Genomic DNA, 240130 nt, shown 5'->3' with positions numbered 1-240130 from the left:
AAGCTGTTCAACAGTCTGATGGTAATAGAAGCTGTTCAACAGTCTGATGGTCTGTAATAGAAGCTGTTCAACAGTCTGATGGTAATAGAAGCTGTTCAACAGTCTGATGTCTGGTAATAGAAGCTGTTCAACAGTCTGATGGTAATAGAAGCTGTTCAACAGTCTGGATGGTTCTGGTAATAGAAGCTGTTCAACAGTCTGATGGTAATAGAAGCTGTTCAACGTCTGATGGTAATAGAAGCTGTTCAACAGTATGATGGACTAGTATTAGAAGCTGTTCAACAGTTCTGATGTCTGGTAATAGTTTCTGTTCAACAGTCTGATGGGAATAGAGCTGTTCACACAGTCTGATGGTAATAGAAGCTGTTTCAACAGTCTGATGGTATAGAAGCTGTTCAACAGTCTGTTGTAATAGAAGCTGTTCAACAGTCTGATGTAATAGAAGCTTTTCAACAGTCTGCTGTGTAATATAAGCTGTTCAACAGTCTGATGGCCTGGTAATAGAAGCTGTTCAACAGTCTGATGGTCTGGGTAATAGAAGCTGTTCAACAGTCCTGATGGTCTGGTAATAGAAGCTGTTCAAACAGTCTTGATGGGCCCTTGGTAATAGAAGCTGTTCCAACAGTCTGATGGCCTGGTAATAGAAGATTTAACAGTCTGATTGCCTGGTAATAGAAGCTGTGCAACGTCTGATGGCGTTGTAATAGAAGCTGTTCAACAGTCTGATGGTCTGGTAATAGAAGCTGCTCAACAGTCTGATGGTAATAGAAGCTGTTGAACAGTCTGATGGCCTGGTAATAGAAGCTGTTCAACAGTCTGATGGTAATAGAAGCTGTTCAACAGTCTGATGGTTAATAGAAGCTGTTCCAACAGTCTGATGGTCTGGTAATAGAAGCTGTTCAACAGTCTGATTGTAATAGAAGCTGTTCAACAGTCTGGATTGTAATAGAAGTTGTTTCAAACAGTCTGATGGTCTGGCAATATAAGCTGTTCAACAGTCTGATGGTAATAGAAAGCTGTTCAACAGTCTGATGGTCTGTATAGAAGCTGTTCAACAGTCTGATGGTAATAGAAGCTGTTCAACAGTCTGATGTTGATAGAGCTGTTCAACAGTCTGATGGTAATAGAAGCTGTTCAACAGTCTGATTGTAATAGAAGCTGTTCAACAGTCTGATGGTAATAGAAGCTGTTCAACAGTCTGATGGTAATAGAAGGTTCAACAGTCTGATGGCCTGGTGATAGAAGCGTTCAACAGTCTGAATTGTAATAGAAGCGGTTCAAACAGTCTGATTGTAATAGAAGTTGTTCAACAGTCTGGATGGTCTGGCAATATAAACTGTTCAACGTCTGATGGTAATAGAAGCTGTTCAACAGTCTGATGGTAATAGAAGCTGTTCAACAGTCTGATGGTCTGGTAATAGAAGCTGTTCAACAGTTGATGGTAATAGAAGCTGTTCAACAGTCTGATGGTCTGGTAATAGAAGCTGTTCACAGTCTGATGGTAATAGAAGCTGTTCAACAGTCTGATGGTCTGGTAATAGAAGCTGTTCAACAGTCTGATGGTAATAGAAGCTGTTCAACAGTCTGATGTAATAGAAGCTGTCAACAGTATGATGACTAGATAGGATAGTGTTCAACAGTCTGATGGTCTGGTAATAGTTTCTGTTCAACAGTCTGATGGGAATAGAAGCTGTTCAACAGTCTGATGGTAATAGAAGCTGTTCAACAGTCTGATGGTAATAGAAGCTGTTCAACAGTCTGATTGTAATAGAAGCTGTCAACCAGTCTGATGGTAATAGAAGCTTTTCAACAGTCTGATGGTAATATAAGCAGTTCAACAGTCTGATGGCCTGGTAATAGACGCTGTTCAACAGTCTGATGGTCTGGTAATAGAAGCTGTTCAACAGTCTGATGGTCTGGTAATAGAAGCTGTTCAACAGTCTGATGGTCTGGTAATAGAAGCTGTCCAACAGTCTGATGGCCTGGTAATAGAAGATGTTCAACAGTCTGATGGCCTGGTAATAGAAGCTGTGCAACAGTCTGATGGCGTTGTAATAGAAGCTGTTCAACAGTCTGATGGTCTGGTAATAGAAGCTGCTCAACAGTCTGATGGTAATAGAAGCTGTTTAACAGTCTGATGGCCTGGTAATAGAAGCTGGTTCAACAGTCTGATGGTAATAGAAGCTGTTCAACAGTCTGATGGTAATAGAAGCTGTTCAACAGTCTGATGGTCTGGTAATAGAAGCTGTTCAACAGTCTGATTGTAATAGAAGCTGTTTCAACAGTCTGATTGTAATAGAAGTTGTTCAACAGTCTGATGGTCTGGCAATATAAGCTGTTCAACAGTCTGATGGTAATAGAAGCTGTTCAACAGTCTGATGGTCTGTTAATAGAAGCTGTTCAACAGTCTGATGGTAATAGAAGCTGTTCAACAGTCTGATGTTGATAGAAGCTGTTCAACAGTCTGATGGTAATAGAAGCTGTTCAACAGTCTGATTGTAATAGAAGCTGTTCAACAGTCTGATGGTAATAGAAGCTGTTCAACAGTCTGATGGTAATAGAAGCTGTTCAACAGTCTGATGGCCTGGTGATAGAAGCTGTTCAACAGTCTGATGGCCTGGTAATAGAAGCTGTTCAACAGTCTGATGGTAATAGAAGCTGTTCAACAGTCTGATGGTTCTGGTAATAGAAGCTGTTCAACAGTCTGATTGTAATAGAAGCTGTTCAACAGTCTGATTGTAATAGAAGTGTTCAACAGTCTGATGGTCTGGCAATATAAACTGTTCAACAGTCTGATGGTAATAGAAGCTGTTCAACAGTCTGATGGTAATAGAAGTGTTCAACAGTCTGATGGTCTGGTAATAGAAGCTGTTCAACAGTCTGATGGTAATAGAAGCTGTTCAATAGTCTGATGGTCTGGTAATAGAAGCTGTTCCAACAGTCTGATGGTCTGGTAATAGAAGCTGTTCAACAGTCTGATGGTAATAGAAGCTGTTCAACAGTCTGATGGTCTGGTAATAGAAGCTGTTCAACAGTCTGATGGTAATAGAAGCTGTTCAAACAGTCTGATGGTAATAGAAGCTGTTCAACAGTCTGATGGACTAGTATTAGAAGCTGTTCAACAGTCTGATGGTCTGGTAATAGTTTCTGTTCAACAGTCTGATGGAATAGAAGCTGTTCAACAGTCTGATGGTAATAGAAGCTGTTCAACAGTCTGATGGTAATAGAAGCTGTTCAACAGTCTGATTGTAATAGAAGCTGTCAACAGTCTGATGGTAATAGAAGCTTTTCAACAGTCTGATGGTAATATAAGCTGTTCAACAGTCTGATGGCCTGGTAATAGAAGCTGTTCAACAGTCTGATGGTCTGGTAATAGAAGCTGTTCAACAGTCTGATGGTCTGGTAATAGAAGCTGTTCAACAGTCTGATGGTTCTGGTAATAGAAGCTGTCCAACAGTCTGATGGCCCTGGTAATAGAAGATGTTCAACAGTCTGATGGCCTGGTAATAGAAGCTGTGCAACAGTCTGATGGCGTTGTAATAGAAGCTGTTCAACCAGTCTGATGGTCTGGTAATAGAAGCTGCTCAACAGTCTGATGGTAATAGAAGCTGTTTAACAGTCTGATGGCCTGGTAATAGAAGCTGTTCAACAGTCTGATGGTAATAGAAGCTGTTCAACAGTCTGATTGTAATAGAAGCTGTTCAACAGTCTGATGGTAATAGAAGCTGTTCAACAGTCTGATGGTAATAGAAGCTGTTCAACAGTCTGATGGCCTGGTGATAGAAGCTGTTCAACAGTCTGATGGCCTGGTAATAGAAGCTGTTCAACAGTCTGATGGTAATAGAAGCTGTTCAACAGTCTGATGGTCTGGTAATAGAAGCTGTTCAACAGTCTGATTGTAATAGAAGCTGTTCAACAGTCTGATTGTAATAGAAGTTGTTCAACAGTCTGATGGTCTGGCAATATAAACTGTTCAACAGTCTGATGGTAATAGAAGCTGTTCAACAGTCTGATGGTAATAGAAGCTGTTCACCAGTCTGATGGTCTGGTAATAGAAGCTGTTCAACAGTCTGATGGTAATAGAAGCTGTTCAATAGTCTGATGGTCTGGTAATAGAAGCTGTTCAACAGTCTGATGGTCTGGTAATAGAAGCTGTTCAACAGTCTGATGGTAATAGAAGCTGTTCAACAGTCTGATGGTCTGGTAATAGAAGCTGTTCAACAGTCTGATGGTAATAGAAGCTGTTCAACAGTCTGATGGACTAGTATTAGAAGCTGTTCAACAGTCTGATGGTCTGGTAATAGTTTCTGTTCAACAGTCTGATGGGAATAGAAGCTGTTCAACAGTCTGATGGTAATAGAAGCTGTTCAACAGTCTGATGGTAATAGAAGCTGTTCAACAGTCTGATTGTAATAGAAGCTGTTCAACAGTCTGATGGTAATAGAAGCTTTTCAACAGTCTGATGGTAATATAAGCTGTTCAACAGTCTGATGGCCTGGTAATAGAAGCTGTTCAACAGTCTGATGGTTCTGGTAATAGAAGCTGTTCAACAGTCTGATGGTCTGGTAATAGAAGCTGTTCAACAGTCTGATGGTCTGGTAATAGAAGCTGTCCAACAGTCTGATGGCCTGGTAATAGAAGATGTTCAACAGTCTGATGGCCTGGTAATAGAAGCTGTGCAACAGTCTGATGGCGTTGTAATAGAAGCTGTTCAACAGTCTGATGGTCTGGTAATAGAAGCTGCTCAACAGTCTGATGGTAATAGAAGCTGTTTAACAGTCTGATGGCCTGGTAATAGAAGCTGTTCAACAGTCTGATGGTAATAGAAGCTGTTCAACAGTCTGATTGTAATAGAAGCTGTTCAACAGTCTGATGGTAATAGAAGCTGTTCAACAGTCTGATGGTAATAGAAGCTGTCAACAGTCTGATGGCCTGGTGATAGAAGCTGTTCAACAGTCTGATGGCCTGGTAATAGAAGCTGTTCAACAGTCTGATGGTAATAGAAGCTGTTCAACAGTCTGATGGTCTGGTAATAGAAGCTGTTCAACAGTCTGATTGTAATAGAAGCTGTTCAACAGTCTGATTGTAATAGAAGTTGTTCAACAGTCTGATGGTCTGGCAATATAAACTGTTCAACAGTCTGATGGTAATAGAAGCTGTTCAACAGTCTGATGGTAATAGAAGCTGTTCAACAGTCTGATGGTCTGGTAATAGAAGCTGTTCAACAGTCTGATGGTAATAGAAGCTGTTCAATAGTCTGATGGTCTGGTAATAGAAGCTGTTCAACAGTCTGATGGTCTGGTAATAGAAGCTGTTCAACAGTCTGATGGTAATAGAAGCTGTTCAACAGTCTGATGGTCTGGTAATAGAAGCTGTTCAACAGTCTGATGGTAATAGAAGCTGTTCAACAGTCTGATGGACTAGTATTAGAAGCTGTTCAACAGTCTGATGGTCTGGTAATAGTTTCTGTTCAACAGTCTGATGGGAATAGAAGCTGTTCAACAGTCTGATGGTAATAGAAGCTGTTCAACAGTCTGATGGTAATAGAAGCTGTTCAACAGTCTGATTGTAATAGAAGCTGTTCAACAGTCTGATGGTAATAGAAGCTTTTCAACAGTCTGATGGTAATATAAGCTGTTCAACAGTCTGATGGCCTGGTAATAGAAGCTGTTCAACAGTCTGATGGTCTGGTAATAGAAGCTGTTCAACAGTCTGATGGTCTGGTAATAGAAGCTGTTCAACAGTCTGATGGTCTGGTAATAGAAGCTGTCCAACAGTCTGATGGCCTGGTAATAGAAGATGTTCAACAGTCTGATGGCCTGGTAATAGAAGCTGTGCAACAGTCTGATGGCGTTGTAATAGAAGCTGTTCAACAGTCTGATGGTCTGGTAATAGAAGCTGCTCAACAGTCTGATGGCGTTGTAATAGAAGCTGTTCAACAGTCTGATGGTCTGGTAATAGAAATTGTTCAACAGTCTGATGGTAATAGAAGCTGTTCAACAGTCTGATTGTAATAGAAGTTGTTCAACAGTCTGATGGTCTGGCAATATAAGCTGTTCAACAGTCTGATGGTAATAGAAGCAGTTCAACAGTCTGATTGTAATAGAAGCTGTTCAACAGTATGATGGTAATAGAAGCTGTTCAACAGTCTGATGGTAATAGAAGCTGTTCAACAGTCTGATGGCCTGGTGATAGAAGCTGTTCAACAGTCTGCTGGCCTGGTAATAGAAGCTGTTCAACAGTCTGATGGTAATAGAAGCTGTTCAACAGTCTGATGGTCTGGTAATAGAAGCTGTTCAACAGTCTGATTGTAATAGAAGCTGTTCAACAGTCTGATTGTAATAGAAGTTGTTCAACAGTCTGATGGTCTGGCAATATAAGCTGTTCAACAGTCTGATGGTAATAGAAGCTGTTCAACAGTCTGATGGTCTGGTAATAGAAGCTGTTCAACAGTCTGATGGTAATAGAAGCTGTTCAACAGTCTGATGGTCTGGTAATAGAAGCTGTTCAACAGTCTGATGGTAATAGAAGCTGTTCAACAGTCTGATGGGAATAGAAGCTGTTCAACAGTCTGATGGTAATAGAAGCTGTTCAACAGTCTGATGGTAATAGAAGCTGTTCAACAGTCTGATTGTAATAGAAGCTGTTCAACAGTCTGATGGTAATAGAAGCTTTTCAACAGTCTGATGGTAATATAAGCTGTTCAACAGTCTGATGGCCTGGTAATAGAAGCTGTTCAACAGTCTGATGGTCTGGTAATAGAAGCTGTTCAACAGTCTGATGGTCTGGTAATAGAAGCTGTTCAACAGTCTGATGGTCTGGTAATAGAAGCTGTCCAACAGTCTGATGGCCTGGTAATAGAAGATGTTCAACAGTCTGATGGCCTGGTAATAGAAGCTGTGCAACAGTCTGATGGCGATGTAATAGAAGCTGTTCAACAGTCTGATGGTCTGGTAATAGAAGCTGCTCAACAGTCTGATGGCGTTGTAATAGAAGCTGTTCAACAGTCTGATGGTCTGGTAATAGAAATTGTTCAACAGTCTGATGGTAATAGAAGCTGTTCAACAGTCTGATTGTAATAGAAGTTGTTCAACAGTCTGATGGTCCTGGGCAATATAAGCTGTTCAACAGTCTGATGGTAATAGAAGCAGTTCAACAGTCTGATTGTAATAGAAGCTGTTCAACAGTATGATGGTAATAGAAGCTGTTCAACAGTCTGATGGTAATAGAAGCTGTTCAACAGTCTGATGGCCTGGTGATAGAAGCTGTTCAACAGTCTGCTGGCCTGGTAATAGAAGCTGTTCAACAGTCTGATGGTAATAGAAGGTGTTCAACAGTCTGATGGTCTGGTAATAGAAGCTGTTCAACAGTCTGATTGTAATAGAAGCTGTTCAACAGTCTGATTGTAATAGAAGTTGTTCAACAGTCTGATGGTCTGGCAATATAAGCTGTTCAACAGTCTGATGGTAATAGAAGCTGTTCAACAGTCTGATGGTCTGGTAATAGAAGCTGTTCAACAGTCTGATGGTAATAGAAGCTGTTCAACAGTCTGATGGTCTGGTAATAGAAGCTGTTCAACAGTCTGATGGTAATAGAAGCTGTTCAACAGTCTGATGGTCTGGTAATAGAAGCTGTTCAACAGTCTGATGGTCTGGTAATAGAAGCTGTTCAACAGTCTGATGGTAATAGAAGCTGTTCAACAGTCTGATGGTAATAGAAGCTGTTCAACAGTCTGATGGTCTGGTAATAGAAGCTGTTCAACCGTCTGATGGTAATAGAAGCTGTTCAACAGTCTGATGGTCTGGTAATAGAAGCTGTTCAACAGTCTGATGGTCTGGTAATAGAAGCTGTTCAACAGTCTGATGGTCTGGTAATAGAAGCTTTTTAACAGTCTGATGCTCTGGTAATAGAAGCTGTTCAACAGTCTGATGGTAATAGAAGTTGTTCAACAGTCTGATGGTCTGGTAATAGAAGCTTTTTAACAGTCTGATGGTCTGGTAATAGAAGCTGTTCAATAGTCTTATGGTAATAGAAGCTGTTCAACAGTCTGATGGTAATAGAAGTTGTTCAACAGTCTGATAGTCTGGTAATAGAAGCTGTTCAACAGTCTGATGGTAATAGAAGCTGTTCAACAGTCTGATGGTAATAGAAGCTGTTCAACAGTCTGATGGTCTGGTAATAGAAGCTGTTCAACAGTCTGATTGTAATAGAAGCTGTTCAACAGTCTGATGGTAATAGAAGCTGTTCAACAGTCTGATTGTCTGGTAATAGAAGCTGTTCAACAGTCTGATGGTAATAGAAGCTGTTCAACAGTCTGGTGGTAATATAAGCTGTTCACAGTCTGAAAGTGTGGTAATAGAAGCTGTTCAACAGTCTGATGGTCTGGTAATAGAAGCTGTTCAACAGTCTGATGGTCTGGTAATAGAAGCTGTTCAACAGTCTGATGGTAATAGAAGCTGTTCAACAGTCTGATGGTAATAGAAGCTGTTCAACAGTCTGATGGTCTGGTAATAGAAGCTGTTCAACAGTCTGATTGTAATAGAAGCTGTTCAACAGTCTGATGGGAAATAGAAGCTGTTTAACAGTCTGATTGTCTGGTAATAGAAGCTGTTCAACAGCCTGATGGTAATAGAAGCTGTTCAACAGTCTGATGGTCTGGTAATAGTTTCTGTTCAACAGTCTGATGGTAATAGAAGCTGTTTAACAGTCTGATGGTCTAGTAATAGAAGCTGTTCAACAGTCTGATGGTAACAGAAGCTGTTCAACAGTCTGATGGTCTGGTAATAGCAGCTGTTTAACAGTCTGATTGCCTGGTAATAGAAGCTTTCCAACAGTCTGATGGTAATAGAAGCTGTCCAACAGTCTGATGGACTGGTAATAGAAGCTGTTCAACTGTCTGATGGTCTGGTAATAGAAGCTGTTCAACAGTCTGATGGTCTGGTAATAGAAGCTGTTCAACAGTCTGATGGTCTGGTAATAGAAGCTGTTCAACAGTCTGATGGTCTGGTAATAGAAGCTGTTCAACAGTCTGATGGTCTGGTAATAGAAGCTGTTCAACAGTCTGATGGTCTGGTAATAGAAGCTGTTAAGCAGTCTGATGGTCTGGTAATAGAAGCTGTTCAACAGTCTGATGGTAATAGAAGCTGTTCCACAGTCTGATGGTCTGGTAATAGAAGCTTTTTAACAGTCTGATGCTCTGGTAATAGAAGCTGTTCAACAGTCTGATGGTAATAGAAGTTGTTCAACAGTCTGATGGTCTGGTAATAGAAGCTTTTTAACAGTCTGATGGTCTGGTAATAGAAGCTGTTCAATAGTCTGATGGTAATAGAAGCTGTTCAACAGTCTGATGGTAATAGAAGTTGTTCAACAGTCTGATAGTCTGGTAATAGAAGCTGTTCAACAGTCTGATGGTAATAGAAGCTGTTCAACAGTCTGATGGTAATAGAAGCTGTTCAACAGTCTGATGGTCTGGTAATAGAAGCTGTTCAACAGTCTGATTGTAATAGAAGCTGTTCAACAGTCTGATGGTAATAGAAGCTGTTCAACAGTCTGATTGTCTGGTAATAGAAGCTGTTCAACAGTCTGATGGTAATAGAAGCTGTTCAACAGTCTGGTGGTAATATAAGCTGTTCAACAGTCTGAAAGTGTGGTAATAGAAGCTGTTCAACAGTCTGATGGTCTGGTAATAGAAGCTGTTCAACAGTCTGATGGTCTGGTAATAGAAGCTGTTCAACAGTCTGATGGTAATAGAAGCTGTTCAACAGTCTGATGGTAATAGAAGCTGTTCAACAGTCTGATGGTCTGGTAATAGAAGCTGTTCAACAGTCTGATTGTAATAGAAGCTGTTCAACAGTCTGATGGGAATAGAAGCTGTTTAACAGTCTGATTGTCTGGTAATAGAAGCTGTTCAACAGCCTGATGGTAATAGAAGCTGTTCAACAGTCTGATGGTCTGGTAATAGTTTCTGTTCAACAGTCTGATGGTAATAGAAGCTGTTTAACAGTCTGATGGTCTAGTAATAGAAGCTGTTCAACAGTCTGATGGTAACAGAAGCTGTTCAACAGTCTGATGGTCTGGTAATAGCAGCTGTTTAACAGTCTGATTGCCTGGTAATAGAAGCTTTCCAACAGTCTGATGGTAATAGAAGCTGTCCAACAGTCTGATGGACTGGTAATAGAAGCTGTTCAACTGTCTGATGGTCTGGTAATAGAAGCTGTTCAACAGTCTGATGGTCTGGTAATAGAAGCTGTTCAACAGTCTGATGGTCTGGTAATAGAAGCTGTTCAACAGTCTGATGGTCTGGTAATAGAAGCTGTTCAACAGTCTGATGGTCTGGTAATAGAAGCTGTTCAACAGTCTGATGGTCTGGTAATAGAAGCTGTTAAGCAGTCTGATGGTCTGGTAATAGAAGCTGTTCAACAGTCTGATGGTAATAGAAGCTGTTCCACAGTCTGATGGTCTGGTAATAGAAGCTTTTTAACAGTCTGATGCTCTGGTAATAGAAGCTGTTCAACAGTCTGATGGTAATAGAAGTTGTTCAACAGTCTGATGGTCTGGTAATAGAAGCTTTTTAACAGTCTGATGGTCTGGTAATAGAAGCTGTTCAATAGTCTGATGGTAATAGAAGCTGTTCAACAGTCTGATGGTAATAGAAGTTGTTCAACAGTCTGATAGTCTGGTAATAGAAGCTGTTCAACAGTCTGATGGTAATAGAAGCTGTTCAACAGTCTGATGGTAATAGAAGCTGTTCAACAGTCTGATGGTCTGGTAATAGAAGCTGTTCAACAGTCTGATTGTAATAGAAGCTGTTCAACAGTCTGATGGTAATAGAAGCTGTTCAACAGTCTGATTGTCTGGTAATAGAAGCTGTTCAACAGTCTGATGGTAATAGAAGCTGTTCAACAGTCTGGTGGTAATATAAGCTGTTCAACAGTCTGAAAGTGTGGTAATAGAAGCTGTTCAACAGTCTGATGGTCTGGTAATAGAAGCTGTTCAACAGTCTGATGGTCTGGTAATAGAAGCTGTTCAACAGTCTGATGGTAATAGAAGCTGTTCAACAGTCTGATGGTAATAGAAGCTGTTCAACAGTCTGATGGTCTGGTAATAGAAGCTGTTCAACAGTCTGATTGTAATAGAAGCTGTTCAACAGTCTGATGGGAATAGAAGCTGTTTAACAGTCTGATTGTCTGGTAATAGAAGCTGTTCAACAGCCTGATGGTAATAGAAGCTGTTCAACAGTCTGATGGTCTGGTAATAGTTTCTGTTCAACAGTCTGATGGTAATAGAAGCTGTTTAACAGTCTGATGGTCTAGTAATAGAAGCTGTTCAACAGTCTGATGGTAACAGAAGCTGTTCAACAGTCTGATGGTCTGGTAATAGCAGCTGTTTAACAGTCTGATTGCCTGGTAATAGAAGCTTTCCAACAGTCTGATGGTAATAGAAGCTGTCCAACAGTCTGATGGACTGGTAATAGAAGCTGTTCAACTGTCTGATGGTCTGGTAATAGAAGCTGTTCAACAGTCTGATGGTCTGGTAATAGAAGCTGTTCAACAGTCTGATGGTCTGGTAATAGAAGCTGTTCAACAGTCTGATGGTCTGGTAATAGAAGCTGTTCAACAGTCTGATGGTCTGGTAATAGAAGCTGTTCAACAGTCTGATGGTCTGGTAATAGAAGCTGTTAAGCAGTCTGATGGTCTGGTAATAGAAGCTGTTCAACAGTCTGATGGTAATAGAAGCTGTTCCACAGTCTGATGGTCTGGTAATAGAAGCTTTTTAACAGTCTGATGCTCTGGTAATAGAAGCTGTTCAACAGTCTGATGGTAATAGAAGTTGTTCAACAGTCTGATGGTCTGGTAATAGAAGCTTTTTAACAGTCTGATGGTCTGGTAATAGAAGCTGTTCAATAGTCTGATGGTAATAGAAGCTGTTCAACAGTCTGATGGTAATAGAAGTTGTTCAACAGTCTGATAGTCTGGTAATAGAAGCTGTTCAACAGTCTGATGGTAATAGAAGCTGTTCAACAGTCTGATGGTAATAGAAGCTCTTCAACAGTCTGATGGTCTGGTAATAGAAGCTGTTCAACAGTCTGATTGTAATAGAAGCTGTTCAACAGTCTGATGGTAATAGAAGCTGTTCAACAGTCTGATTGTCTGGTAATAGAAGCTGTTCAACAGTCTGATGGCCTGGTATTAGAAGCTGTTCAACAGTCTGATGGGAATAGACGCTGTTCAACAGTCTGATGGGAATAGAAGCTGTTCAACAGTCTGATGGTCTGGTAATAGAAGCTGTTCAACACTCTGATGGTCTGGTAATAGTTTCTGTTCAACAGTCTGATGGTGATAGAAGCTGTTCAACAGTCTGATGGTAATAGAAGCTGTTCAACAGTCTGATGGTAATAGAAGCTGTTTAACAGTCTGATGGTCTGGTAATAGAAGCTGTTCAACAGTCTGATGGTAATAGAAGCTGTTCAACAATCTGATGGTCTGGTAATAGTTGCTGTTCAACAGTCTGATGGGAATTGAAGCTGTTCAACAGTCTGATGGGAATAGAAGCTGTTCAACAGTCTGATGGTCTGTTAATAGAAGCTGTTCAACAGTCTGATGGTAATAGAAGCTGTTCAACATTCTGATGGCCTGGTGATAGAAGCTGTTCAACAGTCTGATGGTAATAGAAGGTGTTCAACAGTCTGATGGTAATAGAAGCTCTTCAACAGTCTGATGGTCTGGTAATAGAAGCTGTTCAACAGTCTGATTGTAATAGAAGCTGTTCAACAGTCTGATGGTAATAGAAGCTGTTCAACAGTCTGATTGTCTGGTAATAGAAGCTGTTCAACAGTCTGATGGCCTGGTATTAGAAGCTGTTCAACAGTCTGATGGGAATAGACGCTGTTCAACAGTCTGATGGGAATAGAAGCTGTTCAACAGTCTGATGGTCTGGTAATAGAAGCTGTTCAACACTCTGATGGTCTGGTAATAGAAGCTGTTCAACAGTCTGATGGTGATAGAAGCTGTTCAACAGTCTGATGGTAATAGAAGCTGTTCAACAGTCTGATGGTAATAGAAGCTGTTTAACAGTCTGATGGTCTGGTAATAGAAGCTGTTCAACAGTCTGATGGTAATAGAAGCTGTTCAACAATCTGATGGTCTGGTAATAGTTGCTGTTCAACAGTCTGATGGGAATTGAAGCTGTTCAACAGTCTGATGGGAATAGAAGCTGTTCAACAGTCTGATGGTCTGTTAATAGAAGCTGTTCAACAGTCTGATGGTAATAGAAGCTGTTCAACATTCTGATGGCCTGGTGATAGAAGCTGTTCAACAGTCTGATGGTAATAGAAGGTGTTCAACAGTCTGATGGTAATAGAAGCTGTTCAACGGTCTGATGGCCTGGTGATAGAAGCTGTTCAACAGTCTGATGGTAATAGAAGCTGTTTAACAGTCTGATTGTCTGGTAATAGAAGCTGTTCAACGGTCTGATGGCCTGGTGATAGAAGCTGTTCTACAGTCTGATGGTCTGGTAATCGAAGCTGTTCAACAGTCTGATGGTCTGGTAATAGAAGCTGTTCAACAGTCTGATGGTAATAGAAGCTGTTCAACAGTGTCAGGAATCCCGCTTCCTGAGTCTGTTTTCTGCCTGAGCTGACTGTTTTTTTTGTTTTGGAGTCTGTTTCCTGAGGTTCCTGAACGCACCCTGTCTGGTTGCCAGGCGACGAAGCTAGGCGGGAGAACTCTCGATTACCCGCACCTGCATCTCATCATCCATCTGCACACCTGGTCCTGATCATCATCTCTTCTCTTCTTAAGCCCTGACCTGACATCCATTCCCTGCCGGATAATTAGCAATGAACAGTATGTTGTGTCAGCGTATCAGACTCATGTTTCCAGAGTTAGTTTTGTTGTTCTGTACTTTTTGCCGGTTACTCACCCCCGTTTACTCTATCTACAGTCATCCTCCCGGAACATTCAACTCCCTTGCCTGGCCGTCGGTGGATTCAGTGACATCATTGGATCTGCCTATTCACTCTCATCAACTCACCTCCGCTGCCGCTCCGTCTCCTGGATTATTCTATTTTCACATCAAGACTGTAAATAAATACTCACCTTCATTTTACTCACCTTGTCCTGGTCTGCTTCTGGGTTCAGCTTTAGAGAATCGTGACAGAACGATCCGGCCAGAAATGAACCCAGCGGACCTGGACTCCGTTCGCCATGCCATTTCCCATCAGGAGATTATGTTGGGACAACACAGCACGGCGCTACAGGAGATCGCACTTTCGGTTCGGAACTTTTCTGCTAGTCTGACGAGTATCCAGGCTCAGCTCAGTTTGCCGGTGGATCATCCACCACCTACTTCACCTCTCTCACCTGTCGTTTCTGGAGATGTTCCCTTCCGTGAGCCCAAGTTTCCGACGCCAGATAAGTACGAAGGGGATTTGGGAAGATGCCGTTTGTTTCTTATGCAGTGTGGGTTAGTGTTTGATCTGCAGCCCCACTCTTATGCCACAGACAAGGCTAGGATAGCTTTTGTTATTGCACTGCTGCGTGGAAGAGCTCTGGAGTGGGCTTCAGCCATATGGGAACGACAGGACACCTGCATGGTGTCATACCAGGAGTTCTCGGCAGAGCTGAGGAAGCTTTTTGACCATCCTGTCCGAGGTAAGAACGCAGCTAAGCATTTGTTCTCTCTTCGCCAAGGAGCACACAGTGTGGCAGAATTTGTTATTGAATTCAGGACATTGGCTATGGAGAGTGGGTGGAATGAGGAATCACTGCAAGCGTTTTTTTACCAGGGGTTGTCGGAGCAACTCAAGGACGAGTTGATCTCCTATCCTGAGCCTAGTGACCTGGACAGTCTGGTAGCATTAGCGATTCGGGTGGATAACATAATCCGAGAGAGAAGGAAGGAGAAGCAATGGGGCATGTCCCATCAATCAGCTACTCGGTTACCATTCGGGTCAGGAAGTGGACTGGAACGAGTCGCTCATTATTCACCTCACGGGATGAGTGGAGGGGTCCTGCTTCCAGATCCTGAACCTATGCAAGTGGGGCGGCACGGGTTAACCAAGGAGGAGCGCCAACGTAGACGTGAGACCAACAGCTGCCTCTACTGTGGTAGCTCGGGACATTACAGCTCCGCTTGTTCCCAGCGCCCGTTAAACTGCTCGGCTCGCTAAGTTTGGGAGGTCTTTTAGCGAGTCAGTTTCAACCTCTCAATAGTCCTGTTAGACACCTTTTTCCTGCTACACTCATGAACAAGACTCAGAGTTTAGCAATTAATGCATTTATCGACTCAGGTGCAGATGGCAGCTTTATAGATGCCGACTTGGTGGAACAGCTGGGGCTTTCCAAGGAGAAGTTACTGGAAGCCATTGAAGCAACCACTCTGGACGGCAGTAGGCTGGTGAACCGGTTAAGATGTTGTTGTCAGGGAATCATTCAGAGGTTATCTCCTTCTTCATTCTGCTTTCTCCCCGTGTTCCTCTGGTTCATGGATACCCCTGGCTGAGAGAACACAATTCCACATTCGATTGGGTGACTGGCAAGGTAACTAGTTGGAGCACTGTATGTCATGCTAACTGCCTGAAGACGGCCTGTTCTCATTCTGTTCCCAGTCAGGTCAGTTATTCTAACCCCCCAGATTTGTCGCTGGTTCCTGAAACATATCACGAATTGGGTGAAGTGTTCAGTAAGCAGAAGGCTCTGTCACTTCCTCCCCACTGACCTTATGATTGTGCCATTAACCTGTTCCCTGGAGCTGCCTATCCCAAGGGACAGTTATACAGCATCTCTCGACCTGAACGGGCAGCTTTGGAGACCTACATAAAGGAGTCTCTAGCTGCTGGTCTCATTCGTCCCTCGTCATCACCCCTGGGGGCAGGATTCTTTTTTGTGAGTAAGAAGGATGGCTCTCTTCGACCTTGTATTGATTATCGGGGGTTGAATGATATTACGGTCAAGAACAAGTACCCCCTGCCATTGATGAGCTCAGCTTTCGATTCCTTACAGGGTGCTACGGTGTTCACTAAGCTAGATCTACGCAATGCGTATCATCTGGTCCGGATCAGAGAGGGGGACGAGTGGTTGACTGGCTTCAATACACCGATGGGTCATTTCGAGTATCTGGTGATGCCGTTTGGATTGACCAATGCTCCAGCAGTGTTCCAGAGCATGGTTAATGACGTCTTGAGAGATATGATCGGTCTGTTTGTGTTCGTTTACCTGGATGACATTTTGATCTTCTCTAAGGAGCCTTCCAGCCACGTCCAGCATGTCAAGCAGGTTCTGCAGCGGTTGTTGGAGAACCGCCTGTTTGTGAAGGCCGAAAAGTGTGACTTTCACGCCCACACTACATCCTTCCTCGGGTACATAATCTCCCGGGGAGAGATTAAGATGGACCAAGAGAAGGTTAGGGCAGTTCTGGATTGGGCCCAGCCTGATACGAGATTGCAGCTCCAGAGGTTTCTGGGGTTTGCGAATTTCTATTGTAGATTTATCCGTGACTACAGCCGTGTGGCCGCTCCATTAACTGCTCTGACTTCTAGCACCAGGACCTTCAGTTGGAATCCTGAGGCAGACCGAGCATTTCTGGAATTGAAGAGTCGATTCACCAACGCCCCGATTCTCTCTCAACCTGACGCTGCCCGGCAGTTTGTCGTGGAAGTGGACGCGTCTGATGTGGGGGTTGGCGCCATCCTGTCTCAGCGAAGCTCCACTGACGGTAAACTCCATCCCTGCGCTTTCTACTCTCGTCGTCTTTCGGCTGCGGAGAGGAATTACGATGTGGGTAACTGGGAACTTCTCGCTGTGAAACTGGCCTTGGAGGACTGGCGCCACTGGTTGGAGGGAGCGGAGCAACCGTTTGTTGTCTGGACTGACCACAAGAATCTTGCTTACGTGCAATCGGCTAGACGTCTCAACTCGCGTCAGGCCAGGTGGGCTTTGTTTTTTGGACGCTTTAATTTTTCCCTGACGTTCCGACCTGGGTCTAAGAACGGCAAGGCGGACGCCTTGTCCCGGATGTTTTCCAAGACGGAGGAGAGTGGGGCCAAGACCGAGACGATTCTTCCCAAGAACTTCGTCGTGGGAGCAGTCACATGGAGGATTGAGGAGGAGGTTCTGGCGGCCCTTCGGACGCAGCCTGGCCCCGGTAACGGTCCACCCGGTCAGTTGTTTGTGCCTGAGTCGGTCCGGTCTGCTGTCCTCCAATGGTCCCACGCCAGCAAGATGGCTTGTCACCCGGGGGTGGCTCGAACGATGGCGTTACTACGCAGACGATTTTGGTGGCCTGCCATGGGAGAAGATACCCGGAGGTTTGTTGCTGCATGCCCAGTATGTGCACAGAATAAAAGTGCCAATCGGGCCAGCTCTGGACTTCTTCACCCCCTACCTATTCCCCGGCGACCATGGTCGCATCTGGCCCTGGACTTTGTCACTGGGTTGCCCTCTTCTGATGGGAACACGGTCATTCTGACTATTGTGGACAGATTCAGCAAGTTCGCCCACTTTGTACCCATCTCCAAGCTTCCCTCTGCCTCTGAGACGTCCGAGATCCTGGTTAGGGAGGTTTTCAGGGTCCACGGGTTGCCCAGTGACATAGTTTCCGACCGTGGTCCTCAGTTTACCTCTGCTGTCTGGAAATCTTTCTGTTTGGCCATTGGAGCAACTGTCAGTCTCACATCTGGATTTCACCCCCAATCTAATGGTCATGCGGAGAGAGCCAACCAGAAGATGGAATCCACACTGCGCTACCTTGTCTCCTCCAACCCCTTCTCTTGGGCCTCTCAGTTGCCATGGGTCGAGTATGCCCACAATACTCTCCCTACATCTGCTACTGGGATGTCTCCCTTCCAGTGCCTGTACGGTTACCAACCCCCCTTGTTTCCTTCTCAGGAGAAGGATCTCTCGGTACCCTCGGTCCAGGCCCACATTCGTCGTTGCCACCGGACCTGGCATCGGGCCAGAAAGGCTCTCCTTAGAGTTTCTGACCGTTATCAGCTCCAGGCGAATCGTCGCCGGATTCCAGCTCCCGCTTATGCCATCGGAGATAAGGTATGGTTGGCTACACGGGATCTTCCTCTGCGGACTGAGTCAAAGAAACTGTCACTGAAGTTCATTGTTCCGTTTGTGGTGGAGAGAGTGATCAATCCTGTTGTGGTTCGACTCAAGTTGCCTAGAACGCTCAGAGTCCACCCCACCTTTCATGTCTCCTGCCTCAAGCCGTGCACCTCAGTCCTCTGCTACCCCCACCGCCTCCTCCTCCTCGGATGATGGGAGGTGGTCCAGTCTACACAGTGCGCCGCATCATGGATTCCAGACGGCGGGGTCGGGGTTTCCAGTATCTCGTGGACTGGGAGGGGTATGGTCCTGAGGAGAGGAGTTGGATTCCTCGGCGTCAGATCCTTGATGATGCCCTCCTTCGTGACTTCTACCGCCTCCATCCTGGCGCTCCGGGTTGTCCGCCCGGTGGCGTTCGTCGGAGGGGGGGGTACTGTCAGGAATCCCGCTTCCTGAGTCTGTTTTCTGCCTGAGCTGACTGTTTTTTGTTTTGGAGACTGTTTTCTGAGGTTCCTGAACGCACCCTGTCTGGTTGCCAGGCGACGAAGCTAGGCGGGAGAACTCTTGATTACCCACACCTGCATCTCATCAGCCATCTACACACCTGGTCCTGATCATCATCTCTTCTCTTCTTAAGCCCTGACCTGACATCCATTCCCTGCCGGATCATTAGCAATGAACAGTATGTTGTGTCAGCGTATCAGACTCATGTTTCCAGAGTTAGTTTTGTTGTTCTGTACTTTTTGCCGGTTACTCACCCCCGTTTACTCTATCTACAGTCATCCTCCCGGAACATTCAACTCCCTTGCCTGGCCGTCGGTGGATTCAGTGACATCATTGGATCTGCCTATTCACTCTCATCAACTCACCTCCGCTCCGTCTCCTGGATTATTCTATTTTCACATCAAGACTGTAAATACTCACCTTCATTTTACTCACCTTGTCCTGGTCTGCTTCTGGGTTCAGCTTTAGAGAATCGTGACAAACAGTCTGATTGTCTGGTAATAGAAGCTGTTCAACGGTCTGATGGCCTGGTGATAGAAGCTGTTCTACAGTCTGATGGTCTTGTAATAGAAGCTGTTAAACAGTCTGATGGTGTGGTAATAGAAGCTGTTAAACAGTCTGATGGTCTGGTGATAGAAGCTTTTTAACAGTCTGATGGTAATAGAAGCTGTTCAACAGTCTGGTGGCTTGGTGATTGAAGCTGTTCAACAGTCTGGTGGCTTGGTGATTGAAGCTGTTCAACAGTCTGATGGTAATAGAAGCTGTTCAACAGTCTGATGGTCTGGTAATAGAAGCTGTTCAATAGTCTGATGGTCTGGTAATAGAAGCTTTTTAACAGTCTGATGGTCTGGTAATAGAAGCTGTTCAACAATCTGATGGTAATAGAAGCTGTTCAACAGTCTGATGGTAATAGAACTGTTCAACAGTCTGATGGTAATAGAAGCTGTTCAACAGTCTGATGGTCTGGTAATAGAAGCTACTCAACAGTCTGATGGCAATAGAAGCTGTTCAACAGTCTGATGGTCTGGTAATAGAAGCTGTTCAACAGTCTAATGGGCTGGTGATAGAAGCTGTTGAACAGTCTGATGGTCTGGTAATAGAAGCTGTTCAACAGTCTGATGGCCTGGTAATAGAAGCTGTTCAACAGTCTGATGGCCTGGTAATAGAGGCTGTTCAACAGTCTGATGGTAATAGAAGCTGTTCAACAGTCTGATGGTAATAGAAGCTTTTCAACAGTCTGATGGTCTGGTAATAGAGGCTGTTCAACAGTCTGATGGTAATAGAAGCTGTTCAACAGTCTGATGGTCTGGTAATAGAAACTGGTTATAGAAGCTGTTCAGCAGTCTGATGGTAGTAGAAACTGTTCAACAGTCTGATGGTCTGGTAATAGAAGCTGTTCAACAGTCTGATGGTCTGGTAATAGAAGCTGTTCAACAGTCTGATGGTCTGGTAATAGAAGCTGTCCAACTGTCTGATGGTCTGGTAATAGAAGCTGTTCAACAGTCTGATGGCCTGGTAATAGAGGCTGTTCAACAGTCTGATGGTCTGGTAGTAGAAACTGGTTATAGAAGCTGTTCAACAGTCTGATGGTAATAGATACTGTTCAACAGTCTGATGGTCTGGTAATAGAAGCTGTTCAATAGTCTGATGGTAATAGAAGCTGTTCAACAGTCTGATGGTAATAGATACTGTTCAACAGTCTGATATTAATAGATACTGTTCAACAGTCTGATGGTAATAGAAGCTGTTCAACAGTCTGATGGTCTGGTAATAGAAGCTGTTCAACAGTCTGATGGTCTGGTAATAGAAGCTGTCCAACTGTCTGATGGTCTGGTAATAGAAGCTGTTCAACAGTCTGATGGCCTGGTAATAGAGGCTGTTCAACAGTCTGATGGTCTGGTAGTAGAAACTGGTTATAGAAGCTGTTCAACAGTCTGATGGTCTGGTAATAGAAGCTGTTCAATAGTCTGAAGGTAATAGAAGCTGTTCAACAGTCTGATGGTAATAGATACTGTTCAACAGTCTGATTTTAATAGATACTGTTCAACAGTCTGATGGTAATAGAAGCTGTTCAACAGTCTGATGGTCTGGTAATAGAGGCTGTTCAACAGTCTGATGGTAATAGAAGCTGTCCAACAGTCTGATGGTAATAGAAGCTGTTCAACAGTCTGATGGTCTGGTAATAGAGGCTGTTCAACAGTCTGCTGGTCTGGTAATAGAAGCTGTTCAACAGTCTGATGGTCTGGTAATAGAAGCTGTTCAACAGTCTGATGGTAATAGAAGCTGTTCAACAGTCTGATGGTAATAGAAGCTGTCCAACAGTCTGATGGTAATAGAAGCTGTTCAACAGTCTGATGGCCTGGTAATAGAGGCTGTTCAACAGTCTGCTGGTCTGGTAATAGAAACTGTTCAACAGTCTGATGGCCTGGTAATAGAAGCTGTTCAACAGTCTGATGGTAATAGAAGCTGTTCAACAGTCTGATGGTCTGGTAATAGAAACTGTTTATAGAAGCTGTTCAACAGTCTGATGGTCTGGTAATAGAAGCTGTTCAACAGTCTGATGGTCTGGTAATAGAAGCTGTTCAACAGTCTGATGGTCTGGTAATAGAAGCTGTTCAACAGTCTGATGGTCTGGTAATAGAAACTGGTTATAGAAACTGTTCAACAGTCTGATGGTAATAGATACTGTTCAACAGTCTGATGGTAATAGATACTGTTCAACAGTCTGATGGTAATAGATACTGTTCAACAGTCTGATGGTAATAGATACTGTTCAACAGTCTGATGGTAATAGAAGCTGTTCAACAGTCTGATGGTAATAGAAGCTGTTCAACAGTCTGATGGTAATAGATACTGTTCAACAGTCTGATGGTAATAGATACTGTTCAACAGTCTGATGGTAATAGATAGTGTTCAACAGTCTGATGGTAATAGAAGCTGTTCAACAGTCTGATGGTAATAGAAGCTGTTCAACAGTCTGATGGTAATAGAAGCTGTTCAACAGTCTGATGTTAATAGAAGCTGATCAACAGTCTGATGGTAATAGAAGCTGTTCAACAGTCTGATGGTAATAGAAGCTGTCCAACAGTCTGATGGTAGTAGAAGCTGATCAACAGTCTGATGGTCTGGTGATGTTTTCTCGTCTCTCAATCCCAGCTCGGATGCAGCTGTACTGTCTCTGTCTGTCAGACCGTAGCCGATTGAACAGTCCATGGCTCGGGTGACTGAGGTCCTTAATGATCTTCTTGGCCATCCACCGAGTGCTGTAGATGTCCTGGAGGGCAGGCAGCGTGCTGCCGGTGATGCGTTGGGCTGACCTGGCTACACTTCGGAGAGCCATGCGTTTGATTGCGGTGCAGTTGCCTTGCCAGGCAGTGATGGAGCCTGACAGAATGCTCTCAGTGGTGCATCTGTAGGAGTTCGTGAGGGAATTTCTTCATCCGCCTGAGGTTCTGGAGGCACTGTTGCGCCCTCTTCACCGCAATGTTGGTGCGGTGAGACCATTTCAGTTCCTCCGTGATGTGCACACCGAGGAACTTTAAGCTTTCGACCATATCCACTGTGGCCCCGTCGAGGAGGATGGGGGTGTGCTCCCTCTCCTGTCGTCCATGATCAGCTCCTTAGTTTTGTTGACGTTGAGGAAGAGTTTATTTTCCACGCACCACTCTACCAGGGCTCTAACCTCCTCCCTGTAGGCTTTCTCATTTTTTTTGTTACATACATACGCTCGCTCACTCTCGCACACAGAGAGAAACACAGATACTTACACACACTTGCTTCTTGTGCCAGCATTTTAATGGACAACACCGTTGAGACTTAGTGTTGTGGTCGTGTTTTGTGCGTTAATGGACATACTGTAACTGGGCCATTGGAAGCAGAATTTAACTTTATCTTAGACAAATGTCACTATCAAATCATTTTTTTTTATCCATAGTGGAAACAAAAATCGATATGAGATGTCATGCCCTTTTTGGTCACCTCACGGGTTTTCGCTTCAATCAAGATACTGTAGGCATTTTATCCCAGAAACTCTCAGATACTTTGCTAGTCTTTTCCATTCATGTAAAATGTATTGTTGTCTGACCCTCCTGCAGGTTTGCACTTTAACCAAAGAGGACAACCGTGCGGTGCGTAACATCCCTGAGGACGAACAGCTCCACGTCCTGCCCCTCTATAAGATCTCACAGAGGGATGAGTTTGGCCGTGCCGATGGCCAGTGGGACAAGATCCAGACTGGGGCCCTGCAGGTGCTGTCAGCCTTCCCCAGAGAGGTAGGTTCCTACGCTTTCCTAAGTTTCCCCTAGGTGCAGATCTAGGAGCAGCTTCCTCTCCTCTAATCCTAACAGTAACCATTAGTGGGGAAAATACGAAACTGACCCAAGAGATCAGCGTCTACTTCACCCTAAATCGGTTCTTACCCCCTGTAGAGAACCAGGAGGCAGGGGCTGTTACACGGGGTGGCCAATCCTCCTCCTGTGCTTACTGGGTATGCAGGCTTTTGTTCCAGCCTTGCTCTAACACACTTGATTCTACTAATCAACCTCCAGTTGCTCACCCGGATGAGAGTTGGTTAGCCTTGCACTCTTCGGGATTGAAATGAGTTGGCGTCAAGGCCATGTCAATGGGAGAGTTTTGGGTTTGATCTTGCACGAGTCACATCCCACTGGGCAAAATCAACATTGTTTCCATGTCATTTCAACAACAAAACATCGATGTGATGGTGTTGAATTCTCGTGGAAAACTGATTGGATTTGCAAAAAGTCATCAACGTAAAGGAATTTCGTATTTTTTTCAACCAAATTTTAACCTAAATCCATTGACATGGTGAAATTCAACCAAATGTAAATCCAAACCAGACATTGAAATTATGTCTGTGCCCAGTGGGATGTGCTGTATTTGCGTGTTTACATCAAACCACTTGATAAAAGCTTTTACTAAATGACTGTGTTTATATCATCATCAGGTGCGTCTGCTGGCTGAGCCGGTGAAATCAGCCCGTAAGAGGAAGCAGGAGGCCAAGCTGAAGGCCCAGGCTGACAAACAGGCTGCAGCTCAGGACAGGAAGCCTGGACAGAGTCCACTAACCCCGGGAAAGGTCAAGACAGAGAGCACCAACAAAGGTAGAGACCGGTTGGTTGGTTGGTTGGTTGGTTGGTTGGTTGATTGATTGATTGATTGATTGATTGATTGATTGATTGGTTGAATGAATGATTAATCAGTTGGTTGGTAGATGTATTTATTTATTAATGATTTGCTAATTGATTCATTGATAAATTGGTTGATTGATTTTCTGCATTTTTCTTACAATAAAAAGCTTGATCCTGGTTTGTATATTTCACCTTACAGGTTCTAAAAGCACTTCATCAGTGGATCAGTCCTCCTCGTTCAAAGCAGAGCCTCAGTCCTTCTACAGCTCTTTCACACCAGGAAGTGTGGGTGCCTATGCACCAGAGTCTAACTCCTCTAGCCCTTACCACCACAGCACTCCCACCTACCCCACTCCTCCAGGAAGATCCACCCCAGGGATGGAGGCTCTTTCCCCCCATCGTCCCGGCATGCCTTCCACCCAGTACGGATACAGAGGGCCACCAGGGGTCCAGTGCAATGGTTCCCCCCTCCATTACAAGACAATGGGAGAGGCTGTAAATGGTTACTCCCCAGGACTCATCAGAAAGCAGCTGGCGAACACTGAGGGATGTGGGACCCCTGGCGACTACCCCCCCAGGACGTTTAAAATGGAGCCCAACGAGGTGCACTGCTCCCCTCTCGTCAGACCCCCCCACGGCCATAGTACTCCTCCTCCATCCTCCTCATCCTTCTCCGCCCCCCTCCCCCACCCAGAGGGCCTCCACAGCAGACTCAATGGGCTCCCCAGGGCGGCGGAGGAGATCGGGGACGGGGTTAAAGGTCATGGAGGTCATGACCTCCCCCACTGTTCCCCCCATCCCCCTCATCTCCCCCACTGTGCCCCCCATTCCCCTCATCTCCCCCCTCAGGCCCCTCCCCATCTCTTCCCCAACCCGGAAGAGGTCAAACAGGAACAGGAAGAGGTGTGGTCAGACAGCGAGCACAACTTCCTGGACAGTGATATTGGCGGGGTGGCAGTGGCTCCCTCCCACGGTTCAATCCTGATCGAGTGCGCACGCAGAGAGCTCCACGCCACCACCCCCATCCTCCGACCCGACCGCAGCCACCCCACCCGCATCTCCCTGGTCTTCTACCAGCACAAGTCTCTCAACGAGCCTGACCACGGCCTGCACATGTGGGAGGCAAAGATGGCCCGGAGGGAGCGGGAGAGGGAGGAGGAGGCTGAGAGGCTAGGGATGGGCCTAGACCTGGAAGAGGTTAGCCCGGTGAAGGGGAAGGGGAAGAGGGGGAAGGGGGCCGGGGCTGAGAGTGTGGAGCCTGAGGAGGAGGTAGAAGAGGAGGGCCCGGAGGAGAAGAAAGGGGTGTTGAAGGTTCCTACCCGGCAGGCGGTGACTGTAGTGCGGGATGGGGTGGTCACTGTGTCCCCTTATGCTCTGACACAGGTCACGGGCCCCTACAACCGCTGGACATGATACTGTTATGTACACACACGTACACAAGCACACACTCACTCACAGACACATACAGCGATTACATTTTAACACACACACACACCACCCTGTGCTACTGCCTTACCTCAATCAACTTTACACTTGTAATCTCCTTTTCTGTGTTATTTCATTGTGTTACTTTTTCCAAACGTCTGTCTGTTTATTTTTGTTTCTCTTCATCTCTGCTTTCAAAGTGATGAGGAAGAATATCGTTTGTGGGTTTTTAACTGTGACTTTTAGTGTTTGGTGATGATTTTTGGGGTCTGGTTTTTTCGTGTAAAGAGATGGTGCTCAGAACCAATTTTAAATATGTTTTTAAACTGGTTTTAAATACAACTTGATTAATAAGAACAAACAAGATGTGATTATTTATTCTGATAATTTTTCAAAAACTATTTTTTTATTTTATTTCTTGATGCAAGCCTGTTTACTGCAATTTTGCTGTCATCCAGCATTTTACACTAGTAAACACTCATGTCAAGTCTCTATGGTCATTGTTTCAGCCAAGAGTGCTCTTTTCACAAAAGGAGTTTTATCAATGATTGATCATGTAATGGTGCCATCTGTAGCAGCAACTTTCGATAAACACACCACATATTACACAGTATGTAAGACTAGACTACACACATTTACTCTAGTTTTATGTGAAAATAATGTACCCATGTAGCATGGTGCTTTTCCTTCTCTTCCCGTTCCTCTATTGGTGGTCATGAAGGAACTTTACTACCTTGTTTTGGGCTGGATCGTTTTTGTCTTTTTGTTAAACGTACAGATATATGATGACATATTGAAAAAGCACTTTTTTATTTTTCATAACTTGAAAAAGGTCCCGTTCCAATATGTACAGATAGAGAGATATATCCGACAGCTTGTTTGAAACCTGTTCGTTTTTTTGTTGTAGAATGATTTAATTCAACTATGAATTTGTAACATTATAAATTACATATCAGTCTCACAAAAAAAACTGGCTTACTAAGCAATTATGAAATGCTGCATATAAAGATTGTGTCAGATTATGGTGCTTGTTGTCAACGACACTTAATTTATATGAATCTGGATAACCATGTACAGTATGTTCACTGAAGACCTGGGTTCAAATGCATGTGTATTTGAGTATCTGGTATTTCAAATGCTTTTTTCTGTGTATTTGAGTATTTTCAAAATACACAGCCCAAAATAAGTACTTTTATTTGAGAATTTTAATGGTTGATTGTAAAAACCAAATAGTCTACCAAATTGTATTTGATAGTGTTTTCAAATACCTGGGTTAAATGCATGGGAATGTATTTGCATCAGTGTATTTGAGTATTTTCAAATACTTTCCAAATTTCCAGATGCAACTACTTGTCTTTTCAAATAATTACTTTGAATGTATGGGAAAGTAATTGAGATATTTGAAATAGTATTTTAACCCAGGTCTGGTTCCCTGTCTGAACTTCCAGGGTGTTTTAAATAGGACATGTCTGTTTTTGATACAGACACAGCTAAAAAGACCACATAAAACCTGTTCAGAAATGGTGACTATATTCCTGTATGTTTCTTACAGGCGCTGACAGCATCTCTATCCTCTCTTTTTAACTGACTAGGGCATTGATTGACAGTTATGTTTGTCCATATACTGGGTATAAATACATTATACAAGTGGAGAGAAAACCAAACAAACCCTTTGTTGTTTCTCATTGCCTCGTCTTTACTCTTTGGGTGAAGCTGCTCTGACAGAATAAAATACTCCTCAGATCATTTCAGCTGCTGTAACAGTGTTGAAATGTTGTTAAAACGTTGTTTACATACCATTTACATAACTTTCACATGGGATCTGAATGTGGCATACAGGGTTGGGGTTAATTTGTGTCATTTCAGAAAATAACGGTAATATTCAGAGAGAATTTTCCAATTCAACCTTATTCATTCAAATTAATTTGAAAATCCTGGATAGAAGGCTATTGAAATAGAATCAACCTCAATGCTGGTGGCATACTGTTTCAGGGTCAAAATGTAGTCACTTTCTGATGGTGCTAACTCGTCAAAATGTGATGCTGCACTGATAAACGCCTGTGTTTATTCTAAGGGTGATGTTATGATGCTTTTTGCATGACTAGCATTTGCTGTTTCCCTTCTGGATGGGCATGCCATACCTTTGTGCTCTACCGTCTCTGTCCTGAATGCATTTTGTACTACAGTACTTCAATCTTGTCACTGGTCAACTTGAACAGAGTTACAGAGTAGCATCAATTCTCTGCATCTTTTCATCTTAAGTTCTAGGTCTATCATGTATTGAGTCAGACAGTAGACCTCTGCAGTATACAGTATAAACATGCTTTGATAGGGGGAACCACGTAGGGTATTCATCAATGCTCACATTAGTCCATCATAACCATGTAAATATGGGCCCATTCACTAATACTGCAATTGATTAGGCATCTGTTGTATTGATCTGTCTCAGTATATGCTGGATCTAATGCAGCTCAATGCAGATAAAGCACATTTCACTGGTGCTTTCATTTGAGTAATACACAGATCTGGATATATGTTTTTTGTATGTCTGTTGTTTTTCTCTTTGTTTCTCAGGTGTGAGGTTGTTCATTTACCCAGGCTTCAACCCAACTAGGGCACACACAGTCTCCTAACACAACTCTCTTTCTTCCAATAATGTTGTCAACAGATTGACAAAGTCAAACCATATACTTAGATTTTTCCTCTGAGATAAATGTTGACACATAGATTGAATGCATTTTATACAAAGTAGCTGCAGTACATATATAGTCTATTACATTATATTGAATGTAGGCCGTTGCAAGTTAATTATGTGGTAGAAAACAGTCACTTTAAAACGTTTCCAGCTTTACATAAGACAGTTTGTAAGAGAATAAACTTTTGTAATTGTTTCACTTGAAGATTTCTTGGTTCTACCATTATGTGTGACTTGAAAACTGTGTTAACCTACATGTACATCAAGGAGGAAAAACTAGCACCAGCATTTTAAAACTCAAAGGTTTTTATTGGAATAAAACTGTATAAAATAAATATTTCATGTGGAACTGACAGTTTTACTGTACTATTCATGGTTTGTAGATAACAGTCTTGTTATTTTGCAACTGATTGACAAAATGACTGTACATAACTAAGGTGTATATCAGTTTGACAGTTTTGAGAAAATACTAAATTCAGCATTCCTGTCAATGGCTACCCCCTGGTGAAATAAAGATGTATTTATATTTTGGACTTGTTGTGTGTCTTTTTGCTTTATTGACAATAAGTGACTTCAAAGTATACAAACTATAATACTTGTGTATGTGTGTGTGTGTGTGTGTGTGTGTGTAGTCTCAGGTGAACATAACATATGGCAATACCCCTGATTAGATATGTGTGAGTAGACCCTCAATAATGTACTTTTGGGAATAGATGGTAACCAGTAGAACAAAAAATATAGCTTACCTCCATTCCTTTGTCACAGTGTAGTGGAGACTTAAATATTTGTAGTATTATAATTGGAGTAAATAGTGATAATATACCTGCGTGCGAAATGTCTACTGTCAGAGAGCGGGCTTTCTGCCATTCACATACTCTTGAACTAAAAAGGCTTCCGTATATTTTGAGTGATTCGTGACGCACCAGCTCCGAACGGACAGGATCATTTTTACAGGCAAGATGGCGACTTCGGAGCCGGTAAGCGAGATCGAGGTATGTGGACATTTCACGAATAAAAACGGAATTTAGAACCCATCCTTTTTTTATTTCGTTAAGTTTCATCTTATAGGGTTCAAATCTACCAGGTTTTAATGGACTATTTTGCTCCAGGATCTGTGAAAGTGCGGGTGTCTGGTTCCAACATGCTCAGCAATGCTAGCGATGGATTTAGGGGGTGGCATTGGCGACTGTTGGCAGGGAGTGACTGGACATAGCTAGGTAGTTCCTACTTGGTTCATTGAGTCAATACAATTCAATATATTACACTGTTACTGTGTCCTCTCAAAACTATTGATCGTATTTGTGATTGGTTTTATTTACACGATAAAAAATTGTGACATCTGGACACGTGTGTCTGTGCTGTGTTAGCTAGATTTTAGTTAATGTTACCTTGCTACTATAGCTAGCTAGCCTGATAGCTAATGTTAACTAACTTGCTGCCACGGGGCTTGCTCATTTGAATCTGCACATTTTTGCACAAATGTACCTGTTTTGGGGCCAAAATGAATGCATTACTAGTTGTAACTAGTTAGCTAGCTAAATTGTTCCCAGTTAGCTATACGACAATCTGACATTATTGAATTAGCTAACTAGCAACTGTAGTTAACGTCAAAAGTGGTTTAGTTGGCTAGTTAACGTACTGGTGAGTGGCATCAGCCCCATCCAGCAGGCGCATGACTTGCGGCGAATCAGAGATGAGGCATATGGACGGTCTAGCTAACTACTTAGGAGCTAGCTACCGAGGAGTAGCTAGAGTTTCAATCACATGTGGCTCTCTAGTAGTAGTAGTAGTAGTAGTAGCTATTAGTAATGGCGTTTGGCTTAGTCTCAGGTGAACAGAACGTAGCTAGCTAGCTAACCACATTGACACAACAGAGCCGGATAGCCGTTGTCACCTCACATCACCTTGTTCTAGATCTTTCAATAGTGGAAGTCAAGCTCTTCAGCATCTCCTACACAGATGTTGGTAGATATTCAATAGACATGTAGAGGCATTGTATGTATCATTCAGTAGTAGAAATGGCAGAAATCCTAGTTTTGTCTTTATACAAAACGTTAAAATGTAGTCCGACATGGATAGAATACCTGCACATGTGGTATTGTTTTAGTGTCAGTAGTAGTTTTATTAAATGTAACCTTTGTTTACCTAGGCAAGTCAGTTAAGACTTGTTCAGGGGCAGAATGACCGATTTTTATCTTGTCAGCTCGTGGATTCGATCTAGCAACCTTTCAGTTACTGGCCCAAACGCTCTAACCACTAGGCTACCTGTAGCCCCAGTTAGTATCCAGGATTATTTTGATATGATTGTGTATGTTAGGAGCTATTGGCAGGATGGGTCTAAGGATGTCAGATTTCCTGCAAACAGCTAATATTGTACTGATGAATGTTTTTGCTGTGTCATCCCATCCAGAATGCACCTGAAACAGAAGAGCCCCAACCTGAAGTAATCCCCACTGCACCACCTGTGGTCACTGGTTCTGAGCAGTACATCAAACACCCCCTGCAAAACAAGTATGGGTACTGTGTGTCTGTCTGCTTTTGTGCATTACAATTAGTAAATGAGACAACATTTTGTGTGGTAGTCAGCACATGCAACAATCAGTAACACAGGTAGCCTGAAACATAGGCTATTACTTTGCAGAATACCAGCTTTATATAGCATAACAGATGGGATTAGAAGAGATGTCTCATTGAATCTACTCTGCCTGTGATTGCCATATTATTCACCATAGGTAAATACAGAGAGGGGCTCCTTACACTGCCACTGTAGCCCATGACTCACTACAGTGGAATCTCCACCAAATAGCTGAGACTTTCTCTCAGACCCGGGTGCTGTGTAAGACTTGTATATGACTTATATGTCTGTCCTGTAGATGTTTGGGCTGGAAGCAGTGCTTGTTTGGTACAATATTTCCACTTTGCTGGCAACTGGCTGCTGATTACAACACATCTGCTGCTCAGCATTGACACCAGGAGTATATTCACTAGGGGGAAACGGGGAGGGACCTACCTGAATTTGTCCAATAGAAACTCGTTTTTGTTGCAAAACGCAACTGTTTGGACTAACGATTACATCCCTGGGGTACTGCAACAAAAACAAGAGTTTCTATTGGACAATTTCAGGTAGGTCCCTCCCTCTTTCCTTCTGTTGGCTTCCGTTTTGTTCCTAGTGAATAAACCCCAGGGTCATGTTCATTCATTAGATACCAAATGGAAGGGAAATGACAATCAGAACTGGACTTGTCCAATAAGAAATGAAGTAGTTTTTTTTAGTTGCAAAACCTTTTAAAACGTGTTATTATTGTGTGCCCAAATGAACACAACCCAAATGGGGATACTAGGGTCATGCTCACTAAGCCAAAACGCTTTGGTGCTTCCTAAAATATTTCCATTCACATGCTCACAGCTAGCTTTAACCCTAAACCTAGATGAAGAACAAAGCTGATCAAACTTGCTCTCTACAGATTTGACATTGTGATGTCATCACTTTTGTCTGTTCTAGCACATCCCATCGAGTGGCTGTCTTTTCAATAGGGAGCCAGGCCATAGACTACTGTAGGCAGTACATCGGACCGGGTAGAACTGCTGACATAAAACACTGCCTCAGTAGACCCACTCTAGACCTTTCTGTCTGTCCTGTCCCTGCCTCAGGTGGATGCTGTTCCTCCCTAACCACAGATTCTGGGCCATTCTGATGTGTTAAAACTCTATAGTTCTGGTCTTTTTTCCTGTTTGAAAAACTTGATCCTAGACCAGTGGATTTCAGATTCTATTCGATTCTATTCGGATTTTTCTGCCATTGACATCCTTGGGCAGGCCGCCTAAGCGTTATTTAGGGCCACCTATGTCCACAGTGTTTTATATGTGTATATGAATGAATGAATGAATGTGTGTGTGTGTGTGTGTGTGTATAGAAAGATAATATACACTACCGGTCAAAAGTTTTAGAACACCTACTCATTCATTGGTTTTTCTTTATTTTTACTATTTGTAGAATCATAGTGAAGACATCAGAACTATGAAAACACATATGGAATCATGTAGTAACCAAAAAGTGTTTAAAAAAATAAAAAATCTAAATATATTTGAGATTCTTCAAAGGAGCCACCCTTTGTCTTGATGACAGCTTTGCACACTCTTGGCATTCTCTCAACCAGCTTCACCTGGAATGCTTTTCCAGCAGTCTTGAAGGAGTTTCCACGTATGCTGAGCACTTGTTGGCTGCTTTTCCTTCACTCTGCAGTCCGACTCATCCCAAACCATCTCAATTTGGTTGATGTCGGGGGATTGTGGAGGCCAGGTCATCTGATGCAGCACTCCATCACTCTTCCTTGGTAAAATAGCCCTTACAGAGCCTGGAGGTGTGGTGGGTCATTGTGCTGTTGAAAAACAAATGATAGTCCCACAAAGTGCAAACCAGATGGGATGGCGTATCGCTGCAGAATGCTGTGGTATCCATGCTGGTTAAGTGTGCCTTGAATTCTAAATAAATCACAGACGGTGTCACCAGCAAAGCACCCCCACACCATAACACCACCTCCTCCATGCTTCACGGTGGGAAATATACATGCGGAGATCATCCGATCACCCACACAGCATCTCACAAAGACAAGCAGTTGGAACCAAAAATCTCAAATTTTGACTCCAGACCAAAGGACAAATTTCCAAATTGTCCATTGCTTGTGTTTCTTGGCAGTTTCTTTGCAGCAATTTGACCATGAAGGCCTCATTCACACCGTCTCCTCTGAACAGTTGATGTTGAGATGTGTCTGTTACTTGAACTCTGAAGCATTTATTTGGCCTGAAATTTCTGAGGCTGGTAACTCTAATGAACTTATCCTCTGCAGCAGAGGTATCTCTGGGTCTTACATTCCTGTGGCGGTCCTCATGAGAGCCAGTTTCATCATAGCGCTTGATGTTTTTTGCGACTGCACTTGAATTAACTTCTTTACATTTTCCATATTGACTGACTTTCATGCCTTAAAGTCAGCCCCTCCAGGATTCTGCGATCGCATAATTCAATGCAAAATCAACCAATCAGCGCATATTATGTGAGAGCTTGCAATTTTGACCAATTTCCACATTTTTTGCGCATTAAAGGGTCCAATCAAAAGCGGGTTTGTAATTTTCACCAATTACTGCACTGTTACCAATCCCCCTTGCTGTCTGTCTATTCGCGTGCGAAGATGATGGCTGATTGTTGATGGCTGACAGGCAGTGCAATGAACAGAAGTCAGTCTCATTTGCCAACAAAAATAACAGCTAAAAACCATGCACAACAATTTCCAAATGTTTTTTGGAAACGAGAAAGTGAACAGTCACTTCAAATCAGCAAAGCATATGAGAATGTCAACAGTTCCCGCAGCGGCAGTTCACCATGACTGAAGTAGTAGCAGGGAAGACTGGCAAGCGCTGAAAGAATCAAGGTGTGGCGTTTTACTCAGACTTTTTTACTCCGCTAACCTTGGCTTTAGTAGGGTGGTCGGCACTCTACTCTCCCCAGTCTGTCTATGGAGAGCGCTGCTCAAAGCACTGAGTGCAATTTGTCAGCATTGCCGTTTTAAACTCTGTGATTCCGTGATCCGTATTAAGTTTTACAATCTTTCAGTATTTTTTAGAAATGGTAATACTGTTTTAAAAGTACATATTAACCACAATACTTTATTTTTGTGTTTTCTGTTCTTCATCTCCCTTACAACCCTTTCAGAAAAAAATCACTAATGTATTTTGAATACAAATCGATCCTCAAATTGAAAGCGATTAATCAGCTTTTAATCTATTTGGCCTTTTTTGTTGGAGTGGGAATGGGAGGTGCATCTCGTGTTGATAGCAAGCCCCAAGCCTGATGGAGAGGTGTGTGTGAATGGATTTGACAGCGCATTCCACAAATGAACTTTTTAGAAGGCACACCTGTTAATTGAAATGCATTCCAGGTGACTACCTCATGAAGCTGGTTGAGAGAATGCCAAGAGTGTGCCAAACTGTCATCAAGGCAAAGGGTGGCTATTTGAAGAATATAAAATATTTTGATTTGTTTAATACTTCTTTGGTTGCTAAACCCAGCAAATAAAGTAAAATTCAGCCATGCCTACGCCACCAGCCATGCACACCACATAAGCCTCTTTTTGATCTACAGTGAGGGAAAAAATATTTGATCCCCTGCTGATTTTGTACGTTTGCCTACTGACAAAGAAATGATCAGTCTATAATTTTAATGGTAGGTTTATTTGAACAGTGAGACATAATAACAACAAAAAAATCCAGAAAAATGCATGTCAAAAATGTTATAAATTGATTTGCATTTTAATGAGGGAAATAAGTATTTGACCCCCTCTCAATCAGAAAGATTTCTGGCTCCCAGGTGTCTTTTATACAGGTAATGAGCTGAGATTAGGAGCACACTCTTAAAGGGAGTGCTCCTAATCTCAGTTTGTTACCTGTATAAAAGACACCTGTCCATAGAAGCAATCAATCAATCAGATTCCAAACTCTCCACCATGGCCAAGATGAAAGAGCTCTCCAAGGATGTCAGGGACAAGATTGTAGACCTACACAAGGCTGGAATGGGCTACAAGACCATTGACAAGCAGATTGGTGAGAAGGTGACAACAGTTGGTGCGATTATTCGCAAATGGAAGAAACACAAAAGAACTGTCAATCTCCCTCGGCCTGGGGCTCCACGCAAGATCTCACCTCGTGGAGATGCAATGATCATGAGAACGGTGAGGAATCAGCCCAGAACTACACAGGAGGATCTTGTCAATGATCTCAAGGCAGCTGGGACCATAGTCACCAAGAAAACAATTAGTAACACACTACGCCGTGAAGGACTGAAATCCTGCAGCGCCCGCAAGGTCCCCCTGCTCAAGAAAGCACATATACATGCCCGTCTGAAGTTTGCCAATGAACATCAATGATTCAGAGGACAACTGGTGAAAGTGTTGTGGTCAGATGAGACCAAAATGGAACTCTTTATCATCAACTCAACTCGCCGTGTTTGGAGGAGGAGGAATGCTGCCTATGACCCCAAGAACACCATCCCCACCGTCAAACATGGAGGTGGAAACATTATGCTTTGGGGGTGTTTTTCTGCTAAGGGGACAGGACAACTTCACCGCATCAAAGGGACGATGGACGGGGCCATGTACCGTCAAATCTTGGGTGAGAACCATCCTTTCCCCAGCCAGTGCATTGAAAATGAGTCGTATATGGGTTTTCCAGCATGACAATGACCCAAAACACACGGCCAAGGCAACAAAGAAGCAGCACATTAAGGTCCTGGAGTGGCCTAGCCAGTCTCCAGACCTTAATCCCATAGAAAATCTGTGGAGGGAGCTGAAGGTTCGAGTTGCCAAACGTCAGCCTCGAAACCTTAATGACTTGGAGAAGATCTGCAAAGAGGAGTGGGACAAAATCCCTCCTGAGATGTGTGCAAACCTGGTGGCCAACTACAAGAAACGTCTGACCTCTGTGATAGCCAACAAGGGTTTTGCCACCAAGTACTAAGTCATGTTTTGCAGAAGGGTCAAATACTACTTTCCCTCATTAAAATGCAAATCATTTTATAACATTTTTGACGTGTTTTTCTGGATTTTTTTGTTGTTATTCTGTCTCTCACTGTTCAAATAAACCTACCATTAAAATGATAGCCTGATCATTTCTTTGTAAGTGGGCAAACGTACAAAATCAGCAGGGGATCAAATACTTTTTTCCCTCACTGTACATTGGTTTTGGAGTTGGTACTTTGCAGCTCTCTCAATGTAACTTTAGGGTGGCATTACGCCGCCGCCAGAGAAAAAACAAGCCTTGTGCAACCTCTTCCTCCTCATGACGTTTTTTCTGGGTGATGCTGGGGACGAGGACGTCTGGAGTCACTCAATATACACACACTGTGACTGTTGTAGCGAGTTCTGGACTTCTACACACTGTGTTTATGGGTCCGTGGCTCAACATGCCTTTAGTTTTGTCTTTTCTTCAGGACCCCAACAGCGGTAGTGTAGACCATTCCATAATCCACAGGCTTTACCTTAACTGACACATTAGTGTTTTTGTTTACACATGTCTATGACCTCAACCTGGTTCACCAGACGAGTCACGCCACGTCTTTTCTCGTCTCAACACTGGTGTTGTGTAAAAGTAACATATATTTCAGTGGGGCAACACTAGAGTGCTTCCTCTCTAGCCTACTGCTCTACTGACAGTCAGGGTAATAATTAACCACGGAGGTCTTTTCAGGAAGGGACCAGGTGGGGCGTGGGTATAAGTTTAGAATGGCGGGGGGCACAGGGTTCAGGCCATGCCCTATCCACCCCTCCCTCTTAATTCGTCCCTCCCCTACAACACTATGCCCTTCCTGGGAAAGGGATGATAGAATAATGGCAGGACTGGTGAACAATGGAAGACTGCCTGGTTCTGTTATTCAACATATGCATGTTACTTACACTTGCTGTTTTACACCATGGGGAAATGAATGCATAGGCAATAACATACAGTGCATTCGGAAAGTATTCAGACCCCTTGACTTTTTCCATGTTTTGTTACGTTACAGAATTATTATAAAATGGATGAAATTGTTTTCCCCCCCTCAATCTATGCACAATACCCCATAATGACAAAGCAAAAGTTTTTTATAAATGTTTGCAAATTTATAAATAATAAATGTATAAAAAACTGATATTACATTTACATAAGTATTCAGACCCTGTTGAAGCAACTTTGGCAGCGATTACAGCCTCGAGTCTTCTTGTATATGACACTACAAGCTTGGCACACCTGTATTTGGGGAGTTTCTCCCATTCTTTTCTGCAGATCCTCTCAAGCTCTGTCAGGTTGGATGGGGAGCGTCGCTGCACAGCTATTTTCAGGTCTCTCCAGAGATGTTGGATCGGGTTCAAGTCCGGGCTCTGGCTGGGCCACTCAAGGACATTCAGAGACTTGTCCTGAAGCCACTCCTGCGTTGTCTTGGCTGTGTGCTTAGGGTCATTGTCCTGTTGGAAGGTGAACCTTCGCCCCAGTCTAAGATCCTGAGCGCTCTTGAGCAGGTGTTTTTATCAAGGATCTCTCTGTACTTTGCTCCCTTCATCTTTCCCTCAATCTTGTCTAGTTTCCTAGTCCCTGCTGCTAAAAAACATCAACACAGCATGATACTGCCGCCACCATGCTTCACCGTAGGGATGGTGCCAGGTTTCCTCCAGACATGCCGCTTGGCGTTCAGGCGAAAGAGTTCGATCTTGGTTTCATTAGACCAGAAAATCTTGTTTGTCATGGTCTGAGGGGCTTTAGGTGCCTTTTGGCAAACTCCAAGTGGGCTGTTATGTGCCTTTTACTGAGGAGTGGCTTCTGTCTGGCCACTACCATAAAGGCCTGATTGTTGGAGTGCTGCAGAGATGGTTGTCCTTCTGGAAAGTTCTCCCATCTCCACAGAGGAACTCTTGAGCTCTGTGGACGCGTCATTAAATGTAGGTCTACTATTGGAAGCTTCATTGACTGTAGGTCTGCTGTTGGAAGCTTCATTGACTGTAGGTCTGCTGTTGGAAGCTTCATTGATTATAGGTCTGCTGTTGGAAGCTTCATTGATTGTAGGTCTGCTGTTGGACGCTTCATTGATTGTAGGTCTGCTGTTGGAAGCTTCATTGACTGTAGGTCTGCTGTTGGACGCTTCATTGACTGTAGGTCTGCTGTTGGACGCTTCATTGACTGTAGGTCTGCTGTTGGACGCTTTATTACATTTGCTGTTATGTTAGAAATCATCCTGGTTTGGATGATGTATATCAATTCATACATTTCCATAACTGTTACGGCTGTTGATATGCAGACCGACACATTGGCTGGTCACTCTGATAGTTGCAGATGGTAAGATTAGCGCACTAAAGACAATTAGAAGCCTCTGTCTCTGCGGACCGGGGAGTGCGATGGGGAATCTCTGACTGTGTCCTTTCACTTCAGATGGGCCCTGTGGTATTTCAAAAATGACAAGAGCAAAAGCTGGACAGAGAACCTCCGTCTCATCGCAAAGTTTGACACAGTGGAAGACTTCTGGGCGTGAGTACTCTTCTCCCTCTTTCTCTCTGCTCCTCCCTCCTAATCCACATCACCACCCCTTATTCTACCTCTCCATCCTATGGCGTCATCATGACAATCAGTGTTGAAAAAAGGGACCATTTCCTGTTCAGCAGAATGTTCATTTGCAGCTAGAAATTAATTCTCCAGAATGGACATTTTAACTGCGGCAGTTCTATGCCATGTATTGCTATCTGTGCCCTGAATGTTGTGCCTCATGACTAGTGCCTCCATCAAAATGGAGAATGGCATGGAACTATCAATTGTCTCACTATCATTTTATAATCATAGTGTGTAATATTATTTCTGTCTGTAGGCCTGTGTTTAAGTGTGCCTCTTGGTTGTGTGTTGTAGATTATATAACCACATACAGCAGCCCAGTAAGTTAGGCTTCGGCTGTGACTACTGCTTATTTAAGGTAAGTGGACTTCTGAAACAAACAGTATCCTATCAGAGGACATGTCGCTCTTCTGTACGTTGTCAAGTTAATAATGATGTTGAATGAAAACATAAAGCCCCTCTGAGTAGGACTGATGATCTAGGACAGCGTTTCCCAAACTCGGCCCTCGGGATTTTGTTTATGCCCTAACACTGGACAGCTGATTTAAATGATGAAAGCTTGATGATTAGTTGATTGTTTGAATCAGTTGTTTTTTGCTTTCGCAAAAACCCAAACATGCACCCGGGGGGGACCAGAACAGAGTTTGGGAAACCCTGATCTAGGATCAGGTCCCCCTTATCCTTATTCATTATGGCCTAAAAGGCTAAACTGATCCTAGATACTGTAATATGCTTCATGAATACGGGCCCAGGATGTACGTTGGGGTCAAGTTGTGAGCTAACGTTCCTCCACTGTGTGTGTCAGGATGGAGTGAAGCCTATGTGGGAAGATGACAAGAACAAGCTGGGTGGGAGGTGGCTGATGACCCTCAGCAAACAGCAGAGACAAATCGACCTTGACCGCTACTGGATGGAGACGGTAAGTATCATTATCCCTGAACCTGGGTCCTGTTCATTAGGCAGCAAACGGGACCGAAGGAAAGGCTCATTTTTGTTTTCCATTGCAAAATGTTTTCGAATGTTTGCAGTTGTGTACCCTAATAAATTTGACCCTGGGCTTTGTAGTATTCATTAGGGCACAACAAAAAACATTGCAATGGTCCAGGTAGAGCCTCCATCTTTCAGTCAGTTTCCTCGCTTTGATGAACACATCCCTCCTGCAGCTCTTCATGGCTATACTACCAGAGTATCGAATAATCTTCTGTTAAGGACGGGTTGCTACACAGTGAATTAACGGGTAAATACATGTTATTTATTCTTGAGTATTGAGTACTTGAATTGTGTGTGTTGCAGCTGTTGTGTTTAATCGGCGAGTCGTTTGACGAGGCCAGTGAAGACGTGTGTGGAGCGGTGGTCAATGTCAGACCCAAGGGAGATAAAATATCCATCTGGACTGGGAACTGTCAGAACAAGGAAGCCATCGTGGCGATAGGGTAGGTCATATCTCTTTCCTTTTGTCCATTGGGTAAAAGTCTGTCCTCCACTCCTCCGTCACCAAATGTAGGCGTGTGTCAGTTTGGAAATTCTTCCTATCCTCAATTGCCTCCTCTGGTTGAGGATTCTCAAGTGTATCCTACGCAGAGGAGGGTTCTTTAATTCAGCCACACCCCCTTTGAAACAGATGTTGATATAACATTTACTTTTCAGTCATTTAGCAGACACTCTTATCCAGAGTGACCTACAGTGCATTCATCTTAAGATAACAAACCAGGTGAGAGAGCCAAGAGACCAGAGGTGGCAGAACGGAGTGCTTGGGTTGGGGTGTAGGGTTTGAGCATAGCCTGAAGGTAGGGAGGGGCAGTGCCCCTTGCTATTCCATAGGCAAGCACCAGTCTTGTAGTGGATGCGAGCTTCAACTGGAAGCCAGTGGAGTGTACGGAGGAGAGGGGTGACATGGGAGAACTTGGGAAGGTTGAACACCAGGTGGGCTGGAGGAGAAAAGCACACATTTAAAAATAACGACACACTACTTATTGTTTTATTGTTTAAAAAAAATAGCGTGTCTTCAGGCAAATTACATTTACAGGGGTGGAATCCCAAAATACATGTAAAATAAATGTAGCTAGTTATGTGTGTGTATGTATGTATTGTGTGTGTACATATGTGTGTATGTATATTATATATCCTGTGCAACCACAGGAGGCAGATATATATAGGTATGTATGTATATGTGTGTATATATAATTTTTTTTGTGTGTGTGTATAACTAACTACATTTCTTTTTGCATGTATTTTGCGATTCCACCCCGGTAAATGTAATTTGCTTGAAGACACGCTAGTGTCATCATTTCATATAATTGCATTTGTTTCCATGCTTTTTTTTTTTTTTTTACTTCCTCCTGCTTACGTTTGACTGGTTTTAAAAGGAGGCGATGTGAGGAGTTGAGAAAATCCAATTGAGAATCTTGCGCGTGCACAATGTCATTTGGGCACATTGAGAGAATTCTGAAGGTTTTCTGTATATTATGTTTATTGAAGTTGAACGAATTCAAATGAAAAACATTTATGGTCACAAGGTTATCCTTCAAGTTACCCTGGGAGTACAGAAAGGGTTTAGTTGGCAGAAATGACATCCATTTTGAGACTGCAGCTCTGCAATGTTTCTAGTTCACCACTAAGTGGCGACAATGCATGTAAGACTGTACTGAGAACCTATTCATCATTCCCTCTTTCTCATCTCTCTCTCTCTCTCTCCAGACAACAGTATAAAGAGCGCCTGAGTATCCCCATCAAGCTCCTGATTGGCTACCAGTCACATGACGACACGTCTAGCAAGAGTGGTTCCACCACAAAGAACATGTACTCAGTCTGATCAACAACACCCACCACCAACTCAACTACAAACCCACTAGAGCTGGGCGATATGGACCAAAATCCATATCACGATAAATTGACTGAATTATCACGATAAATTGAATGATAAGTTTATAACATTAATGTGCACCACAGTTATTTTTTATATTACCCCTACAACAACTACTACTACTACTACTTTGAATGTTGTAGCTATCAATGGTCCCATTAACAGTAAATATTAGCTAATTTATTTCATTTCAAACTTCACGTTTCTCTAGTAGAGTCCTATAGGTTATCGTAATGAACAATATCAGCCAAATGTCCACGGTAAGTGGTCGGTGTCGATACTTTTCAGTTTATCGTCCCAGCTCACTGCATCACCAACACATTCATACTTTTCAGTTGTCATCTACTGTTGGTGTCCTTCCTCTTTACAGACGAGATAATTGTTCAAACGTGTACAAAGTTAGGGCCGCCTCCCTGACACCTGATTGGCCGGCTGGTTAACTGACGGATCTTGTCCGGAAGAAAAGGAGAACAGCTGAAGCTGTTGGGATTTGAGCTAGAAGATCGTTAAATAAATGACGTAATTTTAGATTTGGTGAGTATATGTGAATAATAATGCCAGTGGCTTCCCCCCTACTAGTGTAGCTGAGGAGAAGATGTCGTTTAAGGCTTGGTTAAAAACACCTTCCTTCGCTGTAAACCCAATTCCTTTTCTCATGCAGAGTTTACTATCACTTTCTGTTATGAAAAGCCTTTCTCACCAACCACCCAGGATAGGAAAAAGTAGACAAGATTAATTTAGTCAGATTTTAAAGGGCAGCCAGCATTTTAACCTGCTTTACTTGGAGGTGTTTAGCATGATAAGGGATTGCAGATGCACCTGCTACAGAAAAGACAACAGTAGTGGTCACACGGTCTTAAGTGTGGATATTTTGGAAGAAAGACCCCGAAGTTCCAGCCATGCTGGGATTGAAGATTCTTCTCCCCCCTTTCCCTATTTATTTATATCCATTTGAGGTTAAACTACTTAGTTGGAGGGCAACTGTTAAAAAAAAAAAAAAACTATTTCCTTACAATATTTTTTTCTGTTTTGTTTTTGTTATTGAGGATGTTAATGACATGGACTACTGCTTAATATAGAACCTTTTTTACAGTGTATCATAGCAAGTAAAGATGCCTGGACAAGTTTTAGGTCTGCTTCTCACCGTTTTCTTTCTAAGAAAAACTGTAACATTTCGCACTACTCTCTGGGTCTGGTGCGAGTGGAGAAGAAAGGATATCTTCCTCTCTATCCATCGTTAAATGATTTTGCTCATATTGTATCTTAATGTATATTACCTTCTTTCAAGTAAAGGTTAAGTGCTTTGCATTAAAACCAGAACCACGCCGTCTCCTTTCCTGTGTTGTCAGTTTTGCGTCACTTTCTATAGTGTTACGGCGGTGTGCTCAATACGTAGATAATGCACCGGTCAGCTCTGAATAGGTAATCAGATCTTGACAAAGCCTGGAGAAGTGTTTATTAACATCTTAGGAACCCTATTGTATGAATGTCATATCTTCCTATAAAATGCACAGAATCTGTGTATCTGAAACACCCAGTATCAACACTTTCTCTGTGTTGAAATCCTTAGCCCCTCCTACTTGTAGCTCTCAAAGGATTGGATATAGTATGATTGGCTGGGTGGGTTTTTTTGTTGCCATATTGCTTACACACCTATCCAAACATGTAGCACCTAAACAAGTCTGTGGGTACTAGGGGTGAGTTAAAGGTTATTTTCAGATTGTCAAATTCTTAGTTGCCTGTAGGAGACTCGTGAACCAGATCAACATGATACTGCATAACCATCATAATCAGTGCTAAAATATGTTTCTAGAATACACCCTTTGTACATAGGAGGCAAAATAACATCAAGTAATCCTGGGTCAGTGCACACACCCAACAGTCCTTATTCCTTCCAAGCCCCCTACATTCATACAGCTATCAGTCCAAGGCTAGAGTCAACAACACTATGACGAGGTTTCCCAAACATCTCTGGTTCAAACCCCCTGAGTTACCTGTTGATCTACAGTACACACTCGTCCTTACGCAAATACCGCCTGGGAGCCAACACCTAGCAACACCCCACAATGCCATGGTAATGGTGGGACAATTACTACTGTCTGAACTTAACACCACTGATATGAGTCACACCCGTCTTCTAAGAACACTTGATAACTGTGTTCCAGAGGTATGCATTTGTTTTTTACATTGTGTTTGCACATTTCCTCAAGACAGTTGAGCAAGTGTGAAGAGACATCGGTGCTTGTTTCCACATCTTGCCACTTATGAGTGAGGCAAGGGGGGTGTTTTTGTGAACGGAACAAACTCCCCTGCCTTGCAATATTCCTCATACAGTATCAGGGTTGACCCCAACCCACAGTATATCTCAGGAACAACTAGAATTCAGACGCCCTTGAGATATGTTGACATCCTGTTTTACTGACTTTGGCAGAGCTCTGTCTTTGAAGTTGTGTACATTAGGTAACAAGTACACAGGAGAAACTTTGCAGCGTTCCTACACACTATAGCACCATTTATATCTGCTGCTAACATGCGTCCATCCTGATTTTGTCTGTTTACACATGATCTGATCAAAATCGGTTCACAATGCAGATTTTAATCAACACATCTGAAAATGTAGTCATGATCAGGATGCATGTTAGCACCAGGTATTAACAGGGTACTGTCTCCTAGCACCGGGTATTAACAGGGTACTGTCACCTAGCACCGGGTATTAACAGGGTACTGTCACCTAGTACCGGGTATTAACAGGGTACTGTCTCAGTACCGGGTATTAACAGGGTACTGTCTCCTAGCACTGGGTATTAACAGGGTACTGTCTCCTAGCACCGGGTATTAACAGGGTATTGTCTCCTAGCACCGGGTATTAACAGGGTATTGTCTCCTAGCACCGGGTATTAACAGGGTACTGTCTCCTAGCACCGGGTATTAACAGGGTACTGTCTCCTAGCACCGGGTATTAACAGGGTACTGTCTCCTAGCACCGGGTATTAACAGGGTACTGTCTCCTAGCACTAGGTATTAACAGGGTACTGTCTCCTAGCACTAGGTATTAACAGGGTACTGTCTCCTAGCACCGGGTATTAACAGGGTATTGTCTCCTAGCACCGGGTATTAACAGGGTATTGTCTCCTAGCACCGGGTATTAACAGGGTACTGTCTCCTAGCACCGGGTATTAACAGGGTACTGTGTCCTAGCACCGGGTATTAACAGGTTACTGTCTCCTAGCACCGAGTATTAACAGGGTATTGTCTCCTAGCACCAGGTATTAACAGGGTACTGTCTCCTAGCACCGGGTATTAACAGGGTACTGTCTCCTAGCACCGGGTATTAACAGGGTACTGTCTCCTAGCATCAGGTATCAACAGGGTACATTTACGGGAGAGGGTGGAGAGTTATAATTTCCTCGGCGTACACATCACGGACAAACTGAAATGGTCCACCCACACAGACAGCGTGGTGAAGAGGCGCTACCTCAGGAGGCTGAAGAAATTTGGCTTGTCACCAAAAACACTCTCAAACTTTTACAGATGCACAATCGAGAGCATCCTGTCAGGTTGTATCAACGCCTGGGACGGCAGCTGCTCCGCCCACAACCGCAAGGCTCCCCAGAGGGTAGTGAGGTCTGCACAACGCATCACCGGGGGCAAACTACCTGCCCTCCAGGACACCTACACCACCCGATGTCACAGGAAGGCCAAAAAGATCATCAAGGACAACAATCACCCGAGCCACTGCCTGTTCACCCCGCTATCATCCAGAAGGCGAGGTCAGTACAGGTGCATCAAAGCTGGGACCGAGAGACTGAAAAACAGCTTCTATCTCAAGGCCATCAGACTGTTAAACAGCCATCACTAACATTGAGTGGCTGCTGCCAACATACTGACTGAACAACAGCCACTTTAATAATGGAAAAATGTATGTAATCAATTTATCACTAGCCACTTTATATATATATATATATATATATAAATATAATGTTTACTTACCCTACATTACTCATCTCTTATGTATATACTGTACGCCATACCATCTACTGAATCTTGCCATCTTGATGTAATGTTTCACTAGCCACTTTAAACAATGGCACTTTATATAATGTTTACATACCCTACATTACTCATCTCATATGTATATACTGTACTCCATACCATCTACTGCATCCTGCCTATGCCGTTCGGCCATCACTCATTTATAGATTTTTATGTACGTATTCATTCCTTTACACTTGTGTGTATAAGGTAGTTGTTGTGAAATTGTTAGGTTATATTACTTGTTAGATATTACTGCATGGTCGGAACTAGAAGCACAAGCATTTCGCTACACTTGCATTAACACCTGCTAACCACGTGTATGTAACAAATACATTTGATTTGATTTGATACTGTCTCCTAGCACCAGGTATTAACAGGGTACTGTCTCCTAGCACCGGGTATTAACAGGGTACTGTCTCCTAGCACCGGGTATTAACAGGGTACTGTCTCCTAGCAACAGATATTAACAGGGTACTGTCTCCTAGCAACAGGTATTAACAGGGTACTGTCATCCATCCGGACGATGTCATATTGAATCAACATGCCAGGCTTGTGTCAGCAAGCCGCTAGACGCATCTTCCTCACTGGCCTTCATCATTGTTCACATTTGTTCACTCTATTTTTCCACTACAGAGCTGCTGTCTCCTAGCACAAGCATTTCACTACACCTGCAATAACATCTGCTGAACAAATGTGACCAATAAAATGTGATTTGATTAGATTAACAGGGTACTTGGTCTTTTGAAGCATGACATAAATAGGTAAGACCCTGGATGAGGTGTGTTGATGTGGAAACCAACAGTATTATATATTTTTACATTTGTTTTTATTTCTATTCGTTTTTTTGATTTGTTTAGTTTGTTCGTTTTCGAATCCACTTCACTCAATTTTATTTTGTTTAAGTTTGATTTTAAAAAATCAATACATTTTTTATATTATTTAGTTTCAGTTTTAGTGTTGGGGACAGAAAGTAGAACTGGGATGCTAGGAGCCATTTATGTGTTTTTGAGATGTCACCTCTTGCCACTGTGGGGAAGTAATGCATAAGGAGATGGGTCATGTTATAGGTTAGGTTTAAAGGTAGACAGCGAGATGACGTAGATGCACAACGTAAACAGTAGTAGTAGTGGGTCAGTTTCCTCAACAACCAGGAGCATTGAAGCATGAGGCTAAACTTCTCCTCTGTTTTGGTCCTGCAGCTACCACGTTGTAGCAGCGTGAAGCACACCTGTGCAAATGATCCAATACTCTTTGTGACTGTGTGAAAGTAAAGCCTTGCATCATACTCATCTCAGTGGGTGAGTTTGAGCGGGTCACTTTTGTCAAGTTGGTCACCACCTTTCAAAGTCTGGTGCATTCTGGGGATAAAAATAGTCAGACGGGTGCCTACAGTTGAAGTCGGACATTTACATACACCTTAGCCAAATACATTTAAACTCAGTTTTTCACAATTCCTGACATTTAATCCTAGTAAAAATTCCCTGTCTTAGGTCAGTTAGGATCACCACTTTATTTTAAGAATGTGAAATGTCAGAATAATAGTAGAGAGAATGATTTATTTAAGCTTGTACTTCTTTCATCACATTCCACGTGGATCGGAAGTTTACATACACTCAATTAGTATTTGGTAGCATTGCCTTTAAATTGTTTAACTTGGGTCAAATGTTTTGGGTAGCCTTCCACAAGCTTCCCACAGTAAGTTAGGTGAATTTTGGCCCATTCCTCCTGACAGAGCTGGTGTAACTGAGTCAGGTTTGTAGGCCTCCTTGCTCGCACACGCCTTTTCAGTTCTGCCCACAAATGTTTTATAGGATTGAGGTCAGGGCTTTGTGATGGCCACTCCAATACCTTGACTTTGTTGTCCTTAAGCAATTTTGCCTCTACTTTGGAAGTATGCTTGGGGTCATTGTCCATTTGGAAGTTAATTTGGTCAGTCATGGTGTGGGGTGGCATTTCTTTGGGGGGCCGCACAGCCCTCCATGTGCTCGCCAGAGGTAGCCTGACTGCCATTAGGTACCGAGATGAGATCCTCAGACCCCTTGTGAGACCATATGCTGGTGCGGTTGGCCCTGGGTTCCTCCTAATGCAAGACAATGCTAGACCTCATGTGGCTGGAGTGTGTCAGCAGTTCCTGCAAGAGGAAGGCATTGATGCTATGGACTGGCCCGCCCGTTCCCCAGACCTGAATCCAATTGAGCACATCTGGGACATCATGTCTCGCTCCATCCACCAACGCCACGTTGCACCACAGATTGTCCAGGAGTTGGCGGATGCTTTAGTCCAGGTCTGGGAGGAGATCCCTCAGGAGACCATCCGCCACCTCATCAGGAGCATGCCCAGGCGTTGTAGGGAGGTCATACAGGCATGTGGAGGCCACACACACTACTGAGCCTCATTTTGACTTGTTTTAAGGACATTACATCAAAGTTGGATCAGCCTGTAGTGTGGTTTTCCACTTTAATTTTGAGTGTGACTCCAAATCCAGACCTCCATGGGTTGATAAATTGGATTTCCATTGATTATTTTTGTGTGATTTTGTTGTCAGCACATTCAACTATGTAAAGAAAAAAGTATTTAATAAGATTATTTCTTTCATTCAGATCTAGGATGTGTTGTTTAAGTGTTCCCTTTATTTTTTGGAGCAGTATATATCCACAGGTACACCTCCAATTGACTCAAATAATGTCAATTAGCCTATCAGAAGCGTCTAAAGCCATGACATCATTTTCTGGAATTTTCCAAGCTGTTTAAAGGCACAGTCAACTTAGTGTATGTAAACTTCTGACCCACTGGAATTGTGATACAGTGAAATACAGTCTGTAAACTATTGTTGGAAAAATGACTTGTGTCATGCACAAAGTAGATGTCCTAACCGACTTGCCAAAACAATAGTTTGTTAACAAGAAATTTGTGGAGTGGTTGAAAAACGAGTTTTAATGACTCCAACCTAAGTATGTAAACTTCCGACTTCAACTGTATGTATCACATAGGAGAAGCAAGCAGCTTTACGTCCTTTACACCTGCATGAACTTTTCAAAGGTCATGATGCTTTGACTGCAGTCGACTGCAAGTTTCTGCAGTTGCTTTTCACCAACTTCATCTCGCAGCCATCGCCTGATCTATTGTCAACCAATAGGGTGTTTTGTTTACAGTGGACATATGCACGTTTACAGTGGATGTATACAAATAAATGTGATATTTGAGTCTCTCACTGATTGATGTACAATGTTTACACAGATAATATAAATATATTATGATTTCAGTTTGTGAGAATGTGATATGGGGGTTAGATACATGAACAGTATATTATCAAGAAAACCTTTTTATAAACAATGGCAACACTGCCATGTTGATCTGAGCCTTGCTGTTTGAAAACCACTTTGGTGTCTGACTTTTGGCTGTCGCATATGCACCTACCCAAACTTCACTCTTCGACTTTCACCTACAGTTGGTTGCTTGAGCCTTACCACTCAAACACGCCCAATATCTGCAGTGCTACCTTTAAAATGATAAAGTCAATCTCCCGCCAGATTCATAAGCTTCAAAACCCAATTAGAACCCCCCAAAAAAACTAAAACTGAACATAATTAATAGTGTTTTTGTTTTTGTTTTGTTCGTTTTGGAGTCAAAGTTAATAGTATCATTATAGTTTTAGTTTTTCAAACAGATTTGTTAATTATTTTATTTAAGTTTACTGAAGTGTTTTTTCCTGATTAGTTTTAGTTTGTTTCAGTTTTTGTTGACCATAATAACCTTGGTAGAAACCATGGGTTGAACTTGTCAAATCATTCATATCACTAATATGCAGCCTGGTCTCAGACTAGACGTAACATAGTAAATATAAATCCGGGACACTCATATTTGTATGATATGGTTACATAAGACAGATAGTTACTTAAAGCAAAAACTAAAGTTGGGTCATTGGTCGGGGCTGGGGGGGGTGTAGGCATGTTATGCGAATGCCTAGCAATCCAAATGTTGCGAGTTGGCATCTCCTCACGGACAACTTTAGTATTTTAGGAACTTTTCAACTACTTAGCTTGTTAGCTAACCCTTCCCCTAACCCTTTTTGCTATTGTAATTCATAACATATCATACAAATTGGGTGATGGACATCCACATAGTAATACATACCATACGAAATGTAACATATCGTACTAAATTTAGTATCTCGTACAGAATAATACGAAATGCTCTGAGACCAGGTTGTGATATGTCAGCTGAAAGGGATACTTTGGTATTTGGCAATGATGCCCTAGATCTACTTCCCCAGAGTCAGATGAACTCGTGGATACCATTTTTATGTCTCTGTATCCAGTATGAAAGTAGAGGTAGTTGTGCTAACGCTGGATGTCTATGATACCCATAGACTTTCGGCCATTGCTCTAACGCTAGTTAGCGTTGGCTCGCAAAACTACTTCTGACTTCCTTCATACTGGATACAGAGACATAAAAATGGTATCCACGAGTTCATCTGACTCTGGGGAAGTAGAGAAAGTGCCTCATTGGCAAAATCCCGAAGTATCCCTTGAAAATATTTTATTTATTTATTTAACCTTTATTTAACTAGGCAAGTCAGTTTAGAACAAAAACGTATTTACAATGACAGACTACTCCGGCCAAACCCAGACGACACTGGGCCAATTGTGCGCCGCCCTATGGGACTCCAATCACGGGCCGGATGTGATACACCCTGGATTCGAACCAGTTACTATAGTGACACCTCTTGCACTGAGATACAGTGGCTTGGGACGACTAGATCTTGTCATAAGGTGCATAATGTCACGGGACAGTACCGCAGAGGAATCGCAAATACAAATTTGATCTTACACACGTTTTATTATTTAATTATGCTTGGCAAATGAAATGTCCCAAGAAATGTAAAGCCTTATTTTCATACTGAATTAACCCATACTGAATTAACCCACTGGGCACAGACATCAATTCAACGTCTATTCCACGTTGGTTCAACCAGTGTGTGCCCAGTGGGAAATGCTTTTGTCTATTTTTAATCTTGGTGAAAGTCAGTTTGTCACTTTTTCTTTATCTTAAAAAAATAAAGCTGTACCATGTTGTTAAAATGTAATCATGTAGTCCTTGATATGTTGTTGTTATAAAAGTCAATCATCATTGCACAAAAGCCCTGATGAGGAACACTGTAGAAAAGGAGACCGATACATAAGTAAGAAGAAGGGAACAAAGTAAGGCACCTTGCTAAGAAATTTGTTCTGTTCATAAAATGTTCAGTTACATTGTTTCTGGATAAATTATTGCTAATGTTCTGGTTCTTCTCTCATCTGACAGGAATGCAGTAGTACAACCAACTGCTCTGCCATCAGAAAGCTTTTCAGAATGATCTATCACAAATACAAAGATGGCTGTTCATTAATCAACTGCCACACCTAAAGGCCTGTCTCCTTCGCAGGTTTACAATCATCACTGGCTTCTCTTCTCGCCACCCAGAAACAAATCAGCTACTTGATCATCTTTTTAATGTTAAGGCTGTCAGAAGAGATTACTGGGCTTAGATTCCGTCGCAACATTACCTTTCAATACTTTACTTTGCAGACAATTACATTTTTATACAACAAGTAATTATGTTGTTGTTAACTGGTATACTTCAATAGCACAGTAATGCCACCAAGATGTCATGTTTTACACATATAGACAACATATTGAAAAAAAGAGCTAACAAACGTCATTGAACATTCTCCATGGCCCATCAAATGGTAAATCTTACTTTGATCAATTCAGGACCTAGGAACAGAAATAGTGACTTTAGTGCTTACAGTGACTACTACTCAAATGCTGAGGTATTCTGGTATTGGTTCATCAGTGGCTATGAAGATTGTAGGATCAAGTTTTCCCTTTTGAAAGCATCCAGAAATACTCCCCAGTACAAAGTACATTGATTTGGTGTGACAGGAAGAACTCCTCTTTCTGTTTGTCTTTAGGGGCTGCATGAGAACAATGTCAGCCCTGATTAAAAAAAATAATAAATAATCCTCAAAAATGAGAGTTGGTCCTGGAGCAAAGTCAAAGGTCAGATATATAATCCTCATGACGCCCCTACGTCAGTGTTTCCCCAAACGGTGGAACGTGGCCAATTCAGCTGAGTTATTTTTTGATCGCAGCCAGATTGGGTCCTGGTTACAAACAATTGTTCCCTTTACTTGGTTGGTCCAATTCCACAAGTTTTAGATCTGTCACAGCAAAGAAAAGTTTGCAAACTACTGGGTCGTGTCATTAAGGCACACTGTAACAAAATGTTTTAAAATGACAATGAAGTCCAGCTAATCTCTCTCTGTTTCGGACTGGTTTCTTCCATTTCATGCCTAATGAACTAGACCCCAGTGTCTCTTACAGTAGCCAGCAGAGCATCTTCTCTCCTCAGGCTAGAAGGATAGGCTTCTCCTCGTCTCTTTTCACCAGCAGCGTGGACAACATGGAGGAGGAGAAAAAACAGAACTCCACAGCGAAGCTGAGCTCAAACAATTCCAGGTTGACACTCATTATCCACTCAAACACGGCAGCTGAGTGCTTGTACAGGTATTCCTCCTGTACAAACAAGATGGTGTCTAGAAGGGTCAGAGGTTAAGGAGGGGGGAACAGCAGTTGATGGGTGACAGGTCATGGCATACCCTCATCGAGTTTATGCTTATAGGAACCTACCCATATGTTCCAAGGAAATACAATCTCTACAAGGCAAAAGACGTCTAAGTAATTAAAACTTTACACATCAGTAAACAGATAAACATACAGATAGGCATCCTCAATGTCAAGGTTCTGGCCAGTATCTTGTTGTTATCCCCTACAACTTAGAACTGTGCCTTTCAGGGCCTGTGAGTGTTTGCAAAGTTGAAGACGTATGGAAGTGGACACTCCTATTCTTGCATTGTGTTGTCCATATTATTTTCCTGAGTGTATGCACACCCAGCAATTTGACAGGTTCAGGGGTTATAAGCAGTTATGTAGTGAAGGGTTTACACATAAAACTTCTTTTACCCACTTTTTCCCGAAAAATGGATCCAAAGTATAGGGAGAGTTACTTTACTTTAGTGCTTAACCACCTTTTTGCTTTTACCACATTGCTGGTTATAAGAGTCTGGGTTCAGGGCTTTGGTTATAGTATAAGTGCAGGTGAAAGGATACAGCCAATGGTGACAATGATCTGGACCCCAGTAGAGGTAACTCGTGCTGGGTAGAGGAACCACTCCATCTGGGTCAGAACACACTTCCTTGTGAGCACCGTGAGGAGCAGACTATAGAAACAGATACACAGGAAGCTCACCGCAGCCCCCAGGTAATGGCCCAGCTTCAGGTACTCGGGCTGGAGGAGAGAGGACAGACAGGTTACTCTTACTATCAGGATAATCAGTTACCCTGGCTGGAGGAGAGGCTTAAGACAAGTTAACGTTTAGCTATTCTAGTTAACTTGTTCCAGTCGAGCTGCAATACACAAAGCCAAAGCACTTGTCACACAAAACTCAAATTCTACAACGGTGGATATGTTTGGGTGACAGAACATTCTAGGAACTTCTGGTAAAGGGGAAGAGTACAGTTCCCTGGAATTATGTGCCTGAGCCGGACATGTTTGAATGACGGCGAACTTTCTGGAAACGTCTGTTAGAGGAAAAGAGTACAGTTCACTGTAAATCTGAGCCAGAGAAAATACCTTCCAGCTAGCACATAACGTTCTGAGAACCATATGTTTCTTAGAGCTTGGTGAGAGTGTGGTTGTCCTATGATTATTTTGCATACAACCTTCCCACAACTTTCTGAGAATGGTGCAGGATGTTTCCTTGGCTTTGGAACATTCTCAACACATTTAAGGAACTTGACAAAAAAAATACATTATTGGTTTGGTATTTTATTACTCTAACAGAAGGTTTCCTAAAAGTTCACACACAGTTCCATTTAATTTCAATAATATTCTAGGAACGTTACCCAACTGGTTTGACATTGGGAATGTTCTCAAATAGTTCAGACAACGTTAAGAAGCAAGGTTATTCTGTTGGAATTTCAAAACAGTAGGTTTGAATCTCACTGATGCCGTGTCACAATACAAATGTGTTTGCATGATTCATTCCTGAGGAAATGAATTTCCATGTGTCCTATCTGTGCTTGGAGTTCAACAAAGTTAACCCCCAAATAAGCTAGTAGTGTTATTAAAACATTTTGTGAATGGTTTAAGGATTTTTTTTTTTTAAACTCCAAATCACCTATAATTTCAGTTCTCAGAGCGTTAACAAAACCTCCTAGGAACACTTAAGGAACCAGAGTAAAACGTTCTCAGAACCTCCCTGCAACCTAAAAATAATTGTTCCCAGAACAGGCAACATTTTTACTTCTGTTCTCAGAACATTTAAAAAGCGTTCCATTTTACAGGTCAGGAAACGTATAGCTTCGTTCACACAACCAATGTGAAACCAAAAGCATACATTCCCACAACTTCCAAGGAACCAAATGTGCTAGCTGGGCTGTTACCAGTACCTTTGCTAAATAAGAGACAAAAGACTCTCTGCATGATCTTCTTCTGAAGAAAACATCTGACAAACTTTGATTTTGAGGTGAATTATCTGTCTACGTCTATGAAATAATGTCAAAAAGGTACACATTGACATGTCTATTTTTCTATTGTACTTTTCCGCTGATGTTCTGCCATCCGTAGCTATGTCTGCACACATTAACAAACCTACCAATCGTGTCATGGATGTTTGTTTGCTTTGTTGCCACTCCTCTCTTTGTTCACAATTCAAGATTTAATTGAACCGCAACTCAGGAGATATTTTTAACGCACTTTGTCAGTGTCAGTAGAGAGTGTCAGTTCAAAGTACACTTTAAACTTGATAGACCTTTGTGTCTTTCTCTAACCTAGATATTAAGTATAAGGTATTTTTTAATACATGTGAAGTTCGGTCTAACCTTGCGTGCCAGACTACTACGTTTGTCCTTACACGTCACCCACTCTCTCCGTGTCGACAATGACGACAAACATCCTGAGGGGCCTCTGTGTCAGAGACTTTACTTGCTCGATGTCTACGCACAGAATTCATTTTTGCAGTATCGTGTACTATACACCCTTGTTTGCTCTTTAAACATATACTTATAGTGTATTGCATGACAACCTGAGTAAGGATGAAACTACACTATACTGTATGTGCAGGAAGTACTTACGTTGCAGTTCCCAGCCACAAAGGCCCCGACAGCCGCCACTCCACCAAACACCAGGGCGATTCTACTGAGCATGGAGTGGACACTGTTCCTCTCCAAGATGTGAGCATGGTGGAAGATACAGAACACCATAACTAAAAAATTGTTATTATAATGCATCTATAACATAGGGTAATTGATCAAATTTTCATAAGATGATTATTACATGTATATACATTAGGTGCAATATCACATCTGATCTAAAACAATGTGACTATATGATTATAATTAAATGACACAACAATCAACTCGTTAAAACTTTGGTTTTGGTAGATGTTTCCTCAGCAGGACAAACACGTTCGATAAGAAATCTGACATACCAAACCGTTTTAAGGGTGACCTTGAGGTAAAATAACATCTAAGTACATTATGAGCACATACTCTAATACTATCATCTTTGTATCAGTATAGACATCTGCAGAGTGCATTGAGATCCAGTATGACCTGTGGATGTATACTGTAGGGTGAGCAAACTGTACAGCTACAAACTTACACATAAATGAACCAGCATTAATGGTGGCTGTGAACAATGAGCTTTCTGGTAAGCTTGTTCCACTCGAGCTGCAGAACACAAGGCCAAAGCATGTGTAAAAAAACATTATTTCACATCATACTGAAATTACCCAGTGACAATAATATTATGATAACAGACATTCCTAGAATGTTCTCTGTCAAAAGCTGACTACGTGTTCTGACGTGAATTTAACAAATTATAATTCCATTTAAAATTCCATGTGAACTTAGTAAATTCACAAACTTCAAAATGGAGGTCCACTTTTAATTTCATTTTCTGAACTGAATAAGATGAAAGTGTTAGTTGACCCTAACCTTGATATAGTGGTCTATGGTTACCTTATGGTTGGGACTTGACAACATGCTATTGATGTATTGCCTCTGCAGTGGTTCCCAGGGGCCCTGAAAACAGAAAAGGGAAAATAATCATGTTTACAGACCTTCTCTTTATCTATGGTGGTCTTCATCCCTGGTCCTGGAGGGTACAGGGTGTGGCGTGTAGGCTTTTGTTACAGCCCAATAGCAGCAACACACCTGATTCAACTAATTAAGTTGATGATTAGTGGATTAGTTTTAATCAGGTGTGTTGGTGCTAGGCTTAAACAAATAGACTGCATACCTTGTGGATCTCCAGGACTAGAGTTGAACAACGCTGCTTTAGAAATACAGATGTAGGATCTTAATTTGAGCCAGTTTGCTACAGCAGGAAAATAGTCCTGCAGCAACAGTAAATGTGAAATATTATGTGAATTATAATTAATGGACATTTAAGTAGGGATTTATATATTTTACGTAAGGGAAAATCAAGTCGGAAATGTAAAAATGGAAATGACAAACTTCAGAAGCCTATTTATACCTCAAATACACTACAAGTTAAACATTTCCTGCACTGCAGGAAAGTTCTCCTGCAACAAGGTGATCAAATTAAGATCCTACATCTGTATGCTTGTGTTCCATTAAAACAATGTATTTCATTGACATTTAATTGGCTGAAAGAACCAATCACAATGGTCTGTAGAAAATCTCACAAACAGAACACAACGCACCAGTTGTTGAGGGAACACACATGGTCATAGCTGTACGCCAGGCCATACCTGAAACAAAAAAACAAACACACTCATTTGATATGATTAAAGTGCCTAATTCTCTTAACATGTATGGTTTTTCAATGTATAATATGATATACAATACACTCCCATGAATGAACACTGATAACCTTGAGGTTCAATAAGTAACCAGGAACTGATGTGGGTGACTAAGCAAAAGTACACAGATGGACGTGGTTAGAATATTATTAGCAGCCCTGTTACAAAGCCACTCATATCCATATATGTGTATGCCTTTACAGGCAGTCAACCAGAGTCAATAAGAAAGTACCAGACTGTACTGTGCTCTCTGAGGACAAACAAAGGTTGAATCAAATGTCTCTACATGAACGCATAGAACCTTTTCCTTCATGCTTCACATCTAGTAACAATAGACAGAACTGTGCCGTGTCCTCTGACTATTAAGCAATAAGACATCTACATTTACATTTTAGTCATTTAGCAGACGCTCTTATCCAGAGCAACTTACAGTAGTGAATGCATACATTTCATACCTTTTTTTTTCTTCTTTTTTTCCCCGTAAGACCCGAGGAGGTGTGGTATATGACCAATATACCACGGCTAAGAGCTGCTCTTAAGCACAACGCAACACGGAGTGCCTGGACACAGCCCTTAGCCGTGGTATATTGGCCATATACCACGAACCACCGAGGTGTCTTATTGCTATAATAAATTGGTTACCAACGTAATTAGAGCAGTAAAAATAAATGCTTTGTCATACACGTGGTATATGGAATGATATACCACGGGTGTCAGCCAATCAGCATTCATGCCTCGAATGAACCACCCAGTTTATAATGAAGGTTAAATCCTGTCTCACAATGTAGGAAGTGAAACAATTGGTTTATGTTTTGCATGTTGTGAGGTGGGCTCTAAGGTGGTGGCTCTGACTCTACAGGTATCCTCAATGTTCTTTCTGGAAAGTTCTGTTTGTCACATGCAGGTGGTCTAAGGGTATTTTCACAACACTTTCAACAAATCTTAATGAGGTTATGACATTTCTATTGGAATCACAAAAACAACAATCACTTCCTGGTTTTGATAATCACGTATCTGTCACACCCTAATCTGTTTCACCTGTCCTTGTGATTGTCTCCACCCCCTCCAGGTGTCGCTTATTTTCCCCAGTATCCCTGTGTTTCCTGTCTCTCTGTGCCAGTTTACTTGTATGTTTGTCAAGTCAACCAGTGTGTTTTTCCTGTTCTCCTTTTGCTAGTCTTCCCGGTTTTGACCCCTGCCTGACTCTGGACTACGTTCCCGCCTGACTGATTTTCCTGCCTGCCCTGACCTTTGGTACCTTTTGAACTCTGAACTGGTTTTGACCTTTTGCCTGTCCACAACCATTCTCTTGCCTTACCCTATTGGATTATTAAATATTGTAAGACTCCAACCATCTGCCTCCTGTGTCTGCATCTGGGTCTCGCCTTGTGTCATGATAGTATCTGTGTGCTTAGAAGGTGGCAGTATCACCATGAAGGTGATTATATAACAAAACTCATTTAAAACACAGTTTTCCCACACTAGCTAGGTTTTCATCCAACCTTCACGTTTTAATGTCACATGCACAAGTGCAGTGAAATGCCTTTCTTGCGAAATCAAAACCTAACAATGCAATAATCAATACATGTCATACTAAAAAAAACACGAGAAATAAGTAGAAATATGAAGAACACTGAGTAAGCAAGCTAGCATACTATACAGGGTCAGTTCCAATACCATATTTACAATGCGCAGCGATACTGGACTGATGGAGGTAGATATGTATAGGGAGAGGTGACTAGGCAACATGATATAAATAGAGTAGCAGCAGCTTGTATGTGAGTGTGTATAGAGTCAGTATAAATGTGAGTTAAGTATAAATATATGCGAAGAAAGTACATGTCGGAATAAAACATGACAGGCCTGATGGAAACAGAACACAAATATTGTTATAATAACCATCATATCGAAGTAAATCACCTATCGACTCCTCAGGAAAGCACACAGATTAAAGAACAATTAACTTCACAGGGTGGTGAAAGTGCAAAGTAATGAGCTTGATGATCCTTTCCAATAAGTAGCGAGGTGTATTATTCTGGTGACATGATCATCGAGGCTTGGCTGCCGTTTGACAAATAAAAATAATCTTGCTCTTCAATCCATAATAATCTAATAATGTAGGCTATATGTTTGCTGTTGGTTAGAGAACAGGTGCCAATACCAGAGTGGGCACACTCGCTATATGACGCAACAATTTTTGTGAGAATACAATCAGCAGAGTTGAAAATGCGACGGAAACCCATTTAACTTGGATTTTTTATTTGGTAGGCCCTACATGGGAATTGAATCGCAAAAGTTGTTTTTATGTGCACCACATCATCACACACAGATTTTTATCTGCAACAAGTCAATTTGATGGAAACATACAGTTGAAGTCGGAAGTTTACATACACTTAGGTTGGAGTCATTAAAACTCGTTTTTCAACCACTCCACAAATTTCTTGTTAACAAACTATAGTTTTGGCAAGTCGGTTAGGATATCTACTTTGTGCATGACACAAGTCATTTTTCCAACAATTGTTTACAGACAGATTATTTCAATGTATCACAATTCCAGTGGGTCAGAAGTTTACATACAGTAAGTTGACTGTGCCTTTAAACAGCTTGTAAAATTCCAGAAAATGATGTCATGGCTTTAGAAGCTTCTGATAGGCTAACTGACATCATTTGAGTCAATTGGAGGTGTACCTGTGGATGTATTTCAAGGCCTACCTTCAAACTCAGTGCCGCTTTGCTTGACATCATGGGAATATCAAAAGAAATCAGCCAAGACCTCAGAAAAAAAGTCTGGTTCATATTTGGGAGCAATTTGCAAACGCCTGAAGGTACCACGTTCATCTGTACAAAAAATAGTACGCAAGTATAAACACCACAACACACAACGCAGCCATCATACTGCTCAGGAAGGAGAAGTGTTCTGTCTCCTAGAGATGAACGTACTTTGTTCCGAAAAGTGCAAATCAATCCCAGAACAACAGCAAAGGACCTTGTGAAGAAGCTGGAGGAAACAGGTACAAAAGTATCTATATCCACAGTAAAACAAATCCGACATCGACATAATCTGAAAGGCCGCTCAGCAAGGAAGAAGCCACTGCTCCAAAACCGCCATAAGAAAGCCAGACCACGGTTTGCAACTGCACATGGGGAGAAAGATCGTACTTTTTGGAGATATGTCCTCTTGTCTGATGAAACAAAAAGAGAACTGTTTGGCCATAATGACCTTTGTGTTTGAAGGAAAAAGGGGGAGGCTTGCAAGCCGAAGAACACCATCCCAACCGTGAAGCACCGGGGTGGCAGCATCATGTTGTGTGGTTGCTTTGCTGCAGGAGGGGCTTGTGCACTTCACAAAATAGATGGCATCATGTGAAAGGAAAATGATGTGGATATATTCAAGCAACATCTCAAGACATCAGTCAGGAAGTTAAAGCTTGGTCGCAAACGGGTCTTCCAAATGGGCAATGACCCCAAGCATACTTCCAAAGTTGTGGCAAAATGTCTTAAGGACAACAAAGTTAAGGTATTGGAGTGGCCATCACAAAGCCATGACCTCAATCCTCTAAAAAAATGTGTGGGAAGAACTGAAAAACTGTGTGCGAGCAAGGAGGCCTACAAACCTGACTCCGTTACACCAGCTCTGTCAGGAGGAATGGGCCAAAATAAACCAAAATTATTGTGGGAAGCTTGTGGAAGGCTACCCGAAACATTTGACCCGAGTTAAACAATTTAAAGGCAATGCTACCAAATACTAATTGAGTGTATGTAAACTTCTGACCCACTGGGAATGTGATGAAAGAAATAAAAGCTGAAATAAATAATTCTTTACTATTCTGACATTTCACATTCTTAAAGTAAAGTGGTGATCCTAACTGACCTAAGACAGGGAATTTTTACTAGGATAAAATGTCATGAATTGTGAAAAACTGAGTTTAAATGTATTTGGCTAAGGTGTATGTAAACTTCCGACTTCAACTGTATCTAGTGGGAAAATGTGCAGATTGTTTTTATGCAAATCTTTGAATATTCGCATGAAAATCTGTCACCAAATCTTTGAATATTCGCATGAAAATCTGTCACCAATTGGATGGAATCCTAGCTATAGTAATCACGAGACCATGTGAATTATGAGATTAATGGAAAAACAATATACTGGCATATACATTGCACTTTATACTTTTTTTTACACAGTATTTACATGTGACAAATCTAAGTGAAGTAGCTCAAGTACATGTTATCTAAGGTCTTATTAGAAATAAAATATAGATATATTCTTGTTTAACTTACGTCACCCAGGTTCCAATGAGAGACACTAAGGAGAGGGAGATGGGGAGTAGACTCCAGAAGACCATGTCTTGGTAGTTCGGTGAGAGAGACCAGCAGCAGTAGAAGTACAGTGGGGACGCTCTGGGTCCAGACACTGTCGGTCTCAGTTTGGCACTGAGAGGGTCTCTACCTCTAGATTCCTCCTTCAGCAGAGTCAGTCATCCACACAAATGGCACCACCTTGTCCTGTCAGAGGGCATATGTGAGGAAACACAGGGAGGGCCCGTTTGACGCCATCTCACTGTTTGTTTTAAGTTACATAGCACACCCTGCACAGGCTGCATAACTGTCAAACTCATGTTCCCCCAGTGGCAGTTCAGAGCTCTCCTGTACATTTCTTAGATTCCTTTACTGAACTGGAAAATGTAACTTTAACTTTCAGAACCCATTGTCCTTTATGGTTGTGAGGTCTGGGGTCTGCTTACCAACCAAGAATTCACAAAATGGGACAAACACCAAATTGAGACTCGGCATGCAAAATTCTGCAAAAATATGCATGTATAATGTAAAACACCAAATAATGCATGCAGAGCAGAATTAGGCCGATAACCGCTAATGATCAAAATCCAGAAAATAACTTAAATTCTACAACCACCTAAAGGGAAGCAATTCCCAAACTTTCCATAACAAAGAGAGATGAACCTGGAGAAGCGGGACCTGGGGCTCTGTTCACGAACACAAACAGATCCCACAGTGCCCCAATCAAATCATGAGAAATATATGATATTACTTGACACATTAGAAAGAATTAACAAAAAAACAGAGCAAACTAGAATGCTATTTGGCCCTAAACAGAGAGTACATGGTGGCAAAATACCTGACCACTGTGACTGACCCAAAATTAAGGAAAGCTTTGACAATGTACAGACTTAGTGAGCATAGCCTTGCTACTGAGAGAGGCTGCTGTAGGCAGACCTGGCTCTCAAGAGAAGACAGGCTATGTGCACACTGCCCACAAAAGGAGGTGGAAACTGAGCTGCACTTCCTATGTATGACCATACTAGAGACACCTATTTCCCTCAGATCACACAGACCCACAAAGAATTTGAAAACAAATCAATTTTTGAAGAACTCCCATATCTATTGGGATAAATACCCCTATGTCATCACAGCAGCAATATTTGTGACATGTTGCCACAAGAAAAGGGCAACCAGTGAGGGCAACCAGTGAAGAACAAACACCATTGTCAATACATCTCATATTTATGTTTATTTATTTTCCCCTTTTACTATCTGCACATCATTACAACACTGTTTCTAGACAATATGACAGGTGAAATGCCTCTATTCCTTTGGAACTTTTGTGAGTGTAATGTTTACTGTTTATTTAACTTTTGTTTATTATCTATTTCACTTGCTTTGGCAATGTAAACATATGTTTCCCATCCCAATAAAGCCCTTTGAATTGAGAGAGAGAGACAGAGAGAGAACTGCAGCTTTGCAGGACATGGATGTGTAAGTCATGCCTTTAATGCATGTCTTGTCACCGCTGTGTGTGTTTAACATCTTAGTGCAAATTCCCAGAACTGTAGTGGCAAATTTGAATGATCCAAAATACAGCACCAAATACTATTTACCCAATTTAGAAATTCTTATTTCTATGACCTATCACAAATGATAATTTACATGAAATACTTACAAAATAATGAGATGGGCTATGTTTTGCTCTAGTAGCAGCAACAAAATCCCAAAACATTTTCATGCAAGAATTCTGATTTACTTTTATCATTGCATACAGCACAAACAGATCATTGATTCGTTCTCAGTAGTGGCTGGCCATTTAGATGTTTTATTTAACCTTTATAAAACTAGGCAAGTCAGTTAAGAACAAATTCTTATTTACAATGCTGGCCTACCCATAACCTGGACGAAGCTGGGCCAATTGTGCGCCACCCAATCATGGATGTTGTGATACAGCCTGGAATCAAACCAGGGTCTGTAGTGACACCTCTAGCACTGAGAGGCAGTGCCTTAGACCGCTGCGCCACTCGGGAGCCAATATTTGTACTTCGAGAGTATCTATAAGCTATATAGTTTGAATTGATGTTTGTTTATTGTGATAAATAAGAACATTTACTTATCAAACTAACGATTAATAAGCAAATTGTGGCGCAATTGGAATCTATTTCAAACAGGATATGTGAAGCCAGCTGTGTCTTGGGTCCTCACTTTCAAAACAAATGAAATGGCTGCCCGCATAAGATGGAGTCTTCAACGGTTGATTCAGTCACGAAATACATCACATTTTAGGTTTGAGCTTCTACTAATATAACATTCCTACTTGTGTATATAAACGTAATGAAGGTATTGCTGTGAATTCAGCACGAGTGGCTGCCAATTTCCGTTAGGAATCTATGCTTGACCTAGCTAGTTAGCCAAGCTAACTGCGACATCGTTGTCAAACCTAATCGCCATCATGTTGCGCAGCCGATATTTCCCAAATTGTATACATATTAAAGTATAGGCTACAATCACGGTGGGCCATGAAGTAACGCATTTAACAACTCTGTTTGCCTGGCTATTGTTCCGTTAGCTTGCTAAACCTGTTATCAACTCGATTGCTTAAAGTTTGAAGTAGCTAGCTAACTTTGAGAACCTAGCTAAAACCTTTCTCAGTTACCAGTTTTGCAGTCTGGTCATTGCGGCATAGCCAAGCCTAATCAGTGACATTAGAAAACCATAGGTAGCTAGCTAACGTTAGATGCTTTATCGTTTTTTATTTGCTTGTTGACAAGGTCGCAAATTCATGACGCTTCAAGGCCATCCCGAAGTGGGATTAATTCAATTGAGTGGGTTTATCTCCGACCATCTAACTACATGACCTGGACATGCACTGTCTGTTATAGGTTTCCAATCAAGACGAGAAACCAGTTCCACACGCAATGCATTGGCCTGAACTACAGAAAAGTTCAACTTCTGCCTCTGACTGGACCCATACAGTTCGTAGGTGAGAAACTGGCCTTTACATTTAAAAAACAAAAACAATTCTACATAACCATTTAACAACCACATTCAAAGAATACAATTGTCATGTAGTATATTCAGAGTAGGCCTATAAGCTTACTAGTGGAACAATACGCTCAAAGGATGACCATACCATTATGTTTCAGTGCGACACTTGTCCATTCAGACACAGGACACGCCAAACCCACGGAGCTTGAAGTTCATCCCTGGTAAGCCTGTGTTGGGGGTGGGGACCCTGGATTTCCCCTCTCCAAGCTCTGCAGAGTGCTCCTCCTTAGCCAGGTTAGTACTGTTGGATAACGGGAATTGTATTTTTTATGAGCTATTGAAATATGATAGTAGCAAGTATCTAAACAATGAGCTGTAAACATGATGAAATCAGACAGTGTGAATAAACTTTTCAGAGCGTGAGAACCAGTGACGCTTGTACACTGAGCAAGAGGACAAGTACATTAGTGTCTAGTTTGAGAAACAGACGCCTCACAAGTCCTCAACTGGCAGCTTCATTAAATAGTACCAGCAAAACACCCGTCTCAACGTCAACAGTGAAGAGGCGACTCCGGGATGCTCTAACTAGACACTCCAATGTACTTGTCCTCTTGCTCAGTTGTGCACCGGGGCCTCCCACTTCTCTTTCTATTCTGGTTAGAGCCAGTTTGCGCTGTTCAGTGAAGGGAGTAGTACACAGCGTTGTACGAGATATTCCATTTCATGGCAATTTCTTGCATGGAATAGCCTTCATTCCTCAGAACAAGAATAGACTGACAAGTTTCAGAAGAAAGTTATTTGTTTCTGGCCATTTTGGGCCTGTAATCGAACTCACAAATGCTGATGTTCCAGATACTCAACTAGTCTAAAGAAGCCCAGTTTTATTGCATCTTTAAATCAGCACAACAGTTTTCAGCTGTGCTAACAATTGTAAAAGGGTTTTCTAATGATCAATTATCCTTTTAAAATTATGAACTTGGATTAACTAACACAATGTGCCATTGGAACACAGGAGTGATGGTTGCTGATAATGAGCCTTTGTACGCCTATGTTAAAAATCTGCCATTTCCAGCTACAATAGTCATTTACAACATTAACAATGTTTACACTGCGTATTCCTGATCAATTTGATGTTATTTTAATGGACAAAAAGTTCGAAATATCTTTGTTTTTGAAAGAAAAGCTAAGTTACCCCAAACTTTTGAATGGTAGTGTGTGTCTGGAATTGAAATTCAATTGTACATTTCCCAGTTAATGTAATTAATTTACTTCATATAAAAAATCTAAATTCTCCAGGATTTGTTTTAAATCATTGTATTTCTACATTTCCAGTATAACTAGGCTGTCTGAACAGTGACATGGTCAGCCTGAAAGCCCAAAGGAATTTCATTTGAATAGGAATTTGGGGAATTGTTGCGTATTGAATTGTGAATAAAAAAAATAAATCAAATTTACCTAATATTGGAATTGAATTATCTCTGAATTCAAAGACTGACTGGGAATTTGAATGGAAATAAATGTAATTTACAAGGGAGAGGGAATAAAAGGAAATTTGAGAACTTAACCCCATTTCTGAATGTATTTCTTAGTTGTATTGGTTTACTGTACTGATTAGCCTAAGTTAGTTCTTTGCATGCCTCAAGTCAAAATAAATTAAAGTGCAATGAGCGTCTCCACTTTGTTCTGTTCTGAGCACACCATGTGGATTATAGATCATAGATATTACTGTACATACTAACATGAAATGTTTTTGACATGGACCACTCTTGGTTGCCGCTCCTTGGTCGCACAGGGACCTGTTTGGAATCGAAGGAGTGAAAAGTGTGTTCTATGGTCCTGACTTCATCACAGTGACCAAGGTAGAGAATAAATAAACCTCATCTACCTTTCCTTTTTACCAACCCTATTAATTTACTCTGGGATATGGTGTGCCATTATAAGACCATAATAACTGAATGTATCATGTCACAAATAAAAGTTTAACTTTATGATTCAATACATGTGCTATGTCCCACTTCTCCACCCTTCTCCCGAAGTCTGCACTTGCACACTCCTTGTTGTGGATTTAAAAGCATAGGATTAGTATAAGCATTGGCAGGAGGGAGTTTTCACTATTGCTAAATCCATGCAAGAAAGTGTGCAAGGGCACAGTTTGAGAGAGGGGTGGTGAATCGGGGCCCAGCCATGTTAATTTACCAGGCCTTGGCCTGTTTTGTGTTGCCCTTGCCAGGCAGATGATGATGTGGAGTGGACGGACATCAAGCACCATGCCATGGATGCTATCACTAAGTTCTTTGACAGTGGAGACCCCATAACCACTGGGGTGACCCACCATGAGAGCAGTGAGTATGACAGGAACAAAACTCTTCTTCATATGAATGTTTGAGTGTGGAGTGTTACACTGGTCAGCTTTTTGGAGTCGCACCCGCTCCAGCCACATCAATTCCAAGTCCTACCCAATATCTGACATCAGGACAGATTTTTTTCTCCGCCACCAGCATAGAATTGTTCCGAGAGCCGATCCGTGACCCCCAAAAAACAATAACTGCCTTCGGGAAGTGTTCAGACCCGTTGACTTTTTCCACATTTTGTTACGTTAGACTTATTCTAAAATGTATTACATAGTTTTTTCCCTCATCAGTCTACACACAATACCCAATAATGACAAAGCAAAAACAGATTTTTAGAAATTTTTGTAAATGTATAAAATTAAAAGGAAATATCACATTTACATAAGTATTCAGACCCTTTACTCTGTACTTTGTTGAAGCACCTTTGGCAGCGATTACAGAATTGGGTCTTCTTGGGTATGAGGATACAAGCTTGGCATACCTGTATTTTGGGAGTTTCTCCCATTCTTCTCTGCAGATCCGCTCAATCTGTCAGGTTGGATGGGGAGCGTTGCTGCACAGCAATTTCCAGGTCTCTCCAGATATGTTCGATCGGGTTCAAGTCCGGGCTTTGGCTTGGCCACTCAAGGACATTCAGAGACTTGTCCTGAAGCCACTCCTGCGTTGTCTTGCCTGTGTGCTTAGGGTCGTTGTCCTGTTGGAAGGTCAACCTTTGCCCCAGTCTGAGGTCCTGAATGCTCTTGAGCTGGTTTTCATCAAGGATTTCTCTGTACTTTGCCTCAATCCTGACTAGTCTCCCAGTCTCTGCCGCTGAAAAACATCCCCACAGCATGATGCTGCCACCACCATGCTTCACCGTAGGGATGGTTCCAGGTTTCCTCCAGATGTGACACTTTGCATTCTGGCCAAAGAGTTCAGTCTTGGTTTCATCAGGCCAGAGAATCTTGTTTCTCATGGTTTGAGAGTCTTTAGGTTCCTTTTGGCAAACTCCAAGTGGGCTGTCATGTGCCTTTTACTGAGGTGTGGCTTCTGTCTGGCCACTCTACCATAAAGGCCTGATTGGTGGAGTGCTGCAGAGATGGTTGTCCTTCTGGAAGGTTCTCCCATCTCCAGAGGAACTCTAGAGCTCTGTCATAGTGACCATCGGGTTCTTGGTCACCTACCTGACCAAGGCCCTTCTTCCCTGATTGCTCAATTTGGCTGGGCGGCCAGCTCTAGGAAGAGTCTTGGTGGTTCCAAACTTCTTCCATTTAAGAATGATGGAGGCCACTGTGTTCTTGGGGACCCTCAATGCTTCAGAAATTTTTTGGTACCCTTCCCCAGATCTGTTACGGACAATTCCTTCGACCTCATTGCTTGGTTTTTGCTCTGACATGCACTGTCAACTGGGACCTTATATAGACCGGTGTGCCTTTCCAAATCATGTCCAATCAATTACATTTATCACAGGTGGACTCCTCCAATCACGTTGTAGAAACATCTCAAGGATGATCAATGGAAACAAGATGCACCTGAGCTCCATTTCGAGTCTCATAGCAAAGGGTCTGAATACTTATGTAAATAAGGTATTCCTAAAAACTTGTTTTTGCTTTGTCATATGGGGTATTGTGTGTAGATTGTTTAAATAATCCAAAAGTTTAATTGAAACTTAAACAATTCCCAGAATTGAATAGGCTATAGGCTGCAAAAATAGCCTACGTATATTATTAGGTAGGCTATTGGCTACTCAAACTTTTAAAAGCCGCACTGGATTAAACTTGATATGGCCTGCGTTTGGTCTAAACGGATGCCTGAATGAATGTAATGATTAACAGAATTATCGTAAACAAATGTCTGCTTGCACTTTTGTAGACTGTGTCCATCTACCGTGTTGTCCTACTTGTCCACAATGACTACAAAATCCTTCCAAACTGGATTTCACTCGCGCAGCACCTGTTTCCACGATGGTGTATTTATCATAAACGTTCTTATTATTTCTACTGTTAGGTTTGCCATTTTCACGTGAGCTAGGAGTCAGGGAAAATAAACTTGACAACGTATTGTTGTGTGGCAGAAGGGAATATAAACTCTGCACGTGGACAAATTATGTTTTAACACCACACAAATAGGTTACTAATGGGGAGAGTTCCCTGCTCCACTGTCTCGCTGCGTGGCTGGTAGCCTTCGCTATGTCTGCCTCACTGTGCACATAGCCTAATGAAATTCACAATTCAACACAACAAGCTCGTGGATTGGTAAAAAAAAGATAGTATCTTGATTTAAAACGTTTCCGACCACAATATAATTGTGCTCAGCCGACCCATGGGTTGATAGAATGTTTTCACAATGTAATTGCAGAAAACATGTTTGTTTTCTGGAATTATTAACTTTTCAACATGCTGTTCCTGTCTTAGGTCACTCTGAAGATGATGATGAAATTGTTTCAATGATAAAGGAGCTTCTAGATACACGGATCAGGTAAAATCTCCACATACTATTAGTATGATCAGTCTGTCACTCTCATGATGTTTCGCTGTAGATACATGGATCAGGTAAAATCTCCACATACTATTAGTATGATCAGTCTCACTCTCATGATGTTTTGCTGTAGATACACGGATCAGGTAAAATCCACACATTCTCTCAGTGTGATGAATGTGTTTTACTGACAATATTTTGTTAATCTAGTACAGTGTTTTCAAACTCCGGTCCTCCAGTACCTCCAACAGCAGACATTTTTGTTGTATCCCCTGACACTCAGCTGATTCAACTCACTGAGGGGATTCTATTAATCTGGCCCGGGCGACCGGGTAGGCGTGTTTTGCACCGGGCGACCGGGTAGGCGTGTTTTGGCCTGGGTGAAAGTTGATTGCATTTATTTTGGAACCGGGCTGCCTCCCAGCGTGAGCCAGGTGCAGCGTTCAAAGCCCTTGGCGAAGTCGGCTCAAAACAAAAGTTACAGTGCATTCGGAAGGTATTCAGACCCCTTGACGTTTTCAACATGTTGTTACGTTAGTCTTAGAAATTAATTTAAGAATAAGGCTAACGTAACAAAATGTGGAAATTATTCAGACCCCTTGACTTTTTCCACATTTTGTTACATTAGTCTTAAAAATGTATTTAATTAATTTTAGAATAAGGCTGTAACATAACAAAATGTGGAAAAGTCAAGGGGTCTGAATACTTTCCGAATGCACTGAGAGTAATTAAGCATGTTGAGTAATGCAAAAGTGATTGCTTTTGATAAAAACACTATCTGTCTTCCCAATGAAAACTAGAAAATTCAAACATATATACAGTGGGGGAAAAAAGTATTTGATCCCCTGCTGATTTTGTACGTTTGCCCACTGACAAAGAAAGGATCAGTCTATAATTTTAATGGTAGGTTTATTTGAACAGTGAGAGACAGAATAACAACAAAAATGTCCAGAAAAACGCATGTCAGAAATGTTATAAATTGATTTGCATTTTAATGAGGGAAATAAGTATTTGACCCCCTCTCAATCAGAAAGATTTCTGGCTCCCAGGTGTCTTTTATACAGGTAACGAGCTGAGATTAGGAGCACACTCTTAAAGGGAGTGCTTCTAACCGCAGCTTGTTACCTGTAAAAAAGACACCTGTCCACAGAAGCAATCAATCAATCAATCAGATTCCAAACTCTCCACCATGGCCAAGACCAAAGAGCTCTCCAAGGATGTCAGGGACAAGATTGTAGACCTACACAAGGCTGGAATGGGCTACAATACCATCGCCAAGCAGCTTGGTGAGAAGGTGACAACAGTTGGTGCGATTATTCGCAAATGGAAGAAACACAAAAGAACTGTCAATCTCCCTCGGCCTGGGGCTCCATGCAAGATCTCACCTCGTGGTTTTACAATGATCATGAGAACGGTGAGGAATCAGCCCAGAACTACACGGGAGGATCTTGTCAATGATCTCAAGGCAGCTGGGACCATAGTCACCAAGAAAACAATTAGTAACACACTACGCCGTGAAGGACTGAAATCCTGCAGCGCCCGCAAGATCCCCCTGCTCAAGAATACATATACATGCCCGTCTGAAGTTTGCCAATGAACATCTGAATGATTCAGAGGACAACTGGGTGAAAGTGTTGTGGTCAGATGAGACCAAAATGGAGCTCTTTGGCATCAACTCAACTCGCCGTGTTTGGAGGAGGAGGAATGCTGCCTATGACCCCAAGAACACTATCCCCACCGTCAAACATGGAGGTGGAAACATTATGCTTTGAGGGTGTTTTTCTGCTAAGGGGACAGGACAACTTCACCGCATCAAAGGGACGATGGACGGGGCCATGTAACGTCAAATCTTGGGTGAGAACCTCCTTCCCTCAGCCAGGGCATTGAAAATGGGTCGTGGATGGGTATTCCAGCATGACAATGACCCAAAACACACGGCCAAGGCAACAAAGGAGTGGCTCAAGAAGAAGCACATTAAGGTCCTGGAGTGGCCTAGCCAGTCTCCAGACCTTAATCCCATAGAAAATCTGTGGAGGGAGCTGAAGGTTCGAGTTGCCAAACGTCAGCCTCGAAACCTTAATGACTTGGAGAAGATCTGCAAAGATTGGGACAAAATCCCTCCTGAGATGTGTGCAAACCTGGTGGCCAACTACAAGAAACGTCTGACCTCTGTGATTGCCAACAAGGGTTTTGCCACCAAGTACTAAGTCATGTTTTGTAGAGGGGTCAAATACTTATTTCCCTCATTAAAATGCAAATCATTTTATAACATTTTTGACATGCGTTTTTCTGTATTTTTTTGTTGTTATTCTGTCTCTCACTGTTCAAATAAACCTACTATTAAAATTATGGACTGATCATTTCTTTGTAAGTGGGCAAACGTACAAAATCAGCAGGGGATCAAATACTTTTTCCCCCCACTGTACATATTAAAGAGATGTATGTTTCTGGACGATGCACCATGCTGCCTTGTTGACAACATGACCGAGCGGTGCAGATTACTGTTCCATTTGAGCAGGGCGCCCCTCCCTCACCTCTTTTCCTCACATCATGGGCCATAGACCGGTGCCCCGCAGCTCAGTATAATCAAACCCGCCAGTTCAGGGCCTGATGATTAGTTGACAAGTAGAATCCAGTGTGCTTGTCCAGGGCTACAACAAAAATGTGTACTGAAGGACTGGAGTTGGAAAACGCTGATCTAGTACAATATGACCCATTTGTGGAATCTGAGCCCTAGAGGCATCCTAGGAATGTTTCGTTCACAGTCTTGATAAAGATGTTTTGGCTCAGAAGCTCTTCAAGCAAAATGCAATCTGGCAGATTGTTTGGGCACTGAAGTTGTTCCACAAACAAATGATAGAAGTGATGTTGATATGAAATATAGACTATAATGATATTATTGTCAAGGATTTCTCCTATCCCATTTACATTACATTTACATTTACATTTTCCCCTCTCTTAAACTCCTCATCTTCCTCTCCATTCTTCTGTCCCTCCTAGTTTTTAATTACAATTGTAATAATACCGGTTATGTTGTTGAATGATAAACTAACCTGATAAGCCCTCCCGTCACACACAGGCCCACGGTGATGGAGGATGGCGGTGATGTCATCTTTAAGGGCTTTGAGAATGGCACTGTGAAGCTGAAGCTGGTTGGCTCATGCACCGGCTGCCCCAGCTCTACTGTCACCCTGAAGAATGGCATCCAGAACATGCTGCAGTTCTACATCCCTGAGGTGGATGATGTGGAACAGGTGAGAGGGTGAATAGAAAGAGGGAGGGACAGGGAGTAGGAGAAGAGGAGGAGGAGAGAGAAACGCACAAAGAGGCAGAAATAGGATGGCGGGAGTAGGGAGAAGGAGTTGGAGGGTAATGGAGAGAGAGAGGAGTAGGGAGTAGGAGTTTGGGGAATGGGGAGAGAGAGAGGAGAAGGGAGTATGAGTTAGAGTGGAATGGAGAGAGAGGAGTAGGAGTTAGAGGGGAATGGAGAGAGAGGAGTAGGAGTTAGAGGGGAATGGAGAGAACAGGAGTAGGGAGTAGAGGGGAATGGAGAGAGAGGAGTAGGGAGTAGGAGTTAGAGAGGAGTAGGAGTTAGAGAGGAGTAGGAGTTAGAGAGGAGTAGGAGTTAGAGAGGAGTAGGAGTTAGAGAGGAGTAGGAGTTAGAGAGGAGTAGGAGTTAGAGTGGAATGGAGAGAGAGGAGTAGGAGTTAGAGGGGAATGGAAAGAGAGGAGTAGGAGTTAGAGGGGAATGGAGAGAGAGGAGTAGGGAGTAGGAGTTAGAGGGGAATGGAGAGAGAGGAGTAGGGAGTATGAGTTAGAGGGGAATGGAGAAAGAGGAGTAGGGAGTAGGAGTTAGAGGGGAATGGAGAGAGAGGGGAATGGAGAGAGAGGAGTAGGGAGTAGGAGTTAGAGGGGAATGGAGAGAGAGGAGTAGGGAGTAGGAGTTAGAGGGGAACGGAGAGAGAGGAGTAGGGAGTAGGAGTTAGAGGGGAATGGAGAGAGAGGAGTAGGGAGTAGGAGTTAGAGGGGAATGGAGAGAGAGGGGAATGGAGAGAGAGGAGTAGGAGTTAGAGAGGAGTAGGAGTTAGAGAGGAGTAGGAATTAGAGAGGAGTAGGAGTTAGAGTGGAATGGAGAGAGAGGAGTAGGAGTTAGAGGGGAATGGAGAGAGAGGAGTAGGAGTTAGAGGGGAATGGAGAGAGAGGAGTAGGAGTTAGAGGGGAATGGAGAGAGGGGAGTAGGAGTTAGAGGGGAATGGAGAGAGAGGAGTAGGGAGTAGGAGTTAGAGTGGAATGGAGAGAGAGGAGTAGGAGTTAGAGAGGAGTAGGAGTTAGAGAGGAGTAGGAGTTAAGAGAGGAGTAGGAGTTAGAGAGGAGTAGGAATTAGAGTGGAATGGAGAGAGAGGAGTAGGGAGTAGGAATTAGAGAGGAGTAGGAGTTAGAGTGGAATGGAGAGAGAGGAGTAGGAGTTGGAGTGGAATGGAGAGAGAGGAGTAGGGAGTATGAGTTAGAGGGGAATGGAGAGAGAGGAGTAGGGAGTAGGAGTTAGAGTGGAATGGAGAGAGAGGAGTAGGGAGTATGAGTTAGAGGGGAATGGAGAGAGAGGAGTAGGAGTTAGAGAGGAGTAGGAGTTAGAGAGGAGTAGGAGTTAGAGAGGAGTAGGAGTTAGAGAGGAGTAGGAATTAGAGTGGAATGGAGAGAGAGGAGTAGGGAGTAGGAATTAGAGAGGAGTAGGAGTTAGAGTGGAATGGAGAGAGTACTAAATCATGAAGTTGGAACAGCATCTGCTTTGTGATGTCAAATCAAAGTGTATTGGTCACGTACACAGATTAGCAGATGTTATATCGGGTGCAGCGAAATGCTTATGTTACTAACTCCTAACAATGCAGTAAAATGTCAAACAGTACAAAAATTACAATAAATATAAAAATAAATCAAGTAATGTCAGAAGAATCCAATGAACAACCCAAATAACACTAACAGTAATCCAAATGCAATCTATACGTATATACACCGGATTCATTTATACAATATATACTACAAATATGTACAGCAGTAGAGTGAGCTATGTCAAGACTATAAATAAATATGCAGTGTGTATAAAGTGTCAGTTATAGCTGTTCTTTTTGTTTGGTTTCTGTAGGTGGAAGATGAAGTGGATCATGTGAATGCAAAGGTTTTCACCGAGTTGGAACGCAAGTTAGGAGACATATAAAACTTCTGTCATCCCCCATGCCTATAGAAAAACAGCCTGTTGTATAGATGCCTTGCAAACCAGGTAGATACTGCTTCCACTACCTTAGTGCAATGTTCATGTTTTAAAATAATATTCAGCATTGCCCTTTCAAAATACCAACTGTAGTGTGCTGTAGGCTGTTTTTGTCTTTCATTTACTCAAATACTGTATATTACTGTTACAATGAAGCAAGGCCACACACTGACACATTTATACTGTTTGTCTTTTCCATTGGAAAGGCCTAAAACTCTGAAAAACGGCAGTATGTTATATATTTGATATTTATTTCTCTGCAGGTTTATTTACAAATTGATTTACTTCATATGTTTTCCAAAAAAATAGTATTTTCTGATGAAAGGACATTCTGTGATGGTTTGAGTTAAGGGATATGGTTTTTATCTATCCCTAGGCCAAACATGACCAATTGTTTATATGAAATGATCACAAGATATTGCACAGTTAAAACGACTAAATGATTTAGCTGTATATGTTTCTTTGTGAATGCATTGTCTAGGAGTCTACACATAGTAATCACATGAACACATTTACATTTATGGCATGGGCACATGCTCATTTATATTTAATCTCTCGTGGAGAGACTACGTAAACAAATGGTATCGTAGATATGTCAATGGGATGCGTGACATAACGAGCAGCATTAGTTCCGTTGCTTGGGTTTTTCTTCACTGGCTATTTAGATACATCACGATTTCGCAGGTGTTGGCATCTTTCGAATTTCGGAAGGAGAGGGGACATTCGGCCCATTTTGACTTGCCCGTAAATTACAAAGAGAGAGAGAGTGGAGCTCTTCGTTCCGATTCTCGTTCTGTATCTTCTCCTAATACGTATAGACCCAGAACTTAATCAAGCATCTGACCAATTCCACAATATTTTAGTTCTGGGTTAACCAAGATTAATTTATATTCATCATATAGATTGCAGTACATCTACTCGTAAAGAAAGCTTTATGTGAAATACTGTGATAAATGTTGTGCAATGATTGAAGTTCTTTGAATGGATACTATCACCCATTCACTTGTATATGCATTGCAATTGTTAGTTACAGCTGCAATCTCATATTGCTGATACAGAAGTCCAAATCATACTAGTATCACAAAGGAAAATGTAATGGTTATTTTGTCCCATTCGTGGAATCATCTTGTTGTATTATTGTATTGCTCTTGTTTTCAGAAACCAACACTTGTGGTGGGAATACCCTATTGATATTACTTTGCCGTCTTTATTGAGTTGATGTTGGAAACAGTCAGATTTATCAAATAAAATTTGATTGATCACATACACATATTTAGCAGATGTTATTGCGGGTGTAGCAAAATGCTTGCGTTCCTAGATCCAACAGTGCAGTAGTATCTAACAATTCACGACAGTACACACGAATTCAAAAGTAAAAGAATGGAGTTAAGAAATATATCAATATTAGGACGAGCAATGTCGGAGTGGCATTGACTAAAATAAAGTATATACATATGAAATGAGTAAAGCAGTATTAAAGTGACTAGTGTTCCATCATTAAAGTGACCAGTGAGTGATTCTATGTATATAGGGCAGCAGCCTCTTGCAGGGTTGAGTAACTGGGTGGTAGCGGGCTAGGGATGGACACAGGCAGTGTATGTTATGCTATATTTTCCATATATTATTTCTCACGTGGTATATTATCACACACCATCTTTAATATTTTCTCAAAGTTACAGCAGTGATATTTCAAGTTTTTCATGGTTTCATGTTTAGCCATGATGAACCTTGTTACCGTGACGGCAAATGACCCCTACACCAGCACATATGACCAGAGAGGAAGAAGCAAAGCGAGACAGTCCACTCCCGTCAAAGTCTGTCCACGCGGAAATAGTGATAAGCAGACTGCATGGCTTCCCGCCTTTGGGACAACGACTCAAATGTTTAGGGGGGAGACAAGAACATATCATTATATACAGTTTCTTTGATATTTTAAAAAAAAAGTACCCGTATGTAATACGCGTGCGCGCCACTGACTCACGTATGCGCGTTGACAGTTTTGGATCTATCTCCGCCGGTGCCTGAACAGAGCAGGACAGAGGTAAAGCAGTGAGGACAATTTATTTCTGTAACGTTAATGTAATTAAAACTTTACAGGTACAGTTCTGATGGTTTTGATACTGCAGAATGCAATTATTGGCGAAAAAAAGTGAATTTCCATCAGCATGCTGTTTGCTACCATTCAGACAGCATTATGTGTGTTTTGCCTTGATTAGGCCTCAAGCTAGCGACGTTGGTCAACGTTGCTTTGAAAACAAAACGCACGAGTCATCATTATAGCTAGCTAAGTTAGCTATTTATCTCCGTTAACAAGCCAACAACATGTTGTTAGCTAAATAGCCTGTGGCTATTTATAGCTAAAGGCTAACCAGGTAGCTAACGTTAGCTAATATCGGCAAGTGTCTAGCAAATGCATTAACATAGCTAGCTTAGCAACACGTACGTTTACTCAACTCTACAGGGATCTAAACTCGCTAGTAACCCAATAAATAGTACGCAAAATTCATGAATGTGAATTATAATTATAATACTTCTAGTAATTGTTTTAAAATTAATATCATGAATTTGGCGTACTATTTATAGGGTTAAGTTAGTTACGGTTAGTTAACCAACTAACAGTAGCTAGCTACAGTTGCCAACAGCTACTGTAACGTTTTGCTTGCAACGAATTGCTTGTTTGCCCATTCCGTTGTTGCTTGTCCCACTACTATCCCACTGAGTAGAGGCAGCTGTCAAGAGGCCTAACGTTGTTGTCGTCGGCTACGTGGTTATGTGTTGCTAGTTGAGTATTTTATTAGCTGCAAGTAAATCTGTAACAATCTTCTCCTGGTATAGTTTTTGTTGCTAGCTGTCAATGTTTGTGTTCAAAGCAAAGGTACATGTCAAATGAAGAATCCTTATCTAAACAGGCCCATTTTCTGTTGTATTGACAGGATATTAACATAAATTGGTTCGGTCAATACACCTAAGCTCGAGCCTTGACTCATGGCACAGTTTGGGGGACAGAAGAACCCTCCGTGGGCGGCCCAGTTTGCTGCCACAGTGGTGTCCCAGCCCGGCCACTCAGGACAGTCCCTGGACCTCAATAGCCTACACTGTGAGTTTGACACCTTGCTGAATACTATACTCTGTGCTCATTGGTGGGATAAAATTAAAGTGGGGTTGAGGGTACAGCGCTTGATGGAAACTGCATCTCAGACTTGGATCTGTTTGGCAAAGTTTGTGATGGAGGAGACTCAGTAGTCAACTGGACATTCAACGATGTTAAAAGTACTCTTGTTTCTCGTTCAACCCGTCTTTCTATCACTCCATTCCTCTCGCTCCATCCTCTTTCTGAATTACTATATTCCGCACCCCACTCTCTCCTGCAGCTCTAGGTGTGCAGCAGCCATCTCTCTTGGGTGCGTCTCCCTCTATGTACTCCCAGCAGTCAGCCCTGGCTGCAGCCTCCCTCAACTCCCAATCAGCTGCCGCTAACTACCAGTTGTCCCAGCAGACTTCAGCCCTGCAGCAGCAAGCCGCAGCTGCCGCCGCTGCAGCGCTGCAACAGGTGAACTACACTAGGATCAGCAGGGCAGTGTTCAGTTAGGCACAACGTAGCTAAACATTCTCAAACAGAATATGATAACATTTGTTGTTATTGAATAAGCTCAGGTAGTAACTCTGGTTTCGTGCCAAGTAAACACAACCCAAGAGATACCCCATTGGTTGGTCACAGCTAATTTCACTTAAACTTTTTTGATTTTGTTTACTGAAGAAACATTCTCAATGATCAACATAACTTGGGTCAGACAAATGGGTTTGGGACACAGAGTTACAGAGCTTGGTGAGAGGCCATACCTCTCTAGACTTGAAGATGTGTTGTTGGAAAGCCTGTTCTGATTTGTGAGTGAAGTGATGAACTGATTCAACTTATAAAATCCCCCACCATCAGACAGACCTGTGTGAACACTTTAGATGCTGAGTGAAAGTCTGACCAAAATACCATTTTTTTTTTCTTCACTTGTCTCTTGTTTTTATTATTTTTTCCCCTCCACCTTTATTTAACCAGGTAGGCAAGCTGAGAACAAGTTCTCATTTACAACTGTGACCTGGTCAAGATAAAGCAAAGCGGTGTGACACAAACAACAACAGAGTTACACATGGAATAAACAAATGTATAGTCAATAACACAATAGAAAAAGTCTATACAGTGTATGTCAATGAGGTAAAATAAGGAAGGTAAAGGCAATAAATAGGCCATTGTGGCGAAATAATTAGAATTTAGCAATTAAGCACTGGAGTGATAGATGTGCAGAAGATGAACGTGCAAGTAGAGATACTGGGGTGCAAAGGAGCAACAACAACGAAAATAACAGTATAGGGATGAGGTAGTTGGATGGGCTATTTACAGATGGGCTATGTACAGGTGCAGTGATCTGTGAGCTGCTCTGACAGCTGGTGCTTAAAGTTAGTGAGGGAGATACGAGTCTCCAGCTTCAGTGATTTTTGCAGTTCGTTCCAGTCATTTGCAGCAGAGAACTGGATGGAAAGGCGGCCAAAGGAGGAATTGGCTTTGGGGGTGACCAGTGAAATATACCTGCTGGGGCGCGTGCTACGGGTGGGTGCTGCTATGGTGACCAGTGAGCTGAGGTAAGGCGGGGCTTTACCTAGCAAAGACTTGTAGATGACGTGGAGCCAGTGGGTTTGGCGACGAATATGAAGCGAGGGCCAGCCAACGAGAGCATACAGGTCGCAGTGGTGGGTAGCATATGGGGCTTTGGTGACAAAACGGATGGCACTGTGATAGACTGCATCCAATTTGCTGAGTAGAGTGTTGGAGGCTATTTTGTAAATGACATCGCCGAAGTCAAGGATCGGTGGGCAGTCAGTTTTACAAGGGTATGTTTGGCAGCATGAGTGAAGGATGCTTTGTTGCGAAATAGGACGCCGATTCTAGATTTAATTTTGGATTGGAGTTGCTTAATGTGAGTCTGGAAGGAGAGTTTACAATCTAGCCAGACACATAGGTATTTGTAGTTGTCCACATTCTAAGTCAGAACTGTCCAGAGTAGTGATGCTGGACGGGCGGGCAGGTGCGGGCAGCGATTGGTTGAAGAGCATGCATTTAGTTTTACTATCGTTTAAGAGCAGTTGGAGGCCACGGAAGGAGAGTTGTATGGCATGGAAGCTCGTCTGGAGGTTCGTTAACTTCTATGGGCTACGTGGGACGCTACGTGGGACACACTATTCAACAGCCAGTGAAATAGCATGGCGCGAAATACAAAACAGCAAAAATCTCAACATTTCATTTTCTCAAACAATCAACTATTTTACACCATTTTAAAGATAAACTTCTCGTTAATCTAACCACATTATCCGATTTCAAAAAGGCTTTACGGCGAAAGCATACAATTAGATTATGTTAGAACATAAACTTCACAAGAAAAACCACACAGCCATTTTCCAAGCAAGGACATGCATCACAAAAAACAAAAATACAGCTAACATATTCACTAACCTTTGATGATCTTCATCAGATGGCACTCATAGGACTTCATGTTACACAATACATGTATGTTTTGCTCGATAAAGTTCATATTTATATCCCAAAACCCCATTTTACATTGGCACGTGATGTTCAGAAAATGTATTCCCACCAAAACATCCGGTGAATGAGCACATCAATTTACAAAAATACTCATAAAATTTACAACCGTTATTGAAAGAATTATAGATATACTTCTCCTTAATGCAACCGCTGTGTCAGATTTTAAAATAGCTTTACGGAGAAAGCACATTTTTCAAGTTCTGGGGTCAACTAAACTCAGAATTAGTATTACAAATATTCATACCTTTGCTGATCTTCGTCAGAATGCACTCCCAGGACTCCTACTTCCACAACAAATGTTATTTTTGTTCGAAATACTCCATATTTATGTCCAAATACCTCTGTTTTGTTTGCGTTCAGATCACTATCCAAAGGCATAACGCGCAAGCGTAAATCCAGACACAAAAAGTAAAATAGTCCCAGCGCGGGCGATTAAATACTTTTTCCCCCCACTGTAGCTAAGGCATACTGAGCAGGGCTGGAGGCTCTACAGTGAAATAAGACAATAATCACTAACCAAAACAGCAGTGGACAAGGCATATTGACATTACGGAGAGGCATTCATAGCCAAGTGATCATAAGGTCCAGTGAGTAACTAGGCGGGCTGGAGACACGGCGATTCAGACAGCTAGTGAGCCGGGGCTAGCAGAAGGGCCTTAGAGGGACGTTGTGACGGAAGAAGTCTGTTGTAGCCCCTCGTGCGGTTACATCGGCAGACCAGTCGTGATGGATAAGCAGGGGTTTAGTGAAATCCATGTAGTATAAGTGTCCACGCCAATTGGAAAAATTGGTTAGTAGCCCAAGAAATTGGCTGATGGACCTCTTCAGCTAACAGTCTGGTATGCTCTAGACAGCTAGCGGGCCGCGGCTAGCAGATGGGCATTCGAGGGACGTCGCAACGGAGGAGCCTGTTGAAAAAAAACCTCGGGCGGATTACGTCTGTAGTCCAGTCGTGGTGGATCGGCGGGGCTCCGTATCGGCAATAAAAGGGGTCCAGGCCAATTGGCAAAATCGGTATTGTAGCCCAGGGGACTGGCTGATGGATCTCTTCAGCTAGCCGGGAGATGGGCTTAGCATAGGCTTGCTCCAGGCTAATTGGTGCTTGCTTCGGGACAGAGACGTTAGCCCGGAGTAGCAACTCGGATAGTAGCTAGCTAGCTGCGATGATCCAGGTGTAAAGGTTCAGAGCTTGCGGTAGGAATCCGGAGATATGGAGAGAAAGAAGTCAGATATGTTCTGGGTGGAATCTCGTTGTGTAGACTGGCAGGAGTTGTCCAGGCTAAAGGTTATCTGATGACCGCTAGCTGATTACTAGCTAGTTTGCTGGCTAGCTTCTGTTGGGGGTTCCGGTTCTAAAGTAAAGAAAATAGCAGATCCATACCACATTGGGTGAGGCGGGTTGCAGGAGAGTATGTTGGAAGTTGATGTTAAGAAAAATATACAAAAAATTTGCGAAGAAAAAAGATATGAAAAGATATATACACGGGACAAGACAAAGACGCCTGACTGCTACGCCGTCTTGGAATCACATATAGTTGAGCATGGAGTCACTTAACTGTTCAGTAAATAGTCTTCCCTTTAAATTGACATCACTCATATTAACTGCAACATAACTCAAGGGCCATTTCCTGAAATTTAATTCAAAAGAAAAAGCTGACACATTTAGACTAGCTAGTGTCTTTGTCGATGTATCACCTGTCACATCAGAGTCGTACCTTACGCTCTTGAGTCTGTCTATCCAGACAGAGCATCAACATTTTACATGTACATTTTAGTCATTTAGCAGATGCTCTTATCCATAGCGACTTACAGGAGCAATTCGGGTTAAGTGCTTTGCTCAAGGGCACAGACACTGAAATTCAAACCAGCGACCTTTCGGTTGCTGGCCCAACGCTCTTAACCGCTAGGCTGCCTGCCGCCCCTGTATTTCAGTTTTTCTCTGTCTCTCCTATTGTTTCAGTCTCAAATGAACTCTGCCCTGCAGCAGTATCAGCAGCAGCAGCAGCAGCAACAACAACAACAGCAGCAGCAGCAGCAGCAGCAGCAACAGCCTCCTCCACAGCAGCCTCCTCAACAGCTCTATAATGTACCCCATCAGGTGAGACATAGCCAATACCCCAAGTGAAATACTGTTGCTTGGATTGTAAATGAATTAGAGTGTCAGAACTTTAAGAACACTGAATGTTCTAACCCAGAGCAGCCAGTAGATATCACGTCAGGTAGACCACTCACTCACTCAATGGGTTTCACTTAAGTAAAATAAATTTGCCTCAGTTTTTGTTAAATCAGATTTGTTATATGCTAGACACTGGAGCACAGTTTTCTCTCTTATTCTCTTTGACCTCGTCCAATGTAGTATTTGTTTTATATATTTTTGTAGGTGCAAATTATTGATGTACAACTCTGAATCACCAACTTATCTTGAAAAAGACCTTGCTAATGCTGGTCGCTTGATATGTATCAATCAAAAAATGTATTGTTTACTCAATGAAATACACTACGTGACCAAAAGTATGTGGACACCTGCTCGTCAAACATCTCATTCCAAAATCATGGGCAATAATATGGAGTTGCTCCCCCGTTGCTGCTATAACAGCCTCCACTCTTCTGGGAAGGCTTTCCACTAGGGGTTGGAACATTGCTGCCGGGCCTTGCTTCCATACAGCCACGAGCATTAGTGAGGTCAGGCACTGATGGGCGATTAGGCCAGGCTTGCAGTCAGCGTTCCAATTCATCCCAAAGGTGTTCGATGGGGTGGAGGTCAGAGCTCTGTGCAGGCCAGTAAAGTTCTTCCACACCAATCGACAAACCATTTCTGTATGGACCTCGCTTTGTGCACGGGGGCATTGTCATGCTGAAACAGGAAAGGGCCAGCCACAAAGTTGGAAGCCCAGAATTGTCTAGAATATCAATGTATGCTGTAGCGTTAAGATTTCCCTTCACTGGAACTAAGGGGCCTAGTCCGAACCATGAAAAACAGCCCCAGACCATTATTCCTCCTCCACCAAACTTTACAGTTGGCTCTATGCATTGGGGCAGGTAGCGTTCTCCTGGCATCTGGTGAAGCGTGATTCATCACTCCAGAGAACGTGTTTCCATTGCTCCAGAGTCAAATGGTGGCTAGCTTTACACCACTCCAGCCGACGCTTGGCATTGCGCTTGGTGATCTTAGGTTTGTGTGCGGCTGCTCGGCCATGGAAACCCGTTTAATGATGCTCCCGACAAACAGTTATTGTGCGAACGTTGTTTCCAAAGGCAGTTTGGAGCTCGGTAGTGAGTGTTGCAACCGAGGACAGACCCTTTTTACCTGGCCATCCCGTTAGCTTGTGTGGCCTACCACTTCGCAGCTCAGCCGTTGTTGCTCCTAGACGTTTCCACTTCGCAATAACAGGACTTGCAGTTAACCGGGGCAGCTCTAGCAGGGCAGATATTTGATGAACTGACTTTTTGGAAAGGTGGCATCTTATGACGATGCCATGTTTAACTTCTTATGGGCAGATGGGACACTATCGTCCCACCTGACCAACATCCGGTGAAATTGCAGAGCGCCAAATTCAAAATACAGAAATAGTCAAATTAAACATTCATTAAAATTGAAGTGTTATACATCGGCTTAAAGATTAACTTCTTGTTAATCCAGCCGCTGTGTCAGATTTAAAAAAGGCTGTACGGCGAAAGCATACCATGCGATTATCTGAGGACAGCGCCCCGCTTACAAAAGCATACAAACATTTTACAACCACAAGTAAAGGAATTACAAAAGTCAGAAATAGCAATAAAATTAATCACTTACCTTTGATCTTCATATGGTTACTGTCACGAGTCCCTGTTACACAAATGTTTGTTTTGTTCGATGAAGTCAAATCAAATCAAATTTATTTATATAGCCCTTCGTACATCAGCTGAAATCTCAAAGTGCTGTACAGAAACCCAGCCTAAAACCCCAAACAGCAAGCAATGCATGTGAAAGAAGCACGGTGGCTGGGAAAAACTCCCTAGGAAAAACTCCTGAGAAAGGCCAAAAACCTAGGAAGAAACCTAGAGAGGAACCAGGCTATGAGGGGTGGCCAGTCCTCTTCTGGCTGTGCCGGGTGGATATTATAACAGAACATGGTCAAGATGTTAAAATGTTCGTAAATGACCAGCATGGTCAAATAATAATAATCATAGTAATTGTCGAGGGTGCAACAAGCACGTCCGGTGAACAGGTCAGGGTTCCGTAGCCGCAGGCAGAACAGTTGAAACTGGAGCAGCAGCATGGCCAGGTGGACTGGGGACAGCAAGGAGTCATCATGCCAGGTAGTCCTGAGGCATGGTCCTAGGGCTCAGGTCCTCCGAGAGAGAGAAAGAAAGAAAGAGAGAAAGAGAGAATTAGAGAGAGCTTATTTACATTCACACAGGACACCGGATAAGACAAGAGAATACTCCGGATGTAACAGACTGACCCTAGCCCCCCGACACATAAACTACTGCAGCATAAATACTGGAGGCTGAGACAGGAGGGATCAGAAGACACTGTGGCCCCATCCGATGATACCCCCGGACAGGGCCAAACAGGCAGGATATAACCCCACCCACTCTGCCAAAGCACAGCCCCCACACCACTAGAGGGATATCTACAACCACCAACTTACCGTCCGAAGACAAGGCCGAGTATAGCCCACAAAGATCTCCGCCACGGCACAACCCAAGGGGGGGGGCGCCAACCCAGACAGGAAGACCACGTCAGTGGCTCAACCTACTCAAGTGACGCACCCCTCCCATGGACGGCATGGAAGAACACCAGTAAGTCAGTGACTCAGCCCCTGTAAAAGGGTTAGAGGCAGAGAATCCCAGTGGGAAGAGGGGAACCGACAAGGCAGAGACAGCAAGGGCGGTTCGTTGCTCCAGCCTTTCCGTTCACCTTCACACTCCTGGGCCAGACTATACTTAATCATAGTCCCTCTTTATGTCCCAAAAACTCAGTTTTGTTGCTGCGTTTTGTTCAGTTATCCACTGGCTCAAAGGCGGTCACGACATGCAGACGAATACATCCTAATAGTACCAGTAAAGTTCGTCGAAACATGTCAAACGATGTTTATAATTAATCCTCAGGTTGTCTATTGTCTAAATAATCGCTAATATTTCAACTGGACAATAGCGTCTTCAATAGAAAGGAAAAACAACGAACGGCGAGCAATCGGTCACCCGCGCAAAACAGCTCTGGTTCATTCCGCATGCCACTTACAAAATGGTCTCATTCTTCCTTGTTTTTCAGAATACAAGCCTGAAACAATGTCTAAAGACTGTTGACATCTAGTGGAAGCCATAGGAACTGCAATCTGGGCCCTAGCCATTTAGATACTGTATAGGCATTCAATAGAAAAGTACCCACATAAAAAATATCCCACTTCCTGGATGGATTTTCCTCAGGTTTTTTGCGTGCCATATCAGTTCTGTTATACTCACAGACATTATTTTAACAGTTTTGGAAACTGTGGAGTGTTTTCTATCCAATACTACCATGCATATGCATATCCTGAGTAACAGGCAGTTCACATTGGGAACCTCATTCATCCAAAATTCAAAGTACTGCCCCCTATCCAAGAGAGGTTAAAGTCACTGAGCTCTTCAGTAAGGCCATTCTACTGCCACTGTTTGTCCATGGAGATTGCATGGCTGTGTGGTCGATTTTATCAGCCTGTCAGCTACGGGTGTGGCTGAAATAGCCAAATCCACCAATTTGAAGGGGTGTCCACATACTTTTATATATATAGTGTACTTATTGCAATTTCTCTCTCTGTGTGTGTGTGTGTGTGTGTACCCCATCTCTTCAGCAACAGCAACAACATACAGACTTATACGGGGTCAATTATTGATATGCAGCTCTGAATTGCATTGATTTAAGAACGGTCATACTCATGTAGGGCTGGTCGACAAACCGCAAAAAAAGATATACCGGTATTATTATAATAAATGTAATCTTTAACTGGGTAAGTCAGTTAAGAACAAATTATTATGTACAATGACGACCTACCCCGGCCAAACCTGGACGACGTTGGGCCAATTGTGCGCAGCCCTATGGGACTCCCAATCACGGCCGGATGTGATTACAGCCCTGATTTGAACCAAGGACTGTACTGAGATGCCTTAGACCGCTGCGCCACTTTATTCACGGACCTTTTTGGATTTTTACTTTACATAATCACTACATTTTTTTGGCCAATCTGTTTTAAGCACCAGTAACACACTTCTGACAGCTGAGAACTGCTGTCTAACTTTCTAGCATAACAAGTCAACAACTTCGGGAGGGCAACCGTGCCAAATATACCCTCAGAAATTGTCCGGCTACCCCTAGTGGTGAAAGTAACAACTGCAGTTGAAGCTGATAATAGTCTAACACGGAACCCAAACCGGCTGCGCGCGTGCGCCATCGTGCATACATTTATTTTTTCCCCCTACACCAAATGCGATCACGACACGCAGGTTAAAATATCAAACAAAATCTGAACCAATTACATTAATTTGGGGACAGGTCGAAAGCATTAAACATTTATGGCAGTTTAGCTTGCTATCTTGCACTTGATAGCTAATTTGTCCTGTTTAGCTAGCTTGCTGTTGCTAGCTAATTTGTCCTGGGATATAAACATTGAGTTGTTATTTTACCTGAAATGCACAAGGTCCTCTACTCCGCCAATTAATCCACACATAAAACGGTCAACCGAATTGTTTCTAGTCATCTCTCCTTCCAGGCTTTTTCATCTTTGAACTTATATGGGGATTGGCATCTAAACTTTCATAGTATTACCACGACGACCGGCAACACAGTTCGTCTTTCAATCACCCACGTGGGTATAACCAATGAGGAGATGGCTTGTGGGTACCTGCTTCTATAAACCAATGAGGAGATGGGAGAGGCAGGACTTGCAGCCCGATCTGCGTCAGAAATAGAAAGGACTTCTATTTTAGCCCTTTGCAACGCAGATGCTCGTTGACGCGCGTGAGCAGTGTGGGTGCAATAATAGAATAACATGGATTTCAAAATATATTTTGCAACGCACGCGAGCGATGTAGTCAGGGTATAAGAGTGACAATAATTAAAGGAGCATTTAAAAAAAAAACTAAATATAGACATGCTAAGACAAAGGAAATGTGTGACGGTGTGTAAATGAAAACAAATTAGTGCAAGAAAATAAGAAATGTATGAAAATGCTGGAATTGATCAAATGTACTATGCAAATAGAAACCGTTGGTTGTGTACCAGAGTTTGAGGCTACAAAAGATCATTTAGATTCCTATGCAATGTTCTACAAATAGGACTACTTCACTGTCAACTTTGTCTTATTATTTTTGGTATAATCATTTTTACAAAAAAAATTATTGAAATTTGAAAGAAACAGAAGTGGAGCTGCTCCTACTAGCCACAATCCCTTGGTTGTCCCCTGAGCCCTCCCACCCCCCCATCTTAATCTCCACCCCTGGCCAACTGCTTCCCTGGCTTAACCTACTCAAACCTATTATGCGAGTTCAGTAAAAAACAGAAAAACAAAACAATAACCTGCAAAATAAGACATATAGACGTACAAGACATTCAACTGGTATGGACAGTTAGACAGGAAAAGACAGGACTGGACAGTTACAGGAGAACCTATAATAAAACAAATTGGTTGCATTTTGGTTAAACAGTATAAAGCAATCAGAATGGAGGAAAGATCATTAAAACCACTTAGAATTAAGAAACATCATCTATGTCAAATACCATCAAAGCGTCAAAAATAAGAAAAATATAGTGACGTTATATTTTGGCCATATCGCCCAACCCTACCTGTAGGCACCTGCAGTTTACCACAGGTGAGATAAATTTACCGGTAGACCGAAACGAGAATATCTAGCCTCTAACCAAATTAATTAATGGTCCTGTGCAGTTAGTGTTATTTATTTTAGAAGAAATTGTGAATGGTGCCAATATTTTGTCTCGCATCTGTGTATATTACCCTCTTGTCAGGTCTGTGTTATTCATAATGCATATTTATAACTTTTATTATTCAGAAACATCAAATACAGTCAAAAATAAGAAATTCAGTGATATGATATTGTGGCCATATCACCCAGCCCTATACTCATATGTATCAATCAACTGTACTGTTTACTCGATGAAATACTTATTGAAATTTCTACGTGTTTGTGTACCCCGTCTCTTCAGCAACATCAACAACATACAGACTCATACGGGGTAAATTGATGTTTGCAACTCACACAGACAACTCTGAATTGCCTTGATTTGAGAAAGTCCATACTCATGATGTGTATCAATCAACACTACTGTTGACTGATTGAAAGACTTGTTTGTGTACCCCGTCTCTTCAGCAACATCAACAACATACAGACTCATACGGGGTAAATTGATGTTTGCAACTCACACAGACAACTCTGAATCTCCTTGATTTGAGAAAGTCCATACTCATGATGTGTATCAATCAACACTGTACTGTTGACTCATTGAAAGACTTGTTTGTGTACCCCGTCTCTTTAGCAACATCAACAACACACAGACTTATACGGGGTAAGCAGCAGCAGTTTGCAGCCACAGCACAGTCAAATCACAAGGCCCTTTATGCTTGGTGCTAGGGTGTGGAATGTACTCTGTTCTACAGACACTGTCAGTATTAACTTCTCTACTTCTCTCAACCTCTGTCTTTCTCTCCTCTTTCCTCTTTCTCACTCTCCTTTGCGTCTCTGTCTCTCTCTCCCTCCCTCCTGTCTCTCTCCCTCTCTCCTGTTTCTCTCTACCTCTCTCCTGTTTCTCTCTCCCTGTCACTATCCACAGCTCCCCCAGCCCCAGCAAGCGCTGATTTCACAGGTAGGATAATTAGGAACAAACTACTCTCTGGTACATTTATTGCACCTTTTAGCTACAGTAATGCCACTGAAGTCAGCTTGTCTTGAGGATAATTATTTAGTCCAACATAATAGGTCTAAGAAGACGGCATTTTGTCATGAAAATTCCAAGAGCTGTCTTGTTATACGTAGGGGGGGATTTTGGAATAATGCAGTACAATACAACCCAAAGCTATTGGGGAAAGAATTGTGACAACATCCTAACGCCACCTTCTCTCCTTGCCTCCTTTTCTGACACCTCCGCTGATGTTGAAAGAACTGGAGTGGTGAAAACAAATTCCCGGTAGGCATCCCCGCCTTATCACTTTACCTATGCAAGTTTCAGTTTTTGACCTTCTTCATAGCATACAGCCAAATACAATGGGATGTGTATGGCCACAATAATAATTAACACCTCTGGTAAATGAGAAGACCCGCTATGGGACATTTGATTAGAATAAATCCCAAATAACATGATCGGCTCCATATAGACACTTCCAGCAGTTCCATTGTTAGACACACGTTTTGAATTTAGTGGGCTTGATTAGGGTTGCAAAATTCTGGTTACGCAAAATTCCAGTTTTATGAGAAATCCTGGCTGGAAGATTCCAGCTTTTCTGCTTAATTCCTCCTGATTCCACAAATCTTCCAACCAGGTTTTCTGGAAAACCTTTAATGTTGGAAAGTTAGCCAGAGTTTTGCAACCCTAGGCTTGATACAATCTACACATTTAGGACTAATAGGTAGCGGTCCAAACACCCTATCCCCTCAGCCCTCAAATTTAGTGGACACCTCTGATGACGTATCATGACGTCTGATGAGTATACACTTGCAGGGCAAGGGGCGAGGGAGTAAGGAATTCTTTTTAAATGGACCACCCTTGGCAGGAAATTCGTCACTCTTTAATCCCGCAATGATTGTGTTTTCAGCCACCGGTAGCTTGTGGGTGCTTTATATGCGCTACAGTCAATTATGATTCCATGTCTACTTATATTAAATATATAATTATTAATATACGCCTACTGTATGACAGCTAGCTAATTACTTAACTAACGTTAGCCTGCCTAGCTGGAACTTCTGAAGAAGGGAAATGTTTTATTTCTACGATTTCCAAAAGATAACCAAACAAAAAACATATTTACTTTTTACGAGACGTGTTTGTGCTGTTATGTGCATTAGTAGCACAATTTCTAACTTATTTACATTCGTTTTTACTTCTTTTGACTTCTCCTTTGATGTTGTTTTGAAATTTTCGCGGACTTTTCTATGCGGTTGTACAATCGGCGCAAATTGAATTATGGGGAGTTTCAGGCCCCGGCGTGAACACAATTGTACACTCGTAAATGCCGACTAAAAAAGAGGGCTGAGGGGTTTACGTTACAAACTTCCCTTGCTTGGCTAATCATTTGGACCACCTTCCAAGATGGCGACGGGGATTCCCCCAAGGGCATAAGGCGAGGGTAAGTGGACGAGAGTGTCTTTTAAGTGTTTGAACCGCAGCCATAGAGAAAGTATGAGTAGGGTGAAGTTGATTCTGACCTATAATGTTCCTCCTCCCTAGCCCCCTGTGGCTCTCCCCACCAGCCTGTCTCTGTCCAACCCCCAGCAGACAGCCCAGATCACCGTCTCCTATCCCACGCCTCGCTCTAGCCACCAGCAGCAGAGCCAGCAGCAGAGCCAGCAGCAAAGCCAGCCCCAGAAGCAGCGCGTCTTCACCGGCGTGGTCAACAAGCTGCATGACACCTTTGGCTTTGTGGACGAGGATGTCTTCTTCCAGCTCAGGTAAGTGCCCAGTCTCTGCCTCTAGCCCAAGTCCTCTCAGATCTCCACAAGTCCACAGTGTCTAGAAGTCCATTTGGGATTGGGCCACAAAAAATGTAGCTAGATGTTTCACATCAAGTGTCTCATTAATCGGACCAGTTGCCTTTTTTCCGTAGGTTTCCTATATTTTGCTGGTTGTATCCCTAATTTGTGTACCATTATTCTAAAGCAGAAATGTCTTGTTTCAAGCCTCCATATATTGCAGTTTCTAAAGCATTTCCAAGTGGATGAATAATGGGTATTGTCTCCACAGTGCGGTGAAGGGGAAGACCCCCCAGGTGGGCGACAGGGTCCTAGTGGAGGCCGTTTATAACCCCAACATGCCCTTCAAATGGAATGCCCAGCGCATTCAGACCTTACCTCAGCTGGCCAACCAATCGGTGAGCCTCACCTAGCCTCCACAGCCACCTTGGTCACATTCAGTAGACTTGAAGTGAAACTGAAGAAAACATTTGTCACCCCACTGAACGGGATGCTGGTGGCCGTTAGCCGGTGACATCTTACACCTCAATTTGAGTACTTACAGGGTTTGGTTCCAATTCGATCATTAGCTCTCTCAGGGATGCAAACTCGTCACTTTTTGGCGATATTCACCGTTTTTGATTTCAAAATTTCAATCCTAAGAAAATAGAATGTGGGTGGGGATTGTATGTTTCTCATATTGAAATCATTGACTAAGCACAGAATGCTTCCCTACACTTCCTACAATGAGAATATCAGAGTTCAGATATTCTTTCCCTCTGTCCGCATCCATCAGTTTTAATATGTAATTTAGCCGTAATGACTATCTGGAGTATGCAGACATTGATTTAAATACTTCTGTTACATTTAATTATTGGAGTGGCTCACAGTGCGAGGGAAGTAGATACACTATCTTATAATTCCACCTGTAAGAGCACAGTCCAGTCTGACTAGACTTCGCTGTCACCTTGCCTCTGACTTCCACCGCCATAAAGGAAGAACGGAGCGCAGTGACAGTCATGCTTGCACCTTTGCACCTTTACATGTTCCATGTCAACTTTTTGGGCCCTCGCCAGTTTGCATCCCTGTCTGTCTTCCCGTCTGCCCTGGTTGACTCACTCTCTCAAATGTAAATGTAATCCTACAGTATAGATGGCGCTATTGCTGTATTCACCCTCCGATCTTAGAGGGGGGCCTCAATTAGTGCAGAAGTGAAGTTTTAGAGTGATCAGATTGGAACCCAGCCCTATGGTTGTGTATCTGTTATTAACCACTTTGTTCTCCTCCCTAGCTTCAGCAGCAGCACCAGTCCTTACCTCCAGTTCCCCCACAGCTAAGCAGCTTCTATGCTGACCCGGGGATGCATCAGCGCTACTCAGACATGCACTCCGTCGGCATGGACAGCAGACAAAATGTAACCCTCGTCCCGCCTCACACACCTCTATGGGCTGCCCCCCTATTCTCTCTTCTCTCTCTTTTCTGTCCTTTCTGATGCCTGTTCTCCATCTTCTTCTTTCTCTTCCGTCTTCACTTTGAGTATTCATTTGTTGTTTTGGACCAGGATGGCTTCCTGATCTATTAAAGCGCATATGACATATCGTTGAATAGTATTAGAAATACATTTTCTTTTTATCTTCGGCCTATGGTCTTTCGGAAAAATTTTCAGAAACACAAATGAATCCCAATCTACATTTCTCTTTACACTCTAACGGTGATGTCCGTCAATCTCTCAATGGGAGAAAGTGCTTTTTTAAAGGTGCTATCCATAAGATGTCCTGTCATTGTTAATTTAGGCTAATGAGAGAGTCCCATTGAGATAGTAATGCTTTTTGTGTGTTTCTCTTACATTTTGAGACTTTACAGTAGTTAAAGGAACAAATACTAAGATTTCTTACAGAATGCACGTTGACACTTTTTCTTCACTTCTAACCCTTTCCTTTTCAATGTTATGATCAATATATGATTTTCATACATGATATGCACTTTTTTACCATACGAACAGGGTAGGAACGACCTATCAAAATTGGAAAGGTTCTCCATACATCTCACAGATGTTTATAACTTGACCTTTTTGTAGTTGTCCCCAACCATGAAATTGGGGAGGGGACAGTGGATCTGTCTCCGTCCATACATTCGTTTGTATGTTAGTCACACGCAAGATCTCAGTCAGCACTGGCCAGATTTTGATGAAACTTGAGTCTTGCGATAGAGATCCGGCATATAAAAAAAGTATACTGACTGGCCAGATGGTGCCACTATGACAAGAGATTGAAAATGCTAACTTTGAAAGGTAACACCCCATCACACCGTTTGACCTAAAGTAATGAAATTCGTTACATTCAGTGAGGGGAAAAAAGTTTCTGATCCTCTGCTGGTTTTGTACGTTTGCCCACTGACAAAACGAAATGATCAGTCTATAATTTTAATGGTAGGTTTATTTGAACAGTGAGAGACAGAATAACAACAAAAAAATCCTGAAAAAGGCATGTCAAAAATTTTATAAATTGATTTGCATTTTTATGAGGGAAATAAGTATTTGACCCCCTCTCAATCAGAAAGAGTTCTGGCTCCCAGGTGTCTTTTATACAGGTAACGAGCTGAGACTAGGAGCACACTCTTAAAGGGAGTGCTCCTAATCTCAGTTTGTTACCTGTATAAAAGACACCTGTCCACAGAAGCAATCAATCAATCAGATTCCAAACTCTCCACCATGGCCAAGACCAAAGAGCTCTCCAAGGATGTCAGGGACAAGATTGTAGACCTACACAAGGCTGGAATGGGCTACAAGACCATCGCCAAGCAGCTTGGTGAGAAGGTGACAACAGTTGGTGCGATTATTCACAAATGGAAGAAACACAAAAGAACTGTCAATCTCCCTCAGCCTGGGGCTCCACGCAAGATCTCACCTCGTGGAGTTGCAATGATCATGAGAACGGTGAGGAATCAGCCCAGAACTACACGGGAGGATCTTGTCAATGATCTCAAGGCAGCTGGGACCATAGTCACCAAGAAAACAATTGGTAACACACTACGCCGTGAAGGACTGAAATCCTGCAGCGCCCGCAAGGTCCCCCTGCTTAAGAAAGCACATATACATGCCCGTCTGAAGTTTGCCAAAGAACATCTGAATGATTGAGGAGAACTGGGTGAAAGTGTTGTGGTCAGATGAGACCAAACTGAAGCTCTTTGGCATCAACTCAACTCGCCGTGTTTGGAGGAGGAGGAATGCTGCCTATGACCCCAAGAACGCCATCCCCACTGTCAAACATGGAGGTGGAAACATTATGCTTTGGGGGTGTTTTTCTGCTAAGGGGACAGGACAACTTCACCGCATCAAAGGGACGATGGACGGGGCCATGTACCGTCAAATCTTGGGTGAGAACCTCCTTCCCTCAGCCAGGGCATTGAAAATGGGTCGTGGATGGGTATTCCAGCATGACAATGACCCAAAACACACGGCCAAGGCAACAAAGGAGTGGCTCAAGAAGAAGCACATTAAGGTCCTGGGGTGGCCTAGCCAGTCTCCAGACCTTAATCCCATAGAAAATCTGTGGAGGGAGCTGAAGGTTCGAGTTGCCAAACGTCAGCCTCGAAACCTTAATGACTTGGAGAAGATCTGCAAAGATTGGGACAAAATCCCTCCTGAGATGTGTGCAAACCTGGTGGCCAACTACAAGAAACGTCTGACCTCTGTGATTGCCAACAAGGGTTTTGCCACCAAGTACTAAGTCATGTTTTGTAGAGGGGTCAAATACTTATTTCCCTCATTAAAATGCAAATCATTTTATAACATTTTCGACATGTTTCTGTCTCTCACTGTTCAAATAAACCTACCATTAAAATTATAGACTGATCATTTCTTTGTCAGTGGGCAAATGTACAAAATCAGCAGGGGATCAAATACTTTTTCCCCCTCACTGTAGGTCCCTTTCCTCACAAGAAACAAATTTGCCTCAGGATTTTCCACCATTTAGTATTTTGCGAAATACACTTAAAACGCTACGCTTTTGACACTGAATGACCGATCTACTCACAACTTGATATGTAGCGTCTATGGACAAAGGTCTCTGAACTCAATATTTTCCAGACTTGTACCTAAAACAAGAAGGCCGCTATTAACCAATAAACATTCACGTGGGTGTGGTCTGGCATATAAATCAGTCAAGGGTATTGGTATTGTAACACAATTTGGTATACATGTTGTCAAGACTCAACATATGCAAGAATATTCATATCAACCACCTGGTGGCACTATAAAGGGCACATGATTATATCTCTTAATCTGTTTGACTCGGAGTGCTAAAATTTGGCACACATGCTCAGGGAGATGAGTGTTGCTAACCCACGCTATATCTGACACCACTGCCCCGATTTTTACAAAACGTAAATGATGAGTCTTGCCGTAGATATCCGCCATTTAGAAAATAACATTAATTTGCCCAAGGGAGGGTAGGGCGCTGCGTCATTTGTGGGGGCCACATGTTTACTGTTGTCTTGTTTCTTCATGGAACTTGTCCTTGTCGATAATGCTGACCGAATATATGCTACTTTGGCAGAAGTTCTTGTTTGTTGACAGAATTGTACCTTACTGACGTCTAACCAAACCTCACTCCTCTAGTTCTGTTTTGCTTTAGCACCCGGTTACCTGTTGGGAGCGGCACAAATCTCTGGTTCATTTGGTGCATGTCCTCTATGCATAATGAAGCACATTTCTTAAACTAAAAGCTCTTATATGGGACAAGAAATCAAAACAAAAAAACCTTACTCTGATAACAGCATACTTCATGGAACAGCCCTGGGATAATGCTAACCTCTCCCCCCCCCCCCCTCTCCAGAGTCAGCCTGGAGCCCCCAACATGATGAAGCCGGGCCCCAACATGCTCCAGTCTCTGCCTCCCCCCAACACTTTCAGTGTACAGGCCCAGGGCCCCCCTCCCCTGCTCCAGGCCCAGCTCTCTGCTGCCTCCCTGGCCCCGCTCCTCCAGAACCCCCCTCCGCCCCTGCTGTCACAGCCACCACCCAAAGGTAGGGGGCTCTATGATGGTGATTAGTGTTTCTCTGAGGAGTTTGCTTTGAGTTGATACCTTGCTACTTCTGCAGAAAATAAAGAAATTAGGATTTTGAATGTGTGTTTGCCCCTCCCTCTAGATGTGTTCTCAGGAGGTCTGCTCCAGCCCCCAAGGAGGATGATGCCTCAGCCAGTCAGGCGTCTGGACCCCTCCCCCCGCTTCCCCAACCGCAACGACCGCCCTGAACTCATCCTCAGGACCAAGGATGAACGCAGTCGTGAAAGAGACCGTGAGCGCAGGAGGTCCAGAGAGCGCTCTCCCACACGTAAACGCTCCAGGGATCGTTCTCCGAGACGTGACCGCTCCCCCCGCCGCCCTCGCAGGGTAGTGCCTCGCTATACTGTCCAGTTCTCCAAGTTCAGCCTGGACGGGTGGGTCAGCCATTCATTATGATGATTGATCACTTTCAGCTTTTGATTTGATACTATCTCTGAGTCAGGGGTCAGTTTACTTCAGAACTTTGTGTCTAGTGAACTGTATATATTCATGGGGTATTGGAACCCTCTCTGGGCCTTTCTTACAGTTTTCATACAGATTTCATTCTGTCCCTGTTTCTGATAGTTATAAAGAAAGTGCATATGAGGTCAATTGAGTTTGTGTAAAATATGTTTGGTAATTGAACAAAAAAACTGTGTGTTGTAGCTGCATGGAAGCGGATCCCAGGTGCTCTTCGTCCATTCTAGAACCATTTGCAGTGACTGTACATTAGGGAGAAAGGTACTATTTTCTCTCCCTGTTCTGACAGAACTTTTTCTCTCCCCTCCAGTTCTAACTGTGACATGATGGAGCTGAGGAGACGCTACCAGAGCCTGTACATCCCCAGTGACTTCTTTAATGCTGTGTTCACCTGGGTGGATGGCTTCCCCCTGCAACGACCCTTCCAGTTTGGCAACTACTGTAACTTCCACATCATGCACAAGGAGGTGGACTCTCTGGTCAAGAACACTGCTGTCCTGGACCCACCCGATGCCAACCACACATACAGCGCTAAGGTGGGGTATACACACAGACGGGCTGCATGCAAGTGTACACACACCAGGGTTTCCGTTAGGAAAATGTGGCACCAGACATTTGACCGGCACAATTTAACGGACACACATGCATCACTAGCCTATGTCAATCTACTATAGTAGAAATGTTTAGTCTACCTATTCTATTTGTCAGCTTGTCGAGGAAGAAATAGCCTATTCCAAACAGACTCTGGGACAGTTATGGGATGATAGATCCCAAATTCATCCAACCAGGACGCCTAGGCTACATTAAAAAAGTAAACATTAAAAAGCAATGAGTCTGATGCAACAGATCACAACATTTAGCTCAAACTATTATTTCTACACATAAGCGTGAATGTTCGTTCAATAATGCAATTAGCGGGAAAACGTCAATGTCAAAAGGGCACTGCACATGCGAGCGGTTTCGTGACGAATTTCAAAATATACCAGTTAGAAAGGCAGGAAAAAAATGAACAACAGCTTCTATCTCAAGGCCATCAGACTATTAAACAGCCATCATTAACATTGAGTGGCTGCTGCCAACATAGACTCAAATCTCTAGCCACTTTAATAATTAAAAATTGGATGTAATAAATGTATCACTACTCACTTTAAACAATGCCACTTTATATAATGTTTACATACCCTACATTACTCATCTCACATGTACAGTTGAAGTCGGAAGTTTACATACACATTAGCCAAATACATTACAATTCCTGACATTTAATCCCAGTAAAAATTCCCTGTCAGGTCAGTTAGGATCACCACTTTATTTTAAGAATGTGAAATGTTAGAATAATAGTAGAGAGTGATTTATTTATTTCAGCTTTTATTTCTTTCATCACATTCCCAGTGGGTCAGAAGTTTACATACACTCGATTCATATTTGGTAGCATTGCCTTTAAATTGTTTAACTTGGGTCAAACATTTCGGGTAGCCTTCCACAAGCTTCTCACAATAAGTTGGGTGAATTTTGGCCCGTTCCTCCTGACAGAGCTGGTGTAACTGAGTCAGGTTTGTAGACCTCCTTGCTCGCACATGCTTTTTCAGTTCTGCCCACACATTTTCTATGGGATTGAGGTCAGGGCTTTGTGATGGCCACTCCAATACCTTGACTTTGTTGTCCCTAAGCCATTTTGCCACAACTTTGGAACTATGCTTGGGGTCATTGTCCATTTGGAAGACCCATTTGCGACCAAGCTTTAACTTCCTGACTGATGTCTTGAGATGTTGCTTCAATATAACCACATAATTTTCTTTCCTCATGATGCCATCTATTTTGTGAAGTGCACCAATCCCTCGTGCAGCAAAGCACCCCCACAACATGACGCTGCCACCCCCGTGCTTCACGGTTGGGATGGTGTTCTTCGGCTTGCAAGCCTCCCCCTTTTTCCTCCAGACATAACGATGGTCATTATGGCCAAACAGTTCTATTTTTGTTTCATCAGACGAGGACATATCTCCTAAAAGTACGATCTTTGTCCCCATGTGCAGTTGCAAACCGTAGTCTGGTTTTTTTATGGCGGTTTTGGAGCAGTGGTGTGCTGAGTGGCCTTTCGGGTTATGTCGATATAGGACTTGTTTTAATGTGGATATAGATACTTTTGTACCTGTTGCCTCCAGCATCTTCACAAGGTCCTTTGCTGTGGTCCTGGGATTGATTTGCACTTTTCGCACCAGAGTACATTAATCTCTAGGAGACAGAATGCTTCTCCTTCCTGAGCGGTTTGACCGCGTAGTCCCATGGTGGTTATACTTGCTTATTATTGTTTGTACAGATGAACGTGATACATTCAGGCACTAGGAAATTGCTCCCAAGGATGAACCAGACTTTTTCTGAGGTCTTGGATGATTTCTTTAGATTTTCCCATGATGACAAGCAAAGAGTCACTGAGTTTGAAGGTAGGCCTTGAAATACATCCACAGGTACACCTCCAATTGACTCAAATTATGTCAATTAACCTATCAGAAGCTTCTAAAGCCATGACATAATTTTCTGGAATTTAAGCTGTTTAAAGGCACAGTCAACTTAGTGCATGTTAACTTCTGACCCACTAGAATTGTGATACAGTGAATTATAAGTGAAACAATCTGTAAACAATTGTTGGAAAAAGGACTTAGTATTTGTCCTGACTGACTTGCCAAAACTATAGTTTGTTAACAAGAAATTTGTGGAGTGGTTGAAAATCGAGTTTTAATGACTCCAGCCTAAGTGTATGTTAACTTCCGACTTCAAATGTAAGTATCGAATATATGGATGAGCAGTGACAGAGCGGCTAAGATGCAATAGATAGTAAAGAATAGATAGTGAAGGATACAGTATACATTATATACATATGAGATGAGTAATGCGAGTTATGTAAACATTCTTAAAGTGGCATTATTAAAGTGACTAGTGTTCCATTTGTTAAAGTGGCCAATGATATCAAGTCTGTAGGTAGGCAGCCACCTCTCTGTGCTGGTGGTGGCTGTTTAACATTCTGATAGCCTTGAGATAGAAGCTGTTTTTCAATCTCTCTGTGTATGTAAACTTCCGACTTCAACTGTGTATACTGTACTCTATACCATCTACTGCATCTTGCCTATGCCGCACGGCCATCGGTCATCCATATATTTATATGTACATATTCTCATTCATTCCTTTTCACACGTGTGTAAGGTAGTTGTTGTGAAATTGTTAGATTGCTTGTTAGATATTACTGCACGGTCAGAACTAGAAGCACAAGAATTTCGCTACACTTGCATTAACATCCGCTCACCATGTGTATGTGACCAATAAAATTTGATTTGAGAGGAGCTCTAATAGGCTACTTTGAAGCAAGGTAAGACATGCCTCATAATATGTATTAAAGGTTTTCTAAATGCATACTGCCTCCAGCTCATTGCAAAGTGGTGTGTGACCCGCTGAAGCTTGCCTTCCGTTGCTATTTGATGCCACGTTCAAAACAACTGGCTAACAGAAACCCCGACACACACACCTCTTCAGCGCTATGTTGTGATACACACACACACCTAATACCACTTACAGCAATAAGGTAGTACACACACACACAAACGTTCACACCTTGACTTGTCCTGTCTGTTGTCTTGTGTTGAATAGGTGATGTTGCTGGCCAACCCCAGTCTAGAGGAGCTCTACCATAAGTCCTGTGCTCTGGCTGAGGATCCCCAAGAACTTAGAGACTCTTTCCAGCACCCCGCCCGCCTCATCAAGGTCAGTTAGGTGTCAACCACTGGTTCGTACAGTACGTAGTAGTTATGAGTTAGTTGCATGGCTTAGGCTTGTTTTTTGACTTCTCTTGTTTCTCTTTTCAATTTCTCTGTCCTTCTGTTTTTCTCTCTCAGTTCCTCGTGGGGATGCGGGGTAAGGACGAGGCTATGGCCATTGGGGGCCACTGGTCCCCCTCCCTGGATGGAGTGGACCCTGAGAAGGACCCGGCTGTGCTCATAAAGACAGCCATACGCTGTTGTAAGGCCCTCACAGGCATAGACCTGAGTCTCTGCACTCAGTGGTAAGTCCTGCTCTTCTCCTCAACCTCCCTTCTCTCTTTTCTGTCTCTGTGGTTTTTCTCTATATAACTAGACCTGTGGTAATATTATTACCATAAAAATACAAATGGTGACGGTCCGTGATGGTTATCTTACCTTCCAACGCTTAATATCGATATCTGACACTTTGGATGGGTGTTTTTTTTTGTTGGTTTGTTTTCTGGACGTTAATGACTATGATTCTGTCATTTGATTTGCCTCTTAATAATTTTTTGTTTCGCAATATGTCCCGTTTGCTACCGTATGATGACGTCCTGCTTTTCTCCATCTCTGTATATCTATGTGGGCGGATGAATGAGTGATTGATTCTGTGGCTCAAAGAGCAGTCTCCCGGACGAGAAGACACCACAATAACCTTTTTGTGTTGATTTCCCCCCCCCCCTCATTCTGTTAAATATCTTACATATTTAACTTCTTGCTTTCACTGTCCTGTCCTATGATTCTGTGTCTTCTCTCAAAAACTCTCCCCTCCGCGAAGTCATAACAGAGAAATACTGAGCTTTAATTGGCTGAAGGCGAGGGTTGGGGCGGTTTTGGGGGTGTTACCAGGGGTGATGTTTTTCTGTCAAATTTACCAAAATGGCCACCGTTACCCCTGACAACCAATGGAGAGCTGCGGACTGGGTTCTGTTATGCTAATTGTGTGTTCTGTGTGTTGGGGGGATATTGTAACAAGTTCAAAAGTCATTTGGGGGAATGTAGCCTAGGCTAGCCCTAGCCCTGTTTTTAAGAGATGTGTGTCCCTGACTGGAATGTTTCTTTCCAATGCGCCTTCTTCCTTTGCGACAGGTATCGTTTTGCAGAGATTCGCTATCATCGCCCTGAGGAGACTCACAAGGGGCGGACAGTGCCCGCACATGTGGAGACAGTGGTTTTGTTTCTCCCGGATGTTTGGCATTGTCTTCCTACCCGCTCAGAGTGGGAGGGGCTGTCGCGGGGACTCCGGGAGCAGCTGGCTGAGAAGCTGTCCGCCGAGAGGAAGGAGGCTGATGGAGAACAGGCACTGAACCGCTAATCCCTTTCTTCTCATTTCCCCTGCTTCTCACAGGACCAACACAGGCACAGGATATTCACTAGACACAACAACCCCAGATACACACACTACATATGTTATACACACCTAAATACACACAATGCAGGCAGAATCCTGAACTACCAGACCCCCTTTAGGTTCAGTTCCTCTCCTACCGTCCTGCTACCTGCTCCTACCCCCACCCTCCCCGCCCTACACCCCCACCTGCCCTCACACTCGGCAGACGCACAGTGGAAGGAGACTAGGTCGTGCCGCCGCAACTGGCCAATCAGCTTCCAGCTCTAGAAATGACTCATAATTGGGTACCAAACTGGATATAGCTTAAGTTTTAATTTACTTAATTTGCTTGTGTTATTATCACATTTAATCAAAAATTACCCTGCTTGGAATTGTCTACTTGCAAGTGGGGTGGATAAAATGACATTTGATTCTTTGCTTGGAACCACTGAGGATTCTACTGGAACCTGCAGAGCCAGTTGCGTTGACGTGTGTGTGTTCTAGATTTTGTTTCCTTTTTATAATAATTTGTTTACTTCAATATCTGCTGAATTCGAAAGGAGAGAAAAGCCCCTCCCCTAAGTTCTGTCTCTTGTCTGTCCCTGTTTTTGATTGGACTGTATCTAGAGCTTGGTTTGTTCCAGGGCAGTTGGTTTGACATAAGGTTTTCTATGATGTTCTAGAACCTAAACTGAACCAAAAGAATGCCGAATCCAGAACTATCCCTAATCAGAATCCATGTTAGATTAGGATGGCTAGCTAGGGAACCCCATACAGACAGTTAAGCTACACACTGAGTTTGGGGGCACCAGCTTTGAGTTGAACCTGATGAAGCTTCCACTACAGAGACCACACCCCCTTTGGAACCCACTGTTATTGATTTACCTTTTTGTGTTCCACAGAACGTGATTGATTGGCCGCTGGGGGGCGGGGGCATTGGTTTTCCGTGGGTTTGATAAAGGTTTTATTATATAGAACTAGCGGGTGGTATCCCTGTGTTAACTACCTACCCACCCTGCAGTAGCAGAGGACTACTTTATCATCCCAGAGCTACTCACTAGGACCAGAGAAACTATCAGAGACACAGGATGTGAACCTTGCTTCTTGCACGGATCAACTTTTTTTTTTCTTACTAGTTAAAACGACAGAAGAAGTGGGGATTTAATGGTTTGCTGTCCCTCTCTTTCTTTCTTTCTTTCTTTCTGTCTCGGTTGGATGGTTCTTTCTCAAAGGAGGAAGAGGAGAAGGATGAAGAAGATTCGAAGGAGGTGACCACTCCGACACACTGGGCTAAGCTTGATCCGAAATCAATGAAGGTAGGGTTCTCAAGTATTTGATTGTTGAATAGCCTATACTTGAGAAATGACTGAATATTACTCAGTCAGTACAAAGTGAATTACTTTGACTTTCAAAGACACCTAGCAGATATTTTTATTCAAAGAGATTTACAGTACAGTGAGTACATAGTCTACATGTTTTTTATATGTATATGGGGATGATCACTGCAGGAAATAACCTTGGCACTGCTAGCGAGTCAGAGGCAGGACCAACAACCATCTTAACAATAGACTAATCACAAGTCATGACAGTGCATTCCTGTCTATAATTAGCTTCTCCACAAGGAGTTTCCTGGTGTGCATATTTTTTTGTTATGTATTGTGTGGCTCATTTCTGTGTTGATGTAGTAATGTGTTGACTGACGTGTTGATTGACGTGTTGCTGCGTCGTAAAGTGATACAAAAGAAGCAGCTTCCGCAATCTGCATACTGCTCACTTGCAACGTTTGTTCAGCACAAAATAGTTTGTATCACATTGTATATCCAATCCATATGCAAGAGACATTGTAAATGAGCAAGTTCGTAACTTTTCAAAATGTGTCATAATGCTTAATGTTGAACTGACCAACCACCTCTCTCCTCTGTAGGTGAATGACCTTCGTAAGGAGTTAGAGTCCCGCTCCCTGAGCTCTAAGGGGTTAAAGTCCCAGCTGATTGCCCGTCTCACCAAGCAGTTGAAGGTGGAGGAGCAGGTGGAGGAGGCCAAGGAGCCCGAGTTACCGGAGAGCCAGGCCCCGGAGGAGGAGGCGCCTCAACTCATGGAGGAGGACAGAGAGGTACAGGAGGTTGGGGCACTTAACCTCTCTGGGGTATGTGGGACGATTTCGTCCCACCTACGTAACAGCTACTGGAATTCCAGTGGCGCGATTTTTGAATCGTTAGAAATACTATAACTTCAATTTCTCAAACATATGACTATTTCACAGCTATTTAAAGACAAGAATCTCGTTAATCTAACCCCACTGTCCGATTTCAAAAAGGCTTTACAACGAAAGCAAAACATTAGATTATGTCAGTAGAGTGCCCAGCCAGAAAAAATCTGACACCCATTTTTCAAGCTAGCATATCATGTCACATAAACCCAAACCACAGCTAAATGCAGCACTAACCTTTGATGATCTTCATCAGATGACACACCTAGGACATTGTGTTATACAATACATGCATGTCTGTTCAATCAAGTTCATATTTATATCAAAAACCAGCTTTTTACATTAGCATGTGACGTTCAGAAAAAGCATAACCACCGCAAACTTCCGTTGAATTTACTAACAGTTTGCTAAATTACTCACGATAAACGTTCACAAAAAGCATAACAATTATTTTAAGAATTATAGATACATTACCCCTCTATGCACTCGATATGTCCGATTTTAAAATAGCTTTTCGGATGAAGCACATTTTGCAATAATCTAAGTACATAGCCCGGCATTACAGGGCTAGCTATTTAGACACCCGGCAAGATTAGCCTTCATCAAAATCACATTTCCTATAAGAAAAATGTTCTTACCTTGCTTGTTCTTCATCAGAATACACTGCCAGGACTTCTACTTCAATAACAAATGTTGGTTTGGTCCCAAATAATCCATCGTTATATCCAAACAGCGACGTTTTGTTCGTGAGTTCTAGAATGCTTCTTCGCGGTGTCGCGCATGGCGCATTGGCGTGTCAAAAATGTCTAAATATTCCATTACCGTACTTCGAAGCATGTCAACCGCTGTTTAAAACCAATTTTTATGCCATTTATGTCGTAGAGAAGTGATAATATTCCGACCGGGAGTATGCATTGAGCCTAAACAGCCGAATAAAATTTCTCCTCAGAAGCGACTCATGCACGCGCATCATTGAAAGGTCCTCCGAGCAGCCACTTACAAAAGGCGATAATATGTTTCAACCTGAGGCTCCCTCGTAAACCTTCAGTTATTTCGCGGGCTCTGAGAGCCTATTGGAGCCCTGGGAATTGTCACGTTACAGCTAAGATCCTTACTTTTCAATAAAAAGATGCAAGACGCACGACTCCTTGTCAGACAGGGTACTTCCTGCTTGAAACCTTGTCAGGTTTTTGCCTGCCATAGGAGTTCTGTTATACTCACAGACACCATTCAAACAGTTTTAGAAAATTCAGAGTGTTTTCTATCCAAACCTGAACAATAATATGCATATTCTAGCTTCTGAGTTGGTGTAGGAGGCAGTTAAAAATGGGAACATATTTTTCCAAAATTCTCAATACTGCCCCCTAGCCCAGACAGGTTAAGACTAAGAAACTTACAGCTAGTGTATGTATTTATAGACAGAAGCACCAAAGCTGGACAGAGGTATGCTTTTAATGCACTTATCTACAGTTAACACACTTACCAACAGCATCACTATGGATGGTTTACTAGAATGGATCCACTGATTACTTGTTTCAGATTCTCCATCCCTTCCCTCTGTCTGTCCATCAGGAGGAGGAGAGGAAGAAGCAGGAGGAGTTGGAGCGCCAGCGCAGAGAGAAGCGGTACGTCCTGCCAGACGAGCCCACCATCATCGTTCACCCCAACTGGGCGGCCAAGAGCGGGAAGTTTGACTGCAGCGTCATGTCTCTGAGCGTGCTGCTGGACTACAGACTGGAGGACAACAAGGAACACTCCTTCGAGGTGAGACAACACACACATTCAGAACATACACACTTGAATACTCATTTAGATGCCTAGAAGTACAGATTTGCATCAAATATCGCTGTCTTCTCTTCTCTCCAGGTGTCTCTGTTTGCGGAGCTGTTTAATGAGATGCTACAGAGAGACTTTGGCTACAGGATTTTTAAGGCCCTGGCCTCTGTGCCCTGCAAGGATGACAAGAAAGACAAGAAGGTGAAAGCCAAGAAAGAGGCGGGTCAGAAAGAGGCGGGTCAGAAAGAGGCGGGTCAGAAAGAGGCGGGTCAGAAAGAGGCGGGTCAGAAAGAGGCGGGTCAGAAAGAGGCGGGGGAGGTGAAGAAAGGCGAGGAGGAGAATGGAGAGCCGGCGATGAAGAAGGCAAAGGAAGAGGAACAGGAGAGGAAGGTGGGTGGCTCATGGCTCTTGAAGGTGAATTGTATTCATATTGACAGTTTTACTAGATCATGAAGCAGTTTACATTGTAGCTTACTTAAAATACAAGCTTACGCCATGATTCAAATGCTTGGATTTTCAAACGGCCTGCTAGTTCTAACTTGTGCCTGTCATGTCTTTTCCTAACCCAGGAGGAGGGCGAGGAGGGGGGTGTGAAGGAGGGCGAGGAGGGGGGTGTGAAGGAGGGCGAGGAGGGGGGTGAGAAGGAGGGCGAGGAGGGGGGTGAGAAGGAGAAGGTGCTGAAAAAGGAGGAGTCTATAGAGGAGAAGGAGGAGGATGAGAGCAACAACACAAATGCTGAGGAGTACGACCCTCTGGAGGCCGAAGACGACGACGATGAAGATGGTACACGTGATAATCCTGTCCTCTCATTCTGCACTGACACGCTCCTCTCCTGTCCTCTCATTCTGCACTGACACTTTCCTTTCCTGTCCTCTCATTCTGCACTGATGCGCTCCTCTCCTGCCCTCTCTCAGATAAAGACGATGAGGACTCTAACGGCAGGGACAGGAGAGACGACAGGAAGTCCAAAGAGGGGTCCTCTAAAGACAAGGAGAAGAAGCAGATGGTGACCTACAACAGGGACCTGCTCATGGCCTTTGTCTACTTTGACCAGAGCCACTGTGGCTACCTGCTGGAGAAAGACCTGGAGGACATCATGTACACACTGGGGTTACATCTGTCCAGAGCCCAGGTATATACACACACTGGGGTTACATCTGTCCAGAGCCCAGGTATATACACACACTGGGGTTACATCTGTCCAGAGCCCAGGTATATACACACACTGGGGTTACATCTGTCCAGAGCCCAGGTATATACACACACTGGGGTTACATCTGTCCAGAGCCCAGGTATATACACACACTGGGGTTACATCTGTCCAGAGCCCAGGTATATACACACACTGGGGTTACATCTGTCCAGAGCCCAGGTATATACACACACTGGGGTTACATCTGTCCAGAGCCCAGGTATATACACACACTGGGGTTACATCTGTCCAGAGCCCAGGTATATACACACACACACACTAGGGTTACATCTGTTCAGAGCCCATGTATACACACACACACACACACACACACACACTGGGGTTACATCTGTCCAGAGCCCAGGTATATACACACACACAGGGGCTTATACCTGTCTAGAGCTGAAGGTTACACATGCCAGTCTTACCCTTTAAAAAAAAATATTTGTCACAATATATGTGAGTGATAATTAGTTAGCCCTTCTTATAATGTTAATTAATTTTCAGGTAAAGAAGTTGTTGAACAAGCCGGTGGTAAGAGAGTCGTGTTACTACCGTAAACTGACGGACGCAGCTAAAGACGAGGCTGCTCCTTCCTTCAGTGAAGGCCTGCTGGACAACCTGCTAGGTGAGTGAAGGAGACTCTGGAGTGGGTTAATAGTTCTCTTTATGACTCATCTCAAAGCATTTTAAAGCTTCACTAATGTTGAACAGAATCTATTCCTTCACCAGTGATTTAGGTGAATATCTAACATAGTAAGAACTGACGTAGTGTGGTTTATTTTGAGTCCTACACTTTCGACTCTTTCCCCCCACCTCTCTCTCTTCCTTTCTACCTCTCCCCTTGTTTTCCCTATTTCCCCCCCCCTCAGGTAACCGTGCGTTGCTGCCCATGTTTGTGTCTCGTGGCCAGACAGCGCTAGCGGAGGCTAGTGACTCAGGAGGAGGCAGCAGTCTGATAGTGTATAATGGAGCCATGGTGGATGTCGGCAGCATGATGCAGAAACTGGACAAGAGTGAGAAGGCCAGGGAGGAGATTGAGCAGAAACTAATGGTGCAGGACTCCAAAATGGGTAGGACAATCCACTTATCTCCAACACAATCCTAACTTAAAAACACCAAATTCAAACTTTAATCAACTCCCCTATTGACGTCAATAGTGTGTCTCAAGTTAGGATTCAGACCTGATATTTGTAGTAGTTCAACTAGAAGTACAGCATTTTGTTCCTTTATTCAAGGTGGTGGCAATACTACTCCTTTCTCTCGCTTGCTCACTCTCTCTCTCGGAAAAAAACTTATTGTAGAAATGTCTTGAAATTTAAATCAACATTGACAATGCATAAGGTTCTTGAATTTGAAGTAAGCCTAGACGTTGAGATTTTAAATACATTTTCTCATTAATTTGTGTGTGTGTGTGTTCCAGTCGAGGACACCAAGCAGATCCTCCAACTGGTATCTGCTAATAGAGTCCTGTCTAAAGATCTGGAGGAGGTGAAGGGAACCCTGGGCCAGACAGAGAACAACCTCAGGAACACAGAGGAACAGAACACGGTCTACCACAACCAGCTTAGCAAGACACTTAACAACCTGGGCAATGCCATGAATGAACTTCAGGGAGTCCTCAAGAAGGTACGATTGATTGACTGGTTTACTGATTTATTCGTAGACATGAGCGGCGCTTCTAGTGGCCAGGGACTTTAATGGAGGCAAACTTAAATCAGTTTTAGCACATTTTTACCAGCAACCTGGGAAAAATAAATCCTAGACCACCTTTACTCCACACACAGAGATGCATACAAAGCTCTCCCTCGCCCTTCATTTGGCAAATCTGACCACAATTCTTACAAGTTAAAACTAAAGCAGGAAGTACCAGTGACTTGCTCAATACGGAAGTGGTCAGATGACGCGGATGCTACACTACAGGACTGTTTTGCTTCATTAATAAGTGCATCGATGACGCCCCCCCCCCCCCCCAGTGACTGTACGTACATATCCAAACCAGAAGCCATGGATTACAGGCAACATCCGCATCGAGCTAAAGGCTAGAGCTGCCGCTTTCAAGGAGCGGGAGACTAATCCGGACGCTTATAAGAAATCCCTCTATGCCCTCAGACGAACCATCAAACAAGCAAAGCGTCAATACAGGATTAAGATTGTATCCTACTACACCGGCTCTGACGCTCGTCGGATGTGACAGGGCTTGAAAACTATTACTGACAACAAAGGGAAACCCAGATGCGAGCTGCCCAGTGACGCGGGCCTACCAGACGAGTGAAATGCCTTTTTATGCTCGCTTCGAGGCAAGCAACACTGAAACATGCACGAGAGCACAAGCTGTTCTGGATAACTGTGTGATAACGCTCTCGATAGCCGATGTGAACAAAACCTTTAAACAGGTCAACATTCACAAAGCCGCTGGTCCAGACGGATTACCAGGACGTGTACTCATTTACATTTACATTTAAGTCATTTAGCAGACGCTCTTATCCAGAGCGACTTACAAATTGGTGCATTCACCTTAAGATATCCAGTGGAAAAACCACTTTACAATAGTGCATCTAAATCTTTTTTTGGGGGGGGGGGTAGAAGGATACTTTATCCTATCCCAGGTATTCCTTAAAGAGGTGGGGTTTCAGGTGTCTCCGGAAGGTGGTGATTGACTCCGCTGTCCTGGCGTCGTGAGGGAGCTTGTTCCACCATTGGGGTGCCAGAGCAGCGAACAGTTTTGACTGGGCTGAGCGGGAACTGTGCTTCCTCAGAGGTAGGGAGGCGAGCAGGCCAGAGGTGGATGAACGCAGTGCCCTTGTTTGGGTGTAGGGCCTGATCAGAGCCTGAAGGTACGGAGGTGCCGTTCTCCTCACAGCTCCGTAGGCAAGCACCATGGACTTGTAGCGGATGCGAGCTTCAACTGGAAGCCAGTGGAGAGAGCGGGGTGACGTGAGAGAACTTGGGAAGGTTGAACACCAGACGGGCTGCGGCGTTCTGGATGAGTTGTAGGGGTTTAATGGCACAGGCAGGGAGCCCAGCCAACAGCGAGTTGCAGTAATCCAGGCGGGAGATGACAAGTGCCTGGACTAGGACCTGCGCCGCTTCCTGTGTGAGGCAGGGTCGTACTCTGCGAATGTTGTAGAGCATGAACCTACAGGATCGGGTCACCGCCTTGATGTTAGTGGAGAACGACAGGGTGTTGTCCAGGGTCACGCCAAGGTTCTTAGCACTCTGGGAGGAGGACACAAGGGAGTTGTCAACCGTGATGGCGAGATCATGGAACGGGCAGTCCTTCCCTGGGAGGAGGAGCAGCTCCGTCTTGCCGAGGTTCAGCTTGAGGTGGTGAGCCGTCATCCACACTGATATGTCTGCCAGACATGCAGAGATGCGATTCGCCACCTGGTTATCAGAAGGGGGAAAGGAGAAGATTAATTGTGTGTCGTCTGCGTAGCAATGATAGGAGAGACCATGTGAGGATATGACCGAGCCAAGTGACTTGGTGTATAGTGAGAATAGGAGAGGGCCTAGAACAGAGCCCTGGGGGACACCAGTGGTGAGAGCACGTGGTGCGGAGACAGATTCTCGCCACGCCACCTGGTAGGAGCGACCTGTCAGGTAGGACGCAATCCAAGCGTGGGCCGCGCCGGAGATGCCCAGCTCGGAGAGGGTGGAGAGGAGGATCTGATGGTTCACGGTATCAAAGGCAGCAGATAGGTCTAGAAGGATGAGCGCAGAGGAGAGAGAGTTAGCTTTAGCAGTGCGGAGAGCCTCCGTGACACAGAGAAGAGCAGTCTCAGTTGAATGCCCAGTCTTGAAACCTGACTGATTAGGATCAAGAAGGTCATTCTGAGAGAGATAGCAGGAGAGCTGGCCAAGGACGGCACGTTCAAGAGTTTTGGAGAGAAAAGAAAGAAGGGATACTGGCCTGTAGTTGTTGATGTCGGAGGGATCGAGTGTAGGTTTTTTCAAAGCATGCGCTGACCAACTGTCAAGTGTCTAGACTGATATTTTCAACCTCTCCCTGACTGAATCTGTAATACTTACATGTTTCAAGCAGACCACCATAGTCCCTGTGCCCAAAGGTAACCTGCCTAAATGATTACCGCCCTGTGGCACTCACGTCGGTAGCCATGAAGTGCTTTGAAAGGCTGGTGATGGCTCACAACAGCATTCTCCCGGACACCCTAGACCCACTCCAATTCGCATACTGCCCCAACAGATCCAAATATGACACAATCTCAATCGCACTCCACCCCACCCTTTCTCACCTGGACAAAAGGAACACCTATGTGAGAATGCTGTTCATCGACTACAGCTCAGCGTTCAACACCATATTGCCCATGAAGCTCATCACTAAGCTAAGGACTATGGGACTAAACACCTCCCTCTGCAACTGGATCCAGCCATCAGGTGGTAAGAGTAGGCAACAACACGTCTGCCACGCTGATCCTTAACACTGGGGTGTGTGCTTAGTCCCCTCCTGTATTCCCTGTTCAGCCACGACTGGGTGACAAATAGACTCCAACGCCATCAAGTTTGCTGACGACAACAGTGTTAGGCCTGATCACTGACAACGATGATATGGCCTATAGGGAGGAGGTCAGAGAACTGGCAGGGTGGTGCCAGGACAACAACCTCTCCCTCAATGTGAGCAAGACAAAGGAGCTGATTGTGGACTACAGGAAAATGCAGGCCGAACAGGCCCCCATTAACATCGACGGGGCTGTATTGGAGCAGGGTCGAGAGTTTCAAGTTCCTTGGAGTCCGCATCACCAACTATCATGGTCCAAACATACCAAGACAGTCGTGAAGAGGGCACGACAAAACCTTTTCCCCATCAGGAGACTGAAAAGATTTGGCATGGGTCCCCAGATCCTCAAAAGGTTCTACAGCTGCACCATTGAGAGCATCCTGACCAGTTGCATCACCGCCTGGTATGGCAACTGCTCGGCATCTGACCGTAAGGTGTTACAGATAGTTGTGCGAACGACCCAGTACATCACTGGGGCCAAGCTTCCTGCCATCCAGGACCAATATAATAGGTGGTGTCAGAGGAAAGCCCATAAAATTGGCTGAGACTCCAGTCACCCAACTTATATTTAGGACCAAAAGGCTCCTCAACAGCTTCTACCCCCAAGCTATTAGACTGCTGAACAATTCATAAAAATCGCCACCGGACAATTTACACTGACCCCCCCTCTTGTACACTGCTGCTACTCGCTGTTATTCTGTATTGCCTGTTCAAACTCGCTGTTTGTTACCTATGCATAGTCACTTTGCCCCCACCTACATGTACAGATTACCTCAACTAGCCTGTACCCCTGTACACTTACTCGGTACCGGTGCCCCCTGTATATAGCCTTGTTATTCTTATTTCTGACTTTTTATTATTTCTTTTCATTTTAGCTTACTTGCTAAATATTTTCTTCTTCTTGAACTGCGCTGTTGGTTAAGGGTTTGTAAGTAAGCATTTCACAGTAAAGTCTACACTCGGCACATGTGGCAAATAAAGTTTGATTTGGTTTTAAATGGTAATTATTCGTTACATAAAAGAAAGAAAGAACCTTACAGTTGCTGCATTTGGTTAGTTGTTAATGGGAGATTTGCATTACATTTCGAGTTAAGTTTGCGGATCTTGAATTACATTTATTTGGGTAAAAACATATACAGCAAGATGTATACTGAACAAAAATATAAACGCAACATACAAAAATTTACATTTACGTCATTTAGCAGACGCTCTTATCCAGAGGAAAGATTTTACAGAGTTACAGTTCATATAAGGAAATCAGTCAATTGAAATGAATTCATAAGGACCTAATCTATGGATTTCACGTGACTGGGAATACAGATATACATCTGTTGGTAACAGAAACCTTAAAAAAAATTGGCCTCAGGATCTCATCACGGTATCTCTGTGCATTCAAATTGCCATCAATAAAATGCATTTGTGTTCGTTGTTCTGTAGCTTATGCCTGCCCATTCCATAACCCCACCGCTACCATGGGGCACTCTGTTCACAACATTGACATCAGCAAACCGCTTGCCCACACGACACCATACATGTGGTCTACGGTTGTGAGACCTGAACATTTTGCCAAATACTCTAAAACAATGTTGGAGGTGGCTTATAGTAGAGAAATGGACATTCAATTCTCTGGCAACAGCTCTGGTGGACATTCCTGCAGTCAGAATTCTAATTGCACGTTTCATCAACTTGAGACATCTGTGGCATTGTGTTGTGACAAAATAGCACATTTTAGTGGCCATTTATTGTCCCTAGCACAAGGTGCAGCTGTGTAATGATCATGCTGTTTAATCAGCTTCTTGATATGCCACACCTGTCAGGTGGATGGATAATTTTGGCAAAGGAGAAATGCTTACTAACAGGGATGTAAACAAATTTGTACACAGAATTTGAGCGAAATAAGCCTTTTTATGTGTGGAAAATGTCTGGGATCTTTTATTCCAGCTCATGAAACATGGGACCAGCACTACATATTGCATTAATATTTTTGTTCAGTGTAGTTTGTATATCCAGAGAATGGCACTTAATCATTAATTAAAACACTCGTTTCCAAAGTGGTCCTCTATGGTAAAGTTTTTGTGATAAAGGATTTGCGATATAATCAGCTGTGTGATGAGACAAAAGTACTCGTCGTACAAGTTCGAAGCTTCACTGTTACATAATGCATTGATAAGCAGTACAGCTATAATGTGGACTTTTCATAAAGAAATCATTAGCTTGTCCAATACTGCCAAAGGTTGTTCTGTTTTGAAATGAACTGAGGAATTCTTGTTTCTCTCATTCCAGGAGGTTCCCACAGCAGCCACCCCTGACCAAATATCCCAAACAACCAATGGTTCAGACGAATTAATGAAGGAGTTGGACAGTGAGTGAGTCATCTAATCGGACACGTTTCTTACCAACCTTGTAAATATGCGCTAAATACAAGCATCATTTGAGTTTCATTTGGACCCATGGTTGTTGTTTTCCTCCACCAGGACCATGTATAGATTCTCATTGTTTGAATTCTAAATGGCACTCTATTCCCTATGTATTTCATTGCTTTTGATTGGAACCTATAGGGTTCTAGTCAAAGTAGTGTACTATATAGGGAATATAGTTCCATTTGGGACAGGCATTCACTTAATTGGTTCTAATGTTTTCATGTAACCTCACTGCTTTCACCTGAAAAGAAGAAATATGTTTAATTGGTTTGATATCAATTACAGTTTGATTCTCTGTAATTATAATGCATTCTAAAAGTGATATTTAAAAAATGATTTTTGTTAGGAATTGTGTGCATGGCATTGTGAAGTGCTTCTTTGTTTACGGTATTAGTTTTAGATTTCAGTAGCTTCCTCAATTGATGATGATCATTTGAATGTTTTGTTTTATTCTGTATTGCCCATTCATTGCCTTGCCCAAATAGTACCACAACGTTGATCCCAGTATGTGTGACTTGTACAGGGTTCTCTCCAGGATTTTTTAAACAGGGTTGTACTGCTGAGTATGGCGGCGAGGGGCAGATTGTTGCTTTTTCTTAACACCTTCAAACTGCCATTTTCTGTAATCAAGAGAGAAAAAATTGGCTTAAATTATAACAAATAAAGATAATTTACATAATGGCGCAACCAGTCCACAAGGTGGCACAGCACCCCTCTTACAGTCTTAGGGGAGAACCCTGGTTGTACGTACTTCTAATTAGCAATAATGGTGTTATTTATGTTCAAGTGGATTCAGAAAAATAAATAAACAATGATATTTGAAGGGGAGGAATCAGGGATTATGACCTTGAAGAAACTGTTTTTGATGAGTCAACAGAATTGCTTTATCACATGTTCCTCTTCTCTCTTAACTCTGTTCTACTGACGGCTGATCATAAAACTCATTAGTTATTCTGTATTTTCAACTGTTATTCTTTGTAACTGACTGGCTGCCATTGTTCTAAGACATGAGTCGTATTCATTGGGGAACAACGTAGCTAAGCGTTTTGAAACGGAACACGAGAATGAGTTTCTTATTGTACATGTTCAGATAGTATCTCTCCGTTTCGGCCCGGTTGCTTCCGTTTGATGCCCAGTAAATACGACCATAGTTTTGCATGCAGCTCTTTATGTGAAACCTCAGTCTCTGAGGCCTATTCCAGTAACAAGCTTGTTTTATCCCAGGAGTTGTGAGACCATGGTAGTAAGTGTTATGTCTATGTTGGGATTGTTTATTGTAAAGGGAAGTAAATGCATAGCCAAATCATAAACTGACTGTCTCCACTAACATAAAGAAATGCAGCCTCAGGTCTGGTCCTGCCCTTTGACCACAGATATAATGGTTGTGATTCTAGACTAAATCCATATGAGAATACTGCTGGAGTTCTATTGTAAAATTCTGGATGTTCTAGAAGTGCTGTTTTCTGTTATTGGGTTGTTGTAGAACTGTGAGGAGCTATGATTCTGTCCCTCTTCTCAGATGAAGGTTGTGCAACAGGGATGATGATGATGATGGTGATGAATTCCTAGATGAGAGCAAAACTTGAGAAATGAGCCCAAAGCAGCCTAGTGCATTTCATTTTTCTATTGAAAATTGACTGGTTGTCCTGTGCAGAATTAAACTGGTCGATTTTATTGCCTTTTTGTCCTGTATCTTTAGAGCCTTTTTGTGTGTAAAAACAAATGTGTACTAGATATTTTGATTAACATTGGGCCAGGTTGCGTTTACAAATGCTTATATTGCAATGAAAGGTAGAAACGTATGGAAAATGCTAATTGGCTAGAAGTGTATTTAAACTATTATATACGTGTATAATTCTGCATGCGATGTCTGTGTTAGAGATTTAGAAAGATGTAATAGACTGAATAAACCACCAGGAGGCAACAGTAGATAATCATAGATGTTTTCCCCTTTTGATCCCTGTGAGCAAGTTTGCAGTGGCTCACCCTGACCCATCCTATAGCACTGCTTTAGAAAGGAAAGACTACAAGGACACAGCTGACGTTTAAACCAACCGTTACCTTAACCTCATTTTAATACATTCTGAAATGAAATATCGGTTTGCGTGTCAGGCATGTCCTTAGACGAATCAATCAGAAATGGTGTCCTGGAGGTTCGAGGTCAGGACTCCAGGTGTAACCGAGAACACATAACAAGACATTGGTTTCAGCGTCATTGTTTATGGCAGAGTAACCCCAAACTTCAGGGGTGCACTTTCTTAGTTTTTGCCCAGGCACTACACTGTTGCCTAGTTAAATAAATAAAAATACACTGTTGATTCAAATAATAAGGTTGATTATTTGAATCAGCTGTGTAGTGCTAGGGCAAAAACCAGAATGGGCACCCAGGGGGAGGGGCTCCAGGGCCAAGTTTGGGAAACCCTGGTCTATGGTAACGTCTACCGCTGGGAATAGACAATACAGTGGCACGTGTAGGATTGTTTCCTGTCTTCCTGTTGTTGTGGCCGGCGGTCAGCTCTCTGGGAAGCCAGTGAGACGTTTCTGAACTTCTCTCTGTCCGCCATTCACGAAGGTCACCTCAAACCTCTCAGGTATTTAACATTTCAGGGGTCCACTGTTAACTGAAACTATGACCTTTTGTTTCGTCTCGCAGATATTTACGCATAGAAAACTTTTCAGATGCTCAGGATTTCAGAAAATTCTCTACTGCATAAGCTCATATTGTATGAAGGATTTCACCCAAATGGTGGGAAGAGACCACTGGTGGTGGGTGGCAGCTGACTCCTTTTTAGTCTGACTGGATCCTGGCTAGAACAGTTGTATTTCTTACATGGTGGGTCACAAGAAGATATACATTTTTATTTATTTTAACAAGAAGATAGACCTGTTTGTGTGAACTTATGACTTAGCAGGAAATGTCTCTACATTTTGTTGCCATTTATTCGACAGCTCTATGTAATTTCCTAGGGAACAGTCAGAGGAACAATGACTATCCTAAATCCATCAGTATATTATGTGACTGCCTGTCAGGGCTTTTGTCCCTTCTGTCCTGGTCTGAATGGGTAGCACACAAACCCCATTCCCCCTAGGGACACCCCCATCACATCCAGCTTCTGTGCGTGCATGTATGCGTGCGTGTTGTGAAATCAGACCCCTGCCACAGAGTGATGCAGGTAACCATACTCCTGGACTCAGACAGAGTACCTTTTGTGGCCTCTGCCCCTCTCCCCTCTTTAACCCCCTGTATCAAAGGGCCACACACACAAGCTAGTCTGTGGACAATCAGTCCATTTCAATGCGGGGTTGGTGTTTTTTTCGGGTGGAGCCAGGTTGCGTTTATAAAGGGAGAGTTTATAGCTACAACATGCGACAGTTACAGTGGTTGGCAATCCAGTAATTAGGAGATGACATGTCTGAACTTAACAGGTCAACAAGGCTACAAGCTAATGGCATTACCAATAAGTTACAAATGTAGCAAAATAGCAACCAGTAGCAATGTAATTAGTCCACTTAGCAGCATAATAAATCCCCAACAATTCAAAGCCTAACTTACATTGCGGTAGGGTAGGGTTCTCTTCCCTGCCTGCAGGGTCAGAGTTCCCTTCCTTCCGGTAGGGTCAGAGTTCCCCTCCTTTCTGGTAGGGTCAAGTTTAGAATTCTCTGCCTCCCCCGTAGGCTTTACCTGTGGAGGAACTAAGTGGACTGTGAGGGTAAATTGGGAGAGGAGGGGAGCAGGCCTTTTTTACAGATCAAGTTGTGAGGGTAAATTGGGAGAGGGGAGCAGGCCTTTTTTACAGATCAAGTTGTGAGGGTAAATTGGGAGAGGGGAGCAGGCCTTTTTTACAGATCAAGTTGTGAGGGTAAATTGGGAGAGGGGAGCAGGCCTTTTTTACAGATCAAGTTGTGAGGGTAAATTGGGAGAGGGGAGCAGGCCTTTTTTACAGATCAAGTTGTGAGGGTAAATTGGGAGAGGAGGGGAGCAGGCCTTTTTTACAGATCAAGTTGTGAAGGTAAATTGGGAGAGGGGAGCAGGCCTTTTTTACAGATCAAGTTGCATTTTCTTCTCCCTTGATGTTTGTTGTGAATATGGAGGACTTTAGAGTTCTAGGGGATAAACATGTTGATCTCGGTATGGTGCTACACTGGTTCCTATGATGGTTGGATATAGTCAGAACATGCGTTTATAAAGTTTGACATCTCACTTTGCTGGTATTGACATCTGATCTGCCTATCATTACCCTTTCTTTTGTCTCCTGTGTTCAGCTCAGTCAGAGTTCTTATTGATGTGTATGGTAACTAGCTGGTTGTCTATTGGGCTTGATGGCCGTCCTCCAGCTATGCTGTGTAGAGTTGTATGGCCTGATGGGGGTCCAGTGTCCCCTCTTTGTCAGTCTGGGAGTCAAACACATCCCCCATCTACCATCAACACCTCCCCCATCTCAGGGAGAGTATTGATGCGCGCGCGTACACACACACACACACACACATAATGCAACAGTTGTAGGAGGTTTCCCTCTCAACTCTTGATTTCTCCCACTGACTGCCAAAGCATCCCATTCTCTGTCTGTCAAAAGTTCAGTGTGGTGATTATCATGACAAAGTCTGCCCCCCCATAGCCCTCAGCTTCGCTCACAGCTGTTAATGGCCTGATGTCTGCTTTTCATAACTCGCCCCAACTTCCTGTCTGTTTACTTTGGGTTGTCATCTTGATTTCTTGCCAGTAGTTATGGCATGACAGTGTTGGGGAAGTCATCTTGCTGAACCAAACGAGTGTGTGAATATTTCATGTTAAAGCTGGCATGCAAGATTAGGAGGGATGTTTGGTGTTCCTCAGAACACTTGTAACAGCCCTGTATAGTTCAAATTCGCACCTTAAATTGCCTGCTTTAGGAAATCGAAACCATATTCGCACAGAATTTTGTTGGAGCATATTTCCTATGGTGGAACTGGAGGGATTCTCTTGGTTCTGGGTTCTCTCTCTTGCTCTCTATCTCTCCGTCTACCCCGCTCTCTCCCTCTCTCACTCACTCACTCACTCTCACGCACACACACACACACACACCTGAATAACGCCTGTCAAACAGGTGAACCGTCCACTTCAGTGCTGTTTGATACTTTAGGTAATTGATACATGAGTGGTCCCATTGATTTAGTCCTCCCTGGCCTCTCCCTGTCCTATCGACACCCACGGCCCCCTGCACACATGCACGCACCCTTATGTATAAGGGCTTTATGTTCAGGGCCTCCGTAGCCGATCTGGCACCCCTGGTTTCTCCTGAGCGGGGTAGAGTGGTGTGGTTGTTGAGGAAATGATGCTCTTTCCTGGCCTGGAGGACCTGGCAATACTGGGTTACAGTGTGAGAACGTTTCACGGCTGCTTTTGACAACATTCCCTCTGGGGGCGTAGAATCCCACTGGGAATGTCGGAACACCCCTGAGTTGTCGTCTGGGCGACCTCTCCATAAATAACAAGCAGTCTACACAGGAGTGACTTCATTCTCTGTGTGCCTGCATTGCTATAGATATTGACCATTTACTAAACAGACAGTGAGGTGGCAAAACATTTCTTATCCACAATTCAAATGTTATAATCTTCAAAAAGAACTCCAAGTCAAACCTGACATAAAGCACTAGTAGTGGATTTAATAGTGTGTTTCAGATTTCACAGACAATATGCACATAAAGCTTAGCATTCATCTGTGTTTGACACTTTGGGGCAAAAGCAGATGTTGGTTTAATTGCGCTGCAGTAAGCTGGCCTGAAGGAAAGCATTTCAGTCAATAACATAATCATACAGTGAGCCAGTACTAGCCTGCAATGTGAAACTACATAGCTGGCTTTGTCTTAGTTGTGGTTTGCATGCAAACGGGTCAAAACATACAGCAAGCAACATTTTACGAGAACGCAGGAAAACACATTTCTGCCAGTTGTTAGTCATTCACAAATCTTAAAACCGCATCATCTTGCCACTAGCCTCTACAGATTAAAAACAACCTGCAGCTCAGTCATCTTTTCAGATTTCACTTGTCTTCTATCATTCTATCAGCTGGTATAATAATGCAAATACAGCTCTCTCTCTCTCCTCTGTCTCTCTCCTTTTTCCCTGTTCCTCCCTGTCTCCGACATTGAAGTGTAAGGCTCTAAACCCGAGCCAGAAAGTCGCAGTGAGGTATTTCCTGTATGCTTCAGTTCACCTTGGTGCAGGGGTCACTGGGAAAAGTGGGAAGGTTCTCTTCTCTGCCGATCATGGTGTGTGTGTGTGTGTGTCCCTTAATGAACCTCATGTGGCTGATGTTTGATGTCGCTCTGCCACAGCAGTTTTCAGGCTCCGGTTGTACAAAGCCTTGGTCATTGTTACGTTCCCCAGCAAGAAAAATGTCGCTCAAACAGAAAGGGGAACTAAAAAAGTGTCACTGACAACAACTAAAGCGAAACAGGTGGGGTTTTAGGAGGGGTTCTGAAAGACACTCATGTGGGTGTCTACTGAAAGTTGACTAACAACAATAACTGTACCCTGAAAGACACCCGCCACGAGCGCAGACAAAAGAAAAACCCACACCAAACTTAGACAGGAAGCAAACCAAAAAGGCAGAGCAAAACGGGAAGATGAGATGGACGTTTTTCTAGAAATCAAATAGGAAGAGCCAACTAAATCTGTTGGCCCTCCACATCTCTCAAGACAACTGAAGCACTGGGCCAGCCACTCTTAAATATCACCTGGGCCAGCACAGGTAAAACACCTTCCCACTAACGAGATGGACAAGCCAGCAGAGGTGTAACACATACTGACTAATGAGGTGACACCAGTCGGTGTGCCCTACTCTGCTAACGTGCTAAAAGTCCAACCTTGAAATATGAATGGAAAAACCAAAAGCCTGTAACAGTCATTTAGACCTGGGCTGTAATGTAGTTAAGGCTCTGCAGTCAGCCCTGTGTTAACATGGTGACAGGTGATGCAGATGGCAGGTAATGGAGAACAGATCTACTCAGGGCTGATTCCCAGCTCATGTTTGTGTAGTTAGCCAATCACTCAGATGTCTTCAGGTTTCAGTCATACTGAGACGGATGTATATTTATAAAACAATGTATAAAACGTTTTCTTTCCCAGTACACATTGTCAGAAGGACCAAATGTGAATGTTGCCATATCACTGTGATTCCACATATTGAATCCTCCTGTTCTGCTTTATGTCACTAATCCAAAGAATCAGTGTATCGTTCAAACCCAGGCTCCTCGGAGCCTGGTTCCTCTCTAGGTTTCTTCCTAGGTTCCTGCCTTTCTAGGGAGTTTTTCCAACCCCCTGTGCTTCTTTATCTGCATTGCTTGCTGTTTGGGGTTTTAGGCTGGGTTTTTGTATAAGCAGCTTGTAAAAAGTGTGTTATGAAATAAATTTGAGTACTGTAGCACAGTACTGACTACCAGAGGACAACTTGATAACGCTGAGTAACTAGACATTGTGAAATCACATTTTATTGTCTGCACTGCACCACCTGACAGTGGACCTGTGCTGTGAGCTCCACAGTGGTGGTTTCTGTCCACGTTGATGGTTTCAGTGCACACTGCTGCCCATGGCAAGGAGAGAAAGGAGACCCACTCACCTGTGGACACCTCGCACTAGGCTCTGAGATGTGGACACCTCGCACTAGGCTCTGAGCTGTGGACACCTCGCACTAGGCTCTGAGCTGTGGACACCTCGCACTAGGCTCTGAGCTGTGGACACCTCGCACTAGGCTCTGAGCTGTGGACACCTCGCACTAGGCTCTGAGCTGTGGACACCTCGCACTAGGCTCTGAGCTGTGGACACCTCGCACTAGGCTCTGAGCTGTGGATACCTCGCACTAGGCTCTGAGCTGTGGACACCTCGCACTAGGCTCTGAGCTGTGTGTGAGCTGTGTGTATAGGAGTCGGAGATGGTATGGCCCTTCAGGTGAGTGAAAGTACAGATCGTTGGGAATACTGACGGGAATCTGATGGGAATACTGACGGGAATCTGACTGGAAGTTTGTAGCTTTCCTCAGGGAACGTTGGCAACTCAACAGTTCTAAGAGAATTCCTGGCTTCTTGCCTTCTGCTCAGTATGGACCTTCCTGAATCTTCCTTTCTCACGCACACACATACACACACACAAATCCCTCAACACACATCATAGATCTATGCATCGACGCGACCATCACATTCCTTTTCTTAATGAGTCTTGACTGAAATAGATTTTTCAGTGGGATTGATTTCCTCAATGGGCCATATATCCCCATGTATTTTCTTTGATGTGTAAAACCACCCTGGAGAATCTAAAAGCAGGGAGAACATAATGCTCTGAAAGTTAAGTGCTGTTTTGGAAACCTATCCACAAGTTATTAAAACAAGACCCAATTTAGGATCTGACTTCAGCAATCAAGTTTTCCGACCTGTCTGTGGCTGTCTGCACCTTGTGTGTGTGTGATAAAATGAAACAAAGCCTCATCCAGACTTGATATATTGAATTTGGAAGTGCATAGATTTTTTCCCTGCTAAATCACTCTGGCATGCTCTTGTTTCTGTCTTATGAACATCAATACACACCGTTAGGATTGAATAGGAACCAGGTCCGGGCTGCTTTGATCTTGGTAGCAGAGGGAGTGGGCTGGAGGACTAACCTTTCATAAGAAATAAGAAGAGAACAGTAATTAGAATAGAACAGTAATAAGAATAGAGAATGCCTAGGGGTTGGGAGACCACCTCTCCTCATGCTGATACATCAGACAACAGTCTAAACACTGAAATATGGAATCCAATATTCTATATGAAGAAGACTGGAAATGCAAAGGCGTAATGAAACGACTTTAGTATGACGTGAATGTGAAAGACTTTTCTATACTAATTGAGGGACGATTCTACGTAATAATCCAGTCAACCCTGTCTGATGTGGTGATGACTAACAATGTTTCTTTCATTAAAACAAACTGTATACATTACTGATCCCCCACCAGCCTTGCATTGTTGTGTCCAGCCTCTAAAGACCATGAATTCCAGGTCATTTTCTCCACAGAGAGTCCATCTACACATGTATAGAACCCATCTGGAAGGATATAGGCCACTATAGGGTGTTATTATCTGGTCACTATTACAAAGGTATATGCCTGTGGTCTCATGTCAATAATGTTCTGTAAATATCTAGGTGTATTAAATGCATTTTGAATTTCTGTTCTGACTGGTTGTGAAGGGAAAGACAGAGTCAAGGGACACTGACCATGTGTCCTGACCAGGAAAAACTCCAGCCCCACAGACAGACATATCCTGCTGTCTATCGTGGTCTCCGGCAGGCAGGAGAATGGATTGCTCACACCAGACATTCTAATCCTCACCCTGACCTCTTCTGGCCTGACCCCTCTCTTCTATGACCCCTTCCAATTAACTCCAACATTCCGATTCTGACAGCTCCCTTCCATCCAGGTCACTGCCCACGACAAGGGCTGGGTCAATCCTGATTCATATTGAGACAACCCAACCAGCAATGAAGAGATTTGGAATGAAGGAGTCCAATTAACAATAAATAGGTTGACAGTGTGCCAAATGGCTCCCTATTTCCTATGTAGTGCTCTATTTTTCTATGGACTCAAGTATCTCTGGCCAAAATGAATGCTCTGGGTACCATTTCAGCTTAACTCGCAATTGAGTGTCTCCATATTGCTATGGTTATGTGGGAGGTAGTTCCATATGTGTTGAGTCCTGCTGTGGTTTTGGAATGAATCGGGTCAGGGAGGGATAGGGCATTCGGGAAAGCCTTTCTGGGGTTTAGTCAGAATCTTTCCCAAAGCCAGAGCAGCTGTAGTGGTAACCGATGTATTGGCATGCAGGGGGAAATTCAGACATTGTGGTTAAACATTCACTTCATTGACATATCTGGTTGAAAACATACAGTATGCTATAATATAATCTGGGATATCTGACATGCACAAACCTGGAGAGACAACTGGCACTGCCTCAGGCGAAATTGTTTCAGATTCACACACTGACGCACGCACCCACGTAGTATTTCATATAATTATAGTAACTTGAAGTATGCGTTGATAATCAGTTCCACCGGTACTTCTAAATAAGGATCAGGAAGGGCTTCCTACAGTTACCCACAGTCTGCCAACTATCTTTATCAGGGAATTCAACGTCAACATATTTTTCACACTACACAATAATTGTCCATCAGGGATTCTATTGAATTGGATGGACATTGGTGGTATTTTTGTAAAAACTAAGAAAATCAAGTCCCAATAGAAATAAAAGGGTAATCATTAGGTAATTACTTTGTAATTACATCTAACCATGTCAATACCAAATGAATAACAGACCCCTCCCCTTCTCATTAGGTAATTACTTTGTAATTACATCTAACCATGTCAATACCAAATGAATAACAGACCCCTCCCCTTCTCATTAGGTAATTACTTTGTAATTACATCTAACCATGTCAATACCAAATGAATAACAGACCCCTCCCCTTCTCATTAGGTAATTACTTTGTAATTACGTCTAACCATGTCAATACCAAGTGAATAACAGACCCCTCCCCTTCTCATTAGGTAATTACTTTGTAATTACATCTAACCATGTCAATACCAAATGAATAACAGACCCCTCCCCTTCTCATTAGGTAATTACTTTGTAATTACATCTAACCATGTCAATACCAAATGAATAACAGACCCCTCCCCTTCTCATTAGGTAATTACTTTGTAATTACATCTAACCATGTCAATACCAAGTGAATAACAGACTTCCCCTCCTCTCTCCCCTCCCCTCTCCCCTCCCCTTCCTCCACCACCGGTTAAACACAGCACATAATTCATGATGGAGTCTGGGTGATGTATTATTTTCATGTACAGAGGAAACGCAATATCCTGTTCAAGCACTGGGCTTAATACCACAAGGAGTCAGGGTGGCCCCTCGACTTGTACAGGGCTCTGAGTGCCCCTCAAACTATAGACCTGAGGGGCTCGCTGAGACTATGATATATGAGCTGTCTGTCTGTCTGTCTGTCTGTCTGTCTGTCTGTCTGTCTGTCTGTCTGTCTGACTGTTAAGGCTGGAGAAAAAGCCTGGTGTAATGAGATGTCTGTAGTAAAAGCATATGGGAGGGAATGGTTCTCATTGTAGCTATCTATCTATAAAGGGCAGTGGTTACTGGTTACCAAACCTTCTTTAGAGCCAGTGAGCGAGTGTATGTTTTTCCTGTGCCCTGTGGCATTGCATGTCAATTCCATGTACCACAACTAGAGACCTATGGCACCCTTTTGCTAAAATGTTCTTATTGGCATCAAGTTATTTGGCTGTTCGAAGAAGTAACCCAGAGCAACACAGTCTAGTGAGAGAGGAAAGAGGTGCCCTCATTTAAAAGACCTAGCCCTCAACAAAAGTTGCATTCAAACCTGGCTCTATGAGCTATCCCGTGTGCTTTTCTGACGTAGGAAGCATTTATAAGAGAAACCTTGAACAGGAACCTTGGAGCTGGTCTGATTCCAAACCCTAACCTGCTACTACTGATGTATACTGAACAAACAATATCTGTCTTGTGTTTTCTGTGAGCAAGGGCATTTGCACATATTTTTTCTTGCATAAAGTCTTACATTCATGATATAATTATGGAGTCTGCAGAATGAAATGGCTAGGCCTGTCTAATTTCTACATACCAACTAAGAACTGTTGGATATTATTGACTTCAGAAAAGCCCCTTGGTTGGCCCATGTGTATTTCAATGTCATCCAGAATATCATTTTGATTCCAGCCCTATTTAAATAGACATAGTCTACATGTGTTATTATGTAATATGTGTTAAATAATTAAATGGTTTATTTATTATATACAACATGGCAAGTTTAATTGGGTTTGAGTGCTGTTGGCATATAAGAATAGCCACGCATTATACGCACATTATTATGCTTGAATGGCAATGTGACCGTATTAGGCCTATAGGTAACAGTTGAGATTCACACCTGTCTGTCAGGTTCCAGTTGAATAGCTATTCAATAGGGATAGTGATATAGTCGATCCTTGGGACGTCCTTGCCCCTAAACCCTACCCTAACCCTTACTTTAACCATTTTAACTTCAATGAGGTAGGGACGTCCCAACTCCCAAGGATCCTGGATAGCAAGGGCCTATGCAACCTGAGAGTCATTTTATTGGCCCTGTCCATTGGCGATTTTAGCATGTACATCTTGGTGGAACAAAAGAAAAAGTGGGATGCATGCCACAACACTAAACAATACATTAATTGCACTATAACGGTGACAAACTGTGCCAACAAACTGTTAGGGCCAACATAAAGCTGTCCCAACAGCAGTCCCAACACCTTACCACTGCTACACCTGGCTATCAGCGGAGCCTTGTCTGGCAGAGAAACAGTTCATTCAGCCTCAGTTACTGCCTTTTAAAAAAAACATAGCTGATATGGCTGACTTGCTTAAACAAATGTGGTTTCTACTGACAATTGACATGTACAAACTATGGCATAAGGGGACGACAAGCAGATAATAATCCGTAAATTCGATTAAGACATTAATGACCGAGCTAGGACGGACGTAGTCAATATAACTATTTGTTCAGCACTTTTGAAATGTACAGCGACAGAATTCAGAACATGGGCCGTTCTTACAGTGTTCTCCCTGTACATCAAGTCAGATCTTTAGGATAAATAAAGGGGGCATATAAGCAGACAATGAAAGTTCTTACAATATTCGATGATTACATTTCTCTAGGCTTCATGTGCACCACCAAGTCAGAGCAGTAGGTGAAATGAAGAGGGGTAATAGACAATATTATTAGGGTGATGCACATGGGCTACTAACAGCTTACTACACAACATACACTTAGTATTACTTTCTTAGCTACAGTATACATATCTCCCTGGCATATTACATAATTTTTGGACTCACCTTGTTGTGCTCACTTGAACAGGAAGGTGGTGCGGTGGTACTTCGTGGGCACATTTTGTCATCAAAGTCTGGCATTCTTTGGATTTATGGTGCTTTCAAAACAACTGGGAACTCAGTAAAAAAACAAGGTTGAATCATGATGACGTCATTGATCTTCAGGTCGTAGCTCTAGAAAGAGGCCGGATTTACAATTCCGAGTTGGATGACCGTTCAAAACGTCCCAGTTGTCTTGAACTCACTGAAGTCAGATTTTGCAGTTCCGAGTTAAGATGTTTTGAGCGCGGCACAAATCCTGCTTCATTGACAGCATGGCCAATGTTGAATGTTTATCATTTTAAACTTGGAAAGGAGCCCCTTAATCCCAGAGTTGGGACCACACAGCCACTCCACTGAATAGCAGGCCAGTGATTGCTGTGCAATGCTTGCAGTTAGCCACTGTCACTGATTCCTTCCAAACCACTCATTGTTGAATTTGCGATTTCCAACTTGTTGTGCAATGTTTATGTCCAATGGCCGATGAGCACCGATATGTTTTATCTATAATTTATATTCATATGACAAGGATTAAAAAGGATTTGCCAGTATATTGTCCACTTGATTCATGATGATGACTGCTAGCTAAGATTTTGAAAGTATGATGTCCAATCAAAGCTACTGTAGATATGTGTTTTGAAGTCATTTTATCTGTGGACAGTGACCTTGAGCCTTCTTGGATGGGCACTTCTAATGTAACTCTATAGCAGCAACCAAGGGTCTAGAATTTTCTACCTCTACCCTTAGACTTGGCGGTGACGTAGTGTCCCCATGAGTGACAGAACACTGAGCCAATCACAGCGCAACGCTCCGTTTTTTTTTGCTGGCTTGCCCCACCGCCACAGAAAGCACTGAGCTAAGCTGAAACACCTGCATTTTGGAGCTGCCTTTCTCAAGAAAACAAAAAAGAGACAATGTTTGTATGCGGCTTTATTAACTCAGTGCTATATATTTTTTTAACATTGTTAGCAAACTGATATGCGACACCTATTAATGCCAAAATATTAATGCCTTGAATGACGGGTCGCCACTGGCCCTGTCACAACTAGCTGATTATCAGCATCCCTCCGCCTCCTCTGCCAGTGTCACCACTGGTTACCTTGGAAGCAGGAGAAACTACCCCAGTCTGCGCTCCGCTAAATTACAGGCACAGCTCACAGCCAGTGTCGGAATGTTTTAGAGATTCTAGCGTTCCAATGAGAGTATGGGGGAATAGCATCACTTTACGAGTTGGAAGAAGAGCTTCAATCTTTGATAGTGTCTGTAGCATGATATTTCTCACCTGGAATCGCGCAAATCCGACATAACGAAAATGTCACAACAACGGGTCGTCCAACTGTCGACCGCCTCGCTCGCGCTGGTCTTCGGCAAGGACGAGGAGAGCTCGAGAGCCACGGGTGGAGAGAAATACAAGGCTGCACGCGGGCAGGAGATTTTTGCCGATTTTAAAGCGCAAAATCTGCGTAGTTTTTGGAATAAAAGACTTGTGAAAGCTATAGCTGAAGTTTACTTTCAAGGATGGATGGAGAATTTGGTGTTGTTCGTCCATGGGAATGCCAACAACCTAGAGGTGCTGAGGGAAGCTTGGATGCGCCGAGCGCTGAGGTCACCCAAAGGGTTTGTCATCAAAGCAGTCGGTATGTACACGAATTATTATTCTAACGTCACCATTTATAGTTGTTTTAATGTGTTTATTTTTATTGACATGTCTGAGGAAACATGCTACCCGTGCAACAATAAAAAATGGAATGCCCATTGCCATCTTGGCGCACAATAAATTAGGATTTTATTTCATGAGAAATGATCAAACCCCATAATGGGTTTAAGTATTGTTAAGTATGGACTTGAGTCCCCATTCACCAGAATTTCTAGGGACTCTTTGGGAAATGCTTTGTTTACACAGCACTTAGCAGCCTCGAGAGAGAAAATGTGGAAGATAATGAAAATAAAAGCCTGAGAAAATGTCCATGACATGTGATCTGATCCTGTCTTCGGGTCAGCCTTTTTTTGTTGCGATGTTCCTGAAGAATTGATACTTTTTTTTAAAGCTTATTGCATTGGACACTTGAAGAGCAACATTGAGATTGAGCATGTATTGCTCATAGTCCCTGTAGAAAAGATAGCCTAAGGTTATTTTATTATATTCTATATTATATGATGCAGTTAGGCTATTGGTCCTCAATACTGTATTTAGAGGTATATTACTCAGTAGGTCTATTAACATGATAAGAAATAGACCTGGCCTACCATACCATTTTGTTGTTGTGATATAACATTATCCAACAAAAAGAGAATGTTGTCTTCAGTGCTAGAGGATGTTCAAGTCTAGGCCTACTATACCCTGCCTGTTTCATTCATGTGGTGATTTGTGTAGAAGTCAAAGCTTTGAAATGCAGGCCTTGGTAAACTATCTATTGGTTCTGTCACAAAGCTTCAGAGGCGATGTGCAATAAACATCAGCTTGCTCAAACATTTGCCTGGTGGTCTTACACATATTTTTGACTGACCAGTCAGTGTTGTCTTTCATGTTGACATGTTCTGTCTGTTTGGCAAAGCCTGTTTACAAACCTCTGTACAACCACAATTAGACCTCTCTCTCTTCTTCTTCTGCTCAATTCAAAGGGGCTTTATTGACATGGGAAACACATGTTTACATTGCCAAAGCAAGGGAAATAGATAATAAACAAAAGTGAAATAAACATTCAGAAATTAACAGTAAACATTACTCACAAAAGTTTCAAAAGAATAGAGACATTTCAAATGTCATGTTATGGCTATATACAGTGTTGTAATAATAAGTACAAAAGAGAAAATACATAAATATGGGTTGTATTTACAATGGTGTTTGTGCTTCACTGGTTGCCCTTTTCTTGTGGCAACAGGTCACAAATCTTGCTGCTGTGATGGCACACTGTGGTATTTCACCTAATAGATATGGGAGTTTATCAAAATTGGACTTGTTTTCGAATTCTTCGTGAGACTGTGTGATCTGAGGGAAATATGTGTCTCTAATATGGTCATACGTTTCGCAGGAGGTCAGGAAGTGCAGCTCAGTCTCCACCTCATTTTGTGGACAGTGTGCACATTGGTGTAAAAACTAACTAGGTAGGCAAATTAAATGAACAACAGGTGTTGAAATCTAATTTTGTACTTATTTGCAATTTGTCAATATTCAAAAAGCCCTTATATACGTTTCAGAAAGCTATCATTTGATCCTTTTTAGGCAGCTATATTGTGCATGGTGTTGAACATCCATACCGTATCTATGACAACATGATCTCATGGCTTGTACAATGTGAGAAGACTGGTTCGAGTAGGTGTAAATGACAGCTCTGTGTGGATTTTACACCTAATTATGGTAAGCTCAGAAGATACTAGAGAGAGAGAGAGAGAGAGAGAGAGAGAGAGAGAGAGAGAAAACATATGTTTCCCATGCCAATAAAGCCCTTGAATTGAATTGAGAGATTTGAAACAAGGTTTATGCAGCATGCAGGTCCAAAATACACACCCACACACAAAATTATAGTCACTTTCAATACAGAATGCTTTGTTGGCCTTGGACACATGGTCAGGTGGCAGGTCACAGGTCAGCAGTGTGTGTGTGCTTCAGAGCTGTTCCCCATTTCAGTCTGTATGTCAAGGTGCACTGTGTGGAGAGAGGTAGAGGACAGGAATTAGGAAAAGGGAGAGAAAACCACACAAGGGGAGATGGAGGGAGAAGTAGAGAGGGAAGAAGGGAGGGGAAGGGAAGGAGGGAGAAGTGGAGAGGGGAGGGAAAGGTGAGAAGGAAGGATGGAAGGAGAGGGAAGGGAAGAGGGAAGGGTAGGGAGGAGTGAAGGAGAGGTGGAGAGGAAAGGACGGAGGTGGAGAGAGGTGGAGGTGAGAGGAAAGGACGGAGGTGGAGAGAGGTGGAGGTGAGAGGAAAGGACGGAGGTGGAGAGAGGTGGAGGTGAGAGGAAAGGACGGAGGTGGAGAGAGGTGGAGGTGAGAGGAAAGGACGGAGGTGGAGAGAGGTGGAGGTGAGAGGAAAGGACGGAGGTCGTGGGGAGGGAGGGGGGAGGTGGAGAGGGAAGGACGGAGGTGGAGAGAGGTGAAGGTGAGAGGGAAGGACGGAGGTCGTGGGGAGGGAGGGGGGAGGTGGAGAGGGAAGGAGGGAGAGGTAGAAATTGATAAGCCGAACTGTCAGAGAGAGAGAGAACCCAAACAGGGAGCACAAACACCATCTCTTTATTATTTCCCTTTCATACTTCAACTACTTTCACCCTGTTACATCACTGTTACATAGACAATAATATAACATTTGAAATGTCTTTTAAAACTTTTATGAGTGTAATGTTTACTGTTAATTTACTGTTCATTTTCCTTTTGTTTATTGTTAATTTCAGTTGCTTTGGTAATGTAAACATATGTTTCCCAGGCCAATAAAGCCCTTTGAATTGAGAGATAGAGACTATGAGCACAGTCATTTATAAGACTGCGTTAGTTTCCTCATTCTGTCTGTCTGATTATCACGGTGTCAGTGCTAATGGAGGGAGAAGACTGATGGTTCATGGGGCCGACACTCTTTGGATGAGGGGAGAGAGGAGGAGAGGAAGAGAGTGAGGGGAGAGGAGAGGAGATAAGGGGCTTGGGGTGGCTGGTTGCAGTGGAGCGGAATTGAGGAGGTGGGGGGTTTAGAGGGGATGAGGTGAGGGAGACACTGGGTGAAGGAATGATGAGGAGACGGGGTGGATTGTGAGACTAGGAGGATGAACAGGCTCTGTTGTTATGCCTTTCTGGGAATGGCCCCCCCTGGTACTGGAGTTGACCTCTCACACTGGAATCTCTCTCTCTCCCACCCAATTCAATTTATGGGGCTTTATTGGCATGTGAAACATATGTTTACATTGCCAAAGCAAGTGAAATAGATAATTAACAAAAGTGAAATAAACAATAAAAAATGAACAGTAAACATTACACTCACAAAAGTTCCAAAAGAAGAAAGACATTTCAAATGTCATATCTCTTTCTCTGTCTGTCTGTTTGTCTCTACCCCTCTCCCTTTCTCTCCCTCTCGCTCTCTCGCTCTCTTTCTGCCTCTCTGTCTCTCCCTCTGTCTCTCTCTCTTTCATAGTTTCAGGCTAGAGGCGTATGAAATCATGAGGAGGTTTTCCTTTCCAAGGGGTACAAAATCTGTAAAAGGTTTTAATAGAGTTGAAGAAAGATTGTTAAAACATTTGAAATTGGATGAGGATGAGATATAGGCTAGTCTGCAGTGTTTGATGCGTTAAAGAACAACATTAGTCTAGATCATTCTGGTGAATGATTGATGTAATGGACATCTATATTCATCAGAACAGAACTTTCTGAGAGTGCTGAAGAGTGGCTAGAACTGGTGTTAGCTAGACCTCAGGGATTCTAAACTGTATTAAAGTTAATATATGAAGTTGTATGGAAGAAGGTATTTTGAGAGAATGGTGACAGTACACCATATAAATAGAATATGGTGTAACTATACTGTTAATCAGAGTCTTATGTCTTAATAGCCTTGTCATGGAAGGACGGGCGATTTTAGCATGTACATCTTGGTGGGGCAGAAAAATATATGGGATGCATGCCAGCAAAGCCATTCCACAACGCAACACTAAACAATACATTAATTGCACTATAACGGTGACAAACTGTGCCAACAAATTGTTAGGGCCAACATAAAGCTGTCCCAACAGCAGAGTCCCAACATCTTATCACTGCCACACCTGGCTATCAGCGGAGCCTTGTCTGGCAGAGAAACAGTTCATTCAGACTCATTTACTGCCTTTTAAAAAACATAGCTGATATGGCTGACTTGCTTAAACAAATGTGGTTTCTACTGACAATTGACATGTACAAACTATGGCATAAGGGGACGACAAGCAGATAAGAGGCAATCCGTAATTTCGATTAAGACATTAATGAGCGAGCTAGGACGGACGTAGTCAATATAACTATTTGTTAAGTACTTTTGAAGTGTACAGTGACAGAATTCAGAACATGGGCCATTCTTACAATGTTCTCCCTCTACACCAATTCAGAACTTTAGGATAAATAAAGGGGGCATATAAGCAGACAATGAAAGCTCTTACAATATTCGATGATTACATTTCTCAAAAACAGGTTATAGGCCACATGTGCCCCACCAAGTCAGAACAGTAGATGAAATTAAGAGGTGAAAATAGACCAAATTATTAGGGTGAGGCACATGTGATACAAACAGCTTACTACACAACATACCCTTAGTATTACTTTCTTAGCTACAGTATACATATCTCCCTAGCATATTACATAATTTATATAGCAGCATACAATACATTTTGCACTCACCTTGTTGTACTGTGTTCACTTGAACAGGAAGGGGGCAAGGCGGTCATTCTTGAGCAAATTGTGTCATCAAATTTTGTCATCAAAGTCTGGCATTCTCTGGATTTGGGCACTCTGAAAAAAACAAGGCTGAATCATGATGACATCAGTGATCTTCAGGCCGTAGTTCTAGAAAGAGGCCAGAGTTCCGGATTTACAATTCCGAGTTGGATGGAAGTTCAAAACGTATTTTCTCAGTCCTAGCTCGTTTTCCCCGAGTTCCCAGTTGTCTTGAACTCACTAAAGTCAGGTTTTTCAGTTCCGAGTTAACAGATGTTTTGAATGCAGCACAAGTCATGCTTCATTGACAGCATGGCCAATGTTGAATGTTTATAATTATTAACTAGGAAAGGATTCCCTTAATCTTGGACTTGCAACCATACAGACAGTCCACTGAATAGCAGGCTAATGATTGCTTTTCAATGCTTGCAGTTAGCCACTGATTCCTTCCAAACCACTCATTGTTGAATTTACTATTTCAAAGTTGTTGTGTAATGTTTGTCCAATGGCCGATGAGCACCGATACGTTTTATCTATCTTCCAATTTCTCTTCATTATTTCTCTTCATATGACAAGGATTAAAAAGGATTTGCCAGTAGATTGTCGGCTTGCCCCACCGCCACAGAAAGCACTGAGCTAGGCTGAAACACCTGCATTTTGGAGCTGCCTTACTCAATAAAACAAAAAAGAGACCATGTTTGTATGCGGCTTTATTAACTCAATTATATATTTGTTTTACATTGTTTGCAAACTGATATGTGACACATATTATTAATGCCAAAATAACATGCAAAACAGGAAATCCTCCCACCCAAAAAATGTGGGGCTCAAAACAGGTGGGGCTTTGTCTGAATGATGGGTCACCACTGTGGAAATATATAGTTATTGTTCCACTCTTCTCCACAGGTGAAATAGGAGGCTTCCCTCAACCATCAAAATGTCTGTTAGCTGCCTTTGCATAATTGAGAAGGTTAACATTCATCCTAAATGGCACTCTATTCCCTATAGTGTGGTACTTTTGTTCAGGGCTCATAGGTCTCTTGTCAAAAGTAGTGCACTATGTAGGGAATAGGGTGCCATTTGGGATGCACACTCGCTCTGGATATAGTTCCTGGTATGAGGCTAAGCCAGGCGGAGGGATACGCAGGGTAAAACATTTATGCTGAGCCGCCCTGTGGTGTAATGAGGTATCCTGTGCCCTCCTACACAATTGAACCCTCCTCGTCCACGATCATGGGCAACAAGAGACTGGATGTTGTCACTGTCAGTGATGTGGTATTGACTTTAAATGTGGAGCTTTCAATTGAAGCATTTGTTTTAATGAATCTCTTCTCAACAAATTAGAAATTATACCTTCTTAAAATAGAAATAGATCAAGAAAAAAGTAATTGGAGAAATATTGTGTTAGACCTATATCTTGATATGGTGAGAGGGTATTCGTGCAACACAGCTGTATGCATTGCTTCCAGCTCATTTCTCAAATGCTTCCCTCTTGAACCCTGATCTCAACACAGACAACGTGTTTTCCTCCTTCACATCTTGGAGATGAAAGTGTTTGTATACTTTAAGACATAGGGAGTCTGATTTCATTGGGTTGTTTGGTCTGAGACTCAGAGCTCTCCCAGATGTTAGCTTATTAGCCATGACATCCCCTCGCTGGGACTTACTGGGGTTAAACGGTCCACCCTGTTGTTCTGGTGTGTGTGTGTGTGAGAGAGAGAGAAAGTGTGTGTGCGGTGGGGTGTTAAACGGCCAGCTTGTCATGATCAACTGGCTAAGGTCAAAGGTTGTGACCTCTGGGCTAACTAGCCCCCGCGGGATCACCGGGCTTCACAGGGGTCGTTGTTAAGGCAACCGGCTCACATAATCTCAGCGTCTCCAGGTGTTCCATCCTTACACTTCTGTGTGTGTGTGTGTGTGTGTGCTTTATTTCTAGGTGTTCCTTATATACTGAAGAAGTGCTGTGTGTCTCTGCACAAGCTTTGTTTCTAGGGTTTCCTCATATACCGAGGAAGCGCTCTGTGTCTCTGCACAAGCTTTGTTTCTAGGGTTTCCTCATATACCGAGGAAGCGCTCTGTGTCTCTGCACAAGCTTTGTTTCTAGGGTTTCCTCATATACCGAGGAAGCGCTCTGTGTCTCTGCACAAGCTTTGTTTCTAGGGTTTCCTCATATACCGAGGAAGCGCTCTGTGTCTCTGCACAAGCTTTGTTTCTAGGGTTTCCTCATATACCGAGGAAGCGCTCTGTGTCTCTGCACAAGCTTTGTTTCTAGGGTTTCCTCATATACCGAGGAAGCGCTCTGTGTCTCTGCACAAGCTTTGTTTCTAGGGTTTCCTCATATACCGAGGAAGCGCTCTGTGTCTCTGCACAAGCTTTGTTTCTAGGGTTTCCTCATATACCGAGGAAGCGCTCTGTGTCTCTGCACAAGCTTTGTTTCTAGGGTTTCCTCATATACCGAGGAAGCGCTCTGTGTCTCTGCACAAGCTTTGTTTCTAGGGTTTCCTCATATACCGAGGAAGCGCTCTGTGTCTCTGCACAAGCTTTGTTTCTAGGGTTTCCTCATATACCGAGGAAGCGCTCTGTGTCTCTGCACAAGCTTTGTTTCTAGGGTTTCCTCATATACCGAGGAAGCGCTCTGTGTCTCTGCACAAGCTTTGTTTCTAGGGTTTCCTCATATACCGAGGAAGCGCTCTGTGTCTCTGCACAAGCTTTGTTTCTAGGGGGTTTTTCGCACACAGAGGAGGCCCATTTCAGCCACCATAAATGCCTGTAGCAGAGCACTCTCTCTCTCAGTACAGTGCAGAGGGAGTGTTCCTGACTGGAGATGAGGGTTGATGAGCTCCAAACTACATGTTATTTCAAGTGGCCGGGGCTGTGCATTCAACACAGCATGCAACACAAGGCCAGTCGGGCTTAGCTTGGCTTGGCTTCTCTAACGTTCAAGCACCCTGAGGACGATTTTTAACGTTAAAATGTGAATGAAGTAGCACATACCATTTTCCTCCAGGAGTTGTCAGAACTAACCTAGCTATTCCCTGTTGTTCCATACAGATTCAGCCAGAATGGCTGGGTCAGTGGAGTTCTGACAATGAATATAGGCCTTGTTATGAAGCTTCATCTTTCATGCAACCAGTCCAGTGTGACCGTATATGGATGCTGTTTGACATTTGAACCCAGAGGCACCCTGAGGTTTGTATGGCTGGATCTATGTCTCTCATGGAGTCAACCTGGATCTGATTCCCACCAATAACACCAGAGGAATGTTTTTTAGAGGTAACCAAGCACACTGTCTGTCTGTCTGTCTGTCTATCTGTTTCAAATCAAATCAAATTTTATTGGTCACATACACATGGTTAGCAGATGTTATTGCGAGTGTAGCAAAATGCTTATGCTTCTAGATCCGACAGTGCAGCAGTATCTAACAGGTAGTATCTAACAATTTCACAACAAAACCTAATATCTAACAAATTCCACAACAAAACCTAATACACACAATCTAGTAAAGGAATGGGATAAGAATATATACAGTTGAAATCGGAAGTTTACATACACCTTAGCCAAATACATTTAAATTCAGTTTTTCTACATTTCTGATATTTAATCTGTCTTAGGTCAGTTAGGATCACCATCTTATTTTAAAAATGTGAAATGTCAGAATAATAGTAGAGAGAATGATTTATTTCAGCTATTATTTCTTTCATCACATTCCCAGTGGGTCAGAAGTTTACATACACTCAATTAGTATTTGGTAGCATTGCCTTTAAATTGTTTAACTTGGGTCAAACATTTTGGGTAGCCTTCCACAAGCTTCCCACAATAAGTTGGGTGAATTTTGGCCCATTACTCCTGACCTCCTTGTTCACACATGCTTTTTCAGTTCTGCCCACAGATTTTCAATGGGATTGAGGTCGGGGCTTTGTGATGGCCACTCCAATACCTTGACTTTGTTGTCCTGAAGCCATTTTGCCACAACTTTGGAAGTATGCTTCGGGTCATTGTCCATTTGGAAGACCCATTTGCGTCCAAGCTTTAACTTCCTGACTGATGTCTTGAGATGTTGCTTCAATATATCCACATAATTTTCTTTCCTCATGATGCCATCTATTTTGTGAAGTGCACCAGTTCCTCCTGCAGCAAAGCACCCCCACAACATGATGCTGCCACCCCCAGTGCTTCACAGTGTTCTTCAGCTTGCAAGTCTCCCCTTTTTTCCTCCACACATAACGATGGTCATTATGGCCAAACAGTTCTATTTTTGTTTCAACAGACCAGAGGACATTTCTCAAAAAAGTATGATCTTTGTCCCCATGTGCAGTTGCAAACCGTAGTCTAGCTTTTTTATGGCGGTTTTGGAGCAGTGGCTTCTTCCTTACTGAGCAGCCTTTCAGGTTATGTTGATATAGGACTCGTTTTACTGTGAATATAGATACTTTTGTACCTGTTTCCTTCACAAGGTCCTTTGTTGTTGTTCTTGGATTGAATTGCACTTTTCGCACCAAAGTACGTTCATCTCTAGAGGACAGAACGCGTCTCCTTCCTGAGCGGTATGACGGCTGCGTGGTCCCATGGTGTTTGTACTTGCATACTATTGTTTGTACAGATGAACGTGGTACCTTCAGGCGTTTGGAAATTGCTCTCAAGTATGAACCGGACTTGTGGAGGTCTACAGTTTTTTTTCTGAGGTCTTGGCTAATTTCTTTAGATTTTCCTGTGATGTCAAGCAAAGAGGCACTGAGTTTGAAGGTAGGCCTTGAAATACATCCACAGGTACACCTCCAATTGACTGAAATGATGTCAATTAGCCTATCAGAAGCTTCTAAAGCCATGACAGAATTTTCAGAAATTCTCCAAGCTGTTTAAAGGCACAGTCAACTTAGTGAATGTAAACTTCTGACCCACTGGAATTGTGTTACAGTGAATTATAAGTGAAATAACATGTCTGTAAACAATTGTTGGAAAAATTACTGTCATGCACAAAGTAGATGTCCTAACTGACTTGCCAAAACTATAGTTTGTTAACAAGAAATTTGTGGAGTGGTTGAAAAACGAGTTTTAATGACTCCAACCTAAGTGTATGTCAACTTCCGACTTCAACTGTAAGTATAAAATATATGGATGAGCAGTGACAGAGCGGCTAAGATGCAATAGATAGTAAAGAATAGATAGTGAAGGATACAGTATACATTATATACATATGAGATGAGTAATGTGAGTTATGTAAACATTCTTAAAGTGGCATTATTAAAGTGACTAGTGTTCCATTTGTTAAAGTGGCCAATGATATCAAGTCTGTAGGTAGGCAGCCGCCTCTCTGTGCTGGTGGTGGCTGTTTAACAATCTGATAGCCTTGAGATAGAAGCTGTTTTTCAATCTCTCTGTCCCAGCTTTGATGCACCTGTACTGACCTTGCCTTCTGGATGATAGCGGTGTGAACAGGCAGTGGCTTGGTTTGTTGTTGTCCTTGATGATCTTTTTTGCCTTCCTGTGACATCATGTGTTGTAGGTGTCCTGGAGGGCTGGTAGTTTGCCCCCGGTGATGCGCTGTGCAGACTGCACCACCCTCTGGAAAGCCTTGCGGTTGTGGGCGGTGCAGTTGCAGCTGCCGTACCAGGCGGTGATACAGCCCGACAGGATGCTCTCAATTGCGCACCTGTAAAAGTTAGTGAGGGTTTTAGGTGACAAGCCACATTTTTTCAGCCTCCTGAAGTTGAAGAGGCGCTGTTGCGCCTTTTTCACTACACTGTCTGTGTGTGTGGACCATTTCAGTTTGTCCGTGATATGTACACAGAGGAACTTAAAACTTTCCACCTTCTTCACTGCTGTCCTGTCGATGTGGATAGGGGGGTGCTCCCTTTGCAGTTTCCTGAAGTCCATGTTTTGCTGACATTGAGTGAGAGGTTATTTTCCTGACACCACACTCCGAGGGCCCTCACCTCCTCCCTGTAGGCTGTCTCGTCGTTGTTGGTAATCAAGCCTACCACAGTAGTGTCGTCTGCAAACTTGATGATTGAGCCCCTTGTGGAGCCCCAGTGTTGAGGATCAGCGGAGTGGAGATGTTGCTTCCTACCTTCACCACCTGTGGGTGGCCCGTCAGAAAGTCCAGGACCCAGTTGCACTGGGCGGGGTCGAGACCCGGGGTCTCAAGCTTATTGATGAGTTTGGAGGGTACTATGGTGTTAAATGCTGAGCTGTAGTCGATGAACAGCATTCTTACATAGGTATTCCTCTTGTCCAGATGGGATAGGGCAGTGTGCAGTGTGATGGCGATTGCCTCGTCTGTGGACCTATTGGGGCAGTAAGCAAATTGAAGTGGGTCTAGGGTGACAGGTAGGGTGGAGGTGATATGATCCTTGACTAGTCTCTCAAAGCACTTCATGATGACAGAAGTGAGTGCTACGGGGCGATAGTCATTTAGCTCAGTTACCTTAGCTTTCTTGGGAACAGGAACAATGGTGGCCATCTTGAAGCATGTGGGGACAGCAGACTGGGATAGGGATTGATTGAATATGTCTGTAAACATGTCAGTCTGTCTCTCTCTCTCTCTCTCTCTCTCTCTCTCTCTCTCTCTCTCTATCTGACTTGGAGAAAGGAAACAGGGTGTGTGCGTGACAGTGTGTGTGGTGTCTTGATAGCTATTTCCTCAGTTGCTTATTATTAGTCCAGAGAGGAGGAGACAACCTCGCCCTCCATTCTCTAACATGACCCCTCGCTGTGAGACTCTCTAGCTGTGTGTGCATGCTTCTGTCTTTGTCCCTGATCGTTTGTTAGCTATATCCTCTTCCCATTCAACAGGAAACTCTCCCTAGGTGGGAATCACACAGACTGGCCCATTTATTGACCTGTAGAGTTTACCCACAACACTGGATCACAGCCAACCCTAACACATCAACCTTGCACCCCTCAGCTTATTCACACTGGCGGGTGTGTGCATGTGTGCATAAGAGTGTGTGTGCGTGTGCATACCTGTGTTAATGCATGTGTGTGTCGACTGCTTTTATTCGATTTTAACATTATTCTCTCACTGCTGGTCAGAGATAGAGGACAGGTACTGCTATCAACCGATATTCTGCTTATTTTTCATTTTTTAAACAACTAATTGACCAACGTCGGTTCAATTATTTGAATTCCATTTTGTTATTTTCTGTGAGCTCAATGTGCAGTTTCTCTAGAGATAAATCAGATCAAGCCCAAACTATGCGGTGTAGTAGGGAGTTGTTTCTAACAGGCAGATATTCTACATAGTTTAGTGTCAAACGGTAATTAACTACAATGACCATAATCCATTGCGTGCCTACTTGTCCGGTCTGTGTGTTTCTATTACGCCTGCTATGTTGGGTTAGTGTGGGACAGAAGAGACAGAAAATAGATGTAGAGGGCAGTTGCTTCGCGAGGTATCTCTACCTGAAAATATATGATCTAAGTGATTAGAGGTTGGTATTCAGCAGTTATAAATGTATGTCTTATTTACTTTGAAGAACTACTAAAATATAGATTTTGTCAGGCAGCAGCTCTATAGAGATGTGATGATGACTTGGAATGAAATAATAATAATAAAGTCAAAAAACTAATTAAATGTACACAACAAATGAAATATTTTATTAAGTAAAGTAATGTGAATAAATGATGGTTAATAAGTAGGGATGCACAATATACCGGTAAGCATATCGGAATCGGACCAATATTAGCTAAAAATGCCGGCATCGGCCTGATGTCTAGTTTAACCACAATGTACAAAACCGATGTCAAAGCTGACGTGCATACCTATATAACGAAGGTAGATGACGTAATGACGTCACAAATAATATTGTGCTACACGTGCAACACAGCATTCCTAACCTAGCCCACAATGTCTGCTGTGTGAATCTATTTGGAAGTTTCAAAGGAAGATAACAAAATGGCCAAATGCAATGTTTGTGTTGCTATTATTTCCCGAGGAGGGGAGAAAGTGAAATCTTTCAATACCACAAACCTAATTACTCATTTGAAAGTGCATCCCCCCCAGACGTTCAGCGACTACTTAGAACAAAAGCAGAAAAAAACTAGGCGCACACTTCCAACAACTTAACAAGATCAAGTCGAGCAGTCATTTGAAAGAGTAAGAAAATTTCAGCGAGACAATCAAAGGCGAAATCCATTAACGCCAAGATAATGGAATTCATTGCCCTTGACAATCAACCGTTCTCTGTCGCGGATGATGTTGGCTTTCGCCGACTGGTCGAGCACCTCGAGCCCCGGTATACACGACCAAGTAGGCACTCTTTTTCAGATGTTGTGCTACCAGAGTTACACAGTATTGTTGAAACGCACATCCATGAGCTACTTGCTATGGGCGTCTCTGCTATTAGCTTCATGACTGACATTTGGACCAGCGATGTCAGCCCAATGAGCATGCTGAGTCTGACAGCACAGTGGGTCGACGAGGATTTTGTACTGAAGAAAGCCATATTGCATGCTCAAGAATGTGCTGGTTCTCATACCGCTGCTGCCATTTCAATGGCATTTGAGAACATGTTTTAACCTCTTACATCTAGACGTTCCCGCTAGCGGAACACCGCTCCAATATCCAATGATTGGGCGTGGCGCGAAATACAAACTCCTCGAAAATCCGAAAACTTCAATTTTTCAAACATATGACTATTTTACAGCTTTTTAAAGACAAGACTCTCCTTTATCTAACCACACTGTCCGATTTCAAAAAGGCTTTACAACGAAAGCAAAACATTAGATTATGTCAGGAGAGTACCCTGACAGAAATAATCACACAGCCATTTTTCAAGCTAGCATATAATGTCACAAAAAACAAAACCACAGCTAAATGCAGCACTAACCATTGATGATCTTCAACGGATGACACTCCTAGGACATTATGTTATACAATACATGCATGTTTTGTTCAATCAAGTTCATATTTATATCAAAAACCAGCTTTTTACATTAGCATGTGACGTTCAGAACTAGCATTCCCACCGAACACTTCCGGTGAATTTACTAAATTACTCACGATAAACGTTCACAAAAAACATAACAATTATTTTAAGAATTATAGATACAGAACTCCTTTATGCAATCGCGGTGTCCGATTTTAAAATAGCTTTTTGGTGAAAGCACATTTTGCAATATTCTGAGTAGATAGCTCGCCATCACGGGCTAGCTATTTTGACACCCACCAAGTTTGGTACTCACCAAACTCAGATTTACTATAAGAAAAATTGGATTACCTTTGCTGTTCTTCGTCAGAATGCACTCTCAGGACTTCTACTTCAACAACAAATGTTGGTTTGGTTCCAAATAATCCATAGTTATATCCAAATAGCGGCGTTTTGTTTGTGCGTTCAAGACACTATCCGAAGGGTAACGAAGGGTGATGCGCGGACGCGTATCGTGACAAAAAATGTCAAAATATTCCATTACCGTACTTCAAAGCATGTCAAACGCTGTTTAAAATCAATTTTAATGCTATTCTTCTCGTATAATAGCGATAATATTCCGACCGGGAGTCGTTGTTTTCGTTCAAAGACTGATAATCTAAAATGGACTCTTCACGTGCACGCGCGCACCCGTCTCATTGTTCTCAGATCGACCACTTACCAAATGCGCTACTGTTTTTCAGCCGTGGGCTGCAAAGTCATCATTCAACATTCTGGCGCCTTCTGAGAGCCTATGGGAGCCTTAGGAAGTGTCACGTTACAGCAGAGATCCTTTGTTTTGGATAGAGATGACAAAGAAGGCCAAGAAATGGTCAGACAGGGTACTTCCTGTACAGAATCTTCTCAGGTTTTGGCCTGCCATTTGAGTTCTGTTATACTCACAGACACCATTCAAACAGTTTTAGAAACTGGAGTGTTTTCTATCCAAAGCTACTAATTATATGCATATTCTAGTTTCTGGGCAGAAGTAATAACCAGATTAAATCGGGTACGTTTTTTATCCGGCCGTGAAAATACTGCCCCCTATCCATAACAAGTTAAACTTGGAAATATGAACACACTCCTAGCTCCATTCAAAAAACTGACTGGAGAAATAAGCTCATCAACTGCGTCTGCAGCAGATGTGATACCCTCTGTCATGGCATTGAAACACCTGCTCTACAAAACTGCAGACAGACCGTGGGGTTAAAACTTGCAAAAGTACTCTACTAGAGGCTGTGAGCAAGCGATTCGGTGGCGTTCTCTCTGAGCATCTTTACTGTGTCACCACCATGCTCGATGCTAGGTACAAGGACCGCTACTTTGATGCAGACAAGAAACAGGGTTTACGTGAAATGTTAAAGACACTGCTGGACAAGATGGAAACGGACAAAGGGACGGTGCACACCTACGAAGAGGACCCACGACAGAAGAGGCCACGGACAGACAGAGCTGAAACTTCACTGCTTGACTGTATTGTATGATGAAATCCTGGTTGAGAATGAAACGACTGAATGACTGAACAAAGAAACAGCACAGCAAGTAAGTGAAATAAATTGGTTTTGATTATGTTTTACTGGTAATGGGGACATACGTAAATGCCAACAAAATAACTTGTTGGTCAGTGTGTGTGTGTGTTTCAACTATTTAACTGTACTAGAATGCTCAAAAGGCTGCTAAAATGTGAAATATTGGTTATCGGTATCAGGTTTTTTGGCAAGGAAAATATCGGATATCGGTATCGGCCAAAAATGTCATATTGGTGCATCTGTATTGATAAGTGATAAGCAGATGCACATAATGCATTGTGCATTTAATGTAAAAAAAATCATCAAAATAGAAACCGTTATTATTTTTTAATAATCAAACCGAAACCAAACTGACCTCAAAAAGCACGAATCACTCAGCACTAAAGACAGGTCCTCAGGTGATGTAATATTGCAGTATTTCTGGTATTATTGAAGCGTCAACTTCCTGATGGAAGGTTGTCTTAGCTTCATAAAACACTGATCACAGAGATAAAAACACAGCTTGGTATTATCAGATTATGAATTAAGAATTTATTGAAAAATACAGTTTTTTTAATCTTTGGTTCTGATGGCACAGTTGGTTGGAGCATTAGAGGGCTGTCTGCTAGCTTACATATACACACAGTAACAAGACCAGGAATCTGCCGTAGCTCACGTTGGGTTAGACTAGAGAGGAAATGGGTTTCATCTGGGCTCAATGACCCACCCGCCAACCTAGCTCACTCTTGATTAGAGGAGGTGGGAGTACTGTAAACCATCCATCTCTCCCAGGGGTAAGGTTAGGACTGTGTGTGTGCATGCGTACATGCGTTTATGTTTGTGTGTGTGTCTGCGTGCCTGTTTGTGCGAGCATGATCGTGTATGTGTGTGCAAGCGTGTGTGGTGTGAGTGATTGCATGCGCTTGTGTGTGTGCGTTTGCACGCACGTCTGGGTGCCTGTGTGTGCGTGTGAACCATCACTCATTCTCAGTGGGGTTAAGGCTCTTTGGGTGGAGCGTGCTGGAAACACATGGAACTTCGACATTTCCCAGGGAAGGGAAGACTTGTGCATTCCTCAGTGCTTGGTGGTCACTAGGAGGCCATGCTAGAGAGGACAGAGGCACTGTGCTTTAGAACCATAACATGCCATTTTAACAACTAGGCCTAACCCATGCTCCACCCCTTATCATATCGCATAATAGCTTGTAAACAAATGCCAACCTTCCTCCCACTATTTCATTCCGAAAACGTCACAATGTAGTCAAAATGTTTTTATTTGCTACCTGCCTCCATGGTCAGTGGATCAGAGTGATGAGGTATCTAAACGTTGTCTGAGTATCGGGTTATAGTGAGCGCTTTGGGAACTGGGACAAAATGGGGTTTTAATCTTTGTTACATTACTAACAGTTTTCAGTCTTACACCTGGTTACTGTGTCTGGTTCCATCTTCCTAGGAACATAACAGGGTTCATTGCTTGGGGAAGGAAGTGTCAGGATTTTGGTCACTATTGGCCCATTTTCTGAAACTCTCCATGCAGTGAGGAATGAGGATACGTTCTAGTGCAGGAGTAGGCCTAAACATTATATATATATATAGATTTATTTTTTAATATACTGTTTATCTTTTTTTAGCGGGTAGATCAGCTTTAATATTGCAGATAGATTGTGGCTTCCATCAATGTCTGTGTCATTTCCAATCCCCCATATACATTTTTTGTAAATATATACAGTACCAGTCAAAAGTTTGGACACACTACTCATTCAAGGGTTTTCCTTCATTTTTACTATTTTCTACATTGTATAATAATAGTGAAGATATCAAAACTATGAAATAGCACATATGGAATCATGTAGTAACCAAAAAAGTGTTAAACAAATCGAAATTTATTTTAGATTCTTCAAAGTAGCCACTCTTTGCCTTGATGACAGCTTTGCACACTCTTGGCATTCTCTCAACCAGCTTCACTTGGAATGCTTTTCCAACAGTCTTGAAGGAGTTCCCACATATGCTGAGCACTTGTTGGCTGCTTTTCCTTCACTCTGCAGTCTAACTCATCTCAAACTATCTCATTTGGGTTGAGGTTGAGTGATTGTGGAGGCCAGGTCATCTGATGCAGCACTCCATCACTCTCCTTCTTGGTCAAATAGCCCTTACACAGCCTGGAGGTGTGTAAGGGCTATAAAAAATTATAGTCCCACTAAGCCCAAACCAGATGGGATGGCGTATCGCTGCAGAATGCTGTCGTAGCCCTGCTGGTTAAGTGTGCCTTGAATTCTAAATAAATCACAGACGGTGTCAGCAGCAAAGCACACCCACACCATCACATCACCTCATCCATGCTTCATGGTGGGAACCACACATGCGGAGGTCATCCGTTCACCTACTCTTGCGTCGCACAAAGATACGGCGGTTGGAACCAAAAATCAGGACAGAATTCTACCGGTCTAATGTCCATTGCTCGTGTTTTTTGGCCCAAGCAAGTCTCTTCTTCTTATTGGTGTCCTTTAGTATTAGTTTCTTTGCAGCAATTCGACCATGAAGGCCTGATTCACAAAGTCGCCTCTGAACAGTTGATTTTGAATGAGTAGGTGTGTCTAAACTTTTGAATGTTACTGTATATATTTTAATATATTTTTCTTTATTATTTTCCCCTAACCCTATTACCTGTTCCCTAATGGGAGTAAACGAATGGCCAGTAACTTAATCCAGGTCCAGGGAACCATCCCTCAGCGTGTTGGTGTCTAACTAGAAGGTCAGCATTTTCACAGCTCTTATCCCTCAGCGTGTTGGTGTCTAACTAGAAGGTCAGCATTTTCACAGCTCTTATCCCTCAGCGTGTTGGTGTCTAACTAGAAGGTCAGCATTTTCACAGCTCTTATCCCTCAGCGTGTTGGTGTCTAACTAGAAGGTCAGCATTTTCACAGCTCTTATCCCTCAGCGTGTTGGTGTCTAACTAGAAGGTCAGCATTTTCACAGCTCTTATCCCTCAGCGTGTTGGTGTCTAACTAGAAGGTCAGCATTTTCACAGCTCTTATCCCTCAGCGTGTTGGTGTCTAACTAGAAGGTCAGCATTTTCACAGCTCTTATCCCTCAGCGTGTTGGTGTCTAACTAGAAGGTCAGCATCTTCACAGCTCTTATCATGAAGCCGTGGGAGTGTCCATGTTATGATTATGCATTTTGTTTTCTGTTCTCCTACAATGTTCTTATTTATTCCGTAAAGCAACCTTGGCATCCCAATACAACAGTGGGTCTGTTTGTCTGGGTCTTTGGTCATCAAACGTGGTTAGATGTTCACTTCACAGACTCATAACTCCTATCTTTTAAACTTCAAAACATGAAAGTAATGTATTGGTTTTGGGACTTTGTATTTTGTATTTTTTCTGATTTTTGACCTGAAGTCAGAGTGTGTGGCGTAGTTCTATATGTGTTTCTATGGTGATGGAACTCCTAACAAAGCGTGCCTCTGTTCCGACTCAGAATTCTTGTGTGAAATGTACCAACTTCTGTGATGTCATTGCAGCCAAGAGTGGCACATTCAGAAAAATAGTGATGGTGGTTTCCCCAGGAAATGTAATTCTCATTTTTCTCTTTAGCTCTCTCCCACTAGCCACTAGCCAATAGCTGCTGCTAAAGAAAATTACCTAACTTTTGGCAAAAGTTAAAATGTTCCTTTAATTCAGTGATGTTTTGAATCTGAAAGGGATGTAGAGTATGAGTCAGGCGTCCATAGAAATAGTCTGGTTTCTAATCTTTTAGTCTGGTTTCTAATCTTTTAGTCTGGTTTATTCACTATTTTCTCAGATAGCCAAAGCTGTCCGTGGGTGTCTCTGTCAGTTTGACAGATAGGCTATGCCCAAGCTCCCATTGTCTGTCTGTTGGTGTTCTCCATGACAGCAAGGCCTTCTTAGGATTCAATCTGGGTGGCTTTCACCCTCCCCAGTGCCCCTGTATGCTGTTTTAATGACCTTTCTCCTCCTCCCTCCTGTGGTGAAGGTTCATCTGATCTCACTATGTAGTCTGTGTCTTTTTTAACAGAGGTAGTGAGCTGGTGGTGAGGTGGTGAGAGGTAGTGAGCTGGTGAGAGGTGGTGAGCTGGTGAGAGGTGGTGAGCTGGTGAGAGGTGGTGAGCTGGTGAGAGGTAGTGAGCTGGTGAGAGGTGGTGAGGTGGTGAGAGGTGGTGAGCTGGTGAGAGGTGGTGAGCTGGTGAGAGGTGGTGAGCTGGTGAGAGGTGGTGAGCTGGTGAGAGGTGGTGAGCTGGTGAGAGGTGGTGAGCTGGTGAGAGGTGGTGAGGTGGTGAGAGGTGGTGAGCTGGTGAGAGGTGGTGAGCTGGTGAGAGGTGGTGAGGTGGTGAGAGGTGGTGAGGTGGTGAGAGATAGTGAGCTGGTGAGAGGTGGTGAGCTGGTGAGAGGTGGTGAGCTGGTGAGAGGTGGTGAGCTGGTGAGAGGTGGTGAGCTGGTGAGCTGGTGAGAGGTGGTGAGCTGGTGAGAGGTAGTGAGCTGGTGAGCTGGTGAGAGGTAGTGAGCTGGTGAGAGGTAGTGAGCTGGTGAGAGGTGGTGAGCTGGTGAGAGGTGGTGAGCTGGTGAGAGGTGGTGAGCTGATGAGAGGTGGTGAGCTGGTGAGAGGTGGTGAGCTGGGGAGCTGGCTTCCAAGAATGATGGAGGCCACTGTGTTCTTGGTGACCTTCAATGCTGAAGAAATGTTTTGGTACCCTTCTCCAGATCTGTGCCTAGACACAGTCCTGTCTCGGCGCTCTATGGACAATTCCTTCGACCTCATGGCTTGGTTTTTGCGCTGACATGCACTGTCAACTGTGGGACCTTATATAGACAGGTGTGTGCCTTTCCAAATCATGTCCAATCAATTGAATTTACCGCAGGTGGACTCCAAACAAGTTGTAGAAACATCTCAAGGATGATCAATGGAAACAGGATTCACCTGAGCTCAATTTCGAGTATCATAGCAAATACTGAATACTTATGTAAATAAGGTATTTCTGTTTTTTATTTAAAATAAATGTGCAAAAAAAATCTACAAACCTATTTTCACTTTGTCATTATGGGGTATTATGTGTAGATTGCTGAGGATTAAAAAAAAAAATTTTTGAATAAAGTTGTAAAGTAACAAAATGTGGAAAAAGTCAAGGTGTCTGAATACTTTCTGAAGGTAGTGAACATTGAACAGAACAAGACTATGTCAGTAACAAATGGACGAAAATCCAGATGGAACCTTATAGTCCCAAGCTCTCCATGGGCTAATTAAGTGACTGTCAGTGACTGACATACTGTAACAAGAGAAAAACCGCTGATGCACAACCAAATTTAGAAATTTCACCTTGTGTATTCTATTATTCTACCTGTCAACAGATCAATTATATATATTGATCTGCGGGCCTTCAAAAGGCGCCAGTTGCCCATCCCTGTTGTAGATGGACATTCCAGCAATGGTTCCTACTGTTTCACAGTCCTTAAGAAAATGTAAAAAAAAATTGGCACTTAAAACCTCTTAATAAGAAATACTGTATCAATGTGATCTGCAAACACAGGGTTAGTGAAAACAGTATGGTGGATGATGTCTACTGAGATTTTGCTTTCAGCTATCCAGCTCTTTCACATCAGTAAAGAAGTAAAGGAAAGGAAGTCACTCAGATTTTTGAGATGCGCCCTTTAGTCTTTGAGATAAGAAGAACCCAAGGGCCTACCCCACAGAGAGCCAGGCTGAGATGGGGTGACATTGGTGTGTTCTGGGCTGGTAGAAGGACTCTTTTCAGTGTTTTTATGGGTCTGTTTCTACTGTTGCTGGCTCCACATCTGTGTTCTCCATGGCAGACACAGACACTCTGCTCGTAAACACACACACACACACACACACACACACACACACACACACACACACACACACACACACACACACACACACACACACACACTCACACACAGACACACACACACACACACACACACACACACACACACACACACACACACACACTGACACACACACACACACACACACACACACACACACACACACACACACACACACACACACACACACACACACACACACACACACACTAAAGGGTGTGGCAGGGAGCCCTGTAAGCCCAGCAACGACACAAAGGCAAAGAAGAAGAGGCCCTGGGAGGGTGTGGTAATATAAATCACAACAGACTTCTTTCACCATTTACAACTGTGTGTGTGTGTGTGCGTGTGCGTGTGCGTGCGTGCGTGTTACAACACTGTACATAGCCAATAATATAACATTTGAAATGTCTATATTCTTTTAAAACTTTTGTAAGGTGAGTGTAATGTTTACTGATTGTTTATTTCCCTTGTTTACTTCCCTTTTGTTTATTGTCTATTCTATTTGCTTTGGCAATGTAAACATATGTTTCCCATGACAATAAAGCTCTTAAATTGAACTGAATTTAATTGATTTGAGAGAGAGCAAGAGGGGTTACATTGGAGAGACATTGGAGAGATTTATATGTAGATTTGTATTCAGTCAACAGGTTCATGTTGATTCACTGAAGGCAGTGGGTCTCTGTGAGAGGGTGATGGTCCCTCTGTCTGGGTGTCTGTGAGACGGCGGGAGGGAGGATCTGTCTGGGTGTCTGTGAGACGGAGGGAGGGTCTGTCTGGGTCTCTTTGAGATGGAGGAAGGGAGGGTCTGTCTGGGTATCTGTGAGATGAAAGGAGGGAGAGTCTGTCTGGGTCTCTGTGAGACGGCGGGAGGGAGGATCTGTCTGGGTCTCTGTGAGAGGGAGGGAGGGTCTGTCTGGGTCTCTGTGAGACGGCGGGAGGGAGGATCTGTCTGGGTCTCTGTGAGAGGGAGGGAGGGTCTGTCTGAGTCTCTGTGAGACGGCGGGAGGGAGGATCTGTCTGGGTCTCTGTGAGAGGGAGGGAGGGTCTGTCTGAGTCTCTGTGAGACGGCGGGAGGGAGGATCTGTCTGGGTCTCTGTGAGAGGGAGGGAGGGTCTGTCTGGGTCTCTGTGAGACGGCGGGAGGGAGGATCTGTCTGGGTCTCTGTGAGAGGGAGGGAGGGTCTGTCTGAGTCTCTGTGAGACGGCGGGAGGGAGGATCTGTCTGGGTCTCTGTGAGAGGGAGGGAGGGTCTGTCTGAGTCTCTGTGAGACGGCGGGAGGGCCGGTCTGTCTGGGTCTCTGTGAAGGTCTGTCTGGGTCTCTGTGAGAAGGTTGGAGGGTCTGTGTCTCTGTAAGAGGGAGGGTCTGTCTGGGTCTCTGTGAATGGGAGGGAGGGTCGGTCTGTCTGGGTTTCTGTGAGAGGAAGGGAGGGTCTGTCTGGGTATCTGTGAGATGAAAGGAGGGAGAGTCTGTCTGGGTCTCTGTGAGACGGCGGGAGGGAGGATCTGTCTGGGTCTCTGTGAGAGGGAGGGAGGGTCTGTCTGGGTCTCTGTGAGACGGCGGGAGGGAGGATCTGTCTGGGTCTCTGTGAGAGAGAGGGAGGCTGTCTGTCTGGGTCTCTGTGAGAGAGGGAGTGAGCAGCAGCAAAATTTGTGACCTGTTTATTTATTCTACTTTAACTATTTGCACATCATTACAACACTGTATAAAGACATAATATGACATTTGAAATGTCTCTATTCCTTTGGAACTTTTGTGAGTGTAATGTTTACTGTTCATTTTTTATTGTTTATTTCACTTTTGTTTATTATCTATTTCACTTGCTTTAGCAATGTAAACATATGTTTCCCATGCCAATAAAGCCCTTTGAATTTAATTGAATTGAGAGGGTCTGTCTGTCAGGGTGTCTGTGAAAGGGAGGGGGGGTATGTCAGGGTGTCTGTGAAAGGGAGGGGGGGTATGTCAGGGTGTCTGTGAGAGGGAGGGAGAGTCTGTCTGTCTGTCTGTGAAAGGGAGGGAGGGTCTTGTCTGTCTGTCAGGGTGTCAGTGAGAGGGAGGGAGGGTCTGTCTGTCTGTCAGGGTGTCTGTGAGAGGGAGGGTATGTCAGGGTGTCTGTGAAAGGGAGGGAGAGTCTGTCTGTCAGGGTGTCTGTGAGAGGGAGGGAGGGTATGTCAGGGTGTCTGTGAGAGGGAGGGAGAGTCTGTCTGTCTGTCTGTCTGTCTGTCAGGGTGTCTGTGAGAGGGAGGGTATGTCAGGGTGTCTGTGAGAGGGAGGGAATGTCAGGATGTCTGTGAGAGGGAGGGAGGGAGGGTCTGTCTGACTGGGTCTCTCAAAAAAGGAGGGAGGGTCTGGTCGGAAGATCAGTTTTCTTAAATGGCACCCTATTTCCTATGTAAAGCATTACGTTGGACCAGGGCCCATAGTACTCTGGTCAACAGTAGTGCACTATATGAAATAGGGTGTAATTTGTGACTCCGCCTCTGTCTGTCCTAAATTAGCCGAGGAACAGATTAGCCTGTTTGCTTATTGGAACAGAAAAGATTAGAGACGAGATAAGGAAAGAGTCTACACTTACAAACATGGAGGGGGTTGAAATGTGTGTGAGTTCAGTGCGTGTGTATGCATGCATGTGTGTGTGCATGCATATGTGCGTGCGTGCGTGAATGCAATGCATGTACTCAGTGTGTTCGGTGTGTATCACAAAGTCCACAGAGTAAAGGATGTTGGGGGATTTAGCCTAAGTTTCCATTAGATCTAGAATGTGATAGTATGGAGGTATGCAAGGGGAACATAAACAGGGTCTTGTCAACCATGCTGGGGAACTGTATCACAGTTACCTACTGTTTTTGTTATAGGGAGTGGTGTTCAGTCATTGCCTTGGTTTTGAAGCGTTTCCAACTGGAACGGTGGTAGTAGTAGTAGTAGTAGTAGCAGTAGTAGTAGTAGTAGTAGTAGTAGTAATAATAGTAGTAGTAGTAGTAGTAGTAGTAGTAGTAGTAGTAGTAGTAGTAGTAGTAGTAGTAGTAGTTGTAGTAGTAGTAGCAGTAGTAGTAGTAGTAGTAGCAGTAGTAGTAGTAGTAGTAGTAATAATAGTAGTAGTAGTAGTAGTAGTGGTGGTAGTGGTCATAGTTGTAGTAGCAGTAGTAGTAATAGTGGTAATAGTAGTAGCAGTAGTAATAATAGTAGTGGTAGTAGCAGTAGTAGTAGTAGTAGTAGTAGTAGTAGTAGTAGTAGTAGTAGTAGTAGTAGTAGTAGTAGTAGTAGTAGTAGTAGTAGTAGTAGTAGTGGTAGTAGTAGTGGTGGTAGTGGTCATAGTTGTAGTAGCAGTAGTAGTAATAGTGGTAATAGTAGTAGCAGTAGTAATAATAGTAGTGGTAGTAGCAGTAGTAGTAGTAGTAGTAGCAATAGTAATAGTAGTAGTAGTGGTAATAGCAGGAGTAATAATAGTAGTAGTAGTAGTAATAGTGGTAATAGTAGTAATAGTAGTAATATTAGTAGTAGTGGTAGTAGTAGTAGTGGTAATAGTAGTAATAGTAGTAATATTAGTAGTAGTAGTAGTAGTAGTAGTAATAGTAGTAGTAGTGGTAATAGTAGTAGTAGTGGTAATAGTAGTAGCAGTAGTGGTAATAGTAGTAATAGTAGTAGCAGTAATAGTGGTAGTAGTAGTAGTGGTAATAGTAATAGTAGTAGCAGCAGTAGTCATAATAGTAGTAGTAGTGGTAGTAGTAGTGGTAGTAATAGTAGTAGTAGTAGTAGTAGTAGTAGTAGTAGTAGTAGTGGTAGTAATAGCAGTAATAGTAGTAGTAGTAGTAGTGGCAAGAGTAGTAGTAGTAGTAGTAGCGGTAATTGTAGTAATAGTAGTGGTAGTAGTCGTAATAGTAGTGGTAGTAGTAGTAGTAGTAGTAGTGGTAATTGTAGTAATATTAGTAGTAGTGGTAATGGTAGTAATAGTAGTAGTAGTGGTAATAGTAGTAATAGTAGTAACAGTAGTAGTAGCAGTAGTAGTAGTAGCAGTAGTAGTAGTAGCAATAGTAGGAGTAGTTGTAATAGTAGTAGCAGTAGTAGTAATAGTGGTTGTGGTGATAGTAGTAGTCATAATAGTAGTAGTAGTGGTAGTAGTAGTGGTAATAGTAGTAGTAGTAATTGTAATAGTAGTGGTAAAAGTTGTAATAGTAGTAATAGTATTAGTGGTAATAGTAGTAGTAGTGGTAATAGTAGTAATAGTAGTAGTAGTGGTAGTAGTAGTGGTAAAAGTAGTAATAGTAGTAGCAGTAGTAGTATTAGTAGTAGTAGCAGTAGTAGTGGTAGTAGCAATAGTAATAGTAGTAGTAGTAGTGGTAATAGTAGTAATAGTAGTGGTAGTATTAGTAGTAGTAGTAGCAGTAGTAGTAGTAGTAGTAGTAGTGGCAGTAGTTGTAATAGTGGTAGCGGTGATAGTAGTAGTAGTAGTAGTGGTAGTAGTAGTAGTAGTTGTTGTAATAGTAGTATTAGTAGTAGCAGTAGTAGTGGTAGTGGTAGTGGTGGTAGTAGTGGTAATAGTAGTAATATTGGTACTGGTGATAGTATTAGTAGTAGTCATAATAGTAGTAATAGTAGTAGTAGTGGTAGTAGTAGTAGTAGTGGTAATAGTAGTTTTAGTAGTAGCAGTAGTAGTAGCAATAGTAGTGGTATAATAGTAATGGTGGTATTAGTGGTAGTAGTAGTAATAGTAGTAGTAATGGTAGTAGTAGTAGTGGTGGTAGTGGTAGTTGTAATAGTAGTAGTAGGGGTAGTAGTAGTAGTGGTAATAGTTGTATTAGTAATAGTAGTAGTAGTAGTGGTAGTAGTGGTGGTAGTAGTAGTACCGTAAATTCCGGACTATAAGCTGCAACTTTTTTCCCACGCTTTGAACCCCGCGGCTTAAACAATGACGCGGCTAATATATGGATTTTTCCTGCTTTCAATTTTTTTTTCTCTAAAAAAACACATTCTGTGACTTGCTCAGTTTTTTGGCGGCATGAAGCTTTCATTAGACCAATGAAATTGCCGAACGGGTTAAGGTCAAACAACTTTTTTGTTTACTGTTTAGATTAAATCGAGCGCTCTCAAACTTCCCATCATTCTGATTACGGTAGTCATTTTGTCACCCTCATCATGGCAAAGACACGGAGAAATGCATATGATGCAGCTTTCAAGTTGAAGGCGATTGATCTGGCTGTTGGAAAAGGAAATAGAGCTGCTGCACGGGAGCTTGGTCTTAATGAGTCGATGATAAGACATTGGAAACAGCAGCGTGAGGAATTGACTCAGTGCAAAAAGACAACTAAAGCTTACTGCTAATTTTTTATTTTTTGTTACAAGCCGTGTTTCGTTAAAGCCTATTTATTTTTGTTACAAGCCGTGTTTCGTTAAAGCCTATTTATTTTTGTTACAAGCCGTGTTTCGTTAAAGCCTGTGTAAAGTTCATTTGTTTCAATGTACGGGTAGGCACCTGCGGCTTATAGACATGTGCGGCTTATTTATGTTCAAAATATATATATTTTTTTAATTCAGTGGGTGCGGCTTATATTCAGGTGCGCTTAATAGTCCGGAAATTACGGTAATATTAGTAGTAGTGGTAGTGGTGGTAGTAGTAGTAGTAGCAGCAGTAGTAATAACAGTAGTAGTTACTGAATTCTTTGGGCATTCTGCAAGGTGTCGGGAAAACATTCCACAGGGATGTTGGTCCATGCTGACGCGATGGCATCACATAGTTGCTGCAGATTGGACAGTTGTATGTTCATGCTCTGAACAGCCCGTTCCGTCTCATCCCAAAGATGCTCTGTAGGGTTGAGGGCTGGGGACTGAGCAGGCCACTCAAGTAAACTGAACTAACTGTCATGTTCCAGGCGATGTTTTTCCACTCCTGTTGTCCAGTGTTGGTGATCGTGTGCCCACTGGAGCCACTTCTTCTTGTTTTTAGCTGATAAGAGTGGTACCCAGTGTGGTCGTCTGCTGCAATAGCCCATCCGTGACAAGGGTCGATGAGATGTGCGTTCCGAGATTATTTTCTCCACGTGACTCACTGTCTGTAGGAGCGATCAATTTTTGTGAACGGGGTGGTGTACCTAATAAACTGTCCGGGGAGTGTCCGTTTTCTAATGTTGTGTTAAAATAAAGAAACCGATATGGAGTCATTACACAGAAAGTCATCCAAGACTGTTTTTCTTTACATCCATTGTGAATGACAACAGTTACTCTCTCAATTGCAAAACTCTTTCCAACAATCCCCCTCGATAACCACCAAGCCTCGGTGTGAAATAGAACATTGTCATGCTCTGATCCCATATCTCCACATAGTTTCGCGAACAGGCGTGCGCGCAGTGGATGTGGTTTGATGTAGTTTACCTACTTTAAGATACCTGCTGCAGTATATCTATGAGTTCTGTGCTCCGCTATTTTGGCGCGTCCATATGGCAGAGGGAGACACATTCATAACTAAAGTGCAGAGGCCTGCCTGCCGTCCCGCCATAGATGGAGCCCCATCTGTGCAAAATCCCACCATTCAATCCCATATGGAATCTGTTTTTCGTCAATATAGCCACGCGGCACAATATGCCGTTTCATGCTCGGGAATCGTGAGACAGAACAATATGTCCTCGTGAATAGCATCCCCTGACATGTAAGTCAATGCATGGTCATGTCGGCCCTCACAGCTAACATCCAATTGGAGAGCATAAACTGGGGATTTTTTGAGTCGTTCAGTAAGAGCATAAATTCTTTGTTTAACAGTGTTATCTGACAAAGGTATTGATGTGAATTTCTTTGCCTCTGCCTCCCCACACATTGTTTTCACCATATCAATTGCAGCTGGTAATGTCAAAGTCTCGGCAATAGTGTGTGGTTTCATAGTGTAGCAGGCTTACCCATTCACCGTGGGAATGATTCAATAGTGTGTGGTTTCATAGTGTAGCAGGCTTACCCATTCACCGTGGGAATGATTCAATAGTGTGTGGTTTCATAGTGTAGCAGGCTTACCCATTCACCGTGGGAATGATTCAATAGTGTGTGGTTTCATAGTGTAGCAGGCTTACCCATTCACCGTGGGAATGATTCAATAGTGTGTGGTTTCATAGTGTAGCAGGCTTACCCATTCACCGTGGGAATGATTCAATAGTGTGTGGTTTCATAGTGTAGCAGGCTTACCCATTCACCGTGGGAATGATTCAATAGTGTGTGGTTTCATAGTGTAGCAGGCTTACCCATTCACCGTGGGAATGATTCAATAGTGTGTGGTTTCATAGTGTAGCAGGCTTATCCATTCACCGTGGGAATGATTCAATAGTGTGTGGTTTCATAGTGTAGCAGGCTTACCCATTCACCGTGGGAATGATTCATGTGCAACGGTCAAGTGCAGCCTTTTCCCATTATCTAAGGGTGCTCTCTTGTTGAATATTATCTTTTTGATTTGAACAATTTTCATTCAATGTTTTAAGGTTAACCACATTATAATGATTTTGAGATACAAAGACAATATCATATATGTATACAGTGCCTTCGGAAAGTATTCAGACCCCTTGACTTTTTCCACATTTAGTTACGTTACAGCCTTATTTTAAAATTGATTAAATCTACACACAATACCCCATAACGGCAAAGCAAAAACAGGTTTGTAGAAATTTTTGCTAAGTTATTAAAAATAAAAACTGAAATATAATATTTACAGAAGTATTCAGACTCTTTACTTAGTACTTTGTTCAAGCACCTTTGGCAGGGATTACAGCATTGAGTCTTCTTGGGTATGACGCTACAAGCTTGGCACACTTGTATTTGGGGAGTTTCTCCCATTCTTCTCTGCAGATCCTCGCAAGCTCTGTCAGGTTGGATGGGGAGTGTTGCTGCACAGATATTTTCAGGTCTCTCCAGAGATGTTCGATCGGTTTCAAGTCCGCGCTCTGGCTGAACCATTTCCACAGTCTGAGTTCCTGAGAGCTCTGAGCAGGATTTCATCAAGGATCTCTCTGTACTTTGCTCCGTTCATCTTTGCCTCATTCCTGAATAGTCTCCCAGTCCCTGCCGCTGAAAAACATCCTCACAGCATGATGCTGCCACCACCATGCTTCACCGTAGGAATGGTGCCAGGTTTCCTCCAGATGTGTGGTTTGGCATTCAGGCCAAATATTTTAATATTGGTTTCATCAGACCAGAGAATCTTGTTTCTCATGGTCTGAGAGTCTTTAGGTGCCTTTTGGAAAACTCCAAGCGGGCTGTCATGTGCCTTTAACTGAGGAGTGGCTTCCGTCTGGCCACTTTACCATAAAGGCCTGATTGGTGGAGTGCTGCAGAGATGATTGTCCTTCTGGAATCTCCACAGATAAACTCTGGAGCTCTGTCAGAGTGACCATTGGGTTCATGGTCACCTCCCTAACCAAAGCCCTTCTCCCCCGATTGCTCAATTTGACCGGGGGGCCAGCTCTAGGAAGAGTCTTGGTGGCTCCAAACTTCTTCCATTCTAGAATGATGGAGGCCACTGTGTTCTTGGGGACCTTCAATGCTGCATACATTTGTTGGTACCCTTCCTTAGATCTGTGACTCTTCCTTCAACCTCATGGCTTGGTTTTCAATTGAATTTACCACTCCAATCAAGTTGTAGTAACATCTCAAGGATGATCAATGGAAACAGGATGCACCTGAGCTCAATTTCGAGTTTCATAGCAAATGGTCTGAATACTTATGTAAGGTATTTCTGTTTTTTATTTTTAATAAATGTGCATGTCTAAAAACCTGTTTTCGCTTTGTCTTTATGGGGTATTGTGTGTAGATTGCTGGAATTTTTAAAAATCAATATTAGAATGAGGCTGTAACCTAACAAAATGTGAAAAAAGTAAAGAGTTTTTTTCAGGAGTTTGCAAATTCTCCCACGACCCCATTTTTATATCAGTCGACCCCACAAGGGATTGCGACCCGAAGTTTGGGAACCGCTGGTCTATGTAGAGGACGATCAATGCCGAACCAGAGAGAACGGTGTCTGCAGAAGAGTCTCCTGCCTCAGTAGCTGGTGAGAATGTGGAATGAGGACCACATCATTAGGATCTGGAGATTAGAAGGGGGGGGACTGTGTGCGTGCATGCATGTGTGTGCACGACTGCGCATGTTTGTGTGTGCGTACGTGTCTGGTGTCTGTGTATGTAAGAGAGAGTGAAATCAATAGAGCGTATGGAAGATAATGGCTCCAGTGGTTTGAGTATGAAGCCCACACAGGCAACAGGGCTAGTCACTTTACCCCTACAGTACCTACATTTACATATTACCTCAATTACCTCGACTAACCTGTACCTCGGCACATTGACTCGGTACCGGTACCCCTGTATATAACTTTTTTTAAATGTTTATTATTTAGTAATTATTTATTTTTTTACTTCATTGTTGGTTAAGGGCTTGTAAGTAAGCATTTCACTGTAAGGTCTACACCTGTTGTATTCGGAGCATGTGACAAATATAATTTGATTTGATTTGACTCCAGACATCTTCATTTTGAATAGATGTCTCTAATCCAGTATACATTCCTTAGTGGTGTTGTTGTAGTGTAGTAATTACTACTGACTATCCCCGTGTTATCTCATGTTGTATAGGCAGTCAGAAGGGGCCTGGCTGTAAGATATGTTTTTAGGCCTTTAGGCTGTAATGTAATCACATGTCTAGTCTAGTGGACTCATGTGACTGACCCGGCGGGGCTAAAGCAGCAGAAGCACAGCCATGTGAATAGAATACATGTGGCATTTATCAACCTCATTCTCAGGCAGAAAAGAGATAGGAGAGAACAGTGTTTCCCCTATATCCCCTTTGTGATAGCAAATTCATCAGGGACCCCCGCGTAATCAGATCACAACTCGAGTGAGATAAAAATAGCATACAGGGAGTTTTACCATGACTTCGGCAGTGTATGGCCGGACGAACCAAGTCTTGCGCCCTGGGAAGGAACATTTTAAAGGCCCATCTCTTGGCATCTGAGCGAATTTTGCAGCTTTAAAGGTAATATCCTGCAATTCTACACATTTTGCCATAAGACAGAGAGAACAGTTTGCCGTTTTAAAGCTTAATGTACAGTGCATTTATAAAAAATGTAAATACAAACTTTTTGGGGGAATACAAGAAGTATTACGAGCCTCCCAGGCCCATGTTGCCCAGGGTTAAGAACATACATTGTAGATGAATAATATTAGATTCTATTGTATTACACCCTCTAATCTTATTCCACTGATCCCTTGGCCCAAATTTGTTAAATCTGTTGTTAGTAATATTAATTTAAAAAAATAATAATAATAAGATCTGACCGTGGACCCCCTGCAGTCCCTCCTCACCAGGGATTCTCAGTACCTCCTCAGTACATCCTCAGACCCCAGTTTAAGAACCCCTTGGCTAGAGTATCTGTCCGTCTGTCAATCTCTTTCAAAATCACAGGAGTACTGTATGATTTAAATAAACTTTATTTATAGCTTGTTATGTGTGAGATTAGATTTTTCTGTCCATGTTTACTCTATGAGAAACTATTTAATGTATGAGAAGAAATATATCCTAGATCAGAAGATTGTAGACATTGCTTGTTTTGATAAGCGATTTCATACAGTACATTGCTTGTTTTGATAAGCGATTTCGTACAGTACATTGCTTGTTTTGATAAGCGATTTCATACAGTACATTGCTTGTTTTGATAAGCGATTTCGTACAGTACATTGCTTGTTTTGATAAGCGATTTCATACAGTACATTGCTTGTTTTGATAAGCGATTTCATACAGTACATTGCTTGTTTTGATAAGTGATTTCATACAGTACATTGCTTGTTTTGATAAGTGATTTTGTACAGTAATTACATTAATACCATTACAAGTACACCTGACATAGGCCTAGTTCAAAACTAACACCAATGAACATTCTAAGGTAGTCTAGAATGTTAATATTCCTGTTTCTTCCATCTCCTGTTCTACTCACTAGAATACTGTCTCCCCTCCTCGTGGCACGGGGTGCTGTTGCCATGGTACCCAGAGGGGTATTGATGTGGCGTTTGACAAAGGGTTTAATGTCCGTGTCCCGGTGTAATGTTCCAGGAACATAGAGTCCCTTCCTTTCCCCTGAAGAAAAGAGAGCTGGAGCACTGAGCTCTATTAGAGGGCTGGTCACACTTTCTAATGTTAGACTAAATAATAACAACCAGATCCATCTGCTGCTGTACTGTACAGGCAGCTTGGTGGTTTCACACCTGTTGGTGTTCCACAATAAATGTACATAGAGAAATGCTGTGGAGAAAGGGACAATCCAGAGAGAGAGAGATAATGGAAAAGGCATAGAGAAGAAGAGAGCCGCGTCCAGTCTGATACTGTACTATAGACATCCTGGTCCAGTCTGATACTGTACTATAGACATCCTGGTCCAGTCTGTTACTGTACTATAGACATCCTGGTCCAGTCTGATACTGTACTATAGACATCCTGGTCCAGTCTGATACTGTACTATAGACATCCTGGTCCAGTCTGTTACTGTACTATAGACATCCTGGTCCAGTCTGATACTGTACTATAGACATCCCGGTCCAGTCTGTTACTGTACTATAGACATCCTGGTCCAGTCTGTTACTGTACTATAGACATCCTGGTCCAGTCTGTTACTGTACTATAGACATCCTGGTCCAGTCTGATACTGTACTATAGACATCCTGGTCCAGTCTGATACTGTACTATAGACATCCTGGTCCAGTCTGATACTGTACTATAGACATCCTGGTCCAGTCTGTTACTGTACTATAGACATCCTGGTCCAGTCTGATACTGTACTATAGACATCCTGGTCCAGTCTGATACTGTACTATAGACATCCTGGTCCAGTCTGATACTGTACTATAGACATCCTGGTCCAGTCTGATACTGTACTATAGACATCCCGGTCCAGTCTGTTACTGTACTATAGACATCCTGGTCCAGTCTGATACTGTACTATAGACATCCTGGTCCAGTCTGATACTGTACTATAGACATCCTGGTCCAGTCTGTTACTGTACTATAGACATCCTGGTCCAGTCTGTTACTGTACTATAGACATCCTGGTCCAGTCTGTTACTGTACTATAGACATCCTGGTCCAGTCTGATACTGTAATATAGACATCCCGGTCCAGTCTGATACTGTAATATAGACATCCCGGTCCAGTCTGATACTGTACTATAGACATCCCGGTCCAGTCTGTTACTGTACTATAGACATCCTGGTCCAGTCTGTTACTGTACTATAGACATCCTGGTCCAGTCTGTTACTGTACTATAGACATCCTGGTCCAGTCTGTTACTGTACTATAGACATCCTGGTCCAGTCTGTTACTGTACTATAGACATCCTGGTCCAGTCTGATACTGTAATATAGACATCCCGGTCCAGTCTGATACTGTAATATAGACATCCCGGTCCAGTCTGTTACTGTACTATAGACATCCTGGTCCAGTCTGTTACTATACTATAGACATCCTGGTCCAGTCTGTTACTGTACTATAGACATCCCGGTCCAGTCTGTTACTGTACTATAGACATCCTGGTCCAGTCTGTTACTGTACTATAGACATCCTGGTCCAGTCTGTTACTGTACTATAGACATCCCGGTCCAGTCTGATACTGTACTATAGACATCCTGGTCCAGTCTGTTACTGTACTATAGACATCCTGGTCCAGTCTGATACTGTAATATAGACATCCCGGTCCAGTCTGATACTGTAATATAGACATCCCGGTCCAGTCTGTTACTGTACTATAGACATCCTGGTCCAGTCTGTTACTATACTATAGACATCCTGGTCCAGTCTGTTACTGTACTATAGACATCCCGGTCCAGTCTGTTACTGTACTATAGACATCCTGGTCCAGTCTGTTACTGTACTATAGACATCCTGGTCCAGTCTGTTACTGTTTTATAGACATCCCAGTCAATTTTGATACTGTACGATAGACATCCCGGTCCAGTCTGATACAGTACTATAGACATCCTGGTCCAGTCTGTTACTGTACTATAGACATCCAGGTCCAGTCTGATACTGTTCTATAGACATCCTGGTCCAGTCTGATACTGTACTATAGACATCCTGGTCCAGTCTGTTACTGTTCTATAGACATCCCGGTCCAGTCTGTTACTGTTCTATAGACATCCAGGTCCAGTCAGATACTGTACTATAGACATCCTGGTCCAGTCTGTTACTGTACTATAGACATCCCGGTCCAGTCTGTTACTGTACTATAGACATCCTGGTCCAGTCTGTTACTGTACTATAGACATCCTGGTCCAGTCTGTTACTGTACTATAGACATCCCGGTCCAGTCTGTTACTGTACTATAGACATCCTGGTCCAGTCTGATACTGTACTATAGACATCCTGGTCCAGTCTAATACTGTACTATAGACATCCTGGTCCAGTCTGTTACTGTACTATAGACATCCTGGTCCAGTCTGATACTGTAATATAGACATCCCGGTCCAGTCTGATACTGTACTATAGACATCCTGGTCCAGTCTGTTACTGTACTATAGACATCCTGGTCCAGTCTGATACTGTACTATAGACATCCTGGTCCAGTCTGTTACTGTACTATAGACATCCTGGTCCAGTCAGATACTGTACTATAGACATCCTGGTCCAGTCTGATACTGTACTATAGACATCCTGGTCCAGTCTGTTACTGTACTATAGACATCCTGGTCCAGTCTGATACTGTAATATAGACATCCCGGTCCAGTCTGATACTGTACTATAGACATCCTGGTCCAGTCTGTTACTGTACTATAGACATCCTGGTCCAGTCTGATACTGTACTATAGACATCCTGGTCCAGTCTGTTACTGTACTATAGACATCCTGGTCCAGTCTGATACTGTACTATAGACATCCTGGTCCAGTCTGATACTGTACTATAGACATTCTGGTCCAGTCTGTTACTGTACTATAGACATCCTGGTCCAGTCTGATACTGTAATATAGACATCCTGGTCCAGTCTAATACTGTACTATAGACATCCTGGTCCAGTCTGTTACTGTACTATAGACATCCTGGTCCAGTCTGATACTGTAATATAGACATCCCGGTCCAGTCTGATACTGTACTATAGACATCCTGGTCCAGTCTGTTACTGTACTATAGACATCCTGGTCCAGTCTGATACTGTAATATAGACATCCCGGTCCAGTCTAATACTGTACTATAGACATCCTGGTCCCGTCTGTTACTGTACTATAGACATCCTGGTCCAGTCTGATACTGTTCTATAGACATCCCGGTCCAGTCTAATACTGTACTATAGACATCCTGGTCCAGTCTGTTACTGTACTATAGACATCCTGGTCCAGTCTGTTACTGTACTATAGACATCCCGGTCCAGTCTGATACTGTTCTATAGACATCCCGGTCCAGTCTGTTACTGTACTATAGACATCCTGGTCCAGTCTGATACTGTTCTATAGACATCCTGGTCCAGTCTGTTACTGTTTTATAGACATCCCGGTCAATTTTGATACTGTACGATAGACATCCCGGTCCAGTCTGATACAGTACTATAGACATCCTGGTCCAGTCTGTTACTGTACTATAGACATCCAGGTCCAGTCTGATACTGTTCTATAGACATCCTGGTCCAGTCTGATACTATACTATAGACATCCTGGTCCAGTCTGTTACTGTTCTATAGACATCCCGGTCCAGTCTGTTACTGTTCTACAGACATCCAGAAATGAATAGAAAGTGAGGGAGAAAAAGCAGGAAGATATCCCTGAAGCATTAGGACACTCTTCTATTCATCCTTTGTCCTCTGCCTTAACCCCTGTTTCTCTCTCTCTGTCCCTCTCTCTCTGTCTGTCTCTCTCTCTCTTTCTGTGTGTGTATCTCTCTCTCTCTGTCTCTCTTTCTCGGTCTCTGTCTCTCTCTCTCTCTCTCTCTATTTCTCTCTCTCTATTTCTATCTCTCTCTCTCTGTCTCTCTCTCACTCTCTTCTCTCTCCCTCTCCCCAGGGAAGGGATTGTGTTGCTAGGGGACCTAATTTCTGCAGCCTATGGCGATCCTTCCTTTTCTCTGTTGATGTCTCTATAGAAGACCGACCATGAGACCGTCTCAGACAGGATATCCTAATCTATCAGGAACAGTGAGGCTAATGGAGGCTCCCTTTCTAAGTAGGCTACATTACAACGCCTGCCAGGAGGTCTGGACCTTTGTGGCGCAGAAGATAGTGCACCCAGCCCTGCTCAAGATGCCACACTAACACCTTCCTCATCATGAATGTTTCCTCCATCTCCCCCCACAAGACTGTCAGTCCCAGCCATTACCTGATGCTATGCATCCAGCCTGGCAGCCATTGCCGTAGGAAGTGAACACAATAGAGAGCTAAAACCAAAGGGAAGGAATACTCAGTGAAACACCAGCTCTGAAGATTAGACTGAGTTTTAGCAGTCTGTTGTCTGTGGTGATGGTGTAGGGGGGTTGGGATTAGACTGAGTTTTAACGACCTGTTGTCTGTGGTGATGGTGTAGGGGGGTTGGGATTAGACTGAGTTTTAGCAGTCTGTTGTCTGTGGTGATGGTGTAGGGGGGTTGGGATTAGACTGAGTTTTAACGACCTGTTGTCTGTGGTGATGGTGTAGGGGGGTTGGGATTAGACTGAGTTTTAGCAGTCTGTTGTCTGTGGTGATGGTGTAGGGGGGGTTGGGATTAGACTGAGTTTTAACGACCTGTTGTCTGTGGTGATGGTGTAGGGGGGTTGGGATTAGACTGAGTTTTAGCAGTCTGTTGTCTGTGGTGATGGTGTAGGGGGGTTGGGATTAGACTGAGTTTTAACGGCCTGTTGTCTGTGGTGATGGTGTAGGGGGGTTGGGATTAGACTGAGTTTTAGCAGTCTGTTGTCTGTGGTGATGGTGTAGGGGGGTTGGGATTAGACTGAGTTTTAACGACCTGTTGTCTGTGGTGATGGTGTAGGGGGGTTGGGATTAGACTGAGTTTTAGCAGTCTGTTGTCTGTGGTGATGGTGTAGGGGGGTTGGGATTAGACTGAGTTTTAACGACCTGTTGTCTGTGGTGATGGTGTAGGGGGGTTGGGATTAGACTGAGTTTTAGCAGTCTGTTGTCTGTGGTGATGGTGTAGGGGGGTTGGGATTAGACTGAGTTTTAACGACCTGTTGTCTGTGGTGATGGTGTAGGGGGGTTGGGATTAGACTGAGTTTTAACGACCTGTTGTCTGTGGTGATGGTGTAGGGGGGTTGGGATTAGACTGAGTTTTAACGGTCTGTTGTCTGTGGTGATGGTGTAGGGGGGTTGGGATTAGACTGAGTTTTAGCAGTCTGTTGTCTGTGGTGATGGTGTAGGGGGGTTGGGATTAGACTGAGTTTTAACGACCTGTTGTCTGTGGTGATGGTGTAGGGGGGTTGGGATTAGACTGAGTTTTAACAGTCTGTTGTCTGTGGTGATGGTGTAGGGGGGTTGGGATTAGACTGAGTTTTAACGGTCTGTTGTCTGTGGTGATGGTGTAGGGGGGTTGGGATTAGACTGAGTTCTAACGGTCTGTTGTCTGTGGTGATGGTGTAGGGGGGTTGGGATTAGACTGAGTTTTAACAGTCTGTTGTCTGTGGTGATGGTGTAGGGGGGTTGGGATTAGACTGAGTTCTAACGGTCTGTTGTCTGTGGTGATGGTGTAGGGGGGTTGGGATTAGACTGAGTTTTAACGGCCTGTTGTCTGTGGTGATGGTGTAGGGGGGTTGGGATTAGACTGAGTTTTAACGGCCTGTTGTCTGTGGTGATGGTGTAGGGGGGTTGGGATTAGACTGAGTTTTAACGGCCTGTTGTCTGTGGTGATGGTGTAGGGGGGTTGGGATTAGACTGAGTTTTAACGGCCTGTTGTCTGTGGTGATGGTGTAGGGGGGTTGGGATTAGACTGAGTTGTAACGGTCTGTTGTCTGTGGTGATGGTGTAGGGGGGTTGGGATTAGACTGAGTTTTAACAGCCTGTTGTCTGTGGTGAGGCCAAAATAGCCTTGTTGTTGTCATTTAATAAATCTAGATAGCTTCTCAGACTGAGGTCTTCTTGGTATTTAAAGCTTGGCAAAATGAATTACATTTTTGCATGGGATATCAGTGTGAAGAAGTCATTGTTTTCACATTTCACGTTGTGTTTCTTACAGGATGTATAGAATGCATTGAGTGCATTTTATTTGCGGTTTAGCTCCTCTGCAGACTGCCTCGGGTGTGTGTGTCTCATCCAACCATCTGATTAGTGGTTTATTTTCCCTGACATGAGTGGTTTCAGTGTGTGAAGGAGGTGAATGTTTACTCTGCAGGGAGAGATGTGTTTGCCAGACACTGTTTTTTGGCCCAAGGAGCAGTGGGAGAATCACAAAAACACACCATATGGTTTAACACCAAGAATTTGTTGAAACAGCATGTGTTGTTGTGAATGAAAACCAATATCCCAGGTCTTATTGAGGTCATGGTCATGTCTGGTAGTGACTGGTTCTGTGTCTGGGGCTGGATAGTACGGAGAGTAGACTAGGCCTACCAGGCTTGTGGTTAGGCTAATCATTTAACAGCTTAGGGTGGGAGAGCACTAAAGTGGCCATCCAAGATTGTGAGTACTTAACTCTAGGTTACATTATAATAGGTTAAATATTAAGAACTGTGGTAGTTTCCACCAGGCAGTGTAGTGGGTACATTAAAAAATAACTATTAACTGTGGACTTGAATCAAGGTGTACCTAAATCACCCTGTTAAAGGAGGACCAGGTGGTCGTTAGGGTTTTGTTACCACCCCCCCCCCCCCTCGCGCCTCTCTCTTAGCTGAAGACACAGTAGAGGTGATATGTGATAGCCTGACAGGCAGAACCTGTGGTCGCTTCTGTGGGACTAATGACATTCCGTGCTCACTCCCAGTATATATGAAATACTGTGTTCCTTCCCAGTGTTAATGGAATGCTGTGGTCCATCCCAGTATTAATGGAATGCTGTAGTCCATCCCAGTATTAATGGAATGCTGTAGTCATCCCAGTATTAATGGAATGCTGTAGTCCATCCCAGTATTAATGGAATGCTGTAGTCCATCCCAGTATTAATGGAATGCTGTGGTCCATCCCAGTATTAATGGAATGCTATAGTCCATCCCAGTATTAATGGAATGCTGTAGTCATCCCAGTATTAATGGAATGTTGTGGTCCATCCCAGTATTAATGGAATGCTATAGTCATCCCAGTATTAATGGAATGCTGTAGTCATCCCAGTATTAATGGAATGCTGTAGTCCATCCCAGTATTAATGGAATACTGTAGTCCATCCCAGTATTAATGGAATACTGTAGTACATCTCAGTATTAATGGAATGCTGTAGTCTATCCCAGTATTAATGGAATGCTGTAGTCATCCCAGTATTAATGGAATGCTGTAGTCCATCCCAGTATTAATGGAATGCTGTGGTCCATCCCAGTATTAATGGAATGCTGTGGTCCATCCCAGTATTAATGGAATGCTGTAGTCCATCCCAGTATTAATGGAATGCTGTAGTCCATCCCAGTATTAATGGAATACTGTAGTCCATCCCAGTATTAATGGAATACTGTAGTCCATCCCAGTATTAATGGAATACTGTAGTACATCTCAGTATTAATGGAATGCTGTAGTCTATCCCAATATTAATGGAATGCTGTGGTCCATCCCAGTATTAATGGAATGCTGTAGTCCATCCCAGTATTAATGGAATGCTATAGTCCATCCCAGTATTAATGGAATACTGTAGTCCATCCCAGTATTAATGGAATACTGTAGTACATCTCAGTATTAATGGAATGCTGTAGTCCATCCCAGTATTAATGGAATTCCAATGGAAGTCAGGTCTACATTATTCACTGGAACACCCGCATTATCAACTAATTCATCTTGGGCATGACATTAATATTTTTACTGGAAAAAGGATATAGACCACAAAGTAAAAGTTGCAAAAAGATGTTGGTGTAACCAGGTGTGTGTTACAACAGTCTATCCAAGGTGTGTGTTGCTGGTGATCTGCCTAATTAAGGTGTGTGTTTTACATCAGTCTAACAATGTGTGTGCGTGTGTGCGTCTGCGTGTGTGTTCCAGGTGACCTGTCCCCAGTGCAGATGTCTCCAGTGGCCCAGTCTCAGTTCCTCCCTCTAGCCGAGGTCCTCTGCTGTGTCATCTCTGACATGAACTCCTCCAATATCACTGTCAACCAGGAAGCCCTCATCAGTCACATGACCAAGGCTCACCCAGGTAACTTATACAGATGTATAGGGAGAGCTTCATATCCCTACATACATTCAACCACAGGTGCTCTTGCAATAGAGTAATTGTAGGTGTCAAAAAGGGGAGAATTATATCTAGTGTACTAATGCTTAACGTGCAGTTTTAAGTCTGACTGCAAACTAGTTGAGTCCATCTGCCAATATACAGTAACTTTTATGAGATTTATAGGAGATGAACTGTATTAACTAATGAGGCTGATCTTCTCTCTCTCTCTTCCTGCCAGGTATGACCATCCCTACCCAGGACATCCTGTACAACGCTCTGGGCTCGTTGATCAAAGAGAGGAAGATCTACCACACAGGAGAGGGCTATTTCATTGTCACTCCTCAGACCTACTTTATCACCAACAGCCTGGTGAGAGAGAAGAGCTGGTGGACCTCAGGGTCTGGAGACAACGAGCTGCCATCCCCTCCCCCCATCACCTACCTGCTCAGTAATGACACCCTGGAGAGCCACTCACAGCCCCCTCTGGTGGCCCACTGCAAGTCCTGCAGCTGCTTTACCCCTGCCCAGAACGTGACCAATCCTGATACTACGGCCACTACAGCCACCACGGTTCCTCCATCCCTCCCAGACCAGCACTCCGTTTCTGTTTCTATTAGCGAGTGCACAGGGAAGAGTCTGAAGTGGTCCCGGGACCACAAGCCTCAAGTCCAGCACCAGTCGACCTCGACAGCCGCAGACTACCAGGCTAGCGAGGTCAGCAAGACCACTACGGCTACCGCCGCCAGCCGCAAGGACAAACCGGGGAGGAGGTTTGGCCTCAGCCTCTTCAGGAGGAATGGAGGGAAGAAGGAGAAGTTGAAGAAAGAATATGCCTCGTTCTCGGGTCAGTTCCCTCCGGAGGAGTGGCCGGTGAGGGACGAGGAGGATCTGAACAATCTGCCCAGAGACCTGGAGCACGCCATCATCAGACGCATCAACCCTGAGCTCACTGTGGACAACCTGACACGCCACACTGTACTTATGAAGAAACTGGGGGAGAGAGGAGGGGAGAGAGGGACGGAAACAGAAAGACGAGGGGAAAGAGGGGTGGAAAGGGATAAAGGGTTAGACAAGGGAGACAGGGTAGACAGAGGGGACAAGGTGGTGGACAAGGGCATGTCCACTGAGATCCTGACCAGCTCCAAGCCCAGACAACAACACTCCTCCCGGCCCGTACTCGGAGCAGGGGCTGGGGGCAGGAGATCTACTTCCAAGGCCTCTCGCAGCAAGAGAACGCATTCCTCTGGGGAGAAACAGAAAGACAGGTTGAAGACTAAGGCCACAGTGTGTGTGGATGTGGACCCAGACAGGGATGACCTGGTCCCCTCTCGCCTCAGACCTGAGGTCCCTATCCATGAACCAGACCATAGAGAGGATCCAGGAGCGGTGGAGGGGAAAAGCCTCTATAAGAAACGCATTGACAACCCCTTTGAGGGTCAACCACCGGGGAAAGATACAACCCAGACTGTGGCCCCTAGCATGACCCACAAAGAACAGAGGAGGAGAGAGGGAAAGGAAGCGAAGGAGGGGAAAGAGAGGAAGACTTCAGGAGGAGGCAGGAGAGAACGAGTGGGACACCGTTCCAAATCCTGGGACCCACACAAAGCCAAAGCAACCACTGATGACACAGAACATGTTGGAAAGTCTCGTACAACCGAGGACAGGTCATGTGACCGTCTCCACGAGAGGGAGTTCACCACCGACCCCCTCCTCCTGCACCCCTCTGACACCAAACCCACCAGAGAGTTACCGTCAGACTACAGCTCAGCATACCCCCAGAGCAGCACCCTAAGGATAGACGACAAGGTTAGATATCAGAGGGAGAGAAAGAACAGAGGAAGAGACAGCAGGGAGGGAGGGAAGGAGAAGGAGGGAAAGCATAGAACGACACAGCAAGCAGAATATGGCAGTACAACGGACCATAGACACGCAGCAGTAACAAGCCAAACCCTAGACTCTGATGCCAACCTCCCTAGTACCCACCTCTATGACCCAGTCTCTGCCCATCCGTGCGACCCGGCCGTGCCCTGGTCAAAGCCTGCTGTGCATCGCAGGCACTCCTTCAAACACACAGACACACAGGGAGACCTAACCCACAGGCCTGACCTGCTCTCCTCTCACCAACAGGCCTGCAGTACCACACCCAACCAGCATGGTCTGCTACACAGCAGTGGTGACAGTAGAGAGCACAGGAGTCCAGGTCATGAGCATGGGGACATTGATGGGTTAATGGTGGAGAGTAATGGCTTTATGATAGAGAGTGATGAGTTTATAGAAAATGATCACAGGCTTTACCAGAGAGCAGAGGAAGAAGATGAGGATGCCTGTAGTTCTCTGTATCTGAGTGAGGAGGGAGTCATTGACAACAGAGAGATCTATCAAACACGAATGTCTCACTGTCATGACTCTCAGTCCCTCTACCATGATCCTCAGACCATATACCAAGACACTCACTTCGACCACCAAGACCCTACCCACTACCACGACCGACCTCACTCCTCTTACCACGAGCCCCAACCCCACTTCCCCGACCCCCATTCTCTCCAAGGAGACTGGGATAGCACTTATGCAGAGGAGCACTCTTCTACCATCCACCAATACCCCTCTCTGTCCCCTCACAGCCCCCATGGACAGGAGGAGGAGAGGTGCGTCAGGGTGAGCCGCTCTACCCATAGCCACCTCAGCCAGCCGTCACCAGGGACCCACAGCGATCCCAGCCCCAGGCGAGGAGCCCCGATCCAGCCCCAGGCGAGGAGCTCCAAACCCTCTCTGGAAGGTTTGGAGCATGCTGGGGAGGCAGACAGCAGCATATTTGACTACTGCCAGACCAGCGAGGTGGAGTCTGACGCTGAGACCCTCCATAAGTCAGCAGACGAGGGGGACGGGGAGTCGGCTCACTGGGGTTGCGGAGTAGAGGAAGACGGGGAGCAAAAGGGGGGCTTTGAGACCCTGAGGGAGAGAGGAGGCCTTCAGAGCTCAAGTATCAGTCTGGGCATGTCCAGTGGAGCCGGAGGGGGAAAGATGATGGGGGGGGCAGGGGAGAGTCAGAGCAACACGGGAGACAGCGGGATAGACTCGCCACGGTGAGTTGCTTTGTATTAATCATCATCGAACATTAATGGACTGCAGTTATAACATTTTTAACAAAAGGTCTCATTATATTTTGTGAAGTGATTGTGACAATTTGCACTAGCAAGGTATTATTAAATGACCATGATATTCACCAGTATTAGTCTTTTTTAGGAAAGACAAAATACTCTTATATCTTCTCTTCTCCCTTAATGAATATGCACCAGAAATGGAACTGTTCCAGGCAGCAGGACCTATCCTCCTCCCATACTCTCCTGTCCTTAAAGTCCCAGTCTGCCAGAAACACATAGAGGAATTTGGCCCTTAAATCCCCTGTATATTTGTCTTCTCACCTGCGACCTAGACCCCTTTCTCCAGCTGTAAACCTATCCTCTCTCTGTGGCTGAGGTAGAGGCAACAGGGCCTACAGAGCCAGCTGCCTATAGCGCTGGCCCAGGGAGGGTGGAGGAATGTGGAGCTGCAGTGAAAATAAGCTGAGGCTGGAGGTAGTTAGATGACCCATGGCCCTGGTCGGAGGTGTGCCTTCCCTCTCTTCCCTTTTCATGTAAATGGATATAAAGCTGAACAAACACCCCGTAGCCAATTAGACCAGGCAGTATTTATACAGAGGGGGATGATTACTGTGAATAATGAATGGGTAAAACCTCACGTTTAACATTGAAGAGGGGAAAAGTTTTGCATGAACTTTATAAGAACTTGGCTTTTTCCCTTTTGTGGTGAAGAGTAGTTTTTTTCACCCTGAATTTCACAGTATAGTTAGTGTACAACTGACTAGGTATCCCCTTCCCCTTTCCCTGAATGTGAGTGTGTGTCGATCAGTGTATTGCATATTGTATTTATTTCCTACTGATATGGTTCATCTCCCCACAGGAGCTTTGTGTGCGTTTTATAATTTATACTATGAATTTACACCGGTTCCTCTATGTTTTTCCCTACAGCACCCGTGTGACTCTGGCGACCAACAACACAGTGATTCTGGAGGGTCTAAAGAGGAGAGGTTTCCTACAGAACCTGGAGAAACTGCACTCCAAGAGCTCCGCCATGAGACCACAGAGCTCGTTGCTACAGCTCACACCAGTCATGAACGTATAGAAACCATAGGCCCCCAGATGCACCTCCGAGGGAGGGACAATGAGCTCCCTGACGCAGCTCCGCGTGAGGGTCCATGAGCTTCCTGAAGCAGCTCTGTGTGAGGGCCCATGAGTCCTCTAATGCAGCTCCGTCTGTTCCGCCATCAGAAAGCGTGGGAAGTTAAGAAGAATGTGCAATCAGAAATGGGGTTCACAGCCTATCTTCATGGACTTCCAGCATCTGTTTGTTTCACTGCTGTCATAAACCTGCTGTGAACACCTAGCTTTTCCTCATTGTCTATGCTGGTCAGTTATCCAGTCCTCCAGGGATAGCGTATAGGAGCAACTTGTGGGTGCTCAACCCAGACCTGTCCCAGAGGATGTCCTTGTATATTTTATTCCTCCCCTTTCTGTATATAACATTTAACAGGAATATCCTGAGACGTATTCGGCTAACGACTAGTGAATCTGTTGCAATGAATGCATGATCAATCGATAGGTGGTGTGGATGTAGGAGGTAGTACTATGAGTTTGCATGGTCCTTCCACTAGGCCCAAAATTAAATTTTCATACCTTTCCTTGTAGCCATGTGTAACACAAATAAATATTTATGTACCACACAAGCCACCACCTCACTGAATGTTTTGTTGACACTTATACCATACACTCATAAGAAAATTAGTACCTTTCGCTTCTCCATGTCACTCTTCCAGCACCTAGGGCTTAGCTTTTCGGCTCCATCTGCCAGGCTCATTTGTATTTAATAGTAGTTCCTACCTACCCTTTCACAGAAATTCCTCGTAAGTAAACAAGTTCATTGACGTCGCTCAGTAACGGCCGATACAAACCAGAAGCTGGCAGACAGAGGAGATAAGCTAAGTCCTGGGTGTAGGTAGAGGCTCCAGGGACAAGGTGTACATGGAGAAATCCCAGCCACATCAACATGGCTCTGGGAGAGCTCGGGTTAGGAATGTGAGGTTGTTTAGCAATGACCTGATTTAAAAATAAAATATGAAGTTAAACAGTGGGACTTTCACAACTAGAAGGGAGGGCTATAATTTTTGTTGGGAATGAGGTGAGCAAACCTTAGACAAGGCTGCCCCCAATTGGACACAGTAAAAAAAGAAATGGAGGTATGTTTGAAAACTCAAATTAACCAATGGTTGATGGGCTGATGGTTACAGTAGTCTGTGGGGGAGGTAAAAGCATGGTCACTTACATAATTCAGAAATTCTCAAACATAAGTTGAAAGAGGTTTTCAAATCACATGGGTTAATGAACATTAAACTTCTACATTGGCCCTGCACACTATTGTATTTTTAGGGCATCCCAAACTGAGTCAACATGTAACAAGAAGCATGTGGGTGTCATTACCAGACTTAGATCAAAATAACAAATCAGACAAAAAGAAATCATTGATGCAATGTTGACAGTCAACTTTTATTTATCCATATGTAGCAGTCAGAAATGTGGGGAGAGAGGTGGAGCTGGGTGGGACCTCTACAGTAAGCAGAGCCATATGGGGATCAAAACATTCTAACTCATTTCCTTAATTCAACCTTGAAGAAAATCTACATTGGAGGCCAATCAACAAAGACAGGAGAGAAAATTAAATGACAATGAAGATGTAACAGTGTGCAAACAATGTACATAGAAGCCCAAAAATAATAAAGTAATGACAACTTAAAAAGCTGGGTGTAAGTTAAGAATAAAGGAGTTGCCAAAACCATACAAGTTTTTTTGTTTGTTTTTGTTTTATGACAGTTCGGCATACATTTCTACAGCATGCAGTAAGGCACCTATCTAACACAAGAAATAAGCCTATGCTACCGTTTGAAGCACAATTGTTATTCCAAAAGGGGTAAAAGAATAAAGGCTGCTCAAAATAAAAAGTCCTTCCCATAAAATAAGAAAACACAGTATAATAGCTATTCTTCCCTTTCAAAATGACCCAAACCATATTAAAAAGTTTTTTTTTTAATATACACAGAACAGTAAATAAAAAGCTTAATCCCATGGAATTTGGAAAACCTGGAAGTTCAAAATCAAGGGTGGTGTCACTAAAAGCAACCTATAGTCGTCTAGATGGGTAGTAAACACAACCTATTATTACAGTCAAATTTGATCACTTCTACTCCCAAAACCATTCAGTGAAATCAACTATAATTCTATACACTGCTAATTGAATGAGTTAAGAAATAGCAAGAAATAACTCTTGAACATCGTCTAGCTAATAATGATGTTACATTTGGTGCTGAAACAGTGAGAACTGGATAGGGAATCATCAATTAAAAACAGACGCAAGTCAACTTCAGATAATGCTACCAGATCGTTTATTTATTTTTTTAACGATGCATTTTGTCCATTCCTCCTTTTCATGACTGTTAATTGCATCCCAAAATACAGAGGCTTGAGGCACTATTGCTCTCCACACTTTACCTGCACAGTACAGACCACATCACTGGGTACAGACCCATCCACATGGCGCTGCATCTCACTGGATGGAAACCCAGATGACAGTATGTACATACGAGAGCAGTAGCAACATTTCCTGGTAGCTCTGTAACAAAAACAATTAATGAAAAGGAAACTGGAGAAGGGAGGTGAGAGATTACGTGGATGTTACTATAAAAAAAATACATCTAATTTCTGGAACAAAACTGCACAGTAGTCACCTATACAGATATATAAAAAAGGATAAATCAACAATTATTTACATAGGATCTGTCTCCCCCCATGAGTTTACATCAGTAAGATGGGTTAAAAAAAATGCACATTTGAAAGATTGCTAATTTATGCCATCAAGACAGTATGACTTGATCGCAAGTTGCATCAGTAGCCAAGAGTGGGAGATTGACCTCAACGAGGGTTAGATCGGAAAAGCACTCCATATAGTAGGGGGAGAATTATGCACAAGTATTTCTCTCCGTTAGTCAGGTAACATTTATCTAGATTATCAAATCTTTTCTTTAAAAGCAATCAAAAAGAGGGGGTTCTGGAGCAAAAATCACAATCACAAAGGAGAAATACAGGCTCATTCAAAATGTCTATCACACAATTTATTCAAAACTAACTGATCTGAAAGTCCTAGGAACTTGTCAAGCAACCCAACAGCTCGTCTGTAAAGGGTTATTATAAGTTCAGGCTAGAACTTGTATTTTTCTTTTTCTCCTTTTGAAAAGGATATTTTGGTTGTGTCATTGTCCATTTGTATCGACTGCTCCACACAGAGACAAATTAAACTCTGCCCCTGACCACTACACTGTTACTGGGAGAGCTGGCCGGGTTTTATTGGCTGTAATCCTTGTCGTCTGGAGCTCGGGACCGATTGGTAGAACAGAAACATCACAGGGGTGGGTGTCGGTCAGGGCTGTGTGTGAGTGAGACAGAGTAGGTGTGTGTAGGCATCTCACTGGTCGATGTGGATTCTATGATGCCTGGAAAGAGAGGATGAATGGTTGAAGCCTTTTCCACACTGGGAGCACCTGTATGGCTTCTCGCTGGCCAGGATGCGCTGTTTGAGGATGGTGGTGTGGGGGAATCCCTTCGTCGAGGGAACGGCACTGTACTGTTGCTGCACCACTACCTGTTGCTGCTGCTGCTTCTCCTCCTGGTGAACACGCTGGTGCCTGGACAGGGAAGAGGAGTGGTTGAACCTCTTCCCACAGTGGCCGCAGGTGTAGCTCTTCCCCTCCGAGTGGACTCTTTGGTGGCGGGACAGGGAAGAGGAATGATTGAAGCTCTTGTCGCAATGGTTGCAGGTGTACGGTTTGTCTCCTGCGCCTCCCCCCTGGTGCATCCTTGACTGCTGCTTCATAGTGGACCCGTAGGAGAAGGCCTTGCCCTGGGGAGGGGAGGAGTAGATGCGTGCCTCCAGGTGGACCTTGTGGTGCCGGGAGAGCGAGGAGGAGTGGTTGAAGCTCTTGTCGCACTGGGCGCAGGAGTAGGGTTTCCCACCAGAGTGGACCAGTTGGTGCTTCTTAAGGTGGCGCTTGCGGACAAAGCTCTTCCTGCACTGGTTGCACTTGTAGGGCTTCTCCCCAGAGTGGATGCGTTGGTGCTCCCGCAGGGTTGCGGCTGCGGCGAAGCACTTCCCGCACTGTGTGCAGCGGTGAGGCTTGTCCCCTGCGTGGGTTTTCTGGTGCTGCTTCAGGCTAGAGGCCGTGGTGAAGCCCTTTCCGCACTGGGAACAGGTGAAGGGCTTCTCCCTGGCGTGGAGCTCCTGGTGCTTCTTGAGGTGGCGCCGGCGGATGAAACTCTTCCTGCACTGGGTACACTTGTATGGCTTATCCTCCGAGTGCATCTTCATGTGCTCCCGCAGGGTGATGGCCGCCGCGAAGCTCTTGCCGCATTCCGAGCAACGGTGGGGCTTCTCCGGGCTGTGGATCATCTGGTGAGACTTGAGGTTGAAAGCGTCGATCACCCCCTTTCCCACCATCTCCACGCCTGTGGTGGCGTACGCTTTCTCTTTCATGTGGATCTTCATGTGCTGCTTGAGGCTTGACTCCACAGCGAAGCTATCGCCACAGTGCACGCAGATGTAAGGGTTGGTGGCCTTGTGGATCTCGAAGTGCTGGTGCAGGTCGGCCATGCTGCCGAAGATCTCGCCGCACTCGTTGCACTGCAGGCCGTGGGCCTCGTGGATAACCACGCCATTCTCGGACTCCACCGTCAGCTCGCCGCCCACGTGGTCCGACTCCACCTTAACCACATGTTCAGTCTCGGTTTTTAGCAGCACCTCTCCCAGCAGCGCCTCCCCCTTGCCCTCGCCCCCCATGGTGAAGCACTGAATCTCCCCGTGGTGGTCCGGCTTGGTCACGTAGTCATGGTCAGTCTCTGTGACGATGGCGTCCACACAGGCTACGGCAGTGAGCCCTTGGATCTTGGCCAGGTCGGCCCCGTGGATCTCCAGCTCCAGGCCACGTTTCTCCTCCGTCATGATCTCTGTCTCGGCCGCATAATGCAGGTCAACCTGGCTGTGGGCAATGACACACTCCGACCCCAGCGTGTCAAGGCCGGGTGTGTCACACTCAGTCTCTGACTCGGCCATGAGAACACACTCCAGCCCGACGACCTCCGTTTTAGAGCCGGACGGGAAGCTTCGAGGGACTTGGGGTCGAAAGAGATCCACTTAGTATGGCTAGCACAACAGGGTTGGTAGTAGTGCTTAGATTCTCAGTCAGTCAGAGACCTGTCAGGTGAAAGAAATATAAGATACAGATTAAGTGATGTGACATTGAGCTATCATATACATCTCAAAAAAGTGCTTCCATGCTAATGAAGTGAACAGTAGTACTGTAGAATGCTACTGATACTAAAGCACAGAGCTGCTGGTGTAACAGTAATAGATTCAAATATAGGTATTTATCCTGGCAGAAAAGGGGGTGAAAAAAGTAGGCAGAATACTGTTCAGTTTGTGCAATACAAATCAAGAAAACATCTGAAACTTAATAAGGAGCCATAGCTTCTGCACTGACACACACTTGTTATTAGCCAGATAACTAGCCAGCCAAGACCCCCAGCTAGCAATAATTTAAGGCTAACTAGCCAAGTGACAGGAGTACCAGTGTCAACAATACACAGAACAAAGTAAAATTACAAAATACTTGTATTAATTCTGCAGATACAAAGGGTGTTTTCTGTAATCTAACAAAGGGCAAACATTTCACGAATTTAGAAATGATTTGAAACAGTTGAAATACATATTAATACTTTGTTAGCTGGCTATAAATTGCTATCTAGCGGGCTAAATGTTATTTAGCACCAAAGTTATGCGCATGAGCTGAGGCTATCTGGCTATCTAGGCAGATGCAGAATGGATAACATACAATTACTGACTAACCGATAAAAGATGGACGAGGGTTTCACAGAAGCCTCAAGTTGACTAAACATTTGAAATGGCATGAAAATAGTCTAAACACACTCTTTAACTAGGTAGACCAACAGATAACATTAACCACCTTGGCTACATAGCCAACATTAGCCCGCTAGTTAGCTGGCTAGGGGAGGGGAAAACAACTTAACGACGATACAGCATTGTTAGCGGCTAATGTTTATCAAGTTAGCGCGCTAACTAGCTTTGTAGCTGATAACTAGCTAGCTAGTTAGTTAGCCGCATGGCTGATCAACTAATCAAGAGTTTCCCCCTCATACGTACAACAAACCTTACATTCACCAAAGTCATTTTTCCACGGTTACGAATACAATAACGAATGCGGAAACTCTGACACAGCTTGTGCGCAGTTTTAACAGGCCATCTTGTCTATGCCACACCACCACTTTCCAGCTAGCGAAACATAAGATGGCTGCCGCTACGCTAGCTTCCGCCCTTCATAACGCATTTCAGATCTACGAGGGAGTTTCCAATGTATTACAAAATCCATATTTAAGTAACGGTAGGTTGAGCCACAAAGGCAGAAAAATACATTTGTATACAACCCAAATATACAACACCGAGGTGCAGACGGGGTAGTTTTTCGCCATAATCCGATAAATCAGCCTGAAACAAAGATGGCTAACATTATCCGGGCGAGGAGTTTTCGCCTCGCTAAAAAGCCCGGGAAAGGCGACCCCATCTTATATAACAATGCATAACAAAGCACAGCTCAAATGCCTTCGAAATCATACAATACACACAAGACGAATGACTTATAGTCTTAGTTAATTCAATTTACCAATGTATTGCAAGATTGAGAACGTTCGAGCACCAAGCTACCCAAATATCCTTGAGATGCGACAGCATTCCGTGACCATATTTTCAGCCCACATTCAATATGGCCTAGCCTCGCGAGCTACTGCGCTAGCGTACTTTGCTAGCAGGCTACCTAGCCTCGATATCAAGCTAACTAGCTGGCTATATTCCTAGCCAGCAAGCACATACGGGGCCCGAGGTCCATTTTCTTGGGACCGTCACTAGGTGAAAATGAGTCACAGAAGTAAAATAACATTTGATAGTGAAATATTTTCAATTTGTGCAATATTTAGGAATATATAACTTAACTAGATATATGAATTAAAAAACGTGTACACAATTATCAACTAATCCTATAGCCTGTTAATAGGCAACCTAAACAGACAAAACAATCAAAAGACAGCTGATTGGGATATTAATTAGTGTAGGTCCGCAGGGTACCCACCTCTTTGTCTTCAGGTTATGATGAAACAAAAAGTTTAAGGGCTCTGCACAACCGATTTCTCCTGGATGCTTGCTTGCGACTGTCTGCAATGTCTTCCTCTCTCGCTTTCTGTAGAGCTTGCGCCACTGATCTTCTGGCGCCAACAACGCATTGTAGCTTGTCACTGGCACATGCAATCAAGACTGCCCTCTATAGCCCCGGAGTAATACATCGATTCAGGCCACCCAGGTTAAAGCCGACTGTCTCTACTGTACAAAGTCGCCTTCACTACCCTCCTCTCTTCTATCCCTCCCTATTCTCTAACTCTCTCTCTCTCTCTCTCTCTCTCTCTCTCTCTCTCTCTCTCTCTCTCTCTCTCTCTCTCTCTCTCTCAATTCAATTCAAAGGGTTTTATTGGCATGGGAAACATATGTTTACATTGCCAAAGCAAGTGAAAGTCTCTCTCTGAATGTGTACATTGCCAAAGCAAGTGAAATACATAATAAACAAAGTGAAATAAACATTCAGTAAACAGTGAACATTACACTCACAAAAGTTTGAAAATAATATAGACATTTCACATGTCATATTATGGCTATGTACAGTGTTGTAATGATGTGCAAATATACTGAACAAAAATATAAATGCAACATGCAAACATTTCAAAGATTTTACTGAGTTACAGTTCATATAAGGAAATCAGTAAATTGAAATACATTCATTAGGCCCTAATCTATGGATTTCACATGACTGGAAATACAGATATGCATCTGTTGGTCACAGATACCTTAAAAAAAGGTAGGGGCGTGGATCAGAAAACCAGTCTATATCTATTGTGACCACCATTTGACTCATGCAGTGTGACACATCTTCTTCACATAGAGTTGATCAGGCTGTTGATTGTGTTCCTTTTGTCCAGGTGAGAAAGGGCGGTGTGGAGTGCGATTGAGATTGCGTCATATGTGGATCTGTTGGGGTGGTATGCAAATTGGAGTGGGTCTAGGGTGTCCGGGAGGATGCTGTTGATGTGAGCCATGACCAGTCTTTCAAAGCACTCAATGACTATCGACGTGAGTGCCACGGGGCGGTAATCATTTAGGCAGGTTACCTTCGCTTCCTTCGGCACAGGTACTATGGTGGTCTGCTTGAAACATGTTGGTATTACAGACTCAGTCAGGGAGAGGTTGAAAATGTCGGTGGCCTACTGCAGCTCTGATTGGTTATGCCGCATGGTCTGGTCTGTGTGGAGTGCAGGTTGAGTTGTGTGTGTCAATGCAATAGAATCCTACTCCGATGTGTTCTGCCTACAGCAAAATATCTTGCATAGTTCGTCTTGGATACTAAGTCTGGCATAGTTAGTTTTGTTTTGGTATGTTGCATTAAAAGTGGCTAATGTTGCTTTGATTCGATCACAATTGTCACAGTACAGGGAAATGTCATAGTGTTAACTAACAGGGAAAAGTCTAGAAAGTTGAGTGAAGTTTAATCTGGTGCATCTCTCTGTGGGCTGAAATTTCTTCTGTAAGGCAGTCCTGGGGGCTATTTTATTAAAAAATATATATTTAACCTTTATTTAGCTAGGCAAGTCAGTTAAGAACAAATTCTTATTTACAATGACGGCCTACCAAAAGGCAAAAGGCCTCCTGCAGGTATGGGGGCTGGGATAAACCTTTAAATATAGGACAGAACACACATCAAGACAAAAGAGACACTATAACACTACATAAAGAGAGACCTAAGACAACAACATAGCATGGCAGCAACACATGACAACACAGCATGGTAGCAACACAACATGGCAGCAGCACAACATGGTACAAACATTATTGGGCACAGACAACAGCACAAAGGGCAAGAAGGTAGAGACAACAATACATCACATGAAGAAGCCACATTTGTCAGTAAGAGTCTTTGAATTTGATTGAGTCTTTGAATGAAGATAAAACTGTCCAGTTTGAGTGTTTTTTGCAGCTCGTTTCAGTCGCTAGCTGCAGCGAACTAAAAAGAGGAGCGACCCAGACCTATGTGTGATTTGGGGATCTTTAACAGAATGTGACTGTCAGAATGGGTGTTGTATGTGGAAAATGAGGGCTGCAGATAGGGGGGAGTAAGGACTAAGAGGGTTTTATAAGCTGTAACTGCTGTAACGGCTGTTGCAGGGAGTAGTACAAGGTGCAGCGTGTTGAGTGTTCATCATGTATTTCTTGTACTGAGAACACATAAACAAAGAACCGACAGCCAAACAGTTCTGTCATGTTAGCAACACTAAACAGAAATTAACCACCCACAAAACCCAAAGGAAACCAGGCTGCCTAAGTATGGCTCCCAATCAGAGACAACGATATACAGCTGTCCCTGATTGAGAACCATACCAATACAAAACAAAGAAATACAAAACATAGAAAAAAGGACATAGAATGCCCACCCTAGTCACACCCTGGCCTAACCAAAATAGAGAATAAAACCCTCTCTATGGCCAGGGCGTGACACGAAGAGTTTAGAGGGAACATTGCCTGTCAGGTGGATGGATTATCTTGCCAAAGGAGAAATGCTCGTTAACAAGGATGTAAACAAATTTGTGCAAAAAATATGAGAGAAATAATATTTTTGTGCATATGGAAACATTTTGCCACGTTTTATTTCGTCTCATGAAACATGGGACCAAAAATGAACATGTTGTGGTAATAGTTTTGTTCAGTGTAGTTAAAGTACAAAAGGGAAAATAAATACACATAAATATGGGTTGTATTTACAATGGTGTTTGTTCCTTACTGGTTTATTGTGGCATCAGGTCACAAATCTTGCTGCTGTGATGGCAAACTGTGGTATTTCACCCAATAGATATGGGAGTTTATCACAATTGGATTTGATTTCACATTTTTGTGGATCTGTGTAATCTGAGGGAAATATGTATCTCTAATATGGTCATACATTTGGCAGGAGGTTAGGAAGTGCAATTCAGTTTCCACTTCATTTTGTGGGCAGTGTGCACATAGCATATATTCTCTTGAAAGCCAAGTCTGCCTACTGTGGCCTCTGTCAATAGCAAGGCTATGCTCACTGAGTCTGTACATAGTCAAAGCTTTCCTTCATTTTGGGTCAGTCACTGTAGTCATGTATTCTGCCACTGTGTCCTCTCTGTTTAGGGCCAAATAGCTTTCCAGTTTGATCTGTTTTTTGGTTAATTCTATTCAATGTGTCAAGTAATTATATTGTGTTGCTGTCTTGGGGCTCTGTGGGGTCTGTTTGTGTTTGTGAACAGAGCCCCAGAACCAGCTTGCTTAGGGGACTCTTCTCTAGGTTTATCTCTCTGTAGGTGATGGCTTTGTTATGGAAGGTTTGGGAATCGCTTCCTTTTAGGTGGTTGTAGAATTTAATGTCTCTTTTCTGGATTTTGAGAATTAGTGGATATCATCCTAATTCTGCTCTGCATTCATTATTTTGTGTTTTTTTACATTGTACACGGAGGATATTTTTGCAGAATTCTGCATGCAGAGTCTCAATTTGGTATTTGTCCCATTTTGTGAATTCTAAGTTGGTGAGCAGACCCCAGACCGCACAACCACAAAGTGCAATGGGTTCTTTAACTGATTCAAGTATTTTTAGTCAGATCCTAACTGGGATGTAAAATTTTATGTTCCTTTTGATGGCATAGAAGGCCATTCTTGCCTTGTCTCTCAGATCGTTCACAGCTTTGTGGAAGTTACCTGTGGTGCTGATGTTTAGGCCGAGGTAGGTATAGTTTTTTGTGTGCTCTAGGCCAACGATGTCTAGATGGAATTTGTGGTCCTGGCAACTGGACCTTTTTTGGAACACCATTATTTTTGTCTTTACTGTCTTTACAGGGCCCAGGTCTGCCAGAATCTGTGTAGAAGATCTAAGTGTTGCTGTAGGCCCTCCTTGGTTGGGGACAGAAGCACCAGATTATCAGCAAACAGTAGACATTTGACTTCAGATTCTAGCAGGGTGAGGCCGGGTGCTGCAGACCGTTCTAGTGCCCTCACCAATTTGTTGATATATACAGTGCATTCGGAAAGTATTCAGACCCCTTCACTTTTCCCACATTTTGTTACGTTACAGTCTTATTCTAAAATGGATTAAATATTTTTTTCCCCTTCATCAATCTACACACAATACCCCATAGAATTTAGATTTTTTGGTACTTTTTACCCCCTTTTTCTCTCCAATTTTGTGATATCCATTTGGTAGTTACAGTCTTGTCCCATTGCTGCAACTCCCATATGGACTCGGGAGAGGCGAAGGTCGAGAGCCATGCATCCTCCGAAACACAAACCTGCCAAGCCACACTGCTTCTTGACACACTGCTCGCTCAACCCGTACAGCTGTCAACCGAAGTCAGCATGCATGCGCCCGGCCTGCCACAAGGAGTCGCTAGAGTGCGATGGGACAAGGACATCCCGGCCTGCCAAACCCTCCCCTAACCCGGACGACGCTGGGCCAATTGTGCGTCGCCTCATGCGTCGGGCTGTGACACAGCCTGGGATCAAACCCGGGTCTGTAGTGACGCCTCTAGCACTGCAATGAAGTGCTGTAGACCGCTGCGCCACTCGGGAGGAGGTTTTTAGACATTTTAGCACATTTATTAAAAATAAAAATGGAAGTATCACATTTACATAAATATTCAATACTTTGTTGAAGCACCTTTGGCAGGGATTACACACTCAAGTCTTCTTGGTTATAACGCTACAAGCTTAGCACACCTGTATTTGGGGAGTTTCTCCCATTCTTCTCTGCAGATCCTCTCAAGCAGTCAGGTTGGATGGGGAGCGTTGCTCTACAGCTATTTCAGGTCTCTCCAGAGATGTTCGATTTGGTTCAAATCCGGGCTCTGGCTGGGCCACTCAAGGACATTCAGAAACTTGTCCCGAAGGCACTCCTGCATTGTCTTGGCTGTGTGCTTAGGGTGGTTGTCCTGTTGGAAGGTGAACCGTCGCTCCAGTCTGAGGTCCTGAGGGCTCTGGAGGAGGTTTTCATAAAGGAGCTCTCTGAGCTTTGCTACGTTCATCTATCCCTCAATCCTGCCAGGTTTCCTCCAGATGTGACACTTGGCATTCAGGCCAAAAAGTTCAATCTTGGTTTCATCAGACTAGAACATCTTGTTTCTCATGGTCTGAGAGTCCTTTCGGTGCCTTTTGGCAAACTCCTTGTGGGTTGTCATGTGCCTGAGCAGTGGCTTCCATCTGGCCACTCTGCCATAAAGGCCTGATTGGTGGAGTGCTGCAGAGATGGTTGTCCTTCTGGAAGGTTCTCCCATCTTCACAGAGGAACTCTGGAGCTCTGTCATAGTGACCGTCGGGTTCTTGGTCACCTCCCTGACCAAGGCCCATCTCCCCCAATTGCTTTGTTTGGCTGGGCGGCCAGCTCTCGGAGGAGTCTTGGTGGTTCCAAACTTCCAGGGGACCTTCAATGCTGCAGAAATGTTTTGGTACCCTACCCCAGATCTGTGCTTAGACACAATCTTGTCTCAGAGCTCTAAGGACAATTCCTTCGACCTCATGGCTTGGTTTTTGCTCTGACATGCACTGTCAACTGTAGGACCTTATATAGACAGGTGTTTGCCTTTCCAAATCATGTCCAATCATTTGATTTTACCACAGATGGACTCCAATCAAGTTGTAGAAACATCTCAATGATGATCAATGGAAACAGGATGCACCTGAGCTCAATTTCGAGTCTCGTAGCAAAGGGTCTGAATACTTATGTAAATAAGGTATTTTTGTTTTTATTTGTAATACATTTGCAAACGTTTATAAAAAACTGTTTTCTCTTTGTCATTATGGGGTATTGTGTGTAGATTGATAAGGGACATTTTTATAAATCAATTTTAGAAAAAGGCTGTTACTTAACAAAATGTGGAAAAAGGGAAAGTGTCTGAATACTTTCCGAATGCACTTTGAGGGTGGGGCTCAAGCTGCATCCCTGTCTCACCCCAGGATCCCATGGAAAAATGTTTTGTATAGCAGACCCTCATGCCAAATTGAGTCAAAAGCTTTTTTGAAATCAACTCTGTATGAAAAGACTTTGCCTTTGTTTTGGTTTGTTTGTTTGTCAGTTAGGGTGTCACACACACACACACACACACATACACACACACACACACACACACACACACACACACACACACACACACACACACACACACACACACATTCGTTTTCGACACTTGATGTGTGTGTCTATGTTAGGCTAAATAAGCAGCTCGAGCTGTCTGTCGGCAGGTCACATCAAAACAATAAAGCAGATTTTGTGTATGCCTGATATGTAATATGACATCATGTTCATGGACTTTGAAATGGAAGTATTCACTATTCAGACCATCCCAAATTCTTGCAACAACCAATCTGAGAGACAAAATTCGATAGCTATAGGCTTAGTGTGTCAATGGCCTGGGCATCCCTGTATTTGCAACCATTCACAGCAAGCGTTGTCTTGTAAATGAAATCATTTGTATTACAGTGCCAGGACAATCAGGCCATTCACAGAACTAGAAAGACGCATGAGCTCCACTATTCTCACATTCTTTTACTTAGCCAATATTATTGATGCCATGTTTCTCTGGGAGTCTCTGAGAATTAAAAGACCATTATGTAGGTGATTGTGTAAAAGGGAAAGTGTAAATTCCCATGAGTTTATTAGAAATAAGGCAAATGGACAACATAAATATATGTTTGATTGTAATTTAGAGAAGAAACTGCAGTCATGTCTTTTTACAATCATTGTCTTAAAGCCCCCATGAAGCATTTTAATGTTACTTTTAAATCATCACTGTATGTCTAACAAATTACTGTGTGTGTTTATTTCATGAAAATCACAAAAAAATAAGGCGTCCCGAGTGGTGTAGCGGTCTAAGGCACGCGTTGTTCGTAACTTGGGCATTAGGAAACAAATGTAAAGATATTTACATTACAACCCTGGTTGGCTGATAGAATAGTCTAGAGCTCACTCCCTTACCCAGATAAATGGTCATTGGTCTATTATAATCAGATCAGATTGTGATGTCATGATCTGTGCCAAAAACTCCATCCCATCTGAACAGGCTCAAATTCCAGAGCATTATTATAATTTTCACACTTTCAGAGTGTTATTTCGACCTTATAATTTGGAAATATCATTAAAAAAACAAGAACATCACATTTTTAACTGCACTGCCCCTTTAAGTCAACAAATGACAACATTAAGGTACACATGTGCAGTACTGCGTATTATATGCAGTATACCTGGAATAATCTATTGGATCAAAAAGGTTATTATGAAATGCAAAGATTTTAAATGTATAACCTAAGTAAAGGGTTTAAAAACATAAAATACTCACTTCTAAAAACCTGAGCACACAAAGTGATGACATCCAGAACCAGTTTATCGTTGTGTTTTTGAGATGACAGGCTTTCTGAGGTGATTCCAGAACCTCTTTCTGCTGATGGGGTTGTCCCTCCATTTTAGGTAAGTGTTCATCTTTAGGTACTTGTGGAGACCAAGAACTTTCTTGGTCCTCTCCTCCTCCACGTCCTCCAGTATGATGATGATGATGTTGGGGTTGCCCTCCATCACCAGCCAGGACTGAGCCACCTCAAACGCAAAGCAACACCACGCGCTTTCGATAAAGTGGTGCGACACCACCACGATGTGGGCATTACTATCTACCGATGATGCCCTCGTCAATGATGTTGGAGGAGAACGACTTGCCCACTTCTAAGTCCCGCTCATGGAGGCACAGCTGAATGGGAGGGACTCCTTTCTCAAGTTTCTCCACCAGTTCCTCCATCATCCAGGCCTTGTCCTTGCTGGAGTAGATACAAAGGCATCGTAAAGGCAATCCTGCTGGCGGGAGATCTTGTAACCCCTCAGCAAAACGCAGCAGTAATGCAGATGCATGATGATGGCGCAGGAGGTTAGGGCTGCCGTCTTATCGGCTCTCAACCAATCATATTATTTTGTTAGTTTTTTTCGCGTTGTTCGTAACTTGTTTTGTACATAATGTTGCTGATATCGTCTCTTATGACCGAAAAGAGCTTCTGGACATCAGAACTGGGATGTTACTAATCTGCCCTTGCCTTCCATTCTGCTAGCTAACGTTCAATCGCTGGAAAATAAATGGGACGAACTGAAAGCACGTACAGTCGTATGAAAAAGTTTGGGCACCCCTGACAATTTCCATGATTTCCATTTATAAATAATTGGGTGTTTGGATCAGCAATTTAATTTTGATCTATAAAATAACTGATGGACACAGTAATATTTCACTAGTGAAATGAGGTTTATTGGATTAACAGAAAATGTGCGATATGCATCAAAACAAAATTAGACAGGTGCATAAATTTGGGCACCCCAATAGAAAAATCACATCAATATTTAGTAGAGCCTCCTTTTGTTAAAATAACAGCCTCTAGACGCTTCCTATAGCCTCTAATGAGTGTGTGGATTCTGGATGAAGGTATTTTGGACCATTCCTCCTTACAAAACATCTCCAGTTCAGTTAGGTTTGATGGTTGCCGAGCATGGACAGCCCGCTTCAAATCATCCCACAGATTCTCAATGATATTCAGGTCTGGGGTCTGGGGACTGGGATAGCCTGTCCAGAACATTGTACTTGTTCCTCTGCATAAATGCCTGGGTAGATTTTGAGCAGTGTTTTGGGTCGTTGTCTTGTTGAAATATCCAGCCCCAGCGTAACTTCAACTTTGTGACTGATTCTTCAACATTATTCACAAGAATCTGCTGATATTGAGTGGAATCCATGCGACCCTCAACTTTAACAAGATTCCCAGTACCGGCACTGACCACACAGCCCCACAGCATGATGGAACCCCCACCAAATTATACTGTGGGTAGCAAGTGTTTTTCTTGGAACGCTGTGTTCTTTTGCCGCCATGCATAACGTCCCTTGTTATGACCAAATAACTCAATCTTTGTTTCATCAGTCCACAGCACCGTATTCCAAAATGAAGCTGGCTTGTCCAAATGTGCGTTTGCATACCTCAAGCGACTCTGTTTGTGGCGTGTGTGCAGAAAAGGCTTCTTCCGCATCACTCTCCCATACAGCTTCTCCTTGTGCAAAGTGCACTGAATTGTTGAACGATGCACAGTGACACCATCTGCAGCAAGATGATGTAGGTCTTTGGAGGTGGTCTGTGGGCTGTTTTTGACCGTTCTCACCATCCTTCGTCTTTGCCTCACCGATATTTTACTTGGCCTGCCACTTCTGGCCTTAACAAGAACTGTGCCTGTGGTCTTCCATTTCCTCACTATATTCCTCACAGTGGACACTGACAGCTTACATCTCTGCGATAGCTTTTTGTAGCCTTCCTCTTAACCATAATGTTGAACAATCTTTGTTTTCAGGTCATTTGAGAGTTGTTTTGAGGCCCCCATGTTGCCACTCTTCAGAAGAGAGTCAAAGAGAACAACAACTTGCAATTGGCCAACTTAAATACCTTTTCTCATGATTGGATGCACTTGTCTATGAAGTTCAAGGCTTAATGAGCTCACCAAACCAATTGTGTGTTCCAATTAATCAGTGCTAAGTAGTTACAGGTATTCAAATCAACAGAATGACAAGGGTGCCCAAATTTTTGCATAGCCTATTTTTCACATCTGATTTAATTTCATACAACTTAATATTGCTACACTAAAAATCTTTGTCTGGACAATACCCCAGGACTCAGCTTTTATTAGAAAATGAATGGCATGCCACTGTGATCATTTTCTGTGACGACAGAGTAAATTATTATGCAGCCTCAGAGGGGTGCCCAAACTTTTTCATATGACTGTAAGTACCAAAGTAAAATAATAAATCATTTAAAAAAATGTTTTAACAGATAGCCAGGGGCAAACTCTAACACTCATACATCATTTACAAATGCCAGATCATAGGCAGTAGGGATGACCAGGGATGTTCTCTTGATAAGTGCATGAATTGGACCATTTTCCTGTCCTGCTAAGCATTCAAAATGTAACGAGTACCTTTGAGTGTCAGGATAAATGTATGGGGTAAAAATGTATGACAAAAACACTTGTACTAAACGAAAGATAATGATCTGTTTTAAACAATTGATTTTGGGAGATTGTGATGACTATAAACATTAATGCTAACATCACCAATCTGAGGTAAAAATGATGTGTATTTCCTGTAATTCACGTGTGGTGAAAATGTTAATCTGTGTAATGTAGTAACACGTTCTGTCCACGATAGGGAAGTTACCGTAATATAACGTAGTAATTCAATATTTTCTAAATGATAATAAATGTAACACACACACATTTTCACAACAATGACATATATTTCTTCCTATTTTAACCATGGAGAGACATTTTAAATGCTCCTAAACACAATTTAACCAGGACCTAGTTTAGAGGCCGTGTGGCTCAGTTGGTAGAGCATGGTGCTTGCGATGCCAGGTATGTGGATTCGATTCCCACGGGGGGCCAGTATGAAGACGTATGCACTCACTACTGTAAATCGCTCAGGATAAAAGCGTCTGCTAAATGTCTAAAATGTAGAGCGTCCACTGGATCTGTGCAGCAGGCTAAAAGTTTGACTTCCCTATGTAGAGGGTGAATAGGTGAATGACATTCTGCATATGGCTAATAAGAAGAGAATATGATGATAAGTTTGTATTAATTCCCAATAGGAATCAAAGTGAATTATACTTACTGGATGAAGTTAAACAAGCCTTCCTGAATGAACTTTCGTAAACTACATTACTAAATAATCTGCCTCTGAAAAGCTAAGCAGTGTTGGTCCCTGGATGGGAGACCAGATGCTGCTGGAAGTGGTGTTGGAGTGCCAGTAGGAGGCACTTTTTCCTCAGGTCTGAAAAGATATCCCAATGCTCCATTGGGGACATTGCCCTGTGTAGGGTGCCGTCTTTCAGATGGGATGTTAAACAGGGGCCCTGAATCTCTGTGGTCACTAAAGATCCCATGGCACTTATCATAAGAGTAGGAGTATTAACCCTGGTGTCCTGGCTAAATTCCCAATCTGGCCCTCGTAGCATCATGACCACCTAATCCTCCACAGATTTCAATTGGCTCATTCATCCCCCTCCTCTCCCCTGTAACTATTCCCCAGGTCGTTGCTGTAAATGACAATGTGTTCTCAGTCAATTTACCTGGTAAAATAATGGTACAATAAAAAAATATGAACACATGAAGGTGTTGCTCCTCAAAGTGATGGAAAAACACAGAACATTTATGATTAAACGAACATTGACAATTAATCATGTGTCAAAATAAGAGAAAACTGCAACTGGAACTTGTATTACAGTCATTATTCCTATAGGCAACTATAAGGAAACAACAGCATAATAACACTGCATATTACACTGGTAGTTCCTCTGATGTAGGGCCTTGTTTGGTCTATCTGGTTGAAACCTGGCGTAAAGGTTAAGTGTTGGATTGACAGTCTCAGGGTCCTGTGTTCATGTCCTGGTTGGGGCTACTTCCCCCTGAATATGCCACATGTGACGACCCTCCCACTCTGCCTGCCAAATTATTTTTCTCTGCTCTTGTTTTCCTGGGCTCGGTTGCGTGCATAGATGGTGATAATGAAGGGTGTTGAAAGGTGCCAAAGCAAACAAACAAGCCACAAAATGCCACAGCCAAAATCCAACAGTGTGTCTGCGTGGAGTCTCCTCAATATATGGGGGAAAGGTGTATTTATCCCCAGGACACACCTGGGCTCGGGTGTGTCTCGGGGATAAATACATCTTTCCCCCATACATCGAGGAGACTCCACACAGACACACTTGGATTTTGGCTGTGGCATTTTGTGGCTTATTTGTTTGCTTTGGCACCTATAAGTGACGAGCTGACCTTGACCAAACTACTCTGAAGGCTCAGGTGTGATGACGTCACATGCCAGACTAGGAAAGGACAGGGGTTTCAGATAATATTTTTAAAGCACTCATAGTGCTTTATGATGTATGGTGGTTGGATCGGTGGATGGTCAGACTCGTATTCAATTAAGGCAACTAATTCAATTCTCTTCAATCCCAGCCCCTGTGTGAGGAGGGTTTGTCAAGGAGTCACTGCTACTGGGAGGTGGACTGGAGAGGAACAGATACAGACATCGCCATCACCTACCAAAGCATCAACCGCGAGGGCAACAGCATGCAGCCTGGGGTGGAATGACAAGTCCTGGAGCCTGTACTGCTCTGAGGACAAATACTCCTTCGTGCACAAGAACCAAAGCATAGCACAGTGTGGAAATCAGCTAGAAAGATGTGTCGGCATCGAGTAATTGTCTCTGGCCCCCTCCCAGTTAGGGGGAGTGATGAGCTTTACAGCAGTCTCACAACTCAATTGCTGGTTGAAAACTGTTTTCTGCCCCTCCCAAAAGATAGAATTTGTAGATAATTGGCCCTCTTTCTGGGACTCACCCACAAACAGGACCAAGCCTGGCCTGTTGAGGAGTGACGGACTCCATCCTAGCTGGATGGGTGCTCTCATCTTATCTACGAACATAGACAGGGCTCTAACTCCTCTAGCTCCACAATGAAATAGGGTGCAGGCCAGGCAGCAGGCTGTTAGCCAGCCTGACAGCTTAGTGGAGTCTGCCACTAGCACAGTCAGTGTAGTCAGCTCAGCTATCCCCATTGAGACCGTGTCTGTGCCTCGACCTAGGTTGGGCAAAACTAAACATGGCGGTGTTCGCGTGGAGTTCCAGGTCTCCGGCAGCCTCTGGAACTGCCGGTCTGCGGCCAACAAGGCAGAGTTCATCTCAGCCTATGCTACCCTCCAGTCCCTCGACTTCTTGGCGCTGACGGAAACATGGATTACCACAGAAAACACTGCTACTCCTACTGCTCTCTCCTTGTCTGACCACGTGTTCTCGCATACCCCGAGAGCATCTGGTCAGCGGGGTCGTGGCACTGGAATCCTCATCTCTCCCAAGTGGACATTCTCTCTTTCTCCCCTGACCCATCTGTCTATCTCCTCCTTTGAATTCCATGCAGTCACAGTCACTAGCCCATTGAAGCTTAACATCCTTATCATTTATCGCCCTCCAGGTTCCCTTGGAGAGTTCATTAATGAGCTTGATGGCTTACCCCTCACAGTTCTGGGTGACTTTAACCTGTTAGGGCTAGGGGGCAGTATTTACACGGCCGGATAAAAAACGTACCCGATTTAATCTGGTTACTACTCCTACCCAGTAACTAGAATATGCATATAATTATTGGCTTTGGATAGAAAACACCCTAAAGTTTCTAAAACTGTTTGAATGGTGTCTGTGAGTATAACAGAACTCATATGGCAGGCAGAAACCTGAGAAGATTCATTACAGGAAGTGTCCTCTCTGACAAGATCTTGTTCTTCTTGTCTCTGTTTATTGAAGACTGAGGATCTTTGCTGTAACGTGACACTTCCTACGGCTCCCATAGGCTCTCAGAGCCCGGGAAAAAGCTGAATGATATCGAGGCAGCCCCAGGCTGAAACACATTTGCGCTTTTGGCAAGTGGCCGATAAGAGGATAATGGGCTTAGGCGCGTGCACAAGTCGAGCCCGTGCTTTATTTTCTTTCGTCTATTTACCTAAACGCAGATTCCCGGTCGGAATATTATCGCTTTTTTACGAGAAAAATGGCATCAAAATTGATTTTAAACAGCGGTTGACATGCTTCGAAGTACGGTAATGGAATATTTAGAATTTTTTGTCACGAAATGCGCCGTGCTCGTAACCCTTATTTACCCTTTCGGTTAGTGTCTTGAACGCACGAACAAAACGCAGCTGTTTGGATATAACAATGGATTATTTGGGACCAAACCAACATTTGTTATTGAAGTAGAAGTCCTGGGAGTGCATTCTGACGAAGAACAAAGGGAATCAAACTTTTCTAATAGTAAATCGGAGTTTGGTGAAGGCTAAACTTGCTGGGTGTCTAAATAGCTAGCCCTGTGATGCCGGGCTATCTACTTAGAATATTGCAAAATGTGCTTTCACCAAAAAAGCTATTTTAAAATCGGACATATCGAGTGCATAGAGGAGTTCTGTATCTATAATTCTTAAAATAATTGTTATGCTTTTTGTGAACGTTTATCGTGAGTAATTTAGTAAATTGTTAGTAAATTCGCCGGAAGTTTGCGGGGGGTATGCTAGTTCTGAACGTCACATGCTAATGTAAAAAGATGGTTTTTGATATAAATATGAACTTGATTGAACAAAACATGCATGTATTGTATAACATAATGTCCTAGGTGTGTCATCTGATGAAGATCATCAAAGGTTAGTGCTGCATTTAGCTGTCTTCTGGGTTTTTGTGACATTATATGCTAGCTTGAAAAATGGGTGTCTGATTATTTCTGGCTGGGTACTCTGCTGACATAATCTCATGTTTTGCTTTCGTTGTAAAGCCTTTTTGAAATCGGACAGTGTGGTTAGATTAACGAGAGTCTTGTCTTTAAAATGCTGTAAAATAGTCATATGTTTGAGAAATTGAAGTAATAGCATTTCTAAGGTATTTGAATAACGCGCCACAGGATTCTACTGGCTGTTACGTAGGTGGGACGATTTGGTGCCACCTACCCTAGAGAGGTTAACCTCCCTACATCTACCTTTGACTCATTTCTCTTTGCCTCCTTCTTTCCACTCCTCTCCTCTTTTGACCTCACCCTCTCACCGTCCCCCCCTACTCACAAGGCAGGCAATACGCTTGACCTCATCTTTACTAGATGCTGTTCTTCTACTAATCTCACTGCAACTCCCCTCCAAGTCTCCGACCACTACCTTGTATCCTTTTCCCTCTCGCTCTCCAACACTACTCACTCTGCCCCTACTCAGATGGTATTGCGCCGTCGCAACCTTCGCTCTCTCTCTCCTGCTACTCTCTCCTCTTCCATCCTATCATCTCTTCCCTCTGCTCAATCCTTCTCCAACCAATCTCCTGATTCTGCCTCCTCAACCCTCCTCTCATCCCTTTCTGCATCCTTTGACTCTCTATGTCCCCTATCCTCCCGGCCGGCTCGGTCCTCCCCTCCTGCTCCGTGGCTTGACGACTCATTGCAAGCTCACAGAACAGGGCTCCGGGCAGCTGAGCGGAAATGGAGGAAAACTAGCCTCCTTGCGGACCTGGCATCTTTTCACTCCCTCATCTCTACATTTTCTTCCTCTGTTTCTGCTGCTAAAGCCACTTACTACCACTCTAAATTCCAAGCATCCTCCTCTAACACTAGGAAGCTCTTTGCCACCTTCTCCTCCCTCCTGAATCCTCCTCCCCCTCCCCCCCCCTCCTCCCTCTCTGCGGATGACTTTGTCAACCATTTTGAAAAGAAGGTTGACGACATCCGATCCTCGTTTGTTAAGTCAAACGACACCGCTGGTCCTGCTCACATTGCCCTACCCTATGCTTTGACCTCTTTCTCCCCTCTCTCTCCAGATAAAATCTTGCGACTTGTGACGGCCGGCCGCCAAACAACCTGCCCGCTTGACCCTATCCCCTCCTCTCTTCTCCAGACCATTTCCGGAGACCTTCTCCCCTACCTCACCTCGCTCATCAACTCATCCTTGACCGCTGGCTACGTCCCCTCCGTCTTCAAGAGAGCGAGAGTTGCACCCCTTCTCAAAAAACCTACACTCGATCCCTCCGATGTCAACAACTACAGACCAGTATCCCTTCTTTCTTTTCTCTCCAAAACTCTTGAGCGTGCCATCCTTGGCCAGCTCTCTTGCTATCTCTCTCAGAATGACCTTCTTGATCCAAATCAGTCAGGTTTCAAGACTGGTCATTCAACTGAGACTGCTCTTCTCTGTGTCACGGAGGCTCTCCGCACTGCTAAAGCTAACTTTCTCTCCTCTGCTCTCATTCTTCTAGACCTATCTGCTGCCTTTGATACTGTGAACCATCAGATCCTCCTCTCCACCCTCTCCGAGTTGGGCATCTCCGGCACGGCTCACTCTTGGATTGCGTCCTACCTGACAGGTCGCTCCTACCAGGTGGCGTGGCGAGAATCTGTCTCCGCACCACGTGCTCTCACCCCTGGTGTCCCCCAGGGCTCAGTTCTAGGCCCTCTCCTATTCTCGCTATACACCAAGTCACTTGGCTCTGTCATATCCTCACATGGTCTCTCCTATCATTGCTACGCAGACGACACACAATTAATCTTCTCCTTTCCCCCTTCTGATAACCAGGTGGCGAATCGCATCTCTGCATGCCTGGCAGACATATCAGTGTGGATGACGGATCACCACCTCAAGCTGAACCTCGGCAAGACGGAGCTGCTCTTCCTCCCGGGGAAGGACTGCCCGTTCCATGATCTCGCAATCACGGTTGACAACTCCATTGTGTCCTCCTCCCAGAGTGCTAAGAGCCTTGGCGTGACCCTGGACAACACCCTGTCGTTCTCCGCTAACATCAAGGCGGTGACCCGATCCTGTAGGTTCATGCTATACAACATTCGCAGAGTACGACCCTGCCTTACACAGGAAGCGGCGCAGGTCCTAATCCAGGCACTTGTCATCTCCAGTCTGGATTACTGCAACTCGCTGCTGGCGGGGCTCCCTGCCTGTGCCATTAAACCCTTACAACTCATCCAGAACGCCGCAGCCCGTCTGGTGTTCAACCTTCCTAAGTTCTCTCACGTCACCCTGCTCCTCCGCACACTCCACTGGCTTCCAGTTGAAGCTCGCATCTGCTACAAGACCATGGTGCTTGCCTACAGAGCTGTGAGGGGAACGGCACCTCCGTACCTTCAGGCTCTGATCAGTCCCTACACCCAAAGAAGGGCACTGCGTTCATCCACCTCTGGCCTGCTCGCCTCCCTATCTCTGCGGAAGCACAGTCAAAACTGTTCGCTGCTCTGGCACCCCAATTGTGGAACAAGCTCCCTCACGACGCCAGGACAGCGGAGTCAATCACCACCTTCCGGAGACACCTGAAACCCCACCTCTTTAAGGAATACCTGGGATAGGATAAAGTAATCCTTCTAACCCCCCCCCCCAAAAAAAGATATAGATGTACTATTGTAAAGTGGTTGTTCCACTGGATATCATAAGGTGAATGCACCAATTTGTAAGTCGCTCTGGATAAAAGCGTCTGCTAAATGACGTAAATGTAAATGTTCGCCTTAGCAATCTCACTAGAATAAAGACCTCCTCCATTCCTGACATTATTGAAAGAGATCGTGATACCTCACATCTCAAAATAGGGCTACTTAATGTTAGATCCCTCACTTCAAAGGCAGTTATAGTCAATGAACTAATCACTGATCATAATCTTGATGTGATTGGCCTGACTGAAACATGGCTTAAGCCTGATGAATTTACTGTGTTAAATGAGGCCTCACCTCCTGGTTACACTAGTGACCATATCCCCCGTGCATCCCGCAAAGGCGGAGGTGTTGCTAACATTTACGATAGCAAATTTCAATTTACAAAAAAATAAAAATAACGTTTTCGTCTTTTGAGCTTCTAGTCATGAAATCTATGCAGCCTACTCAATCACTTTTTATAGCTACTGTTTACAGGCCTCCTGGGCCATATACAGCGTTCCTCACTGAGTTCCCTGAATTCCTATCGGACATTGTAGTCACAGCAGATAATATTCAAATTTTTGGTGACTTTAATATTCACATGGAAAAGTCCACAGACCCACTCCAAAAGGCTTTCGGAGCCATCATCGACTCAGTGGGTTTTGTCCAACATGTCTCTGGACCTACTCACTGCCACAGTCATACTCTGGACCTATTTTTGTCCCGTGGAATAAATGTTGTGGATCTTAATGTTTTTCCTCATATTCCTGGACTATCGGACCACCATTTTATTACATTTGCAATCGCAACAAATAATCTGCTCAGACCCCAACCAAGGAGCATCAAAAGTCGTGCTATAAATTCTCAGACAACCCAAAGATTCCTTGATGCCCTTCCAGACTCCCTCTGCCTACCCAAGGACATCAGAGGACAAAAATCAGTTAACCACCTAACTGAGGAACTCAATTTAACTTTGTGCAATACCCTAGATGCAGTTGCACCCCTAAAAACTAAAAACATTTGTCATAAGAAACTAGCTCCCTGGTATACAGAAAATACACGAGCTCTGAAGCAAGCTTCCAGAAAATTGGAACGGAAATGGCGCCACACCAAACTGGAAGTCTTCCGACTAGCTTGGAAAGACAGTACCGTGCAGTATCAAAGAGCCTTCACTGCTGCTCGATCATCCTATTTTTCCAACTTAATTGAGGAAAATAAGAACAATCCGAAATATATTTTTGATACTGTCGCAAAGCTAACTAAAAAGCAGCATTCCCCAATAGAGGATGGCTTTCACTTCAGCAGTAATAAATTCATGAACTTCTTTGAGGAAAAGACCATGATCATTAGAAAGCAAATTACAGACTCCTCTTTAAATCTGCGCATGTCACGTTCTGACCAGTAAAGGGGTTATTTGTTATTGTAGTTTGGTCAGGATGTGGCAGGGGGTGTTTGTTTTATGTGGTTCGGGGTTTGTTGGGATATGTGTTTATGTAGAGAGGTGTTTGTTTAGAGTGTTCCGGGGTTTTGGTTAATGTTCTGTTAGTATATTTCTATGTTCAAGTCTAGTCTTTCTATTTCTATGTTTAGTTGATGGGGTTGACCTTCAATTGGAAGCAGCTGCTCTTCTTTGCTTCTAATTGAAGGTCTTATTTAAGAGGGGTGTTTTTGTCATGGGATTTGTGGGAAGTTGTTTTTGCACTGCTAGGGTTAGCCTGCAAAACTGTTTAGCTGTCATTCGTTTGCTTGTTTTTGTTACGTGTTCAAGTTTATTAAAATAAACTTTAAAATGAGCACTCAACCCGCTGCGCCTTGTTCTACTCCCTTTGACGGCCGTTACAGCGTATTCCTCCAAAGCTCCGTTGTCCTGAGTCTGCACAACTCTGCTAGGATCAAGGGAGACACTAAAGTGTTTTAGTACTATATCTCTTGACACAATGATGAAAATAATCATGGCCTCTAAGCCTTCAAGCTGCATACTGGACCCTATTCCAACTAAACTACTGAAAGAGCTGCTTCCTGTGCTTGGCCCTCCTATGTTGAACATAAACGGCTCTCTATCCACCGGATGTGTACCAAACTCACTAAAAGTGGCAGGAATAAAACCTCTCTTGAAAAAGCCAAACCTTGTTAAATCTGACAATTAATCTTGATGGTTGTACAGTCGTCTCAAATAAAACTGTGAAGGACCTCGGCGTTACTCTGGACCCTGATCTCTCTTTTGAAGAACATATCAAGACTGTTTCAAGGGCAGCTTTTTTCCATCTACGTAACAATGCAAAAATCAGAAACTTTCTGTCCACAAATGATGCAGAAAAATTAATCCATGCTTTTGTTACTTCTAGGTTGGACTACTGCAATGCTCTACTTTCCGGTTACCCGGATAAAGCACTAAATAAACTTCAGTTAGTACTAAATACGTCTGCTAGAATCCTGACTAGAACCAAAAAAATTGATCTTATTACTCCAGTGTTAGCCTCCCTACACTGGCTTCCTGTTAAGGCAAGGGCCGATTTCAAGGTTTTACTGCTAACCTACAAAGCATTACATGGGCTTGCTCCTACCTATCTTTCCGATTTGGTCCTGCCGTACATACCTACACGTACGCTACGGTCACAAGACGCAGGCCTCCTAATTGTCCCTAGAATTTCTAAGCAAACAGCTGGAGGCAGGGCTTTCTCCTATAGAGCTCCATTTTTATGGAATAGTCTGCCTACCCATGTGAGAGATGCAGACTCGGTCTCAACCTTTAAGTCTTTACAGAAGACTCATCTCTTCAGTGGGTCCTATGATTGAGTGTAGTCTGGCCCAGGAGTTTGAAGGTGAACGGAAAGGCTCTGGAGCAACAAACCGCCCTTGCTGTCTCTGCCTGGCCGGTTCCCCTCTCTCCACTGGGATTCTCTGCCTCTAACCCTATTACAGGGGCTGAGTCACTAGCTTATTGGTGTTCTTCCATGCCGTCCCTAGGAGGGGTGCGTCACTTGAGTGGGTTGAGTCACTGACGTGGTCTTCCTGTCTGGGTTGGCGCCCCCCCTTGGGTTGTGCCGTGGCGGAGATCTTTGTGGGCTATACTCGGCCTTGTCTCAGGATGGTAAGTTGGTGATGGAAGATATCCCTCTAGTGGTGTGGGGGCTGTGCTTTGGCAAAGTGGGTGGGGTTATATCCTTCCTGTTTGACCCTGTCCGGGGGTATCGTCGGGTGGGGCCACAGTGTCTCCTGACCCCCTCCTGTCTCAGCCTCCAGTATTTATGCTGCAGTAGTTTGTGTCGGGGGGCTAGGGTCAGTCTGTTATATCTGGAGTATTTCTCCTGTCTTATCCGGTGTCCTGTGTGAATTTAAGTATGTTCTCTCTAATTCTCTCTTTCTCTCTTTCTTTCTTTCACTCTCTCGGAGGACCTGAGCCCTAGGACCATGCCTCAGGACTACCTGATATGATGACTCCTTGCTGTCCCCAGTCCACCTGGCCGTGCTGCTGCTCCAGTTTCAACTGTTCTGCCTGCGGCTATGGAACCCTGACCTGTTCCAGACCTGCTGTTTTCAACTCTCTAGAGACAGCAGGAGCGGTAGAGATACTCTCAATGATCGGCTATGAAAAGCCAACTGACATTTACTCTTGAGGTGCTGACTTGTTGCACCCTCGACAACTGTGATTATTATTATTTGACCATGCTGGTCATTTATGAACATTTGAACATCTTGGCCATGTTCTGTTATAATCTCCACCCGGCACAGCCAGAAGAGGACTGGCCACCCCTCATAGCCTGGTTCCTCTCCAGGTTTCTTCCTAGGTTTTGGCCTTTCTGGGGAGTTTTTCCTAGCCACCGTGCTTCTACACCTGCATTGCTTGCTGTTTGGGGTTTTAGGCTGGGTTTCTGTACAGCACTTTGCGATATCAGCTGATGTAAGAAGGGCTATATAAATACATTTGATTTGAAATTTGATTTGATATAGCCAAGCCCAGGACGTCAAGGGTATGTGGACCAGAAAAATGGGGCTCTGGCATTTTACAGTGTATCTGATAGCTTGAACCTCCCTCACAAAGTACAGACCACTTTCATAGATCATCTCTACCCTGCCTTCAGTCAGTGGTGTAAATATAATTTAAAATACTACTTAAGTAGTTTTTGGGGGTACCTGTACTTTACTATTTATATTTATCACAACTTTTACTTCACTACATTCCTAAATAAATAATGTACTTTTTACTCCATACATATTCCCTGATACGCAAAAGTACTTGTTACATTTTGAATGCTTAGGACAGGAAAATGGTCAAATTCATGCATGTATCAAAATAATATCCCTGGTCATCCCTACTGCCTCAGATCTGGCATTTGTAAATTATGTCTGAGTGTGACCCTGCCTATCTGTAAATAAAAAATCACGAAAATTGTGTCGTCTGGTTTGCTTAATATAAGGAATTAGAAATTATTTATTTTTGATACATAAGTATATTTTAGCAATTACATTTACTTTTGATACTTAACTATATTTAAAACCAAATACTTTGCTTTTTCTCAAGTATTTTACTGGGTAACTTTTACTTTTACTTGAGTCATTTTCTATTAAGGTATCTTTACGTGGATACTTTTTCCACCTCTGCCTTCAGTGTGTGGGCTTTGGTTCCAGTGTGGAACCAGTGTAGCGATTTAGTGGGAACAGCTGAAGGGAGGTCTTGAACCAGTGATCCTACGGTTTCAGAGAAATCTCACTAAATCTGTGCCATAAAGGTCCAAACCTCTTGTAGTTGTATGCTTCCATACAGGGAGGTTATACAAGCATATTGTATGAAATGTAAATGTATTGATGCTCATTATTATTTATTGCCTTTACCTCTTTACGCCATTTGCACGCACTGTAAATAGACTTTTCTATTGTGTTATTGACTGTATGTTTGTTTATTCCATGTGTAACTCTCTGTTGTTGTTTGTGTTGCACTGCTTTGCTTTATCTTGGCCAGGTCGCAGTTGTAAATGAGAACTTGTTCTCAACTGGCCTACCTGGTTAAATAAAGGTTAAATAAAAAATAAGAAATTATAAAGTGTGGATATTTGGTTAATGCTGTCACTACAATAGATGAATTACATTGTAATAAGTATGTAATTACAGAGAGATACAATGTTGTTTTATTATGAAAAAACATGTTTTTGATTACAGGAAAATACTAAGAAAATGTTGAGAAAGCTTTGAGATGAGTGATGGGTCGGAATGTACTCTGACAGTTTTGTGACACAATTACAAATTAGGGTTTGCATTGGAGTGGCAATGACAATGTTCTCTAACTGTTCGTTCTTGTAAATGTATCACAAATAAAATGATATAGCTTTAGAATCTAAGAAAGAACTATATTGACATTATATTAAAAACACACTTATTGCAAGGTTCAATTTACAGCCAACCACCAGTTTTTCATTAATAATTTAGGAGGTTTCGAAGCACTAGGTGGCAGTATAAATGCATTCAGTTTTGCCCTGCTGACACCAATGCATTTACATTGCGTTGGAGTCATCGGATCTTCATTTTGATTAGCTGAAGGGAATTGATCGTTGAATGTGATACGGTTTTGGAAACCTTGAATGGAGTGAATGGAAGCATATCAAACACAAGTGTTGATGAGTTCGATATCACTCAAAGCATGCGCGGATCAACTGTCAAGTGTCTTCACTGACATTTTCAACCTCTCCCTGACCGAGTCTGTAATACCTACATGTTTCAAGCAGACCACCATAGTCCCTGTGCCCAAGGAAGCAAAGGTAACCTGCCTAAATGATTACCGCCCCGTGGCACTCACGTCGGTAGCCATGAAAAGGCCCCTATTAACATAAACGGGGCTGTAGTGGAGCGGTTCGAGAGTTTCAAGTTCCTTGGTGTCCACATCACCAACAAACTATCATAGTCCAAACATACCAAGACAGTCGTGAAGAGGGCACGACAAAACTTTTTCCCCCTCAGGAGAATGAAAATATTTGTCATGGTACCCCAGATCCTCAAAAGGTTCTACAGCTGCACCATCGAGAGCATCCTGACCGTTTGCATCACCGCCTGGTATGGCAACTGCTCGACATCTGACTGTAAGGCGAGGGTAGTGCGAACAGCCCAGTACATCACTGGGGCCAAGCTTCCTGCCATCCAGGACCAATATAATAGGCGGTGTCAGAGGAAAGCCCGTAAAATTGTCAGACTCCAGTCACCCAAGTTATAGACTGTTTTCTCTGCTACCGCACAGCAAGCGGTACCGGAGCACCAAGTCTAGGACTAAAAGGCTCCTCAACAGCTTCTACCCCCAAGCCATAAGACTGCTGAACAATTCATAAAATCGCCACCGGACAATTTACATTGCCCCCCGTACACTGCTGCTACTCACTGTTTGTTTGTTACCTATGCATGGTCACTTCGCCCCCACCTACATGTACAGATTACCTCAACTAGCCTGTACCCCCACACACTGACTCGGTACCGGTACCCCCTGTATATAGCCTCGTTATTGTTATTCTTATTGTGTTACTTTTTATTATTACTTTTTACTTTAGCCTACTTGGTAAATATTTTATTCTTCTTGAACTGCACTGTTGGTTAAGGGATTGTAAGTAAGCATTTCACGGTAATGTGTACACTTGTTGTATTTGGCGCATGTGACAAATAAAGTTTCATTTGATTGATTCCGTTCCAGCCATTACTATGAACCTGCCCTCCCCAGTGAAGGTGCCACCAACCTCCTGTGGTTTGAAATAGTCATGGAGATGGATGAATGAGTGCTGAAATTGTTTCTCTACGGATTTAGATGTAATGTACATGACGCAATCGTGTACCTTCTACTAAGCTATGTTCATTTCATGCCACCTATTTGGTTTGACAAGAAGTTCTACTTCCCAGGCAGACTATTGAGATGCACCATGGTGTCAAAAATATACCACAATATTGGGATGTAGCCCTAGTTAATACACTGAGTAACAGACTGTTGTCAACAGCGTGACCTAAATTCACAGAATTTTTCTTAAAACAGGAACAAACGAACAAACAAAGCATTAGTCAAACAAACAAATCAGAGCTAAACTGCAGGCTCGAACATCGATGCATGGTGGAGGCGCGAGAAAATAAATAGGTTCGCTTGATTTAGTTCACCTGACCGTCGGTGAGCGGAGTTCGTCATTTGTGGCCATTGGATATTCAGTCGTTTTCTGCACCTCTTGTCCAACCGGGCGAGATAAATTGAACGCACCCAGTATCCCCGGATGGGGGAGGAGTTGTGCTCAACAGCTGGCAAGCCTGCTTTGATGATTTTTGACAAAGCTACCTCCCCACGGAGATACGCGAAACACCGTCGGTTCCCTCAGAAAAGACACACAGTAATTGTCCATTCAAAGAAGAAAAACGAACAAGGGGGACTTAAAACTGCCAAAATATTTAAAACGAATATATACTGACTCGTTGGTATTTTTCGTGAGAAACACAGGAGAGATTTGCCTCGCGAAAAGGTGCCTTTTGACAGAGCTGTTGCAGCTATAGGCGCTCGAGACGAGAGTGAGGTGAAACGAAAGTTGGGAGCGAAAAACGAATCTTTCCAAAAGGGAAACGGTGAGATGCTGAGAATCTATCTTATCTTTATTTCCTGAAACAATTGGCTAGAGTTGATAGGCAATTTAGCATCAAACCGCTAACGTTAACTGAATAATGAATATTTTGCTGCGAAAGTGTCTAAAAAGTTAATATCATCTTGTGTGTTTACACTGTAAACCAGTTGACTATAGTCACCCAGTCGTCTGTCCAGATTTCATAATAGCCACTAGTGACAACACGATGATGGTGATGTTGAGTAGCCTATCTTCTTCCTCTTTCCAGACTGGACACGTCGTCTCCGCTCACTCCCTTTCCTCGCCTTCAAGTCACAAACACGTCGGCTGAGATGCGACTGCCAGTTACCTGGAGTTAAATGCTAGTCCATGAGAGGAGAGTGCGAGTTTGGCCAAGGACGAGGAGAAAGAAGAAGAGGGCTATTTCCCGAAACAGAGGGACCGAGGGACAGAGCAGGGAGAGGACATGTCTCTTTGGGTCATACTACCTGTTAGTCTGCCTTCCTTGACCATCACTGGAATATGGGTTGTGTGAGTGTTTCTGCTTTTTGTTGATCTTTTAAGCCAACTCGAGTCCATTGTTGTTTGGTTCTTTGGCCAAAGGCACAACATGTCTGGCACAGAATCTCAAACAGTCAGTCAGTGGCCAACTGTCATACAACGTCAAACTACCATGATAAAGCAATCCACAGCCATAGTTTTATATAGATTTTTTTTTATACCTGACATTTCATGGCAGGATTGGACAGTATCTAGTCATGCAAACCAACTGTGCCAACCACCACTGCTCTGGTCATAGAACCTGGCTGCATAGCTGCTGTGCATTCCAGGGCTCCATGGTGATATGAGTGGATTAGTTCTCTCCCCAGGCCTGCATGTGGCCTTAGATCACTACAGTCTGTATTATAGCTTGGGCTGTGATTCATCTCTACCTCCATCTCTCTATCTCTCTCCATCCATCCATCCCTCCTTTCCTATCCCTCCCTCTCTCTCACTCTCTCACTCTTTCTAAATAGCAGGTTCAGGTAGCCTGTAGGCCTATTGCTATAGGCCTTCCTATTCAGTCCTTTATTAGGTCTAGGTCTATGTGAAGTCACTTAGGGTTGGTGGCTTGGGGTTGACTCCTTAGATGAGTGTCTAGGGGTGACATTTGTCCTGCTCGAGTAGGGCTTGGAGGGAATGAGAGGGGATGAAGTTTCAAGTTTTGTCACATGCACAAGTACATTGAAATGCCTTTCTTGCAAACTATTTTCTGTAATCAATATCAGTAGTGCTATAAAGTAAAGTAGAACAAAAACATATGAGAAATAGAAATAAGAACAAAAGAAAAGTAAGCTATGTACAGGGTCTGTTCCAGAGTCGGTAGATGTACAGGGTCTGTTCCAGAGTCGGTAGATGTACAGGGTCTGTTCCAGAGTCGGTAGATGTACAGGGTCTGTTCCAGAGTCGGTAGATGTACAGGGTCTGTTCCAGAGTCGGTAGATGTACAGGGTCTGTTCCAGAGTCGGTAGATGTATCCAGGGTCAGTAGCTGGAGTGTTAGGGGTAGATATGTATAGGGATAAGAAGACTAGGCATCAGGATATGTGATAAACAACAGAGTAGAAAAAGAAAAGATGTAATGAGGGTGGATGGAGAGACAGAAAAAGAGTGAGGAAGGAGGGACACTGAGGGAGGAAGGGGCGTTGGCTGCTGTGTTGCCGCCAGATTCCTCTCACCTATTTCCTTCCTGTCCAGTGGGACTCACAATGGCACCCTGTCTCCCAAGCAGTCAAGGGTCCCTCTCCTTGGGCAGTGGATTGTGAAAGGGCACGTTTTGTTACGTAACCCGGGCTGACGGGATAGTGTTTATTCAGGGATTTCACACGGCAACCCACACCCACATACACTGTACGCTGTTCTGTGCCATGAAATAGCTACTGAGAACTAGACAGTAACTTCATAGTACAGTCCACCCAAAGCTAGCCAGCTTCTTACATAGATTCTTCCATTGACCTTTCTGTTTGCAAATGTTTTTTTTCTGTTGAAAAAGCTGCATGTGAAATGGCAATTCAGTACAGAGGCCTTTTTCCATGCTCTTCTAAATGAGGAAAACAGGCAAAATGAAATATTAAATTGACCTTTTAGGTGTAGCCTGAGGTAACCTGCACAGATAGTCAGCCATTAAGCTCCTCTCTGTTTTCTTTCAGTGGATGACATCTTGGATGCTGATTTGATTGCAGAACAACAAATGATCGTAACACTTTCTCTGATGACATTTTTTAATTTATCATGGGGCAGTAAGAGTTTTTAGATTCAACAGTCTATCTACATTTCTGTTTAGTGTGTAGTTAGTTGTCCATGATGAAACTCTTAGAAATAATCATGATAATTATTTTGTGGTGTTCCAGAATGTACAGATTGTAGAAGTTTCCATGGCAATTGAATATAATGGCACCGGAGGGAATGCGGATGTTTTACGGGCTCCAGACCAATTGTGCTATTTTGTTTTATCTTTTTGCGCTGATCTTAACTTTTTCCTACATAATGTTTCCGCCATTGTTTCATATGACCGAAAAGAGCATCTGGACATCAGAACAGCTATCACTAAGCTCGATTTGGACGGCGACTTCTACTTCAGTGAGTCAGAGGTCGAAAGACACATTGATTATCGCGGACCAGGCCCAAATCCCTGACACTCCAAATAAAGAGGAGGCGGTGCTATAGAGGCCGGCGTGCGGGATACCTGGCAAGACTGTCGGAGAGTGGATAAATTGCCTCTACCCTCGTTCTATTGGCGAATGTGCAATCACTGGAGAATAAACTGGATGAGCTCTGTCAATACTATCCTATCAACGTGATTTTAACTGTAATATCCTATGTTTTTCTGAGTCGTGGCTGAACAAGGACATGGTTAATATAAATCTAGCTGTTTTTTTCTATACAACGGCAGGACAGAGTGGTTGTCTGGGAAGCTCAGAGCAGGGTGTGTGCATCTCTGTTAACAACTGGTGTGTGATCTCTAATATTAAGGAAGTCTCGAAGTTCTGCTCGCCTGAGTTAGAATACCTCATGATAAGCTGTAGACGACACTATTTACCAAGAGTTTTCATCATATTTTTCATAGCTGTCTATTTACCACCACAAACCGATGCTGGCCCTAAGACCACACTCAGCAAGCTGTATAGGGCCATAAGCAAACAAAAAAATGCTTACCAAGAGGCGGCTCTTAGTGGTCGGTGACTAATGCAGGAAAACTGAAATCCTTTTTTATCTAATTTCTACCAGCATGTGACACCACCTAGATCACCTTTACTCCACACACAGAGACGCATGCAAAGCTCTCCCTTGCCCTCCATTTGGCAAATCTGACCATAACGCCTGATTCCTGCTTACAAGCAAAAACTCAAACAGGAAGTACCAGTGACGCACTCAATACGGGAGTGGTCCAATGAAGCGGATGCTAAGCTACATCACTGTTTCGCTAGCACAGACTGGAAAATGTTGAGTTTACCACATCAGTCACCAGCCATATTAATAAGTGCATCGAAGACGTTGTCCCCACAGTGACTGTACATGCATATCCCAACTAGAAGCCATGGTTTACAGGCAACATTCGCACTGAGCTAAGGCTAGAGATGCTGCTTTCAAGGATCGGGACACTAATCCAGAAGCTTATAAGAAATCCTGCCACACCCTCTGACAAACCATCAAACAGGCAACGCATTAATACAAGACCAAGATCGAATCTTATTACACCGGCTCTGACGCTAGTCGATGTGGCAGGGCTTGCACACTATCACGGATTACAAAGGAAAACTCAGCCGCGAACTGTCCAGTGACACAAGCCTACCATGCAAGGTAAATACCTTCTATGCGCACTTCGAGGCTAGCAACACTGGACTACGCATGAGAGTTGATGTAAGACCATTTAAACAGGTTAACTTTCACAAGGCCGTGGGCCTCCCGAGTGGCGCAGCGGTCTAAGGCACTGCTTCGCAGAGCTAGCGGCGTCACTACACATCAAGGTTGGATACCGGAATGTGTCGCAGCCGGCCGCGACCAAGAGACCCATGAGACGGCGCACAATTGGCCCAGTGTCATCCGGGTTAGGGATCAGTTTGGCCTGCTGGGATGTCCTTGTCCTATCGCGCTCTAGCGACTCCTGTGGCGGGCTAGGCGCATGCACACTGACACAGTCACCAGGTGTACAGTTTCCTCCGACACACTGGTGCGGCTGGCTTCCTGGTTGTGCGAGCAGTGTGTAAAGAAGCAGTGCGGCTTGGCGGGGTTGTGTTTTGAGGGACGCATGGCTCTCGACCTTCGCCTCTCCCGAGTTCGTACGGGAGTTGCAGCGATGGGACAAGACTGCCACTACCAATTTGGATATCACGAAAAGGGGTAACAATGTAAAAACATTTCCCAAGACCTTTAAACAGTTCAACATTCACCGCAGGGCCAGATGGATTACCAGGGCGCGTACTCAGAGCATGCGCTGACACCAGTTGGCAAGTACCTTCACTGACATTTTCAACCTCTCCCTGACCCAGTCTGTAATACCTACATGTTTCAAGCAGACCACTATAGTCCCTGTGCCCAAGAACGCCAAGGTAACCTGTCTAAATGATTATCGCCCCGTAGCACTCACATCTGTAGCCATGAAATGCTTTGAAAGGCTGGTCATGGCTCACATCAACACACTCCAATTCTCATACCTCCCCAACAGATCCACAGATGACGCAATCTCTATTGCACTCCACACTGCCCTTTCCCACCTGGAGAAAAGGAACACTTAAGTGAGAATGCTCTTCATTGACTACAGCTCAGCGTTCAACAACATTGTTCCCTCCAAGCTCATCACTAAGCGAAGGACCCCTCCAACTGGATCCTGCACTTCCTGAAGGGCCGTTCCCAGGTGGTGAGGGTAGGCAACAACACATCCACCACACTGACCCTCAACACAGGGCCCCCCCAGGGTTGCGTGCTTTGTCCCCTACTGTATTCCCTGTTCACCCACAACTGCGTAGCCGCACACAACTCCAACACCATCATTAAGTTTGCAGATGACACAACTGTGGTTGGCCTGATCACCGACGACGATGAGGCAGCCTACAGGGAGGAGGGCAGTGACCTGGCAGTGTGGTGCCAGGATGACAACCTTTCCCTCAACGTGAGCAAGACAAAGCAGCTGATCGTGGACTACAGGAAATGGAGGGCCGAGCTCGCTGCCATTTACAACGACTGGGCTCTTGTGGAGCAGGTCGAGAGCTTCAAGTTCCTCGGGGATTTAGAGAAATTGCCCTTAGGCTCTAACCAAACCACACTTGGTGTTATTTTAACTTCAAGATATCCATGAGTTCACAAAACAGAGTTTGAGGAAAGTGTTTTCAACCAGTTTTCCAGTCAGCCCAGTTCAGAGAGACGGGACTGTTCAGGTTGAGTGAATGTGATGATTGTTTCCCTTTGCTAACTGTCCTCTTTGTTTTATAAACCCTTCTGCTACAGTGTCTTGCGAAAGTATTCACCCTCCTTGGCATTTATCCTATTTTGTTGCCTTACAATCTGGAATGACAATATATTTTGGGGGGGTTTGTATAATTTGATTTACACAATGTGCCTACCACTTTGAAGATGCAAAATACTTTTGGTGAAACAAACAAGAAATAAGACAAAAAAACTGAACTTGAGCATGCATAACTATTCACCCCCACGAAGTCAATACTTTGTAGAGCCACCTTTTGCATCAATTACAGCTGCAAGTCTCTTGGGGTATGTCTCTATAAGCTTGGCACATCTAGCCACTGGGATTTTTGTCCATACTTCAAAGCAAAACTGCTCCAGCTCATTCAAGTTGGATGGGTTCAGCTGGTGTACAGCAATCTTTAAGTCATACCACACATTCTCAATTGGATTGAGGTCTGGGCTTTGACTAGGCCATTCCAAGACATTTAAATGTTTCCCCTTAAACCACTCGAGTGTTGCTTTAGCAGTATGCTTAGGGTCATTGTCCTGCTGGAAGGTGAACCTCCGTCCCAGTCTCAAATCTCTGGAAGACTGAAACAGGTTTCCCTCAAGAATAGCTCTGTATTTAGCGCCATCCATCATTCCTTCAATTCTGACCAGTTTCCCAGTCCCTGCTGATGAAAAACATACCCACAGCATGATGATGCTGCCACCACCATGCTTCACTGTGAGGATGGTGTTCTCTGGGTGATGAGGTGTTGGGTTTGCGCCAGACAAAGCATTTTTCTTGATAGCCAAAAGCTCAATTTTAGGCTCATCTGACCAGAGTACCTTCTTCCATATGTTTGGGGAGTCTCCCACATGCCTTTTGGCGAACATCAAACGTGTTTGCTTATTTCTTTCTTTAAGCAATTAAAGCTTAAAGTGGTTCTATGGACAGATACTCCAATCTCCGCTGTGGAGCTTTGCAGCTCCTTCAGGGTTATCTTTGGTCTCTTTGTTGCCTTTGATTAATGCTCTCCTTGCCTGGTCTGTGAGTTTTGGTGGGCGGCCCTCTTGGCAGGTTTGTTGTGGTGCCATATTATTTCAATTTTTTAATAATGGATTTAATGGTGCTCTGTGGGATGTTCAAAGTTTCTGATATTTTTTTATAACCCAACCCTGAGCTGTACTTCTCCACAACTTTATCCCTGAACTGTTTGGAGACCTCTTTGGTCTTCATGGTGCCGCTTGCTTAGTGGTGTTGCCCCTTGCTGAGTGGTGTTGCAGACTCTGGGGCCTTTCAGAACAGGTGTGTGTGTGTGTGAGATATATATATATATATATATCACACAGGTGGACTTAATGAATTAAATAATGTGACTTCTGTAGGTAATTAGTTGCACCAGATCTTATTTAGGGGCTTCATAGCAAAGGGAGTGAATACATATGCACACACCACTTTTTATTTTTTTCACTTCACCAATTTGGACGATTTTGTCTGTCCATTACATGAAATCCAAATAAAAATCAATTTAAATTACAGGTTGTAATGCAACAAAATAGGAAAAACACCAAGGCACTGTACCTGAGAGGCCCATGCAGGGCGAGGACACTCAGGAATCTTTTACTACCTGTGTGTGTGTGGAAGAGAGCTGTGTTATCCTGGGTCTGTGTGTGTGTGTGTGTGTGTGTGCCTCCCATGTTTTGTCTGCCATTCACACCTACATGTCCAAGTTCAACTTGGTGTGTGTGTGAATGGCAGCGTAGCATACACAAGCTGACTCTTGTATTGTGGAGAAGTCACTGTTACTGGGCTCGTGCTTTGATGCCGGGCTTTGATGCCACCCCCTCGCTCTCTTTCTCTCTCCATATTTCCCTATCTGTTGTCTCTCTCTCTGGCCTAGTGATGATGGTTATTCATGGTTGCCATGGCTTCAGAGGCAGATGGCAGAGTTTGTGTTTACCAAATGTAATTTATTTTTGGGTTCAGGTGGTGTGTGTGCAAATGTTATGTCATGATGCCCCTAGTAGGGAGAAATCACAATATTCTCTCCTTTTTGACGTTATGGAGGTGTTTGACCGTATTTTATGTTTTTTAATAATGAAGTTCGAAATCTGACCCCTGAGCATTGTCAGATGTATGCACACAGGAGGACAAACTGGGTGTTTCTCAATATGCATACGCCACACTCTCATTCTCCGAGGACATTCTCTTGAGTACGTTCTTGTGAGGACGATGGAGAACACATGACATTTGAGAAGCCCCCCCCCACACTGTATTACCTCACGCTGCCCCTCCAATTCAGTGAACCTTCTTCCAGCCACAACAATGGCAACAATAGAGACGAAACCAGATATACACAAAGCTAACGTTTTACTTCTTAACTATATGTGAATCACAAAAATTTTGCTAACCAGATAGTTTAACAGGCAACAATGTCCTAAAACTAATGCTATGCAAGGTAGATGTTAAGTAGTGGGTAGCTAACTGCCAATTCTATGTGGCTAGCTACAGTTGAAGTCGGAAGTTTACATACACCTTAGCCAAATGCATTTAAACTCAGTTTATCACAATTCCTGACAATTAATCTGAGTAAAAATTCTCTGTCTTAGGTCAGTTAGGATCACCACTTTATTTTAAGAATTTGAAATGTCAGAATAATAGTAGAGAATGGTTTATTTCAGCTTTTATTTCTTTCGTCACATTCCCAGTGGGTCAGAAGTTTACATATACTCAATTAGTATTTGGTAGCATTGCCTTTAAATTGTTTAACTTGGGTCAAATGTGTTGGGTAGCCTTCCACAAGCTTCCCACAATAAGTTGGGTGAATTTTGGCCCATTCCTCCTGACAGAGCTGGTGAAACTGGGTCAGGTTTGTAGGCCTCTGCTTGCACCCGCTTTTTCAGTTCTGCCCACAAATGTTCTATAGGTTTGAGGTCAGGGCTTTGTGATGGCCACTCCAATACTTTGACTTTGTTGTCCTTAAGCCATTTTGCCACAGCTTTGGAAGTTTGCTTGGGGTCATTGTCCATTTGGAAGACCCATTTGCGATCAAGCTTTAACTTCCTGACTGATGTCTTGAGATGTTGCTTCAATATATCCACATAATTTTCCCCCCTCATGATGCCATCTATTTTGTGAATGGCACCAGTCCATCCTGCAGCAAAGCACCGCCACACCATGATCCTGCCACCCCCGTGCTTCACGGTTGGGATGGTGTTCTTCAGCTTGCAAGCCTCCCCTTTTTCCCTCCAAACAAAACGATGGTCATTTTGGCCAAACAGTTCTATTTTTGTTTCATCAGACCAGAGGACATTCCTCCAAAAAGTACAGTCTTTGTCCCCATGTGCAGTTGCAAACCGTAGTCTGGCTTTTTTTTATGGCTGTTTTGGAGCAGTGGCTTCTTCCTTGTTGAGTGGCCTTTCAGATTATGTTGATATACGACTTGTTTTACTGTGGCTATAGATACTTTTGTACCTTTTTCCTCCAGCATCTTCACAAGGTCCTTTGCTGTTGCTCTGGGATTGATTTGCACTTTTCGCATCAAAATACGTTCATCTCTAAGAGACAGAACACGTCTCCTTCCTGAGCGATATGACGGCTGCGTGGTCCCATGGTGTTTATACTTGCGTACTATTGTTTGTACAGAAGAACGTGGTACCTTCAGGCGTTTGGAAATTGCTCCCAAGGATGAACCAAACGTGTGGAGGTCTACAATTTTGTTTCTTAGGTCTTGGCTGATTTCCTTTGATTTTCCCATGATGTCAAGCAAAGAGGCACTGAGTTTGAAGGTAGGCCTTGAAATACATCCACAGGTACACCTCCAATTGACTCAAATAATGTAAATTAGCCTATCAGAAGCTTCTAAAGCCATGACATAATTTTCTGGAATTTTCCAAGCTGTTTAAAGGCACAGTCAACTTAGTGTATGTAAACTTCTGACCCACTGGAATTGTGATACAGTGAAATACAGTCTGTAAACTATTGTTGGAAAAAGTAGATGTCCTAACCGACTTGCCAAACTATAGTTTGACAAGAAATTTGTGGAGTGGTTGAAAAATGAGTTTTAATGACTCCAACCTAAGTGTATGTAAACGTCCGACTTCAACTGTAGGTAACAGTAGTAGCTAGCCAGTTAACGCTAGCCCTATTGACTTACAATGGGCTTGCGGTCTACGTACACTACAGTGGGTATTGTTAGCAGGTAAACATGCTAAAATGTTCAAGCCTCAAATGTTTTCTTGCCTAACATGATTTGAAATGGTATATTGATGATATTTTTGTTCAATGGAGGGGTGATGCAAAACAGCTCCAGGTGTTCCATGTTTTTCTTAACTCCTGTTCTGAGCATCTGAGATTTACTATGCAATCTGATACACGTCAAATCAGTTTTCTTGATCTTCTGATCCTGTGTGAAGATCATGTTCTATACACTGATCTTTACAGGAAACCTACTGATCATAACAGTTTGAGGGCTGATAGTTGTCACTCACTTCCCTTGAAAAGCATTTTGCCCTACAGCCAATTCTGTCGAATCAGAAGAATTTGCAAAAAACAATCAGTTTTCGACAGAAATATGGCTGAGACGCAAAGAAAATTCAAGAGAAGGGGTACAAAAATGGTCAGATTAATACTGCTATTGAGAAAATTCCAAAACAAAATGAGACATGACCTTTTTTCAATGTCAGTCTTGCAAAAGAAGCATTCTTGCATTGGAACTACCCGCTATTCAAAGTGCTCTGAACAAATTAAGGGAATCGTTCACAAACATTGGCACATTCTACGATCTGATGATAGTATCGGTAATGTGTTTTTTTTTTTACCTTCCCTTGGTCGTATTCTCGCGTGGCAGAGATCTCAGATCAATTGGTAACTCTGATTTTACCACCTCAAGATATCCCTACACAACGTCTATTTGCGGCCCTACTGGATGGAAACTACAAGTGTAATGGCTGTGCTCAATGCAATGGCACTTGTAGATCCTTCAAACACCCCCAAACAGGGAAACAGATCCCAATCAAAGGTGTTATCACTGCTCCACTAAGGCAGTTAATGATTTTATAACTTGTCTTTGTGGTAAAAATGATGTGGTTAAAACAAAAGTATGAATGATGTGGTTAAAACAAAATTAAAAGTATGAATCTTAGAGCGTCGTAGCACCATTAGGTGCAAAAACCCGTCTTACCCAGTTGTGGCCCACTTTTTGGAAGAGAACCACTTGATTTCGTCTCTATGTTATATTGGCATCGAATATGTCACCCTCCCTAGGAGAGGGGGTGACCTCGACAATTTATTGTTAAAACGAAAGGCTGCCTGGATCTTTAATTTAAAGACCCTTGCTCCTTTCAGTCTCAACGTAGACTTTGATCTGAAGCCATTCTTGTGACTATTGTGATTGTGCCATTGTAAATGTTTGTAGGCTTATGTAGCCAAATTGTATCTATGATCGTACGCTATCCATTTGTTTTTTGTATGCTATTTTAATATCTGAGAATTAACCAATGATATCAGGCCACACCCGGCCGTGATTACAAACACCTGTGTGTCTTTTGACACTATATAAACGAGTCACCCCGCAGTGTTTGTCATTATACCCTGATAAAGACAGCTTGTCTGTTGAAACGTTGGTTATTAAATTATTGCATCTGAGCTCCGAGTGTGATGCTCTCCTTTATTTTAAGTGTTCCACTCCCCTAGCCAGCACCTCGCCTAAAAGGTGTGCATTTCTTTCGCCTCCTAAACATGCTAAAATGAACACAGTATGAATTTATTAACTGATCATGATGAAATATTGTATTCAAGCAACGTATGAGATGTGAATAGGCAACATTTAATTCCAAAGTGAGTTTATTTTCTCTATATAATGTCTGCAATTGATTTCATGAAATGTCATTTTTACGTGATTGCGTCATAGTTCTGTGCATACTTTTCGTTGAAGCTTGCTTCGATGCACGCTTCAAAATATGTACAAACGGAGTACACATCTGAGAAGTGCCCTCCCATACTTTGATTAGGGCTCATACTCCGACCTTCCCGTACTCGGAGCACCGTAGTATGCATTTTGAGAAAGACCCTGTGTGTTTGTGACAGCCTAAACGGATGTCTGTCTGATCTACTGCATGGGGTTGTGCTTTTGTCATTTTTCAATGACAATTACCCTTTATCAGAGTTTTGATTTTGTTGGGTGCATTGTATTCTGGTGCACAATTATTTTTTTCTATTCTCTCTCTCGCCCCTCTCTTTCACCCTTTCTCTCTTTACCCCTTCTCTCACCCCTCTCTCAACTCTCTGGTCAGTGCCCCTCTGAGGGGGAGACCAAGCTGAATCAACCTGTTTCTGGGTTAGAACACACTGACCAGACTGGTCCTCTAGGAGTACACCCAGATTTCCTGATATTAGTCCTGTCCAGTGACCAATTTTTTGTTCAAGCAAACAAGAATATCGATTGGAATTAGAAGACACTTTGTGGTGATTTTGATCAGTCAGAATTGCTAGCTGATTAGTTATCAGGTGACCTGGTTTCCAGGGGCAAGTAAACAGGACTATCTCAGTGACAGGTTGTTGTGTGGTCTTATTGGTTGGTTTATTTGTTGTAACAGAAGACTAGAGAGTGCAACGACAGCATAGATGGAGAGCATAGCCTACATTGAGAGAGAATACAACCAGTGACAACCTTTAAACTACATTGGATGTGATTTCCCCCTCCCCCCGATTTTTAGCTGGTTATTGCAGGAATTACAGGAATTTGAGAGCCGATCTAGGTGGTATATTCTACAGTGGACAGGTTGCTTGCCTCCCCTGGATTTCTCCACCTGAATTTGTAGAATATTCTGTGAATCCTTACAACTTAAACCTCATCAACTTAGAAAATGCCTCCTCCCCATCATAACACTCTGAAAGCAATGCATTTTACCGCTAGAGCATTCTCACATAATGGTCATGTTTCAAATAACCTACATTTTACCTCTCTTCTATTGTGTGAACCTCTGTCCTGTGGTTGGAAACCTTAGTATTTCACCCCCTGTTCTCCCTGGTTCAACCACAAAACCACCAGTGACGGTTATTGTTCCTGTTCCCTCTATTTCTTCATGACTCACTGGTTCTGACTGTGTTTCTCTTTTTATTGTTTCTAAGAATAGAGGCCACTGGGAAAACGAGTATTAAACATGTTAGATGGTCAACTATTCCATGAATCAGTTTTGCCATTCCAAGTTAAATGAATGGCTGTGAGTTCATAAGCCTCATGCTTCAAGTAGTTAAATGTTCAAGTTGCAGTTGTGTGGTCCAGACTGAAGACCATGGTTAGTTGATGAGGTGTGTTGCATCCTGTCTGTGTATTATCCTAGCCATTACTCCTTTACCTGATCAATGTTGTCTATATTATGCATAGGCTAACCCTTTTCTTTACCTGTCACAGGTACGTCATGGCCCTGTACAACCAGCACGTCTGCCCTGTGGATAACTGGTACGTAGCTAAATCATTCATGTTAATAGCTATTTTTACATTTTATTTAACTAGGCAAGTCAGTTAAAACAAATTCTTATTTACAATGATGGCCTAGGAGCAGTGGGTTTACTGCCTTGTTCATGGGCAGAACGACAGATTTTTACCTTGTCAGCTCGGGGATTTGATTTAGTAACCGAAACCCAATGCTCTAACCACTAGGCTAGCTGTGTAGTTTATTCATGTTAATAACTAGTTATCAACCAGTTGTATCACTGCTACATAGCCTGAAACCTATACATGGTATAATACTTGCCTGCATACGTCAAACCACTCTCACAACAAGGAGTCTCTTTTGGCTCTCCTGCTCTCCTCTAACTCACTCATCTCTGTATCAGCTATGATAAGCTGCCTGTTAGCTGCCTGTTAGCTGCCTGTTAGCTGCCTGTTAGCTGCCTGTTAGCTGCCTGTAATCATGATACATTTTTTGTAAGAAAATACTAAAATCACCAGGAATTTGTTTAATTTAGGAAACCTGTTTCCGAGCATTCCCATGAAAGAAAAAAAAAAAAAAAAAAGTGATCATGTCTCAATTTAATCAAGGTATTCAAACTCTTTTTGGAGTTAGTTGTAGCCAATTTGCAATGCACAAATTATTATAATTATGTTCCCGGCCCCCCGACTATCTGCTCCGACAAGAATCAGCCCGCAGCTGAATCTAGTTGCCTACCCCTGCCATGCTGAATGTGTGTGGGGTTGTCAAAACACTTTTCCATGTAATGTCACTTACAGACTAGTATTTCCATAATAGGGCTGTTCTTCTATTATGCACTACTAGACTGTTTCAGGTTACAAGGGCTGCTAGACATGACTTTTAAAACCTTATCCTCATCAAAGCATCCCTCTCCTCCCTGTGTCTGTCTGTGTGTGTGTGTGTGTGTGTGTGTGTACGCGTGCGCACAGGTTATATAACCAGTCGTGTGACAAGGAGCTGTACCAACAGAGTGGACCAACGTTGTGCTGTACTCTAGAAAATGTTCCACTCATCAGGTCAGTCTGATCTTTCTCTCTCTACCAATTTCAATATAAGGGGCTTTATTGGCATGGGGAACATATGTTTACCTTGCCAAAGCAAGTGAAATAGATAATAAACAAAAGTGAAATAAACAATAAATTAACAGTAAATATTACACTTACAAAAGTTCCAAAAGAATAGACATTTGAAATGTCATGTCTATATACAGTATTGTAATGATGTACAAAAGGGTAAAAATAATAAACATAAATATAGGTTGTATTTACAATGGTGTTTGTTCTTCGCTGGTTTCCCTTTTCTTGTGGCAACAGGTCACATCTTGCTGCTGTGATGGCACACTGTGGTATTTCACCCAATAGATATTGGATTTGGTCTTCGTAATCTGAGGGAAATATGTGTCCCTAATATGGTCATACGTTTGGCCGGAGGTCAGGAAGTGCAGCTCAGTTTCCCCCTCATTTTGTGGGCAGTGTGCATATAGCCTGTCTTCTCTTGCGAGCCAGCTCTGCCTTCTGAAGCCTTTCTCAATAGCAAGGCTATGCTCACTGAGTCTGTACATAGTCAAAGATTTTCTTAGTTTTGGGTCAGTCACAGTGGTCAGGTATTCTGCCACTGTGTACTCTCTGTTTTGGGCCAAATAGCATTCCAGGTTGCTCTGCTTTTTTGGTTAATTCTTTCCAATGTGTCAAGTAATTATCTTTTTGTTTTCTCATTTAAAATGTTTTATTTCACTTTTATTTAACCAGGTAGGCTAGTTGAGAACAAGTTCTCATTTACAACTGCGACCTGGCCAAGATAAAGCAAAGCACTGCGACACAAACAACAGAGTTACACATGGAATAAACAAGCGTGCAGTCAATAACACAATAGCGAAAAAAAGTGTATATACAGTGTGTGCAAATGGCGTGAGGTAAGGCAATAAATAGGCCATAGTAGCAAAGTAATTACAATTTAGCAAATTAACACTGGAGTGATAGATGAGCAGATGATGTGCAAGTAGAAATACTGGTGTGCAAAAGAGCAGATAAGTGAATAAAAACAATTTGGGGATGAGGTAGGTAGATTGGATGGGCTATGTACAGCTGCAGCGATCGGTTAGCTGCTCTGATAGCTGATGTTTAAAGTCAGTGAGGGAAATATAAGGCTTCAGCGATTTTTGCAATTCGTGCCAGTCATTGGCAGCACAGAACTGGAAGGAAAGGCGGCCGAATGAGGTGTTGGCTTTGGGGATGACCAGTGAGAAATACCTGCTGGAGCGCGTGTTACGGGTGGGTGTTGTTATCGTGACCAGTGAGCTAAGGCGGCTTTACCTAGCATAGACTTATAGATGACCTGGAGCCAGTGGGTCTGGCGACAAATATGTAGCGAGCGCCAGCCGACTACAGCATACAGGTCGCAGTGGTGGGTGGTATATGGGGCTTTGGTGACAAAACGGATGGCACTGTGATAGGCTGCATCCAATTTGCTGAGTAGAGTATTGGAAGCTATTTTGTAAATGACATCGCCGAAGTCGGATCGGTAGGATAGTCAGTTTTATGAAGGTATGTTTGGCGGCGTGAGTGATGGATGCTTTGTTGCGAAATAGGAAGCCGATTCTAGATTTAATTTTGGATTGGAGATGTTGCCAGACACCTAGGTATTTGTAGTTGTCCACATATTCTAAGTCAGAACCGTCCAGAGTAGTGATGTGGGTGCAGGCAGCGACCGGTTTAAGAGCATTTGGAGGCCACGGAAGGAGTGTTGTATGGCATTGAAGCCCGTTTGGAGATTAGTTAACAGTGTCCAAAGAAGAGCCAGATGATTTGGTTGGTTATGTTTCACTATATTGATATCACTCCAGCGGAGGGATAAATCCGAGGTGAGGATTTAGATTTACTCCCCTGTACATCAGTGTCTCGGCTGGGGTCCGCCACCAGATATAGACCCCATGGCCGCGACACACGCTCTTTCATTTTCTCGGCGGTACAAACTTTCTGAAGTGTGCTTGGTAAGTGTAATATCTTGCGTGGAAGTATAGTCACTGGCTATTTGCAGCCTGGAGCAGCTGGCCACATGGCCAGACCCTCTTGAGTGCTCTACTCGCTGCGTGCGGTTGATCTGTGTCTTAAGCCCGTGGTTTGTCGTGTTTCGGACTGCTGGGATCACCTTGAACGGAGGGCGCATGCCCTGCATCAGAAGGTTGATAGCTTCGATGGCGACAACAGCTGTTCCCTGTTGGCCAGTGATGGGCTGTTCCTGTGGGACGATGCTGGCACTGTTCACCACCGTGAGCGGGGCTACCAGGCTGACAGGCCATCAGAAGCTGGCGGTGGGGCTTCATCGCCCCCCCAGCGGCTCGAGGCTATGAGTGGCCTACTCACTTGGGTAGCTATTGCACTGGACATCAAACTGGTGGACAGTGATGACTCTCCATATCTCTGCTGAGTTCCGCGAGGCCTTGCAGGAGAGCTGGGCACTTCTGGGGGCGCTTCTGACTCACATCAGAGACTGGACCATGGAGTTATGCGGGCGCAGAGTCACTCGGCCTCCGGGATTACCAGACCATGATAGCTGCCATGCTCCTCCCGGACCAGGAGATTATAGGGCGGAACCTGCGCCTGAAGCCAGGACCCCCAGAGTCTTTGATGCGGACTTGAAAGCCACATATGGGTCCCTCTGCTCTTGGCCGCCTTACCAACGTGTCCATGCTGCTGCAGGGCTACCTGCAGACTCTGTTGCCCCGGCTGCGGGGGGGCACAGAGGAGCTCCTCCGGGAAGCGATGGAGATGTCTCGCTTGCTTTCCCTGCTCCAGAGTTGATGGCGCAGGTGGTTACCTCCTGGCGCCATCTCTGGCTGGCCCAATCCCATCTGCCAGCTGCTCTCCAGAGCACATTTGCCACTCTCCCCATCACCCCAGGGCTGACCTTTGGCACAGGGGTTAATTTTTTATTTATTTTATTTTACCTTCATTTAACTAGGCAAGTGAGTTAAGAACAAATTCTTATTTTCATTGACGGCCTAGGAACGGTGGGTTTAACTGCCTTGTTCAGGGGCAGAATGACAGATTTTGTACCTTGTCAGCTCGGGGATTTTATCTTGCAACCTTTAGGTTACTAGTCCAACGCTCTAACCACTAGGCTACGCTGCCACCCGATGACATTCTGGAGCAGACCGATAAGGTTCGGAGGGACCGGGAGACTCTGAGACAGTTCATGCCACCTCCTCAGGCCCCGGGTCCAAGGCAGACAGACCATCGCCACCCACCTGCACCCGAACAACAGTGCGGTCCATCCTGTCCCCTCGCCTTGTGCTGAGGAACGACAGCAGGGAGGGGCACAGTGTGTGGTGGTAAAACCTGTCAACCACCATAGGGACGTGCCTGGGGGACCAAGGCGTTCGGGGCGCCAAAGGGAAGGCGGGCCCCGGCAGGACCCCTGACACACCCTTCCCCAGCCTCGGCCGCTTCTCCTGGTCTCAAAGGGCAGAGTGTGTGGACTCCCCATGGGTGTTGTCCAGAATGCTCGAGGGGTACCGACTCCAATTATATGTGGGTTCGATTACAGACTTAAAATGGCCAGAAACAAATAACTTTCTTCTGAAACTCGTCAGTCTATTCTTGTTCTGAGAAATGAAGGCTATTCCATGCGAGAAATTGCCAAGAAACGGAAGATCTCGTACAACGCTGTGTACTACTCCCTTCACAGAACATCGCACAACTGAGGCCCCGGTGCACAACTGAGTAAGAGGACAAGTACATTAGTGTCTAGTTTGAGAAACAGACACCTCACAAGTTCTCAACTGGCAGCTTCATTAAATAGTACCGGCAAAACACCAGTCTCAACGTCAACAGTGAAGAGGCAACTCCGGGATGCTGTCCTTCTAGGCAGAGTTCCTCTGTCCAGTGTCTGTGTTCTTTTGCCCATCTTAATCTTTTCTTTTTATTGGCCAGTCTGAGAGATGGCTTTTTCTTTGCAACTCTGCCTAGAAGGCCACATCCCGGAGTTGCCTCTTCACTGTTGACGTAGAGACTGGTGTTTTGAAGGCCAGTTTTATTGCTTCTATAATCAGAAGAACAACAGTTTTCAGCTGTGCTAACATGATTGCAAAAGGGTTTTCTAATGATCAGTTAGCTTATCCAAGTTTATCATTTTAAAAGGCTAACACCAACGTGCCATTGGAACACAGGAGTGATGGTTGCTGATAATGGGCCTCTGTACACATATGTAGATATTCCATAAAAAATTTCAACATTAACAATGTCTACACTATTTCTGATCAATTTTATGTTAATGGACAAAAATGTGCCTTTCAAAAACAAGGACATTTTTAAGTGACTCCAAACTTTTGAACGGTAGTCTTTTATGTTTTTGCTGTTTTCTTTTTTGTTATATAGCTCTCTACCCCTCTTTCACTTTCCCGTCACCACCCCTTTCTCTTTACTCATTGTTTCTCCCCCTTTCCTCTGTATCACTGTCACTATCTTCCTCTGTCTCTCTCGATTCCTCTGTGTGCGTGTGTGATTCCTGTTTCTTAAAATAACTGACGGCTCAGATTTGTCTGCGTGGAACACACACACACACACACACACACACTAAAAAGCATGCACCTAAACACTCGGACACTAAAAAGCGCGCACACACACAGGAATTCCCCAGAAAAGAGCAGTCAGTTTTCCGATGGGGGTTGAGATAATTAAGAGACGTGTGCTTTGTTTAGCCTCTCCCATCCCCAGAGCCTTCAACTTCAGAGAACTGTTAAGGAATGTAAATATATGGTTTCTATAGAAGACTTGGAGAAAGTAAATATATGGTTTCTATAGCAGTTGTGACTATATATATATATATATATATTGCTCAAAAAAATAAAGGGAACACTTAAACAACACCATCCTAGATCTGAATGAAAGAAATAATCTTATTAAATACTTTTTTCTTTACATAGTTGAATGTGCTGACAATAAAATCACACAAAAATAATCAATGGAAATCCAATTTATCAACCCATGGAGGTCTGGATTTGGAGTCGCACTCAAAATTAAAGTGGAAAACCACACTATAGGCTGATCAAACTTTGATGTAATGTCCTTAAAACAAGTCAAAATGAGCCTCAGTAGTGTGTGTGGCCTCCACGTGCCTGTATGACCTCCCTACAATGCCTGGGCATGCTCCTGATGAGGTGGCGGATGGTCTCCTGAGGGATCTCCTCCCAGACCTGGACTAAAGTATCCGCCAACTCCTGGACAGTCTGTGGTGCAACGTGGCGTTGGTGGATGGAGCGAGACATGATGTCCCAGATGTGCTCAATTGGATTCAGGTCTGGGGAACGGGCGGGCCAGTCCATAGCATCAATGCCTTCCTCTTGCAGGAACTGCTGACACACTCCAGCCACATGAGGTCTAGCATTGTCTTGCATTAGGAGGAACCCAGGGCCAACCGCACCAGCATATGGTCTCACAAGGGGTCTGAGGATCTCATCTTGGTACCTAATGGCAGTCAGGCTACCTCTGGCGAGCACATGGAGGGCTGTGCGGCCCCCCCAAAGAAATGCCACCCCACACCATGACTGACCCACCGCCAAACCGGTCATGCTGGAGGATGTTGCAGGCAGAAGAACGTTCTCCACGGCGTCTTCAGACTCTGTCACGTCTGTCACGTGCTCAGTGTGAACCTGCTTTCATCTGTGAAGAGCACAGGGTGCCAGTGGCAAATTTGCCAATCTTGGTGTTCTCTGGCAAATGCCAAACGTCCTGCACGGTGTAAGCACAACCCCCACCTGTGGACGTCGGGCCCTCATACCACCCTCATGGAGTCTGTTTCTGACCGTTTGAGCAGACATGCACATTTGTGGCCTGCTGGAGGTAATTTTGCAGGGCTCTGGCAGTGCTCCTCCTGCTCCTCCTTGCACAAAGGCGGAGGTAGCGGTCCTGCTGCTGGGTTGTTGCCCTCCTACGGCCTCCTCCACGTCTCCTGATGTACTGGCCTGTCTCCTGGTAGCACCTCCATGCTCTGGACACTACGCTGACACACAGCAAACCTTCTTGCCACAGCTCGCATTGATGTGCCATCCTGGATGAGCTGCAGTGCCTGAGCCACTTGTGTGGGTTGTAGACTCCGTCTCATGCTACCAGTAGAGTGAAAGCACCGCCAGCATTCAAAAGTGACCAAAACATCAGCCAGGAAGCATAGGAACTGAGAAGTGGTCTGTGGTCACCACCTGCAGAACCACTCCTTTATTGGGGGTGTCTTGCTTATTGCCTATAATTTCCACCTGTTGTCTATTCCATTTGCACAACAGCATGTGCAATTTATTGTCAATCAGTGTTGCTTCCTAAGTGGACAGTTTGATTTCACAGAAGTGTGATTGACTTGGAGTTACATTGTGTTGTTTAAGTGTTCCCTTTTTATTTTTTTGAGCAGTGTATTATATGGTATTGAAAAAGCTTACAGGATAACTGGCTCCAACCTCTAGAAGTTGCAATTACTCTTTCATGGTTCTATAATCAAGCTGTGAATGAGAGAAAGGGTTGGGTGTGTGCGCTTGCTTGCTTTTTAGTGTGTGTCTCTGAGACAGTGGTGAGGTCCAGCCAGCTGAGGGCTTGGTCTTAACAGGAGACAGAACCAGGCAGACGGGTGCAAGCTCGCAGGCAGGTATTATGACTGATTGCCTCACCCCTACAATATCTGGTTTCCCCCTTCACCTTTCTAGGAAGGGTCGGAGAGTAGGTGAAAGGCTAGAACAGTAGGTGAAAAGTCAAATGCTATGTTATAGCAGAGAATGACACTCAGACCTTTTCTCAATTGGAGCTGCTTGATTCCTCCCATCCTTTCCTCCATCCTCTCCTTGCCTCTTTTGGAAAAAGGTCAAAGGTAATTGAGGAGGCAAGGAAACAAACAAATTACTCTCCTTGTTTCAAGTGTTTACATCCAGTGCCTTTTGTAAAGTATTCAGACCCCTTGACCTTTTCCACATTTTGTTACATCACAACCTTATTCTAAAATTGATTAAATAAAACATTTTCCTCAGAAATCTACACACAATACCCCATATTGACAAAGAAAAAACATTCTTAAATGGAAGAAGTTTGGAATCACCAAGACTCTTCCTAGATTTGGCCGCCCGGCCAAACTAAGCAATTGAGGGAGAAGGGCCTTGGTCAGAGAGGTGACCAAGAACCGATGGTCACTCTGACAGAGCTCATGAGTTCCTTTCTGGAGATGGGAGAACCTTCCAGAAGGACAACTATCTCTACAGCACTCCACCAATCAGGCGTTTATGGTAGTGGCCAGATGGAAGCCACTCCCCAGTAAAAGGTACATGACAGCCTGCTTGGAGTTTGCCGAAAGGCACTTAAAGACTGACTGTGAGAAACAAGATTCTCTAGTCTGATGAAACCAAGATTGAACTCTTTGGCCTGAACGCCAAGTGTCACATCTGGATGAAACCTGGCACTATCCCTACGGTAATGCATGGTGGTGGGAGAATCAGGCTGTGGGGATGTTTTTCAGAGCCAAGGACTGGGAAACTAGTCAGGATCGAGGGAAATATGAATGGAGCAAAGTACAGAGAGATCCTTGATGAAAACCTGCTCCAGAGCACTCAGGACCACAGACTGGGGTGAAGGTTCACCTTCCAACAAGACAACGACCTTAAGCACACAGCCAAGACAATGCAGAAGTGGCTTCAGGACAAGTCTCTGAATGTCCTTGATTGGCACAGCCAGAGCCCGGACGTGAACCCGATCAAACATCTTTGGAGAGACCTGAAAATAGCTGTGCAGCAACGCTCCCCATCCAACCTGCCAGAGCTTGAGTGGATCTGCAAAGAAGAATGGGAGAAACTCCCCAAATACACGTGTGCCAAGCTTGTAGCATCATACCCATGAAGACTTGAAGAATTGCTGCCAAGGTGCTTCAACAAAGTACTGAGTAAAGGGTCTGAATACTTTTCAGTTTTTTTTTTATTCTTTTGCTTAAATGTCTAAACCTGTTTTTGCTTTGTCATTATGGGGTATTGTGTGTAGATTGATGAGGGAAAAGTCAAGGGGTCTGATTTTTATATTTTAATTTCACCTTTATTTAACTAGGCAAGTCAGTTAAGAACTAATTCTTATTTACAATGACGGCCTACACCGGCGTAACCCGGACGACACTGGGCCAAATGTGCGCCGCCCTATGGGACTCCCAATCACGGCCGGTTGTGATACAGCCTGGATTCGAACCAGGGTGTCTGTAGTGACGCCTCTAGCACTGAGTTGCAGTGCCTTAGACCGCTGCGCCACTCGGGAGACCTGTCCAAAGGCACTGTAGATAGAATTGCAAAATACATCAAATGTAGTATAATAATTTTTAACTATATGTGGCAGTCATTTTATAGACAAAAGTATAAATAAGTAGCGTATCATTTTTAAATGTGCATGCTTTTCCCTCCAAGAAAACAATAGCTGTTTCAAAGGGGGTGTGGCTGACTTCAAAATTCTTCAATGGTAGGATACACCTGAGAATCATCCGCCAGAGGAGGCAATCGAGGAGACGAGCGAACTCCTTTGTTCACCTGTTAACAAATTGACACTCCATATGTCGACCACTTATCCGTTTCCTGGTCACAGATGAGAGGAGGACAGAGGAGTTGAGGAGAGGACAGACTTTTACCCAATTGAGAAAAGGCTGACACGCACAGAGAGACACTGATTTTTTTTTTGCCCGTGATCTAATTGGTCTTTTGAACTGCATTGTTGTCCTGTTTCCTTCTACAGTAAATGTGGGACTCTTCCTCCAGAAAGCTGCTTCTTCAGCCTCATCTGCAGCGCTGGATCCTTCATGGGTGAGTCTCTGTCTACACACATGAACTGATCTGGGTTCTCAGTTAATTAACTAAAGTTAACTTTTTGTAATATACATACTTTTGTTGTTAAAAAGCATTCAAAATACACTGAAAACATCATATATATATATATATATATATATATATATATACTGCTCAAAAAAATAAAGGGAACACTTAAACAACACAATGTAACTCCAAGTCAATCACACTTCTGTGAAATCAAACTGTCCACTTAGGAAGCAACACTGATTGACAATAAATTTCACATGCTGTTGTGCAAATGGAATAGACAACAGGTGGAAATTATAGGTAATTAGCAAGACACCCCCAATAAAGGAGTGGTTCGGCAGGTGGGGACCACAGACAACTTCTCAGTTCCTATGCTTCCTGGCTGATGTTTTGGTCACTTTTGAATGCTGGCGGTGCTTTCACTCTAGTGGTAGCATGAGACGGAGTCTACAACCCACACAAGTGGCTCAGGTAGTGCAGCTCATCCAGGATGGCACATCAATGCGAGCTGTGGCAAGAAGGTTTGCTGTGTCTGTCAGCGTAGTGTCCAGACCATGGAGGCGCTACCAGGAGACAGGCCAGTACATCAGGAGACGTGGAGGAGGCCGTAGGAGGGCAACAACCCAGCAGCAGGACCGCTACCTCCGCCTTTGTGCAAGAAGGAGCACTGCCAGAGCCCTGCAAAATGACCTCCAGCAGGCCACAAATGTGCATGTGTCTGCTCAAACGGTCAGAAACAGACTCCATGAGGGTGGTATGAGGGCCCGACGTACACAGGTGGGGGTTGTGCTTACAGCCCAACACCGTGAAGGACGTTTGGCATTTGCCAGAGAACACCAAGATTGGCAAATTTGCCACTGGCGCCCTGTGCTCTTCACAGATGAAAGCAGGTTCACACTGAGCACGTGACAGAGTCTGAAGACGCCGTGGAGAACGTTCTGCTGCCTGCAACATCCTCCAGCATGACCGGTTTGGCGGTGGGTCAGTCATGGTGTGGGGTGGCATTTCTTTGGGGGGGCCGCACAGCCCTCCATGTGCTCGCCAGAGGTAGCCTGACTGCCATTAGGTACCGAGATGAGATCCTCAGACCCCTTGTGAGACCATATGCTGGTGCGGTTGGCCCTGGGTTCCTCCTAACGCATGACAATGCTAGACCTCATGTGGCTGGATTCTGTCAGCAGTTCCAGCAAGATGAAGGCATTGATGCTATGGACTGGCCCGCCCGTTCCCCAGACCTGAATCCAATTGAGCACATCTGGGACATCATGTCTCGCTCCATCCACCAACGCCACGTTGAACCACAGACTGTCCAGGAGTTGGCGGATGCTTTAGTCCAGGTCTGGGAGGAGATCCCTCAGGAGACCATCCGCCACCTCATCAGGAGCATGCCCAGGTGTTGTAGGGAGGTCATTCAGGCACGTGGAGGCCACACACACTACTGAGCCTCCTTTTGACTTGTTTTAAGGACATTACATCAAAGTTGGATCAGCCTGTAGTGTGGTTTTCCACTTTAATTTTGAGTGTGACTCCAAATCCAGACCTCCATGGGTTGATAAATTGGATTTCCATTGATTATTTTTGTGTGATTTTGTTGTCAGCACATTCAACTATGTAAAGAAAAAAGTACTTAATAAGATTATTTCATTCATTCAGATCTAGGATGTGTTGTTTAAGTGTTCCCTTTACACGCGCATGCATGCATGCATGCCTACATACAGCTAAAAACAATGCAATGGCACAACAAGTTGACTTTGAGGTAAAAAAAAAGTGTGCTTTGTCAATGTACCTGTTTTTGCTGGCTGTTACTTTGGACAAAATCAGGATGTCAATATTCTTGTAAGGCTTTTTGTATAATCTTAAATTACAGGGCAATTTTCGCAAATCCTGCGATAAACTTCATAAAATGTTGGAATTGTTTAACAGCCCTAGAACGCATACATCATGTGCACGTGTCGTGCCGTGTGTGTCGGCAGTTTGAGTCTAACAGCTCCAGTCAATGATTCCCAGCTGTGGCTGAGCCCACTCCATTGACGCACAGCCCTGGGCATGCATGTGTCTGTTCCAGGGCGGCCGGACGTAATGCCAAGCATCAGAGAGCCAGCTCTGCTTTGTGTCTGTGTATGCCTGTGTTCATAGTTGTGTGTTTCCGTGTCCCTACCCTACTCTCAGGGTAGAGGAGGCTTAATGATGACCACTGCTATTTAAGGTCTGCTGGCTGGCTATAGCAGCTTTTAAAGCCAGACTCTGTAAGTCCAAAATAAAATTTAACTATTTTTCTGGTTTAATATACAGTACCAGTCAAAAGTTTGGACATACCAGAGTTTTTTGTTTTTTGTACTATTTTCTATATTGTAGAATAATAGTGCAGACCTAAACTATGAAATAACACATGGAATCATGTAGTAACCACTTTTTTTTTAAACATATCAAAATATATTTGAGATTCTTCAAAGTAGCCAGCCTTTGCCTTGACAGCTTTGCACACTCTTGGCATTCTCTCAATCAGCTTCATGAAGTAGTCACCTGGAATGCATTTCAATTAACAGGCGTGCCTTAAGTTTATTTGTGGAATTTATTTCCTTAATGCATTTGAGCCAATCAGTTGTGTTGTGACAAGGTAGGGTTAGCAAACAGAAGATAGCCCTATTTGGTAAAAGACCGAGTCCATATTATGGCAAGAACAGCTCAGATAAGCAAAGAGAAACAGTCCATTACTTTAAGATATGAAGGTCGGTCAATCCAGGAAATTTCAATAACATTGAAAGTTTCTTCAAGTGCAGTCGCAAAAACCATCGAGCGCTATGATGAAACTGGCTCTCATGAGGACTGCCACAGGAAAGGAAGACCCAGAGTTACCTCTGCTGCAGAGGACAAGTTCATTAGAGTTACTAGCCTCAGAAATTGTCATGGTTCCATTTTAGCTCATATGGTGTTCTCAATTTGTATGAGTGATTTGGGAAATGGGATGCAACCAGCAAAGTTGCATCTATATGTAGATAGTCATATATTCCAGACTGCTTTATAGTTACTGCAGGCCTCCCTTATGGTCTCAAACTGGTCTTGAATCTACAAAAAACACATTTCATGAACTTTACCAGAGCTCGCACTCAGCCAGAGAAGGTTAACATTGTCACATTTGGTGGCTTATCCATTGAAAATGTGTCATCCTACAAATACCTTTGGTATATGATTGGATGACAAGTTGTCCTTTTAAAGTTTATATGGATAATCTTGTGAGAAAGCTTGAATTTAAATTGGGTTGTTATTTTCGTAATAAGGCTTGCTTTCCAGTTATGGCTAGAAAGAACCTTGTTTAGAGTACAGGCCTCGGTGTAACGCTCATTCCTTCGACGATGAACGCGAATCCGACCATCACCCCTGGCGAGACAAAACTGTGACTCGTCAGTGAAGAGCACTTTTTGCCATTCCTGTCTGGTCCAGTGACGGTGGGTTTGTGCCCATAGGCGACGTTGTTGCCGGTGATGTCTGGTGAGGACCTGCCTTTACAACAGCCTGCAAGCCCTCAGGCCAGCCCCTCTCAGCCTATTGCAGACAGTCAGCACTGATGCAGGGATTGTGTGTTCCTGGTGTAACTCGGGCAGTTGTTGTTGCCATCCTGTACCTGTTCCGCAGGTATGAGGTTCGGATGTACTGATCCTGTGCAGGTTTTGTTACACGTGGTCTGCCACTGTGGGGATGATCAGCTGTCCGTCCTGTCTCCCTGTAGCGCTGTCTTAGGCGTCTCACAGTACGGACATGGCAATTTATTGCCCTGGCCACATCTGCAGTCCTCATGCCTAAGGCACGTTCACGCAGATGAGCAGGGACCCTGGGCATCTTTATTTTTTGGTGTTTTTCAGAGTCAGTAGAAAGGCCTCTAGTGTCCTAAGTTTTCATAACTGTGACCTTAATTGCCTACTGTTAGTGTCTTAACGACTGTTCCACAGGTGCATGTTCATTAATTGTTTAATGTTCATTAAACAAGCATGGTAAAGTGTTTAAACCCTTAACTTCACAGATTTTAATTAGTAAAAATCCAAATTACAATCATCTTTGAAAGACATTATTTTTTTTTTTATCTAGTTATATCCCCCTCATTATGAACCAGGCTCATTATAAATGAGAGCTGGGTGATACAGAATAAAAGCGTTATTAAGCTGACAAATGCATGTCGAAACGGTTAATAATAAAGCATATAATATATTGGCTCGCAAACAAATCGATCCACATACACATTGCTTGCAAATGTGCATAGCCTACTGGTGGGCTATGCTAAGTAAACATTCACACACTTACTTGCAAACTTTGCTGGGCTAGCTAGCTGGCTGGCTGACTAGCTAGCTAATTGTTTTCCTCTTGGATGTTGAGTTTGCTATTGGAAACTTTTGATGGCAAATTTATGTTATAATTCAACCCTATAGATGCTGAGGGTCGACTTTTCCAGGCAAGTGTTTGCACTGCAAGAGATCAAGCAGATAACGGCTTTACCGTTGCACCGCAGTTGGAGGCCTATATTGTAGAACTTGACTGTGTAAAATAGAATTCCATTTTATTGCTCTAACGTTCATAGCTTACTCCACTTGTAAATTTGAATTGTTATGATGCAGTAGAGTAGCCTACATGCTTGTTGTATGCTACAAGAAAACGAGAACCCCAGCTGTCTGATACTGACTGATGGAAGGGTGGCTGGCCCAGCTGTCTTATACTGACTGATGGAAGGGTGGTTGGCCCAGCTGTGTGATACTGACTGATGGAAGGGTGGCTGGCCCAGCTGTCTGATACTGACTGATGGAAGGGTGGCTGGCCCAGCGGCCACTTGAATTCTCAGAGCACGTTATGACGTCTAGCCTGGGTTTGATTGCATTGTCTTGCCTGAGTTTGTTTTGTCGCCCCGTCTGTTTGGTATTTCACCATCACAAATAACGTAAATGTGACTTACTAAGTTTAAAGTCGTAGTTCACCCAAAAGGGTTTAGTTTCTCTGGCACTGTTTCCACATGCTAATGTTTTAGCATTTGTTGCACAAATCCAATTCAAGTCATGGGACCCATATTGTCATTTTTCACGAATGTTCAACGATTAGTGACTCTGAGCTTCACAATCAATTTGACATACTTTTGGATGATTTGAACAAAAGCTAATATTGGTAATGTGGAATTAGTGCCAGGGAAACTAAACCAAAGCATGAATTGCTGTCATACCCTGTCCATGGTCTGCTTACAGGGTAAGGAAGCCAATATGTCATTTTGTAATTTGGGTGAACTATCCCTTGAACATGACATATTTTAGTGCAGGAATGCGACCCAAATGACACACTATTCCCTACAGTGCACTACTCAGAGTGGACTACTTTTGACCAGGGCCCTATGTAGGAAATAGGGTGCCATTTGGGACGTAGCCCAGGACATTTGTCCCTCCCGGAGCCTCGATAAGCGCTTTCCCCCACTTAACTTAACTCTGACTTGACCCCACAGAGAACCGAGATTGCTTAACTTAGCTCTGACGTGAGAACACAGATAGCCAGTCACTCCATATTGGGTAGAAAACGGGGAGAGGGAGCTATAGAGGGTCGTAATGAATAGGAGAAACATTGCTTTAGTTTAGATCAAGGCGTCAGGGAACTGCTTCTTTAGGGTGTGTAGCAGCTGAGTTTTTAGAGGATGCGTCATTCCATTTGATTTACTTTTTACTTTTTGACTGCAACCCTTTTGATTTGAACAGAACTTTCCATACGTATTTGCCCATGGAAGAAGTGGTCAGAAAGTGACTTTTTAGATCTGAATAGCAAAACATTCAGAAGATAGAAGTGCCCAAAGTTGACCCATTTTTGCATACCCCACCACACCATGAGACATCCATGTCTTCGTCACTGGAAAATATCAACTGTGGAGTTTAATATCATTTAAAAGCTTACAAAAGGGTTTTCAAACTATTTGATAATGGAATTATGCAATTTTTCATCATCTGAGGTGTTTGTTGTGGCGCAGCATACTCTCGAATACAGGGTGTGTCTTGCTCAAAGCCATGGCTCAGGTTCCCCTTCTCCTACCTGAGTTCAGAGAGAACCAGAGCAACCCGTCGAGTAGTGGGGAGAGCGGGTTAGGGGGAGGAACAGAAACAGGCACATGATGTTCTGTGGTTGGGGCACGTTTACTTTAATTTGGTATTAGCTGTTGTAAATGTCCATAGCCATGTTCTTCAATGCAATGACAGGGTCATTCATTAGAGCACTCATTTCAAACAAAGTTTTGCAATGGAAAATGAAAACAAGCTTTTATTTTCTCCCTGTTTCAGTCCAGTTTTCTTCTAGCTAGTGAACCTTGTTCAGAGGTGCTACAGTATGTCCTTCCATGGTAACATGGCGGTCACTGCAGGTGCTTACTCATCAATTGCTTTAATACACATTCTGAGCCTGCCTTTTGAATCTATTATGAGATGACCGGTATTCTCAGAGAAGGATACTGTTGCTATCGTTAACGCCACTGAATGTACTGCCGGAGATGTTCAGACGTTTTCAGGGGGAAATGTATATTTGATTATCAAACTTCAACATGTTTAAGCATTAAAAGCCTACGGTAGGGTCAAGCACTGTTGAAGACTTCAATACGTAAACTGTTGCTTTTAAATAAATACACAGCTGGACCTTATTGACGAAGACTGCTAGCTAGGCAACCAGCCAGTGCACAGACCAGACAGACACTGTAATTGAATGCAGTAAATGCCAATTAGCTTTCTTTCTCCTCAGTGTTTTCTGTTGAATAGAAACCAGAACACAGAGAGAGAAATAAGGCACCATTTCCTTTTCCTACTAGCCCAGAGACAAGGCGGTTTATTTTTCCATGCTTGTAACTTACCTCACTTCTCTGAAATGACTTGGGTGCACTGAACACACACATGCGCGTAGGCAACACACACACACACACACACACACACACACACACACACACACACACACACACACACACATTGAAACCCCATTTTATTTTCTTCTTACCAATGTCTGTGTGTCTTAAGCTTAATGCCCTGCGGCAGGGGAACTCTAGCTACCTGCTTTTGTTGGTCTGTTCTTTCATAACATCACTCTGCCCCTAGGTGTATGTTTACTGCCAGAATTCCTTCTGTCCCATAATGTATGTTTAAGTTATTAACAGAACTGTGATGCTTTTGTCTTCTCTCGGTCTTTGTCCAGTCTGTGGTGCTTTTGTCTTCCCTCAGTCTTTGTCCAGACTGTGTGTCCTGTAGTGACGCCAGGCAGGGTTGGCACAGCAACACCCATACCAACACCTGTCTGGGCTTAGCAACAATGGTATTTTGACCCACCACTGAGGAGACCCTAACCTACCTTAAGGAGCCTGTGGTGGAGGCCCTACTTCAACACTACTAGTCCTTCCCGCCTTGGAACAGCCCCTGTTCATTAGGGATTTAACAGATAAAAAAGACTGAAACAGGGAGGCATTTTGTGGGCTTGTGCAATTTAGAAAAAAATTGTTTTTCTGTTGCAAAATATATATATTTTAGAAATTCTGTTGCGTGCCCTCATGAACATGACCCGGGCATCTCAGCTTGAGGTCACGACACAAGGGGCTCCTAGTTCTCTACCCACCTCCCTCTCTCCTTCCCACTCTCCCCTTCCTCCTTCCCAGTCTCTCGTCGTCCCTCACTCTCTCCCCTTCCTCCCACTCTCGCTCCACTCTTCCTTCCCTCACAGCTATCTTCAATTAGGCAGGTACAATGAAGCCCAAACAGAGACCAGTGTAGCATGTCTGCATTAGTGACAGTACAACCAGTCCAAACCCATTAGCAATGACCCCTCGGTCTGTACCCCTTTCCTTTTCTTTCTCTCCTATTTCACTACTGTAACTCACCTGGTCTCTCTCTCTCTCTCTCTCTCTCTCACTCACTCACTCTCTCACTCTCTCACTCTCTCACTCTCTCACTCTCTCACTCTCTCACTTCACTAGTGTAACTCCTCTGGTCTCTCCTTCACCCTTCCCTATTCTTCCCCCTCCCGTCCCTAGTATTGTCACCTCGTGAAGTTCCTGGAAGCCATTGGAAAAACTCTCTCGCTCTCTCTCTACAGTGATGGTGATAGTATTCCTACGTTATGCCCATGTGATAGAGAAGTATCAGAACTGTGTGTTGAACACAGCGGGCCTATCCACCGGCTGGATCTGTGCTGCAGGACTCATCATGATTGGCAACTTCCAGGTACGTGCGTTCAGCAACACAACTGTTTCACACTCTTCATCTGTCCCTACCTCTCCTCTCCTCTCCTCTGGTGCCCCAACCCTTTTCTATTCTTTCCATCTCTCCTCCCTCTCCTCCCTCTGCTGGTGCCTCTGCATTCCAGACCTGCTTCATGTTGTAGTTATGGACCACTCACATATGGGCACACACAGCCACTGATATGTGTGTGTGTATATATGTGTGTATATATATATATATATATATACATACACACACACACACACACACACACACACACACACACACACACACACACACTATTAGGGTAGTTAGTGAGGCATCCCACCTTAATTCCTGCCCTGTGGTTGTTTAGTTTTTCAGGACATAGTTTCTGCAAGTCTAAATATTTGGAACTTTGGCACCGTGCGAGCGACTTGGCATCAATTTGGGGTACTATAGGAGGGTTGCCATAGAGACTAGTGGAGGAAGGGGGGGGGTTCCTTAACATTCAGTACATTAGGCCTTTGCCTGCAATCAGTTATGTCTGAATGACTTCCTCCCTCTTTCCCTCTCTCCATTTATCCTAATATCGCTCTGTCTATCCCTACTCTATACTAGGCTTGTAAAATTCTGCAAACATTCATAAAATTCCCAGGTATTTCAGAGAACGGTGATTCGTAGACCGAGGATTACCTACTTGCTTTTCCCCTCCTGACTTCAGGAATCCTCCACCAGGATTAAAAAAAAATAAAAAAAATTGCAGGTCTACTGCTTACTCTCTGGGCGTTCAGGGCTCTGGGCAGTGTGTTTGTGGAAGGAAGTGGTTGTGTGTGTGTGTAGGATGTTTCTACCCTAAATGCCAGACATGGAGTCTTCATAACAGAACTGGAGAGGAGAGGTGTGTGTGTGTGTAGGATGTTTCTACCCTAAATGCCAGACATGGACTCTTCATAACAGAACTGGAGAGGAGCGGTGTAAAGCTGACACCTTCACTACTCCCCTGATTCTCCTTAAGGCGTCTGCATACTAGGTTCGGGTTGCTCCTTGCAGAACTCGACTAGGAGACGTGAACGTCTGTTACTCGCATACTCCCTTAAAAGACCTTCCCTTGAAAAACGAGAAAAGCGGCAATAGTACTGTTTGTCCCACTTGAGTCACCGTAGCCAGTATACACATCCTCAAAATATTCCGAATTAATCTATGGTAACTCAAAGAATTCTGTAATTCATTTAATCTTTTTTTGCAGAGGTCTTCCCTCTACCAACTCTGGTGACTCAGCAAAAATAGACGACGTTGTTACTTCCATGGGTATTTACTGTACGTCTCTGAGCTTTCTGTCCTTCCTTGAAATGAACACCCACTAAATACACTGAGGGATATTACAGATGGTGCTGAATTGTTTTAGATAATTAATAATAACCTTATTTGTATAGTGCTTTTCAGTACAAGTAACAATGTTTCACACAATAAAATAATTAAATAAAAGCACTTACAAAGGAACGACAGGAGGAATACATTTTTTATATAACTTTTATTTAACTAGGCAAGTCGGTTAAGAACAAATTCTTATTTACTATGACGGCCAAACCCAGACGATGCTGGGTCAATTGTGCGCCGCCCTATGGGACTCCCAATCACGCCCGGATGTGATACAGCCTGGATTCTAACCAGGGACTGTAGTGACACCTCTTGCACTGAGATGCTGTGCCACTCGGGGGCCGGGAGGAAAGATAATTAATGAGAAGCATCCCATTTTTTTACCTAGTCTGCTTGGGATTTGAACAAATTACCTTATGTTACTGGCCCAACGCTCTTAACAGTGAACCTTCTGGCTAACATATTTTATTTTTTCAGGGAATGGATTCTTCTGATGGTGTTTTAGTTGAATGGTTTTAGTTTAATGGTTTTCTTAGCAGCTGCAGAAACCAGAATGCATTTTTAGTCATCATTGGACAGACAAAATAACTGATGATGCCATGCATAAAGAATCTTGTCAGATAAGTGTTTATTGATTAAAATGTTGCAAGAAGAGGGGCAAGGTGCACGAACCAGTAAGATGGATGTGAAACTCTTCAGTATTAGGGCCACTAACATCACCCTTCCACTCTGCTGAAGCTTTTGATAGGGCCTCTTACTCAGGCTCGCACCTCTAACCGCCCCAGAGGAGGCTGGTGTGACGAGCTATAGGAGGACAGGCTCATTGTAGTAGTTGGGCCGGTATGAAACACATCTAACGTATGGAAACAACATGTTTGACTCCGTTCTGTTTCTTCCATTCCAGTCATTACATTAGGCCGTCCTCCTATAGCTTCTCCCACCAGCCTCATCTGAACCACACCTCTTAGAGGCCAGTATAACAGTTTAACACAGTCCCTTGGTTACAGAGTAAGCCTGTCCGGTGGCTCATACACCGTGCCAACTGTGGGTAAGTGTGGGCTATGACAGAGATGAGTTAAAGGCGTCAGCATGCTTCAGTTCGGCTGGCACCTACGGCTAGGCAAACCAAACGAGTGTGCTCGCGTACTCCCTTAGAAGATCTTTGCTTGAAAAACAAGAAGATAGCGGCAATAGTATTGTTTGTCCATTTTGAGACGCCGTAGCCAGTTTACACTTACCTCAAAATAGTCCGAATTAATCTAAGATTTCTTGAGTTGTCATTCATTTTTACGTTTTTTGTAGAGGAGATCTTAGTCACGCAATTTTAAATCTAAGATGTTTGGTGCAGTTTTTCTAAATAAAACAATGCATGAAAACGACTTGTCTCTTGTTGAATGACAACAAACACACTTCATTGAAGAATCCCTACTGTTGACCAATCACCAAAAAAAGGGCATAGACTTCGGAGACTGAAGTTTGGCTTGCTTAAGGAAGATTTTTTGTGTGCGCAAACTCCCGAAAAAACCTTTGCAGAAGACCGAAACGATAATATAACTGTTTCAGATGGGAAGCATGCGGACGCCTTTAGCCTGTGTGTGTGTGTGTGTGTGTGTGTGTGTCAAAGCGAAAGTAAGAGCAAAGATTTTTATCACTAAAGCAAGAAACACCACAGCCTGTCGTTTCCTATGGGAACAGATGTCATAGTGGACAGAGCCAAGCAAGGAGGTGGGCAGAGCCAAGCATGAGCTAGCAAGATCCTATTGGCCTGTTCTAGCGTACATCTGTATATTTCTGTTAGGGAACGCCTACTCTGTGACATGGCCGTGTGCAATAACTCAATTTGACTTTGCACTCCTTCTAAACAACGCAATTTTTGAAAACTTTGGCAATGGCAAAAGTCTACAAAACTTAGTCTACTCTGTCTATAACAGATTCTAGTTTTGGGAACAGAAAACTCTATTGAGATCAAATGTTTCATTGATGAGAATATTTGCAGAATGTAGGCCAAAATCCATCTAGTTCCATCTTCTCTCACTGCCTGACAGTGGGCTTCCTCTCACTACCATATTTGGTAGTGAGTGAAAAAGCCAAGCGGATGCTTCATATTTATACATCCAGTGAAATATCGGTCTCATTGTTCGATCTGTGGTAAGAGCAGGGAGTAGCATCAGTGACTCACTTCCCTCTAACCCTCCTATCCTCTGGGGCCTGTCTGCCAGCAGAGTGTTGTGAAAAACTGGGGGGAAATTTAACAGGGGGGGTTTAAGTGAGTCATCACGGCAGGCATGTGTGTTTGTTACAGCCAGGAGCAGACTGTGTGCACGTGTCACAGACCCCATCTGTACCCAATCAGAGCCAGTCTCTGGAACTTTCTGTATTCAATCACCAATCAGAGCCAGTCCCCACCGCAGTAGTGTTGGATGACATTTATTTCTATAAAACTTAATTCATTAAAAAAAATTAGCTGTGCTATGTATGTATATGTGTGTGTGTGTGTATAAATACGTGTATATATATGTTTTTATGTAGCTATACATACACACATTTTATATATATGTATGTATGTATGTATGTATGTATGTATGTATGTATGTATGTATGTATGTATGTATGTATGTATAGCTACATAAATACATAGACATAGCATATTTAACACACATTAGTAGACCAATTTGAAGCAATGAAAATACAATAGGCAGTGTTTGCAGCTGGAACAGTAGCACAAACACTACTAAGATGAAAGCCTCACAGAGAGCATCAGAAACAACACAATCACTAAAAGCACTAGGCTATAATAACACTTTTAGGACATGTTGTGTTATGCAGGGCTCTTTGACTCAGACCCTTTTAGACAGGAGAGGACCTGAAATAGATGGCCCCAGAGACACACACACACACACACCAGGGGTGGATGTGAATAGTACACTTTGGGTGTTCCCTCTGTGGGCGCTGGCCGGGAGAGAGACCACAGGAAAGGAGAGATGAGGGGATGAGGCAGGCAGGCGGGCGGAGGGAGGTGTGAAAGGCATGACTGGTAGTCAGTCTGCTTCTCTCCTAGAGACAACTGAAGGTTCTCTGGGCTACACCTATTTCACCATTCTAATTCTCCCTGTTCTGAATGATCCTTCCTACCTTCTTTCTAAGCCTATTATTTGTTCTCACTATTAAAATCCCCTCTTTTTTTTTCTACGCTCTGCATCGTCCTGGTACTCTATTCCATCCCTTACATGACCTCTGACCTGCTTGTCCCTCTCACATGAAGCAACATTAGCAACAGAATAAATACAGGATATTACCAGTAAACACTTTCAAGAGTTACTTTTGTACTTTATGTCCTCGCGTGGGCGTTAGGTAGCCTAGCGGTTAAGGGCAGGTAGCCTAGCGGTTAAGGGCAGGTAGCCTAGCGGTTAAGGGGCAGGTAGCCTAGCGGTTAAGGGCAGGTAGCCTAGCGGTTAAGGGCAGGTAGCCTAGCGGTTAAGAGCAGGTAGCCTAGCGATTAAGAGCGTTGGGCCAGTAAATGAAAGGTCGCTGGTTCGAATCCCTGAACCAGCTAGGTGAAAAAAATCTGTCGGTGCCCTTGAGCAAGGCACTTAATTGCTCCTGTAAGTCACTCTGGATAAGAGCGTCTGCTAAATGGCTTAAATGTCAGTGTGTTACACAGCCTCTTCACCCTGCCTCCAACAGGTAGATTGATGACATCCTAGCATTTACCGCCTGCCAAAGTCAACTGCAGACTTTGGCTGGGCGGGCAGCATTAGAACGTATGGCTAGCTGAAGGGGTTTACATTGGAAAGACTTGCAGAAAGGCTGTACTTTCCTTTCCTCAACTCTGCTGGTGTCTGTGTGCGCTCTAGTGTGTGACAGCTAAATAGGAAAGTGTTCGACCAGAAGCAATAGGATTTACCTAATGGACACTCTGCTAACGAGGAGAGGAGAGGGATGAGAGGAGGGAGAGGTGTTACTGCACTGCAAGCTGTCTTTATCTGTAACATGTGTTATGTCAACAGTAATTATATACGGAAGCTGTCATCTCTGGCTGTTTTGTCTTTGATTTTATAGGAAGAGCCATAGAGAGAAATGTAATTAATTTGGTCTCTAAGGAAGAGCCTAGAAAACCTACTGTCATTTCATACTGAGTTAGTGACGGCAAAGGAAAGCTGTTACTGTAGCCGAAGCCTTTGGTCTGATAAATTTGTCCCTTGTCTTAGTTAATAATAGCTAGCCTAACTATTGTCATTTTCATATGAATTGTAGTAGTTCTTCGAGAACTACCAATTGCTAAAGGTGACTTGACATACACATACATTTATTCTGTCAGTCCCCTTGGTCTGGTCAGTACCCTGCATTGTTTAAAGCTGCTTTGAGTGTGTGCTGTTCTGTTATCAGGTTCCATCGGCCTGTGTGTGTGTGTGTGTGTGTGTGTGTGTGTGTGTGTGTGGTCACATGCTCCTTTGTGTATTGTGTGTTTCAGCCTGGCAGCGTGATCAAATTCAGGAGGGACAAGGAGGCGTTATACTGTACTGTACCGCTGGCCTCTTTCTCACCTTTCTCCCCCTCTCTTTCTCCCCCTCTCTTTCTCCCCCCCCTCTCTCGCTCTCTCTCGCTCTCTCTCGCTCTCTCTCGCTCTCGCTCGCTCGCTAATTAAATTAATATAGCCCTTCGTATATCAGCTGAAATCTCAAAGTGCTGTACAGAAACCCAGCCTAAAACCCCAAACAGCAAGCAATGCATGTGAAAGAAGCACGGTGGCTAGGAAAAACTCCCTAGGAAAAACTCCCTAGAAAGGCCAAAAACCTAGGAAGAAACCTAGAGAGGAACCAGGCTATGAGGGGTGGCCAGTCCTCTTCTGGCTGTGCCAGGTGGATATTATAACAGAACATGATCAAGATGTTAAAATGTTCATAAATGACCAGCATGGTCAAATAATAATAATCATAGTAGTTGTCGAGGGTGCAACAAGCATGTCCGGTGAACAGGTCAGGGTTCCGTAGCCGCAGGCAGAACAGTTGAAACTGGAGCAGCAGCATGGCCAGGTGGACTGGGGACAGCAAGGAGTCATCATGCCAGGTAGTCCCGAGGCATGGTCCTAGGGCTCAGGTCCTCCGAGAGAAAGAAAGAGAGAAAGAGAGAATTAGAG

The 240130-nt window shown here is 43.5% G+C and overlaps 8 protein-coding genes, 1 long non-coding RNA gene and 1 pseudogene across 14 annotated transcripts in view; 7 read left to right on the top strand and 3 right to left on the bottom strand.

Annotated features, from left to right (window-relative positions):
- Positions 1–28354, top strand: part of LOC115193563 (methylcytosine dioxygenase tet3) — a 116025-nt gene extending 87671 nt beyond the window's left edge. For all 4 annotated transcript variants that reach the window (XM_029752298.1, XM_029752299.1, XM_029752297.1 and 1 more), the window contains 3 exons: positions 22649–22825; positions 23518–23674; positions 23901–28354. In XM_029752298.1, the coding sequence (XP_029608158.1) occupies positions 22649–22825; positions 23518–23674; positions 23901–25114 (1548 nt within the window). In that variant the 3' untranslated portion in view covers positions 25115–28354. The remainder of the gene's footprint in view (positions 1–22648; positions 22826–23517; positions 23675–23900) is intronic.
- A 357-nt stretch (positions 28355–28711) lies between these two features.
- Positions 28712–42133, top strand: LOC115193565 (eukaryotic translation initiation factor 4E). The gene is made up of 7 exons (XM_029752304.1): positions 28712–28813; positions 30232–30332; positions 37767–37862; positions 38235–38298; positions 38746–38859; positions 39234–39373; positions 40638–42133. The coding sequence occupies exons 1-7, from the start codon at positions 28781–28783 to the stop codon at positions 40750–40752; spliced, it is 663 nt and encodes a 220-aa protein (XP_029608164.1). The 5' UTR covers positions 28712–28780; the 3' UTR covers positions 40753–42133.
- A 1462-nt stretch (positions 42134–43595) lies between these two features.
- Positions 43596–45559, top strand: LOC115193568 (uncharacterized). The gene is made up of 2 exons (XR_003878203.1): positions 43596–43728; positions 45206–45559. It is a non-coding gene; the product is annotated as an uncharacterized LOC115193568 (long non-coding RNA).
- Positions 45560–49657: 4098 nt separating this feature from the next.
- LOC115193562 (transmembrane protein 150A) lies at positions 49658–60218 on the bottom strand. Its single transcript, XM_029752296.1, has 7 exons — positions 59991–60218; positions 55611–55658; positions 54904–54966; positions 54545–54612; positions 54016–54146; positions 51991–52168; positions 49658–51416 (listed from the first exon to the last, which is right to left on the bottom strand). The coding sequence occupies exons 1-7, from the start codon at positions 60053–60055 to the stop codon at positions 51229–51231; spliced, it is 741 nt and encodes a 246-aa protein (XP_029608156.1). The 5' UTR covers positions 60056–60218; the 3' UTR covers positions 49658–51228.
- A 1902-nt stretch (positions 60219–62120) lies between these two features.
- Positions 62121–74323, top strand: zgc:110319 (NifU family protein). Its single transcript, XM_029752293.1, has 8 exons — positions 62121–62279; positions 62876–62976; positions 63140–63275; positions 64774–64840; positions 65212–65323; positions 67726–67789; positions 70869–71043; positions 72930–74323. The coding sequence occupies exons 1-8, from the start codon at positions 62215–62217 to the stop codon at positions 72999–73001; spliced, it is 792 nt and encodes a 263-aa protein (XP_029608153.1). The 5' UTR covers positions 62121–62214; the 3' UTR covers positions 73002–74323.
- A 704-nt stretch (positions 74324–75027) lies between these two features.
- On the top strand, positions 75028–113720 carry LOC115193561 (cell division cycle and apoptosis regulator protein 1). Its single transcript, XM_029752295.1, has 28 exons — positions 75028–75096; positions 75989–76152; positions 76427–76605; positions 80606–80743; positions 86828–86857; positions 86992–87021; positions 87158–87187; positions 87452–87484; positions 87779–87805; positions 89063–89283; positions 89576–89702; positions 90575–90697; positions 94119–94308; positions 94432–94723; positions 95119–95344; positions 98448–98561; positions 98693–98859; positions 99686–99896; positions 101159–101242; positions 101851–102039; positions 103708–103899; positions 104002–104301; positions 104568–104694; positions 104826–105043; positions 105611–105731; positions 105976–106176; positions 106527–106732; positions 111906–113720. Exons 2-28 carry the CDS (start codon positions 76041–76043, stop codon positions 111990–111992), a joined length of 3975 nt encoding a protein of 1324 aa, XP_029608155.1. The 5' UTR covers positions 75028–75096; positions 75989–76040; the 3' UTR covers positions 111993–113720.
- A 12333-nt stretch (positions 113721–126053) lies between these two features.
- On the top strand, positions 126054–171669 carry LOC115193559 (storkhead-box protein 1-like). Its single transcript, XM_029752292.1, has 4 exons — positions 126054–126615; positions 166716–166868; positions 167125–169969; positions 170915–171669. The coding sequence occupies exons 1-4, from the start codon at positions 126291–126293 to the stop codon at positions 171066–171068; spliced, it is 3477 nt and encodes a 1158-aa protein (XP_029608152.1). The 5' UTR covers positions 126054–126290; the 3' UTR covers positions 171069–171669.
- Positions 171670–172461: 792 nt separating this feature from the next.
- Positions 172462–178304, bottom strand: LOC115193557 (zinc finger protein 883). 3 transcript variants are annotated; one of them, XM_029752289.1, is made up of 2 exons: positions 178183–178304; positions 172462–176237 (listed from the first exon to the last, which is right to left on the bottom strand). In XM_029752289.1, exon 2 carries the CDS (start codon positions 176094–176096, stop codon positions 174456–174458), a length of 1641 nt encoding a protein of 546 aa, XP_029608149.1. In that variant the 5' UTR covers positions 176097–176237; positions 178183–178304; the 3' UTR covers positions 172462–174455. The 3 variants fall into 3 exon arrangements, with proteins under 3 accessions (XP_029608149.1, XP_029608150.1, XP_029608151.1); XM_029752290.1 differs by lacking the exon at positions 178183–178304 and adding an exon at positions 177721–177821; XM_029752291.1 differs by lacking the exon at positions 178183–178304 and adding an exon at positions 177216–177342.
- A 7234-nt stretch (positions 178305–185538) lies between these two features.
- Positions 185539–186054, bottom strand: LOC115193448 (toll-like receptor 4; annotated as a pseudogene).
- A 16329-nt stretch (positions 186055–202383) lies between these two features.
- LOC115193556 (transmembrane protein 150A) overlaps positions 202384–240130 on the top strand; it is a 44615-nt gene continuing 6868 nt past the window's right edge. Inside the window, exons 1-6 of the mRNA XM_029752288.1 lie at positions 202384–202718; positions 202983–203245; positions 215556–215603; positions 216546–216632; positions 225351–225418; positions 233510–233637. Coding sequence (XP_029608148.1) covers positions 203181–203245; positions 215556–215603; positions 216546–216632; positions 225351–225418; positions 233510–233637 — 396 coding nt within the window. The 5' untranslated portion in view covers positions 202384–202718; positions 202983–203180. The remainder of the gene's footprint in view (positions 202719–202982; positions 203246–215555; positions 215604–216545; positions 216633–225350; positions 225419–233509; positions 233638–240130) is intronic.

The sequence above is a fragment of the Salmo trutta genome, chromosome 5, assembly GCF_901001165.1.
Source record: "Salmo trutta chromosome 5, fSalTru1.1, whole genome shotgun sequence".
Classification (NCBI taxonomy): Eukaryota; Metazoa; Chordata; class Actinopteri; order Salmoniformes; family Salmonidae; genus Salmo; species Salmo trutta.
The sequence above is the reverse complement of the archived record's forward strand: the minus strand, read 5'-3'. Positions and strand labels throughout refer to the sequence as shown.

Bases quoted from the DNA above. Each gene is read 5' to 3' on its own strand.
- LOC115193565 (XM_029752304.1), top strand. From the start codon at position 28,781: ATGGCGACTTCGGAGCCGGTAAGCGAGATCGAG. The intron at 37,863-38,234 runs GTGAGTACTCTT...TGTGTGTTGTAG, and splicing joins ACAGTGGAAGACTTCTGGGC to ATTATATAACCACATACAGC. The intron at 38,299-38,745 runs GTAAGTGGACTT...TGTGTGTGTCAG, and splicing joins GTGACTACTGCTTATTTAAG to GATGGAGTGAAGCCTATGTG.
- LOC115193562 (XM_029752296.1), bottom strand. From the start codon at position 60,055: ATGGTCTTCTGGAGTCTACTCCCCATCTCCCTCTCCTTAGTGTCTCTC. The intron at 54,147-54,544 runs GTAAGTTTGTAG...ACAATTTTTTAG, and splicing joins TAATGCTGGTTCATTTATGT to TTATGGTGTTCTGTATCTTC. The intron at 52,169-54,015 runs GTAAGTACTTCC...TCTCTCCTCCAG, and splicing joins TTGTGGCTGGGAACTGCAAC to CCCGAGTACCTGAAGCTGGG.
- zgc:110319 (XM_029752293.1), top strand. From the start codon at position 62,215: ATGGCTGCCCGCATAAGATGGAGTCTTCAACGGTTGATTCAGTCACGA. The intron at 62,977-63,139 runs GTGAGAAACTGG...ATTATGTTTCAG, and splicing joins TGGACCCATACAGTTCGTAG to TGCGACACTTGTCCATTCAG. The intron at 64,841-65,211 runs GTAGAGAATAAA...TGCCCTTGCCAG, and splicing joins ACTTCATCACAGTGACCAAG to GCAGATGATGATGTGGAGTG.
- LOC115193561 (XM_029752295.1), top strand. From the start codon at position 76,041: ATGGCACAGTTTGGGGGACAGAAGAACCCTCCGTGGGCGGCCCAGTTT. The intron at 95,345-98,447 runs GTGGGGTATACA...TGTGTTGAATAG, and splicing joins ACCACACATACAGCGCTAAG to GTGATGTTGCTGGCCAACCC. The intron at 104,695-104,825 runs GTACACGTGATA...GCCCTCTCTCAG, and splicing joins AGACGACGACGATGAAGATG to ATAAAGACGATGAGGACTCT.
- LOC115193559 (XM_029752292.1), top strand. From the start codon at position 126,291: ATGTCACAACAACGGGTCGTCCAACTGTCGACCGCCTCGCTCGCGCTG. The intron at 166,869-167,124 runs GTAACTTATACA...TCTTCCTGCCAG, and splicing joins CATGACCAAGGCTCACCCAG to GTATGACCATCCCTACCCAG. The intron at 169,970-170,914 runs GTGAGTTGCTTT...TTTTCCCTACAG, and splicing joins AGCGGGATAGACTCGCCACG to CACCCGTGTGACTCTGGCGA.
- LOC115193557 (XM_029752289.1), bottom strand. From the start codon at position 176,096: ATGGCCGAGTCAGAGACTGAGTGTGACACACCCGGCCTTGACACGCTG.